This window comes from Ciconia boyciana, chromosome 25 (genome assembly GCF_034638445.1).
Source record: "Ciconia boyciana chromosome 25, ASM3463844v1, whole genome shotgun sequence".
Taxonomy (NCBI): domain Eukaryota; kingdom Metazoa; phylum Chordata; class Aves; order Ciconiiformes; family Ciconiidae; genus Ciconia; species Ciconia boyciana.
In genome coordinates this window covers 6,214,008-6,455,500 of record NC_132958.1, presented here as the reverse complement: position 1 = coordinate 6,455,500, position 241,493 = coordinate 6,214,008, and the positions used below count along the sequence as shown (strand labels likewise).

Here is a 241,493-nt window from a genome sequence, read left to right as displayed (position 1 = left end):
CGTCCTCTTGTTCTTCAAGAAAACAAAAGAAAGCTACCTTCCCCATTGCTACGTAACAGAAGTTTGTGCAAGGGACAGCTGAGCCCATCCCCAGAAACTGAAAACTCTGCTATGGCCCTGCTTTGCCTTTTGGCGACAGCGCCCACCATCGGTGTGCCCCAAACAGGCGAGGTCCCGTTCGGGCTGGCATCCGCCACAAACGGGCAACGTCCCCTGCGGGCTGGCGTCCGCCACAAACAGGCGACGTCCCCTGCGGGCTGAACAGAGTCAACTGAACAGAGTCTTCAGAAGAACTTAGTTGTGCATTCAGCTTACAAGTAAATCCCACCCAAGCAATGGTAGGGGGCATGCTGGCATAGAAAGGAATTCATGAGTTCATTTAGTATTTCCAGTGGAACATTCCATAGCTTGTAAAAACAGCCTTAAAGTCTTTTTCCCTGTTGCACCAACAACGCTTATTTTAGTTCTGCTTAAGGGGTCCCCTACAACTACTTACTACAGCATGTGTGGCTCCACTATCAATTTAAAAAATCTAGTCTTTCATTCCCCAGCTTGACTGGAACCAGAGGATCGTCTGGGGAAACGTTCATAGATTCCTCCGGCCCCCTTCAGTCCAACCCAATCTCCGTCACGACTCCAACGGCTTCTTCTGTCTCTCTTTCCCGAGATGACTCAGACGGCGCGGACAATCTTTTTCCCAACGGCCCTCTCGCTTACGATTTGCACGCCGATTCATTCCCAGGGGAATGTCATAACCATTTCTACTATTATTTCTACGGCCCCTTCCTCGCCCACAAAATTCACCTCGTCTATTTTCTCTCCCTTTTTCTCGGTCTTCTGTCAAGGCAGCCAACAAAGAAGCTTGCGGCGTTACTCGTCCCCGCTTCTCCTTCTCTGTTTCCTCCCGACTATTACGTACCTTATATGCGATTGACGAGAACCGCGAGATTGTCATGCCATCCTCGCCCTCTACCTTTTGTAATCTCTTTCTTATATCTGCTGCCGCTTGACCAACAAACAGCGTCTTCAATAACTGTAAATTGCTATCATCTTCCGGATCGAGATCTGTCCATTTTCGAGCTACTTCACACAATCTCTCAGAGAAGGCTGACGGGGTTTCCTTATCCCCCTGCCTTACTTCAGATAGTTTAGATAAATTCTTAGCCTTTGCACTCCATGTTGAATCCCATACGCACTTAACTTTGGATATTCCTTTACCCTCTGTAATCCCTCACGCTTGTGTTTGGATCCCACTCCAGATCCTCTTTCGGGAGGTACATAATGGTATTAGGCACCCCACACACACACACACATTGTTGGACCAGTCCCTCTCTAGCCTTCTCTAAAATTGTTCTCCTCTCCTCAGGGGTAAACAAATATTCTAGGAGAGCCTGTACATCTCCCCAGTTAGGATTATGAGTCGTGATTAACAGTACTATACATTCCCTCTGGATTGTTTCGATAGGACCTGACTGCCCGTTGCAGTTTAATAAATCAGAAGCAGTAAAAGGTACGCGTACGGATACCGCTCTTCCTTCAGGCCCTAGAGCCTGGCTGAGGGGAGTTTGAACTATCGGTTTCTGTCCCCTTGTTCTTTTAGAGACAGCACTCACAACTCCATTATCGCTTGAGCTATCAGATTCCGGCTGTTTTGGAGGAGCTACCAACAGCTGAATATCCTCTTCCGAATTTTCCGATTCAATACAACGAGGTTTTCCCTTTTTCTCTTTTAACGCATATATTCCAACCTGATGTTTAGAATCCACTAAACCACCTTTCTTCTTAATATCCCAATCGCGTCTTAACGAAAAAAACATATCCACATAAAGCATTTCATCCCATTTTTCCGTTCTCCGACAAAACAACGTTCATTCCGATATAGCGTTATATCTCAAGGATCCATTCTCAGGCCATTTTTCACCATCTTCCAATCGAGATCGTGGCCACCGTTGATTACAATATCGTTTTAGCCCATTCTTAGTGGTGGGATCTCCCCCAAATTTATTGCAATGCTTCAGGATGCATCCTAGAGGAGAGCAAAGGGGTGCCTCCTGGGAAGCAGCAGCGCCCATAGCGGTACCGAAAAACCCAGTATTTCTACACAAACCGGAACGAGGGACGTCTCCCTCTGTTGAACAGGACGGCGTGTAGAAACAAACAGAACTATCCTACTGCCACCTATCTTTCCTGGTGCGTCTTATGCAGAGCCCAGAACAGAACAGAGGGTGCCTGCTTCCCGAGAGGTCTTGCCCCTACCCCCCTTTTCTCCTATCCCCCAAAAATACCTCTTTTCACTAGCATTGCACCGTTGTGTCGCTTACCGCCCGACTGCAGGAGAGGAGCTGAAGGAGTCCCCGGTCGACAGGTCGGTGCGTGCCGGAGTCCGCTCAGGCCTCTTCTCCCCGTCGGACGCGGCAAGACGAACCGGGCGAGGCTGTCGGCTCGGTCCCATCTGGGGTGCCAAAACCGTTATCCCACAAGCGTGAGGTCGTTTGCCCGGTGTGCGAGACGCCAATATACACACAGGGCAGAGGTATGTTTATTTCATGTCTGCGCAGAGATGGGCGCTAGGCAGTAGCTCCACAAAGTTAGCACAGAGTTCGGTCATACAAGTACAGTATTTATCCAGTCTAGCTATGCATAAGTAATCACACAAAGCAGTTTTCTATCGGTCTACATTTCTCTTATTTCAAATTAAAGCTACAGCGCTGCTTTAACACGCTGCGCACGCTGAGCGGTGAGGGCTCTCTGCTTGGGCCGGGCTCTCCAGCTCGAGGGGTGTGGCTTTTAGGATTATAACGAGGATAGTTTGCGGGAGGGTGCTTCTTATCACGTTCCTACTAGTTGTTTCGGATGGTTCCCAAAACATTTTAATTAGCTTACCTATTTCTTCAGGATGTGCTTCTCTCCCAAGGACAGTAATTCTCGTTTAGACGTTCCGCTTTCCAGCCTGCATCCTCCTTATCGGCTTTACCTAAGCCCTGGCCTTCCACCAGCTCCTGGTAGACGACGCTGTTAGACTACAACACGACCGTTCTTTGACGCCAGTCAGCGGGATCGGAATTAGGAACAGAAAGAACAGGACAAGCTAAACACCCACACGAGCCTCACATCCCTCAAAAATGATTAAAAAACCCCAAACGACCCCCATTTTAGATTGCATTGCCTTAGGGACTGCCTCCTTCAAGTGCCCGGGCGGAGCGGTGGAATCAGTCACAGAATTCACTTGCCTGCCAGGAGACAGCCCTTGTCCTCGCAAGGCAAATTTTTCAAAACAGCGTGCTATTTTCCCATTTTATCAACTACAGCGGGCTTGCCCTACCAGCACGAGTTGAGGACGTTTTCCTGTGGGTTCATTTGACACGACATTAAGTTTTTAGCAGGCGCAAGCGACCAAGCACGAGATAGAAAGTAAGCCAAGATACCGGCTGCCGTACAAAATTTCTTCAAGATTGTGCCTGCGGGAATCGCACAAAGCCCACGAGGACTGAACAAGTATGTCGGAGGCCCCCCGGCAAACAGTGCCGACGTTTCGCGAAGCTCTTTTCCTGTCAAGAAAAGGACCTTTTAGACGGTATCTCTGTTGGAATTCAGGCTGCTTCCTACTCATTCTGGCAAGTTAGCTTTCACTGAGATCTTCAACCACCAAGCAACCTTTGTAATTCTTGCTCTCTGCCTACGGGGAATTTCAGCAAATCAGAACACTACTTCAAGCAAAATTCCGGGTCTGTTTCACGCAAATCAAATATCTAAGCCGTGGACAGGTGTCTGTAGAAAGACGACGACTTTAAAAGATAAAGGGAAGTAGAGTACTCACTTTTCTGAAATGTCTTCCAGTCGTTCCATCGATTTAGCAGCCCAACCCAGCCGTCGAAATTCCGGAGCAACAGAGAGAGCGGTCGCATGTCCACGCCGTTCTCCCCTAGCCACAGAGCCTTCCGCTTTGCCCATTCCTGCCAACAGCCAGAGCATCGGCGCCGTAGCACCTTCGGAATAACACACCTCCCACAGCTACGCACCTTTACAAAAGAACCGAGCAGTCTGTAAACAAACATTGCAACGGTTGCGGTAAGGGCTCAAACAGGGATGCCGATGTTATCACTCTGTGATTCAACAACCACTAAAAATGTCATTTTGCTCCAGTATTACAGGAGTTCATTGACTAGTGTCAAAAAAAAATTTTGTTGAAAATACATTGTTTGAAGCATGATTCCAAATGCAAGCGTTAAGCAATTCTCGTGAGTCTTGAACTGAGCGGCATTCAGGATCTGACTAAAACAATGGCGGAACAGAGGGCTAGAAGCCCAAAACTAACTCACCATCCCGGCAACTATGGGAGACTTCTGGTGACTGTGGGGGAACAGAGCTTGGGAAGCTTTGCCCAGTCTGGCAATAGAAAGCTAAGGCCCTGCAAACACGGTACGTTTAACCAAAAAAAAAATAAAGGGGGGGGGGGGATGGGGGAATATGTTGTTTTGTAGTTCCTCTGCTTTCTACACAGAACCAAAGCAGTTTTAGTTCAGTAATGAACGTTCACGCTTCCACAGGGTACTCTTACAAACATCAGCCACTGCTAATAAGCAACGGATGTAGTGGGTACAGAGAAACCTCCTGTCCAGCAAATGCTTTAAGCTTTTCTACGTTCAAGACTTTACTTCCCAGGTCCCTGCAAAGACCCTTACTCTGCCCTGCCCCACCCAACCCGTTCTATTCGGAATGATTGCTGAAAAACACGACCATTCCACAGCAAGTAAGCAAGTGACATCCCGACCCAGAGCTTTCCCTTACAGCACAATGCCAAAGCCAAGCCCAGAATTTTTACTTGCCGATGACCGGCAGCGTGCGAGAGCAGAGCCGGACGCGAGGACTTCCCTCCGGGATGGCTGATCCGCTGGTGCGCGCACACGCATGCGCGGTGCCGAGCTGCAGTTGCGGCTTCCGACCCTCCCGACGACCAAACGTCAATACCTCAGGGGGGGAGCCGCGCATGCGCGGTGGTGCATTTTCAAGTGCTCGCTGCTGCCGTTCAGTGGATCAACGTCGGTACTGCAGCTGGGGAGGCGCGCATGCGCGGTGGGGCAATTTTTTTGGTGCTCGCTGCTGCCGCCCGGTGGACAAAGGTCGGTACTGCAGCTGGGGAGCCACGCATGTGCAGCAGCGGACTTTCGAGTGCTCGCTGCTGCCGCCCGGTGGTCAAAGATTGGTACTGCAGCTGGGGAGCCGCGCATGCGCAGTAGTGTATTTTCCCGAGCTCGCCGCTGCCACCGTGTGGAGAAAGTTCGGTACTGCAGCTAGGGAGTTGCGCATGCGCGGCAGCGCTATTTCCCGAGCTCGCTGCTGCCGCCCGGTGGACAGCAGTCGGTTACTGCAGCCTGGGAGCCGCGCATGCGCAGTGGTGCAATTTCTTGCTACTCGCTGCTGCCCCCGTGTGCACAAAAGTCGATACTGCAGCTGGGGAGCCGCTCAGGCGCAGTGGTGCAATTTTTTTTGCTGCTCGCTGCTGCCGCCGGGTGGACAAGATGCAGTACTGCAGCTGCGGAGCCGCGCATGCGCAGTGGTGCATTTTCCCGTGCTCTCTACTGCCGCCCAGGGGAACAACGGCGGTACTGCAGCTGGGGAGCCGCCCATGCGCGATAGCAGGTTGGTTTTTTTTTTGTGCTCGCTGCTGCCTCTGTGTGGACAGAAGTCGGCACTGCAGCTGGGGAGAGCTCGCTCTGTCTTGTTGCCATTTAAAATTTCTTCATCTACATCCTCTTTTTATGCACTTTTAAACTCCTTTTTGTAGTCATATATATGAGTTCTTTTTCTATTTTATAACCCTCTATACCTCGATTTAGATTTTTTTCAGATTCTACCATCCTTTCTATAAGAGAGTAGACAGAGGGCTTTCTTGTCAAATCTTTTGACGTATATATACATAAAATTTTTCAATATACATAAAAAGGAGAGATTTTTCTCTACTTCCACGCCTCACACCCATATTTACAGGTTTTCATTATTTAATCCCTCCCCCACCAATTCTCAGGCATTTGGGGGCTGTCACCCCCCTTTCGGGGGGGTGAACTGTCCCGTGACCCCCCCATCCCCCCACTCACCCTGCTCCTCTGCCACATCACCATCGTCCGCCCCAGTGACATCGGGGTGCCCCAATAGACAGCATCACTCCCCAGCCTCCCCCCTTCTTCGTCACACCCAAAAGACAAACAAAACAAGAGAATCTGCCCCAACTGCCAGCTCCTTACTTTCGTCAGGCCATTTACATATGTACATGCCCCACCAAAAAAGGGGAGCTCCGCTAGAAAATAAAGGGGGCAGCCCCCCAAATGCTTGCAGCCCCCCCAGGCCCTGTCCCGCAGCCTGGCAGCCGCCCCACGCCATAGGGGAGCGTGCCCGAGGACGGTGCCACGTCTCTCGCTCGGCCTCTGCTCTGCCATCTTCCCCCTCCCTTCCCGCGCTGCGACCGACTCCCCAGGGCAACAAACGGCCCCGGTCCCTCTCGGCCCCGGGCTCTCCCCACCACCTGCGGGGCACCCACCGCACACAGAGCCAGGAGCCTCCAGCCACAGGGCTGGCCCCTGACCCTCAGCATGCTTCACGACCCGCAGGGAAACCTGGCTGGGGGGATCTAGGGAGCACCACCAGACACTTACAGCAAGACCGCTGAAAAACAAAAACCCCACATTCCCTTTCAGCACATGAAAAAAAACACCACAGCAGAAAGTACAGGGATTCAGTCGGAATAAGGGATAGGAGAGGAGCTGAGCTAAAGCAGGATTCTAGGGAAACGGGTCCGCTCCAGATACAGCGCACGCTTTAACAGCTACACTGACTGCAACGCTTCAAATCCCTATTGAGACCAAGTGGTAGGATTTTCAACACCTTCTTCACCTAAAAGCGAACGCTCTTGCTGCTCTTGGAAAACGTCTCATCCCTTCCTTCCAGCACTGCTGCAGGGAGACAGCCCGGTGAGGCTGCAGGACAAGGCCGGACTGTCATCAGAATCTACGCTTACGGATCCACCACGACGGCTACGGCCCTCGCGCTGCTGCTGCTGCACGTCTTGCTCGCTCGGTCAAGAAAGCTGAAAGGGAAGTGTAAACCTTTAGAGAGTAACATGGAAAATAAAGAACACATCTCAGTAATTCACTCTACACTAAAAAGGTGGGCGTATGTTTATATACATCCAACAACAAGACTTACACTAGAAAAGCATTTGAGTTTCCTTTTGCATTCATTTAACTTGCACAGCTGGGATACCGTTAAATCATCTCTCTCCAAAACGCATGGTTATTATGTGACCGGGGGGGGTTGTGCGCTATGTCATTAGGAGGGACATCTGCCCAGCTGCGCTGCCCAAGAGAGACGCTACTGAAGCGCCAGGGAAACGCACCATGGAAAGAGGGGCAGAAATAAAGTACTGCCGAGCACGCCGTCAAAATACCGGGGAAAAACCCCGTAACGTTCAGTTGCCTCTCTCTTGAAACATGGAGAACAAATACCTCACTGCTGAAATACACCTCCTAAGTTGCATGCCACAGCTATTGGGCACTTACAGTTTCAACAGTGCCAGTCGCTTTGTCAATGACACCGTTTTAACTTCTCTTTAAAGTTTCCATTTGATAGAAAAGTCAGTGAGATAAGAGATCCCCCAGACGGTTTCACTGGGGGGGGGGAGGACGGGGGGAGGCGCAGAAATCAAATCCCCAGTGCTGCAATACATCAGGCTACCAAAAGGGACCGGCAGATTTGCTAATGCTTTTGGCTGTACCGAAGCATGCAGAGGAACGCCTTTCGATCATATCTCGGCTGTTACAACTGAGAACCAAAGACCAGCGATGCCATCAACTTTTGGAAGACGTGCTGGGCTTGGGTCCTTGGAAGGAAATTGACTTTTTTGGGTGTTTGTAAAGAGAGTGAAAAGTCTTGTTGCTGATGACTTCTACTGGCGCGTCCAGCCGCTCCGATGGGAAGTTCATCAAATGCAACTTCTTTGAATGAGAAGGATTGCCAGTCGGGAAAATCTCTTTCCAACTGAAGTCAAAAACTACACACTGTAGCTTCAGGAAAAAGGACCTTCTTGAAGCAGTAACTCACCAAAACCACATCAGGACTCACTGGCGGTACTTACAAGGCTGCTAACGCTTCTTGGGAAAGCCTGGAAAACACGCGGAAGCGACGCCCATTTGTCCCGTTTTGTCCACGTCTCTTCTTTGACCTTGACGGCTTTTCGTACGGATGCTAGGATCGCAGTAAGGCTTTTCAAGTACTGCTACAAGACATTTTAAAACCTTACTGACTGAAAAAGCAGAAAGCTTTTCCCAGGAAAACAAAGGCTCTTTCTTCTGAACACCTCAACTCTTCCCAACAGTTTCTTTCCTCTTTTAGTACAAAATTATTTTCACAGTATCATTTCATAGGAAGCGCACAGAAGATTACGCTTTTGGGAAGAGAAAAGAAACGGAGGGAAGTCAGCTTTGCGTAGGCACGCTCCAGAACACGCCTTTTTCTATCCGTAGTATTTGTGTTGAAATACTTCACAGCAAAACTACAGGAGGAGAGGTGGCACATTCTTCACCTTAACTTTCAAGTCCCCGCTACGAGTACCTTAGGAAAAACGCAGGCACACATCGTAGACATACCGTGGACTTGCAGACCACTACGGATCCTTTCCGTCCGTCTTGCACTTTCCTGGCAGAAGAAAGGGCGACCGCGGCGAAATGGTGGCAGCTGACATTCTGCTGAGAGAGGAAAAAAAACCCTTATAGCATAAAGCTGGGTAGGAATCTAAAGCTTCCTGTTTTGGTGAAGCTCGGTGAAGACTACAACTGAGCGGAGGAAAAAGTGTTTTGCATCGTCTTCGGAACAGTTGACGATACAGGCCGCTAGAGCTTGTGCGCTTTTTAGACAACCGTGCCTTTTTTTGACTCACGGGCAGCTTTGGTTTGCGCAGCAAAAAGACGCAGCAAAAAGCGCAGCAAGAAGACGGCACGCCCTCAGACCCAGAGCACAACCCTCCGGACGGCCACACGCCCCTCGCTGTTTTGATGAGGAGCCGCCGAGCATCCCTGCGAGCACAGCTGCACGCGCAACATCACTTTCACCTACGCCGATTTCAGCGGATGTAGTTTCTGAAGCTTTACACCGAAAACCGTATCTTGACACTTCGCCACAGGAGAAGCGATCCGTAACTAGAACCCCACAAAAACCTAGAAACACCACTTGCAATCCCACAGCAGCGACAGCTTCAGAACTATTTAGACCAGGAACAAGGGAGAAAAATAACACCGCTTCATCGCGCGCACGGGAAAGCGGCAGAGAAAAGGGTCAGCATTCGTAGCCCTCACAGGAAACAGGCATTCTCCTTCCCTTCCTAAAGCCCTCTCTTGGGTCTAAATACCGCAGCACTACCGTGGCAGTATCGAGAGCAGGGAACAACAGCCCTGCCGCTGGACATTTACGTAGCGGCATACATAAACAGAGGGACACGTTTTGCCACGCACAACCCTGAACTTCCTGAAAACTCACGTTTACCAAAAAAAGAGCCGCTTGGAGCATACTGCCCAGCAGCGTTTGGCAATAAAACTGCCATGTGGTGGACCCACGCAAATTGCTCGGTAACTTGCTATTTGCTTCCCGTTGTTTTTCTTCCTTCGGAAATTCTACTTGCGGCCAAGTTATTCGCTACGGCTTCAAGCATTTACCTTCCTGGGATTACCAGCACGTCTACACAGGCAAGTAACTTACCTGCTCTTCTACCGTTGTCCAAATTCCAATTACAGTCATGAAAGAGGAGTGAGAGAGAAGAAAAGGAGAGCTCAGGCAGCAAGAGAGCTCTGCAGGCTGCCGCCACTCAACGTCGCACTCTTCTTTTTAAACCACACACACGTGCCCCCCCACAAAAAAACAGACCAAAAACCCCGTGACCTTGTACCTTTTTTCTTTCAGAGCTCATCCCTGTCTCAGCACGCCGTCTTGTCAAAGCGTGAAGTGCAGATGATCTGTAGCCCAATGACATTTGCGTGCGATGGATACGTGCTCAGAAGGAGTCCAGATCTGTAAGACAGGTGCCATTTTGGTGGGTTTAATAATCATCACTCGAGTGTATCGACGGACACGTTTGGGAGGAAACTAACTGTTGTGGTTTAGCCCCAGTCGGCAATTAAGTGCCACCCAGCAGCTGGCTCACCCTCCCCCCCCCAGGGGGATGGGGGAAAGAAGCCAAGGAGCAAAAGTCAGAAAACTCGTGGCCTCAGATAAGAAGAGTTGAATCATTGGAACAAAATAAGAAGAAGAATTAATTATCATGAGAAGGAAAACAACAAGAGAGCAAGAGAGGAACAAAACCCAGGAAAAAACAAGGGATGCAAGCCCTCACCACCCGCCGACCGATGCCCAGCCACTCCCCCCCAGCAACGATCCCTATCCCCCGGCCAACTCCCCCCAGTCTCCATACTGAGCGTGACGCCAGATGGCACGGAATAGCCCTTTGGCCAGCTTCCATCAACTCTTTTGGCCGTGTCCCCTCCCAGTTGCTCGTGCGCCCGGCAGAGCGTGGGAAGCTCAAAAGTCCTTGACCAGTGGAAGCATTTCTTAGCAACAACTAGAACATCACTGTGTTATCAACATTATTCTCATCCTAAAACCCAAAACACAGCACTATACCAGCTACTAGGAAGAAAATTAGCTCTATCCCAGACGAAACCAGGACACTCATTCCCTTTTAAACGCAGCGTCTCCTTGGGGGAAAAAAAATGTGTTAGAAACGGAAAAAAAAAAATGGCAACTCGGGGCTCCCAACCACCACCGAGCAGTGGGGAAATTAACGAAAGTGAAGACAAAGAGCAGCAACGCTGTAATCCTGATCACGGACTTCAGAGACCCTCCAAGTCTACACCTCAAGCCTAGGAATGACTAGTCCTTTTTTGGAAGGACAAACTTTTTTTTTTTTTTTTTTTAAAGTCCTAGACTGAAGGCTCCACGGAAGAGAACGCGGATTGACCCACAGCACAGCATGCCATCAACACTCTAATGAAAAAAACAAAAAAATGGAATAAAAATCAAGTTGAAATGTCAGTTTCCATCACATTTCACTCATTCTATTTCTACTGGCATCTAGGTGCTCCAAAATTAACTCTACTGACACCATAGTTCACTAACAGTGTAGTTGTGCATATAAAAAGAAAAGGCGCTTGCCAACTTGCCCATAAAGTCAGTCTGAACAAACAGAAGAGAAACACTTGACCCTGAAGAAGGTAACAGGCAGCTCTTCATTTATCCGAGATGAAAGTTCATTCTTTTACCCGAAAGGAGAACCTTCGGAACTGCCAAGGGACCAACCCAGGAATGAGGCATGCTCTGTTACCCGCAAGTCTTCATCACCTTTTCTGCACTGGCAGCAGATTTGCCTTTTCTCTGGGTTTCAGGCGGAGCATCTGTAGCGTCCCTGAACTCGCAAAGGTTTCTCCCCGCTCCCCCGGCCCCATACGCGCGATTCCCTGAGCGGCAAGCGGGACCGACCACACAGGATTTTCTGCATGTGACGCCGAAGGTGACACTGGGAAAAGAGGAGGCAAAAAATGATCCTGTTTGTCACACCCAGCCGACGGGGAAAACACAGGGGAGGGTTCTGCCAGAGGGGCCCTGCGGGGCCAGGCCGTGCACCTCGGGAGCTCCAACCGACCGGCCCCTCTCCCCTTTGCCAGGTACCGGGGAGACACCGCTGCCTCCCGCTGCCGCCTCGCCCGCGCCCCCTCGCAGCGGGGCTGCCCCAGGAGAGCCGGGGCACCCCCACCTCCCTCCCCCCCCCAGGAACGGGACCGGGAGACACCCTCCACGCAGGGAGGGGCGCAGGGCGTGGATTTAATCCCCGAGGGAAGAGGCCAGGCTCCCCGCTGGCAGAAGGACCGCTCGCCTCCCTGCTGCTCAGAGCCGCTTGCTGGGGACAGCCCAGCCTGCGCCCGGCCGCTCTGCAGCCCCGCTGGGAGCGCAGTCCGGCCGACGGATGCTCCAGCGAATAGACGCTCCGGCTCACGGCCGCCCCCGCTCAGCTAACGTTGCCTCTGGCTAACGCACGCTCCAGACAGCGGACACCCCATCTCCTTCCAGCTCCTCCTCGCTACAGCTCTGGCTAACCGAAGCTCCAGCTCCGCACCGAAGCTCCGCTGGATTTCAGCTCCTTCTCCTTACGAGCTCCAGCTATTTGCCACAGTCTGGGCTTTCGACAAGGTCGGAAAGCGGTCGCTGTCAGAACTGGAATATGACTATTAAACATCACAGCTGTACGCTGTGGAAATACCGATTCATTAGTTTGTACGATTAAGTACTTAAGAACTATTCTCAGCACCGTACAAAGAAGAGCTGGGCTCCAAGAGGGCGTGCGGGGTCTGAAAAGCACCCTTCCCCCCCCAGAGGCCACCTCAGACCGTGAGGCTGGCCCGGGGCATGCCGGCCTCCCGAACTCTGGGCTCCGACGCGACCAGACCCCCACCCTCCAGGGAGGGTCCTGCCCACCCTCTGCTTTCCCCCGCAGCCCCCAATGCCCTCCCCCCGCCCTGCGCAAACAGCCAAACTGGCTTCTGCTTTGGGCCCCCAAACCAGCTCCCATTTCTGAGCCCACAAACCCACCTGCTCAGCCTGTTCTCGAGTCCCACAAATGCAGCACTTCACCTCTGCTCCTCAGCCCAAAAACGTACCGCTCGGTCCCCTCTGGCAGGTCCTGAAAACGCACGACTCAAGCCGTTTCTCAGCCCCAAAGTCAGCCACCTCAGCCTCTTTTCAAGCCCCGCGAACACAAGACCCGCTCTCCATTTTCAGGCCCCAAACCAGCTCACCCTCTCTGCTTTCCAACCCCTTTGCGGTCCCCATGCGTGATGCTGCGGGGCGGGGGGAGCGGAGCCACCCCACAGCCCTGCACCCCCAGGGCCACACGTGCACTTTTGGGGAGCGCTTGGGCACTGCGGAGGGCCCGGCCCCACACCTCTGCAGGGCCGCACCAGCACAGGCAGGGCATCGCTTTATCACGGCTGCTTCCGGCTCGCTTTCTCCGGCACTGGTTGGGGGTGCCGGGCCCGCACCCCAAACCCCCGCAGCCCCAAGCACCCCCGCGGGGAGCCGGGCCCAGCCGCCTCCAGGAACCCCCGCCCGCCGCAGCCGCGGCCCTTCCCCGCCACTCCGGCCACCGGCACCCGCCCGGCGCCGCAGGAGCCCCCTGGGCCGCCGCTGCCCGACCTGCGCCGGGAGCGGCAGAGGCTGCCCAGCCCCACAAGCAGAACCTGAGAGCCAGATGGGGCTGCCCCTACTCCCCCCGCTCGTACACGGGCTCGGCCCCAAAACCCCCCGACGAACCCCAGGAGAGCGCTCGGCCCAGGGCTGCTTTTCCCCCGCCAGTCCCAAGAGAACAGAGCCTGCACCCGCCCTATTTCATACAGGGATGGGGAGCAGGACAGAGGACTGGAAAGAGAAAAGGAAGACAAGGGAGAAGACTGAGGTGCCGCCAGAGAATGAAAGGCCGAAAGAAAAGGTCAGAGAGGTAGAGAAATCAAACACAACAGGGACGAGAAGCCCTGCAGAGAGATGGAGCAAGAAAAGGCAGGGTCAGCGAGCAGGACAGAGGGGTAGAGAGGTGGGGGGGGAAGGGAGAATCAAATCCCCAGTGCTGCAATACATCTGGCTACTCTTGCCATGAAAAGCCGGTCTCAGGACTTGATAGTAGGGATGACTATTAAGCAGGAATTTGTTATTGCAGCGCTGGGCAGCACTGGGGATCCCTCTGCCACTAGTGCTCCACTAAGTTAGCACAACACATCAGTTCATACACAGCAAAATCATACATATTAATCAGATCTCCTTAAAAGGGCAGTTTTACGGGGATGAGTTCCCGGTAATCATTGACATGGTCCAAGCATGTGCAGTAAAATTAGGGTTAAGGTCTCTTCACCCTCCCACTGCTCTTCCATAGTCTTCCTCACATTGTTCACTAGTTGAACTTTGGGCTTCCTTTGTCCATAGATAGTCATTGAGTTAGCTCATTGGTCCTTCCGCCTTCAGGATGTTACAAGGGGGTCCATTTGAACTACTTCTTTGGTGCTTATCTTCCACACAAATGTCCTGAGTTCCTGTTATCAGTGATTTAATTAGGAAGCCTAACCAGCTTGCTCAAGGCCTGTTTAGTCCTATCAGGTAAGAAGTTACAGGAAATGTCCTACCATCAACTCTGCTCAGCAGGTAACTAAAACTATATTTCCAGGGGAAGAGAACAAAAGAGAACAAGAATGCTAGTGAAACTAAAAAATTCAAGTCTATGTATCACAGTAAGGTCTTAGGGATTGTCAGGGATTTAACCCTTTCACCAGAGAACATGAAATAAGCCAGAAGGGTCTCTCAAACTTGGGCATATCACTCCTGCATCAGCACCACACACAGCTCTCAGCAACGCTGGTGCTTGTTGAAGCCTGCGATTGGCAATTCCAGAATCATTTGATTCATTTCTCAGTACTGCGAGTAACCCAACTATATTCTGAAGTGTATACGTACACATACTTCAGAAAACAAACACTGCCCTAAACATTTCCGTTTCAACTTTAAGTTTGCAACTCCTCTGAGCTGCCCAAAGACCCTCGAAGCTTCTGCAGAAGGAAGTGCCAGCAGACGGCCTGCAGAAGCGGGAAGGTGCGGGAGGGATGCCCCGGCAGACAGAGGCAAGCAGCATGCCGGTGCCTCCTTGCAACGAAAGGGAGAAGGAGCTGAAATAACTCTAAGGCAACTCAGCTCTCACTTTCCGCTCTTTCCTGGACAGCACATACAAGCTGGACAGCTGTACAAGCATATTACACAAGCCCTAGAGCCTGTAGTTCCCACTGTCCTATCTGCAGACTGCTGGGGCAGCAATATGCCCACAAAGCACAACAGAGTTTTCCCAGTTTTAACCTTTCCGTTCGCAGTGCTGTCCCTTGACAAGAAAGGGATCAGACATTTATTACCACAAAGTAGGGAGGAGCAGGACCTTGAAAAGACAGGGCTTTAGACTGTGCCTTGCTGCTGCAGAGTTCACATTTGGAAGCAGAAAACACATGCCAGTACCAAATATAATCTTCTTCCTTGCAGATACGAATCAAACAGCTCAGAATTACAGACTAAGAACACTCCTGCGTTCGCCCACTGTAATCCCAGAAACAGTGTTTTCTTGTCCAAAAGTTGTACTTATGAAAGCCTAAAGCTCATCCAGAGCCTCCTGGCATCAACCACCTTTGGAGCAGACCCATAATTGAAAAAATTGAGCTCCAGACCTACAGCAGATGTAAATCATCTAAGCTCTACTGATGTCAAAATGTAAAACACTATTGAAAATCTGAAAGTATTATTACAAGGATCACATTTATGCTTGCTGCATCATCACTGATTTCAGGGGCTGCCTGCCCCTTTTACTGAAGCAGAAGGATCTTGTCACGTGAAATACTTAGTCAGATGAAGGCACTGAAGCTTTCCTGAGGTCATACCACACTCAAAAGTCCATTTTCCTCCTCTTTGCTCCTTGTCAAAGTTTGCTTTAGAAACACAAGTACTTGTCAGAGACTGGCGATCTGGATCACAGACAGCACACCTGTTCCCTCCCTCAGCTCAAAATAAAGGTGTCCCCGCATTTGAAATAATACAAGGTGTGGTACCTGATGCATGAATCGGGAGTGCAGCCATGATAATTATCAGTGGCTTCAGGGCATACTTTAAGCTCTCGTGTTCCTCTTTATACTTTTGAAAACAGCAAATAGCCCCCGTAGCTCCCTCACAAAAACCCATGGGCTGAAAGGGGGAGATGCGCCAAGAGCAGCAAGAAAGCAAGCAGAAGGGAGACCGCCTAAGGCACGGGCGCTTTCTCCACTTCAGCCACGTCAGCAGGCGTGGGGCAGCCAGAAATACCCATTCCGTTACTTCATGCCAAGTCTCTTGTGCCTCTAACAAAGGCAGCTAAGCAGACCGAACTCCTTTGCCGGGACTGTCGATGTCATTTGAGGCCGTCGCCGTGCACATCAGCTGCCCGACAGCCCATCTGCAAGGATTTTGCTCCAGTGCCTCTCCTCGCTAACCACTCTTACTCAGGCTCTGACTTCCTACGTCTGACCACAAATTCTCTCCCACCACAAAATTTAAACTGCCCAAGGTCAACCCAAGAGGAAGAACATAAACTTTCCTCCTTACTAAACTGTTTCTGGTTTCCAGCAACATGTTTCTATGCACTGCATGGGACTTTTGGCCATTTCTTATATGGCCGGATGTCAAAACACAGATTTTACAATTAATATGCTATATGACAAACGTAGGAGGGACCCCTCCCCCCCCATTATTATTTTTTTTTACTTTAACACATTTCAAATTTGCTTCATCTCCAGTAAACCAGATGGGAATTTACACAAATGTTTCATGCAAAGGTACGCTTCTGAATGCTATTCTAAACTGGCCTTGTGTTCAAATAACACTGGGCGTTCTTCCCAACCTTTTACTCCTTTCTATAGCAATAAGAAATCCTCTGCAGTAGCAGATCTCTAAACTGACTCTTGTCCTAAACTCAGGTCTAAATCTACTTTACCAGTGACCATAACTGTCACCAAATGTAATGGGAGCAAAACCAGCCCAGAAGTTCACATTTTTCGACTGCCCAGATTTGTTCTCCTAGTGAAGGAATGATTTCTCCTGCTTCCAGCAAACTCTTGCAACAACAAGAACGCGTGCTTTTGGACACATCCATGTGTTTCCAACACATTCTGTCACCAGGCTCTTGTGTACCTACCACACACAATCACGTAGAATAAGTAAAGGATGGTTGCCGTGATCCAAGTCACAGTTTGCCATGATCCAAAAGGGAGCAGGGAATTCCCACAGCCCACACAAAGCTTTAGCTAAAGATGCAGGACTGTACTTTAACGACGAACAGACATAACCTCACCAGCGACACTGCTGTGGGTTTTTGTTCAGGACAGGAACAGGAGTTAGGTTCCTGCTCAACCAATTACACTACCCCCTACAGGACACTGATTTCTTGATGAATTACACACTCAGCGAGATGACAAAAGTTCACGACAACTCTCTGGGTTCTAAGTAGATCCCCTGCATTTTACTATTGGTCTTAGATACACTGAATGCCGAAGAGATTCACAGGCTGCACAACCATCCAGCTCCCAGCAAGACTACACCCCTCCCAGCTGCACCGAGACGTGTCACTCGGTGGCACATTCTGTCCTCACACCAGCACAACTCACAAGCATTTCTAGCAGGCTGCGCATAATTGTTCAATATTGTCTTGGAACCCGCTTGCACTAGGATGATACACTCCACTGTAAAGGCTGACATCCAGGCCGACTGGAGCAGGCAGCTGACACAGTGATTTCACTGCCGCCAGGATTTGAGAAAGCAGAGGAGCTAAGTGCTGGATCCTGGAGAGACAGCTCCATCTTTTGTGTGTGAGCAATTCCTCTTCTCTCCCCTGCCAGCTTTTAGTGTTTCTGGCGCTTGACTGGTGCCTTAAGGCAAAGCTGTTCAGACCACTGCTCAGGATGAGCAGGGCTTAATTCCAGACTGTTCCAGATACTGGCAGGTAATACCACCAAAAAGGAGGCAGAAGATACTGCTTTCATTTCCCCTCCCTTGCTTCTAGGTTTCATCCCTCCACCTTTACCCTTACATCATAGTTTCACACCGCTCTGTGACTAATTTCATCATCATCTGCGTGCTTACTTATAGAACATCACGTGTTGGGTGCTGTGGACTTGGACAAAACATGGATAGCGAGGAAATGCTTCGCCTGACACACTGCACAAGACCAGGAGCAACCTGAAAAGCAGTACCGTGTCTTAACCGAGAGCACGCAATGAGCACGGCAAGTTAGCCAAGGGCTAAGGTGCGAGAACTTCAACGGCTCTAGTGCAGTCTTACACGCTTGCGCGAGTGCACCTTTTTTAGAAGGTACTCTGGATGCTGGAATTGAGCAAGTGGAAATAGATATGTTACACCTATAGCTACAGACAGGTACAGTGTTCCCACATCAGCATCTAGGCAATGCCCAGGATCTATCGAAGCTGTACTCCTGTGTACCACAATCCCCATCGTCTCCGCTCAAGCACTCCCAGAGACGTCAAGCTGCTTCCGTGATCTGCAGACAGAGCAGGAAGAAACACTAGCAAGCCGTTACAGGGGTATACTCAGCTTGTCAGGAACTGCGACGCACAGTTGATTTTTTGAAAGCACTGCCAGCAAGCTTTGATGTATCCCAGCCCTGACAAGCTTCCAGAGCAGCCTTTAGTGCTCCTTTAAAGTTCTCCTTCAGCTAGATGAAATTAAAATGGGTATCGCTTCTAATAAGAGAAAATGGCCGTTATTTCTGGAAAGTTACAAAGCTGAAATTAAATTTTAAAAAAATCGCTCTCATCAGAAAGTTGTTAGTCCATCATTTGAAGGATCAGAGAAACTTTGCTTACAAGTGGCAGGAAAATAATTCTATTTAATGCCTGCGTAACAGGAACAGATTGAAAATTCTACCGATTTCTTGTTTGATTTGGAACTGTTCAGATAACTAGATCTCTCTCCGACAGACTATATTTTAGGATAACGAAATACCACTTGAGAAATTAACTGGAGTATTTAGGACATGATACAACCTGTAGTTATGCAGCAAAGCAAAGCCTACCTTGCACACAGCAAGTACGTTCCACCAATTTATTTTCATCCTGTGCAATTGTTTTCACTTTGTTTGCTTTAGTGAAATATTTAGGAGTCTTCAACTATTCCTCTGGGCACAAGGGTGCATAGGGAAAGACTAATCTCTCACTCTTGCACCAAAGCTGGTTATGCAGGGGCTCGACCAAATGTCTGCTACTGTGGCGGTGTGCTCCCCCCCCCCCCAGCTCCCCAGCTCCCCGCACAAGCAGTAACCATCAGTGGGAGTCATCCTGATAGCTGCATCCAGTTATCCTGGACCTTGAGGACAAATGGCAACAAAGTAGCCATTGGCTGCTTTGAAGCAAGGATCTAAACCTCTTGCTGATATGCAAATATGACCATAAGTCAATCATCTTACTCCTTAAATAGTGGACAGCCCAGGGCCCTTTGAGCTCTCCTGCACGGCAGCGGGCTGCACGCCAGGATCTCCCCTTGGGCAGGGACGCCTCTCAAGGTTACTCCTCGAGGTTGAGAGATTCCTTGCCGCAACAGATCCTCGGTAAGTGACTAACAGCATGCTAAACTTTGAAATCTTAGCTAAGTGATATAAAGGATTGACTGCGCACATATAATCCTTTAGACATAAACCGTTGACCAAGTCTGGGACTAGGACTGGATCTAGCCGCACCTAGACTCCTCTCTGAGAAGGAGTTTAGAAAGCAAGGGGATCCTTTCCGAACCTCATGACTCAACCGGAGGGTCTCCCTGACAGTTTTGTCTGACCCTGTCCTCTATGCAGTAAATAATCAAGTGTGCCTCGCCATCGAATCTTGTTAAAACACTGTCGCATTGAACTTTGTTAACTCCCTATTCTGTATCAATAAACTATATTTTTACTTCTCTCTTACGAGTGAAGTGCACTCTCACTCCATCCGCGACAGCTACACAACTGATGAGCACATGGAATCCAGGGTTACTCAGTTCATCTTCATCCATTTGCTCATGGAAAGCTTCAGATGGTCACGTGCTCATTCCCAAGTAAAACTGGAATGTTTCTGACACCCTGAAAGCATTCCACAACAGCGGAGGAGGGAAGATGTCATAAAGGTGCATGGGAGGAGGCATGGTGTTTATCTTCCATGAGCAGGTAACACCAAAGGGACAACGGGGCCACAGGACACAACATTGACCCATCTGTTGCAGCCATGTTCTTAGATCTCCAAGGCGAGAAGGGTTTGAGCAAGCATGCTCCCTGTCCATTGAAAGGCCATGAAAAGGGGAAACAATATTACAAGCAACTGGAAGCGAGCAGCAGAATAAGGATGAAGGAATCTCAGAAGCCCTGGAAACCTAGTAGTGCACGAGGACGTCAAGTGAAATCAACATCTCAAAGTGCGTGCGACACCGACTGATGCAACGTGCGGCATCCCAGACCCTGACTGGATTCTCCGGTCTAGTCAGCAGGCTCCAGTCCCGGATTAAACCTGATTGGCCTGGATGAAATAACCAGAGGAAAAAAAGGCTCAGAGGTGGAAGTTAACTCCAGAACTGTAAGACCAGGGGAGCACCGTGCCAAGACACCCGGCACCAGCTACACCCCAGCCTGGGCACCACACTGCCAAAACTGCACAGGCCACGTCTGCTGCGTGGACCTGGCCAGGCTGTGTGAACCCAGGTCCTTAGTGGCTTCCTATCCCAGCACAGAACCTGAGCATCTCCAGGGCACCGCTCCCCTCTGCGCTCTGCCATCCTAACCAGACAGGCACCCACCTTTGAGCAGCCAGGTTAAATAGCCACAGCAGTGCCCCCTGACACTGATGCCAAATGCTTACCACCGCTTAACCCTAACCCTAACCCTAACCCCTAACCCTAACCCTTAACCCTAACCCCTAACCCCTAACCCTAACCCCTAACCCTAATGGCCCTAACCCTAACCCTAACCCTAACCCCCTAACCGTAACCCCTAACCCCTAACCCTAACCCCAACCCTAACCCCTAACCCCCTAACCCTAACCCCCTAACCCTAACCCCTAACCCTAACCCTAACCCTAACCCTAACCCCTAACCCTAACCCTAACCCTAACCCTAACCCCTAACCCTAACCCCTAACCCTAACCCCTAACCCTAACCCCTAACCCTAACCCCTAACCCCCGCAACCATTGAACCCTGACCCTAACCACCCTTACTCTAACCCCTAACCCTAACCCTAACCCTCACCCTCACCTGTAACCCTTACTCTAACCCCTAACCCTAACCCTAACCCCGACCATCACCCCTAACCCTAACCCCAACCCCAACGCTAAACCCTAACCCCTGACCCCTAACCCTTATGACCCTAATGACCCTAACCCCCAGCCTTGACCCCCAACTCTAATTACCCTAAGCCCTATGACTCTAACCCTAATCCCCCTAACCCTAATGGCCCTAGCCTCAACCCTGTAACTGCAACCTGACCCCTGACCCCCATGACCCTGACCTGAGCCCCTAATCCCTAATGGCCCTAACCTGATGCCCTAATGGTCCACAGCCTAACCTGACAGTGTAACCCCTGACCTGAACCCCTACCCCCCCATCCCCTAACCCTGACCGCAATCCCATGCCCTAAGTCTAACTCCTAATCCCTAACCCTTGTGATTGTGATGACCTCCTAACCCTTGGTGACCCTGACCGTAATGACCTTAATCCTGGTCTGTAACCCTTAATGGTACTGACTCTGATGTGTGATGACTAACCCTGATGGCTGTAACCTTAGTAGAGGGAGTTGTTAGGGTGGTATTGGCCCTAGGGTGGTTGGGGGAGAAGTTTTTGCATCTCATTTGCATAAGTGATGGGGTGGTTGGTGTAAGTAGCAGTTGTGAATGAGTGGTCTGTCATTAGGGGTAGGAAGTGGTTACAGGAGTGGGGGGGATTATGGTGTTGAGGGGTTTGATGGGAGATCAGGGGTAGGTAGTAGTGTGGTTAGTGAGTATGGGGGTATGTAGATGTAGTCTTACATGGAGTGGGGAAAGAAAAAAAAAATTAAGAATACTACTATATACTAGTGCAGCAGTAAAAAATGGCACACTCCCTGGGAGTAATTTTATTTAAAATTTAACTTAAATTAGTTTCAGTAGTTACTCCCAGGGAGTATGCTCCTGTCTACTGCTGCTATTTAAACCTTTTGTTAAATGGCAAATGATAACAGACACCACTATTGTAATAAAACCCTTTTTTTCCTCAAAGCTCAACAACCACAGCAATGCACCAACACCCAAAAAACCCTCACAACAAGACGAGACAAAGACAAAAACCTCAAAGACAAACACAGAGAAAAATGAAATGACAACACAGAAGACAATAACAACGAGTTTTGAGTGCTGTTACCAAGTTTATTTCACAGACACATTAGTAACCTAGGAAAGAATCGTTCAGTTACGATAATTAGACCTTTCTGCAATCACAATAAATTAACACAGCCCTATTAGTATTCCATCTTTATGGCATAGGTGGCCGGTTTTCTTCTAATACTACTCTGACACAACTCATGCCTGCTATGGTTTTGCTCTTGTCATCATTTTGATTGGGCACGGATTATGTCCCTAGAGTGCTCCACACTTTTTCACAACTACTCAAATTTGTTATTACCGCATAAAACCTTCCTACGACTATGAAGAGTTTAGATCTACTCAGGCGCCAGTACTGCACGTGCTTTCTTTGAGCTTGCAATGGCTACATTGACCCATGGGCATTAACAAATTGCCCTCTGATGCTTGAGTCCGATTTAAACGATCAGCACTTAAAAAATTTTCCCTGAGAGGCCCCCATTAGGAGCTGTCAACACCTATTTCCCCCCCCATCCAGCTCTTTTTACCTGTGAGCATTTCCAACCCCCACTTAGCATTTTACTTTCATTTGCAACATCAGGAATGGCCATTGTTTTCATAGAGATACATTTGTCGTGGTTTAGCCCCAGCTGGCAACTAAGCACCACACAGCCGCTCTCTCACTCCCCCCCGGTGGGATGGGGGAGAGAATCGGAAGAGCAAAAGTAAGAAAACTCGTGGGTTGAGACAAGAACAGTTTAATAATTGGAACAAAATAATAATAATAATAATAATAATAATAATGAATTATAATGAGAAGGAATACAATGAGAGAGAAAGAGGAACAAAACCCAAGGGAGGGAAAGAAAAGGGAAAAGGAAAAAAAAAAAAATAATACAACCGCTCACCACCCGCCAACCGACGCCCAGCCAGTCCCCGAGCGGCGATCGCAACCCCCCGGCCAACTCCCCCAGTTTATATACTGGGCATGACATCATATGGTATGGAATAGCCCTTTGGTCAGTTTGGATCAACTATCCTGGATGTGCCCCCTCACATTTCTTGGGCGCCTGGCAGAGCATGAGAAGCTGGGGAAAAAAAAAAAGGGTCCTTGACCAATGTAAATACCGCTTAGCGACAGCCAAAACATCAGCGTGTTATCAATATCATTCTCATACTAAAATCCAAAGCACTGCACTATACCAGCTACTAGGAAGAAAATTAACTCTATCCCAGCCGAAACCAGGACAGTATCCACCCCTTATTCTATACCATTTACGTCATGCCCAGGTTCTACCCTTTCTAATACAATTAATCACCACCATTTTTTTTTCCTGTCTCTTGATATATATATATATATATACACACACAATTATCATTCCCTTGGTCTATGAGTCATCCTTCTAAAATGTTTATTAAGGTCATTTAGTTCATGACTTTGGGCTTCATCTGTCATAATAGTCCTTCAGGGCAGAAGAGATGCTGCATGGTGCTGGATTGTTCTGAATCTGAATTGTTCTGGATTGTTCTGGATGCTGAAGCCAGTTCTGGTTCCATCACTTCTGCACTTTGCTTGCTTTCATCGAAGTTCATTTTTCACTAATCTGGGTGATCCTTATTGAAATACCATTGATATGGTGTATAATAACCATAAAAGTGATGACACACAGTATTATATAGCCATTAACATCATACCATTTAGTTCATTGGCTATTCTCACCCAAAATCAAATCCCCTTGAGGTACACATTGGACTTCCCCATCCTTTCGCATTACCCACCAAGTACACCCGGGTCCTTGAGCAAAAGCAATCCCACGAATGGGCTTGCCTTTGCCTGAGGCAGGAGTAACCCAAACTGTCTTCCCCAGTATGTTTTTTATGTGTACTACAGGGACCTTATCCCCTTCTACAGTGTGTAAAAGTTTTGATTGGGCAGGGCCAGCTCGATTGACAGATCCTCTAATGTTGACTAACCAGGTGGCCTTTGCTAAATGTGTATCCCAATGTTTGAATGTCCCACCACCCAGTGCTTTCAGTGTAGTCTTTAACAGTCCATTATATCGTTCAATTTTCCCAGAGGCTGGTGCATGATAGGGGACGTGATATACCCACTCAATGCCATGCTCCTTAGCCCAGGTGTCTATGAGGCTGTTTCGAAAATGTGTTCCATTGTCTGACTCAATTCTTTCTGGGTTGCCATGTCGCCACAGGACTTGCTTTTCAAGGCCCAGGATAGTGTTCCGGGCGGTGGCATGGGGCACAGGATATGTTTCCAGCCATCCGGTGGTTGCTTCCACCATTGTAAGCACATAGCGCTTGCCTTGGCGGGTTTGTGGGAGTGTGATATAATCGATCTGCCAGGCCTCCCCATATTTATATTTTAGCCATCGCCCTCCATACCACAGAGGCTTTAACCGCTTGGCTTGTTTAATTGCAGCGCATGTTTCACATTCATGGATAACCTGTGCAATAGTGTCCATGGTCAAGTCCACCCCTCGATCACGAGCCCATCTATATGTTGCATCTCTTCCTTGATGGCCTGAGGTGTCATGGGCCCACCGAGCTATAAATAATTCACCCTTATGTTGCCAGTCCAGATCCACCTGAGCCACTTCAATCTTAGCAGCCTGATCCACCTGCTGGTTATTTTGATGTTCCTCAGTGGCCCGACTCTTGGGTACGTGAGCATCTACGTGACGTACTTTTACAATCAGGTTCTCTACCCGGGCAGCAATATCTTGCCACAATGCTGCAGCCCAGATGGGTTTGCCTCTGCGCTGCCAATTGTTCTGCTTCCATTGCTGTAACCACCCCACAGGGCATTTGCCACCATCCATGAGTCAGTATAGAGATAGAGCACTGGCCACTTTTCTCGTTCAGCAATGTCTAAAGCCAGCTGAATGGCTTTTAGTTCTGCAAATTGGCTCGATTCACCATCTCCTTCAGCAGTTTCTACCACTTGTCGTATAGGACTCCATACAGCAGCCTTCCACCTCCGATGCTTTCCTACAATACGACAGGACCCATCAGTGAACAGTGCATACTGCTTCTCATTTTCTGGCAATTTATTGTACAGTGGGGCCTCCTCAGCACGCGTCACCTCCTCCTCTGGCGATATTCCGAAACCTTTGCTTTCTGGCCAGTCCATAATTACTTCCAAGATTCCTGGGCGATTGGGGTTTCCTATCCGAGCCCGTTGTGTGATCAGTGCAACCCACTTACTCCACGTAGCATCAGTTGCATGATGTGTAGAGGGGACACTCCCTTTGAACATCCATCCCAGCACCGGCAGTCGAGGTGCCAAGAGGAGTTGTGCTTCAGTACCAACCACTTCTGAAGCAGCTCGAAGCCCTTCATATGCTGCTAATATCTCTTTCTCAGTTGGAGTATAGCGGGCCTCAGATCCTCTGTATCCCCGACTCCAAAACCCTAGGGGTCGACCTCGAGTCTCCCCTGGTGCTTTCTGCCAGAGGCTCCAGGTAGGGCCATTCTCTCCAGCTGCAGTGTAGAGCACATTTTTACGTCTTGCCCTGCCCGAACTGGCCCAAGGGCTACTGCATGAACTATCTCCCGTTTAATTTGTTCAAAAGCTTGTCGTTGCTCAGGGCCCCATTTGAAATCATTCTTCTTCCGGGTCACTTGGTAGAGAGGGCTTACGATCAGACTGTAATTTGGAATATGCATTCTCCAAAAACCCACAACGCCTAAGAAAGCTTGTGTTTCCTTTTTGCTAGTTGGTGGAGACATGGCTGTTATTTTGTTAATCACATCCATTGGGATCTGACGACGTCCATCTTGCCATTTTATTCCTAAAAACTGGATCTCCTGTGCAGGTCCCTTGACCTTACTTTTGTTTTATGGCAAAACCGGCTTTCAGGAGGATCTGGACTATTTTCTTCCCTTTCTCAAAAACTTCCTCTGCTGTATTGCCCCACACGATAATGTCATCAATGTATTGCAGATGTTCTGGAGCTTCGCCCTGTTCCAGTGCAGTCTGAATCAGTCCATGGCAAATGGTAGGGCTGTGTTTCCACCCCTGGGGCAGTCGATTCCAGGTGTACTGAACACCCCTCCAGGTGAAAGCAAACTGTGGCCTGCACTCTGCTGCCAAAGGGATTGAGAAAAACGCATTAGCAATATCAATTGTAGCATACCATTTGGCTGCTTTTGACTCCAGTTCGTATTGAAGTTCCAGCATGTCCGGCACAGCAGCACTCAGGGGCGGCGTGACTTCATTCAAGCCACGATAGTCTACTGTTAGTCTCCACTCTCCATTAGACTTTCTCACTGGCCATATAGGACTGTTAAAAGGTGAGCGAGTCTTACTGATCACTCCTTGGCTCTCCAGTCGACGAATCAGCTCATGGATGGGAATCAGGGAGTCTCAGTTGGTACGATATTGCCTCCAGTGCACCGTTGTGGTAGCAATTGGCACCCGTTGTTCTTCAACCCTCAGCAACCCCACAACAGAAGGGTCCTCTGAGAGACCAGGCAAGGTAGATAGCTGCTTAATTTCCTCCGTCTCCAAGGCAGCTATACCAAAAGCCCACCGGTACCCTTTTGGGTCCTTGAAATACCCTCTCCTGAGGTAGTCTATGCCAAGGATGCACGGAGCCTCAGGGCCAGTCACAATGGGGTGCTTTTGCCACTCATTCCCAGTTAGGCTCACTTCAGCCTCCAAGACAGTCAGCTGTTAGGATCCCCCTGTCACTCCACAAATACAGATGGGTTCTGCCCCGATATAGCTTGATGGCATTAGGGTACACTGTGCACCGGTGTCTACTAGAGCCTTATACTCCTGTGGGTCTGATGTGCCAGGCCATCGAATCCACACAGTCCAGTAAACCCGGTTGTCCCTTTCCTCCACCTGGCTGGAGGCAGGGCCCCCCTAATTCTGGTCATAATATTCATTACCCATTTCTTGTATATACGAGTCAGGAGTTTCTTCATTAAAATCAGAAGTAAGGTCAGCCCTTTTACTCTGTCTGGGGAATTGTCCACTGGAAACCGGAGCAGCAATTTTCCTGGAAGAACCCCCTTTGGTGATTGTTTTTCCTTGCAACTCACGTACCCGTGCCTCTAGGGTTGAGGTAGGTTTTCCATCCCACTTCCTCATGTCTTCTCCGTGGTCACGCAGGAAAAACCATAGAGTGCCCCGTGGTGTGTACCCTCTATATCCTCTCTCTTGAGCAGAAGAACGCTGACTCCTAATAGCTGAGACACTGGTCCGTATAGGTGGTGAGTAGGACATATCTTCTTTGAACCGTTGGAACTCCTGGGACAGTTTCTCCACAGCTGAGACAAGGGAGGAAGAGATACTTTCTTCATATTCCCGGAGGTTACTAGCAGCTTCATTCACTGTTGGACCGTCTCCATCTTTCCAGGTCAGTATTGCCAATGAGTTGGCACACGACGGTGGTGCGTTTCGTACCAACTTCCGCCACATAGGTCTTGTGCACTGGACCTCATCTGGATCTGTGGGTGACCGCACGTCGTTCAGGTCACTATAAATCACTTCCAGCACAGCTAATTCCCTCAGGTACTGGATGCCTTTTTCCATGGTAGTCCATTTCCCAGGGCGATATACAACATCTTCCTTGAAGGGATATCTTTCTTTTATAGCTGACAGGAGTCGCCTCCAGAGGCTGCGGGCTGGTTCCCCTTTTCCAATTGCTTTGTCAATGCCCCCTTCCCTAGAAATAGATCCCAGCTGCTTGGCTTCCTTACCCTCCAATTCCAGGCTACTGGCCCCACTATCCCAGCATCGGAGCAGCCAGGTGACAATGTGCTCCCCTGGACGACGGCTGAAATCTTTTCGCATATCTCGCAGCTCACTTAGGGATAGGGATCGGGTGGTTTCTGTCTCATTTACGAGTTCTTCCTCTTCCTCTCCCTGTGATAGCCCTGCTCTTTCATCTTCCCTTTCTAAACGAGCTGACTTTCGCTTCCAGGATTTCTTTTTATGTATAGGGGCGACTGATACTGACACGGGTTCGTTCCCTGTTTGAACCGCAATGCTTGTAACGGAGTTATCCGGAGCAGCTGCAACTGCAGCGCCTGTCGCAGGGGCAGCCGGGACAGGCGCAGCGCCCGTCGCAGGGGGGGCTGGAGCAGCCGCAGCGCCCGTCGCAGGGGGGGCTGGAGCAGCCGCAGCGCCCGTCGCAGGGGGGGCTGGAGCAGCCGCAGCGCCCGTCGCAGGGGGGGCTGGAGCAGCCGCAGCGCCCGTCGCAGGGGTAATCGGGACAGCCGCAGCGCCCGTCGCAGGGGTAATCGGGACAGCCGCAGCGCCCGTCGCAGGGGGGGCTGGAGCAGCCGCAGCGCCCGTCGCAGGGGGGGCTGGAGCAGCTGCAGTGCCTGGCATTTTGCCACCGGATCCTTGAGGGTACTGAATAGTGTTGAACAGGGCTCGGTAGGCATGGGCCAGACCCCAGCACATTGCAGTGATTTGCGTCTCCCTAGAATTGCCAGGGTGACAGCATACTTTTTCCAAATAGTCTACTAATTTTTCAGGATTCTGCACTTGTTCAGGGGTGAAGTTCCAAAACACTGGAGGTGCCCACCGTCCTAGGCATTTGCCCATGCTATCCCATACACCCTGCCACTCATAACTATCCAGCCTTGGGGCAGATCTCTGAATTATGTTCTTAAATTGCTTACTAACCTTGGACAAGATCAAAACAATATTCCCAAGCAATACCAATAGAAGTATCTTAACTACCCAAGGTTGTTCAAAATACTGAAAAGTTATTGTAATGAAGGAGGAAGCATTGTAGAAGAAAGTAGTGAAGGTACAATTCTGCATTTCCTCCATAAAAAACCTCTCAGAGGCAGAGGTATAATTGCGAATTGTCTCCATAAGCTGATACCCGACATACAATAACGGTTTCAGTACAGCACTTAGATACCAAAATAAACCCAAGGTCACTGTTTTAATAACAAATCTCACAGGCCAAACATCACCAATCATAGCAGAGCACAGCAAACTGCAAAAACCAACACCGATCTTGTACAGCAAAAAAATGAGCATGGTGCAGATCAGGTAAACCAATGCTAGGAACAGATGGATCAATATCACGTCCCACAACTACTAACAGATCTGAATCCCTTAATACACTCTGGTTAATCTGTTATTATCTCAACCCTTCGAGCCCCACGTTGGGCGCCAAAAAGGACTGTCGTGGTTTAGCCCCAGCTGGCAACTAAGCACCACACAGCCGCTCTCTCACTCCCCCCGGTGGGATGGGGAGAGAATCGGAAGAGCAAAAGTAAGAAAACTCGTGGGTTGAGACAAGAACAGTTTAATAATTGGAACAAAATAATAATAATAATAATAATAATAATGAATTATAATGAGAAGGAATACAATGAGAGAGAAAGAGGAACAAAACCCAAGGGAGGGAAAGAAAAGGGAAAGGGGAAAAAAAAATAATAAAATAAAATTATACAACCGCTCACCACCCGCCGACCGACGCCCAGCCAGTCCCCGAGCGGCGATCGCAACCTCCCGGCCAACTCCCCAGTTTATATACTGGGCATGACATCATATGGTATGGAATAGCCCTTTGGTCAGTTTGGATCAACTATCCTGGATGTGCCCCCTCCCATTTCTTGGGCGCCTGGCAGAGCATGAGAAGCTGGGGAAAAAAAAAAAGGGTCCTTGACCAATGTAAATACCGCTTAGCGACAGCCAAAACATCAGCGTGTTATCAATATCATTCTCATACTAAAATCCAAAGCACTGCACTATACCAGCTACTAGGAAGAAAATTAACTCTATCCCAGCCGAAACCAGGACAGCGTACAATTTCTTTCCTCAGCCTTTTTGTTACATTTGAGCCATTACTGACTGCCAGTACGTTCTCCACTGTGATTTCTCACTATCCATTTCTACAATTTACTTTACTACAATGACAACAACCGCTGGCTCTCTAGCCGATCACACGCTTGCTCCTCTTACAGTTATCCACTTATTCCCGTTATCTATACACACACATTTCACCTCTACTGACTCTCCATTACCTTGACAGTCATGGCAACTATTTAGTGCCCTGAGCTCTCTACCTAGTTCTCTTTCCAATGTTTCTCACTTCTGCTAGGTACTCAGCTAAGCCCTTTACATCCTCCGTTTCTCCTCTAGGGCACCACCATCATCTCCCCCATTTGCATTCCTGAGCAGAAAGCCCCTGAGCTTCTCTGCTAGTCTCTACTAGCTCTCTACTTCCATGCCGGCACACAAAAATAAAACTAATTATATCATTGCATCGGAAATCACGGAGCCCCTCAAAATACTTTACAATCCTACCGCTAGACAATAACATTAAAGCCCACCCAGTTGACGCGCTCATCCTCATCATCGCTACTACAACCCTAACCTTCACAAGCTGCTCCTCTTCAACACTGCTACAACCCTAACCCTACCACAATAACTTACTCCAATTCCCCTCACCCCTCAACTGCAAAAGCCTCAATCATCCTCCCATAACCATTCCAAATATTTGCCTCAATCCCAATCATCCTCCCATAACACAGCCTACCTCCTTGCAATGACAGGCATATGCCACATTCCAGGTCACTGCTCCCCAGGAACAGCATGCCCAGGGGCCTCAAAAATCATCCTGCCTGCAAGAACCCCAGCCCGAGCCTGACCTCCGCCCAAACATTGGCAACAAACATCGCCTCATAGATCAGCCAGGACCGGGGAAAAAACCCAGCCAGGGGAGGGGAAATAATTTTCCCCAGGTGGGGCTTTTTTTTTTAATGATTTTCTTCTCTAGGTGCCCAAAAAGAAAAAATTCTCTACTCCCCACACAACCTGCAAACAAACTGAAAAAAACAACCTCAGCACCATACAAGCTTCGATACATTCAAAACACCCCACTCATTCTCCTACCACACCGACCACCCCTCGCTCTCAGCTGATCCGTTCTGCCACCAGCCAGCTACAACTGGCCCTCATCCTGTCTCTGCAGCACTCCCCAGGAATAGCATTCCCAGAGGCCTCAAAAATCACCCTGCCTGCAAAAACCCCAGCCCGAGCCTGACCTCCGCCCAAACATTGGCAACGAACATCGCCTCGTAGAGCAGCCGGGACCGGGGAAAACAATCCAGCCAGGGGAGGGAAAAAAATTCCCCCTGCCTGGGGCTTTTTTTTTTTATTTTATTTTTATGATTTTCTTCTCTACGTGCCTCTAAAGAAAAAATTCTCTACTCCACACACAACCTGCAAACAAACTGGAAAAAACCATCAGCACCATACAAGCTTCAATACTTTCAAAACACCACACTCATTCACCTACCACACCAACCACCCCTCACTCTCAGCTGATCCATTCTGACAGCCAGCTACAACTGGTCTTCATCCTGAGTCTGCAGTGCTCCCCAGGAACAGTGTTCCCAGGGGCCTCAAAAATCACCCTGCCTGCAAAAACCCCGGCCCGAGCCTGACCTCCGCCCAAACATTGGCGATGAACGTCGCCTCGCAGAGCGGCCGGGACCAGGGGAAAAAAAAGCCCCAGCTGGGGGAGGGAAAAAAAAAATCCCCCAGCTGGGGCTTTTTTTTTTAATTTCTCTCAACATTAAACACAACCTGCAATAAAATACTTCACACATACAAGATTAGACACGTCCAAAAACTAACAGTCCTTCAACAGCCACCACCCACTCATAACACTACTGTTTCACCACCCACCCGCCACAATGGCGTATCACCCCACTTTTGGAGCCATCCCTGGAACCGTCTCACTGTGCACCTCAAAGCAACATTGCCGCTCCATAACATTCCCGAGTTTCCGCTTTCTTAACGGCGTGCCAAGGAAGACGCTTCACTACATGCACCGGTCCTGCTCCTCCTTCACTTTGATTTGTGTGCTCCCACAGGACTTGCCTGAGGATTGTCTCCAGGGATCCCAAGCACCCTGGGACACCTGCACAACACAACAAACAGGACTCAAAGCCCCGCTTGCCGCTACTTATTGGCTATCCAAATAACCTGCCCGGACAACTGCCGCCCAAACAGGTCACGCTATTCATACCGCATATAGCGAGTCACCTGGATGCTGACCCATCGCTTGACAAAACCAAAGAGCTCTCTTCTTTTTGCATATGCCTTCCGACCGCAGCTGGAAGACAAACAAACCCCAGATATTTAGCCCCATGTATACAAGTTAAGCCAAATTCAGGATGCAACATGCTCAACTACTGTGAAAACTGCCGCTCCCAAGAGGCCAGAATCCAACCTCGAGAACCCACAAAACACAATTACAGTAACTGCAGCAGCCATTGACAGCTGCTTGCCCAGAGGTGGACTGCACTGGTTTTGCCTTAAGAATCTGGACACATCCACATATAACCAGTTCACCAAACTAAACTACGCTAGCCCTGCCTTTAATGTGGCTACACTCCTGGGCAGGGCAGCTCCAACCCTGACACGCCAGACACCACACACAATGTGACCGTGAGACACAAAATGATAGCGATCGATAATGACTCCCATTGGGAAGATGCCTCCGCCGCAGAAGCCCTATAGTGCCACGACACCGCAAATGCTCCGTACCGTCCCTGGGAAAGAGAGGCAACTGCTGCTGCTGCCTGTGAGAAAAAGCTACCTTCTAAAATAAAACAAAGGATGCTTGAGAAGCTGCGCTTTAAGACCTAAGACCGTTAAGGACACAGAGATGAAACACCTGAAGACAATTGTGGAAACAGAACCATCTAGAGTAGAGCCGCAGGCACCGCCTGGCTTGCCACCACAAGAGGTGACCCCTCAAAAACATCTACAATGCAAAGCTCGCCAGACGAGTCCGTGCTTTAAGCCACAGTGGCAAGAAAACAAGGGCTCGCCGAGGGCTATGCTGATGAGGCAATGCATTCGAGACCCTCAGAAGGGCTACCGTGGTGCCTGCTATCACAAAGAAGACCTGACACAGACATCGAGACCTGAAAAAGCTATGGTGTAGGACACAGGAGACAAACTACAGAAAGTGAACACCACAGATGCAGGCTGGAACTGCCCTGCCCAACACCCGCTAGCGTCATGCTGAACACTAACCTGCTCCCCTTGCCTGCCCAAAAGGCACTCTTCCTGGACAGCCTTCTCCCCTACACCACCTTTGTAACCCCTCCCTGCAATTCCCAGCCTCGTTCCCACCCCAGTCCTGGTCTCTCCACTTAGCTTATGGAGGGCTTGGGATGTGATTCCAACCTCAAAAAAAAGCTGGTAACTGAGATGTTGCTGCACTCACCTGGTGGTTCATCATTTGCAAAAAAATTTTATTCAAAAAACACACCACAAGACAGTGCTGGTATTCTGCATCACACCGGTAACTGCCAACCTCTTCCGCAACACTTAAGATACCGGGACATACAAAGTTACCATTGTGCTTGTGAGAAATCACCGGCCCCACGCTCCTCCTCCCTACTACCTTGCTTGCCTCAAATGCTCATCGGACTCAAAGGAAGCCACCACAGCTCCCACAAAACCGAAAGGTAAACGCTTAACCAAGATGCCATATAATACTTTGCTATTAAAGGGGGACACGGCCAACAACCGCCTCACCTTCTCGGACCACGCCTCGGCAGACAGCTACACCCCTCCGAGGCTGTCTGTGGCGCATAGAAAAACCAAAGCGGAAGGCACGTTCTGATAGAGCCCAAAACCGCAGCCTGCCTTGCGGCAATTCCCATCTCCCGCTCCGTCACCTCGGCCGCTCGTGCTGCCGGCCTCCATCATCTGGGACTGCCGCTTTGAAGCTTGGATACCGCCTGCCTAACCCTAACAACAGGCGATAACTTCACCTACAATACAGCACTGGTAAAAATAACTGCTCCTTCAATCCCCTAGTCACTGCTCGCCTTGCCCAAGTCAGCTCCGGTGCCCGTTTTCCACTTTACTCATTGCTTTGCACCTTCAAAAAAAGACACCACCAAAAACTGCTACGCGGTCACCCTGCCAACAAGACTCATCTTCCCTCCGACACCACAGACTAACCCACCTTCATCGTCGATGCGTAAAATACCAGGTTGGAAGGGACCTCAAGGATCGTCTGGTCCAACCTTTCTTGGCAAAAGCAATGTCTACACAAGATGGCCCGGCACCCTCTCCGGCTGAATCTTAAAAGTGTCCAGTGTTCGGGAATCCGCCGCTTCCTTGGGAAGATTTTTGCCGTGGCCGATTATACTCCTTGTGAAACATTTTCCTCTTGTGTCCGACCGGAATCACCCCACGAGTGGCTTGGGCCCATTAACCTTCATCTTTGCCGTGGGACTCCCTGTAAAAAGGGGAGTCTCCATCTTCTTTGGAGCCATCCTTTAAAGACAGGAACATGGTGATAACGTCTCCTCTGAGCCTGCTTTTCTCAAGGCTGAACAATCCCAGTTCTCTCAGCCTTTGCTCACAGGGCAGGCTTCCCAGTCCTTTCGTCATCTTTGTGGCCCTTCTCTGCACCCTCTCCAGCCTATTCACCTCTTTTTTGGGTAGCAGGGTACCAATAGGATATATACATGCAGTCTTCCAGGTGTGGCCTGACAAGCACCGAGGAGACTGGGATAATGCCTTCATCTCTGCTGCTGACAGCCTTCTTAATGTACCTCTGCATCCTGTTCGCTTTCTTTGGTACAGCATCACGCCGTTCGCTCGTATCAAGCTGGTTCTCCACCGGGACTCCCACGGTCCCTTTCCGTGGCTCCTCCCCAGACGGGTAAATCCCAGCCTGTGCTGCGCTCCTGGATTAGGTTTTCCCAGGTACAAGAATGCACTCTTCCAGCCTATCCAGCTCTTCCTGCAGGGTGGCTCTCCCCTCCAAAGTGTCTGCTTCCCCATTCAGTTTCAGATCATTGTCAAATTTGATCAGGGTACACTTTATCCCATTATCAAGATCACTTATGAAGATACTAAACAGCATTGCCCCAGTATTGATCCCTGTGAAATCCCACCTCTGCCAGGTGGCCGGTTTCAGAAGGAGCTATTTGCCACCACCCTCTGGGTGTGGCCTGTCACCCACTTCCCCATCCACCCCACAGACCGCTTGTCTGCACCAGAATGCGGCATTTATTCCAGGAGAAAGCTGTGGAAAATTATCAAAAGCCTTGGAACAATCCAAGTAGACAGTGTCCACCGCTCTCCCCACATCAACCGACCAGGTTACTTGGACACACAGGGCAATCGGGTGTGCAAAGCACTACTTGCCCTTGTGGAATCCGTGCTGCCTTTTCTCGATCACGTGCTTCATTTGACTTGCGATAGCCCCCAGGAGACTTCATTCCACAGCTTGCCCAAGGACCGAAAGATGACTGCCAAACCTATATTTTCCTGTATCCTCCTTTAAGCCCTTCTTGTAGATGGGGGTGACATTAGCCTTCTTGCAGTCTTCTGGGATCTCCAAAACAAATTCTCAAAGATTACAGAGAAAGGACACACAATGACCTTCTTCTGGGGATCCGCTTGCCTCCTCTACAGGAGACTGGTGCATGGCTCATTCCTCTGCACCTACAAAACCAATATCAAACAACTCACCTGGATCCAGAATGATACCTTCACAATCCCAGAGCTCTTGTTCCCTCTTAGGAATACCATCTAGAGTCCAACTACAGCCTACCATTACAAAACAACAAAACAGCAAAACAAAAAAACCCACACCTTCAAGTCCCACACAAAGAAGCCTTCACACCTCTGAGATGGAAACTGCTTCACTGCCCCTGAACAGCCCCTCCCACGTGGCTCCCCTCACCCCCATAAAACACTATTGGAACAGCCATCCACACAACCTGCTGATGGCTACTCAGCCTGAGATGCCTGTACAACCTTTGCTGCAACCGTCTAGGCATATCAACAGGTTCGACATAGACTGTTGTCGCTATGCCATGTACCCCTGACTCTACAACCCTAGGCAGGGCAGCTCCAAGCCAAACACACACGTGCACAGACCAACACTACAAACAAGGCGCCTCAAAGATGAGAGAACACTCTCAGCGAGAAAAGTGGCACCCAGACAGAAGATGTCAGCAAGCAAGAAGACCTGCAGGGCCATGATGGTGGCATGAGGAGGCTCTGTGGCAACCCCAGAAAAAGTAGAATGTCACAGCCCATAACAAGAAGTTACCCTCAAAAGTGAGATGATGCCTGCACAAGAAGCCTGGCTTCAAGACCTAAGAACTTAGGGATGCAGGGAAGAAGTCCCAGCCCACTAAAATAGACAGCTAGAGAGCAGACCTGCTCACAGCCAGGAACACCGCTGCAACAAAGAGGACCGCTGGGAAATCTCCAACACACAAGACCGATCCACGCTTTAATACTTTGATGCAAGAAAAGAAGTGCCTGAGTAGCACTATGCCAATAAGTACAGGCATTCGAGACCCTAGGGATGGCAGGTGAGGCATGTGCCGTGCTCCTTGAGCACAAAGAGCAAAGAGGACATTGAGACCTGAGGAAGGTCCAAGACACACAAGACAGACCACACAAACTACACAACAACAGACACAGCCTGGAACTGCCCTGCCCAGCACACACTAGTGTCATGCTGAAGAGTAACCTGCTACCATTTACCTGCCCAAACGGGACTCCTCCTGGACAGCCCTCTCCCCTACGCTATCTTTACAACCCCTTCATGCCATTGCCAACCCTCTCCCCTTGCCCCATCCACAGCACTGGTGGCTCAACTTAGCTTTCAGAGGGCCAACAGTCTGACTCCATCCTCAACAAGACAAAACCACAATCAGCCCACTGGAGAAATCCTGCAGTTGCCAGGTTCCTTGTCATCATCTGAAAAAACCCACCCCAAGCCACACACAACAGTGCTGTCAGTCAGCAGCACATCCGTCACCACACACCTTTCCCACAACATCCCCCACATCAGACACCCTGTGGCATTCTGCTCACCTGCTCCATGCTGCTTCCACAGTCAGATGCTGTGGTTGTCATCACTTGTGGCACCTATGACACCAAGAGATGCAAAGTTACTGTTGCGCTTGCAAGACATCACCAGTCCCATGCTCCTCCGCTCTGCTACCCAGCTCACCTCAAACACTCTTCCCACCTCAAACGCTCATCCAATTCCAGAGGCAGCCCACACAGAACCTGCAAAACCAAAGAGTAAAAGTTCACCTAATTGGCATATACTCCTTGGCTATTACATGCCAGCCTGGCCCACAACCGCCTCACCTTCTCGGACCCCTTGTCAGTACACAGCATCACCCCTCCGAGCCTGCGTGCGGCACCTGAAAAACCCCAAGCAGTAAGGCACATGCTGAGATACAGCCTGAAGTCGCAACCTGCACACAGTGATCCCCATCTCACACTCCTTTCCCTTGACACCTCACCCACCTGGCCTCCACGTCATTGGCTTTCCATTTTGAGGTTTGCACACCACCTGTAAAATCCAGATAACATTTGCTGCGTATAAACTGCACCGGCAACACACCACCTGAAAAGTAACCGCTACTTCAGCCCACCAATCAACTACCACCTTGCCCGAGTCAGCTCCGGTGCCCTTATCCCTCATCACTTCACGCTTTCACAAGAAGAAAAATAGAAATACCACAACACAGTGACACCAGTGACATCTTCCCTTTATTACCACCCAATTCTTAATACAATCTGCTCTCCTACGCTGTGCTTAGTCGCGTGCCTTGTCCCTCTGTATCTGCAAAAATAATATCATTGAAAGTCACCCAGATGCAAAGTCCTATCTTAACAATTCCAGAGGCCTTCTTCCGATTTAGGAATACCATCTGCAGTCCAACTACAGTCGGCCATTAGAGGAAATATATAAATCAAACATTAAGCCCTACACATACAAGCCTAAACACCTTTGAGACTCCTTCTGCTCAACTGGCACTCTAGCTGCCTCTCCCAGACACCTCCAGCTCATCCCCTTGGCACCTGCAAAACACTACAGAAGTCACGGTCCTCACCTGCTGCCGACAGCTGCTCCATCCCCAATGACTGTACAACCTTTGCCTCAACAGGCTAGGCACAGCAACAGATTAGCCATAGCGATTCTTATTGCTGTTCCACCTAGCCCAGCCCTGACTCTATACCCCCGAGCAGGGCAGCTCCAAGCCAAACACACACACGTGCACAGACCAACACTACACAGAACACTACAAACGAGGCACCTCAAAGATGAGAGAACACTCTCAGCAAGAAAAGACACCCAGACAAAAGATGTCAGCAAGCATGAAGACCTGCAGGGCTGTGAAAGTGATGTGAGGAGGCTCAAGGCAACCACAGAAAAAAAAAAAGAGTAGAACATCATGGCCTGTGACAAGAAGTTACTCTCAAAACTGAGAGGATGTCTGTGCAAGAAGCTTGGATTCAAGACCTAAGAACTTAAGGATGCAGGGAAGAAGTCCCAGCCCACTAAAACAGACAGCTAGAGAGCAGACCTGCTCACAGCCAGGAACACTGCTGCAAAAGAGAGGACCGCTGGGAAGTCTCCAACACACAAGACCGATCCACGCTTTACGACTTTGATTCAAGAAAAGAAGTGCCTGAGTAGCACTATGCCAATGAGTTCAGGCGTTCGAGACCCTAGAGATGGTGGCCGAGGTGTGTGCTGCACTCCTTGAGCACAAAGAGCAAAGAGGACATTGAGACCTGAGGAAGGTCCAAGACACACAAGACAGACCACACAAACCATGTAACAACAGACACAGCCTGGAACTGCCCTGCCCAGCAACACACTAGTGTCATGCTGAAGAGTAACCTGCTACCATTTACCTGCCTAAAGGTGACTCCTCCTGAACAGCCCTCTCCCCTACACTATCTTTACAACCCCTTCGTGCCATTGCCAACCTTCTCCCCTTGCCCCATCCACAGCACTGGTGGCTCAACCTAGCATTCAGAGGGCCAGGAGTCTGACTCCATCCTCAACAAGACAAAACCACAATCAGCCCACTGGAGTAATCCTGCAGTTGCCAGGTTCCTCGTCATCATCTGAAAAAAAAACAAAACCCACCCCAAGCCACACACAACTGTGCTGTCAGTCAGCAGCACATCCGTCACCACACACCTTTCCCACAATATCCCCGACATGAGACACCCTGTGGTGTTTTGCTCACCTGCTCCACGCTGCTTCCACAGTTGGATGCCGTGGTTGTCGTCACTTGTGGCACCTAGATACCAAAAGATGCAAAGTTACCATTGCGCCTGCAAGACATCACCAGTCCCATGCTCCTCCGCTCTGCTACCCAGCTCACCTCAAACGCGCTTTCCACCTGAAACGCTCATCCAATTCCAAAGGCAGCCCACACAGAACCTGAAAAACCAAAGAGAAACACTTGAGCTGACTAGCCATATATTACTTGGCTATTAAATACCAACCTGTCCCACAACCACCTCACCTCCTCAGACCCCTCGTCGGCATGCACTGTTGCCCCTCCGAGCCCATGTGCGGCACCTGCAAAAACCCAAGCGATAAGGCGCATGCTGAGATACAGCCTGAAGTCACAGCCTGCCCACAGTGATCCCTGTCTCACACTCCTTTCCCTTGACAGCTCCCACGACTGGCCTCTATCACTTTGGGTTTCCATGTTGAGGTTTGCACACCACCTGTAAAATCCAAAATAACATATGTTGCTTTTAAACTGCACCAGCAACACACCACCTGAAGAGTAACCGCTACTTCAGCCCAGCGATCAACGCTCACCTCGCATGAGTCAACTTCGGTGCCTGTATCCAACGGAGTTCATTGCTTCACACATTCAAAATAAAGAAAACCCCACCATAATGTAGTCACATAGCCACCATTCACATCTTCCCTCTAATACCGTGCACCAACCCACCTTCTTATTGTGCTCTGCTCAACTCTCCTCCATCACCCTGCACAGCTCGTCCCTCTGCAGCTGCAAAACCAATATCAAACAAGTCCCTCTGATGCAGAGCAATACCTTAACAATCCCAGAGGTCTTGTTCCCTCTTAGGAATACCATCTAGAGTCCAACTACAGCCTACCATTACAAAACAACAAAAAACCCCCACACTTAAATCCCACACAAGGAAGCCTTCACACCTCTGAGATGGACACTGCTTCACTGCCCCTGAACAGCCCCTCCCACGTGGCTCCCCTCACCCCCATAAAACACTATTGGAACAGCCGTCCACATAACCTGCTGATGGCTACTCAATCTGAGATGCCTGTACAGCCTTTGCTGCAACCATCTAGGCATATCAACAGGTTCGCCATAGACTCTTGTCACGATTCCACCTACAACCCTGGGCAGGGCGGCTCCAAGCCAAACACACACACATGCACAGACCAACACTACACAGAACACTACAAACGAGGCACCTCAAAGATGAGAGAAAACTCTCAGCGAGAAAAGTGACATCCAGACAGAAAATGTCGTCAATCAAGACGACCCGCACGACCATGATAGCGATGTGAGGAGGCTCATGGCAACCACAGAAAAGAGTAGAACATCATGGCTCGTGACAAGAAGTGACTCTCAAAACTGAGAGGATGTCTGTGCAAGAAGCCTGGCTTCAAGACCTAAGAACTTAAGGATGCAGGGAAGAAGTCCCAGCCCACTAAAATAGACAGCTAGAGAGCAGACCTGCTCACAGCCAGGAACTCTGCTGCAGAAGAGGACTGCTTGGAAGTCTCCACGATGCAAGACTGATCCACGCTTTAAGACTTTGATTCAAGACAAGAAGTGCCTGAGTAGCACTTTGCTGATGTGTACAGGCATTTGAGACCCTAGGGATGGCGGCCAAGGCGTGTACCGTGCTCCTTGAGCACAAAGAGGACATTGAGGCCCAAGGAAGGTCTAACACACACAAGACAGACCACACAAACCATGCAACAGACACAAGGTGGAACTGCCCTGCCCAGCAAGACACTAGTGTCACGCTGAAGAGTAACCTGCTCCCCTTTACCTGCCTAAAGGTGACTCCTCCTGGACATCCCTCTCCCCTACGCTATCTTTACATCCCTTTCATGCAATTGCCAATTCTGTCCCCTCCCTCCCCCAACCTCTCCCCAGCACCGACGCCCTCAACTTAGCTTTCAGAGGGCCAGGAGTCTGATTCCATCCTCAACGAGACAGAAATCACAATCAGCCCACTGGAGAAATCCTGCAGTTGCCAGGTTCCTCGTCATTATCTGCAAAAAACACCACGCACACAACCCCAAGCCACACACAACTGTGCCATCAGTCAGCAGCACATCCATCACCACAGGCCTTTCCCACAACATCTCCCACATCAGACACCCCGTGGTCTTCTGCTCACCTGCTCCATGCAGATTCCAGTTGGATGCTGTGGTTGTCATCACTTGTGGCACCTACGATACCAAGAGATGCAAAGTTACCGTTGCGCTTGCAAGACATCACCAGCCCCATGCTCCTTCGCTCTGCTACCCAGCTCACCTCAAACACTCTTCCCACCTCAAATACTCATCCAATTCCAAAGGCAGCTCACACAGAACCTGCAAAACCAAAGAGTAAAAATTCTACTGACTAGCCATATACTACTTGGCTATTAGATGCCAACCTGGCCCACACCCGCCTCACCTTCTCGGACCCCCCCCATCAGCATGCACTCTCACCCCTCCGAGCCCATGTGCGGCACCTGCAAAAACCCAAACAATAGAGCACATGCTGAGATACGGCCCAAAAGCACATCCTGCCCACACTGATCCTGGACTCACGCTCCATTTCCTTGACAGCTGAACTGCTTGGCCTCCATCTCGTTGGTTTTCCATTTTGAGGTTTGCACACCACCTGTAAAATCCAAATACCATTTGCTGCGTATAAACTGCACCAGCAACACACTACCTGAAAAGTAACTGCTACTTCAGCCCACCAATCAATGCTCACCTTGCACGAGTGAGCTCCAGTGCCCTTACCCCACACCACTCATCACATCACACTTTCCAAATAAGAAAAATAGAAATACCATAATGTAATCATAGCCACACCAGTCACATCTTACCTCTAATACCATGCACCAACCCACCTTCTTACCATGCTCTGCTCAACTCTCCTCCATCACCCTGCACAGCTTGTCCTTCCGCAGCTGCAAAAACAATATCAAACAAGTCACCTGGATGCAGAGCAATACCTTAACAAGCCCAGAGGTCTTGTTCCCTCTTAGGAAAACCATCTAATATATAAATCAACTACAGCCTACCATTACAAAACAATAAAAACACCCCCACACCTTCAAGTCCCACACAAAGAAGCCTTCACACCTCTGAGATGGAATCTGCTTCCCTGCCCCTCCCACATGGCTCCAATCACCCCAAAAAACACTACTGGAACAGCCGTCCACACAACCTGCTGATGGCTATTCAACCTGAGATACCTGTACAACAGTCTAGGCATATTGACAGGTTAGCCATAGACTCTTGTCGCTATGCCATGTACCCCTGACTCTACAACCCTAGGCAGGGCAGCCCCAAGCCAAACACACACATGCACAGACCAACACTACAAACAAGGCACCTCAAAGATGAGAGAAAACTCTCAGCAAGAAAAGTGACATCCAGACAGAAGATGTCAGCGGGCAAAGAGACCTGCAGAGCCATGATGGTGACATGAGGAGGCTCTGTGGCAACCCCAGAAAAAGAGCAGAACATCATGGCTCGTGACAAGAAGTTACCCTCAAAACTGAGAGGATGTCTGTGCAAGAAGCCTGGCTTCAAGACCTAAGAACTTAAGGATGCAGGGAAGAAGTCCCAGCCCACTAAAGTAGATGGCTAGAGAGCGGACCTGCTCACAGCCAGGAACACTGCTGCAAAAGAGGACCGCTTGGAAATCTCCACGATGCAAGACTGATCCATGCTTTAACACTTTGATGCAAGAAAAGAAGTGCCTGAGTAGCGCTATGCCGATGGGTACAGGCATTCGAGACCCTAGGGATGGTGGCCAAGGTGTGTGCCGTGCTCCTTGAGCACAATGAGGACATTGAGGCCTGAGGAAGGTCCAAGACACACAAGACACACCACACAAACCATGCAACAACAGACAGGCTGGAACTGCCCTGCCCAGCAACACACTAGTGTCATGCTGAAGAGTAACCTGCTCCCCTTTACCTACCTAAAGGGACTCCTCCTGGACATCCCTCTCCCCTACGCTATCTTTACAACCCCTTCATGCCATTGCCAACCTTGTCCCCTTGCCCCCTCCCCAGCACTGGTGGCTCAACTTAGCTTTCAGAGGGCCAACAGTCTGACTCCATCCTCAACAAGACAAAAAACAATCAGCCCACTGGAGAAATCCTGCAGTTGCCAGGTTCCTCGTCTGCAAAAAACCCACACAACCCCAAGCCACACACAACAGTGCTGTCAGTCAGCAGCACATCCGTCACCACACACCTTTCCCACAACATCCCCCACATCACACACCCTGTGGTCTTCTGCTCACCTGCTGCACCCTGATTCCACAGTCAGATGCTGTGGTTATCATCACTTGTAGCACCTACGATACCAAGAGATGCAAAGTTACCATTGCGCCTGCAAGACATCGCCAGCCCCATGCTCCTCCGCTCTGCTACCCAGTTCACCTCAAATGCTCATCCAATTCCAGAGGCAGCCCACACAGAACCTGCAAAACCAAAAAGAGTAAAAGTTCACCTAATTGGCATATAGTCCTTGGCTATTACATGCCAGCCTGGCCCACAACCGCCTCACTTTCTCGGACCCCTTGTCAGTACACAGCATCACCCCTCTGAGCCTGCATGCAGCACCTGAAAAACCCCAAGCAGTAAGGCACATGCTGAGATACAGCCTGAAGTTGCAACCTGCCCACAGTGATCCCCATCTCACACTCCTTTCCCTTGACACCTCACCCACCTGGCCTCCATCTCATTGGTTTTCCATGTTCAGGTTCGCACACCACCTGTAACATCCAAATAACATTTGCTGCGTATAAACTGCACCGGCAACACGCCACCTGAAAAGTAACCGCTACTTCAGCCCACCAATCAACTACCACCTTGCCCGAGTCAGCTCTGGTGCCCTTATCCCACATCGCTCATCACTTCACGCTTTCAAATTAAGAAAAATAGAAATACCATAACATAGTCACATAGCCACACCGGTCACATCTTCCCTTTAATTCCACACACCGACCGACCCACCTTCTTACGGCGTTCCGCTCTCCTATGCTGCGCTTAGGTGCATGCCTTGTCCCTCTGTATCTGCAAAAATAATATCATTGAAAGTCACCCAGATGCAAAGTCCTATCTTAACAATTCCAGAGGCCTTCTTCCGATTTAGGAATACCATCTGCAGTCCAACTACAGTCGGCCATTAGAGGAAATATATAAATCAAACATTAAGCCCTACACATACAAGCCTAAACACCTTTGAGACTCCTTCTGCTCAACTGGCACTCTAGCTGCCTCTCCCAGACACCTCCAGCTCATCCCCTTGGCACCTGCAAAACACTACAGAAGTCACGGTCCTCACCTGCTGCCGACAGCTGCTCCATCCCCAATGACTGTACAACCTTTGCCTCAACAGGCTAGGCACAGCAACAGATTAGCCATAGCGATTCTTATTGCTGTTCCACCTAGCCCAGCCCTGACTCTATACCCCCGAGCAGGGCAGCTCCAAGCCAAACATGCACAGACCAACACTACACAGAACACTACAAACAAGGCGCCTCAAAGATGAGAGAACACTCTCAGCAAGAAAAATGACACCCAGACAGAAGATGTTGTCGGGCAAGAAGACCTGCGGGGCTGTGACAGTGATGTGAGGAGGCTCTATGGCACCCCCAGAAAAAGAGTAGAACATCACGGCCCGTGACAAGACGTTACTCTCAAAACTGAGAGGATGTCTGCGCGAGAAGCTTGGATTCGAGACCTAAGAAGCGAGGATGTGGGGAAGAAATCCCAGTCCCCTAAAATAGATGCCTAGAGCAGACCTGCTCATGCAGCCAGGAATGCTGCTGTGGAAGAGGACCATCCAGAAACTTCTGAGATGTGAGACAAAAGCTCCCAATTGATGCTATACCAATGAGTACAGGCATTGGAGACCATAGGTATTGCACTACAGGCACACGCCATCCTCCTTGAGTGCAAAAGAGGACATTGAGACCTGAGGAAGGTCCAAGACACACAAGACAGACCACACAACAACAAGCACAGGCTGGAACTGCCCTGCCCGGAACATGCTAGCATCATGCTGAAGAGTAACCTGCTCCCTTTACCTGCCCAAAGGGGACTCTTCCTGGACAGCCCTCTCCCCTACACTATCTTTACCACCCCTTCATGCAATTGCCAGCCTTGTCCCCTCCCTAGCACCGGTGCCTCAACTTAGCTTTCAGAGGTTCAACTTAGCTTTCAGAGGGCCAGGAGTCTGAATCCATCCTTGACCAAAAAAAGCCATATTGGCTAGCAGGTATTTTCCTGCAGTTGCCAGGCATCATGCACGGCACCTAAAAAACCAGAGGTACAAAGTGACCGCTGGGCCTGGAAGCGGTCACCCGCTCACAGACCTACCCCTCAAAAATAACCGCCGCTATGGTTTGGTGTTCATCGCTTGCCTTGCCTGACAAGCTGAGGTGCTGACATCCTGTTCTGCATGTTGTTTTGTGGGTCGCTTTACACCTTCCAAAAAGAGCATTAACTAGTCACATAGGCACTAACAGTGGCACGTTCCTCCCATCATCACGTGCCGACCTACCTTCTCATTGCGCTCCGCTCGCCTCCTCCCTTCGGTGTTTGGCTCCCTACCGTGCGTCTGCAGCAAGACTAAAACAAAGTCAACCGGACGCTGGCAAATATCGTAACAAACAGCGAGCCTACCCCATTCTGGCCCCTTTGCTCCGCCAACCTTGTCGATCCGTGCTTTGTGCTCCGCTCTGGCATACTGAGTCAGCAACATCGGCAAGTTCAAGAAAAGACAAACAGTAACGCCCAGAAGTGGTATACACCCTTCCCTCTTCTTTCCCTTAGCTTAACAGTCACATCCCAGACACATCCTTTCCCCCAGCAGTCTAACACAGCTCTGCTCACCTCCTGTGCTCTACCTCGGGGTCACTAGCCACAGCAGGAGCCCGCTTGTATAGTCGGTCCATCTCCGATGACTCAGGAACCGTAATCTTCAATGCCTGGCCGGCCTAAGAAAAGCAACCGAGCGTGAAGCGACTGAGACTGCCTGACAGATGAAGCCACAAGGATGAGAGGCCCACCGTGAAAGTGGCTCGAGACCCTTGAGCCCAGTTACCTACAAAGCCCCTTCGGCAACTACAGAGGCAGGCGGCCGATGGAAAAACCACTGTGGTGTGACATGGTGACTCAAAGATCTAAAATGGACACCTTACGACTACGGAAATTGGGGCTAAAAACACAATAGCTGAACAGGAACAAGAGAACCTAACTGCCATGACCGATACTAGACCAGACCTCATTGGACACTTCAGGAAAAAGGCAAAAATGGAATTATAGGAAAAGCTTGTGTGCCCAGGACTGAGCTAAAAAAAAAAAAACAGTCCTGGCTGGAGATTGTTACAAGCACAAAGAATACACATCCTCTTCTCCGAGAAACTCCAGGGAAGACAATGATACAATAAATCTGGAAGTAAGTGCCTAGTCAATGCCTCTAAATAATGACTGTGACATCCACATGGACGGTGAAGGCATGGATGGAAAAATTCAGGCAGGGAATGAAGTAAGGAAAAGGCACGGCGGAGCAGAGACCTCCAACTTCTGGAGGATGTATTTTAATGAACCTCATGCTTTGCAAGATGAGGTTCAGTCCCGCATGTTGTGATGCGGCGGCCTAGACAGTTTACGCTGCCTCTCTTGCGACTTGGGCATACCTCCCATCAGCTGTGAGGAGACTAAAATACAGACCTCATCGATACTCAAATTGAAGTGCAAAACCCATCTGAAAAAGGCTGATGAACCCGCCTCCCTTTCCCAACCGTCGCCTGGTTCCAAAACTTTAGAAACCCCTTCTCTTCTCCTGAACTATCAGGGAGAGACCCCACTCTTTCCCAACAGCTCCTGCACTGTATTCACACCCCTGAAGCCCCTCTATCGGCCGCTCCTCGGGAACTGCTCTTCCAAGCTGTGCCCTGTGAGCACCTCCCATCTTCTGTCTTCCCACAGACTCCAGGCTCTGCTACAGGCCCACAAAATAAGTGAGGTCCTGATGCTTATAATATATGAGGGGCCTGCCACAAGCTGCAAAAGTTCAAGAGACAACATGGTACTCCGTGGGCAATCGGGAAAGGCAATGAGCCATTCCATACCCTCAAACACACTATGCCTTATGTCCCCGTTGCTTTCTTGAGAAATGCTAAAATATACAGATGCATACAAGATGCTCACCTTAACACCTACTAGATCATCTCACCATCGGTCCTATAAGGAGATGATATCAACAACTTGCACAATATACAGCCAAACTGGTGAAAAAAAACAAGACTTCATCTTCAATAAAGTCAGGAATGCCAGAAAGATACAATGCTCTTAGAATAAGGGAAAAACCCCAAAACATATTCTTAAACCATCTTGACACCCCTGAACATGTAATATAAAATTACTCATCTGAAAAGAAAAACTGCATATAAATGTACTTTCTGTTATATATGCTGATGAAACCTTGAGCAGACCTGAAGCCCTTAACTCAAACAGACACCTCCACATCTCTCAATATCAAAACACAACTACCCAAATAGCTTAGCTCCAAAGCTGCCTCAAAACCAGCAATCAACTGAAGGAATGCTAGGGCACACACAACTAGGAAGCCCAGGAACACAACAAGCTCCCTGATGAGAGGCTGTGGCTCATATACCCCAGGCCCTGCCCATCACCCTTCCCGCCTCCCTGGGAACAGGGAGGGGCAAACCACCAGAAAGCATAAAGGCGGCCGCAGGAGCAGCAGGGAGTTGTTTCATCTGCCTTAAGTTTACAGCATGCAAAGTACTGGACAGAAAAAACAACTCTTACTGGAGATGACGATGACAATCCCTGCTCCTTTACTACAACTGCATCTGTTGTATTGATGACATGACAGGGTAAAAAATTAAACTTAATTTTTCTGGGGCGTAGATAGAAAAAGATAGATGTCATGCTAAGCTCTGTAGGAAAGTAGCTTGTTACATGCAATATCAATATTACTATCAAAAATGATGTGCTCTAGCTCCCAATAGAAAATAACAAAACGCTATAGGGTTATGCTTCATTTCTAGCAAGACCGCACATGCTTCCTAACTTCTATGAGAACTACGTTGTGGACAGGACTGAATGACAAAGCAGATCTAGATCCTGTAAGAATCCTTTCTCAAAAATATCTCTGGTTGCAAAGTAAACTATTTACCGTAAATTGCTAACAGTTCAGAGGCACCTCAATGGTCTCTCTGACTGACTCTGTTAACAGAACTACGTGAGTCCCAAAGGACAGAAAACACGAAAAAAACATGGAAATACAAGAAATGTATGAGAGGCTGTATGAAGCAGCCTAATTAACACCTAAGTAGTTAGAAGAAAAATAAATTGCAAAGCACAGCAGAAAACACCATGGGAGATGCATCCATCAAAACAGATGAAGGCTATCGCCCTCTCTGAAAAACTCGAGAGGAGATCTGCGCTGACAATAGACATCTTTGGGGTGCCAGATACCAAACGGAAACTTACTATAAGGCAGAAAACAGACAGACTGCTGTGGAGCACAAAGATGGCTTAGCCAAAGGTTCTGACAGAACGAGAGGCATCGTCACAGGGATGAGAGAGATCCCGAAGGGGCCGGAGAGACTGTGCTGGTTTTGGCTGGGATAGAGTTAATTTTCTTTATAGTAGCCAGTATAGGGCTACATTTTGGATATGTGCTGAACACAGTGTGAATAACAGAGAGATGTTTTAGTTGTTGCAAAGTAGTGCTTATGCTAAATCGAGTACTTTTCAGCTTCCCATGCTCTGCCAGGTGCACAAGAAGTTGGGGGGGGCACGATGGACACAAACAAACATGACACAGCTGGGACACCTGACCCCAACTGACTAAAGGGCTATGCCATACCATATGATGTCATGCTCAGCATATAAAGGTGGGGGAAGAAGGAGGAAGGGGGGACGTGTTCCGAGTTATGGCATTTTGTCTTCCCAAGTAACCGTTACGCATAATGGAGCCCTGCTTTCCTGGAGATGGCTGAACACCTGCCTGTCGATGGGAACGAGTGAATGAATTCCTTGGTTTGCTTTGCTTGCGTGCGTGGTTTTTGCTTTACCTGTTAAACCGTCTTTATCCCGACCCATGAGTTTTCTCACTTTTACTCTTCCGATTCTCTCCCCCCTCCCACCAGGAGTGGTGCTTAGTTGTGGCTGGGGTTAAACCGTGGCGGTCCTTTTCGGTGCCCAACGTGGGTCTCGAAGGGTTTGAAATAACAACAGGTTTGATTGCCATGTGCTAGATCGAAATTATAGCTGATATTGCTGTTTAGCGATTAATTGGCAGGCTTCTGTGCTTACCATGGGGCGTGCTTGCCTTACTGTATAGGACAGTCTAGTGCTTGTTAGTGGCTGCTTTTTGCTTTCACAGCTTGCTGTACTGCTGATCATCTTACTGTGCTGTGCCTGGGAACACTTGGATAACGGCAACGGCGGCGTGCCTGCGTTATCCCACGACTGTGAGGTCGTTTACCCGGTGTGCGAGACGCCAATATACGCACAGGGCAAAGGTATTTTATTTCATGTCTGCGCAGAGATGGGTGCTAGGCGGTAGCTCCGCAAAGCTAGTGCAAAGTTCGGTCACGCAGATACGGTATTTATACAGTCTAGTTTATACGTAGGCATAAGTAATTACACAAAGCGGTTTTCTATTGGTCTACATTCCTCTTATGTCAACTTAAAGCTACAGTGCTACTTTAATATGCTGCGCACGCTCAGAGGTGAAGGGTCTCTGCTTGGGCCGGGGTCTCTGGCTCGAGGGGTGTGACTTTTAGTATTATAATGAGGATAGGTTTGCGTGAGGGTGCTTCTTATCGCACTTTTACTAGTAGGTTCAGATGGTTCCCAAAACATGGTAATTAGCTTTCATATTTCTCCAGGATGTGCTTTACTCCCAAGGACAGTCATGCTTGTTTAGATGTTCCCCTTTCCAGTCTGAATCCCCCTTACCGGCTTTACGTAAGCCCTGGCCTTCCACCGCCTCCTGTTAGACTACAATTCCCCCGTTTGTGACTATGAGACTTTTCTTCATAGTCCCCATATGTCTCATTATTAGTTCTCATTCATAGTATATTATTTCCTGTAGTAACTTGTACAATTAGTTGTGTAACACATTTTAAGGCACCGCTAACAACAATACAGATGAATATCACGATGATTACAATTATAATCATCGTTTGAAGTAAACTTGCCAACCGTGCGGTTAGGGAGAACCCAAAACTTTGTAACATTTTGCTTAGAGGCCTGAATATCTCTGCTTGATTTTGCCACTTATTTTTTTCATCTATTTGTTGAGCTAAATGTTCAGTTATATTGGGGATATGGATGCGACAATCTTTGGTTTTTGGTTTTAGGTACTGACATACCCTGTGTTCCTGTAGTAACATTAAATCTAAGGTTAGCCTATTCTGCAACGTCATTTTTGAAGTTTCCTGTCACTGAGTATTTTAAATCTTGTAATCCTACTCTAGTTGCATTCGCTAACCACATTCTATTCTGAAAGGAGGTAATTTGGAGACCGAAGATAGCTTTGGTTTAAAGCTAAGGCTAAAATTCCCTGCTCGAGGGGATCGGCTGTAGATTTAGGTAGTGGTAAACAGGCCATTATACTGCTGATGTTATGGATTCTTCCAAAGAAAGGACAAGTTTTAAGACTAGATATCTGTTACAAAAAGTAAATGCTAGGTTAATCGATGTCAGAGATAAAATTTTTATTGGACCGTGCTTAATTAATAACACTTTCTGAGAGTGTCCTAGGAGTAATTTTAATAGTACTTTTCTAAAAGAAAAACCTTGATACGATTCATCAACAGTCCCTGGTTAGTCAGAGTTTCAGTTCTCCAGTTGGCACAGAGAACCACTTGTCCTGGTCTGGTGCCGCCTTTACGCTGTTGCCGTGAAAAGCTGAAATCGGGACTCGATAGTCGGGATGACTATTAAGCAGGTATTCTTTATTGCAGCGCTGGGGATCGCTCCGCCAGGTTAGCACAACACCTCGGTTCATATACAGAAAAATCATACATAGTTATCAGATTTCCTGAAAAGGGCAGTTTTATGGTGATGAGTTCCCAGAGTTCATTTACATAGTCCGAGCATGCGCAGTCAAATTAGGGTTAGGGTCTCTTCACCTTCCCGGTGGTCCTCCGTAGTCTTCCTCACATTGTCCGCTAGTTGAACTTTGGGCTTCCTTTGTCCATAGATAGTCATTGAGTTAGCTCATCGGTCCTTCGGCCTCGGAATGTTACGAGGGGGTCGATTTAAACTAGTTCTTTGGTGCTTCTCTTCGGCACAAAGGTCCCGAGTTCCTGTTATGGGTGATTTAATTAGGAAGCCTAACGAGCTTGCTCGAGGCCTGTTTAGTCGTATCGGGTAAGAAGTTACAGGAAATGTCCTACCATCAACTCTGCTCAGCAGGTAACTAAAACTATCTTTGCAAAGGGGAAGAAAACAAAAGAGAACAAGGATGCGAGTGAAACTAAAAAAAAATGCGAGTCTATGTATCACAGTAAGGTCTTAGTCAGGGATTTAACCCTTTCAACTCTGGTATAACGAATCTGGGAGTCAATCCCATTCACCTTTACCGCCGTGTATGTTTTCAATAGCACCGTATAAGGTTCTTTCCGCTTTTCTTTCAAGGGCTCATCTTTCCAAGTTCGCACGTAGACAGCGTCTCCTGGTTGGAATGGGTGTATCGGAGTGTCCAAGGGAACGGGAGTCTCCTGGTTTAGGTACCTACGCAGGGAGGATAAATTCTGCGAGAGAGAAATCAAATATTCTTTAATTACAGCCTGTCCCTTGACATGCATATGGTCTCCCTTTGCGGTTAAATGATCGATTGGATTCGGTTCCCATACGGGATCTCAAATGGACTAACAGTTTCCCTAACTCTGGGTGTAATTCCTACTCTCATTAATGCTATGGCTCGAATATCTACCCATTTCATTTGAGTTTCCTCAGTGACACACTTTAGAAATCTGTCTTTTTAGAGTTCGATTCATTCTTTCTACTTTGCCACTGGACCGTGGCCTCCAAGGGGTATGCAAATCCCCTTTGATGTTTAGAAATCTAAAAACTCCCTGCGCTATTTCTGCAATAAAGCGGGGTCTGTTATAGGAGAATATACCTTCTGGAACGCTGAATCTGGGGATAGTTTCTTTTGATAAAACTTTAATCGCTTCCTTAGATTTGTTAGTACGACAGGGGAAAGCTTCGGGCCAACCAGAAAAGGTGTCTACCGTTACCGATAAATATTTATACAGATTACACCTCGGCAATTCCGTAAAATCTATTTGCCGGTATTCCCCGGGAGTTATTCCTCATTTTACCATTCCTCCCGTGATTTTCTTTGCAATTTTTGGGTTATTGGCACGACAGATAGCGTGCTTTTTAACTATTATATCCGCTAGGCTTTGCGTTCTTGGCCCAATGACATGTCTTTCGGCAATTAGTACTAATGCATCTGCTCCCGAGTGTGTTTCTCGGTGCAGTTTCTCGAGTAGAATTTCCATCATCTTTTCAGAAATGAATAATTGCTTCAGTGGTGTCACCCACCAACCCTGATCGCTTTTGGAACAATCTAATTGCTCTGCCAATTGATTTTGCTTCTCGGTATATTGTGGGGCGGATAATTCCAAAGGGGTACTGGAATTAAAGCCCCTTCAAATTTTGATTGCTGTAATGGTGCTTCTTTTGCTAACGGGTCTGCTTTTCGATTTCCCTTCGTGATTTCATTGTTTCCCTTCTGATGTGCTTTACGATGCATTATAGCAACCTCCTTTGGTTGAAGGACTGCCTGTAAGAGCTTCATTATTTCTGTTCCATATTCGATCGGAGTCCCGTGTGAACTTAATAGTCCTCTTTCTTTCCAAATTGTCCCACGTGCGTGCACTGCTCCAAATGCATACTTAGAATCTGTGTAAATATTGACTCGCTTTCCCTGACTAAGCTCCGAAGCTCGTGTTAGCGCAACCGATTCTGCCTTTTGAGCAGATGTATTACTAGGCAAAGATTTAGCTTCTAAGGCCCGAGAATGTTACCGCTGCATATCCAGCTTTTCGTCTTCCTTCCAACATAAAACTGCTTCCATCGGTAAATAACTCCAGTTCTGCATTTGGCAGGGGTTTGTCTCGCAGATCGGGCCTACTACAATACGCTTGTTTGATGGTTGTTAAGCAGTCACGATGCAATTCACCGGATTTGGAAATCGGGAGCAGAGTTGTAGGATTTAGAGCAGAGGTCGGGGAGATTACAACATCATCTTGTTCCAGCAGCGCAGCTTGATATTTAGCTAACCTGCGTGGGGAGATCCGCTAATGCCCTTTATTTTCAAGGAAATAAGACACTGCGCGAGGTACAAATACAGTAATCGATTGGCCTAACGTCAACTTCTGAGATTCTTCGACTAAGGTTGCGGTAGCTGCTACTGCCTTCAAACAAGCAGGCCAACCTTTACTGACTTCATCTAATTGCTTTGAAAAGTATCCCACCGGTCTTTTCCAGCTCCCCAACCTTTGTGTCAAAACTCCTAATGCCGCTCGCTGTCATTCATGTACATATAATTGGAAGGGTTTCCTCAAATTCGGGAGTCCCCAAGCAGAAGCCTCTGTGAGTTTCCTTTTAATTTCATCAAAACTCTTCCTACGTTCAGGTGTCCATTCGCGAACCCCCTTGGGTCCTTTCGCAGCAGCATACAGTGGTTTGGCAATGAGTCCAAAATCGGGAATCCGTAAGCGACGCCATCCGGCCATCCCCAGAAATCCTCTTAATTGCTTCTCTGATGTCAGTACAGCAATTCTGCAAATGGCCTCTTTTCTCTCCGTACTTAATTCTCTCTGTCCTTTGGCGATTTCAAACCCCATATATTGCACCTTTTTTTTTTGCCCCCAATCTGAGCCTTTTTCTTAGAAACCGGATACCCTGACAAGCCCAGAAAGTTAAGCAAACTGGTGGTGGCTTCCAGACATGCCTCCTAACTGTCAGAACCAATTAGCAAATCATCAACATATTGCAACAATGTTACAGCATCGTGATCGTTTTGCCATAGTTCCAATTCTTTGGCCGGTACCTTACCAAACGACGTAGGCCCGTTCTTGAATCCCTGGGGAAGGACAGTGCAGCAGAGTTGCGTCTTTCATCCTGGAGTTGCATTCTCCCATTCAAAGGCGAAGATGGTCTGGCTCTGCTCATCCACAGGTATACAGAAGGCGGCATCCTTTAAATCTAACACTGCGAAATAAGTATTGCTGTTAGGGATTGTAGTAAGAAGGGTACATGGATTTGGAACCACAGGGTGGACATCTACTGTCCTTGCGTTAATTTCTCATTAAGTCCCATACCGGTCTATATTCAGAAGAATGGGGCTTCTTTACAGGTAGGATGGGAGTATTAAATTCCGACTGATGCTCCCGTAACAATCCATGTTCTAAAAAGGAGCTCATTATAGGTTCAATCCTTTTCGGGCCTCTGGCTTAACGGGGTATTGTTTCTTTCTTACCGGTTGAGCTCCTGGTTTCAGTTCGGTCTTTACCAGGGTCGCATTCTTTGCTCGTCCGGGTATCTCCGATGCCCACGCCAGGGGTATGACCGCATTCAGTATGTCCTCTGAAATATTCATTTTTCATTAGGATCTTTCTCGATAAACAAACATATCTGGGCTTTCCAGGCAGCCTCTGGAGGAATATGCAAGTGAACAGAGTCTTCAGAAGAACTTAGTTGTGCATTCAGTTTACAAGTAAATCCCACCCAAGCAATGGTAGGGGGCGTTCTGGCATATAGAGGAATTCATGAGTGCATTTAGTGTTTCCAATGGAACATTCCATAGGTTGTAAAAACAGCCTTAAAGTCTTTTTCCCTGTTGCACCAACAATGCTTATTTTAGTTCTACTTAAGGGTCCCCTGCAACTACTTACTACAGCATGTGTGGCTCCACTATCAATTAAAAATAAAACATCTATTATTTAATTCCCCAGCTTGACTGGAACCAGAGGATCATCTGGGGAAGCTTTCATAGATTCCTCCGGTCCCCTTCAGTCCAACCCAATCTCCATCATGAGTCCAACCCCTTCTTCTGTCTCTCTTTCCCGAGATTACTCAGACGGCGTGGACAATCTTTTTTCCAGCGGCCCTCTTGCTTACAATTTGCACGCCGATTCATTCCCAGGGGAATGTCATAACCATTTCTACTATTATTTCTACGGCCCCTTCTTCACCCACAAAATTCACCTTGTGTATTTTCTCTCCCTTTTTCTTGTGTTTCTGTCAAGGCAGCCAACAAAGAAGCTTGCAGCTTTACTCATCCCTGCTTCTCCTTCTCTTCTGTTTCCTCCCGATTATTACGTACCTTATATGCGATTGACAAGAACCGCGAGATTGTCACGCCATGCTCGCCCTCTACCTTTTGTAATTTCCTTCTTATATCTGCTGCTGCTTGACCAATAAACAGCGTGTTCAATAACTGTAAATTGCTATCATCTGCCGGATCCAGATCTGTCCATTTTCGAGCGACTTCACACAATCTCTCAGAGAAGGCTGACGGGCTTTCCTTACCCCCCTGCCTTACTTCAGATAGTTGAGAGAAATTCTTAGGCTTTTGCACTCCACGTTGAATCTCATACACAATTAACTTTGGATATTTCTTTACCCTCTGTAATCCCTCACACTTGTGTTTGGATCCCACTCCGCATCCTCTTTTGGGAGGTACATATTGGTATTAGGCACCCCCCCACGCACACACACATTGTTGGACCAGTCCCTCTCTAGCCTTCTCTAAAATTGTTCTCCTCTCCTCAGGGGTAAACAAATATTCTAGGAGAGCCTGTACATCTCCCCAGTTAGGATTATGAGTCGTGATTAACAGTACTATACATTCCCTCTGGATTGTTTCGATAGGACCTGACTGCCCGTTGCAGTTTAATAAATCAGAAGCAGTAAAAGGTACGTGTACGGATACCGCTCTTCCCTCAGGCCCTAGAGCCTGGCTGAGGGGAGCTTGAACTATCGGTTTCTGTCCCCTTGTTCTTTTAGAGACAGCACTCACAACTCCATTATCGCTTGAGCTATCAGATTCTGGCTGTTTTGGAGGAGCTACCAACAGCTGAATATCCTCTTCCGAATTTTCCGATTCAATACAACGAGGTTTTCCCTTTTTCTCTTTTAACGCATATATTCCAACCTGATGTTTAGAATCCACTAAACCACCTTTCTTCCTAATATCCCAATCATGTCTTAACGAAAAAAACATATCCACATAAGGCATTTCATCCCATTTTTCCGTTCTCCGACAAAACAACGTTCATTCCGATATAGCGTTATATCTCAAGGATCCATCCTCAGGCCATTTTTCACCATCTTCCAATCGAGATCGTGGCCACCGTTGATTACAATATCGTTTTAGCCGATTCTTAGTGGTGGGATCTCCCCCAAATTTATTGCAATGCTTCAGGATGCATCCTAGAGGAGAGCAAAGGGGTGCCTCCTGGGAAGCAGCAGCGCCCATAGCGGTACCAAAAAACCCAGCATTTCTACACAAACCAGAACGAGGGACGCCTCCCTCTGTTGAACAGGACGGCGTGTAGAAACAAACAGAACTATCCTACTGCCACCTATCTTTCCTGGTGCGTCTTATGCAGAGCCCAGAACAGATCAGAGGGTGCCTGCTTCCCGAGAGATCTTGCCCCTACCCCCCTTTTCTCCTATCCCCCCAAAATACCTCTTTTCACTAGCATTGCACCGTTGTGTCGCTTACCGCCCGACTGCAGGAGAGGAGCTGAAGGAGTCCCCGGTCGACAGGTCGGTGCGCGCCGGAGTCCGCTCAGGCCTCTTCTCCCCGTCGGATGCGGCAAGACGAACCGGGCGAGGCTGTCGGCTCGGTCCCATCTGGGGTGCCAAAACCGTTATCCCACAAGCGTGAGGTCGTTTACCCGGTGTGCGAGATGCCAATATATGTGCAGGGCAGGGGTATTTTTATTTCATGTCTGCGCAGAGATGGGTGCTAGGTGATAGCTCCGCAAAGCTAGCGCAAAGTTCGGTCATGCAGGTACAGTATTTATACGGTCTAGTTATATGTAGGCATAAGTAATCACACAAAGCAGTTTTCTATCGGTCTGCATTCCTCTTAGTTCAACTTAAAGCTACAGTGCTACTTTAATATGCTGCACACGCTCAGAGGTGAGGGCTCTCTGCTTGGGCCGGGGTCTCTGCCTCGAGGGGTGTGACTTTTAGTATTATAATAAGGACAGTTTGCGTGAGGGTGCTTCTTATCGCACTTTTACTAGTAGGTTCAGATGGTTCCCAAAACATGGTAATTAGCTTTCATATTTCTCCAGGATGTGCTTCTCTCCCAAGGACAGTAATGCTTGTTTAGACATTCCCATTTCCAGTCTGAATCCCCCTTACCGGCTTTACATAAGCCCTGGCCTTCCACCAGCTCCTGTTAGACTACACCTGTGCTGGCAGATGGCCAGGGCATCGCCATTGTTTCTGTGCTGCTGTACTGGACAGGCTGGAACTCCATTGTGAACTCTAGTCAAAGGGGCTGTGACCTGTGGATGACTCCATGTGGGAGCAGGACACCCCAAAGTGTCTGTGGCCGTGGATAAGCCGATACCACAGCAGGTACCTCTTGACACATCTGTGGCCGTGCTTATTTCTGTGCTGCAGCAGGTATACCTCTGAAGGGATACTGGCCCAAGGATAAGTGCACGCTGGAAAAAGGTACACCTCAAAGAATCTATAGCTGTAGATAAGTCCATGCTGCAGCAGGTACGCCTTGAAGCATCAGTGGCTGTGCATGAGGTCATGCTGGAGCACCTGAAAGCATGTGGCTATAGATAAACCCACGGCAGAACAGGTACACCCCTGGAGGGATTGCAGCCGTCGGTAAGGGCACGTTGGAGTAGATTTACTTCTGAAGGGACCGTGGCTGTGGGCGAGGCCGTGCTGGAGCACGTATATATCTGAAGGCACGGTGGCCCATGGAGAAGGCCACGCGGGAATGGGGCACCTCAAAGCGACTGTGGCTGTGCATAAGTCTATGCTGCAGCAGGTAGAGCCCTGGAGAGACTGGCTCATAGATGAGGCTCCACTTGGAGCAGGTACTCCCCTAAGGGACCGCAGTCTGTGGATAAGTCCAAGCCAGAGCAGGGGCAAGGGGAGGAGCTCATTGCAATGTTAAACCCAACGGTCTGATCCAAAGGGAGCAGGGGTGGAGACTGTAATGGAAATACCTTTAAATTGTTGTAACCCAGGATTTGAGTTGCATGCTATGGGAATGACTATACCAGGAACCACCTGAACCAATGCAGGACGAGCCTTACAAGAAGCAGTGCAAGTGCAGCAGTAACCCAACCTGAGCTGTCTTATGATGTATATGAGCTTGGAACATCGATCATGCAATCGACATGTGAATACCAGATGGCCTTTCCAAGACTCATTTAGCAAGGAACAAAAAGTTGTGGGTATGAGGAGCCTCACGCATAGCTTTCCTATCGTGTGTAATTTGACTACGAGCCAGCCACTTTCTCTATTTTTATGACAGCCAAAGTGAGCCGCCTTTGAGCTCTCCCTGCTAGGCAGTGTGGCTGGATAGCGGTGACCTCCCCTTGAGCTGGGACACATCTCAAGGTTGCTCCTTGAGGCAGAGAGACCTTTTACCAACAGCAGATCTTTAGTAAGTGACCTATATCACGCATAACCTTGTAGTATCACAACATTGATAAATTTTGCATATGTAATCCTTTTAGACATAAACTGTTGTCCAAGTCTGAGACTAAAATTGGACCTAGCTGCACCTAAGCTCCATCAGGAGTTTAGAAAGCAAGGGGTCTACTCTGAACCTTGTGACTCAACAGGAGGGTCCTCGGTACCCTTTTGTATTCCCAGTCTCTCTACAAATCATTCTAACTCGAGTGTAACCCAGTTTTCCTTTGTATGTTTCTTCCATGCAGTAATTAATAGAGTGAACCTTGCCACTGAACTTTGTTAAGTTGCACTTTTACAACTTCATATTAAAGCCACTTTTCCCAATACCTTTGACAGTGATTTTTTTTTTAAGCAATCTTAAGCGCTCTTTTGCAACAAACCGGTGTCGTTGGCAGGATGGCAAGTAGTATTGCTGTTTACTTATGGAAGCATGGAATAAGTCCGAGTCCCAAATTCTCAGAAGAATGGGCTCGTGATAAGTGGCATGATTAGGAAGCTGTGAAAGAACAGCTAAAAGCATCCAGGGGACATATAAAGGATGGAAAAGGGAAAGGAATGATTGGTAAAATGCTAGGTACCTGTTTAGAAGCTGCTTATCAGGATAGGAAAAAGAACAATGAAAAGGAGCAGGACCTAAAAGAAGAAATAGAAGGCAGAAAGGCAGCTGAATTAATACTGTCTTTGAAAATGGAGCAGCTGCAGAAACAATTACAGGAAGAAAAGGAGAAAACACAAAAGTTGGAAGAAAAGATCAAGATGATGCTCATTCAGCCCTGCATCCCCTAATACCACGCTAATTAGGAAACTCATAGCGTCCCCAGAGGATTGGGATGGTGATACTGGGGTGATCCAGGTGACTGTGAAGAAGAAAATGTTAACCCACTACCCTTTCCAGACTCCTCTGAATATAAGACTAGGCCCATTATTAAAGCAGAATACTCTGAAGGACCTCGAGGAGGTGGTCAGCAATATAGTATGCAAAGCACTCCATGGGATGCATTACGACTGGCAAAATTACAAGAGAAATACAGCAGAAAGCCACGTGAAACAAACTGAATATTTGCGGTGCGTCTGCCTCAGCGGTGGTGACCAAATAATGTTGAGCGGAGACAAAGCAAACTGTTATTGGGGTCCAGGAATTTTCTTAAACCTAGGACCCAACCTGACTGATGAAGGCCATTCTATCATCGGTAGGGTAGCCTACTGGGCTGGGGAATAGGTGCCTTGGATTGAGGTGAACCTTCTGTAAGTCCCATCCATTCCCTAAGTGAACTCTCCACTGCCATCACTAAAGCCACCTGCATATGCATAGATGTGGAGAGTCCAGTGATACCCCAATATCTGCTACTGTAGATTACAACAGGCTAAAGCCCTGGCAATTATTAAACCTTATTTAACTGCAAAATGGGATGAGATTAAAAGAGACACAGGGCAAAATGAGGAATTTAACGGTGATGATCCCCACAGACAACTCCCTACATGGGCAGAATTAATGCATGGTATTGTAAATCGTAGCCATGAAATAGGGCGGGATGATCTGTCGACCGAGAAATCGGACCCGAGATCCCAAACAGGAGACCATCAAATGCGACCAGTAAAACAAACACCCCCACAGGGAACAGGAACTAAACCAAGGGAAAATACACTTAAAGACCCACGAGCAGAGTCTCAGGAGTAGAGAAATGAACTGTGGAGGAGAGCATTGGCACTGGGCATTCCCAGAGCTGCGATTAAGGGACAGCCTACTAGCATTATCCTGAATCTAATTCAAGCATTTCAGAAACACGGCAATGGGGAAAGGACAGAAGGTACTCCAAATACTCCGGCGCCATTGCCAGCTCCAAGAAAGAGCGACAACTCTTTCCTCCCCCTTAAGGAGGAATTACAAAGCTTGAGATCAAAAAACAAATAATGCCAGGAGAGCAATTGGGCTGGTCTGTCCGGCAAGTGGAAGCCTAGCCACGGCTACATGAAGGCGGCCCTTAAATTTTAATTCCAGTTGGCCCTCAGTGACAACTGATAACATTCCTAATAGATACAGAAGCAGAAATTTCAATACTAACACAACAAAATGCCAAGAAGCTGGGCATGCGACCCTGTGACGGTGTGCTTCCCCAGCCCCTGACCTTTATCTCCTGCAACACTGCTCAGGTGATAGCCACCAGTGGTGATTGTAATGGATGCATCTGGTCACAACAGCTGCATCAGCTCAAAGTGGATTCAGAAGACAGATAAAACACAATAGCCTAGGGCCAGTGTGCAATGCGCCCACCGAAGAAACTAAAGTCTGTGGTCAGCATGCAAATATGACTATGGGTCAATCATCTTATCCCCCATAAATAGCGAGCAGCCTGAGAGCCCTTTGAGCTCTCCTGCACGGCAGCGGGCTGCACACCAGGATCTCCCCTTGAGCAGGGACACCTCTCAAGGTTACTCCTCGAGGCTGAGAGATTCCTTGCCGCAACAGGTCATCGGTAAGTGACCAATAGCATGCTAAACTTTGAAATCTTAGCTGAGTGATATAAAGGATTGATTGCGCGCACATATAATCCTTTAGACATAAACCGTTGACCGAGTCTGGGACTAGGACTGGATCCAGCTGCACCTAGACTCCTCTCCGAGGAGGAGTTTAGAAAGCAAGGGGATCTTTTTCCGAACCTCATGACTCAACGGGAGGGTCTCCCTGACAGTTTTCTCTGACCCTGTCCTCTATGCAGTAAAAAATCAAGTGTACCTCACCATCAAATCTTGTTAAAACACTGTCGCATTGAACTTTGTTAACTCCCTATTCTGTGTCAATAAACTATATTTTTACTTCTCTGTTGCGAGGGAAGTGCACGCTCGCTCCATCCGTGACAGACCCGGACGGCAGACAGTTAAAATAACCAGAGTGAATGGAGCGAGTGCTACTTGCCAAGCTGTGAAAGTTAATTTATGGCTCCCAAGCGAGAAGTGCATGTTGTCTACTTGCTTTGCAATCAAAGATCACGGTGAAAATGTTTTGAGTTTTGATGTTTTGAACAGCTGAACCTGGCACCTGCCTGACAGCAGCGTATGGTCCTGCGGTTCAAATATCAACCCTAACCCCGACAGAAATCGGGAGAATGCAGCGCACGTACTCCGCACAGCCCATGCGCTCCCAGATTCCAAGGCTACTAATGTACTCCAACACCCAATTTCTGCTGTGGCACGAAACAGAATTTCCAAAGTAATAGCAGACTTGGAAAAATGGCACATTATTTCTAGAACCCACTCCCCATACAATTCACCGGTCTGGCCAGTTCAAAAGCCGAATGGGAGATGGTGTCTGACAATTGATTATCGGTGCCTAAATGCCAACACAGCTCTGCTAACGGCTGCAGCCGTTATTGCAGCTTTAACAGTCACGCTACAACCGGCCGCACACCCACGGACGGCAGTGCTAGATGTGAAAGATATGTTCTTTATGGTCCCCTTGCAGGAGGAGGATAAAGAGAAATCTGCTTTTACTTGGAAAGGCATACAAGACACTTTTAACAGACTCCCAGCGGGATATAAACATTCACCCACAATTGCTCACGCTGCGCTCGCTGAATTCTTACAGACAGCCTCACTGCCTCAAGATGTGAAACCGTACCAATATATAGATGATATCCTAATCAGAGGGACCTCCGCTAAAAAGGTGGGGGAAGCAGCAGCATAGCAAACGCTACATAAAGCAGAAGTTGAAGTCCCACTAGAAAAACATCAGGGACCAAATAGAGAAGTAAACTGTTTAGGTACTTGGTGGATTGCAGGTAGTGCAGCAATCCCACCGGCCACCCTAAGTAAAACAGAACAGTCACAGATGCCCCGATCTAGGAAACTTCTCCACCAGAAGGAATTGCACAGAAACCCACCACCAGAAAATGGTATGCCTACCTGATGGGAGTAGCACATGAAACGCAATTGGCTGAAGGACATACAAAGATTTCCAAATTACAAATACCTGTAAACACTGACCCGCTAGCACTAAGAGAGCCATGTAAACCCTCACCGATTCTAAATACGCCTCCCTCGCTGCGAAAACACCGACCGAAGGCATTTGGTTTACCAATGCCTCAGCAAAAAGGGTAAACGGCAAATGGCGGTACTAAAGCCGCTGCATTAGCAATTACCACCGGCAAACAAGTAATAGAAGCTGGTGAAGATAGTGCACAAGTGGGAGAACTAACGGCAGTTGTTCTAGCAGCACAAAACGGAGCAAAAGTTATCTTATGTCGACTCCTATGCCGTGTCGGCAGGTGCCACACAATGGCTTTGTCAATGGGAAGCCCTAAATTGGGAAGTAAATAGATCCCCAGTTTGGAGAACTGAAGACTGGCAATTACTATCAGATATAGCCAAACAGGCACCCTTTAAGCTAGGCTGGGTAAAAGGCCACGTAAACAATGACCAACCAGCCACAAAATGAATCGCCAACAAGTAGATGTATTAGCCAGAATTAGGGGAACAAAAACAGGAGATACACGAGATCCCAAATGGTACCGACGGGGGGGAATGGTTACATCAAAAATTAGGCCACACAGGCCGAGAAGCACTGTATTTTGCAGCCCACAGCTGAGGTTGGCCTCTAAACTGGAAAACATGTGAAGCCATCCTTACAGAATGCCCCCAATGTAAACTGAAGTTACAAACAGATCACCCTGCTACAACACCACCCCTACACGTTAATGAGGGAAAAACCCTCCGGTCAACATGGCAAATTGATTACATTACATCCTATTGTAGTTTTGTTAGTTTTAACCTTATTATGTTTATGGCTTATAATCGTTCTGTATATCAAAGTTTGGCAAAAAATAAAACAAGTTACATCAATCCAGGAGGCAAAACGCATACAATCCATTGATTCTGTACATAAAAGAGTATATAACTCACATTAATTAGGACACTTAAACCAAACAGCTCATCAAATAATTGGACTCTTACCACTGATCTGCAATACACCACATATTTATGACATAGAGGCAAGAGGTAACCGTGCTACTGCTCCATGAGTTGATAAAGCGGATTGACTGTAGTCACAGGGTGGAGCGTGATGGATGCACTCGACCTCTTAACTGAACTAGCAATAGTTTGGTACAGGCTTCAAAGGAGGTAAAGGCCTGAGCCGCGGCCGGGCCAAGAACTCCTCCGGTTCCGATCTGTTCCCTAAGAACCCACAAAGAAGCCAAGTGGCACAGTGAGCATCGATACATGTGAGCTTGGAACACCGATCATGTGATTGACACGTGAATAGCAGATGGCTTTTCACAGACTCGTTTCTCAAGGAACAAAGAAAGCCGAGGGTACAAGGAGCCTCACGCATAGCCTTCCTATCGCATGCAATTTGACTACGAGCCAACCACTTCATCTGTAACAATGACAGCCTAAGGGAGCCTTCTATGAGGCTCTCCTAGTCATAGACTGACCCGGGTAACAGATGCAGACTCAGGAAGGGTTCTGAGGGGAAAAGAGGGGTGCAAAGTGCCCTGTCAATCTAAAACAGGGCTCTGGGGCATAGGAGATGTCTCACGAGACCTCGGTAAAGGGAGCAGAGGAGTCCCGAGGGGGCCCGAGAGACCTAAGACGACTCAGAGACAACAATGAGGAACTCTGAAGGGGTTTTCAGCCAAGTACAGATGTCATCGGGAGGCCGAGCCCTGAATGAAGGCATCCTAGATGGCAAAGAGTAAGATAAGAGCGCTCTGAAGTGCACAAAAGAAACAAACAAACAAAAAATCAAAATGGAGCCAGAGTGCTACAAGAGTGTTGTGGAGTACAAGAAAGGACTCAGATGACATTGTTATAGACAGTAGAGGAATGAGGAGGCGGCGGGGTAAGAAAAGAAGGCTTGGAGACCCGGTGAGGGCCTTGGAGTCTCAGGAGGGCATCTCGGCAAACTAGAGATGACTGAGCGAGAGAGGAACCAAACAGAGACACCCTCGATGGCAGGCAGAAAGATAAAGGAGCCCTGCGTGGCAAAGACCGACCAGCCTTGGGACAGATCTCTGGATGATATTCTTAAATTGCTTACTAACCTTAGACAAAACCAAAACAATATTCCCAAGCAATACCAATAGATGTATCTTAACTACCCCCAAGGGTATTCAAGATACTGAAAAGTTATTGTAACAGAGGAGGAAACATTGTAGAAGAAGGTAGTGAAGGTGCCATTTTGTATTTCCTCCATAAAAAAACCTCTCAGAGGAAGAAGCATAATTGCTAATTGTCTCCATGAGGTGGTACGCGACATACAGTAATGGTTTCAGTATGAAAATGAGATGCCAAAGTAAACTCAAGGTCACTGTTTTAATAACAAATCTCCCAGGGAAAACATCACTAATCACTGCAGAGCACAGGAAACTGCAAAAACCAACACTGATCTTTAACAGGTACAGCAAAAAAATGAGCATGGTGCGGATCAGATAAACCAATATCGAGAACAGATGAATCCTTATCGTGACTCGCAACTATTAACAGATCTAAATTCCTTAATACGCTCTGGTTAATCTGTTATTATCTCAAAACATTTGTGCCCCGCATTGGGTGCCAAAAAGGACTGTTGCAGTTTAGCCCCAGTTGTCAATTAAGTACCACACAGCTGCTCGCTCACCCTCCCCCTCAGTGGGATAAGGGAGAGAATCGGAAAAGCAAAAATAAGAAAACTCATGGGCTGAGATAAGAACAGTGCAATAACTGGAACAAAATAATAATAATAAATTGTAATGAGAAGGAAAACAACAAGAAAGCGAGAGAGGAACAAAACTCAGGAATAAAAAACAAGTGATACAACCGCTCACCACCCACCGACTGATGCCCAGCCAGTCCCCGAGCAGCGATCCCTATCCCCTGGCCAACTCTCCCCAGTTTCTATACTGAGCATGATGCCATATGGTATGGAATAGCCCTTTGGTCAGTTTGGATCAACTATCCTGGCTGTGTCCCCTCCCAACTTCTTGTGCACCTGGCAGAGCATGGGAAGCTGAAAAGTCCTTGACTAGTGCAGCAACAACTAAAACATCTCTATATTATCAACACTGTTTGCAGCACAAATCCAAAACATAGCCCCATACCAGCCACTATAAAGAAAATTAACTCTATCTCAGCTGAAACCAGGACAGTAATAGACAGCTTCCCTGTCCGGGACCATGTTTTGCATGTCCCAGGCCCTCCCCGCACCCATGTTGAAAATCAAACAGAACAATTAAGGACTCTGCTTCATCGCCTCGGCCTCCAAAAGAAGCTTCCTTCCTCTGCTGACGGTCGACACGGATATCCTCGTGCTGTTCCTTGAACGCGGGCTGGCCTCGGGTGCCTGTACTGCCAAAGGAAGATAAAATGATTACGCTCTTGTAACGTGCTCCATCATCCTCTTGTTCTTCAAGAAATCAAAAGAGAGCTACCGTCCCCATTGCTGCATAACAGAAGGAGTTACATACATGTGCAGGAGACAGCTGAGCCCATCCCCAGAAGTGGAAAACTCTGCTATCACCCTTCTTTGCCTTTTGGCGACAGCGCCCGCCATTGGCGTGCCGCAAACCCCTTTGTGAGTCACTAGGAAAATCAGATACAATTACTTCAAAACACCTGTCAAAGAAGATATGACCTCAAAACACATGTACCCCACCTTATCCCAAAACCACTCAGATAGCTGGCTTCCTCCGGCACAAAACTCCAATCTTCAACAAATGCACAAAGCAGAACAACACGACACCAAATAGAACAAAATCCTGACCCTCTGACACACTCTGAAAGGGATCAGCGCACCCACATCATAGATACTCACACTGTGGACCCACATAACGCAAAGAGGAAACAACCTGGGCGGGAGGGGCACCTGCAACAAACAGGCGAGGTCCTGAGTCACTTAGCAGAGTCACTTGGCAAGTGTTCAGCTACCTAGAACCTTCCAGGAAATCCTGAGCGGAGGCCCTGTGGAGGAGGAAGGGGCAGAGGCCGTGAGAGGAGCCTCAGGGCGCTGAAGGTCTCCCGGCGGTGCCAGGAGCTGCGGTGAGTCGCGCATCCCTCGCGTGCGTCCGGGCCTCTCTCTGCCGTGCTTCTCCAGACCTCTGCCTGCCTCCTTGCCTGTACCTGCCTCTGTCTCCCTTTCAGGCTGTTTGGCTCCCCAAAGCTTTTTGCCCTTCTGCTAGCGCTGCCCTCCGCACCGTCACCTTCTACGTTTCCTTTCTATGCCTCTCCCTTTCCAGCTCCCCACCTGCTCTTATTTCACTCTTCCCGCACTGCCTTCTTCCACATTGCTGGGGAAAATGGCATTTCTAGGTCTCCCTCTGCGCAGTGACCTGTCTCTCTTTTCAGTGACTCCCTCTGCTCTGCACCCTGTCTGCTTTTTTCTAGTAAACTGTCCCTATTTTTCAATTTTTTACTCCCATAATTCTTTTCTTTTTGAAATTTTGTTTCTAGGTGTACTCTTATCTTGTTTTCTGTCTCTCTTTTTTGATTTTTTCCTGTTTCCTGTATCCTGTTGCTTTTAAAATTTTCATTCTGTGTCTACTTTTGTCAAGATGTCTCTCCCTGTTTAATTGTTTCCTGTCTGTCCTGTACCCCCTGCTTTTAAATTTTCTTTCCTCGTCTATCTTTATCCAGTTTGCTGTCCTCATTTTTTAATTCGTTCTAGTCTGTCCTGTACCCAGTTGTCACCGAAATCGGGAATCAAACTCCTTAACACCAATGTAGTATTAAGAAGCAGGCATTCTTTATTATGGCGCCAGATGCACGGGGGATCGTTCCACCTAGCGTGCATACTGCAGGTTACATCAGACGAAACTTATATTGTCCAATTACATACATATGCATCAAATTTCCTGGAATGATCATGCATATTCATTCTATTTCCCAGAACTAATTATCAAATTTGCATGGTCATGCATCCTTGAACTCCGAGGGGCTTCCGTGGGGGTCTCTGGTGGTCCTGGGTGGTCGTACAGGTGTGTCCTTCAGTTGACCCCTTCTTCTGGACATGCGCAATCCCACCTTGCTTATGTAACCTGTTTTCCTTCTTCATGGTGCATGGTCCCTAACAATGATTTGGCACCCTTAACACAAACCAATTATTCTAACCACCCTCGACTCTTTGTCAAGATGGGCTGGGGCTGTACTGGGAACATAGCAGCATGACCACACTACTCCTTGTCCAATTGTCTTTGGGCATAGTAGCATATCTATAGCCATAGGTGTACAAACACAATATTAAAGCATTGTCTAACCTGCTCCTATCTCTATGTTGCTTAGTTACAAAAGAATGAACTAATCATTCTTGCCTACTTTTTGCCAGTTCTATGCCTACTTTTATCTAGTTTGCTATCCCTATTTTTAAATTTTTTCTCCTCTGCCTTGTACCCTTTTGCTTTTTCAATTGTCTTTCTATGTCGACTTTTATCGAGCTGTCTGTCCCTGTTTCTTTTAATTCTGTCTGTCTTGTCACATACCCTGTTGCTTCTTAAATTTTCTTTCTGTCTTTTACTTTTTTCTCTTCTCTCCATTCATCCGGAGGCTTTAGAGGGTCTCCTCGGCATGCTGTTATTTCTGAAGCGTAACTTGTACCCCTCTCGCTTTGTAAGAACATCTCCTCCCTCTTCCTCAGAGCAGTCTTTTTGTCCTCTCCTCCATCTTGCTTGCCTCCACTGGGTCAGTGTCTCCCTCGTGACATCCGTACTCTGTTCAAGTCCCCTCCCGAGTACCTTTGTGCCCTCAAGCCGCCTTCTGTCTCTCTGGCCATCTCGGTATCTGTCACGACGCTTCCTGCGAGCGCCCTTGTGTTCCATGGCCATCCTTTAGTTCTGCAGCAGGCTTTGTATCTTTCTTATTCGGACACAACTCTTCCTCAGGCTTTCATTTTCCCTCAGAGCACTCTTACCTTCCCTCCGCCATGTCGGATGCCTCTGTTCGGTCCCCGTGTCCTGGTTTCGGCTGGGAAAGAGTTAATTTTCTTCCTAGTAGCTGGTATAGTGCTGTGTTTTGGATTTTAGTATAGGAACAATATTGATAACACGCTGATGTTTTGGCTGTTGCTAAGCGGTGTTTACATTAGTCAAGGACTTTTTCAGCTTCCTATGCTCTGCCAGGTGCACAAGAAATGGGAGGGGGCAACACCAGGATAGTTGATCCAAACTGACCAAAGGGCTATTCCATACCATATGATGTCATGCCCAGTATATAAACTGGGGGAGTTGGCCGGGGGGTAGCGATCGCTGCTCGGGGACTGGCTGGGCGTCGGTCGGCGGGTGGTGAGCGGTTGTATCAATTTTTTTTTTTTTTTTTTTTTTTCTCTCCCTTGGGTTTTGTTCCTCTCTCTCTCTTGTTGTTTTCCTTCTCATTACAATTCATTATTATTATTACTATTATTTTGTTCCAATTATTAAACTGTTCTTATCTCAACCCACGAGTTTTCTTACTTTTGCTCTTCCAATTCTCTCCCTCATCCCACCGGGGGGGAGTGAGCGAGCGGCTGTGTGGTGTTTAGCTGCCGGCTGAGGCTAAACCACGACAGTCCATTTTGGTGCCCAACGTGGGGCACGAAGGGTTTGAGATAATAACAGATTAACAAGAGCGTATTAAGGAATTTAGATCTGTTAGTAATTGTGGACTGGCCAGAAGGCAAAAATTTCGGAATATCGCCAGAGGAGGAGGTGACGCGTGCTGAGGAGGCCCCACTGTACAATAAACTACCAGAAAATGAGAAGCAATATGCACTGTTCACTGATGGGTCCTGTCGTATTGTAGGAAAACATCGGAGATGGAAAGCTGCTGTATGGAGTCCTATACGACAAGTGGTAGAAACAGCTGAAGGAGATGGTGAATCCAGCCAATTTGCAGAAGTAAAAGCCATTCAGCTGGCTTTAGACATTGCTGAACGAGAAAAGTGGCCAGTGGTCTATCTCTATACTGACTAATGGATGGTGGCAAATGCCCTGTGGGCGTGGTTACAGCAATGGAAGCAGAACAATTGGCAGCGCAGAGGCAAACCCATCTGGGCTGCAGCATTGTGGCACAATATTGCTGCCCGGGTAGAGAACCGGGTTGTAAAAGGACTTTTTCATCGTATCCTCGAGCCTTCTTTTGTCTGTCCCTCTCAGAAGCCCGCAGAGCTACTGTCACGATGCCTTCCGAGCAGCACACTTTTAGCTCTGTAAGCCCCCTTTGGACTCGCTTTGTTGCCATCGCACCTCTCCTAAGATCTCTGTTCCCAAAAAAGGGTGCTCTTGTTCTTTTCTATGCCATCCAGCATGCCTCCGGAGACCTTCCTTCTGCTCCACAGCATTTTGGTAGCACGTTACCTCCCTTTTAGGGGTCTCTCTCATGACCCCTCTGCTGCCAGTCGTCGTGCCTCCCGAGACCTCCTTTGTGTCCCACAGACCCGTTTTTGCTCCGTAGCGGACTTTGATCCTCTCTCGTCACCTCCGAACCCCGTCCTCCGGTTTGTTTGTGACTGGAGGGCTCTTATCATCCTGTCTGCCACCTAGGGTGCCTCTGTTTGGTCCCTGAGGCCATATCTACTCTGTTCACATCCCCTCCAGACTTCCTCCTTGTGTCCCTGAGCCACCTTTGGTCTCTCTGGCCCATGTGGGACCCCTCTGATGGTGTCACAATGCCTATCGATGCCTTCAAGGTTGCCCTTGGCACACTTTTAGCTTTGTAGCGGACCTTGCACCCCTCTTGTTCCCTCAGAAGACTTCCTGAGTCCATATCTGTGATGCAGCCCAGGCATTCTGTCCTCTCTTCCCTCTAGCTGTGCCTCTTTTTGTTCCCTGGCCCTCTGATGACGTGATTACTCGATTCAGATCCCCTCTGGATTTAATCGTCGTGTCCCCAATCCTTTTTCTGTCTCCCTGGCTCCCTCAGGACATTGTGTTTCTCCCAGTAACGATGCCTCCCGAGACCTCCCTTGTGCTCCACATCCATCTTGTAGCAATTTGAGCTGTAGAGCACTCATTTGTTCCTCTACGCTATCTAGGATTCCTGTGTTCGGTGCCTGGCCACCTGAGACCATCTGTACTCCGTTCAGATAATCACCCGAGTTCGTCCTTGTTGTCCCAAGCCTTCTTTTGTCCGTCAGCCCCCCTCAACATCCCTCTCCTCACAGTCACGATGCCTTCTGAGACCTTCCTCGTTCTCCACAGCACCCTGTAGTGCATTATCTCCCTTTCCATCTTTCTTGTTCCGTCAGAGCCTCCCATCTGTCTTTGCTACTCAGCGCTTCTTTATCTTCCCCTCTGCCATCGAGGGTGTCTCTGTTCGGTTCCTCTCTCGCTCAGTCATCTCTAGTTTGCCTAGATGCCCTCCTGAGACTCCAAGGCCCTCGCTGTGTCTCCAAGCCTTCTTTTCTTACCCCGCCGCCTCCTCGTTCCTCTATTGTTTATAACAATGTCATCTGAGTCCTTTCTTGTACTCCACAACACTCTTGTAGCATTTTGGCTCCCTTTCGATTTTTTTGTTTGGTTGGGTTTTTTTGTGCACTTCAGAGCACTCTTATCTTACTCTTTGCCATCTAGGATGCCTTCATTCAGCGCTCGGCCTCCTGATGACATCTGTACTTGGTTGAAAACCCCTTCAGAGTTCCTCATTGTTATCTCTGAGGCTTCTTGGGTCTCTCGGGCCCCCTCAGGACTCTTCTGCTCCCTTTGCCAAGCTCTTGTGAGACATCTCTTATGCCCCAGAGCCCTGTTCTAGATTGGCAGGGCTCTTTGCACCCCTCTTTTCCCCTCAGAACCCTTCCTGAGTCCACATCTGTTACCCCGGTCAGTCTTTCTGTCCTCTCACCTGTTTAGTTTGGCACCATTTGGTCCCAGGTCCCCTGAGGACATCTGTACTTTGTTCAATTCCCTTTTGAGCTCATTGCATCCCTGAGACTACTTTGGTCTCTGTTGTGGTTTAACCCCAGTCAGCAACTAAGTACCACACAGCTGCTTGCTCACCCTCCGTCCTCTCAGTGGGATGGGGGAGAGAATCTGAAGAGCACAAGTAAGAAAACTTGCGGGCCGAGATAAGAACAGTTTAATAATTGAAATAAAATAATAATAATAAATTGTAATGACAAGGAAAATAACAAGAGAGGGAGAGACAGAGGAACAAAACCCAGGGAAGAAAAAAAAAAAACAACAAACAAGTGATGCAATTGCTCACCACCTGCCAGCTGACACCTAGCCAGTCCCCGAGCAGTGATCGCTGCCTCCAATTTATATACCAAGCATGATGCCATATGGTATGGAATAGCCCTTTGGCCAGTTTGGTTCAACTGTCTTGGCTGTGCCCCCTCCCGGCTTCTTAAGCACTTGGCAGAGCATGGGAAGCTGAAAAGTCCTTGACTGGTGTGAACATTACTTAGCAACAACTAAAACATCAGTGTACTATCAACATTATTCTCATACTAAATCCAAAACAGAGCACTATACCAGCTACTAGGAAGAATATTAACTCTATCCCAGCTGAAACCAGGACAGTTAGCCTGGAGAAAAGGAGGCTGAGGGGAGACCTTATCACTCTCTACAACTACCTGAAAAGAGGTTGTAGAGAGGTGGGGGTTGGTCTCTTCTCCCAAGTAACAAGTGATAGGATGAGAGGAAATGGCCTCAAGTTGCGCCAGGGGAGGTTTAGATTGGATATTGGGAAAAAATCTCTTCACTGAAAGGGTTGTCAAGCACTGGAACAGGCTGCCCAGGGAAGTGGTAGTGTCACCATCCCTGGAGTTATTTAAAAGTCGTGTAGATGAGGTGCCTAGGGGCATGGTGTAGCGGTGGGTTTGGCAGTGCTAGGTTAGTGGTGGGACTCGATGATCTCAAAGGTGTTTTCCAACCTAAATGATTCTATAATTCTATTAGTCTATGGCTGATTGTCAGTGTTGTACTGGAAGATTACACCTCCCAGTATGCCCCGCAGACCAGCATGGCCAACCAGCAGTCAGCCATCAGCAGGTACTGGAAGACTACAGCTCCCATCATGTGTATTGAACCAGCACGGCCAACTGGAAGCCGGGTGCTGGAAGACTACTGCTCCCGGTATGCCCAGCAAACCAACACGGTCGACTGGAAGTTGGGTGACAGGAGACTACAACTCCCGGCGTGCCCTGCGAAGTAAGATGGCCGACCGGAGGTTTTGGTGCCGGAAGACTACTTCTCCCGGCATGCCCAGCGAACCAACATGGCCGTCGGGGAGTTCGTGCCAAAGGGCTGTAGCCCCCAGCATGCGCCGCGAACTAACACGGGCGGCCGGAAGCTCTATGTCAGAAAAGTACAGCTCCCGGCATGCCCCGCAGACCCACATTTCCGGCAGAGCGCCCGGTGCTGGAAGAGCGCTGCTCTGTCCATGCCGCGGGCTGGAGAGTTTTCCGATACCAGGCCCCTCAGGGACGCCATTCTGCCCCCGCGCTTTCCTTCTTCCTATCCCAGAAGCCCTGCGGAGTCCAGAGCGCTGCCTCAGTGTCCCCAGCGTGGCCCCGGGGTTCCCCTGCAACGGCCTCTGTTCGAGTCCAATGCGTCGTGGTCCCCTCGGAACCTCTCCTGTGCGCCACCGGCCCGCGCTTCTGATATGGCCCCGACCGGCAGCGCGCCCCCCAGCGCACACCGCCACCCTCCTCGGAGCTTTCCCCGGGACCCGCCATTTCCATGGCCCCGACCGGACCCGGCACTCTTGGTGAGCCCCTACTGCCCGCCCTCACCCGGCCCCAGCGCTCGGGCAGCCCTGCATGCCAGGCTGCGGTCCCTCTGCCCCGAGCCGCCCCCCCGGCCCCTGCAGCAGGAGGGGTTCTCCGTGGCCCGGTTCCAGTGCGCCCTGACAACACCCACCATTTGTGTCACAATGCCTGGGACTTCTGCGGTCCAAGAGACACCCAGCCCCACTCACTTTCTCCCCAGGTGCAGCTGCAGCTTTGGTCCCAGGTAGCCCCGGCACAGCCAACCCAGGCAGCACAACCTCTGCTGTCCCCACAGCCTCCAGCCATGCCAGTAGCGAAGCCCCTTTTCACAGAGAGGCGGTTGCAATCAGCCACCACTGAAGCTGATCCGGAACACAAGGCCCTGGCCAGCAGCTGCCTCAGGGACAGCTGGGGCAAGCAGGAGTCCCCCAGCTCCTGAGAGCAGCTTGGTGAAAGCTACTGGGAGGGCCCTTTTGTGAACAGAAAGGAGAAAAAGTAGTATTGTCACAGGGACAAAAGAACAAATGGAGAGCTCTGGGGTGCAGTAAAAGAAAAAATAACATCAGGGGATGATAATGCAGAGGACTCCTTAGGGCATACAGAAAGGAAAAGAGAGGACCTTGGAGCACACCAAAAATCACCAGGAAGACTCTCGGATGGGAGAAAGCTAGACGGAAAACTTGGTGGCAGGCTGCAAGATGTATGCAGGGCCTGGGAGCACCCAGAAAGGCACACAGAGGGCTTGGGGGCGCACCCAAACACAAATGAAGGGCCTTGCTGCCCACCAAAGGGGCCATAACACATGCCGTGAGGCTCAGGGTAGCTCATGGGATGTCTGCAGGCAGCCCCTCTCTCTGTGCAAAGCCCATCTCCCAGCACTGCTTCTGCTGGCCCAGCTCTTTGCCCCAGACATGCCCGGGACATCTGGGGGTGTAAAGAGCAAACCCAGGAGTAGCTTGGGGACCTCTCACGGTCCTGGAGGGGCCCTGGCTGCCCACCAGATGATGGAAAATGCCACCAACAGCCCAGAGCGTCCATGGCAATGCAACGGAAATTCCCTGCAGTCCTGTCAACAGCACTGGGGTGCTCCAGAAACTCCCAGGGATCCCAAAGAGGTCTGAGCAGCCTTGGGACCAGCTGCTCAATCCCCAACACACAATGCATAACCTCCTCACTGGACATTGTCACGGGCACTTCCAAGTGCAAAGGGACTGCAGCACAGCCATAAGTTGAAAGACTAAAGCTATAGTTTATTAATTAATGCAATTAATAACTCCTGCGAGCAAGTCTGCCATGGGGCTCACTGCCCACACGTTCCCCCTTCCCCTATGAAACCTAAAGAGCCATCACTACTGGAGCGGTGTTCGTCAGTCCGATGACAACTGGTCAGCTCCTGCTGCTGCCACCCTTGATGTGGTAAGCCAGGGAGCAGCGCTCCCCTCCCCAACCCCCGTTTTTTGCCTCCGGGATATAATTCAGTTCTGGTATTTGGGAGGAAAATCCCACAGCCCCAGCCCTTTTCCCACAAAATACAGCAACACACTGCCATTTGGCACACCAAGTTTTCAGACATCTCCAGACCACTCAGAAAGCAGCATCCAGCAAAACCAGAATAAAAACCACAGCCTCTTAAAAACTCCAGACGCTGGAGAGATTGAGGTGATGCAAAACAGACTCTGTCCGGGACAGTGACAGAAGCAGGGGTTTGCTCCACTCACTTAAGCTGCCTCTCAGACAACACAAGTGGCCCAAATCAAACCGACCCTGTTGGAAAACCTTGCTTACGCCACAGCGTGCCAGAAAGCAGAGTCAGGTGATGGCATATTGGCAGGCTGTGCTGATGCGGGGGTCGGGTGTCAGCAGCTACTCCAGCCTGCCCTGCACCTGCCTGCCCAGAGCACCCGCCGGCCTCCCCCATCACGCTGTCCGCGGCATCCCGCCCGGCCCCTCAGCGCTCCCGCCGCACCACGCGCCCACAGCCCCGCCCCCCCACAGGACTCCGGCCGCAGGGGAGCAAGCGTCGCGCATGCGTGCTGAGGGCGGCCGCTCTCTGTGACGTCACCGCCGGAAGCACCGCCCTGCGGTGTTCGGCCTGGGGTTCCGCGGCTTCTCGGTGTCGGTGCCGGCCATGAGCAAGCGGAAGGCTCCCCAAGAGAGCCCCAATGAGGGCATCACCGACTTCCTCACCGGTAGGGGGAGGGGGTGGGGGTGGGGGGCGGGGCGGGCGGGCGGCCGGCCGGCCGGCGGGGTCGCGGGCCGGCTGCTCTCACCGTGGCTCTCCCCGTAGAGCTGGCCAATTACGAGCGCAACGTGAACCGGGCCATTCACAAGTACAACGCGTACAGGTACCGCTTCCCCCTTCCCCGCCGGCGCCCCCGTCTCGGGGCCCAGCCCGCCGCCACGCGAGCCGGGCCGGCAGCGCCTTCCGCGCTCGGGTGCTGACCGGCAGCCTTCCGCAGGAAAGCAGCCTCGGTTATCTCCCGGTATCCTAGCAAGATACGGAGCGGGGCCGAAGCCAAGAAGCTGGTAGGTGCTCGTGCCCGGTTGCCGGCGCGGGGTCCCTGGGGCAGCGGGAGCGGGGGCGCGGTGCCGGGGGCTCCCGGGAAGCGCGGGGGCAGCGCGAGGCTGACCCCGCCTACGCCAGCTCCTCTTTCCGGTGGCCGAGGCAGGGCTCGGGGACGGGGACGCGGTGTGGCCGTCGAGGGAGTTTCGTGGCTGGAACCGGGGACTCTAGCTGAGCCCGAGACAGGATTCTGTCGTGGCAGGTTTCCCCTTCTCTCTGTCGCCGCTTCACCAGCGGGGGACTGGAGCAGTAATAATCAAAGCCTTGTTCCAAACTATTGTTTTGGGGAACTTTTAATATAGCCCTTGAATTACAGTGTTTGTGCTTGTCGTGATTTAACCCCAGCCAGCAACTAAGCACTACACAGCCGCTCGCTCACTCCCCCCCGGTGGGATGGGGGAGAGAATCAGAAGAGTAAAAGTGAGAAAACTCGTGGGTTGAGATAAAGACAGTTTAATAGGTAAAGCAAAAGCCACGCACGCAAGCAAAGCAAAGCAAGGAATTCATTCGCTACTTCCCATGGGCAGGCAGGTGTTCAGCCATCTCCAGGAAAGCAGGGCTCCATCGCGCATAACGGTTACTTAGGAACACAAACACCATCACTCCAAATGTGCCCCCCTTCCTTCTTCTTCCCCAGCTTTACATACTGAGCATGATGTCATATGGTATGGAATAGCCCTTTGGTCAGTTTGGATCAACTATCCTGGCTGTGCCCTCTCCCAGCTTCTTGTGCACCTGGCAGAGCATGGGAAGCTGAAAAGTCCTTGACTAGTGTAAACACCACTTAGCAACAAACAAAATATCAGCGTGTTAATCACTATTATTCTCATACTAAAATCCAAAACACAGCACTATACCAGCTACTAGGAAGAAAATTAACTCTATCCCAGCTGAAACCAGGACAGTGCTGCTTGTGTTGTACCCTTCAGTTCTTGTGTTCCTTTATGATCTGATATTTTATCATGGTCTCGGAGGCCTCATAGTTCTTTCTGGACTCTACATTCTGGGGAGCTTTCCTTTTTTTTCTAGATATAATGGCTTTAAGTGATCTTGAAGTTAACTTGTCTTGTCCTCCCCTCCGCCCACCAATATTTAGGATGGAGTAGGTGCTAAAATAGCTGAGAAGATAGATGAGTTCTTATCCACTGGAAAACTACGCAAATTGGAAAAGGTGGGTTTCTTTCCCTTTGCTCTATTTCTCAGTAGTTCCTTTTTGTTGTAACTCGTGAAGTAGCCTGCTTGCTTTGTGCAATTACTGCTGTTGTCCCCGGAGAGACTGATGTCAAGCTTAAGAATGGTGGACATGGAGTGCTATGGCGACTAGAAAGCAGGGAACGAGAAGCTCAGCCAAACCCTCAAAACTGTCTATTTACGAAAATATTTTAGGTTACATAATCAGCACATGAATGCCTTTTGTGAGAAGTGGAATTCTGGCTCGGGAAGGCTGCGGAGTTTTGTGGTTTAACGATGCTGTTCACCTTAGCTTGGGTAGTTAGGCAGTTTTCAGGCTTGGTACATATGGCATTATTGTGATATACAGTACTATCCTTGGTGCTGTTTTGCATTGATTGATAGTGAGCCTCCAAAGCAGAGTCTGACTAAGCTGTTTTATCTTCTCAAGATTTCTTTGCTTATTGCAAATGGAATAAAGAAGGGTTTGGTTTGTGTTGTTTTGTTTTTGCAGATTCGACAAGATGATACAAGTGCATCTATCAATCTCCTGACGCGAGTTACTGGCATTGGGTAAAGTTTTTCTGTTTGTTTGTTGGTTTGGGTTTTTTTCCTTCTCCTGTTTACTTGGTGGAGTTATGAACAGAATTTGGGTGATTGCAAATAGCGAAGAGAATGAGTTTGAGCTGATACTGTAGTGCCCACACTGAGACACCACAGTTGTGATGACACGATTGGCTGAGAAGAAAGGGTATAGAATCATCAATTACAGACTTAATTGCGGTAGAGGAGTGGAAGTGGGAAGCTCCTGTGTGCAAGCTGAGAGGAGAAGGAGAAAGGAGCTGGTCAAGAATGGAACCATGAAAGACTGAGAAGAGTGGAAGTGAGAAGTCCCTTTGGGACTTTTGGTGGGAAGTTGGGCCCAAGGGACCCTGGTGTTCTGTCATGTCTGTTTGTAAAAGCCGAAGTAGAGCCTTGAAACAGGCAACAAAACAAAAACAAACAAACAAAACTCAAAAAAAATCAGGGTTCTTGTGCAACATTTGAAACTCTTGAGGTTGAGGGCAGGGAAAGCGATCGTCCTCAAGTAATTCTGAGGGGAAATGTCCTCAAAGTTTGAGGATATACTGGGATTTGAGAATGCCTTTGAGAAATTGGGATGGGATGCAGAAGGAGAAGCTTGGGTGCTGTCCTGTCTCAGGATAGTGGAAGTTGCCTCTCTTGGTCTGGAATCCGGCAAGAGATGCAGGAGGGGGTAAGAAAGGACATAAATGGCAGGTCAGGATCTGACAATTCTATTGTAATGTAAGAGTTTTATTGAGGAAGTGGATTAAAAGTCTTTAAGAGTGGTGGAGGTGTAACCGTGGGATTCCACAGTAGTTGGAGAGTAGTTCCCCAGGAAGGGACTATGCTTCCAGGCTGGTAGTTCTCAGCATTTTAAGATGTTGGATACATATCTGGGTATAACGTTACTTGAATGCCTGTCTCACAGTTGAAACGTTGTTCTTTCCCTGTAGAGTCACACAGATTAATCTAATGACAAACCCTTAAAGGTGAAAAAGGTTCAGCTGTTCACTTGAGTGTCGTGCTTAAGGCGAACTCTCTAGCCAAACTGGAGCTGGGACTGCTTTGCTGTACTGTAGGTTGCAAACTGGAGCCTTGTTGGGTTTTTTGAAGTGCTAGTCTAAAGACACTTTTGTGGTGCTGTTGCCTGAAGCTGGTTCGGAGACTGATTGTGGTTAAAGTAGTTCTTATCATGCATTCAGTATTGTTGTCTAAAGCAATATTGCCTATTTGCTAGGATTTTGTTTGTTTATTTTTTACAATTATACATCGCTATATAGTTATATCAATGCTAAAAAATGTGCAGGCCAAGCCTTGGATAGCCATCTCTGCTGACTGAAAGTACAAACAAAATGTGTATGCCGAAAAGAGGGTAAGCATCAGAATCGACTTCAGTCTTGGCCTTGAAGAACCTAGGTGGTTATAGTGAATTCTAATGTCCTTTTCAGTATTGTAAGATTCTTGCTGTTCCTGATGGCAGATTGCCTTGTCTCTTTGCAGTCCTGCTGCTGCTAGGAAGTTTGTCGAGGAAGGAGTTAAGACTTTAGAAGGTAAGTGTAACTTTGGGTCCTCAGTTCACACTCCAATAATGGTTTTTTTCTGTCGAGCTGTCTGTTCCATATCTGTTCCACAGTGGTACTGTGATAGCAGATATGCCCTAGGCTTTGAGGAAGGTGTACAAGATGCTAAAGTTAGTGCACAGGATAAAGGCATTACATACATATCCAAAGTAAAGTACTTACAGATACAAGGAAAATAACAAGGATTTTGGCTTTGAGGTGAATGGTCTATTGAAGTCTTTATGGGGAAGTGCTCTATGCATTTATACTCATCCTATCAGCTGTTGAGTAGTCAGTTTAAAATCTCTTCCTTTGTGTTTGAGGTTGCCGTTTTCTTGTTATGTATTCTTTGTGTGCATCATCTTTGGATGGGTGGAAACTCACTGTAAGATTTCTAGTCCTCAAGTAACTTTTTTTTGTTTTTCTTAATTCTTCTAGATCTAAGAAAAAAAGAGCACAAGCTGACCCATCACCAGCGAATTGGGTTGAAGTAAGCTTTCTTGGGTGCAAGTGCTTGGCTTTTCTAATGACTCCTTCAGACACCAGGATGTAATGTAAGGTTACACAGGCCAAGTAAGGTTCTGTTCTCTCTGTGTGCTCTACATGCTTTTCAGCAGTTATTGCTTTTGTTTCATTGGGGTTGAAATTCAGTAGGCTTAGTCTCCATCCAGATGGAAATTAATTTCAAATGACTTTTTCAGTTAGCTCATGGACAATCACTTTTGCAAGGTTGCAATGATGTTTCTTGGGAATCTGCATAAAAGTGCCCCAGGCTATTTTTTGTTATGTGCTGTGAGCAAGGTAAGACCTTTGCATGTCTGAACTTGCGAATGCCATGCAGAATGTGTGTCTGTCCCTCAACACTTACCAGCTTGAATGCTGCTTGCTGAGTGGCTGTTCCAGTGTGCTAGTTCTAGAAGAACTATAGCTGTGTTTGCAAGAAGCTGCAAGTGAACCAAATAAAGCCCTATGTCTGAATTGGTTCTGTGTGGGGCCAGCTCTAGCGTTTCCACATCAGTGGCAGAGATGCAGAGTATGTGATCTAGACAAACTGCTTGCTAGTGAGTGAGAAGGGTTACACAATGATCGTTGCCTTTGATCTTTGCCTCTGATACACATTTAATTGACTAAAATTTTAAGATGCTACGCTTGCCACTCTTTCAGACACTTTTATTTGTATATATGCAGATATTTTGAAGATTTTGAGAAAAGAATCCCGAGGGAAGAAATGCTGCAAATGCAAGTAAGAACGTCTTTATCAAGGATGTGAGGCAGTGATGGCCAATGAATGACTGACACCTCTAAACACACATCTTTCCTTTTCACATAGGAAATTGTGCTGAAAGAGGTAAAGAAGCTGGACCCAAACTATATTGCTACAGTCTGTGGCAGTTTTAGACGAGGTTGGTACTCTGTGATCTTGTTATGTTTATTTTGGGCTAATAAGCAAGACTCATTACTATATATGTTGTTCTTCTAGAGAGAAAGTCTGTGCTGGAACCTGGCTTTTTCCTGTTAGTATTGTCTTGACTGGTTAGTTCAGTGATGAACACACCCGCATAAATCCTTGCTTTTCCACCCCACCCCATAAAGAGTAGTATATTGTAACATGTGAATTGTTTGCTTTGTTTTTACATTAACAACGCTTGTGCGTCATTGCTATAGAGTACAGCAAGAAATTCTTGGCTATTTTCTGAGATATGCAGGGATATAAACTTTTTGATGGAAGAAGGTTCCCTTACTTTAAGATCGTTTTTTTTCCGCAAATGTCTTGAATAGTGACTGACTGTTTTCTCCCAGAAAAACAAGTTTATAGGAAGAGGTTAGATAGATGTTCACCAATGTTAGTATACTTTGTCATACGCAGAGGGATTTTTCTTTGCTTCTTACTTGCCTAGGTGCAGAGTCAAGCGGCGATATGGATGTTCTCCTAACCCATCCGAGTTTCACATCTGAATCATCCAAACAGGTGTGTTTCTCTTTACTGTGGATCAGTACTGTGCATTACTTCCACAAAGGTGTGTTTAAATTCAGAAGACATGTAGTCTCAGACTTGTATTGCAGCTTCTTGCATCTTTTTGTTACTGTAATAGTAAACTCTTCTCTTGGATCACCATGTTTATTTTGAGGAGTTATAATCACTTCTCGGGTCCATGTATTATGTTGTGTTCCTCTTGCAGAACTATTCAGTGTGTTTACTCTTACCCTTCTGTCTCTCCTCTTCCCTTCACACACGCTCCCCCCGCCCCCAGCCCCTCAAATTCATGTGCTTTTACAACATAGAACTGTAACAGCTAGCTGGATAAAGCAGGGATTAAAGGTAGAGTAAGTGTCTTTTTATGTGGCCATAATCTTTTGGACGAGAAGCAAATGTTCTGCTGCCCTTGTAATCTTTTGGGACTAACTCTGGAGAAGTCTTAATGACAATTTGTATTTTTTGTGTTGCTTCCATAGATTCATTGCTTAAAAGCTGAAAACTCAAACCCAAGAAATGAGTTGTGTCACTTCCAACAAAAGCAATCTGACATAGGGATTTCAGTGGAATTTTTTTTTTACGTTGCACAACTGTAATTTTATTAGCTTTTTCTCAGTATTATTGTTATCTTTTTTCCCCTCTGGGTCAAATTTCACGTACAGTAATACACATAATTATAGTGATGTCCTGTACTTATATGCGCCATTGTCTGGTAAATGGGCAAGATATTATTGTTATTTGTGAAATAATTTCTTCTTCTGTGTTGTCACTGTTCCTAGTCAAAACTTCTGCGTCAAGTTGTAGAACAACTGGAAAAAGTCCACTTTGTCACAGATATGCTGTCTAAAGGTGACACCAAATTCATGGTAAGGCTTTTTTGGTGGTGAGGGATGTTGGGGGGGGATTACCTTTGCTGACAGAAGCTAGGATGCATACAAGATATCTTGTTTGGACTGCTGGAGTTGTGATTTTTTAATTTTTTTTTAATCCCCCTCCCCTTTCCCCCCATAAAAACTTTCTGCAGTTAACTCTTAGTGAATCTGTCATGCTAAGATTTCAGTATTAGAAAATCTATAGGTATTTATGTAGTTCCAAACCCCACTGACATAACCTTCATCACACAATGCCAATTGTGTGTCTATTTTGCTTGATGTTTCCCCAGAACCATAGCACAACCTCACTTCTTCATTTGCACCAGTGACCGCTTTTGTAACTCTGTCCTCAAGATCTTGGAAACACTATCTTTGATCTTGGGCCTATGTTTACCTTGTTTTGTCTAATACATAATATGCTTTTGTCTCTTTTCGTCAATTTTGTTGCAGGGCAGATTTAATGGATAAGCTGCTAGACTCAGGATATAATAGGGAATATGTGGGATGCCTAAAGAAAATAATGAATTACAGGAACATTCATTTTGTTAGGTCCCTTGCTCACAGCAAAACTTTTTTTTTTCCCCTTAAACATGTGGATTGGGTGTTATCTCACTTCATTTAGTTTTCTTTACAGGCCCCCCTGGTCTTAACAGGCTAGTTAAAAGTTAATTCTAACAGAGAAGTGTAGAACCATAGGCAATACAGTGGTAACTAGCACTGGTTAGTTCCTGTCAGTCACTCATACTGGCTTTATGGAATTCCTTGGAAGCTCAGAGGAGTGGTCCTGCAGAAGGGTTCACCAAAGGTCCATGACTTACGAATTTCTATTCAAGAATCTAGATACCGTTATATTCAGCTAATCTTTTGGAAGGCATAAATAGTTAAATATGTAATACTACAGTTAAAGATACTTGCTTTCCCAAGATGAAAGGGGCTGTTGGAGCACTTGAGTATTTTATTTTTTTGTTTGTTGGTTTGTCTTTGCTTAAAATAAGAGCTAAAAGAACTCTGAGATTTTGTCTTCAGTTTAGTTTGTGTTGCATTCTGAAAGGGAGTGAAACTTGATGGCTTTTTTTTGGCTTGATCTTTAGGAGGAATAAGTGAAAGTCGCTCTCATTCTTGCCAAATGGTTTAAGTGTGAATACCGTATGGGTTTAAAGCTACATGTGCATCTGTGAGCCAAAAGCTGAGACACTGCCTTCCCAGTTTGCATTCACAGTTCGACAAGCTCATTATAGTTTGACCATTTGCTCTGTATAATCCTGACAGTCTTAAACGGTTGTGGAATTGCTCTTGTCTTCAAAGTGGAAGCTAAGAAAGGAATGTTGTAAAAAGGGAAATATGACTGCAGCTGAGAATCTGAGAAAAGCAAATCTTGGTAAGGAGACAGACAACATAACTTTAAGAGCCTAAGCAATGTTACACTTTCAAAACAAAGCTAAGAATAGAAGGGGAAATCTCAGCATGAAGCTGCAATTGGTGAAACAGTTTAGGATGTAAACATTTTTCATCATTCCTTAATGTTTCATGTCCCTCCCCCCTACTGCACTGTGATTAGTCTATGATCATTTAAGGTGATCATAGACTAGGGAAAAAAAGAAAAGGCTGATATGTGAATTGCATGAAGATTACAAAGCAGTTTGAAATGAAAAGTGGCAGAGGATTTCTCAAGAAAAAACTTTCTTTTTTTTAATTTCTACTAGCTTGAGCTTCATCTGCATTTTCCTTAACCTGCTGATGTTTGTGCATACTGAAGAGCCTGATAATAATTCGGGCAGAGAAATGGGAAATGAGAAGTCCTGTGATCCTTCCTGCTGTAATAAAAGCTTAAGAAGCAGTTATATGCTACATTGAACTACGGTCCTCTTAGCAGTGTAAAATAGTGATTCATGGTACTATGACATCCAGCTGTTCTAGTAAAATATTTAATCGGTTCAGCGGGAATTCAACTTTGCTCTACAGGATGACTGAGGATGGTTTAGAGGTTGTTTAGGGGTGGGGAGGTGAAGATTGATCTCAAATCTGTTTAATTTCATTTTGAATTTCTTGCTTTCCTTACTTTCTCACAGGGTGTCTGTCAGCTGCCAAATAAAGAAGATGGAACAGCCTATCCACATAGGAGAATTGATATCCGGTACACACACCAAAAAAATCCCAGAAACCCTTACTTTAGCTGTCTGCCTACATAGTAGGCATTTGCATCGAGTTCTGCATTCAAACCTCTACCTCCATGTTCAGAACATGGCATTTACTAGGTTTCTAATTCCTTTGCGGTACAGAAGCCACTGTACAACTGCCAGTGTCTACGACAGGTTATTAGCAAGAATGCTGTATTTTAAATTGTGACTTTGTATCCAGTTTCAGAATTGTGACCTACTTTATCATACTGCTTTGACATTAATTCTTGGCAGGAGTGCAAGCGCCATAACCATATAGTTATAACCATATGGTTATAACCATATCATAACCATAACCAGGGACTTCTGGGTCAGGGTATCTGTGCTGAACCTTTCTTTGATACGCAATTCGTTTCATTCTTGCATCTGGCTTGTGGGAAAATCAGATGTACAGTTGCAGAATGTGTGCACGTAAATAGGAAGTAAACCTAGAACAGTGCCTGAATGGCTGAATTCCAAATGGCTTGTAACTGTTTTGTTATATATTTGTTCTAAATCTGTACTTTTCTTCCACTTTTATTCTAGGCTTATCCCCAAAGATCAGTATTACTGTGGTGTACTGTATTTCACAGGAAGCGATATATTCAATAAGAACATGAGAGCTCATGCTCTGGAAATGGGCTTCACGATCAATGAGTACACAATCCGTCCCTTGGGTGTCACTGGTCAGTCTGGGCCTTTGCATAGAGTATTCTTTCTAGTTACATGCTTTGTTTGATCTTCTCCTTAAATTGGTTTCTCAGTGTACTGGAAATACTTCTGATAAATACTGTAGTTCATGAAGTTTTTCATAGCATCCTTTCTGGTACTGGACACCATTTATAGCAGGAAGAGGCAGCCTACTTATGTATAGGCAGCACTGTGGCATAAAGTTACCTCTCTGGGCCACCTAATCTACTTAAAGTCTTAGTGGGATAAAGATTGTTTTTTCAGTGTCATGCACAGCACACATGTGGTTTCCCACTCTTTTAACAAGATATGTCATGTGCTTCAGTTGTTTTGGAGGAGGCTGACTATATGTGCATATATATATGTACACACACACATACATACATACATACATGGATGTAAATATATTTAATTGCATAACCACATGGCCCCAAAGTTAATTCATTACCTTATTTCCTTTGACACTAATGAGATCAGTACCTAAACACTGTATGAAAAGGTCTGTGAGGGGTGTTTTGGTTTGTTTTTTTAAGTCTGTTTTACTTAGAGCAGTTTTGTCTTAATCTTACAATCTGGCATTTCAGGATTGTACAGATCTTCCACCTTTCAAATAGCATCTGTAATTTGCTTGCAGGAGTTGCTGGGGAGGCCCTACCAGTAGAATGTGAAAAAGACATCTTTGACTATATCCAGTGGAAATACCGAGAGCCAAAGGATCGGAATGAATAACTGTTTGTCTAGGTTTGTAACCTAGAGAGATGTTTTCATGGCTTCTTATGAACATACAAAGTGCATATTCTTTCTTTGGATGTTATTGCAAAAAATGTACATTACTGATGTTTAAAGCAAGTCCATGACACTAGCACAGAATGTGTAGTGAAAATTAAATCCTGTAAGATCTCATTTTGATCTCTGTCCTCTGCCCCCCCCACCCCGATCCTCCCCCCCCACCCCCCCCCCCAAAAAAAAAAAAGGCTGAGTAAAACACTTACTGTGTTTAACTGAATGGGCTGCGATACTAGAAAAACCTGTGGGGAAAGTGGTGTGGCAGTCAGACCCCTTAGAGAATGCATATTGTCTTTTGCTTTGGGATTTAGTAAAAAACTATCAGACGATAAATCACAGGTTTCTATTTAACCCCTGAGGAGCACAGGGGTTAAATGACGTAAAGGCAAAACGTTTCATCTTATTAAATTTCTTGCGGCTTGGTTTGAAGATGGTGTCTGTCAATCATAATAACGTTGGTTCTTTGGAGTCTCTGGAAAGTCTTAGAAAACAATATTAGCCTTTTGTAAAAGGCTATGTGCTTTGATTTGATAATACCTGTGGTGATCAAGCTATTAGGTTTTTTTTCTGATAATTTTAGTAGCCCTTAGGCTGTGATCATTGTTAGAAAAGTCTGGATATCTCAAACGGAAAGAGCCACCTTAGCTTGTTTCTTGTAGTTTCACAAAAGACGATCAGAGTTCTGATGCTTCCATGTTTTAATATCGTATACGCAGGCATACTCTGGGCAAACATCACTAACTGTCTAATATCTAAAAACTGGGCAGTTCTTGGAGGAAATGACATAACTTTTTTTTGCTATTTACTTTGTTGAGGTTGAAAGACTTGGAAGTAAAACCATTGCTTTTGTGTAGTCATTGCAAATTGTCTCATTAAGTAATATGTATGATTTTTTAAAAAAATTATTTTTTTAATGCAGTTTGAGTAATTATGTTTGTAGAGCATCTTGGAATGCTCAAATGAACGTTTTGCTAATAGAAGCTGCTGGCATAAATTGCTCGAGTATATAATCTACAGCATCTGTGTGTAGCAGCAGTCACTTCATAAATAACCATAGATCAGATTTGGCCATGGCAGTGAATTAGTACTGGCATTGCACAATTAAGAAAACTTAAATAGTTCTGAAACTTCAGTATGAGACCAGTCTGTTTTGTATACATCAGGAGACTAGAAGAATTGTATTAGGAGAGCGTTATTCTTACAGCACTTAATTTAAGTGCCATAATTATTGTAAGATTATTCTTACAGTGCTTAGATCTCAGACTCTGTATATTTATGTCTCTCTCTTCAAATATATAATTGGGGGGGGGTGGGGGGGTGGAAAAAAGCACCTAAAAGTCTATTTCCCACCCCCACTGAGTAGATGAAAGTATAAAAAACTTTAAATATTGGTTACACAAAACAATGTATTATGACTCCCCACTAGCCAGCAAATGTGTTGAAGCAAGCTTTTCGGAACATATAAATCGGGCCAAAAAAAGACTGCCCATGTGCTTAGTTGCACAGCTAACTGCTGCAATATTTTTTTGCTTAAAAATATATCATTGGAACACCTAAGACTAGTGAGAAACATGAAAAGCAGACATGTCTTAAATTCCAGTGCTGAAGTTGCACCTTGGCATGTAGTTATAGAATGCAAAGTCATTATCGCTGGTGCTACTGAACTACTACACTTTTATGTGACTATAGAAGAATGAATGTAACACACAAGCCAGACATAACTAACGATTTTCCATAGGATTTCAAGTTCAAAATCGGACAAGGATGTTATATTCAAGCTCTGCAATAACTGGAGCAAATGGGAAAAGGAAATGGGGTACATGTCTTTGGAAGACCCTTTTCCAGTCTTGAAGTGGAATTTTTAAACCATTATTCATGTGTCTATTGGCTGCTGTCAGAAACTTCCCGATAATGGAGAACCTGAAATCTGCTGGGCCAGCTGCTTTCTTTGCAGCACTGTGTTTAACAGTACAGATCATTTTGACACCAGGTGGAAATGTTTGAGGCATCCAGACTTCAAAATATTATTCTGAGCTTTTGAAGAAGCTAATCTTCACTTAACTTGCTAGCCTAGGGAGAAGAGAAAGGAATCTCCTAGCACTGGGTCAGCCCATTGGACATGCTATTGCTTATAATTCAGGGTTATGGACTGAAATAAATATAAGGTGTTTAGGTGCTTATGTGTTGCAGGCTGATGTTTCCTTAGTTGCTGCTGTTAACTCGTGGAAGAGGAGACCTGAGTTTGTAGCACAGTGCACAACTAACTCTAGGTTAAAATGCACATCCTTTTATACTGCTTTGCATTACTAATATCTCTCAGTCTTTTGGCAGGTGCTTGGGTGTGATCATTGTGCTGTTCTGCTGGCTAGTGTTTGACAAGACAAACTGAAGCCATGGTCACAGTGCTGAAAAAAATCTGGATGTTGAGCAATGTCACTGCGAACTAACTGGCTTGCAGATTTTGGTCTGGAAATGATGTGCGCAGTAAAGCTCAGAAGGACAGCCTGAGGTGCAAAGGCAGCTTTCTCCCTCTTGACCTATGATAAGCAGCATGCGATCTGCCCTTCTGTCCTTTCTTCAGCCACTCTGTCTTGTCCACAGATTCCTACTAGCTGCTTTCCCTGTGACAAATCAATGTTCAACATGCCCAAGCCGTGGATTAGTGACCTTCTTCCCCAGCCTCATTCTGGCTTTCTCCTTTTATTCAGCCCCAAATGTCCTACTGAAATGATTTAAGAGATGCAGAGCAAATCCTAAGGTTTCCATGTTTTCCCGTGTAAGGAACACAGAACATTACACTGTCATGCGTGCTGAAGCGTGGTTGCTTTTAGACAAGAGCCCTCCCTTGCCAGTTCTGAACAAATTTGTATCTCCTTTGTGGATTATATCTGGAAACTAATCCTTGTTTACTGGATAAGAGTCTATTACAGGTTTGGCGAGGTGTGCAGAGATTTTTGTAAACGTGTGGAAATTCTTGATGTAGATAAAAGGATTATTTTCTGCCTCCTCTGCACTAGCTCTGCTGCCAAGTTTGCTGTTTTAAAAGTGGTGTGCTTTTCTTTTACTAAATAATGTATCTGCTAACATCTTCCCTATAGAATTTGTCCAACTGAAACTGGCTGCAAGAACTGCTGTTGTGACTTTTAAAACCACGAGGATGTGTGCCTGTGTGGAGATTGTTCTTATACAATTGCCTCTGTCTTTGTTCTCTATGTCTTTGATTAGAGTTCAGTTGCATATTCTGGAGAACTCCTTGGAAGTTCTCCACAATAGTTTTCCTATGTATCCATTTCTCCAGTTGGGTAAGCAGGTGCGTGAGTGCTTGCAGTTCTTATTTTATGCCTTTAGCTCTTAGTGTAATGGGCTTTGAGTGGTACAGCAATTGCAGTTGGCAATTGTCAGGAGCTCCCAAGAGCTTTGTGTTGCCCAAAGACAGCGATACCGGAAGGTGTTCCCTTTCTTTCTTTTCATCTGGGAACGTCACTATGCACATGAACTAGATTACTGTTAAAAGAATTGTGCAGTTATCCTATTCCTCATAACTGAGTCTAAAACAAAAGCATGTTGTCATTGCAAGTGGAGGTTATGTTTGTAGACATAGGCTTTTGCCAGGATAGATCTTGTTTTTATTTACAAAGTAAAGGAAACACCAATACAGAACAGTACTTCGGGTGTACCTCTGCTGCTAATTTAGTGTTAGAGGAGGCAGCTGAGAGCAAATAGCCACGTTTCAGATATTCTGTGAAAGGAACAGGAGAAATGGCACGGAGTTTCCCTAGAGAGTAGAGAAAGGGAATTCTAATGAGAGACTGTACAGTCTCTGAATAGTGTTGATACTTTGTCTTGTGGTGCATTTGTCCTGGTACCTTGAGAGAAAAATCAACCTATCTTTCTTTTTCTCCTGATATTCTTAAACATTCAGAGATTTATACCTGCATAAATTTTTAAAGACAAAAAGATCCATTCTTGATGAAGGTCACAGATCGTATTTTTTACATAAATGCTACTTTTTTTTTTTACATCAAGCCTTGATCCAAAAATGTTGAGTGATGAAGAATAAGTGAAGTCTCTGGTTTTTAGCAGGTTTAAAAAAAAAAACCACACAAAATAAAAAAAAAACCAAAACCAACAAAAAAACCCAACCACCCAATTTAAATAATATATAAAATTGTCTAATGTAGGCTTTTAACAGACAACTGTTTAATCTAGCAGCAACAATCCTGCTTCTGAAGACAGACTGCACTACTTCTCTTGATTAACCAGCGTTCTGATTAAGAGATTGAAATTTTGAACTGGTGTAGGCATTTGCCCACTCAGAACTACATATTAGTCTGCTAGATCTTTCTTCTGATCTGTTTCTAGTTCTTTGTATCTTATGTATGTGTAGACACCAGAATGAGAAAGCTGGCAGTGTCCTGAAGTACTCCTAAAGAACACCATTTTCAGCTACTATCTGTATCTCCTTACCTGTGTTAAGTGTCCTGGTGCAGTGCTTAAGCTCATGCTAAGCTGTTTCCGTGTCCTCACTTCTAAAACCTTTCAGTATGGCCATATGCTAATATGACCATTCTCCTGTTGCATGTGACCTGTGTTCTTTGTTCCTAGATATGTTGTAGTACTATCAGTTGCAGTGTTCTGTATTTTGTTCAACTTGCCATTACCCAGAAGACTGGTCTGATTAATTGACTCTATAGGAGTGGCAGAAATGCATCAATCTGCCCTTTTTCATATGTGAACCTGTCAGCTCTGATTTTATAGCTCCTCTTAAATCATTGTGAACGGGGATAGTAATTTTGGACGTGAGAGGAGGTCCTGTCAAGATTGCATTACTAGTTGTATTTGGGACAGGGATTCTGATGGTTAACTAGTTTCAAGTAGTGAGCTACTAACTGACATATTACAGAGCATCAGCATGGAATGTATTGCTGCTACGGTATTTGAATACCTTGTAGGAATATAGGGAAAATGTATTACAGAATCACAAGCTTGAAAAGGCAAGACTATTTTATAATAGTCAAATTGACTCTTGCTAATTATATAACATTTTTCTTGATTTGTTAATGATTAGGTCCTCTATCTGCCTCTATGGGGGCAGAGAGCAGTTTGCATCTGTATTGTCAGACTACTTAACCTGACTTGAATCATAAAACAAAGATGGATGTAATACTGTTTCTTATTTTTATCTGACTTAAGCCTACAGAACAACTACCTTTTTACTTGTTCTTATATAATTAGTGTTGATCAGTCTTAGTAATGGCGATTATAGACTGATACTCTTGCTTATTCCTTTATTTTCTTCTGGTTTTCCTATTGGGAGTTTAATTATTTTCTGGGAATGTTCCCCAGCCCTAATGCATGCAGTGGTATGTAAGGTGACTAGAAGTTAACTTGGTACTATGTAAAGTCTTCTGCTGCCTCATAGTAAAAAAAATATATAGCTGATGTATTCAGTGTTTACTTCAATAACCAGTGGGAATAAACAAAGTGAGAATTCCATCATGAATGTGTAATCCTGTTCTTTTTTTTTTTAGCTGTAATGTTAAGAGCATCAAAAAGCAGTAACATATGCTTACCATGTTTACAAATGTTTCCTAGGCAGTACACAGCATAACACTGATGCATTCTCCATCATCCTCAACAGGTACCCCGGAAGACTACTTTGTCTTGGGACTTGAGGCAGAATTTGCTGGCCTTGCAGTCTTTCTCCCTAACACTGAATTCTTCTAGGTGGAAGAAAAATGGCTTGTTCAGTGTTTGTTTTTCTTGAGCTGTGTAAATATACAATGGGGGTGTGTGTTTTCCTCTCTTCCTTCCCCCTTCCCAGTTAACTGGCCTGTATTCTGGGCTGCTTTGGGTTAGTTCTTTCCCTCCTCCTCCTGCAGAACTGGACTGCAAGGTATCTGGTAATCACAGGACGCAAACCTTGTGCTTATCGTAGGGAATCTGTGTAAATAGGCATATACTATTGTTTGTGCATACATAACCTTATGCACATGCAGACTAGCATTTGGTGTTTGTCAGCGATAGTGGCTGCACCGTTATGTCAGTGTTTGCTCGTCCCAGTTGCAAGGTCTTACATCAAGCTTCAGTGTGGCCATCTCCTTCCTCAGCGTTCAAAGCAGTGTGAGCAGTGAGTAAGGAGCTTGTTAGTAAGGGAGCTGAAGCGTTTGAGAGGAGCTATAGCACCCGCTGGAGTCTCGCACCGACTCTGCGACAGGCTGGGTGAAGCGGAGCTGCCCTGCAGCTCTGTGGGCGTGGGGCCGTGAATACCAGGCCTGGTAACCGGTCTCCTCCCTTCCCCCACGCGCATCTCGAGCGGGCGTTACAACTTTCTGCTGGCCGCCGAGACCAGAGCTGGCTCCGGCCGCTTCGCCGGCGCCTCTCACACCAGCAGGGGGGCCTGGCGCGGAGAAGCCCTCCTGCGAACGGTACGCCCTCCTTGCCTACTCCCACGGGGGGAGCACGACGAGCAGCAGCGGGCCGCCGCGGCCCTGGACCGTGCGCAGGGCGGGGCCGCGCAGCGCCCGCCAGCCCTGACAGGCGGGGTCGGAGCAACCGTAGGTGCGCCGGCGCGCATGCGTCGCGGCGGCGCCGCGCATGCGGGCTGGAGGGCGCCGAGACCTCTACCCGGAGGCAGCGCGGCCGGCAGGTAGCGGCGGGGGCCTGGGCCGCGGCGGGGCGCGCGGCTGGCCCCACCGGGGCTCGCGGTGCCGCCCGGGCGGAGCCCGGTGGCGTCGTCGGGGCCGAGGCGGGCGTCCCTCGAGTCACCTTGCCGCGGCGGGGCCGGGCCAGAGCCCCGAGGGGGCGCCGGGCGCTCGCTTCGGCCGGCGCTTCCGCGTCCTCGGGCCCAGCGACGCGGCGGCGGGCTGCCGAGGCGATGGCTCCGGGGCGCGGGCCGACTCTCGCTCTGCGGGCGGCCGGACAGGCGTCTTGCCAGCGCTCCGGTTTCTCGGCCGGGAACTTCTGGGCTCGGCAGCGGCCGAGCGTTCGTTCTCACGGTGCTGCCGTTTCGCTGGGGAGAGGGGGCGGCGGCGGGGCGCGCCGCTGACTCGGGGAGCTCCGGCGGGCCGCGCTCCGTTACCCGTTGCGTAACGCGCGTCAGTAAGAGAGGAGGAGGCCGCGCCGTGCTGCTCGTGAGCGCGCTCGTGTGCCCGCGGCGCTGCCGTGCCGGGCTGCTCCCGTGGCCGCGCAGCCGGTACCGCCGCTCCTCGACTCCGCCGGAAGGTGCGTGAGGGCTGTCACGGGCAGCGCTGCCGCCGTACCCGGCAGGAGAGATGAGGCCGGCATCTCGAAGTGCGGTTCTTCTCATGACTCTTTCTTGTGTACGTTTTCGGGGGTTTTGGTTTGGGTTTTTTTTTTCAGTTATTCCATAGACCGATGCGGGTATTCTTATCTTTATTTCTTCCTTGAAATTGCCAATTTGGCGTTATCTTTTTGCAGTTTCTATACAGACATTGGCTTACTCTGCGCTGCATCTGAAGATGGCAGCGTTCAGCATCAGTTGCCCCCAGCCTTTTATTCCTTGATATATTTTCTCCTGTGGTTGTTGTACTTATTTCATTGTTGTGGGAGGGAAAATCAAAGCATAAGATTAAGGAGGCTTTGTTTAGAAACAAGGTGCTTAAAATGAGTACTGTGGCTTAGTTCTAGATCTCTGGCTTAATGTTTCTTGTCCTGCTTTACATTGTGTTTTGTTGGCTGTTGTCATCACATCTGGTTGATGGAGACCAGTTCAAATTTAGTATTAATAGTTGTGGAACTGTGAGCTCAGTTCCTCTAAACAATTCTGGCTTGCAAGTTGTGGTTTAGCCCCAGTCGGCACTTAAGCACCACACAGTTGCTCGCTCACCCTCCCCCCGGTGGGATGGGAGAGAATCAAAAGAGCAGAAGTAAGAAAACTCGTGGGTTGAGATAAAGACAGTTTAATAATTGGAACACACACACAAAAATTGTAATGAAAAGGAAAACAAGAGAGCGAGAGAGGAACAAAACCCAGGAAAAAACAAGTGATACAACCCCTCACCACCCACCGACTGATGCCCAGCCAGTCCCCGAGCAGCAATCGCTACCCCCCGGCCAACTCCCCCCAGTTTCTATACTGAGCATGTTGCCATATGGTATGGAATAGCTCTTTGGCCAGTTTGGATCAACTATCCTGGCTGTGTCCCCTCCCAGTTTCTTGTGCGCCTGGCAGAGCACGGGAAGCTGAAAAGTCCTTGGGTAGTGTAAGCACTACGTAGCAACAACTAAAACATCAGCGTGTTATCAATATTATTCTCATACTAAAATCCAAAACACAACACTCTACCAGCTACTAGGAAGAAAATTAACTGTATCCTATCTGAAACCAGGACACAAGCAGAGCTGCTTGTTATTAGCAAAGAATTTATATATTTCAGTATGAGCTAACATGAAGAATATTGGGTTTTTTTTAGAATACTGTTTAAATACTCGCATAATATTTAACATATACATTAAAACACATAGAATACAGAAAATACAGCTGTATAGCGTAAAGAGAGGAAACGTTAGGAAAGTGAACAGGCTCACAATGTTCACGATGTCTCAATAGCCTTATGAAAATGAGGTGTAAACAGAACGGGGTGTCTGCCAAAAGGGTGAGATTTAGGTTGAGAAGGTGCTGAACAGGATGGTAAAGTCCTCCTTTACTTGAAGCTTTTTCAGTGAAGCTGGTGAGGAGAGCCTCAAGACTACTTGGGTCAACTCCATTGTCATTTGTCTTTCTAAAGCCCATGCCCCTCTGTGCAGGGAGGTGGAAAGATCTGAGAGACACCTGGCAAAGCACGAAAGAGGTGGGGGTGTGGCATGTGTTCAGAAACTGGGGTGGGGGGTTTTTATCGAAGCTCTTGCTTTTGTTCGATGTAACATCTCCATGTAATTTGAAAGTTAGAGTAGACTGATGTCTTTTGCTCTGAATAGGTCAGTCCCGGCTCCCAAAATGTGTTGTGGCTCACTGCTGATCATTGTCAAACTTCTAATTGAAAATAGGTTATGTGGTTTGGAGGCCAGCTACAAATCCATATGATTATGGAGTGTTCCTGTCATGTTTTCAACAGCTGCACCGTTCCCTGAAAGCCAGCTGTGTGACTAAAAGCCATTTAAAAAAAAATCTGCTTGTGTGTTGTATGAATTCTTATGCAGGGAGTTATCTTTCATATTGTTTTTTGCTGGAAAAAAATATTTGAGGTTCAAGAATACGTTAGGCAGTTACTGCATATGTAGAGTATCACCATGTTAAAATGTCCAAGCATCAGCTTTGCTCCAAAAACTTGAGTTACTAAGCTTTTGAAATCAGCGGGTTGAACTATTCTGACAAACCTATTCAAAAAAACAAACCAAAACACACAAACAAAAAAAAAAAACCCCAAACCCAACCAACCAACCAAAACCAAAAAAACCCAAACCAAAAACTCCAAACCCAAAAAACACCAAACCCCAAATTTGAAATATGAGTTGAGACTTCTGAATTGAGAGATTTGTATGAAAACCCAACGTTTTAAAAGAAAGATATGCTCTGCTCCATAGCTGTATTGCTAAAACCATTGTAATAATTTAAACTATGCTGTCATAAAAGTACACATTCTGTTTCTTTTGCATCAGTTTAATGATTCACTGATTGTAATTTTTCCATCCGTGTTTGACAGGTAAAAAGGCCTTTTTATGTAGTAATTTTGAGAAGTACCTGTTTTATGTACTAATCTTCAGATAAGGAACCTGCAGTCATGTCCAGCTATTTTAGATCCTCTAAACCCACAGGTATATATATTCATAGAATCATAGAACTTCTCAAGTTGGAAGGGACCCATAAGGATCATTGAGCCCATGTATTGATAGATACATAGTGCAGGTTAGTTATTAAGTCACTGAACGTGGAGCATTTGTCTACTATGGGATGTAAATTGCCCGAGTGCTTTGTTTCAGGAAAGGGCTAGCTGTCTGAAAACAGGACCTAATTGCTTAATACAGATACTGTTGCATTTGTGACAGATGGACCGAGTACACTGGTAAGCAACTAAAACAGTGGAAGAGGAGTGATGACTTTAGGGATTTTACATGTTTTGCTTGCATTATTACTTTTTAGATTAGTCTTTCAGTATGGTATAAGTAACAAACGGGGGATCAGGGATTTCTGGTGTCAGGCGTTGCAGAGAAGAATATCAACAAATGCATCAGCTGTAGGAAGGATTAAGTGGCAAAGAGTTACCCTTAAAAGCAAACAAAAGCATCATCTTTGATAGCTTTTCTTTTCTGGAGCAGGTGTGCCGTTACATTTACGCAAACTTATTCTAGAAGGGTAAGACTAATTTTCCACTGGGGAAGAGTTTTCCTACTTCTTTTAATGGGGATTTCCTGATGCAAAATCCCTAAATTGTGGTAACTAATGTTAAATATGTCATGTAAGCAGTAATATCGCATGCCTGTCCTTTTGAGTTTTGTCCTCCAAAGTAGTTGTAAGTTACCTGTATTAGAAAATGTAGTTTTTGCTGCTGTGTATACACAGTGCAGAAATACTCACTGGTGGCTACTGAACAGCATACAGAGATCTCTTTTTATATTTTACAAATCTCTGAAAAAACTTTCTAAGAAGTCACAAGTGGACATGGAAGTCAGATATCTTTTTCTTTGGGATTGTTCAGTGCTGACATGGCTTTGCCACTTGGGGTCCCTTTCAGAAAGGGTCCTGTCAAGAAAACAATGTTTGCTTGTTATCGGAACAGCAATAAGGCTCCTGTGAGCTCTTTTTGCAATGTAAGAATGTGAGGCCTGCATATGTAGTTGAATGTAATACTGGTCCTGGGGTTTAGTGATTCCGAATAATGGATTTGCTTTCATAACTTCTTTGAATTGAAGTTTGTTTGTTTCTGACAAAACAATGATGACATAAGGATGACTTTCATGAACATTCTTCAAAGGTCTTGCAGTTCTATATCAGTGAAGTACACAGAGGGTACTAGTCATAGACATTTATAAATGCTTTGGATATAGTTTAGATTTGATGCTGTTAAACCTAAGATTCTTACAGCTTCCAATATGTTTCAGATCCAATGGCTGTCCCACCATCGTACAGTGACTTGGGGAAGTCTGCCAGGGATGTATTCAACAAGGGCTATGGTAAGTAACATGAATGTGGTTTGATAACCTGTCATATATTTTCTTAGGCATCTTGAAAATGACAATTAAAAAATTAGTACTGCAGAGATCCCCTAAATACCTTGTGGTAGGAATTCAGCAGAGGCGCGGAGCATCTCGCCCCTTCTGAATTTGAACTTTAGACATGTATCATGAAAATGCTGCAGTAGGCAAAGGGTTAGAGGGGAAAGTTATGAGTTTGACCTTAAGATGCACTCCAGAATAGTCTCTGAAGAATGCTGTATTTTTTACCCTCCAATTTTTGTATTTAGAGGCATTAAATCAGTCAGACTCACGTAGATTGCCATAGGAGACCATATGTGGCAACAAACAGATTCCTGAGGTAGAATGAGCTTTATGTTAGCCTCAGAATAGCCTCTTGTCATAGCTATAGTGGAAATAATTTCCCAATATTTGCATTCCTCTTCAAAGAATTTATATGGAGAAATTAGGATATTAGTCCCTTTTCTGGGAGCAGTACTAAAAGTGTTGGCATTTTGTTGTGGTCTAGCTTCAGTTGGCAACTAAGCACCACACAGCCACTCGTTCATACCCCCACAGTGGAATGGGGGAGAGAATCTGAAGAGCAAAAGTAAGAAAACTCGTGGGTTGAGATAAGAACAGTTTAATAATTGAAATAAAATAAAAATAATAAATTGTAATGAAAAGGAAAACAACACAAGAGAGAGAGAGGAACAAAACCCAGGGAAAAATTACATGATACAACTGCTCACCACCCGCTGACTGATGCCCAGCCAGTCCCCGAGCAGCAATCGTTGCCCTCTGGCCAGCTCCACACAGTTTCTATACTGAGCATGATGCCATATGGTATGGAATAGCCCTTTGGCCAGTTTGGGTCAGCTGTCCTGGCTGTGCCCCCTGCCAGCTTCTTGTGCGCCTGGCAGAGCATGGGAAGCTGAAAAGTACTTGACTAGTGTGGACATTACTTAGCAACAACTAAAACATCAGTGTGTTATTAGCATTATTCTCATCCTAAATCCAAAACACAGCACTGTACCAGCTACTAGGAAGAAAATTAACTCTATCTCAGCCGAAACCAGGACACGTTTTTTATCTGGCTTTGTGAGTGTGTAATAAAGATTGCATTTGTATCCCAAATCCAAATGCTACATAAAATTAAAAAGCACTCTGGTCTGGTCTCTGCTACCCCGGAGTTCAGGCTTTGCTAAAATTCAGCTCAAGTTCCCTGCTTTAGTGTCAGTTGTTTCAGGCTTTTTTAGTCTGTGCAAAGGCCAGCTATTTCCCTAGATTCATAGCAGATTAGAAAGAAAAGGAAGGAAGCAATAGTATCTCTGTATACCACCCTGGTTGAAGTAAGTTGAAACATATTTTTCTCAGAGAAGGGGAAAATAAAAATTCCTGCTCTGCAATCGGAAATATAAAAGTAAATTGACTAAATCTGAAGAAAAGGTAACTGTATTGATTGGTCCCAGACTGCAGGTAGCTACGGAAGGTGGAGAATACTTGATGATGGGTGACTGTTATGACTATAATTATGAGGCCACCCACTTTGAATTGTCAAAATTCCTTCAATCATTCCTCAGTAAGATCAACAACTGTTGAAATATGAAAATGGGCTGTTTCAGGTCAGGGTACCCCACCTGCTGTAGTTTGGGTGTGTTGGAAATAAGCCTCACTTGTATATTGCAGCTACACAGACACTGTGTTCTCTTCTGTTTTCAGGATTTGGAATGGTCAAGTTAGAGTTGAAGACCAAGTCTTCCAGTGGGGTGGTAAGTATTGGGGGCTTTCAACATCACCAGCATTGCAATGGAAGGACAAATTCCTGAACTGGTTGGTGGTAATAACTTGCTAGCAGGTGTTGCTTCTCTCTTAGTTCTCATTTTAAAACCTGTAGCTGACTGAGGTGTTTCTATAATGATGTGTGGAACTGACGTAGCAGTACTTCTTTTCCTGTGGCATGCAAGAATTTTCACACATTTCACTGTGGACATGTGGCTTTCCTCCCGATTCCCATTGCCACATCTCAAACATAAGAGTTTCTTCACCCTAAATAGCTCTCATTTCTGCTTATGAATGCAATTGAGTTTCTCTGGTGTTGTTGGTTTTTATAGCATTTTGAGTCCAGACTGACTTTTTATCCAAAAGGGCAAGGGGCAAATAAGAGCCACAGTTTAACTTCATTTTCACTCATCTCACTGTGCTTACAATGCAAGACTTAATTAAAACTGAATAGTCCTCCTGCAGTACCCTTTATGTAGAATTTCAGGTAACTAGAAAATACTATGATTCCCACTTTAATCATGGAGAAGTGGAGCTTTCTCATGATTTCACAGGAGGGCTGGCATAACCAGGAATAGCTTTCATAATTTTGGTCTTTAACCACAGACATATATTATTTATTAGATAAGCTTATTCTTACAGAGTCTCAGTTCTGTGTGTGCTACCACTTGATGTTGTTCTGGTTGACAAGCTGTGCTGCTTTTCAGCCTACTTCATAACCATATTTGCCTTAGCTCCCTCCTTCTCTTCCATTCTTATCACGCGTTCCTTCTGTATTGACAAAAGTAATTCCTTTTGTATTACTGTATTCTGTCTCAGTTGAGCTTTTGATAGATTACCGATGGGTTACTTGCATTGTGCACCAGGAACGTGTAGGCGTGAGGAACTATGTGGTTTCTGTGCTATGACTGCTACCAGTTACTGACATCTCATGATACGCATAGTTCTCCTGGCTGGAAGTTTTGATTCTCAAATAATATGCTAGTGGTTAATTATGCTGTCTTCTGAATGTGACGGAACATGAACAACTGTAATAAGTTCTAAAATGGGCTTTTCCTTTTCCATGCAACTTTCGTGTTGGATGTTTATCCAGCTGGTAAGAATAGTGACTGTTTTGGCATGCTGGCTCTTTATAGCTTTGTCTAGCGAGGTTTTCTGTGGTGCATACTGTCGTTCATAAACTGTTCCATTGGTTTTACTGATGTTATTGCCCACATCATGAAGTTTGACTGTGTCCATAGCTCTTAATCTGCTGTATGATCCATGTATGTAAAGCCGTTTGCAATCTTTGTCCAACAATCCACAGCAAGAACACTGTAAAAACAGCAGGAGGGAAAACAAGATAGATACGGTAATTGATACAGTTGTCTGTTGCTTCAGGTTTTGTGCTTGTTAGTGTTTCTAATGAGCAGTCTGCTGCAACAAAATGGGGTTTTGGGGATAGAGACAAGGTTAGGAACAAAGCGTGAGATCTAATTCTTACTTGGGTACTAATAGTACATCTGATTGTTATGGTACAGAAATGTTTTGGGTGTTTTTCCTGTGAACTTAGAAAACAACAATGGTAGTCTCTATTGGTTATAATTGTTTCATAGATTGCAAGTGGTTTGGCCTAGTAAATGTATGGCATTCCTGAAGATGCCAGCCACCATAAACTAGAAGATCAATGAGAAGCTGAGCTTGACTGCTGATTCAGACTGGAGTGTGACATGGAGCCAGAATGAGTTTGATTTTTCAGCTACAAAAAATTCAAGAAATGCCTCTACATAAGATGGTTTGATGAGACGTCTCTAGTTGAGACAGTTAAAGATTGATGGCAGCAGATGCTGACTGTGTGCCTTCTGCTTCCAGAAGCAGATCCAGTTCTGACACCTGGCAAAATCCTTTGGCTTTTGATCAAATGACAGCACAGGTTTTTTTTTTCTTTGGCTGTGAGAAAAGCATTTTAGAATCTTTCCTCTGCTTCGTCTGAGAAACAAATCAAGCCTTTTTAATCTTTACCTGTCCTAAGATCAGAAGGAAGTTACTTCTGAATTCTGATGCAGGTTTGAGATGTCTTTGCACTGAATTTGTGCAAGTGACATTAGAGCAGTGTATATCAGTTATGTCTTAAAGGATAGTCTAACGCATCCTGACTTGTGTCACGTATTTTTGTTAGCTGGCTAGATGCATTATAAGACTGCTGTGCTGTTGTAGTAGTGCATTAGCTCGAGTAAGTGTCTTTCCCCCCCTCGGTGTGTAAGGAATGTTACCTGGCTGTCCTTCCCTGGCAATTCAAAACCATTTAAAGACAGTCTTTGTACACTCTGAAAAGTCCTGTGAAAGTAATGTACACAGCATCCAGGAATACTGTCCTGGAATGAGACGGATCTGGAAAGTCAGGGTTCCAAAGCTTGGATGTGTTGGCAATGGATACTGCCATCTCTTAAGCGCTGTATCTTTCAATATTTAAACTTCAAAAGAGGCATAACTTGGAAACGTAATGTCAGATTAATTATCTTTCTTCAATTAAAATATTTGAGAGATGAGGACAACTGAAATGAGATCAGTTCTCAGATGCTTCTTAAAACCTAGCTCGTACACCTTGAGCTTAATACTGTGAAAAGATGCCTACTCATTACTTTATACTCTGTTGTGCATGAAACACTGAGTAGGCTACCTCTGAGTTATTCCAGGAGGAGAGATGTTTATTGGGACTTCAAGTCCCCTAAATAACAGGAAGCTCTGATGTGTGGGGGACTGGCCAAACAGCATAGGACAGCATGTTACAAAATATATATTACACAAAATTCAAAGTTGTTGGTTCAGCTGCACTAGTCAGTGAAGGACCAGCCTGATGGAGAAATGTCAAGGTGCCACTCGGGTCAGGTTATTTTCTGATACTGTGAAGGAGAAAAGGTCTGCAACTTTAAGGTGCCTTACAAAGGGGTGACCTAGCTTCTGAAGTGTAGTTGCTGGCTGAAGTAATGACAGAGAAGTTAGATTGAGGGAGAAGGTACTAAAGTCACGGTATATGAAGAGTCTAAGTGACAACAGTATAAAGGGTAGGGGGAACAACGTTAGGGTGCAGTAGTTGGTGTGAAAAGCATCAATGACCATTCCCCAGAAAACATTTTCACTGCTGAAAGGTGGAAAAAGAAAAAAAGAATTAAAAGGAAGAAACACCTGAGATGTTTGGAGGAATGAAAGAAAAATCAATCTTTTTTTTTTTTTTTTTTTGCTATTCATCTAGCAGCATAAGTTGGATGTAGGATTGCTTTTCTTAAGGGAGAGTGGATTTCCAGAAGGACTATAATGGGTGCTATTTGCACAATTGGGACAGTACTGGTAAGATGATAAAGGGAATTAGAGGAGATTGTGAGGAAAAATCCAAGGATATAAGCAGCTTTGTATCCCAAGCGAGTATCTTTTTGTATCTGGGTAGGGATCCATGTGAAAGTACAGAGTGAGGTGTTGAATGTTGAAATAATAATTGCCACTTTGGAGCAGAAAAAAGGTGGCGGAAAAAGGTTTTTTTGGTGTGGGGGAGGTTGGTGGATAAGTTAGGAAAAAAGTGTGGTTAAAAATTAGAGGGGGGGGAGCAGGTAATCAAATCATGATGCAGATGAAAAGTAAGTGAAGATGTCAGGTCTTTGTGTAATAGTACTTTTTCCAACCTAAGCAAGTTCCAGGGCTCTATCAGCACACCTCAATAAAAGAAATATCCAGAACAGGGATGTCAAAAGGAGTAGCATTTTGTGATGCAAAAATAATTATTTTTAGTGGGGATAGGGCAGAGGAGGAGGATTTCTGTCAGAAGGCCTAAGGGTAGCAAGTGTGAGTGCTCGCACTCGACAAGTGGAAAAACTGCATGTAATTAAATATGAGAGTGCTGAAACTTGTATTATGCTCTTGGCAGGAATTCACTGCAACTGGTTCTTCCAACACAGACACAGGCAAGGCTTCAGGCAGTCTAGAGACCAAATATAAGATCAAAGACTATGGACTTACATTCACCCAGAAGTGGAACACAGACAACACATTGGGAACAGAAGTTTCCATGGAGGATCAGGTAAGAGGAAGTAGATACTCTGAAAATGTTTCTGCAACTGGTATGAGAAAGTATTGAGTTGAGCAGAAAACGTTGAAGAGTGAAAGTTGCACAAAACTATCTGGAGTACTAAAAAGAAAGTAGTTATGTATATTTGCAGAACACACAGACTGAGAGAGAGCATCATGAATTTTGGGGCTGGGGGGTGCAAGTATTCCCACGGCAATGTGCTGCCACATAATGAGCCAAAGGTATGGAGTTAGTGCAGTTACAGGCATGCAAAATTATCTAGCTGGTTGAACAAATATCACTAGTATCCACTCCAAATAGGAGTTTTTGTTTAAAGATGCACTCTAGCTATGTAGAACTGTCACGGCTGCAGTCACGCAGAGAAAACAAAAGAGAGGTCTTGTAGTTTTAAATGCTCTAATACATAAGGACTTAAGTTTCACTGCCTTGAGATTGAATATATTTTGTAAGGTTGAAGAGAAAGATTAGTCTTTGCAGCCTGGCACTGCTTACACAAAGGGTTGCTAGCATACAGCACTCTCAAAACGCACAATTCTTTTTCAAAGTAATTGCTTTATTCTTTTCTCTTAATGCCTGAAGCGTAAGGTAATGATGCCAGAGGTAGTAAAAGTTCTGTGGTGCCCTCTGCCATGTATGGCCATCAATTTTTGTAGTTATGATTTTGCACTTTTACCTGTGCTTTAAAATGGAAAATGCTGTCCAGTGCAAAACAAGGGTGGGAAAGCTGAGGCAGGTACATGGCTTGGCCTGTGAAGTAGTACTGTGTCTTAAAAGAATACTTGTAGATTCTGAGAGAGACTCTTGAGCTACCATATGGATTGTTGGAACTAGCGGAAATAAGCAAACATGAACTGAACAGTTTTCTTTCTTTAACATAGTTTTTCAATTTTCTTGTCAACACTAGATTTGAAATCTTCCTGTAATAATGTATCAACAAAGTGTGTGCTGTTATAGGGCCTCATTGTGGGGAGAAAAAGTCCAAATTTTAATCCCACATTGATGTAAGGGACCACTTGTGGGATAACATCATCATACAGCACCTTCAGGTTTTGTTGTAAAACATGTGGGAGGCATTACGGTCGTGTTTTGTCTTCTCTTTAGACAGGAAGTAGAGCTATAGTAGTGGAATGTAACAAATCACATTTCAGCAGAGTTCTGAGCAGATGTCTGTGTTTTTCTTTACAGTTGGCTGAAGGATTGAAGGTGGCTCTTGACACTACATTTGTACCAAACACAGGGTAAATATTTTCTGTTACCTTTATCTAAGGAGTGCTAGAATTTCCTATAACTTTTGATTAGAAATGCTTTTTCTGGTCATTGTGTAAATGCTCAAAACTTACTGTAGAATATTCTGCAGGCACTGTAGAATATTTTGAAGGCAATGGATAATACCGGGCTCAGAAGGACAAGGTCTGCTAAAAAAGATTCTTCAGCTTTTTGGCCACGGGCAAATTTGTTGTTTTGCAGTAGATAGATACTATATTTTTGTAACTCTCCCCTTAAACAGCTAGGTCTTACACGGACCACTTAACTTCTACCATCTTTGTCATGGTGTTGACAGTCCTACTGCTGTCAACTCAGTGCCTTAAGAACACAAAGCAAAATATTTTTTTTCCTGATGCTTTTGGGCAGATGTCTATGCACAACTGAATGAGGAGGTAGAACTGCATTGGTATTATGATAGGCAGTGGAACAGCACTTTTTTGTCTTTCTCAATTATCATGTATTTATTTTTGGTAGGCAGTAGAGCAAAGGAGGGGTGTTTATGTCTGGATAATGCACAAAGCTTGAGACTGCTTTGTAAATAATTACTGGTATTTCTTTATTGTTGAGGAGAGCCTATCAGAAAAAACAGTTTGAAATACTGTTTGGATGTAAGGAATTGGAAGCTAAGTCAAAATGAGACCCTAGGCCTGGGTATGAGTGACAGGCAGCACAGTGTTCTGCTGTGTCTTCAGTGGGAGAGAAAGGAGGTCGGGGAGAGGATTAAGGAGGTGATCAAATTTTGTCTCAGTTATGTTAAGTTGGAATTGATAGCAAAATGAGCATAAAGACACATTGGAGAGAGAGGAAGAGGCTTCTCCAGAGGGACAGAAGAAGGCTAAGTGAATGGTGTCTGGAGGATGAGGAAATTAATTTTTGATAGAGACTGGTATCCAGCAGTGAAGAAGGAAGGAGAGCAAGCACTGCACATCAAGGAATGGTGGAGAGAACCAAACAGACAAAAAGTCACTGAAGGACAGAAAGGCCAGCTGTCAGTGTGGGATGTCATGGATGCTCCTGAAAGAAACTGCTGATGCCATAAAGCATTGCACTGACTTGTGGAGAACAAAATTTGAAACCTGATGGTTTTTAGAGCATTAAGCAGAAACACTTCTGTCTTTTTTGCTTCTTGAGGATTTTAAGGAGTTTGAGATGGTGGAGGAAAAAGTGGCACCACATAAATATACATAATACCAGTATTACCCTTATCCCATGCCCTCTTCAGCAGCTGTTTTTAGTAGGCATTACAGTCATTTAATTAACTGGCCTTAAGGGGCATACATACCTGAATAAAACTACATATAATACATAATTGTATACTAGCGGGGATAAAATGGCCTGTTTCTCTGCAGGAAGAAGAGTGGAAAGTTGAAGACCTCCTACAAAAGAGAATATGTAAATCTAGGCTGCAACATAGACATTGATCTCTCTGGACCAACCATCTATGGCTGGGCAGTGTTGGGCTATGAAGGCTGGCTCGCGGGCTACCAGATGGCTTTTGATACAGCCAAGTCTAAGCTTTCGCAAAATAACTTTGCCTTGGGATATAAGGCAGGAGACTTTCAGCTGCACACTAATGTGTAAGTATTATCTGAGCCTAGAAAAGCATTATCAGAGGAGCCAAACTAGATGAATAGTGAGCATTAATGGAGTTAGGTGAAAGGTGGGTGCATGGAAGGGGATGCTGATTTGTTTCAAAATAATTTATATTTATTTGGTGTTTTCACCTTCAGTACAACTAAAGCAGGGACAACTTTCCAACTCTTGGCTGTCTTTTGAGACCTTGTTTCAGGGTAACTTTGGGTTTTGTGTATATAAGATAATGGCATAAAGGCACTTTATGATGTTAATTTGGAATTAAAAATCTGTAAACCTGAACTTCTATTTTGGTGCTAGATAAAAGAGTCTTCAGTTAAGCTACTGTACCTTCCCCATCTCCCCCCCAGACAGAAAGCTCCTGGCTCAGAAATGCCTGAGGTGGAGGAGAGAGGTGTGTGTTGCATTGTGCTTTGGTATTTCCAGCTGTCATCGCAGTGTAGCTCTAGTCTTGGCATTCAGATGCTCTGAGTCTTCAGGATGGTGTATTTAAACAACTGCAATGCAATAACATTGTTTTCAGTCTCATCATTCTCATAACTGACTTAAGTCTCCATCTGGATTTGTCCCTTTATGCGTTACAGCAGGCTTGCTTTCTTAAGACAAGCAAGCAAGTTATCTGGGTTGTTTTTTTTGTCAGAACCTCAAACCCTAGGTCTCGGCTGTTGGAAAGTCTTATTCCATTCTGGAAGCAAAACTTATGTTTTGGGTAGAAACCGTGAGCAGGAGTCTGCCAGCTCCAGCTAGGAAGTAGATGAGCACGGGTCCAGGGAAGTATTGGAGCTCTTGGTTCATTTTAAGAGGTAATAATCAAGTGATTGTGGGGAAGGATTAATCTAAAGAGTTACTATTTACTAAACAAGTAATATGCCTAAACAAGACAAGGCTTGACACACCTGCATCTATTACAAACAGGAATGATGGCACCGAGTTTGGTGGGTCTATTTATCAGAAGGTTAATAATAAGGTTGAGACATCAGTCAATCTTGCCTGGACTGCTGGCAGTAACAACACACGTTTTGGTATTGCTGCTAAGTACCAACTGGATGAGAAGACTTCCGTTGTGGTAAGAATTTTGTTACAGGAATGAGTGTTTCAGGCTCCCTTAAATACTGAAAATTTGTGGTATGAAGTAGTTGCTTTAAATAGTTACTGAGAAAGTATGGTAGATGGCAAACTGTGGTTCCTGTTGTGGTTCAGATTTTAATTGGGACCTCACAAGTCAGATTTGTGAAACGATGAAAAAAAAAAATCTAAAAGCACTGTTTTGTCCATGGTGAAATAGTCACTAGTCTGACTAGTGTGCTTACAGCCTATGCAAAATGTGTTTTCAAAAGGTAATGAGAGGATGCAGTGTCCTTTTAATTCTCTCATTCTTATCTAATGCATAATGTAAAACTGTCCTATAGTAAAATGATGGAAGTTCAGCTGAGCTTACAGCCTTCTCCTAACAGTTAACCCTTGAAAGTCAGCTGAGGTCCTGAGATAAGTGTTGTTATGACACTTGCAAATTCTTGCAGAAACGTTAGGGCCAAAAAAAAAGTTTAGTGAGAGAGAGGTTCAGGAGACAAAACGTGTCCACAGGGAAGTGACAGTGAATAAAAGTAACTGTGTACATTCTAACACTAAGCACTGAAGTAGCAAGCATTTGTTACACTTCAAAACAAGGATTAGTTCCAGGACAATTCAGCCAAAATTAAAGATGGGAAATACTATTGTAAACAGCTCAAAACTTAGTAATGCAAAAATGGGTTTGCATATTCATATATTTATTGCTCATTTTAAAAAAAAATACTACTAAGCAATTTGTGAACAGGAGTCTGTAAACAAGACAGACTTCATTGGCTACTAAGGGACTGTAGTAACTAGCCCTTTAAAGGATATAAAGAGACAATGCTTGGGGCAGTGATGGACAGGGTAGCATTTTATGTAGACATAATGGGTCAGAATTTGAGGGAAAGATTGGAGCTATTACTTATTACCAGCTTAAGCTGGAAACTCTTGAGGAGAAAAGGAAAAAATTGGAATATGCCTCTGCTAGAGGCTAGTCTACAAGTAGCTGAAAGAGTTAATGCATGAGCCACCTTCTCAGGGCACTGAGGCACATACAGGACAATTCTGTCTGAATATTTATATGTAGCATATACATATTGTGATTTCTTTTTTCCTGTAGGCTAAAGTGAATAATGCCAGCCTGATTGGAATTGGTTACACTCATGCCCTCCGACCCGGTACGTAAGTCCAACTGGTAGCAGCAAATATTATTAGTATTACACTATGGGTTATTCTACTGTCATCTCTAGAACAGAATAGATAAACAAATTAGCTAGAAATCTTACATAGGCTCATAGAAGTAAAGGATGTGTACGTACAGAAGTTCCTATAGTGACTAAGACACATTGGTGAGGCTCAAGTACTTGAGGGAGGGCATTGTACAGGGATATCAGTGTATGACAGTGTATCTATCTCATTACTTGCTTTCTTAGGCGTAAAGCTGACCCTCTCAGGCTTGATCGATGGCAAGAATTTCAGTGCTGGAGGTCACAAAGCTGGGCTGGGATTTGAGCTGGAAGCTTAATGCAGCTTTAAGTAAAACAAGAGGTGGTGCTCTGGAAGATGAAGGAAAAGTGTACCCAGTGTGTTTCGGCCTTAATATTACTCTGAAATTTCAATAAGTGTGAACTTTCTACTCTTCCAAAGAATCATTTTAACCCAACACTGAAGTCCAGAGAGTGCCAGCACATCAAAGGAAGATACTTGAAGGCATGCATGGATGTTGTGATGTTTGTGCCACATTTCACTTCAGTTTCCCATATTTTAAATCTGTTCCTAAAAACAGAAGAAAATCCCACCTCTCCCCATTATTGTATTGCATCCTGCATGTCCTATACTTTATAACCCTTTATAAAAGGTGGGCTCTGTGCTGTAGTGGAAATTTGGGTTTACATCAGAATGAAATAAAGTGGTCAGAGTTGGAACTTAACATTTGTGGGTCTTGTCTCTCAGTAAGGTTCAGAAAAGCTATGCTCCACCCAGCTGTGCTTTTTTTTGGTGCAACTTTAAGCATGGTTAATAGATAATCTGCAAATGTTTTGTTAAACTATACATGTACACTGAAGATTTCCTTCTCTGTGGTCTCTAGGAGAAGATCCTTACGCCTCTCATGTTTTAGAGACCTGCACAGTGAAAGCAGCTTTTTCATTAAAATGTTATTGAGGGTATCAAAAAGAGCAAACCAAAAGTTTACATGTTTTAGATAATTTCGTTCCCATATAGGAAACAAGTGTTAAGTAAGTACAATCATTACACTTCAGGAAAAAAGTGCAAATCAGCAAAGTTAAGAAATTAAGTTCACAGTTCAAGTATATTAGGAAGGTGACATCTACCAGTGACTGTGCAAGCTGACTGCATGCATTGTCCATTAGAAAGCCTAAAAGGCAGCAAAACAACTCCATGTGATGCCTAAGGGAAGATACATCAGGACAGAGAATAAGAATATCTGCTGTCTTAAGGCACGACAAAGAACTTTTTCCAAGCAGTTAGAACAGGCATTTCCTACTGTATCTTTGTGAAAAAAGTGTCCGAGAGGTGGATACTAAAAGCTAGGCCACGTGCACCACATAAGCAGTAGCTGACAGTAGAAGGAGGCACTTGAACATCCCTTCTCAGAGGCAGCAGCTTTTCACAGTTGGCTTCCTGAAGTAGCATGTCTTCAGAGGCAACTGAAGTGATTTTACATCTGGGTTTGTTCTGGACTGTTTGTTTCTTCTACCTGAAGCTGCAGCCAGCTCCAATCTAGAGCCTAAAGAATAAACAGTTAGAACTACAAAGTTCAACACTAGCTTACAGCTGAGATTTCTCCAGAATAAAGGGGAAGCAATTTAAAAGGTTTAAAAATTTTACTGTGAACAAGTTGGTCAATATAGTTTTGTGATGAACCACGCAACTGCTGTAGAGGAAACCCTTAAGCTACTTATTTCCTTTAATATTTTACTTTCTTTTCAATATTCTGCTTCATGAAATAAGCATCCCTGCCCATGAATGTATTGCCGCCACAAGACCATCCCAATTTTAAGAGTGCAATTTTGCAGTATTTTTGTAAAACAGCCAAGCACCTTCCCCCATATTCCCCCATCCTTTATTGTTCAGCACAACTGAAGTCCCCAGCACATGGCTCCTGTTCTCGGCAAGCAGGGAATATGTCAGTTAGCCGGTCAAGTGGGGGAGCGGGTGCTTTCCATCTCCCACAACTCTTACTCTGTCCTTGTCCAGAAGAGTAATATGCCGATTTCTATTAGCCATGTTACTTACTGATGGCAAAGTTACACAAGCAGAAATTTGGAGCCATAAGCTTCCCCAGTCCATTTACAGAATAATATCAAATACGTTACCATGAAGCTCTGCTCTTGATCCTTCATTGTGTCATGCATCACATTTTCTAGTTGGCTACAGAGTTTCTGTGATTCCAGCAGTAGCTCCTCACTGAAAGGGACAATATTACACAATTATTTTCCATGGCATTTTTTTTTTAAAGAGATGCTGCCTCTACCTTTAAGAAATACTTCTGGCAGGTACGCTGCAGAGCACTGAAGAATATTAACCTTTACCAGTCAGCTCATAAGCTAGTAATTCATATTGCAACTAGGAAAGTTGGTGGCATCCCCAGATTTACTGGGACTGGGGAAAGGAAGCACGTTCCAAGTTGGAGTTGGGTTCTTACTATGTGGAGTCACTGTTGCTAGAGAAAAAGTTCCAGAACAGCCTATAAACCAAAGTATTAAGCAACCTACAAATAAGCAAACCAAGGTCTGTCATTCCAGCTGGTGACCCAGTTCATTTAAGCAAGCCAGAACTATACATGCTTGGTTATAGCGGTCTCTCCTTTATGATACAGCTCAGCTACTATCACCTTACATGACAATGCTCCAACAATTCCTGTTGGCAGTGTACTTAAAGTGAGCCCAACCATTCCAGATAAAACAAACCCTTTATTATTGAGGCGGGGGAAGTGAAGCTATACATTATTCCCTATTTTTCCATAAGGAAGATTCACAAGCCCCAGGAAGTCCAGCTGCTAGGTAGAAAAGACTGCTGACAATGGAAGCTGAACACAAAGTGTAAAGTGCGAGAAAGCCTGCGTGTCATTTTTTCACAAAGCAGGATCCCCAGCTTTGCAATGCTGCGATTAGCAGCTACAGAACTCCAGACTTCGCCTCACCTTTTCCTGACAGATTCTGATAAATTGTAAGTTCCAGAAGGGACCTGAAGCAGCAGCTGACCAGGGCTACCAAGACGTGATGTGTTCATGCTCTCTGGGCTGCCAGTAACAGGGCCGCGAACTTTACTCTGAAGAAAACACAGAAGATTCAGACTGCAATTATTTCCACTGATTTCCAGCAGCCAGGAGTATGGGACAGCCTGGAACTTGGCTTTAATACTAATTCAAAATAACAGAGAAAAGAACCATAGGACATACTTAATTTACTATTAACTATTTCAGTAACCTGTGGTACAAACCATATTTTCAGGTTAAACTGGAGTTTTTATTTTACTTACACAAGCAATTTTCAGTAAGTTCCACAGTTCTTTCTGTCGTTTCTCCTGAAGCCTAACAACCGTTTCCTCATCTTCATTCATCAGATTCATCACTTTCTCCACTCTGGGGAACAATTCCAGTGCCTTCTGCTTGCAAACTACAGTTTTACTATTAAGAAAAAATAATCAGATCACACATGGGCAACTGCAGTAGGGGAACATTTCTGAAGTTTCTTATTTCCTGTAACACTCTGAGATCTCATTAGCTGTACACAGTGGTTTTTAAACCTCTAGAACAAAACCTCTTGCTGAAACAGAAAATGCTTTCTCTCAACCCTCAATAAAAGCTGACTCTACAAAGCTCACCTGAGCTGAGCATAAATGACTCGGACTTTTTTTTCAAAGGTCTGGATTGCCTGTAGGAGCAGTCGTACTATTTCTTGGCTGTCACCGCTTGTCCTCTGATCTGGAATGAGAGTCAGAGTATTGCACAGAAAGGTAGGCTTATAGGACAGAGTGAGAAGATTCTTGGTGGCTTGTTTCCACTGCTGCTTCAATCCTGAAACATCCCAAGTTCAGGACATGCAAGTTTGAGTAGGATTAATTGCACTGGATTTTAGCCACCTTCTCCAAAATTGTAAGAATTGGAAAGCAGAGTTGGTAGGGTGGGTCTAATGCTTTGGGGCTGTATAGCTGCTCAAAGGAACAGTTACATCTTTCATCCTTCCTACAAAGAAGCAGCTGCATATGCTTGCAGCAACAGCTTGCTCTGAGAAGAGCTCCAGAGGAGTGTCAAGAGGAGTGTCAAGAGGACCAAGAAAGCAAGGCTGGCCTAGTTTAAAACTGACTCCCTGACTCCCCTCTCCAAAAAAAGGCGAGTCCAGTAGAGTCCGTGTGCAGCTAACGTATGGGCAGGCCTAGAACGCAGAGAAAATTTTCTCAGTGCTCATTACTGCATCTCCAAAGTTACTATCCTCACAAAGCAAGCTGACCGTGAGCTAAAATGTCTTTTACCTCTTGGCTTCTCTCTCAATCTCCGGTACAGCTCTCTGGCTTGTTCTTCTCTAGAAGAAAAAGGCACAGAACACAAAGGACTTCTCTAGAACCTAAATTACAAACAAGCAGTTCAAGAACTCAAGTCTTTTTTATACCAGTCTGCCATTTCAGACCGATGACAGGTAAGGAGTCAAAAAATGCCTTTTAGTGTCAAAGTCCTCCCAGTCCCCTGTAATTTGGGCTGAAGAGATGGCACTTTCATTGTCCTGCAGTGAATAAGCTTAGCTAGCAATACTCCTGCATCTGAAGTTCAAGGTAGTTCAACTCACAAATCCTCCAGTGTTCCTCCTTGTTTACGACCTAGTGGGCTTCTCTGCAGGTCCACAATGTCTGTCTGCAGGGCCATCATCCTCTTCACTAGCTGATCCACATCATCCTCCTGAAAGCAGAGCAGAACATTAGCAATGGGACAGTCTCATTCTAAGAGACACTACCACTCACACTGGCTCTTCCTTTCTCATTCACATTTCTAAACACTCACGTCAGCAAGATGCAAACAGCAGCCTTGGACAAAGACAAAATGAGAATATGAGTAATTTCTATTCAAGGAAATCAGCTTGGTGCTCTGGGATAAAACAACTTCCAAGAATTTTTTGATAAAAAAATTGATAAAAGAGCCATTGAAGGGTCAGACTTTGTAGTAAATATACTGCTAGTTCCCAGGCCATTGTGCTTCCTTTCCCTTGGCTATTCCAGATCTCTTCTCTCATCCTATCAATCACCGCTTTTCCCCTTTTCCCTCAACATGCAACCACACCCACTCTGGCACCCCAAATTCTGCTTTTCACTTGAACTTGTTCACATGCAGAAGCTGCCACTTGTTAAGACAGTCATTCTGCCCTCTGCCTTCTCCCAACAGAGGACCAAGTGTTGGAAAAGAATAAGATATCTACTAGTCACCTTTTGCTCATCTGGGAGCAATGGTCCTTGGCTCTACTTACAGGGGTTACACTGTCTGTGTCAAAAGGCTGAATGCCTTACTGGGAGCAGGTGTGGAATGTGCACCAAGAATGGGAAATTGTTGCCTTTCCAAATTTCAAGACTGATGCTTAAAATTCTTGTGTTCAATCATCCAATCGTTCGCTTTCCCATTCAGTTTAACCTATGTTTCCTATGCTCTTTTCAGCTACCCTGGCTCCAGGACTGGGCTAGCAGGACATCCAAGTGCAACCACTGCAAAATCTCCTCTCACATTCCCCAAGAGCTCCCTTTTTCCCCTAAGCCTTACAAACACAGTGAGCTTCATGAAGTACTGGCAACGGACAAAAATGCTGCCACCCGAACCAAGGCAATGTGAAATCTGGAATGAGCCCACACACAAGAAGTTTCTATTTAAGTGAGGACAATGAAGGGGGAAGAAGAAAAAAAAAAGAAAAAAAAAAAAAAAAGGACAGACAGACATGCCTCTTTTTCTTTAGAATAAGCAGTTAGATTTAGAAACATACCCGCCCACAAAGTTCCACAGCTTGCTCCATCTCTTTCCAGGCAAACAGCAGCTTCTCAGAAGCTACAGGAATGAAAGAATGAAAGAAGAGTGATTGCTTTTCTCAAGCTCATACAGGAAAAGGTAGCTCCTTTGTGGGGATAAGAGGCATAAAAAGACCTCTGCCAGATGCTATACTCACTAATTCCAAATTCAATCTGTTCTTTATACTTCTCTAGATCAATTTGGATGCTTGTTTTAAAGAAGTCCAGCTTTGCTTTCAGCTGCTGGGAAAGGGAGGCCATAGAATTCTTCATCTTCGAGAGGGTACTATTGTAACGCAACAGATTCATCCTGCATGGACAAGAAGAAGGTCCTATTACCCTCCCAAACTAAAAACGCAAACTTCCACTTATATCAAAAGTAGATACTTCAGAGTTTAGCAGTGAACACAAAAGCAGTTGTGTCAGAGGATGGAAGTCTCAGCTTTTCATTAATCGTTAACGGCTCCACTCATGGGCTTCCCCATTCCAACAGGGTCCCATTCCTGTCCTTTCCCTTTCACCAGGGAGCAAAAGCAGAGATAAGTATTCTAGAGAAACTGCCACCGTACATGGCTGCTCGCTGCCCCTGCTGAAGCCGGTTACAGTCCTCTTTCAGCATCCGGATTGTGTGCCAGATCTGACCCCACACTTTCCGCAACTGGAAAAAGTGGAGATTCTTCTTTGGATCCTGAACTGGAAACAGAGGCAGAGGGGAAGGAAACATACATATCAGCATGAAGCCTAAAAGTAGTGTTATCACACGACAAAACAGACCAAAACATCACTCCTTTGAGGGGCATGTTACCTCTTGCAAAGCCTATAGCTGGCTAACCGCTATGCAGCTTCCCCAGTATATCAAAAGCAAACACTTCCTTTCCTCAGTTATTTTGACAAATTGAATGAATGCTATGCCAGTCCATTTTACTGCTTCTTCAGTCCCAATATGCAAAAGCTCTCTCTACTCTTGGCACGATACAGACCACAGGCAGCCCTCTCAACGCAGACAACCTCTCACATTCATGCTAGAGAAAGTCCTTACGGATGCAGTCAACACTTTCCGGATGAGGACGCAAGGCAACCTGAGCCTCATAGGCAACCTTCTGGTTATCAAAGAGGAAGATGAGGTCTGTATCTGCAGCTGCAGTATCATTCACCTGCAGAAGACAAAAGACCCAACTAGGTTCTCTCAGAAAAAGCAAGCCTCAGTAACACCATAAACAGAATGTTCCTCCTCAGCCAAAGACTGAGCACCAAAGGCACTAGGGTGCCTATTCTGCAAGGGCTGTTAGGTCTGTGCGGTTACTATGGAGTGCTGTGCTCCCGAAGTGAGAGCAGTGCCTGCTGATTCACTCAACAGCAAGGAAGGGAGCATCCACACTCACCTTGCTATCAGCTATATGTTTAGTGGCCAGCTTCTGAGAAAACAATGCAAGTCCAGCTTCCTGCAGTAGCTCCTGGTCCTGTTCTGGGATTCCCGTATCTGACTGGATCCTGGCCTTCACAGTCTGCAGAGTGTCCTCCTCTGTCACAGGGTAGGTGTGTACAGTTCCCGTAACCATGTTCAAAACGTGAAGCAACTACAAGAAGAGTAGTGTGACATGAGAAGGGCTGAAGATACATTGGTCATGTTTGAGCAGAGATCCCAGGACTGAGACACTGGCCACCGATAAATTGTTCAAAGCACTCGCAGGGCTCAAGAAGTCACTTTGCAACATTATGCCAAAGTCCTTGTCCTCCGTCAAATGGAAGAGAGGCTACATGGCAATTAAACAGCTTCAGCTGCAGAATCCTCCACCAGAATATGGAACCAAGCACACACAGAAGCTATTTGCTATTCCCAACAAGCTCAGGGACTATTTGTCCTCAAATAAGCAAGGGGAAAGTACTTCTCACTAACTCTTGGGAGACAGCTAAATGAGATTCCGTGCTGCTGCTCCTCCTAGGCCTAGGACTCAAGCCTCTTCTCTCATGGGCTACAGGAAACTGCTCTCTGGAAAACTTTTCAGGGTAATACAGACCCATTGCTCACCTTCAAGTTCAAAATGTCATCCAAAGCTTTGAAACACCCATTGGGTCCATATGTAGGATCTGTACCTCTCTGCCGTGGGTGCCACATTAACATGAGTTGCAGCCATTTCTCCAGCCTCCCAGCCAAAACACTGAAGGACCAAAACAAGAAGGGGATCAGAAGAGGTAAAAGTGCATTTGCAGTCATCATACAGCTTGGTCTCTGCAGAAGGACTGACAAACAATCTCCCCACCCCACCCCCAATCACAAATGCAGTGTTTAGAAGGCAGACACAGAGACCCACAACTACACAAGTTTGACAAGAGACACAAGCATTGTTTGTGTCACGCGCTCAATTTATTCACAGATTAACATAGTAAGGCATATAATATAAACCTGGTCCTTTTGCAGAAGAAACAGTTTATCCCAGCATGGCATAACAGATTGCTAGTCCTCACCTGTTTAGATTGTTCGGGCAGGGTAAACTGCTAGAAAATTTGACTTCTCCAGATAAGTCTTCCGAAACAACAATATCCAGCTCACTCTTCTGTCGCACTTTTGTATGCCTAATGAATTCAATCAAGTACAATAGTGAAATAATCGCCTGCCTTTCCCAGCCCGCACGTTAGTAGGCTCTTAAAGCTACTCTTGATGGATGTAATACAGATGCTGCTTTGGTTTCTGCTACCTGCCCTGCAGAAGTCAGTTCTGATCCCAAAGAGCAAGTATCAGGAATGCTGAACTTGCTCAGGTAGGTCAAACTCCTGTGAAGGGAGTCAGTCTCCACAAGGGCAAGGAACATAGGAATATTACCCTAAGAATCAAGGGACCACCACACTTCTACTTCCTGTGAACAGGACAGTCGCATTGCATGCACTCTTCTTATCACCTGGCCCCAGGTCACTCACCATTGCACTGGCTGCCAGTTGGGTAGGAATGGTCGGAAGCCTGTAATGCACTCAAAGGCCAGTGTGCCAAAGCTCCAGTAATCCACCGTCACTGTATACTTCTGCTGTTCAAGCAGCTCTGGAGCCTGAGACAGTTTACACACACATGAGACTAACCCACCCATCTCTTAGCTCTCTCTGTCCCTTAAGAGCTCATTAACATTTGTACAACAGATTAAAGATGGTGCTGCCTCTCACTCTGCCTCTCACAAGTTTTGAGATCCTCTCAGAGTGAACAGCAGAGGTTATTGGCACTCCTGCTTTTTATTCATAACAGACATAGCCAGCAGACACTGTGAAAGCCCAGTGTCAGCAAAAAAGTCACCTTTGCTAGCTGCAGCACCCCAAATGCATCCCATACTAGAACAAGTACTTCATCCCAGCCCAAAGCCTGATAACAGTTAACTCTATCCCACTGCAAAGTGGTAGCTGCTCTTCTAGCTGAATTCCTTCCTTACCAAGTACTGTAGAGTCCCAACAAAGGATGTGCATAGGCTACCCTGATCCAACTCCTTAGCATAACCAAGGTCAATGATTTTGTGTATTAACTGAAACACACAACAGAGAATAAGAACACTAGAGAGAAGTTCTGTTAAAGCACACCATACAGCAGAGAAAGAAAAAATTCAGCTCTTCAAAGGTATGCAGGAAAGGTGCCAACGAAGAGATGGAATTAGAAATGGGAGGTTCCTGTAAATTCCTAAAACCACAAAGTATGTAAAGTTGTCATTGGCTCGATACACACAGAGCTGGAGACATTACCGCTAATTCAGATCTTTGGTCAATCAGTACAGTCTGATTCTTTCTTTAATAGTTGAAAGCTAAAATGTCAGGTGTTACCAGAAGTCTAATACAACCTTTCATCTCAGCTGCACGCAGAATACTGCTCATCTGACACACAGATCTGAACTAGCTGTTATCCTGGGTTGAGTGCTCTTGCAGAGGGACCACTGTAACTGCATGAAGCACATACATGTTCCCCTTACACTTACTTGTCTTTGCAGGCAGACACCTGGTTTCTGCTTACCCTTTGCTCTCCTTGCTGCAGCACAATGTTCTCTGGTTTTAGGTCTCTGTGGATGATCCTGTTCTCATGAAGGTACCTGAGAGCAGAAGCTGAAACGCAGAAAAAGACGCTTGTAAGAGTGTAACTAACAGTACCTAGCATGAGCTCAGTAACGATTCATTTCTACCTAGTATAAGCATGGCTTTTGGGTCAAATCTTGTACAATCAAACATACAATGAAACACCAAGTGCAAGAGGAAAAGTCAGCATCAAACACTCCTGGACACACAGTTTGCTCTCTGGGTCTTCCCTCAAGCCCTTCTTGTAAAATTGGAATAACATTGCCTAGCTTCCAGTCAGCAGGGACCTCCCCAGACTCCCAAGACCTTTGGTAGATGATCAAGATGGGTCCTGCCATAACATCTGCTAGCTCCTTCAGTACTCTGGGGTGAATCCCATCAGGCCCCATGGATTTGTGTACATTCAGCCGATACAGCTGGCCCCTTACAATTTCAGTGTCCACAAATGGAAACTCACTGTTCCCACACTAGTGGTCCTCCGACTCGGGGGACCAGGCAGCCCGAGGTCTATCAGTATTATTAAAGACCGAGGCAAAAAAAGCATTGAATGCTTCCGCTTCTTCTTCATCCTTATTAGTCAGGTGACCATCATCAACATGTATGAGTCCAATGTTTTCTTTAGCCCTCCTCTTGCTATTAACGGACTTTAAAAAGCCTTTCTTGTTGTCTGACACAACACTGGCCAGTTTCAACTCTATAATTGAGCTTTGGCCTTCCATGTCTTCTCCCTGCATATATGAACCACGGCTCTGTAATCTTCCTGCGAAGCCTGACCTTGCTTCCAGAGATCATACAACTCCTTTTTCCTCTTGAGCTCCATGAGGAGTTCCCTGTTCAGCCAAGCTGGTCTTGTGCCCTGCTTGCTTGACTTACGACACAGTGGAATTGCCTGCTCCTATGCTTCTAAAAGGTGGTTCTTAAAAACTGACCAGCACTCATAGACTTCCTAAGCCCTCAGAAGCAGATTCCCAGGGTACTCTGCTAAATAGCTCCCTGAATAGCTTGAAGTCTGCTCTCTTGAAGTCTAGGGTAGCAACTCTGCTCTCCTTTTTTCTCATTATACTGAAAATTTTAAACTCAACCACTGCGTGATCACTGTGGCCAAGACAGCCAACCACCGTCACATCTCCCACAGGTCCTTCTCTATTCACAAATAGCAAGTCTAGGAGGGCATCTTTCCTAGTTGGCTGATTACTTGTGACAAGAAGTTATCTCCCACAAACTTCAAAATTTCCGAAGACCTGCTCATCAAAGCAGTAAGATATTCCCAGCTGATGTCTGGGAAGTTGAAATCTCCCATAAGGACATGGGCTACCAATCCAGAAATTTCTGCTAATTGTCTATAGAATAACTCATCAGTGCTAACATCCTGGCTTGATGATCGAGTGGCTATACCCAGCTTTTCTTTACCTATCTGTTTCTTCAACAGTGTTAACCTAGAATCCAAAAGCTGCTCTGCCAAACACTTTGTTCTGTCCTGTTCACAAGGTGGTGTTCTCCCCATTTCACCTGCAAAATTCTTCATAGGAAATTTCTATGCAACACACTTTTCTTTGCTCAGAACCACTGAGACCCCCACAACAGGCAGACTGATGAATTCCATCTATACTAGAAAGACAAAAATCTCATCTTAAGAATACACAAAGGCAGAATAAACGCCCTCTATTTTTTCACACTTGCTCAAGGTAATACCTTAATATATCTCCCTTCCTGTGGATAAAAATAAAAATCACGGTGCTAGGAAAAACAAAACTTGGCAGCATTTCCAGTTTGTGCTTTTCAGCCATGGCTCAGGCCTGAGCCAAAGGGACTCACTTTTTTGCTCTCTGAGACTTCATGTCTATTCTGACAGCGTTGCATTCCCAGACAGAGCTCTCTTGGTTCAGTGCAAAGTGATCCAGCTAGACTTTCAGGAGTTATCAACAATATAACTGTGCTTCTCCTGAAGGACAGTAACCCTAGAAAGGCCAACTGGGCATGCACTGTAAGTGATCAGGAGAACAAGTTCTATCAATAGTCAAAAACATTTCTTATCAGCTACAGTTCAGATCATATAATTGAAAGTTTGGGTCTGTTCCTCTTCCCGTACACACAGAAGCATGTGAACACAAACTTCACTCTAAACGTGATCTGCCATTGTCTCTGGTCAGCACTCAGTATCGTTTCCTGGTCGCTAAGGAGTACAAGGATGAGCCAGCAGAATACAAATGCTCTGGGAACACAAAGGAGGGGAGATAATGCCTAACAGCCACACCTGCAGTAAAAGTAATGACAAATGCACGTTTATTCTCTTGCCACAAGCTCACTTCCTAAGCATACATCTGCCACAAACGCACTTCTTAAGTATCTTCTCTCTAAAGCCTTAGCACCTGTCCAGTTTTGCCTCAGCTGCAACTCAGTAAGATCACAACACAGCTTGACCAAAAAACTCCAGCCCAAAAGTCTCTAGACAGCACTTGGCAATCTTTGCACCAGAACTGTCTAAAATTCCATATAGTAGTTGCCCAAATGCTAACGGAAACCCACTGATCACACACACTCTGAAGTCCTGATGATCAGCTGTTAAGCTGAGGGTGGAGACTGATGTGCAACATAAACCAGAGTCACTTGGCAAGCGTTCAGCTACCTAGAACCTTCCAGGAAATCCTGAGTGGCATTTTTGCTGAGCAAGAAAATCCTTTTCTACGTTTTCAAGAACAAAGATTGGCTCTCCCACAAGGAGGGTTGGCAGAGCAAGACAGGAAACAAGTATACTCTTCAAAGGTCAGTCTAAGATGGAGTCATTAAGGTCACTGCTGCATATCCTTAGAGTGGATTCGGCACTGAAAGGGCTTCCATAGTTCAGACGACTGAAGGTACTGCTACCACTTACCAATATCAGATAACAAGATGAGAATAGCTTCTTCCCGCAAGCCACAGCAATTCTCCAGCTGATTCAGGTACTGCAAGAAAACAACAGATAATATAGTCTTTCCCTCCCATATCCTGAGTGAGGCTCACAGTCCCACAAACTGTCACGGATGCAAGAAGTTCCAGTAACGGCAATGAAATTCTCTAGAGGCACAAAACTCTAGGGGATTGTGACCTCCGGTAGCAGCAATTACAGCTTCAGGCCTTGGTCTAAGCGCATGGGAGGAGAGAAGAGTGGGTGAAGGAAGTCAGTGTCATCCCCATTCTCTTCCTTCTACTTGCTCCACCCTTCATAGCCATTTCTCCTGTGCCTGGCAGGATCAGCTCAAATATCAGCTCTAAGCTCTGGTTTTTATCTATGGGCAGATTATAGCAAAGGTTAGAAAAACAGTAAGATTAGAATTAACATGTTATTTTTTCCTATGACAGATAGGAGTGAATCACTTTCAGGAAGGGTATAGCCCACAGACGTACCCTGCCCTACGACGGTCTTGGCCATACTCACATCCTGTTGCACATCCCTCACACATGCCCTCATCCTCTACGTGCAAACTCCTCACAGTGTCACTTGCAACCAAACAAATGTGAAAAGTTTCACAAAGCACTTAAGTCTTCAAAAGCTGAACATAATATCAAGGACCAACCCACCAAAACCTGTTGGTGCCACGACAAGAATTAGGAAGTATCATGATGTGAAAACAGAGGTTTTACAGGGCAACTTCAATAGAAACCCTAGGATCAGCTGAGACGCTGATCCAGCCCTTGGTCACCATCCCAGGGACCTCACCTTGCGGAGGTCTCCACCTTGGCAGTACTCCATGGCCAGCAATGGCAAGTCATTTGGCGCAAGCTTCTGCATGCCCTCAGGGACGTCACGGGCAGCCACCACATTGGGATGGTTCAGCCTAAGAAGTGGAAATGAGGCAAGTTCACATGGTAAGCAGAACCATGGTAACACCTGAAAGACGATTGTTCTGCAACAGCTATGCAGTTTCATGTGCTCATGGTCGTCACGCAAAGTCCTACAAGGACGTTAATCCTTTTAGAAACTGAACTAGTGAATTCTAAAGGTCTGCAATTCATCCGTCCTTCATGGACCTAGACTCATCCCAACTCCTTGCATGTCATGGGCAGTCAGTGGATTCCTTCAATGCACATGCACAATAGATCTGCCTAGGAGCTACAGGAACATGCCTTGCGAAGGAGTGTGACGCAGCCTGTTGCCACCCTCCAGAAAAGGCCCAAACCATGATCAGATCATCGCGTCCTGCAGAATCAATCCAACACCCCGAAGGACAACCCAGCACTGACATTAAGCTAGGCAAAAGAGCAGCTACGTAGCAGTACTGTTGCAAAGTTGAAGGCAGTGGCCGAAGCACCGAAGAAGGAAGTCGAAGACCCAAGACTCTGACGAAACACAACGCGAGGTTTTCTTTAGCGTGTGTACACGCCTGCCCGCGCAGCGGGTCGGGCACCCTCCCGGAAGAGGTGGCAAGCGGCCGACAGCCTCTCCCACCATTTACCTCAAGGCAGCCGTTACACCCGCGCGCGACGGCCGCCCCCGCAATCCCGCCCGACGGCCACTCCGCCCGGCCCGGCGGCGAGCGGGCACCGGGCTCCGCCCGGCCCGGCCGAGGGCCGGCCCGCCTCACCTCTTCATGATCTGTATCTCCAGCGCCCAGCGGTCGCGGTTGCGCGGGCTCAGCTCCTGCCGGCACTGCTTGATGGCCACCTGCTCGCCGGTCTCCTGCGGACACAGCACGGGCTCGGCTGAGCCTGAGCCCGGGCCCCGGGCCCCGGGCCGGGCCGAGGGGGCCGGCCGCCGCCTACCTTGTTGTGCCAGCGAATGACGTTGCCGAAGCCGCCAGTGCCGAGGCGCTCCTTCATCTCCCAGGGGCCGCAGGTCTGCGCCTGCAGGGCCGGCGGCCGGCTCATGGCGGGGCCGCAGCGGTCCGGCTCCGCAGGGCCTGGGCCGCGTCCGCCGACGTTTCCGGCTCCGGGGCGAGCGGCGTGTGGTGCGGGCGCCGGCCCGCCCTTAAAGGAGCCGCGCTGCCCGGGCGCGGCTGCAGGTGCGCAGGGCGGGAGCTCCCGGCCCTGTTGCCAGGCCCACTCCGCCGAAGAGCCGCGTCGTCGCGATGGTCAGGGCCGCCATCCTTCCTGGAGTCAGGGACTCGAGGTAGAGTCGATTTTAAGTAAAATAGCAGAGCTGCTGTCTCCTTCCCACAGCTGCTTTAAAATCTGCTACACGTACTGAAATGTACGAGTTCTCTCAGTTCCCCACCTCACCCCCCAAGCCAAAACACTATTCCGTGCATTACATCGGGTTTAGATATTGCTTTCTCCTGGGCTGGCCGACGGGAAGCACTCCAATGCCACTGCAGAGACACCCCGCAGCACGGGCACAGGCCGCACGGCCGGTTGCAAAGGCCGCCAGACAGAGGTGTCCGGTCCCGTTGGGGGATGCAGGCCAGCTGTAGGATGCCATGACGACACGCTTCATCACGAACGCTAAACAGTCCTGCCGAAGCTCTATCCTGAGACAGGTTCATCTTAGAGGTAAGCCAGCAGATGGTGCTTGCGAGAGGAGACACTATTATTGCTGGCTTTCCTAAAATATGTTAAGCACTACAAATGGCACCCACACCACACTCTCTAGACAGCTATGGTTGTCCTTAAGCTGTGAAAAGCCAGGAAATAGTAACTTCTGAAAACTTTCCCCGTGGCCATTACTGTGTTAGCATCTTTAATCTAGAAGTCCAGTAGCAAATAGCTGTTATCTTTAAAAATAATATAAATTAGCCCCGGTGTTCACTCAGCAGTGTCCAGTTATCTTTTTCTCAACAACTGGAAGTCCCTTCTGGAAACAGTCAAACGCAGCTGCCCTTAAATCAGATTTATGGCAGTAATGTTACCACCAGCACTGTGACTCTCAGAGAAATACATGTGATAATCCTAACATAGATTTCCACACAGAGGAGAGCTAAACATTCAGAGTAACCAGCATTTCATCTTTGCCAATATGCAAAATAACTGTTGCCATGCTTCCCAACTGAGGACTCTGTGAAGCTACTTCCTGAAGATGGAGGTCCCTCACACACCGTTTCTTATGTCTGTGCTTACACTCAATCGTATCAGGAACCTGATTTCTAGTGAATCAGTTCCTAAAAGGCAGGACATATCCATTACTGTGACAACTGCATCACCAACAGTTTTCATAACCCAGCCATAAGTTCAGCTCTAAAACAGATCATTCAGATTTGTCTGCCACACTTTGATAACCTAGTACCTCGGGACTGCACCCTGGTGAGTAGATCTTTGTTTTCTAGGATGGACAGTATCAGTGAACATTTAACTCTTTGGTCCTCAACATGCTGTTTCTTATTTGTATCTAAGGATCCTTAGAAGTTGTGCTCATTGTCCCCACTTAACTTGAGAGCTCCTCTGACCATTTCTTCTCCCAGTGGCACTGTTCATGGCATGCTTTGCTCCACATACAGGTCAGGGTCGCTCTGCCAAAGATTCTCAATGGATGCCAGTCAGAGCACAGCACACTACGCTCTTGCTTGAAACAGGAGTTTCTCAGTACTAGGACTAAGTCTACAGATTGCAGACCTCTGGTCACGTTAGAAGTAATACACCTGTGCATTCGCTTGCCATTCGCCAATTCGCACATTCCTAGAAGCGTGGTGGGACAGTTCCTCATAGGGGAGACACGCTATTCTCACTGAAGCTTCATGTGTTCAATGGGGTAAAATTGAAGGCTGAATCTGCTCTCTGACTGGAAAAGAGAAAGCACAAAATAAACTGGCTGTAAGACCCCGCATGCACCACTCACTTCAGCAAGCCAGCTCCCCTCCTGCCCGCACAGACTCGCCCCCCGGCACCCCGGGCCCCAGCCCCCCTGCCCGGAGCCCCCGGCCCGGGGGAGCACGCCCTGCTGCCCTCCCAGTCTCCACCCCCTCGAGTGGAGCTCTGAGCAGGACGGGAGCTGTTCAGAGAGAGCAGAGCAGGGACGCAGAAAGCGCAAAACCAGACTGGTCTGGGAAGGAGATCACCAGCAGAATACAGAAGAGAAAAAGCAAAAGGTAGGCACTACTCTGCACCTGTTTCAAAAAGTGCATTTCCCGTTTTCAGCATCAATGGCATTGTCATTAAATACTATTAAATAACATTATTTAATGAATCCCACTGAAGCACCATGGTAGTTAAGTAACTGAGCTATTGCCTTTCAGCTTTTGAAGAGATTCATAATGCCGGGTAAAGCTGCTAGCTTTCAGTTGTTTCAAGAAAGCTTCAGCTGTTCCAGGGAAAGGGCTGACAGCCTCAGGCTCTGACCAGTTAGCAGGGAGGAGTCTCCTGCACAGAGAACATTAGCAAAAGAACTTAAAACAAAGGAGGAGTTACGGACAAATATCTTGATGGTAAGGAGAGACCCAGAGAGCTAGCTGTGAAAGGGTAATTTATCGTCTTCCCGGGAGGAGATCGGACTATGCCTTTCACCCCAGGCTCCCAACCGGGATAATGGAGGGACAAAGAGGAGGAGGGCGGGTCTTCAGCTCTCCCTAAACATGCTTCTTTTCAAATGTGGCCAAAACCACAGGAAATATTGAGCATGATTCTGAAAAACGAAGCCAGAGTTTGAAATATCCATTTCCTCCGATGCCTTCGAAGACTACAGAATCTTACTTTTTTGTTTTGTTTTTCTAACTCTTTTCCCCAAAAGCAGAGGTCTGTCCACTGTTATATTTTAAAGAGAAATAGTACGAGTCTGATACTCACCTGCTCCATTTAGAAAAGGGATAAAGAAGCACTTTCTCCAGAAGGCAGGAAAAGGCAGCAAGGATCTGCAGTCTTTTGCTTGAACTAGATCAAGATAGCTGTTCATCATCAAGAAAGCTTAGTGCTATAGATTCAGAATCAAAGTATTCTGGAATGGACATACTAGGTTATTGGGAGGCATACAAGGGGGAGAGCTACTTTTAATTTCTAGTAATGACTTTTTGTTTGACCTTGATAAGATACATCTCTTTTTTAGGTCTTATTCCACATCTGTTAGATGATACACTCTTACTGCTTAGAAGGGCTGTTATTAATAATAAATTAATATGTGGGATTTCAAGTATTCCTGTTGCTGACGCTTCCGCGAAGCCAGATAAATTTAAGGTATCGTATATCTTTATGTCCTAATGTACCTGAAAGTGTAGAATCAAAATGTTGGAACACCACATGTAGGCCTCTGGCTTATTGCTACAGTATTTTTGATCAGAGAGGAAGCGAAGGGTGAGAGCAGAAGGCACAGACTGTTTAGGAGAGCCCTACCAGAAAGCACATTGCTTGCAGGTTTCTGCTTGGAATCTTGTAAACAAGGTATTTTTCAAACAGCCATATGGTTTCAATTTGATAGGGCTTATCATTCGGAACATTCCTATTGACTGGCCTAAGTTGTACCTTTCCCGAAACTGAAAATAAACATCTGGCAACATCTGTTACCAGTTTTCCATGCATAGTGGGACAGCAGCCACCAATGGATGGACAGGCGTCCCCCCATGGAGAGGGGAAGGGCTGCAGCATTATGGGAGAAGCTAGCCTGAACAGGGGCAGCAGAAGCAAGTGGAAGAAAGGATGTGGCATCCGATGCAAGACAACTTTAGGGAGACTATCTGTCACATTCTGCAGTATAAGCATGTGCTGTCTAAGACTAGAATCTGCTTGTATAGCGGACTGGATGGGATAAACTTGATTATAACAACTTCATTAAACCATGCAGGTGCTTTTTAAATAGGGAGTCCTCCTTTCATGTCAGTCTCCAAGACTGAAATGCCCTTTTTTTTTTTTTTTTTTTAATAAATTTAAAAGATGTTTCCCCCTGCCCCATGAAAACTAGCTATAGTTTCCTGCTGGTTTCAGGCAGCTAGGACTTCCTCCAAGATATTAGTTAGGCCAGCTTTGCCACTCTGTCCTCCCACAAAAAAAAAAAAAAAAAAAAAAATCGGATTTCACCAGTGTTGCCTTGTTTTTGGGGCATCTTAGCGGGTATCTCAGAAATGAGGTCTCAACAGTTCTTCAGGGTGCTTCCCAGAGAGAAATTCTAACAAAGCAGCACAACTCAGATAAGTAGTTTCACTGAATGAACCTTTCCTTAACAAGGTCTTAGGCTAGCAGAATCTCATTTCTTAAAGCTGTCAGTAAGAACCTCAAGCCTTCTCCACAGATAGCAACAAAGATGACCGGTGGTACTAACAATTAGCAACTTAAAACCTTGCTGCTGTGGGATTCAGAACACAAGCCTGCATAGCTCCAATAATGAGCTACAGCTGCAGGGAGTAAGGATAATATAACACAGGGTTACAGCAGCAACGAAATGACTTTGGGTAGCAGTTCAGATAATCCACTTCAGCTTTGGGAATGCTGCTGATTTAGTTCAGATTCAATTGAAGCCAACGCCTATTTGGAAACAACTCTTACAGCTTTTAAAAAGGCTTACTATACAATGCAAAATGCTTCCTAAGAGGTGAGAAAGGGCTTGAAAGTATATAAAAAGTATACTACAAGATCTGCATACTAATACAAATCCCCAAGAGATGCTCAAAGATCTCATCATCAAGATATATGACCTAAAGACAAGACTTGGACTAACTAAGGTTCTCGGAAGCTGTTCCTGTGAATCTTTTCAGTCTGACTTGCAACTTCAGTCTCCTCTTTACGCGGTCTAATGATCAGAAACCACAGCCTAAAGTATCATGCTGTACTCCCAGTTCTGCTTCAGAGACTGGAATATTTGTGCCTTTTGCTTTTTCTTTGATCAAATCTTAAAAAAAAAAAACCAAAACAGCAACAACCACCTCTTTCCCTTTTTTAGCCTTGAATCCCAATTTATGACTCATTCATCTGTCATACTCCAATTTCACCAGCTATTATCCAGCTGCCTTCTCTGGCTTTATATAAACAGAGTCTGAGCCCCTAATTTCTGGAAGTAGTAGTTTTCTCAAATAATTGGGTTAGCTTTCTACTTGCTCAGGGATCATATAATGTAGATGATAAAAAGCTGATAGTGTGAGAGACAGTGCCTAAATATTATTTCAAAGATTTGGAACTGCAGATTGGAAATGAAATTGTATCTTCTTGCCTGCTACTCTACCTCACTCCCCGCTCTTGGTTTGTATAGGAGGCATTATATTTTTAAAGGAAGAGAGAAAATGGACCTCTGGTGCTGGACTCGTTCAAAGCGGGGAAGTTCCCATCTACATCACATGCTCATGATTCATCATCTCAGCCATCTAGACTGACTGCTATAGCAGTCTCGGTTAGTACAGAGGATCAAGCTAAATCTGTTCACACTGGTGATTACTTATGTCTCGTTCAATTGTAAAAAAGAGCTACTATTACTGCATGCAGGAGTAACTATTACTTTTAGGAAGAAAATTATGAGTTCAAGTCAGGAAACCTGTGATAAAGTTATTTTTCTTATTCTAAGAGTTCAGATTACATAATAATGACAACTCCAGTCCTTAAAAGCTATTACTCAACTGTCAAAATTGTAATACCTTCCAAGTTTCTAACAGATGTATTGGACCTTGCTATTTAATGCCATGTTTCCAAAAAGTCCCATAGGCACTAAGTTTCTAAACTTCTGACACTATATAATCATTTGTACCCATTTTACTAATTTAAGTTTTGCCATGAACAACAGCCTCCTCCCCCCCCAACACAGAGTCTTCTTAGGCTACCAATAAATCCTTATTTAAAGTCCTCAAGTTCAGCAGTCTTTCTAAATATAAAATAGAACTTCGCTAGCTACCAAACTCATGCTGCTAAGGTCAGGTTTACTGGAGTTCTTTTACATATATATATTTGCCTGATCTTTTACAGTTACTACAAGGTCACCAAGGTAAAAGAATGGGTAAAATACATCTTCTCGGGGATTTTTCCTACAGGGATTAACAGAGGAGCTGGAAGCCCACAGCAAAGCTCATTGCCTTCATGGGCAACAGACCACCTCAGAAAGCCCTTCACTGCCTTCGTCTGTCACATCCAGTGTATTTTTCTGCTACGAGGATGAGATTAGAAATGGCATTTAGTACAGCAAGGGAAAAAACCCGTGTTGCTTAAATTCAGCGGAAAAATTTTGTATACGCTCGAGACTACGCGGTGTTATGAGCGCACCCCCGCTGCTCGGAATTTTCTCTCCGCCCAGCGGCTGTCCTAAACCAGTCGGCGCTTACACAAGGCGCCCAGCTTCGGTGAAAGAAATCATTTTTCCTCCTTTGTCAGGAAACAAACTGGGGGAGGGGAATCCAGGGCACAAGATGGTAGAGTATCTCGCTGCAGTCAGTGGCTACAGAAATCTAAATTCACACTTCTGCCAAGAAACTTGCATGCTCAAGACCAGACAGAAATAAATTTTGCTACAGTAGGAAGAAATACAGATGGATCACAGTATCCAAATGTCCTTTCTATAGCTATCTGTGGCCAGCTCAGAGCAGCAATTTCACCAGGTAGGAAATTAACTCTGATGAGTGAAGAGAGAAGTAGATTTTCAAAGCAAACAGGATGAATGGAGGCAGAAATCCAGATTAATCCTTAACCCCAGCCACACCATACCAGCCGGCAGTCTCCCACAGGAGATCATTGGAGGTTCTCTCCCAAGACTACTGCTGTAGGAGACAGACTATGTAAATCTGGAGGAAGCAGAAACGCTTCATGTGGGATGGAAGAGGGCTTTGTCTGAAGTGTAAAGCTGCTGAAGGGATTAGAGGGAATAAGATGTAGTTGTGACTGCACAGAAGTGACACAAGAGAAAAAATGCTGCAACAAATAAATGAGAACACCAGACCAAAAGCTAGCCTACCAGCCAATTGCCATACTCTCCCTTTTTAGCAAAAGCATATGACAATAGTAGCAACTAAAAGCTCAGCTGGGGATAAACTGTAGAAATATTGAAAATCAAAGACATAGCAGTGCTGTCCCCACCTATCATCAGCCAAAGTCTCCTTGCCAACACATCCTCTACACAAGAGAAGGCCTCACTCTCACCCAAAGCAGCAGTCTGTGCAGAAAAGGCAAATCCTCTTAAACCACTATTACCACAGACTGACCCTTCAGCAGATTTTTGTGCCCCTGCAAGAAGTCTCTTAGGTAGGCCTCAGTGACCTGAATCTCAATTAACACTTTCCAATCAGCATTACGCTCCTTCATTAGACAAGTCCATCTCTCTAATAATGCATACAATACTGTTGGCTTCCAGCAACCTTGGGAAAAAGGACTTGGAATTTACTTCTGCCAGTGTTATTCCCCAGGAAACACTCTCTGAGTTTCCTCCAGACCTAAAAGGGTGTGCTTTAGCTTGTCAGGTTTCTAAGTTTATCAAGTAAAAGCACATCTGGGTCCAGCCTGGCAGTTTTGCCTGTCCAGGGACACCAGGACAGCTAGACCAGATGGCTGAGAACTGCAGAGTAGAAAGTGTGTTTTAATGTAAAAAGAATTTTCATAATTTAAAACCTTTATTTAAACTTATGACCTGGCACTCCATTCACACTGTAAAATGCCTTTGTTCAACATCTTATTTTTTCTTTTGTCTCTATAGACAACTTGAGATTTGGAGGTGATGTGGAAAGCACTTAGAATGGAAGGCAAACTCCCATGTCTGCTCCTGCTGGTGGGAGCAATCATGACTGCTCAATGCCAGGTGAGAGGCTAATGCATCAGATAATGCTCTTGCCATCCTCCTGCATTTTCAGCAGCACTTCCTTACCATTGGCTCCAGCTGTTTGCATCAGACAGAAGGAGAATCTGGTTATATCACTCGAAATCAGAGGAAGGAACACCTTACAAAGTAGTCTACCTCTAAGCTGGGATTTCCAGTAACGTGTTATCCTGGCTGGTTTTCATTTCAGTAAGCAAGTCTTCTCCAAATCTTCTTGGTGTATCTGTTCACTATCACCTTTCACTGTTAGTAAGAGTTCCGTTGTGATCACCCTTTAATTTTCTTTCTATTGTCATCACCTTCATCATTACTCGCACTTACACCTGGACATCAACGGTTCACATGTCCCCTAGCTTTAACCTCACATTGCACAGCTTGAGTGAATCTTATGCAATTCTAAAATGTTTAGTCTCTTTCTCAAAAAATTGGTATCCCAGCCTTCCTCTTTCTTTTTACGTTATTCTTTCTCTTGTGGCCTGATCAAAGAAGCTTTCTAAATTGGTTTCTTCCTTAAAACTTTATCCAAAATACTTTATTTAATTGGCTGCAGGAGACATATCTCTCAAAGGTAATCTACAAGGTAGCAACAAGGGCTTATGGGGAAACTGCATGTCAATGAGCAAAAATAACTGCTTGTTCACATTTACTTGTTTGGAAATTATTTGCTTGAACCTCCTTCAAATAGCAGAAAGCTGACAAGCTTTAGTTAGCACTTGCAGTGCCCCAAGAGCACATAATCACTTCCCCGCACGATGCGAGTACAGCACATCCCCAGTTCGTGTCACTCAGATGACAAGCAATCACCTGGTAATCTGTGGCAGCTCAATGATTTACAATTCTCAGTACCCATGCTGAGGTACTAAAGGGACTTTTCACTGTACTCTCTGACAAGGAGGGCAGACAGTTGCTCAGAGCTCCCCTGATTTACAAGACCTCAAGAACAGGACTGGCTCTTTGGAGAGGCACTTGTTCTCTCAGTTTTCTTAAGAGAGCAGTTACTCACAGAATTAACCTTCTTTGCTTGCAGGGCTTACGCATGCGTTTCAAACGGGGAGCCAGATCTAGAGGTAAGCCAGGCAAACTACAACCGTGTTACCTGGAGCTTTATGAACACAGGAGGGGAAAGCAGATGATGCTGAGGGAATGGAGCCTGAAAGCTGTGTGTCATGGTTATCTGGATGAGAGATTCAGAAGGCAAAATACCAGACTGTTAATACCATCCACAATTCAAAGAACAAAGTTTTCCCCTCCCTCTGCTCTTCTTCAAAGAAAAAGAGGCTGGTCAATAGTGGAACAGTACATCCAGCAACACAGCAGTGAGAGAGATGGGACAATTCTGGTCTGAGAAGGAAAAAAGGCAGCCTGTTAGACAGATACTCCCATCACAGATACTTTTCTCCTGGAAAGAGAAGGGAGTTCTTTGGTCAGTCAGATCTTTTCCCTGAATCTCTAAAAGAGGATTTCCTTTCTCCAATTACAGCCATTTGCACAGACAATTCATCTGGAGAAATTTACCAGCACAGGGGGACCTGGCTGAGGCTCTCAGGGAGCAGAGTAGAATACTGTAGGTGCGACAGTGGTCGGAGTCGCTGCCACACCGTGCCTGTCAGAGGTGAGTATGAAGAAGAGAAAGGAAATGGTGGGGGATGAGAGATTGTCCATCTAATCATGTGAAGGAGTTATCACACAGAAAATTTGGCTTGAAATAGAATAGGATAGAAAGAAAATACTAATATATACTGACTCAGGCAGGACTAAGCAGGAGTGGGCAAGGGGCTGAGGAAGGCTTCTAATAGTGTATGTGGAGAGAAAGGAGCAAAGGAAGAATGTAAGCACTACATGAAAAGACTGTAAGCACATGACAGTAACACATAGGCAGGGAAAAATAGAACAGGCTAAAGGAGACTGACAGGAGAGGAAAGATGGGTATACATTTCCAGCTTCTTACTTCTGTGAAATCTAACAGTATTTCCTGGCTTTTGCTTGTTCCACAGCCTGCACTAGAAATAAATGCTACAACGGTGGCCAATGTTCACAGGCATATTATTCCCCACAGCTCTTCATCTGCCAGTGCCACCAAGGTTTCTCTGGGAAGCAGTGTGAAATAGGCGAGTATACCATCTCAGTTACTGTGAATGATGCTACTGGTTTTAGCTGTGCAGTGCAGAAGGATGAGGTACCCAGAAGCTGCTGCTGTATACTATGCTCTCTGTTAAGTTGCATCTTATTATTCTAAAGCCAATACTACAAAGAACTTTTAAGAAGGACACCTGGGCTGTTCTCAGTGTCTCTTAATAAAACTCTAAATTTTGGAGCTGAAGACCTTCGTGTATACTTACAGTCTGCCTGGCAAGGCATTTTCACTGACTTACTAGACAAGACATCTAGGAGCCAAGTTTAAACAGAACAGAGACTGGGGAAGCAGAGTTTGGGAAGCTGTCCTTATAGTAACATTTTGTTCCCTTTTGTTCAGAGACTGAAGTTAAGTGCTACAAAGATACTGGAGTAACATACAGGGGTACATGGAGCATGACAGAGAGCGGAACTGAATGTTTAAACTGGAGTAACAATGGCTTGATGGACCGGACATACAGCGGCCTAAGAGAGGATGCTGCAGAGCTGGGATTGGGCAATCACAACTATTGCAGGTGAGGGGCCGATGGCACACAGGTCAGAGCCACAGGGATCAGCCCATGCTAAGAGCTTGTAGCAAAGGAATGGCTATTTGCAACAGTCTAATACCAAGCAGAGAACACTCTGCACAGGTACAAATATGGCACAGCCCATGAGCAGCAATCGCAACTTCTGTAGACATATCTGAACTTCAGATCTGTCTAGACTGGATGCTTATGACAGACTACAAAATGCATACATCTCTCACCCCATAGTCTTTCCCTTGTCCCTTCTCAGTGCCTAAAACTCCCTTTGTAAGCCAGTTTCCTGCAGCTCCAGATCCTGCTCAAATCTCTAAAAATATAGTGCTTCCTGCACATGAACTAAACTGCACAAACAAGCTGTCCTCTCCTGCTAGCTACTGGCTGTCTCACCCTCACCTCCATGTACTCCACAATTTTATAATTAAAATAGGAATCCAAATGACTTCTGATGGCTCAGTCCACATCAGTCCACTGCAGAGCAGGATTAAGTTACCGAACTAGATGCTAGACATGGGACTAATAACAATAACTTTATAGTGATGGATAATATCATAACTCTTTCAGAAACCCAGATGAGGATTCCAGACCTTGGTGCTATATCTATAAAGGGGGAAAGTACATCTGGGAACACTGCAGTGTGCCCTCCTGCTCAAAAGGTACATGCAGGGGGACAGGGAATGGACTTTAGAGCTTCCATGATTCACTGCATATATAAGGGTTCTCTGTGGACTTGTGCTATTTCTGTAGCCTGAAAAGTTGAGACTCTCACCTTAAATCATGTTTAAGCTTTTAATATTTATGACACCGAGAGACTGAGGTAAGTATAGCTAATATATAGATGCCTTGACAGAAATCACAGTTAGGAACAGCTGACGGGTTCGCATCCATTGGTTAACGTGCAGCTTTCTTATTGAAGTTGGGAACATCAACTGCAAATCTGGAAGAGGCACAGATTACCGAGGCAGCCACAGTGTTACCAGATCTGGAGCTACCTGTTTGAGGTGGAACTCTCGAATCCTTGTCAACAAGTTATATACTGCTTGGAGAAGAGATGCTTACCAGCTGGGCCTTGGTAGCCACAATTTCTGCCGGTATGTGGTCAGTTATAGAATTAAAAAAATCCCACCAAACTTCCTTGTGGTACTCTTGATGCAGGGCTCTAGTCTTTTATGTGGGTTATTAAAGCACCGGAAATACATTACTGCTGGGAATGAAGCTCACTGACAATAGTAATTTTATTCCACCTGACCTATCTATGCTTCTCTAACATCAGACTCCATAAATGCAAATTCCACATGCCCCTAGGACCCTCTGTATCTCTAGAAAAATCAAAAAGAGTACGCTCAGGTCACAGTCTGCCACCTTTAGGTCTCCCCAAACTCCCTGCAGATCTGATAATACAAATAGCTCTTCTCTTTCCTGTGCTACAGGAATCCTGACAATGACAGCAAGCCCTGGTGCCATGTACTGAAAGGAAATCAGCTCACATGGGAGTACTGCAATGTGCCTACTTGCTGTAAGGATCCTAGCACTCCTGATTCTTCTCTTTCTTTGAGGCATTACTGTTCTGCATGTCATTTGTATTCAACTCCAGCATCTTGAAGTAAAATAAGAGCTGGGGGGGGGGGGGGGGGAAGCTTTTTGGAGCAGAAAGAGATTCTGTGGCTCCACTCTCACAGAAGTGCCTTTTTCTCTGCCAGAAGGGAAGACTGCAGAAATGAAAGACAGAAAAGGCAGGGTTTCCTTACTGTATTTTTCAAATCAGAATACAAGTTCCCTAGGAAACAGGAATGAGTCAGATACTAAACAGTTCATGCCAGGCTGCCTCAACATACACTGATGACTAACAGGCTCTTAACCCAAACTCAAAGCGAGACCGCCTGAACAAAAAGCCTATTTCTGGGTTTGTCATCCACAGCCACCTGTGGCTTACGGCAGCGCAGAGTACACCAGTACAGGATTAAAGGTGGCTCCTATGCAGACATTGCAGCTCACCCATGGCAAGCTGCCATCTTTGTGAAGTATCGACGAGCACCTGGAGAGCACTTCCTCTGTGGAGGAATTCTGATCAGTTCCTGCTGGGTTTTGTCAGCTGCTCACTGTTTTGAGGAGGGGTAAGTTGAGGATTCAGTACTGTCTGGGGGAAAAAAATCTGGAAAATGGAAGCATCCGGTATAGCCTTACTGGAAGGGTAAAAGACTTTGAAAAAAAGCTCTTTATCCCAGTAAGTCATTCTACACTAAAGATTACAGGGTTAATTGTGCTGAGCATTACAGACAGGCATTTATTGGGCAAACTAGCAGCATGGCATTAAGGTACCACAGCAGAATATCAAATAGCTGAAGAACAAAGTTGTCAATACAGATGCGGAGCCATCCGAAACTTGAGAACAGCAAGGGGCTGACGGAGCTTTGCCACGATGGCTGTAAGCAATTAGCACAAACATGAAGGCAAATAGGACACTTGAGGTCAAACTGCCTGAGTAATGAAGTAGTAATAGTGCTAAAATAAGAAAAGCAGAAACCCCAACAGCACACTTCAAAGGAAGGGTCCTCTCCAGTGAACACGGGAAGAAAGTAAGAGTCTTTTGTTCTTCAGCTTTAGTACAAATCAGCTGACGATCGTGCTGGGTAGGAATTCCCGAGCAACTCCCGAGGAAAATGAACAAAAGTTTCAAGTGAAGAGCTACACTGTGCATCAGAGATTTGACTCGGAAAATTTCAACAATGATATTGGTAAGAACTTTTCTGACCTCGTGACTGGAAAGGTCACAGTTGGCTCAAGTTTGTGGTTAATGAAGTGGGGATTTTTCTCCCTCTTCAGCTCTGTTGCAGTTGAACTCAGATGCAGAAGACTGTGCTATTGAAACAGACACTGTCCGTGCTGCCTGCCTCCCAACACCAGAACTGCAGCTGCCCGACTGGACTGAATGCGAGATCTCTGGTTATGGCAGAAATGAAGAATGTAAGTAGAAGATATGTGTCTACATGTAAGTAGAAGATAGTATGTCCAAAGTTTGGGTCCACTGCCCTCAAAGAATTGAAGCCTTTAGCATCGCTTAACGTGTGACCCCCTGAATTATTATATGGGCTTATATCAGCACTACAAAACATATGCGTAAGTGGGAGATATACAAAAACAAGTTTTGCTGTAAGTTATTTCATTGATCTGAGTTCTGTCAGCTGCATGGGCTAGTAGAAACAACAGTAGAAACACAAAAAAAGGCACAATGGATAAGGTAGGAAAGACAGAAAATTTGCAATCAGGGCTGCCACATTTCTGCTGTGCTGAGTACATTTAGATATTGTCATTCTGACAGAAATCCATTTCTGTCAAGATTTAAAATACTATACAGTTGCAGGTAGTTGCCTTATTCTAAAAGATACATTAGTTGTGCAGTGATCAGCAAAAAAAAAAAAAAGCTAAAGACATAACAATCCCAGATATATATATTAAAAGGCTGGCTAAATGGTTTTTAAAATGAGCTACAATAAACAGGAATAAAGCCTGTCTGAATGTATACACAGGCTGACCTATATTTAAAACAAACAAAAAACCTCAGCTCTCATTTTACTGGCACTTTGTAAAAACTTCTTTTTATTCTCTAACTTGTAAACTCTTTGAGACAGAGGCTGTGAAGCATCCATTATAACAAGACCTAACCATGATTTGAACCCATAGCGTTTTTGGAACAGACTTGAAGATTTCACATATACGTGTGGCATGAAGTGTTTTTAAAGTGCTTTTAAAGCTAGTCCTCAGCATTGCTTACAGAGAGTACAGGATAAACTCTTTCAGAGGGAAACGATGCTGCAACTGTAATTCAAAACTAGACTGAAAAACAACAATCCTGCCAACTTTCAACTTTGTGCAATTGCAGCTATGGAGGAGAATAAAACCAGCACCCAAAACAGACAAATCCCTTCCATTCCAACATAACACAAGTGTACATTCCTGTCCAGTTACTCAGTATTGTGTATGGCAAGGCATCTGATTTTTGTTAGCACAAGTCTAATACTAAAAAGTCAGGATCCTGTTTCATACAGTTAGTGATTTTCATAGGCACTTCTTGTGACTTCATTTTGATTGACGTAACTGTACAAAGATGACTTATCCATCCAAGAAACCCAGCAGTCTTTAATTTGGAGCCTACAAAAACCTCTTCAGCATTTCAGCTTGCTAAAGAAGCAATATTCCCTCTCAACTAGATTTAAGCTGTTCTCACTAGCAAAGCAGAACCCCCAAGAATTAAAAAAAGACCCTTTGGCAAGGAAATAGTATGTTAGCCACCCCCCACCCCCAGCTACTTCTGTTTACTCTCCTCTAAACTACAGAAACTGAACTGCCATTTTTAAAAAAATATATCTATATACACATACACATATACACAGACACATTTACGTATTTATATTGTAATTTTTCTTCCAGTTTCTCCATTCTATTCAGAGCACCTGAAGGAAGGCCACGTGAGACTGTTTCCAGCCAGTCGGTGCACAACACAGCATCTAGACAACCGGACAGTTACAGACAATATGTTATGTGCAGGAGACACAAGGCACCTTGATGATGCCTGCAAGGTAAAACCAATTCTGTTCCTCTTTTCTTTTTAGGTCTGTCCTTGATAGTCTGAGCTAACCAAACAAAAAGCTTCAGAAAATAGTTCAAAGAAGTTCTGCGTTTGGCTACATGGATGTTCTGGTAGATTTTTGTTGAATAGAACAGAACTGCTGGCTCCTCTTTCTTTTTTCTTCCCCTGCCCCTCATAGCTGGGAAAGCAGGCCACACTTAACCAAGCAAACCAGAACAATACAGACTGAAAATCCCAAATATAGGAAATACCACAAAACCGAGCAGGAAACTCCACCTCAGCAGCATTTCCTAATATCTTCTCTTATGTGAGCATGCGAAACACTCAGCAGGAGGTTCTGTAAGAGGAAAGGGGTGCCGCTCTACTGAAAGGTGGAGAAAAGAATAATAAAGGCCAAAAGATGGTGGAGAACGAGCAGCTGCAACATGAGGAAAAAGGAGGGCACACATTCAATCCACATCCTTTCCATTTAAACAGCTCTTTAGTAATTTTGCTTTACTGTTACACACAGCAGTACGAAACAACCTGGATCTTTATAGCTTGAATAAGAGCATTCTTCTTTTTGTTCTTATCAATGTCTCACCTACATTCCATAAATGAGCACCATACAAAGTCAGACGCTTTACTGTTAGTTAGATTTTTTTTTTGGGGTCTCTCCCCATGAGAGGAGCATTGAGGGAGTCTGGAACACAAAAGTGGCTGATGTGAAAGTGCTGTTACTAAGAGCTCTTGATTTGTAGGCATACTACATAGGGTATTTCCATAGACACTAGTGCACCACTAAAGCCAGTGGGGGGGGAAACAAACACAAAAACAAACAAACAAAGAGATTGTTACTAACCTGCTGCTTCTCTGTAGGGTGACTCTGGAGGACCTCTGGTCTGTATGAAGGATGATCATATGTATCTAATTGGAATCATCAGCTGGGGAATAGGCTGTGGCCGCAAAGACATACCTGGCGTTTATACAAATGTGAATCGTTATCTTGACTGGATTCAGGACAACATGAAACCCTGAGAAAGAAAAATGAACTATCCACAGTCTTGTGGCCATGCCCTCGCATCTTCCTTCTGGGTGCTTTAAGGATGCTGACAGGGCTTTCTGAGTGACTTTCAGTACAAGAGGAAGACAAACTGCAGTGTGTGGGAAGGGCACATTCTCAAATTAGTCTCCTTTCCTTATTACAAGTTATCGGAAGCCAACGCTTCTTTCCCCCCACATCCCCAAGCTTTCTCCTTGCCTCAAATCACGAGTACAATTAAAAATAAATTTTGGTCCAAGAGAATAAACCAAGAGAGAACATCATGCATCCCATGAGCAGCTATGTTGTTTTGGGAATGGGTGTGAACTGAAGGCAAAGGGGACAGATTTAATTTCCTGAAAACTTCATCTCCCTCCTTCTTACTTGGCTGTAAATTTGGAAGGCATTCCTGTCAAGCTTAAGGTCTGTCCTTATACCATTTTACTTTGGTTATTTAAGCTGGTTTCAGCTTGACTCCGATGGAAAGAGCAAAGGTGTAGGCGTGGGCTGCTTATTTCCATATCAATATACTACTTGCTTTTTCAGTTTGGAACTGATTGATTAACTGAGTCTGAACTTAAACTCTCTGAGCAAATCCAGGATGGCATGCTTGTTAGGACATTCTATTCTCCACTTGCTTTTCCTCCTGGTAGAAACTAAATATTTAAATAAATATGGAATAGGTAGAAATCTTAACACCAGCCTTATCTGCCACAGAATCAACACATTACTTTTTGACTATTAAATTTCTATGCATTATCATCTGATATGAAAGCAAAAGCTCTCTCTTTAGCACAGCAGGGCAGAAGAAAAGACAACTGTAATGGCAGCAGTTTTAGGTGCCTGCTAGATTTACATCCACAAAGATCAAGTCAAATGTCACAAAGCTGCATTTGTCCTTTAACAGAAGACAGGACAGGTATAACCAAGTCACCATGAACTAGAATCTCCGTAATCGAGCATTACTTACTTGCATTGAAGTTGCCATGTGATGCTAAGTGGTATCTGTGCGCATCCTAAGAGTCAAGCCTCTTTGAGAGATTCTTTCTTGTCCAATTGTTTTATAAAGTAAGACAAAGCAGGTGTGACTACCGTTTTACAAAAGGAAAAAATTATATTGAGGCTACAAAAGTTTAGCTTTAGTATCAATCAGGCATTGTAGCTAGAAAACTAGGCCGTTGTATTTGGGAAATGCAAAACATTGTAACTCAAAAGGTTTACTCTCACACTTTTAAGGAGCTCTCTGATGATCCACTAGCACAGCCTCTAGTCAAATAGAGAAACTTATAGAATAAGTACAGAAGAGAGATTTGGTAAAGACATGCATTACTTCCTCAAATGGGTTTTGTAAATGGCAACTTTACAAATGGTCCATGTCTTTCTAGCTACCAGCTTAGAAACTGACCTCAAAGAGATGTTCTCTAATGTCCTCAGAGAAATGGTCCAGTTAGCTTCATCAATGAGTCCCATATTCCAGCCAGTGGAAGGGGAAAAAACCCCCAAGATGTTTATTAAAAGAGAGTCACAGTTCAGGTTTTTTTGGTGTGATTTTTTGTTGTTAATTGTATTTTATTAAATATTAACCTTGAGAAAAAGACTGATTTCCATTCCTCTCCCCTAAACCCATTTCCAAGTGCTGCTGTGTCTTGCTATCCTGGCACTCACAAGCCTGCCAAATATTTACAGCCTGTAAAACACTCAAAACTGTTCCAATGAGTAGCACAGGTAAGCGTACTCAGGAATGCAACTTTTGCTCCGCAATTCAAAGCCTATTAAATACATTATTTGAGCTCGATGTGATCTAACAGTCACCAATAAAACGTAACTGAATCACACTTGATACTGGTATCTTTTAGAAAAATACATTCTACAAAAGTGTAAGCTTTTGTGACTTAGTCCCACGCTTACACTCCCAATTGCATAAAGACATTTATCTCCCTAAGGCACCCACTATCCCCAATCCAATTGGCGTAATTTACCTTCCTCCTCAAATACCAACTGTATTTCTTGTAAAGCCCACACAAACCACTCTGAAATGACACAGATTATACGTAAAAATTAGTTTTATTGATGCCCTTGCTGAAGGTTGTATTTGCACCGAACATGCTTAGCAGTAAGGCCACCTGCTATGGCATTCATCAGTTGCACTGAAACTTGCAATTCCACAAGCAAGATGCCACTCATCCACTGCAAGTATCCATCACATGCAAACCAGAATGTATGTTATCCTTTGTTTAAGGTCACCTTGCTCTGTTCACAAGCATGAACTGTACATGCTGGACTCCACAGCCACCTGACAGATGCTGTAGTCACATGTACAGCAAGCTTAGGGACAAGTTCCGCTGCCACAGAGAAAACACATTGGCATCTAGTGGCCAAAGAGCACATTACAGACAATAAGGAACAGTGCAGATGCCTCTCATTTCTTATTTATGCTGTACAGAGAGATGCAGCACGGACTGGAATGGGCAGATGCAGCAACAGCTCCTGCAGAAGAGATGGTCCCAGTGAAAAATCCAGCGTAGGCTTGAATCCACCTGCACAGCAGCTGATTGGTATAGGAACTGGAATGAGGTGGGACAGCCAGAAACACTACAAAGGTACCAGGACACAATTATCTCAAAGAAAGACATCAGTGAGCAGGAGAACAGCAGTATCACCTTCATTTGTAATAGGCAGGCAGAGACAAAAAGAGATTCCAACAAGTTACTAGGATAGTGATTGTCTTCATTTAGCCACAGCTTGAGTTTCCAGAGTGCTATGTCTCCACAGAAATTTTCCTGCTTCTCTCTCTTCCCTGACTCCCCAAAGAAGCAAGGAGAATCCCTACCTTTAAATACTAACAAAATAAGAAGAGAAGCAGAATTACATTCAGATGTCATCACCCATCAGTTACAAGATCACATGTGCTACAGTCAGCCCTTCATACTAAGATTTGGATGGGTTTCCAGTCTATCTCGAGAGATTCAAGATACTTGATGACCAAGATGGCTTATGAAAAATCTAGAAAAAGCATCCACTTCTTCCATTCCTCCCTCTGTGGCACCATCCCTAATCTCAGGCTTCTTAACTTCCCATCCTGCGTGGGACAATCTACCTTTCCACTTCTTCCAGTCCCTTTGAGGCAGAATGGCTAGACAATCTCTCTGCTGCCAAGAACTATACAGCTCTCCACCCTAACACCCAGTGATGGAGAAGGACAGATGCCAGACAGTCACACTGGAGTTGAAGTTTATGGAAATTCAACTTTGTATCATCTACAAAGGGATAAAAGCCAACCAAAATATAAGGAAGAGTAGTTACAAAAGGCAATAAATCCCTAGAATTTCCTTTAAGACAGCAAAATGAAGGTGATACAAGTTTACATAGCTGACTCACTAACCCCATGGGAGCTGAACACCTCTCCCATCTGCCATTGTTCCAAATACTTCAGACTCAGCTAGGGATGCGATGGTTTCAGGTCAACCTTACTTTTCCCTGCTCCCCAGCATCCTAAGCACTGGCTCTCCTGCTCATGCTACTACAGGCAAGGGAGCAACCCTAAACAGACAGATGGGGTAAGAGGCTGCATCCAACAGCCAGGGACAGGAGAAACAGGAAAGCGCTCTTCCTCACTATCAGGATCCTCTAGGTTCGGACTTGGAACTTGCCAGCCTTAGTCATGTATTTTATCCCCTTGAAGGGCTTGTACTTCTCCCCATACATGTCCAAGCGATTCACCTTCAGTCCTAAAGGCAAACAAACACAGCATAAGACTGACTGCTGCCACACACAAAGCAGACAGGCCTTCAGCATAAAGGAACAGAAGATCGTACCAGAGGTGCAGAAAGCATAGGGAAGTTTTAGCAAGCATTAAACAGTATGGAGAAAAGCTGACAACTCCTAATTGTCAGAATCATTCTTTACAAACACATCCATACCCTAAAATTCTTTTTAAGTCTGTAAGCACGAAATGCAAGGAAATGTAAATAGGCTGTTTCACAGAGCATTGGAGAGAACAAATCCATGTATCTGTAGTCAAAGCACACGACTTTTTTTACTTTAAGAACATGTTTCAGATAGAGTGTACTTCAGAAGGCCTGCAGAGCTACTTCAGCTACGTGCAGAGTGAGCACTGACACAGCAGAGAATATCCAGCTTCTTTACCTGATAGTCACTTACCAGATATAGCCAGCTGCTGAATTTTAAACTGCAGGTTAATGGTGGGGTTTTCATCTGGTTTTGATGTCCCAGCTTGCAGGCTCACGCTCCCCTTCAGGCTTGGCAGCTTCTGGGGGTTTATTTTCCCCACATCCCATGACAGCAACTTCAAGGAACAGAAAATGCAACAGTGAAACAGAAATGCTGTAACACCCTCTAAAGAAGAGTCCCCTCCCAATGACAGCTTTTAATGTTTCTTTATGGAAAAGGTCTTTGTCTTAGTATCTTGCCTTTCATATTGGACAGACACAGTACAGGCTCAAGGAGCAGCTGCCTCAGACCTTTGTTCTCCCTCTCTCTTTCCATGAGGTTCCCCAAAAGCCTACCATGAATGATATTTCCACTACTTGTGCTACAGGCCCCATTTCCTATGTGTAACAGTGACAAAAATAATGCAGAATTGCCTCCTTTCCAAGTGGCTGAAGCAGTGTTGCTTGAGGCTCTACTGTGGGTAAACCATCAAATTTAAGTTTGCAATAATAAGAAAAAAAGTGAAGTCCAGGGGTGACGACAACCAAACAACAAAACCAGAACACCCCAAAACAAATCAAAACCCACTAACCAACCCAAATCCTCAGTGTTTGCAAAGGACCACGTCTAATGTGCAGGACTAGGCATGACAACTAGATATGCAGAAGTCTGTAAAGCATCCACTGGACTAAGGCCCCATCATACAATACTAGTTCTTGGATTTTCTGCACACACCAAGCAACCAGAACTACAATCCACTCAGACACTGAGCTATTTGTTGTGGGGATTAAGACAACTTCTAGTGTGCAATTGTCCAGAAAAAGGTCTCACCCCAAGAAAAGATACTGCCTTCAGAAAAGCAACGTTAAGGAAATGTTCATGTAAGCATGAACAGCTCAACTTCATTTGCTGAAAGGTAAAAAAGATTTAAAAAAAAAAAAATCTAATTTCTCTCTTTCCTCTCACCTTTGTAACTGGATCGAAGATATGTGTTCCCTGAGAGGGTGTGAGGGTCATATTTAAGACACCTTTTGGCATCTGGCTAGTGACCATCACTCCCTCTACAGTCTTCCCCATAGTCTGCTTCGGCCCCACTGTGATCTCAAAACGTCCCAGTGAGCTGCTATCACGGAAACTGATGTTGTGCTTAACGTAGACAGGAATTGCCACAAGACTAGAGTAAAGACATGAACAGAAAGTCCTCGTCAATCTCTCGCCTTCATCTTTGCTTCTCCTGATGCAGTCCTTGCCTTCTACACTGAAAACATTGGAAACCAATCTCCTTAAAAGATAAATAAATCCTATGCTCATTTGTTTGATCTAAGAGCAAAGTCAAAATCCTGTTCTCAAGTCTTAATTATACTTTTTAAAATCAAGCTTGCTGTATCTTAGTTTTCTACCTCTCTACAGGACAGGTAACTACATCCAGTAAAAAAGGAGACTTGAGCAAAGGATGAGGAATGTTTATGCATGTCACAACCAAGCTGGCAAGTAGTTCCAGGCAGTGCAGCAGCACTCAAACTTCATGTTTGTGCTTTCAGTTGGATTTCCCACTGCTTTTCACCTACTTGAGATGAGTCTGACAAAGTCTAACAAAATACTTTAGCAGCTGTAACCCCAATTAATACTTGGTAAGCTGCTTCTAGGAAAAAAAGCGCAAACAGTGAACAAGAACTTGTAGTTCTATTAAGAGAGATGTCAAAAAATCAACAAGATTACCAAACTATCTGGTTTTATTCTAAAAGTTTTTCATAAACATAGGAAGTCAACAGCTTGATTACTCCATACCGCCTAATTCTTTCCCTCTCTAGTTTGTTCATCTGCTACTAGTCTTTGCAAAATGCTGGCTGACCAAAAACAAATGACACAATCACTGCTCCAAACAAGGAGAAAACGTGTTTTAAAAAAGGAGAAAGTGCAAGGTACCATGCACCTCTACTTCATTTGGCACAACATGCCACCTGATCTTTAAAAGCGATTCCTTTTTTTTTTCTTCCCCTTGCCAGGAAAATCCAAATTTCGTAATACACAGCACTACATTCATCACCTACTTCTGAGCACTGACATGGTAGGAGAGCAAGCGAAAATTTCCATCAGGTGGAATGAAGGAGAGTATTCTCTCTGACTCCCAGCGCTTAAAACGCACACATGGATGAAAGCTGACATCATCCAATAACCGAGGGTTCTGAAATAAAAGAAAGTCACAAGGTTAATGAAGGCAGTACTACTTAAAATAACCTCTTCTTCTTCTCAGTCTTCTATCCGTGAAGGGCCTACCATTCGATGCACTCTGCCCACTTGAAGGTATCTACATTGAGATATGTTAAGCTATTTGATGCCGTAACATCTGTGCGATAGCAGTACCAAATAACCTCTATCCTATTTTAGAAAATTCAGTCATGTCAAATAATTATATTGATGCATACTCATAAAAAAGATGACCCTTTAGGATATCTGCCTAAAGCACCACTGTACCTCAGAAACTTAGTCACGGCACACACTAACAGTACTTTTAACAAAGAATCTGAAAATAAAACCTTTAGGCTCAAAGTTGCTGAAGTTCACCATGAGTTTCCATTGTCAGTTCTTTCTCTTTTTGTTTCGCATACCCAGGTTCTGACCTACTGGAATCCATCAGCGTGAGACTGAGATCCTAGTAGAGAGGCTGGAAAACCCTTTTCAAAATACTTAAGTAAAGATACATCCTTGAGCTTTACCATAAAGGAGAGGGTAAGGTCTGGCATCCCAGTCAGCTTGACACAAGCATCAATCACCCCTTGGATTTCAGCAGTAATTGTGGAACCTGCAACAATAAACACGGGAGGTTACGTGTAAGTGATCAAAAAAAATCCCAACGTGGAAAAACTATCAATGGGAAGGAAGGAAATTTATTATCTTTATGAAATGTCATGGCTTGTTAGGTTGCCCGCTCAACATTTTTCTCATTCCCAACGACTTCTAGAGAAAATGCATACAAATAAGAGCCACTGACACCAGCAATGTCCATTTTAATGGCCAATGACAATAGCTCCCAACCCTAACAAGACTAAGATGCACAAAAACTAAGGAGATAGTGCTATACACAATTTTCACTCACCTTCTATTTTCCCAATATAGAATTGCTTACAAGACCTCAGGAACAAAGACAAGTGAAAACCTTGGTACCTCTTTAAAATTTTTGACTGAATAGCACCTACAAGTTGGCAACATGCCAGAGTAAGAATAGGAATAGTGCTTCCCATGCTTAGATAAGGGAGCTCCTCTTCGAAAAACTAAATCTCTCTTCAGGCACTATCAGGACAAGTTACCCTCGTCTTAGCCAGAAGTAACTTCCATACCCGATTTGTCAATGATTGCATCTATCTCCTCAATCACATCAAAATACGCCTCATTGTTGGTATATTTTACACCAGTACGTCTCCAAGGCACCACTGATAGCTGTCCAGTAGGAAGCTGGTCACCCACATTAGTGCTTCCTGGAAAAAGAAAGGTAATCACAACAACCACAAAAGTTAGATAATGCTCCAGAACAAGTCCTTGGCCTCATATAACTTAATTGTAATTAATTGAGAGAACCTCTGTCTCTTTGTAGGAGAGCAATTACTCTTACAGACTCACTGTTTGTATTCTACAATTTATATCTCTCTTTCATCCAACTCTAAAACATACTCACAATAAAGCAGGGGGAAGTGTAACTAAAAACAAAACAAAAAGCCACCCAAACAAAAACCCAAACCAAACTAACTCATCCAGGAAGTCATGTCATGGCTATAACTGGAAATGTAATCTGTCTGTTTCGGTTAAAAAAAAAAAAAAAAGAAAAAAAAAGAAAAAAGTGCAGCTGGTGCTGCAGGAACTGGAAGGAACCTCAAAGCAAAGCACTAGCACAGGACTCCCTAAGCACACCTATGCTGTGGTTTAGAATGGTATGGGACAACATACATTTTCTTCACCCATGTTCTAATTTACTTATGCAGCAACACTGCCACACGGCCTCCCCAGTTTATCTACTTTTTGTTTCCCTGTACCTGTGATGGTGTTGACAACTGTTCGCAGGATAGTGGGAGGTTTTATCAGTTCCTTAAGAATATTAGACTCTGTTGCCAATGGAAAGCCATTGTCCAGCATCTCCTCCAGCACCTCATAAACCACCACAACATTGTCCTTGATCATCACCTCTGAACAGACACCAAAATAATCCTGTGCAAAAGAAATAATTACTCAACAATCTCTGAAACAGTCTTGGTGATCATTCAGTTCAGTGTCTTCCCACACAGAAATAAATTGAGCCTCTTCTTGGAGGAGGTGAAACAACACTAATACTCCATGTATTAGTACAAGCACATCAGAGAGACTGACCACTCCAACAGATGTGCACAACTCTGAGCATACCTCTGCTACTGCCGCAGCAAGCTGGCAAATCACCACATCATCACATGCTCTTATTTCCTTTCTATATAACAAGATTCCCTTTGATAGCTAAGAGATTTTTTAATTAGCACTTGAAAGTCGCTTAACCGATTAAGCAGCAATATTAATAAGAAAAACTTACTTCCTGCGGCCACTACTCACTTGAGTGCTGTGATGCCTTTCATTAGACTCCAGTATTATATATCGTTCCTCAGCTGCCCTAGTCTCTACCTACAGTACTCTCAATATTTTAACTGTGCAGCACTGCTGTTTAAGGAATTCAGCCTCTCCTCATCAAAGCTTTTAATTTACTTTTGTTATAATGCTCGCATACATGTAGGCAATAATACAATTATTAACTTCAATTCTTTCATTTTTCTTAGAATTTATTTTGATGTGGAATATAGGGGAAGCACAGCTTCAAACTCTCTGCATATTCTGCCTAAGTCCATGTTTGTTTTATAGGAGAAGATTTCTGAAGTCCTTTTAACACACTACCTGTGTTTTTTCATTCTGATACTGCTTGGGGTGTACAGACTGCTTACACATCTTAAGATGTATTAGACTAATAGCAGAAGTCCAGTATTCTGAAAAGTCTGAAAAATAATTCTATCCATATAACAAAACCTTCCTTCCTCATAATTTAAGAGGTGTATAAAGCAGAACCTTAGAATGTGAATCGCAAAAGATCCACAGACCAGTTTATTCCCCAGCTTGATTCCTCTACTGATTCTTCAGCTCCTACTCCAAAACAATAATTAGCAACATTAAATTTTGCAGTAAAAATACACCAAGTCAAATTGTAAATCTGTAATGCAATGTAGGTATAGAAAACTAAGCAGAGATCTTTCAAGATTCAGCATATGTTATAGGAAGCAGTCCCAATAATTCAGCGACTTTTAAAATTGAACATTTAATTTACTCAGTTTTATTCTATGGGGACTTCATGCATCTTTCTGGAGAGCAAGTGAGTGTGCAAACACAAACCTGAGCTTCTAGTTACTTAGAGCAATTAAAGAGATCAGGCATTCTGCACAAAGCACGAGTATACATAAACTGTGACGCTAGAGAATTCCCAGTCCTGCACTACAAGCACTACTTCTTTTCCAGACATACCAGATTTTAACATACAGCCAAGCCTCGTCCCCTCACAAAAACCAAGACCTAAGTGACTGACATAGTACATTTTTGGCCTGAACAGCCAATCCGCTCCCTGAGCTCAGTGAACCATAACTAGCTCACGTTCTGTTCGGCACCTGGAAGCAAAAGCTCACATGATACTTGTTTGACCAGGCACCCACATTTCCTGTATTCTGGTAGGATGATGCTCACAAGACATTTCAAATCCAGACTAGACAATCCTGTTGTTGGCAGGCAGAAGACAGACATCTTCACTATTTCCCTAAACTGACTGGCAGTCACGTCAGCCATAGCACAGAGGGAATATGGCTGCTCTGGGGCAACTCCTGCAACTCACTTCTTTAGGAAGCAAATACGCTTCCAAGAAATATCACTAGATGTAACCACATCTAGTGGTTACAACAACCTTTAGGCAGGTTGTCACTAACTGCCACTGTCACTAACTGTCACTAAAGCACCTGGCTACGAATTGCAAAAACTCCTTATGAGAGCAAGACCAGCTTGGTTTTAGCACACAGCTCCTAGAGGAGACAAGGCTGCAAAACAGAAATATAAGTCTTAATTGTTGAAAGGTCCTTCCTGTTAGCATAGGCTGATCTTGAATCCACCGTCGTCCTGGCAGTACGCTCCTAAGCGCCGCAAGCCCTCGAGACCCACTGTAGGTCCTCGCAGGATGCGAATTAAGAGATAGGAAAAAGAGAAAACTAATTGCCACTAACCTGAGGGGCTCCCTCCCCCCCCCCACCCCGTTCTAATTTACAACGCGACAGTGACCTGGGGCTCTTCCTCTTCCAACGTCCTCGGCACACATAGGCCAACTCTTCAGCAGAAGCAGAGCCACTCCGCGCCGCGCAGCCCGCGCCCCGCCGGCGCTCCCCCTGCTCGGCCGCGCGAGCCCTACCTGGAAGGTATCGACGACGCGGTGCAGGAACTCGATGACGAAGAGAGGCGGCACCTCGCTCTGGATAACGGCCACGAAGAAAATCTTGTGGCGGTAGACGCTGAGGAGGTAGTGGTGCGGCGTGGGGATCACCGGCGGCACGTTCTCCGCCTCCGAGGCCCTCTCCTGCGCCTCGAAGAAGTAGTCACAGACGGAGCGGCTGACGACGCTCTTCCAGTGCTTCTCCAGGAAGATGTCCCCCGAGGCGTTGATCAGGAACAGGCTGTGGATCATGATTGCGGCGGCCGGGCCACACGACAGGGCCGTCCTGCAGCGGCAGCCCGAGTAAGGCCTGGCCTCCCCTCCCCTCCGCGCCCGCGCCGCCTCACAGGCCCCGCCCCATCGCGCTCCCGACCTTGCTGCCACAAGCTCCACCCCCCGGCGCGCGCACTGGCAGAGCGAAAATCTCTCCCTGACCTCTCCGGGCGGGGTTTGGCAGCGAGCACTCTGATTGGGTGACACGCCAACAACCACGCCCGATAGGCCGAGGAGAGGCGCGCGGACGATGACAGCGCCGAGCGGCACGCGGCGCTCCCGGCGAGCTCGGGAACGCGCCCAGCAACGCCCCACCCGCTGAGGCCCCCGGAAGAGGCGGAGCGCCCCAGAGCGCGCGCAGCGAGCCCCGCCCCCCGCTCACGAACAGCACACGTCACCCGCCGCGGCCCGACAGGGGGCGCCGCAGGGCACGCCCGCGCGGAAACCTGCCGGGCGGGAACTGTGGCGGGGCGGTCGCGTCACCCCGTGTGCGGCCCCGCTCCGCCACGGCCGGCCCCGCTCCGGCTTCCGACCGCCCCGGAGAGCGAGCAGTCCGGGCTGCTCACGCAGGGAGGCGGCTGCATGTCTCCCTTCTCCCTGACCTGAGGTGCTCGCCCAGGCTTTCCGGGTGGGGTGGTCAGAACTGCGCTCCTCGTTGGAGATAACAGAGCCTGTGCCCTTAACAACGATGCCTGCTGCTAAGTTTTTTTTAAGGGTACCCTTTTTTAGGGTAGACAGTGCAGTCTATAAAATGTGCTGAGTAATCCAGTTTCTACGGTGAGGAGCAGCTAGTCAAACGTCTTCCACGGTGTCATTTTGCTGGTTTGTTCACCACAGAGTAATAACACTACTGAAAACACAATCCAGCTGGCATGAAAACGACAATTGTCGTGCAAAATGCATCGAAACTCTATGGCAAGGGATTCCTTTGCAGAATTAGAACAGGTGTTTCACGTTCATATAGCAGATCTCTGGACTTCCGAGACAGGCAGATGCCATTACAAATATTTTTCCAATTTTATTACTCTGCTGAGAACAAACATAAATACAAGAGCAGCGAAAAAGAAGTCCCTTCTATCCCATTAAATAAGCTGTCTAAGCACACAACCTTTATTACATGGAAAGGGAGGTGGCTGCCTGCTGGTTAGGACTGCTGCATGAGCACCGAAAGGCTCGGGTCTGAGTCCTTACACCTGACTGCTTTGCAACTGCGGGCAAACCTTTTAAGCAGTGGTATCACCCAGCCTGGAAGATGAGTATGCTGAATGGACTGACTATGTCAGCATGCAAAAAACTGCAAAGTTCAGAGTTTATACTAGAACTTACTTTCTATTGACACGTTGTAGCTATTTTCCCCAAGAAACAGGCGGAGGTCAGTTTATTTACTGTGACATTACCTTTTCATACTACTGTATGCATACAACCTTAGTTAAAGTATTAGCTAATTCAACACGTGCTAGATGAGCTTTTAACTGTAGGAGAAAATAATGAAGGACAAATTACCTATATATTAATTTCTTTTGCGGTCATCATTTGTATCAAATGCATTTTTTAAACATCAAATAATATTTTTTAAATGTCTGATTCAAATTACTGTAATGAATTACACATTTGAGAGCAACAAAGGGGTTATAATTTGTCATTTAATTACAGCACTTCTAAATTTAAAATAATTATTTACTATTTTAATACAATCATTTTAACACAAAGGTATTGTAAAGATTATTATATCAGTCTATGAGGCTCTTGGAGACTATATTAACGGGAGTCATATAGGTGTCACACAGAAAGCAGCAGCATTTAGTTAAATTGGCCAACATAAAACCTTTATACGTTTGGTTCTCTGAGAAACTCGAACTTTGCTGGTTTTAACCTGGACCTTAAAATCAACAGTCATGGGATACGTCTTTTCAATACAGGCATTTCTTTTTTGTCTCATGAAACGCAATTCAGTTTTGACTGTATTATACAGTGTTTAAAAACTGACGTTTCCCTCTAACTGCTTGCACCTATCATCAAAATTGTTAGTATTTTATCCAGTTCACGATGTTGTCACCTCTATATTTTTCCTACGGTTACTTCAGTTTCTTTAGCCATCAAGAACATTGGTGCCAAGACAAAAGCAACCATAGGGTAATGATATATTTCTGCACACCAAAGGAAAAGGTTGTTGAGGGAAAAGGGGAAATAAATTTCTGCTTTAAAATCAGACAGGTTTATTAAAGTATCTTGCTGGCACCTGCAGAGAACAATTTGCAGTTACACCACTATTTACTGCTGCAGAAATGCTGCCTGGCTGCTTCCAAACTGTTAGCGCAAAGATCATGTTTTGTTCTGAAAGTCAGTCTCCACAGTGGCTCAGGAGCTTATATAAACTGGAACCTAAAGGGAGAACATGGCAGAAGATGCTGCCAGAACAGAATTTCATTTTGCTGGTTAATTTACTGACAGCCTGAAAACTGATCATTGAAGGGTACTATGCTTCAGTTACAGTACGTGAACCCCCAGAGAAACCTAAGCACAGTCAAAGAATAGTGCTACAAAATGGTGTTGCCAAACCGTGCACTGTCTTTATGATAAAACAATTCCCTACCATCTGTACTTTGCCATGTGCAGGAATTCTGATAATTTAACTGTTAGCCTGTGCTGAGAAAATAAAAAAGAAAGTAGAAGAAAACAGGCCATTTTTTTATTTATAATAGTCAACAAAACCAACTAATTTTGCAAGGGTGCTAATAATAACCTACTGCCAATTTTGAAACAAAATAAGAGTCTACAGACTGATACTCCGTGCTGTAGGAACACAATTGGGTTTCACTGTTATGTACTGAATCCTCTTAGTCTTGCTTTACTTTCTTACCTGGAAATTACATTTATATCTCCATTAGCTTTTCTGAATATAGCACCGCAGCCTTGTAATTTAAGGCACTGGAAGCCACGCAGCATAGAACCACCCAAATTTTGAAGACTCAGGAAGAGGTGGGAGAAGACATTAACTTGTACGGAGAATCCAACTCTGACAAGACAAGGCCAGACCTCTATAGTCTACATGGCAGAAACAGAACTGTTTGTACAGTGCCTTGTACAATAGCATCTCAAACTCCATTGGCTTCAAGTAATAAGTAACTCATTGAGAACATTTAACTTTCACACTGAAAAACCTATTCTGTTAAAACATCAAAAGAGTTCCTCTTGCTCAAAAGAGACACCTCACCTCAGGACACTAAATAAAGCCATTCAGAAAACATCAACATGTTTGCTTTATCATCTCTGTCTCCACAACATTTCTTAAGATCTTATTTTTTCTTTTCTAAAAAGGGAGGCTCACATGAAACTTCACACAACAGTTGCCCCTTAAGGCAATGGTGAAAAATGCCTACTTTATAATGTGTACACACAACTGGTAAACTGAGCCAGAGGTCAGAAAAGGTTAGAGAATTGGATGCAGCACATAGCCATTCAGGATGAATAACAAAATGAGATTCTTTCAATCAAATATAACCTAGGAGAGAATGCTATAAAATGAGAATTTGCTCTTTGCTCATTTCTGCCAACTTTCAGCACATGCTAGTCCAACGTTATACATTTGCAGAACAGAAGAGAACCATGCTGTTCTATAAATTAGCCAAGGGTGGACCTCTGTTCTCGGACAGAGCCCTTTTGATTTCAGTGACAAACAGCCAGCTCTGCAGAGCCAAGGCCAAAGCAGATAGATAGCTCCCAAGTTATTTCCGTGTAGAACAGCTAATGTTTTGGCAGCATATTTTTACTCTACAAACTAAAATGTATCAAAGATGTCAGAAAGTTACACAAATTACCTCACAAAGATGCCTAAGGACAGGGCAGTCTTTAAACGCGTGCAGCTGAGAGGTACAGGCAAGGCATACTCACTCTCCAAGCTAAATGGCATCGTTATTTCAGAATTCCACATCACTTCGGCACCTTTAAGTCAGAAATACCCAGAGCCACTGTTCCAAGCGCAAGCTTAATTAAGCCTAAGAGATGGAGTTCCAACCTTATAGGTTATAACCACCTATTATCAGAGTGCGAGCGTTAGCCCAAGCCCTCCTGCCGCCCAGCCGTTCCCGCCCGGTACTCGGCGGTCGGAGCGGCCGGTAGCCATACCCTCGGTCGCAGCCTCGCGGTTTCGGAGCGCGGAGGGCTCCCCACAGCCTTAGCGAGACGTCTCCGCGGCAGCCGCTCTCGCGGCTCCCGCCCAAGTGCTGTTTCCAGCTAGCCTTCACCGAGCGCCGCCGCCTCCCCGTCCCGGCCCCGCACACTCTACCCACATGGCGCCGCAGGCCGCCCTCAGCAGCCGGCCCCGGGGCGGCGGCCTGGCCGCTCCTAGGGCAGCCGGAGGGGCCTCGCCTCTCACCGCCGCGCGCTCCCGCCAGGGCCCGGCCCGCCGCAACCTCCGTCTCCGCGGCTCTTCCTGGCGGCGGCCGCGGCCGCGGCCGCTCCCGCCCCGCCGCGCTGTTCCCCGCGCGCGCCCCCGCCCGCCGCGGGCTGTTCCCCTCCCACACCCCCTCCCCCCGCCGCAGAGCTCCGGACCCAAGATGGCCGCCGTGTCAGTTTCGGGCTTCGCCGCCGTCCGGCCTTTGCCTCTCGGTTCCCGTCTCTCGCAGGCCTCGGTAAGTAGCGCTGGCGGGACCACCCTGGCTCGGGTGCCCGGTGCCGGGAAACTCGGGGGCAGGCGGCTGGCGAGCTCCGTGGCCTGGAGAAGGGGAAGGCCCGCTGGGCGCTCCAGGCTCGCGGCCTGTTCCGGCCCCGCCGCCGCTCTGCGCCAGGCCCGGACCCGGCCGCCCGCTCCCCTGGGGCCCGCCGGGCCTACACCCTGGGGAGGCGGCGGCCACGGCATAGCGCGGATGAGGCGGGCGGTGCAGGCCAGGGGGTCGCGGGCTGAGCTCCTCTCTGTCTCTGGCGCGAGAGAACGCGGCTGAGGCGGGCGCGGGCGCGGGCCCGGCCGAACCGGTACGAGGAGCCGGGCTGCACTACGCGTCGTCGTGGGGGTGAAGAACGGTGCGGGGCCCGGCTGGCTGTCGGGGCTGCGGCCTGCGGCCCGTTTCTCCCGATTCCTCTGGTGCGAGTCCCTCGACGGAGGCAGTGCGCCTCTCGGGGCGCCGTGTGCGGGGCCTGTCCGGGATAGGGATAGGGACGGGCGGTAGCAGGTGCAGGGGCCGCTTGTCACGCAGAGAGTGAGCGAGTGAGCGACCCGGCGGTGGGACCGTCCCGGTGTCGCCCCAGCCTGGCCGGGCGGTTACGTAACGTCCTGCGCAGGGACGGAGCACTGCGTCCTCCTTGGGCCCGGAATCCTAGTGTACTGGGGCACCCCGGGAGCACAGCTTCCCTTTGCCAGGCAGGCAGGTCTCAGGGACCATATTTCCCTTTGCATCTGTTGTTCGCGGGATGCAGGCAAGCACTGCATCCTTTCTGGTCTAAACAGTAGTTCCGAATCTTTCCAATACTGGCTGTATGGAGCTGTGCAGTTGAGTCTGATGTCTGTATGCAAATGTGCTCTGTGTGTTGATAAATTCTTCAGTACTTACTAGAAAGCAGAATGGGAGAACTGTGTTGACGACTAGCTCGTGACTCAAACTTCTCTTGCAGAAAATCGTTATTCCTTGTAATAAACAGTTTATAAATCCTTCTTGGTTAGTGTACTTTTGCAGTAGAATTTCAGCACAACGTACTGTTTTCACACTTAGAAAAAGCCTTTTTTAAAGGCACCTAAGGTCTGTGAAGTAGAGCCTCATACCCTTCCATCTGCATCTTTAGGTAGCAATGTCATAAGCATTCCTTCCTCATTGTGTATGGTCACCTGTTACTTTGTCCTCAAGTGTTTTCAGCGTACCTCATCTATACTGAAGATTATAACATTGTATTCTTCTTTTCTATGGTCTCTGAAAGTGGAACATTTAATTACAATCTCCAGCTGCATTTCTTCACTTTTTTTCTTGACGGAACAACTGTCATAGCTTTTCTTAGTACGAGGGAATCAGACCTATGATTATGCTCCTGGAACAGCTCTGAAAGTTTCTTGCTGCTTGCTCAAGACTCTTGGCTGTTCCTACTGCTTTCTGTTGAAGTTTCAGGCAGTGTCTTCCATGTGCAAAAATGAAAAGAGCTGCTGCTTTTTTAAGATCTTTGTTGTGGGTTTTTTTTCCTCCCCCAAATATTAACTTAGGTTGTGCTCACCAATGATATAAAAGTCGGTATAGAATTTGTACTGACTTACGGATTGAAATAAAAACAGCACACTTTTTTCTCTAGGTTGTATGGAGTTATTTCAGTGTTAAAGCATGCTTTTATTAGTAGTGAAGATAAAACCTTAAGTATTACTTCAGTGTTTCAGAACTGTCATAGTAGATTAAAACTCTGCTATGTGTTTAATGAATTAATGTTGGCTGCTAATTTTTTTTTCTTTTCTTTTTTTTCCTAATTGTTCTTTGGAAATGTCTCTCTTCTTGTTTTCTTCCAGGCCTAATGTTACAGTTCTTCTGATTGTGAGCGTGCAGACCAGAAGCTGAGGTGAGATATGCTGAAATCTTTCTACCTTTGTGGAAAAACTTTCTCTGAAGCTGTTATGGGATTTATTGGAAAGAATGAGGGAATTTCTAATTGTTTTGCTTTCCTTTCTTCAGTGTGAAAACAAATCATGTTTGAGAAAGGAGGAGTAATTCAGAACAGAAAACGTGTATGCTATGGTTAGCTGGTTCCCATCATTCGAGAATCTGTTTTCTCATCGTGTGAAACTTGTTCAGCATCGGGATAAAGGATAACGACTCTATGGATATACAGAATTCTTCACCATGGTAAAACTCGCCAACCCGCTGTATACAGAGTGGATTTTGGAGGCAATCAAAAAGGTAAAGAAGCAAAAACAGCGTCCTTCAGAGGAGAGGATATGCAATGCAGTGTCGTCTTCTCACGGTTTGGACCGCAAAACTGTTCTAGAACAGTTAGAGCTGAGTGTTAAAGATGGAACTATTTTAAAAGTCTCCAACAAGGGTCTCAACTCCTACAAGGATCCTGATAATCCTGGGAGAATAGCACTTCCGAAGCCTCGGAACCATGGCAAGTTGGATGGTAAACCAAACGTGGACTGGAATAAACTTATCAAACGGGCAATTGAGGGCTTGGCTGAGTCTAGTGGCTCATCCTTGAAGAACATCGAGCGCTTTCTGAAAGGTCAGAAAGATGTGTCTGCATTATTTGGAGGTAGCGCTGCCTCCATTTTTCACCAGCAATTACGATTAGCTGTCAAACGTGCTGTTGGCCATGGTAGGCTCCTTAAAGATGGACCTCTGTACCAACTCAACACTAAAGCAACCACTAACGCTGATGGGAAGGAGAGTTTTGAGTCTCTCTCCTGTCTCCCTCCAGTATGTCTCCTTCCCCATGAAAAGGACAAGGTAAGACCCAGTTTGCATGGGCATTTTCTTGTGATTCATGAAATGTGTCAATACAGAGTTGCAATTTGAGGTTAATGATTTGTTTAACTTGCATCTTCTAAGTTCAAAATTACTAGTGTGCATTTAGGATCCTACTGTGTCCAAATTGCTAAGAGGATCAGAGGAAAGGCATAATAGATCATAATTTGTACTTTGGACCTGAAAACTGCAAATGAACTACTGCGGGGAATTTACTTCTTAATGCTTCTGTACAACGGACTTGAATGTATGATAACAGGCTTGCTGTAGTTATGTTAGCAAAACATAGGAAGTAAGCTTCCTCACTTTAAGGTGAGGTGGACTTGCAAAGCAAACTTGAGATCATCTCTTATTTTCACATTTTTATTTGACTGCCATTTCGGCTTCTTATTTGAATACAGATAACATAGTGAAGCGCTGATTAGCAGTTGCCACCTAATGCTGTTGTAGAGGCTTTCTTTGTTCACAATGAAAAAATCACTTTCTGTCCCAGAACAGCTTTGTTGTGAAATAGGAAGAAAAGGTATATAGGATACAGCAGTTGAAAAGAAGAGTGAAATCAGGGGATGTAGGGAACATGGAAGTACTGGAATGAACACTCATGCACTTCTATTCCCTTTCGTGTGCCTCCCCCCACCCTTCTTAAATATAGTTCATTATACAAACCATAGTATTTTTCTATTGTTTTCTCTTGTGCTTTTTTCCCCTCCTTTCTTCCATCCTTCTGCATGCCTAAGGTCTTTGACCCTCCACTCCAACCTCAAGATGAAGTTGTTGGAGTGAAATTCATACCCAGTCAGTATCTTTCCTGTCCTTGTGATACTGTGGAAGCAGAGTAAAACGGAAGTCTGTCTTTGTTTATTGAAGACCAATTTGCCAGTAATTCATATCTTTGCACTACTAGTCTCCAGGACTTCTAGAATGTGAGAATTATTTTTTCTATCCAAAATAGATACATTCTTCAGCAGTGTTGGAATTTTTTTGTAGTTGTAAATATCCTCTTTGGGGATGAGTTCTTTGAGTGTGTGCTGCTCATGTTTTTTCAAGTCAGCTTCACTCTCTGGTGAGAGGGCTGCTTTATGATCTGTTAGGATTTGAAGACTTAAAACTACTGTAGGAGTCTTCTTCCTAAAAAAACAAATTGCACAACTGCTTTATCACCAGTAAAGTTTCTCTGAAGTTCTAATTTAACTGTGGGAGCTCTACTGCGGACGCAGTACTTAACTAGTCAGAGCGTTCCGTTGTGGGCTGGTGGAACGTAGGAGGTAAGTATTACTATGCTGAAAATTCCAGCAGCTTCCTCTATCCTTTTTTCAAGTGTTCTGTCTACAAATGTTTCCTATGTACTTCTCCAACTATATCTGTAATGAAATCGGTATAGTTGTAAAATGGTATGAAAACTGGATGTAAACAAGCCTGGCACATGAGGCAGCTGGATTGAGAGTGGTAGTAACAGTGGAAAATATTAGCTGTGCATATTATTATTAACACAGTATGTTTCGCAGCCTATTCAGTCTTCTTGTAATGTGCCAAAACTCAGGACCAGCTTGATATTCTTTCAGATGAAGTGCTCCCTGGGGTTTTCTTAAAATGGGATATATCAGAGTAGAGAGTGATAATATGGGCTACTATAAATACTGAATTTGCTCTGGGGTTTGTTTTTTGTCCCCTGGAAAAATATGTGTATCAAGTTCTTGTGTTTGCATGTGTGCATAAATATAAACACATGCACACCATGTATGCGCGTTTTGGGCTGTTAGATATGCTCCCTGATACCTTTCTACCTGCTCAGGTCTGAGCAGCTTGAGCACCAAAAGGGATTGTTAGTAACATTAGAATGCACAGGAGCTATAATAGAAATTTTGGAAGGGATTTCTACAATAAATTCTTCTGATTTTTTTTTGTGTGTGTGTGTGTTTTAAACTAACATCCTAGATTTCTGCTCTTCATGTACCATCTCTGTGCTGTGTAACCTATGCTGAGTTTCATACTAGCTTCTCAAGTAATTTTGAAGATATGATATTAAAACATCTATGTAGATTCTGCTGGCATAAATTGACTGGCAAGTCAGTGGAAGCCAAAAGATCAGTTCCTATTCTACAGGATTTTTAAGACAGTTTGGTTTTTGCCCTTTTTCTTTTTTTTTTTAAATGCAGACACTATGTGATAATCTTCCTTCACACTACTGTTTTTTGTTAAATCTTGACCAGTTATGCAGGTGCAAAAGGCTTACTATGCGGTAGTAATTTTCTTGACTTGCTGGGTGCTTGAGAGTGGTGAGGGATTTTTTTTTTCTTTAATGGAATTATTCAGTACAGATTCTTTGGCAGTATTGTGACAATGTTTCTCTTGATTCTTAGAAGAGCCTTGGCAACAACGTGAACAAAAGCTCAACCTTCCAAACCTGAGAAATCCTAATGACCTGTCTCTTGTTTGCTGCTGTTTATCTTTTATCCTTGGACTGTTTGGTGTTTAACATCCATTTAAGAACTCTCCATGTATCATATGATCCAAATTTATGAATCTTAAAGGTGTAGTATTTCTTCATTTGTTCAAATGTAGCTTCCACTCAGCTGCAAGTACTTACCTGTCTCTTTGATAGTAGCATCACTTTGTTTAGATGCCTAGAAGTGAACATTCAATTCAGGATATTTTCCTGTGTATTATGAAACTGAGTACCTTGCAGGAGGTCTATGAAAGTTGAGGCTTAAATTTTTTAAACAAAATAAACATAAAGCAGCACTACAGAAGCTTTTTTTAGTAAATATTACTTGCTTTTTTTCAGATCTTATTTTTTATCTCAGTGTTCTGTGAATACCACATTGTAGCGTTGAAGGCAAAAAAACTGGCAAGTTATCATGGTTTACCAGGTAGCAATGACATGCTGCTGACATTATGGTTTTGAAGTCCCTGGTCTAAAAACACTACTTGGATGAAAACAAGCAAATAGAAAAAAAACCTGCTGATGGGCAGAGCTCAGTGCTGAAATTTGCTTATCTGTTAGTGACAATGCCTGACAAAAGAAGAGTTGTCTTTAATTCAGGTTTTAAGCGCTATGTGTGCCTTCACTCATGTGTAGGCTTTAGGGAAGTGGCCTTTTCTTTCTTTTCAGTTTCCTGTAGTTAGAAGCTAAAATGGGAATTGCAGTTGAGAGCTATTTTTGCATTCCTTGTGACGTTTTGCACTAAATGCTGGACTTCACTTTCGTGTTGTTTCTGTGATAGGTGACAGACTGGTAAGATTCACGATACCTGCCCCTGTTGTGGAAAGAAAGAAGGAGGGGTGGGGTGGCAAATTGTTGCAATACCTAAAAGTAAAGGGCGTTCATACTGAAATTGTAATGAAAGAGAAGACGGTTGAGTTGCTGCCTCTTGGGTAAGTATCAGGCAAGCACAATCCCTTCAACATAGCTGGAAGTGAGGAAGTGTTAGATGTCAGGCCTCCCACGTTAGGTCAGCCAAAGAGGTGATAAGCGTGGAGCAAAGAACGTTTGGCGGTGAGTCCACTGTCTATCAGTGACATCTGTAGGGAATGAACAATATTGTGCAAGCTAGACTCTAAAATAAGTAATCCCACTGTTACAGTGCAATTTCTACAGTAAAGCCCTGATTAAATATGCATGAAGGATTTCTTTAAAGTATAACTGTCACTTCTGTTTCATGTATAATTAGTATACTTGCAGACTGAAACAGGATTTTTGCTTTTTAAAGTATTTTTTTCTTGAGGAAAAATTACTGTATGCTAGTATTTGTTCAGAAGAACAGTTTTATTTCTTGAAACTTCCTACTAATTATTATTTTTAAAAATGCTTTTTCTGAGGTGGGAGAAAAAAGTTCTTCAGTGTTGCTTTAGAAATCATAACTTATCTTTAAATGAATGCAATGTATCTTTAGATAGCTGAGGGCAGAATCTTTTTGTCATCTTTGTAAAAGCTAAATGGAATAAATGATACTGGTTTTTAACATATACTGGTTGTTGAGATGTCTTTGGGAATAGAAAGGCTTGACACAAGTATGCAGGAAAAACTTTGAGAGTATCTTGATGAAATTTGTTGGGGTGTTTCACCACCACTTGATTGGGTTTTTAGTTTTGGTTTTTGTTTTTGGGTTTTTTGTTCATGATTGGGGCAGGTGCTGTAGAGATGATTTAGGAAGTTAATCTTATTCATACTGACACCTTGCATCTCTGCCAGAGGTTACCACAGCCATTGCAAAGATAAAGCAAGTGGTGTTTTGCTCCTCAACTGCTGTGGTTTGTAGCCCAGTTTATTACTATTAAATGAAATTGTTGGTTTAAGTTAATGTTCTGTGTTGTGAAATTCAGCTGCTGATGGAGGAAGAGAAACACCGATGAAAGGACAGAGAGAGCAGCACAGGGCGGGAGCCTCTTTAATCATCTCTGTTGTGAACTGGCACATCATCAGAGGCCTTGGTTGCATGCTATTGAGCTGGCCATGCAACGTGCTATACCTTTGTTTTATCTGTACCACGAATACCTTTATTTCTTTGCTTACTTTTTGGCACAAAAGGTGGATTGCATTTGCCAGACAAGACAGACTGATTTCTCACTTTTATAGGCACTTAGTTTGAAATACTCTTTTTGTGCATTTGAAGCCTGAAAAATGACAATGTTCTGACGCTTATGTATGGCTATCAAATGCATGTTATATATTTAATTGTGATAAACTTCTTATGCAGTTGTGTGCTGCATCTTTAGAATGCTGGGGAAAAGGATTGCAGATTGCAGTACTTTAAGAGTCTTTTTTGATCAGAAACTTTGAAATAGATAACTTTGTGCCTTCCCTCCCCCCCCCCCCATTTTGTTGAAACAGAAGAGCTCACTGAACCTGTGTTGGTCCGGAAAGCCCTGGGTGTCTTCCTGAACAGTTCTTATTGGTACAGTAGTCTTTAGTTGTAGGGCTATGATACCTAGTAGTTCAAGCCATATTGGGTTGGCACTGTACAAAAGCGTAACTGAAAAGCATCTTGTTTTAGAAAGCTGGCATTCAGTGTGAAACAAGACAATACTCATGAGATTGAGAGCACAAGATAATACCATCTATGTAACAAATAAAGGTAATGGTATATTGGCTACATGCTGAAAATTTTAATCATGTCTTTTAGTCATTACAAAACAAATGCATTCATGGTTTTTAGATTACAAAAAATCATGAATGTGTATTACGGCAGTAGTTACTGTAGGCTGTATCTTCCTTTGGAATCATTTAGCATGATTTTAAAATTGTGTAGTATGATGGTCAAGTTAGAAGGAGGAACCCTGCCACAGCTTGAATACTAGCTTTAGTCAAAAGCAATGGAGATGTGGGAGATCAGAATGTAGTACTTGTATAAAAGTCCAGGCAAACTGTGTTACCTTATTAATGCGGCAGTTTTTGATAAATGCCAAAGCTGTTATCCCCAGAATGCTGAAGTGTATTGTTTCACTACCCTGCATGTTCTGTTTATCCATTCACTGTCAGCAAAAATAGTAGTAACGTATTTAACAAATAGGAACTAAATTTACCATTTCTGTAGTCTATGCATGATTTTTTTTTTCAGTATGACTACAATTAACAAGTACTGTTTACCCTAACAGTAAATACTGTTAATATAGTATTACTACAATGCAAGAATTACTGCACTACTACAAGACTACTACAATACAGTAATCTTTAGTACTGTTTAAGAGCAAAGAGCTCTTTCCTGGTACATTGTTGTGAGGAACTAAGCTATAGTAAGATGCAGGTCTTAAGGCTGGAAGCTCTAGATAAAGACAGCTTGCTCTATTTTGCTGGCACTTGTTACAGAACACAGGTTAAAAGGCTGTAAGAATTTTTGTAAAATTGTTGTTATTAAAAAAAAATTAGTATGTTAACACATCAGCTAACTGAAGGAGAAGTTGAAATAATTGATGCTGGATGTTTCCAGAGCATTTGAAATTTGATCTCAGGACAATAGTAGGACTGTTTCTTCCACAATTAAAAGGAAAATACAGATGCTATTCATTGATCTCCATTTGCACTCTCCTTGAAACTGTCTTTTATGTCAGTTAAAACTACATATGGTTGTAGCAACCTTTAAGTAAATACCTTAATATTGTCCTGCAGTACAACTGAGAGTATAAAAACAAAATTCTGAAAGTGATCCCTGAAAAAAATGAGGGGAACTTCTGTGGCTGAAGAATAGGAGGAATATTTAAAGCGGATTCCCTGTGTTGCTGTCTCACATGTGTTCCGTATGGCATGTCTGTTTCCTAGTTTTGTGTTGCTATTTATATCTGTTGGTACTTATCCATCACTTTGACTGTGGGTTATTATACATGCAGCATCCTTTAGGCCTTCTCTCTTGCAAATAATAGTTCTAGATCCCAGCATGCGCTCGTGTTTATCACATGAAGCCAAACTTCTTGTATCTTTTTAGAAAGTTCATATGCTTTGAGGGCATCATAGTTGTTTTCAAGGCCTTTAAGCATACAATAGCTATTGCTATATTGTGCCTGTTTTAGGTTAATAACTGTTAATTCCATGTCTTAAAGCAAAGGACTGTCCCACTACTGGTAAGGAAGTTATTTGTGGATTGGTTTGTTTTGGGTGGAGTACATAAATGATCTGCAACCAGAGCGTTGTAATTACGTTTTGAGAGCTCACCCTTGCTCTCCAAGGGTGCTCTTCAAGCTTTGGCTCCCAGCTGGAGGAGGATTAGGATTCACTCTCTTCCAGCTGGTTCTGTGGAAGAGAAGGCTGTAGTTCTGTCTAAAAAAAATCGTGGTTGATTAACAGATGGCCTCCATCTGTACTCTGTGTAGCTCTGGAAACTCAAGTGCTAAAAAATTACTTTGAACTGGATTCACTCGATTAGTGAACAGGTGAAGTAGCTCTTAGTAATAGAGCAAATGTAAGCATGTCAGAAATGTTACTGTCATGGACAGCTATGAATGGATGCTATGAGACAGTGCACATAGGGTGAAAGGGTGCGGACTGATACCAAGAGGGGCTCTGGCAGTATTTGGAGTAATAGTAACTTAAAGGCAAAGTTTGTGACTGTGAGAAGACATCAGATGTTGTGATGAGTACCTACATCAGTGGGGTACTACTGTGGAGGAAGTGTTTTTATTGGCATTCTCTGACAGTTTCAGCAGAAGCCAAGTATAGGATAGCTGGTTAAAAAGGAGGAGACTAGTCCAATATGTTGGCTGGATCCCTGTTGTTAGTCCTTTCTGTCTTGGAGATTGTTGACAGATATGGAATGACACATCTCTGAAGTTTGGTTAGTAAAGGAATCTTATTTACTATGGAGCTTTAAAGTATAGTCAGACAGGGAGGAGGGTGGATGATGGAGAACATTGCTAAATAAACAACAGCTTGATTCCAGTGTTAGCTTTGTTACGTAGCAAGGGAAGAAACAGCAGAGAGAGTGAGGGCAGATAATTCTGCCCCTACCCTTCCCCTAGTTTCCCAGAAATTTTATCTTAAGTCATAGTGGTGGTGGGAAAAACAGTTAAAAAGGTATAAATATTAAATGAAGTAATGTCATTTTAGTTGAAAGATAGGTTCCATGTTCTGAAAATAAGTGCAAATATGCAATCAACAGAAAATCTGGTAAACAAATCCTATGTGTGACAGACTGCTGAGTCCTTTGGCCTCTGTCCTCTGTGGAGTAGGTGGGTAGATATGCTTTATTCCTGCTTGTCTCGTTAAAGCGTTTCAAACTAAATTTATCCTAGCGAGTTGTGATAAGTCATGTTAGTCTCCATTCCACCTATTTAGGTTTTCTCTTTATTTGTTGGGTAAATCTGACTTAATTTTTCTGTCCTCACCAATTTTTTCTGACTGTGTGAACCTTTCCTTGGAACAGCTACTAATACTGCTTCAGGCATTGGATGAGAAATTGTAGCTCATTGCTTGTTTCATTGTCCAAGAATCTGGCAGTCTTTCCATTGTTACTGCTGTTGTGGTAAATCTGGACTTGTAGTGAGACTGAAAACAAAGGAGAGAGAAGGGTGTCCAAAAAGAATGACCCTTGCATAGCAAACAAAATCCCATTGAGAATATATATGCTTGTTTTGAGTTACTTCTGAAGGCCAGTTAACCAGTCTGTGGACCCATGCATGAACCATGAATTCTGGGTTGAAAATACTGAATCTTCCAAGCATGTTTCTGTGGAGGCCTATGAGTTACTAAAACTTTTAATTATCAATATCTCTATCAGTTCACTGTATTTTGGAAGATTGGATAGAACAAATTATGGATCTTGCTACACAGCTAAATACCTGCACAAGCGTTAGTAAAACATATGAGAATTGAGCTCTTCCTTTTCTGGAATCTTTGCTTTTAATTTTTATCAGCAAGTTGAGTCACCATTCTGTCTCCATTTATCCATGTGTAAAATGGAAATTATGTCAAAATTAAAGGTGTTCTGAAGTATAAAGAAAATCACCATTTCTACGCATTTCTCCCCATTTCCATTAAACTGTTCCATCTAATCATAAAGTCCAGAAAAATTGGTGATGGAGGCAGCTTTTGGGGGGGGGAGTGTAGGTTTGACTTAATTTAAAATTCTTCAACAGTATACAGCCTCTCCCAGGCATTAGGTTTCTCCTCAGTCTTTGAGACTCAATCCTGGATATTTAGTAATGAGGTGTTTTGGTTGGAGTGCTGGATCTCTGAACTTGTCTGGACTCATAGTGAATTCCTTGAAGGTGCATGTGGAAGGAAAGAAAGTAATTCTGCTGCTCAGCGTTACAACGACTAAGCTTCAGAAGCTGCTAATCATTAAGATGCATGCAAAATCTTTAGACCGATCTCAGGAAAAAGTAGATGCGCTCGCTTTGTGCTGCTACCAATATATATTTTTTTTAAATATACATCTGTAAAAATACTACGACTGACTGCCTTACTCCAGCACAGACTTCATCTGGCTTTGCAAATTCAGGGTACCTTTGTATGGGCAGTCTCTCAGCAGCAGACCTGTTTGGAAAAGGTTTTATCTGTGCCTGTTTGGGTTTTTGCCACACTTGCTGTATAAGGCTGCTCACGTGGGAATGATCTATGCTTGTGCAGACTGCACGGTGTGTGAGGAAGGAGAATAGCACTGAATGAGGACAGTGGGTCAAGAACATGGGACTTTGTTAAATCTTACTGTCAAGAGTGTTATACTGAGCAGTGGCTTTTGATAGTGAAGAATTATATGCAGGTTGTTTATTTTCTTTTTTTCCCTCCAATCTCGTGTTCAAGGTGGTAGAGCTTCAAAAAATGAGTAGGATATGGTCCCATAGTTGCACTTGTGTGGGTATCCTGCGTAAACTACAAATAGCCGTGTATCAGATATTTTTAACGTGCACTAAATTCTCATTCAGAGTTCCTTTTGTGCCTTCTCTGTTATCATGTTTATGTGGGCCCCTGCATTGTGTTAAATATTTTTTGTTCATTCATGTTTGTTTTCTAACTGAACTATTTTCCCTCCTTTTAGGGATGCAGCTAATGTTGAAGTAAAGCGGCATACAGTATTTAAAGATGGAATAATTACCTATATGCACAGAAATTACTTCGGTGTTTACAAAAGTTTCTTCCCAAAAGTAATTTGTTATTTTTAGAAATCAAAGTCAATACTGAAGTTCCTTATTTTTTGTGAAAACCAAAGTATCATGGAATGCAAACTGTTTCCAGTGAGAGGAGTTAAGATTTTAGTTTGCTGTTGATTTGAGGGGTGTGTTGTGCTTTTGCAGCTGTGGAAGTCTATGACTTCTTAGAAATATTATTTCATCTCAAATTGAGTGATACAATCATCTGTTGCTCCTAAAACAGCATCCTTTATTTTCCTGAAAATTAGGAAGCTGGGACAAAGTATAGGAGAGAGCTTACACGATACAGCTTTGGGTAAAGAAAACTTCAGTAACTTGAACTGCCAGGTTCCTGAATCAGTGTCAAATGAAGTGAGTTTCTTTATACTGTAAATAAAGAAATTTGAGCCTCCCTTCCCTCCAGTTTGCAGGCAGGAAGTCTTGGCATGTGATTCTGATTGTGACGTACAAATCTTGAACTGTTTTAATCCTCTGATTACTTGTTAGCTCTGGGAAGGTTATTTAATGATTGACTGTCTGAGTATTCCCAGTTGACATTAGGTGAAGTTCTTGTCATGTGCATGTCTAATAGCAAGGCAATTTCTTCGGTTTGCATGTCAGCCCCAAGTAGTATCCACATTGCTTTTTTTTTGTAGGTTTCCAGATGTCATAACCACTGCATAGAATTCAGCCCATATATACTGCACTAATATCTTAGCTATTAACCTTCACGCTTCACTTTACTCTTGTAGCAGCATTTCAGATGTTCTCTCCATTGTACCAGTCCTTCCTCAAACAGCAGCACTTATTTTGAATGTCCCTTGATTTTTCTTTTTAAATGACCCTTTTATGTTTCTCTCAGGTATGTGTTTCATGCTTGTCATTTCTTCTGTATACTGTTTTCTCTTTTCTCCCTTACACTTGTTTTAATGTAGCCTCATATTTTAGGCCATCATTCTGCCATATAAATATGCTTCTTTCAAGTGAGACTCAACTAAGTGGATTGGAGACAAAATACCCATTGACACAGGCAAACATACATACATGTGTTATTGTAATAGTTTTTCATGTGTCTATTAAAATATATTTAGCATTGTTTTCTTGAGCACAAAGATTATTTTAAGAAATTTCTGGTTTTACTCTCAGTTGCTTCATATTTTTTTCTTCACCATACTGTCTGGAGAGAATGTTAAGAATGGTGATTTGGTAACTCATATAGAAGAAGGAGGACAAGTCATTCACTAGATTAAAAAAACTGAACCCATTGCTGCCACAAGTTGATATTGCTGTATAGTATTTCCCAAATTATGCTGTTTTCCCTATATACAACAAAACCCCATTATTTGTAAAATTACTTTGGTAATATAAAATTCATTAGTTCTGATTTTATTGAGGCATGGAACAGAAGCAATTTTCTTCCACAGCGACTGATCCAAAAGGCATGGAATCCAGGGTTTGTGATGCCCTGCTCACTGAAACATGTTTCCTCATGTTTTAAATCATTTTATTCACGTGGTGTAGGTTGTACTTCCCCTCTGGCTTTTCTGGTTCATCTACTCTTTCCAGTAGCTTCAGCATTTGAGGCAGACCTTTGCAACAGCATGGGCTATTTGAAGTGAGGGGTAATGGTTTCTCACTTTTTTGAAAACAGACACACAAAAAAAATTACCTAGCATGACTTCTCAGCAGCCATCTATTGGTGCTCCTGGATGATAACTTCCTAGCTATCAGGTGTACTGTAGTGGGGATGGTTCTGTAAATACTAGTTGTAGATTCTCTCTCTGGAGGGCTCACATTCAGGATGTCTTAAAGAGCAAAGCAAAAAAAAAAAAAAACAACAAAAAAAACCTTGGTGTAAGCGTATGTGTTTCTTTTACACTAGCTTTAATTTCACACCTACTCGATTCCAACCACAGTGGCTACTACAAGCAGATGTGTGATGATGGGGCAAAGACAGTCCTGATATCTAGTGAGCCTCTGATGGTATTAAAATGTCTGCAGGAAGTAAAGTGCATGCAGGTTACTGATAGTGACCACTGTGACAGTGTGGGCTACAGAGTTTGCTGTGAGTTTTGAGGAGTTTCCTACCTCACTTTTCCTAAATTAAGAAGACTACAAAGCAGATGGATTGTCCAAAACTGAGGCTTTAAATTCCCCCCCACACACACACACATGCTTTTTCCATAGGCACTTCTCCGTAGCCGCCTTTAGGAGAGGGTACAGTCTGTGAATCTGTAGAGCACGTTTGGTTTCTAGACATCCTTTGTATAGTAACAACATGTGCTGAGAGGCTGGCAGGCTGTAAGACACTGTCAGTCCAATTTGTTCTGGCTCCCTCCCTCGTTGAATCTGGTGACATCACACAGATAGATGTGCTTGCGAGAAAAACAGCAGAAGGAGTTGAATGTCTGCCAAAAATTTGCAGTATGAAACTGAGCTGGCTGCTTCCAGTCTTGTTTCCATGAATCTTTCGTTGTGTGCTTGCGTTTTTCACTTGCCAGGATGTTCTTTGCTGCACAAACACAGCAGCAGTGAAATCTCTCCATACTTAGCATAACGCAGTCTCCACAGAAGCTTTCGAGGAGTAGCCACATTCAAAGTTACTCCAATTTAATACATTATTCTAAAATGTTTTGAATTCTGGTAGAATGTTATTCTTTATTCCCCCAAACTGTACCTGATTTGTTTTTTAAATGTGGTTAAGTGTTTGCTTGCAGTTTGTCAGAGGTGGTAAATACAGGAAACATTGAAGCTGCGAAGGATAGTCTTTGGTCTGGTTCTTCCCAAGCTAGACAGTGTTTCCATGTGGACATCCAAATTTCAAGGACTGTGGGGTTGAACAGGGTGTGCACAAATACTGGCTAGAAGAGATAAGACTGTTGACTATACAGAGGTTCTATAAAATTCTCTTTGTTTAAATAAATTGCTCGTGAACTTCCTGCGGAGGGTACATGAAATAGTTTACTTCTTCCCTGAAAAGTTGCATGAATGTTCCAGCTTTGCTTTCACAAGGTTGCTTTCACAAATGATATAGGATAGCCACTGTTAGATGAGGCCAGCTGTGTTTGGGGAAGCTTTTTTCAGTGAAATGGTATATACTTTCTGCTCCTCCTGTTTGCAGAAAAGTATTTGTATTCAAGAAAAAAATAAATTGCAAGACAGCTAATGAAATTCTGTGCTAAGCTTTGCTAGTCAATAACCTATAGAAAAATAAGAGGTAGGAATTCGCAGCTCTTATGAGGAATTCATGAGGAATACGCAGCTATTATGGTCATATAAGCATTTTGTAACTACCTTAGTCACATAGCTAGAAAGCATAGGTAATCATGTGAAGCTATCATTGAATCTGAAACAATTCAGGTGTGAACTGCTAATACAATAAATTCCCTGTAACTTGTATACAAGTCTGCAGGGGCTGTAGTAGTGCTGCTTTTTTAATGGAAGAACAAAGTATATTCCCCTACGACTAGTGGAACAGAGTGGAATAGAAGACTTCTTGGTGCAACACTGTGTGTCAGTCATGGGAGTATTATTAACGTTTGGTTACTTGATTACTTGAATGAACTTTATTTGCAAGTCATCTTTTCCTACAAATTAAGTTTCTTCTGGCTAATGTAATATACTTTGCTGCAGCTACATGAGGATTTTGGAAGTTGGATAGAAGCATGAAGTTGGATAGAAGCATGTACAAGGTGAATAGAAGCACAGTTAAATGCAGTTTAATGATATGAAGTGACTTGCAAATACAAATGCAGTGTAAACATGAGCAAAAGAAAAGCATGCAGGTGAAAGTGTGTGGACTGGGAAAGTGATTTTGAGGCTTATCCTTAGTCAAGCAGGGTGGCAGTCTGATGAAATACATCAGACACAAGCCTGCTTGGTTGTACCTGTTTTTTCATGCTCACTGCTCTTTAGTGCCACGTTGTTGTTACAGTATAATCAAATTCTAAAACATTTCAGTAAAATGATCAGTTGCCCTGGATTGCACAATTGCTTCAAATTTTCCCTTCAAGTCAAACAGATAAAAGAAAAACAATTCTTCCCTAACTCATACCAGTTAACATCCAGTAGTAGTGCATACACACAGCTGAATGAAAGTAGCTGAAATGAGAATTAAAGCATCAGAGTTATTCAGTTTCAGTGTAACTGCCCTGCTGAAATTGAACTCTAATATCAGAATTTGAGAAAGGGCAATGTTGTTTCCTTTTTGCAGCCAAGTAAATCAAAGCAAAGACAAGCGAAGATTGTTGTTGTCATCATCATTGATAAAGTGGAGGTGTCCTTGCTGGCCAGGAAAAAGGGCGAGTACACTTTGGGGTACTGCTGCCTGGAGTCAGATCTTGCTCCAAAGGAAAATATAATCCCTTGGTTAGTAGATTACATAATTCATGCTCTGACAGACTTTTGTCAGGGAGCGTCTCGGAGATTGCCATGTTGCTGACTGTATATTATAAAATGTTAACTTTGTGGAGCACTTCTTATTTAAAACAAAAAACAAGGACTTGACTTCTGCTTAAAGTTCTGGATTTTTTTTCTGCTGTGTCTCTTCCTGTACTAGCCTTCCTCATGGAAGGTGAGGGAGCAAATCGAAGGACCAGGAAGTCGACACATTCTTTAGGATGCAGTGGTAAAACCTTCAGCTAAAAGGCTTGGAGAGTAGCAGGTGTTTTACATATTTACAAAAATGTAGGACTGCAGCTCAGGAAGTTTTCATTCTGACAGCAATCCATTGATTGAATGAAGATAAATTTATAAAAGATACTTTTATAAATCTGCAATGGTAGTCTTCCCCCCCCCCCAGGGCAAACTGCCTCATTAATGTACTAGACTCCTTTAAAGTATGTTAGATTATGTAAGTGGTTTAACTCCTAGGTTTTGATTTCCAAGAACCATGGCAGTTTCTTACAGGGGATTGCATGCCCAAAAAAAACCAAAAAAAGAAAAAGTCATGGGTTTGAGACAGATAAAAAGAAACAGTGGGTCAAAGTGTATGGTTTCGTCCTGGGAAGAAAATATTGTAGTCTCTCAGGTCAAAAAGTCAGCGTGGAGGTCCCAACAACATTCACTGATGCTAATAATGTATCCCGCACTGTTGAATTGATGTTTGCTTGGTGCTCTTTTTGGGGTGTGATGGTGTTAGTGGTTTTTTGCCATCAGGAGAAAGGTGGTGACTCGAGGGGCATAGCCATCTACAATCTCTTCTGAGCTTGGATGTCTGTCAGACCTTTGATCAGATTGCTTCCAGAACTTGCATTGAGTGACATGTCACTTATATGTTCCTATACAATGTAGCGGATGATATCACTGTTCATTGCTGCTGGCTTTTCTGTGCCAAAAGGAGTGAAATTGCCATCAGTCTTCCTCTGCTCTGCAAAAACTATTCCCGTGTGCTCTGCATGCAGTTTAGCAAGTTGATATTTTAAAATTACTTCTACAAAAACTAACCACAGCATCGGGACCAGCAATATGTGAATATGCAATTGATGTCAAAGGGATCGATACCTTCAGTGGGTAACAGTATCACTGGTATCCAGAAATGTCTGCTGTCACTTGTGAAACGTCCATTCTTGTATGATTGAATTGCATGTACTTGGTAAGAGATTTAAATGTGTGGGCCTGTGTAAGTAATCTAAAACTATATCAAACAGTACTCATGGTAGAGGCAAACATATAACGTAATTTAAATGAGAGTTTGGGCCAACAGGTGAGTTTTGATGTAGTGTAGTAAATATTGCTTCAAGTATACAGTAGGTTTAAATGCACAACATTTCTTTATAATACATTTAAACAGTTTTTAAATTCCTTTTACTGTCCTGTTGTTCTTGCTTAATAAGTATATAGGACTGCAGCGTTCAATGCCACAAGGTTTCCCAGTAGGTAAGAAGCTGTTGCCAGAAAGGATGTATTTAATGCATCTGAGCTGTTAATTGTTGTTTCTTAGGAAGATGTACAGAAAGAGATCTTTAGTAAGCATCATAAAGGCTTGAAGTGTTAGTTGGCACATCAGCTCTTGGCATATGAACTGTAACTTTGGGGGATTTTTAAATGGGAACTACTTAGGGTTGCCAAGGAGGGCATCTCATTGGCATCATGTGGTAGGATTACCTCAGTAGCTTTTTCCCAAAACAAAGAACAAATATTTGTGGAGTATTTCTGCCCTTCTTATGTTTTCAGTAATAATTCTATGATGTTTTGTAAGAAAAGCTGTGCTTAGGATTCTTTACCCATAATACATTTAGAAGAGCTTCTTATCATCTATACATCTGCTGGCTATGGGCTTTTCTCATTTTATCTTTATTACTTGACTTGCATATAGAAAATAATAGTTTATTTTAAGACTGTGCCTATTTAACTGTCAGGAATTGGTTCATCTGCTATTGCTTTGTCAGAAAGGTTGCTCTATATTAATATGTTAATAGGTTTATATTTCTTCAATTTCTTCCAAATATTCACATTTAGTGTCCAAATAATTTCTCGGTCATTCCCGAGTATATTAATTTCTGTAGGTCATCTATTCTTAAATAATTTTATTGTCTGTCCTTTGAATATTATTTCCATATCCTGCTCTTATGTGAATGTTGGAGCTAGACATACAATCCTAATAATATTCTCAATAATCTGTTTTCTATTTTATATTCTTCTAGTATTTGTCTGAATATTTAAACATATAAAGCAAAAATAGGAAATATTTATTCCTTTTTTGCATCATTTACAATTTTATCATCTGCTCCCTGCAAGGAGCCTTTTGCCATTCGTTTGTCCCTTCCCCTTCTTGTAGGTTGTTCTGTTCTCTTTATTTTTCTTACTTGCTGCCCACTAATACTTTGTTAATTCTTACTGTATCTTTCATGTACACCTAATACTGCTGGCAAAAATCTTGCAGTCTTCTTGTCTTCTCTCATCGGATTTATCTCATTCCATGGTGTCTGCTGTGATGTAGACCAGAGGGAAGAAATCCCCTTTTATACTTCATGCTTTGCGAGGGGTTCAGTTTTTCAAATTACATCACTTTGTCAGGGGCTGTAGCATATGACTCCTTCAGAAGTAGTAAAGCTATTCTCCTTCATTTCTAAAAAAAAAAAAAAAAAAAAAAAAAAAGAGAGAGAGAGAAACATAAAGAACACATAAACACCATTTGGTAATTAAGTGGTGCCAAAAGTTTGAATGTCTTATCTGTGGTTATATTGCAATTCAGTAATACAGTTAATAAGGTGTGACCACGTAATTAAGTCCATTTCACTAAACTTGCAGATGTTAGACCAAATGCATTCTTGATGTAATCTGTAAGGGATGGTAAAAACATCGGTTCTTACTGTGTGATCGCAAACACGATTTGCCTGGGCTTTTTGTCTTGTGATGTTGGGGTACAGCCCTTGTCCATGAATAAGTAGTCTCTCCAAGTGCCACTGCGATTACATACATAGTGGAAAATGAAATTCTTCTGGTTGTTTAATTGTAACTATATGTTGACAGCATTTCTGAGTACTTACCTGTAGCAGTTCAATTCTATATATCCAGATTTGCAGAGTAGGCATTTTAGGCTCATGTCAAGTCTCCGAATTAACTCATCATTTTGCAGCCCTTTGAACTAAAGCCATAAATGTTTTCTTGAGATATGTAAGCAATTTAGATTGAAGTTTGGTGCAAATGTCAGTTCTGAAAGTATATTGTCGCTTTTGTATTAGGAAAAACAACATTTTGTGTTTGTTCTGTTCTATTACAGTATCACTGAGATTATTCCATATTCAGAGCAAGGAAGTGCTGGGGTTTTGGATCATGGTTTCTTTTTGTATTTTTGGCAGTCTTCATTTACTTAATTATTTCTGCTTTGAATTGGTAACTTCAAAGCTAACAGAAGTGTGTAGAGTAATATAAATGTTTTTGTCATAGCTTGGTTGCCGTTCTTAACCCTTCTTCTGCTTCATTGTTTGTTTTTTTTTAATACCAGATGTAAACCTCAGGATTCGATAGTGCAACTTCAATGTCACATTAGCTCTTAACTATGAGTTAAAAATCAGTAACCTGTTTGTGTCAGAAAGTAAGATTTAGAAATACATGCAGGGAAATTGATGCTGTCGAATGTTCAGTCCCATTAAAGTTTAACTGTTAGGAAGAATAAATGTTCCTTTTTACCTTCTGTCTGAAAGACTGTTACAATGTAGTTGAGATTCTCTATGAAACTTTATCATAACCTCAGACTGAAATGAGAGGAAAAAGAGTGATTCTGGGATGTGAAATTATGTTCACTGAGTCCATTTCTGGCAAAACCGCACTTGTAATATTGTGGAAGTTACAATCTGCTTTATTTAAAAGAAGCTAAAGAGTTTTGTAAATTTTTGGTTTTAATTTATTTTTTTATTTTTATTTTAACTGACTGAGCTAATATATGACCACATATAAGGGATGAATGAACATGCCAAATTGGATTCTAAAGGATTCTAAACCTTTTTACTGCAACTTTGTGGTGGATCAAGATCACTGCATTTCTTTCAGAGAGGACCAGCAGATGCCGAGACAGGGATCACTGCATTCTTTAGCTCTCATGCTGATCTGCTTGTTGACATTACTCAAGGAATTTTCTCTGAGCATTTTCTTATCTGAAAATGGGAATAATGGTGCTTATCTACTTTGTGTAGTATTGAAATGTGAATAAAATAGCAAAAAAAGAACTAGTTATTATTCTTACGGGAAGGATGAAAGTTAGTTGTTAATAACTTGTTCCAAGAGGTAGTAAGTATTCCTCAGGAAGAAGAGATTGAAGGTAAGAAGACAAGTGAATGTTTCTCAGAAGGTAGGGGGTAAAAGTAATTCCTGAGATCTTGATTCCAAAGAAATTAAAGCACTGACAGACCCTTAACACACAGTTTTCCCCCTTCCCCCGTAAACCTCACACTGAGTGGAAGCAGCTAGCTCTCTGGCACCTCGAGTCCAGTCATGAACCAAAAGAGAACAATTTATGTACAGTCAGTCCCCTCTCTGTGTTAAAAGAGGATGGGGGATCCCTACATAGCTGATTTTAGCCACCATTACTATGGTGACTATGGCTGGAAAGATACTTCCTGTGGAAGTGAAGATGCTAGTTTCCCCCTCCTGCTTGGATATTAACTATTTGTATGCTTGGCATAACTATTTTCAGTTGTCTTGTTTTCTCCCTTTCTCAAAAGGAGCAGAAACTGGAATCCCTCAGTCAACTAAACCTATGAATGTGTTTCAGATTGAAATAGTTTGATGGGCAGGTGATTTCATATTAGTTTACACTTCAGCATCGTCTGGGATTTACCCAAAAACTAAGATAAATACTTGTGTTCAGGATGAGGAATGTTAGGCTTTCACTCCCAAGTAGTCATTCCACATTGTGTGGCTTAATTTTGAAATAGCGAATGTCCGAAGGTGTTCTGATTGTTTCCATCTAGTGGATGTTTTAAGGAACACACCTCACTCTGTAAGTGTACTGGATGTGTACACTGAAGTACGTATAGCTTGAAACTTCCAGTTTTTATATTACTGTAATATAAACCAACCTGATTTCTGCAAGAAAATGTTCTGGATATAGCATTTTGCTTTGGCTTAGCCAGAGTAAAGATTCCTTGAAGTTCTTCTGGCATATGCTTCCATACAATAATTAACAGTATGTGCATATGTAGCTGTATAATATACTCTGAAAAAGGTATGTGTAAAATCATTAACTGTAACGTGATACAGCTATACAAAGAATGTGTCTCAAAACTTACCATAATCTAACATTTTTCATATTTCCAGTGTTTTAAATGTGATTTTAGCATATTTTTATTGTATTTTTAAATTAAATTTTGCTTACCTCTTTGCTCTGAAAACTATAAATCACAGACTTGTCCTGAAAAATGCAGAATTGGATTAGAAAGAATTTGCTAGATTGTGAAATCCAGCTCTTAATGTTACTGGAGATAAGGCTATCCTTTCCCTCTCATTAGTTGATCAAATGCCACTTTAAAACAATCAGTTATTGCGCTTGTTACTTCTTTGAGGAGGCTGTTAGTAGAAAGTCAGTCCTTTGGTTTAAAAACCTCCTGCTTATTCCAGGCCAAAAAATATTGTTGGCTAGTTAATATCGATTTGTTATTTTGCTAGTCTTGTGCCTCATCTTAAATACATCTTTTTCCCTGCGTAATGTTTAACCCCCCTGAACTTTTTCAGAGAGCAAACCTTTTCGTCTGCTGCTTTTGAGTGCTAAATAGCATACTCATATAATTTCTTACAAGATAATTCTCTTTTATTTTTGTGTTTCATAACCATGTTAATAGTTGTACAGTTGTTGTACTTGTTCTATATTACGTTTTATTCCAGATAATGTATTGCAAATGCTTTTGACAATTGCACTACCGCTTTCTGGATACCTGGTGGGCATTTCTAAGACTACTGTGTTCTGGGGTCATCTGTGCCCTTTTTCTGCCACTGCATCACCTCATAGCTCATTCATTTGTTGACAAATTAAGGCACCAACTCTCTCTAACTTTGCATTCAGTTATGTATTAATTTATAGCCCTCTTTCCCAGCTTGTTTTTCCAAGTTTCCGCTAGCCCTGGAATTCCATTTTCTTTTCCTTTGTATCTGGGATTATGTCTTCTGTCTTTGGAGTTCTAACTTCTATTCAGATTACAGTTAGTGCAGTATTGTGTGGTAAGAACCAACTGAAATCTGTGAGACACGGTGTATATTACATACTGTTTACATGTGATATAAATGTCTGTGTGATTTTGTGTATTATTATTTGATCCCTTGATATACTCAGTGTTTTTATTATCTGTTTTCCTCACAGCCGGTTGCTGAACCAATTCCAATCTGCAGTTTCTGCCTTGGTACAAAAGAGCAAAATCGGGAGAAGAAACCTGAAGAGCTCATCTCTTGTGCTGACTGTGGCAACAGTGGTAGGTGACCATTTACAGTGCTGCTAGTAACAACCCATCCACTTGAGACAGAAGAGCTTGGTATAGTGACTGCTACTGACCCATACATATGAGGAGTATGCATCTAATAACCACCTTGCCGCTTGAGAGAGAGAAGTCCAGTATAGTGGCTACTCCTGACCCATACATATGAGGAATATGCATCTATGGCATATAATACAGTCAGTTCAGCTGAATCTTATGCTTCCAGAGGAGAGCCAGTTAAGTTAACACAAGTAGTTCATTTGGCTCCTGGAAGTTTCTTTGAAAATGTGGTAATGATGACCAGTTTTATCATGTTTCTCAATTCAGTTATGAAAAATTATCTTGGTGTTCTTTTGTATGTGGGCCTGCCACTTGCTATCTAGAGTATTGTTTTTGTGTTATAAGTAGATAAGAATAGAAGCACCTAAAAATAGGAGTATCTGGATAACCAAAATTCTGCATGGGAATACATAATTGATGAAGTAATCTCTCTGTGAGCTATCTGTGAGCATTAACAGCAGTGGAATGGTTTTACTGGTATAATTTTCTCCTTTTTCTGTAGGTCATCCGTCCTGTTTGAAGTTCTCTCCAGAGTTGACAGTTCGAGTGAAAGCCTTGCGATGGCAGTGTATTGAGTGCAAAACATGCAGTTCCTGTCGAGATCAGGGCAAAAATGCTGTGAGTATAGTGGAATATGGATTGAATGAAGAAGATATCAGTCTTCTGGATGTTCTGTTAAACTACAAAATAAAATAATTCTAGAGTCAAATATTTGCAGCTTTTGTTTGAGTGTGGTAGTCTTTCTGAGACCTGTGAAATACCATGATATGTCTGTAGTTGAAAACTATGTGCGTGTCCTCTGAGCTGGTGACACATTATTGGAGGAGGGCTTGATGCTGATGCACATCTAAAGAGAGATTAACTTTATCTGTCTTCAACAGGATAACATGCTATTTTGTGATTCATGTGACCGTGGCTTTCACATGGAGTGCTGTGACCCACCTCTTACCAGGATGCCAAAAGGTGAGGACTTTGTGATGAAAAGGCTAATTTAAGATGGTACTGAAGAGATCAGTGGGCAGAAAGTGCTTCCACATATTTGGTCCTCTTTTAGCTACATTTAACTTGTTCTTTACGGCATTGCTTTTCAGGTATTAGAAACTAGAGAAGGGCCAGAGCTTCACATCTGCGTTTTCCAGTGTCTCCTGCTTCCCGTACATTACTGTCTGTGAAGGGTTTTGAAAAAAATCTTTGAGGTTTGAGGGAATAGAAGTGATCCTTGCAGATTAAAATGATCAGCTTCCATTTGAATGAATAGCCTTGTACAAAAGAAAGAGATGGGCTTCTAAGTTTTTGAAGTCTTATCCATTTGGACAGTAGAGAATCCTGGAGTACAACCAAACTTCTCTTTTCCATCAGAAAGCAGGTTATCTACAGAAGATTCTTCCTTGGCAGTTAGAAGAAAATTTTCCTGTAGAAGATAATTGGAAGTAGTGTAGTCATAAGCAGAATATGGCATAATTAAATGTGTTACTTTTTTATGGTTTTCTGATGTTGTGCTATGAATTAAAGAGACTTCCTGGGTTATGGGAAATACATTGGCGGGGGGGGGAATTAATTGGACTTGAGTTTAGATTGCTGGAAGATATACATAATTTTTCTTACATGTATATGTGATAACTGGGGCCTTTGGTACTGTTCCTACCCTTTCTGTCAGAACACCTGGGGCCTGTAATTCTCCTTCTTGTCCTATATAAATGTCCCTTGCATTCAGTGATGGGGACTTATGTCTTACAGGTATGTGGATATGTCAAATATGTCGGCCACGGAAGAAAGGAAGAAAACTTTTACACAAGAAGGCAGCACAGATAAAACGACGCTATGCTAACCCAATAGGACGTCCCAAAAACAGGTTAAAGAATCAAAATACAACGTAAGTCTTTCTATAAGGAGGAGTAAGGTGTGAGATTCTATGGGGCAGTGGTTATTTCTGAAGTGTCTGGTCTACTCTGTGAGAAGATTTCTTTTACAATGAAGAGCGTTTTGTTATTCTTTAATACAGAATTTCTGAAGAGTGCTGTGAAAGACTAGAATTAATCTTGGTGCTTCTTTTTGCCTAGATTTTTGACTCTTTGTAATGACTTACTATTTAGTTTTGAACTATTCCTTATAGTCATAGATGAATTTTGCTGTTCGTGTGAAGTCTGTTTTGCTGGATGGGTGCTTCTTCCAGCATAATCGTTTTGCTTTGCCTTTCTCAAGAACCCTTTCTGGTGTTTAGAGAAACTAAGTAATCTACAATAAAGCATCTGAGGTGGCTGTTTGACGTATATTTAATCTGATACTGCTGCCAGAAAATATTTGGTCCCTTTCTGCTTCCATTCCACATGTTTCTGCATTTGTGGAGCACTCTATTGTGCTGGGACAGATTGTGTGGCCTTATCATGGTTGTTGTGGGGCAGCCAGTCATCAGGCAGTTGGATTTGGGTGGGCAGGAATTCTTTGGATAACTGTTTAGCCAGAGCAATTTCCTTGAATTAAGATTGCTGTGCAGTGCTGCTTGTGATGCAGCATTATTGACTGTGCAGGGGACAAAACAATGAAGGAGCATGTCACAAGAACTTCTGTTTTGGGCATCAAATCAGCTTAAAAAAAAAAGTTGAACTACCACTTGATTCTAACCAATAGCACCACAGGATGTTCGGGAAAAAAAACCTTATGAAGTTTAATGCTTATAAAAACATAGAGGGAATGCCTCTCTTAAACATCCTAATTATTTTCAGTCTGCGTGATACCTTTGCTTAGAGTAACTCCCAATAAAATTCAGAGGGGCAAAAGGAAAGCTAGCTATCTGCTATTGCTGTTTTGTCTCTTTTAATTTTTATTTCATGATTTATTCACAATTTTTTTGCCTTTGTTCCATCATTTCACCTGCAAAATATATCCACAGAATTGTGCACGGATGCTTAGTTTGTCTTTTTAGGAAAAAGCAGCCTATTTCTATCCTCTGTAGCTGCAAAGATTGTAGCTAAAAACAGTCAGCTTCCTGAAACAGCAGACGGCCTAGGACAATCCCTCTGAGAAGTATTAAATACTCAGTTATCTCAATAGTTTTAAAATTTCCAACCTGAAAGATGGCAGCTGGTTGGAGATCAACACTGTTGCCTGCTAAGATGACCATCAGTGGTATAGGTTCTTAGCTAATGTGCGTGTCCTGCATGCATTAACTCTCTGTGTAGTTCTTACGACAATTTCCTATCAGTATGAAAACTTTGACAAATGTCAAGTGTAAATGTTTAATGACTGCATAAATTGAAACCTTCTGTGCAATGTATTCGTTCTGGCTACTGATTTAAAAATGTAATGTTGTATTAAATTTGGTGAAAATTTTATACTCAGATTAATTGCACATAATGTTCAGTGTGGAGAAAAATAGTACAGTACTTCTACTGAGATGTTTAGAATCCTGGCTCCTCTAGAGTGCACAGGCTCTTGACTACTCCTTTATTATTAAATTCTTCAGCTCACATTTAGCTTCTGTGTGATTGATAAATAAGTAGGAGAGATGATAGTCTACTCTGCAACCCAAAACAAACCACTTTACCAAATCGTCTGACCATATCTTTCCCCTTCTCATTCTTTAGATCAAAAGGTCCTTTCAGCAAAGTTCGAACTGGCCCTGGTCGGGGTCGGAAGCGTAAGATGGCTCTTTCCAGCCAGTCAGCATCATCAGAAGGAGGATACCTGGAGCAGACAGATGTCTTGGACTTCTGCAGAGATGGCAGCACCACCTTGAAGTTTAACAAGAAAACCAAAGGGCTTATAGATGGCCTTACTAAATTCTTCACTCCCTCCCCAGATGGACGAAAAGCTCGAGGGGAAGTGGTAGACTATTCTCAGCAGTATAGGATCAGGAAAAAGGGTACCAGGAAATCTAGCACTTCAGAATGGCCCACAGGTAAAGATTTTTCACCCTGCCAATGTAAGTATCCTGTACATCAAGAAAATGTTCAAAGGCTAGGATGTTGAAGTGAGTAGAATTATTAGAGGCTGGAAACTTTGAGCTGAAAGTTAACACTCAAATGCAGTTATCTTTGGTGCATTGAGGTAGAATATCAGTTGGAAACAGGAAGCGATCCTAGAGACCTTTGCCTCTGTATGTATGATGGCAATGTGTGATGAGGGATTAAATGATTACTGTGAGGTAAAAAGCCATTTGGTAATGAGGGTCTTGCAGATAGCCCCAGGAAATGTGCTAAATAATGTCTCATTTGAAAGAAGTAACATAGGGAGTGGTTAATGAAAATAAGAACAGCAAGGTAGAAGTATGAAATGGGAAACAGATAATTAAAACCAGTCTGACAGACCCATGAGTTTCCGATCTATGGTATAGGCTTGTATGCAAATGTTTCTTAATTTTCTCAGCCATAGAGGAGCCAGCTTCATGCAGTTTGGCACCTTCTTGCTGGAGAGCATCCCTTCTTTTGAATGCAGTTCTACTTTCTTTGTTTTTTTTTCTAGCTTAAGACATTAATCTATGACTGGACCTTGATTTAATCTCTGTATTCAGGTCTTTACAGTCTTGTTGAATAGTTTCACAGCTTGAATTGTTCCTAAGCAAGCAGTGGAAAATATTCCACGATAACATACAAGGTTTAGAGCTTTAGAATAGTTATGTGCATTAGCCTGGCTGGTGCCAGAAGAACAATAATGTATCTTAATGCTTTGGGGGTGAGGTGAAGTGTCTTGTGGGTTTTGTTTGCTTTTTTTGTGGATGGGGTGTTTCTTGGGTGATGAATGTAAGTGTCCTGGTTTTGGTTGCACCAGATACGGCATTTAAGTAGTCATGATCCTTGTTTGTGAGAAACGGGCATAGCGGTAAGCCACTTATCCAAAACTGTCTCATTGTTACAAATGCCTTCATGATACTATGAATGTCTAAGTGGTGAGTTTTGGACCTGGTTAAATATATGACAATACTTCTTACATGGTCACAAATCCAGAACCGGTTCTTTCTTTGTGATCCCAAATCTGAATAGAAAATCCCTTCAAAAAAACTTGGCACAGTGTCTGAATACAGCCAGAATATATTTGTTGCTGCACTAAAAAGCATGTACTCCTTTGTAAATGTAGGTGAAGACAATTTTCTCTCTCATTTACAGACAATCAGGATGGCTGGGATGGAAAACAGGAAAATGAGGAGCGTTTTTTTGGGAGCCAGGATGTCTTAACTGAAAAAGACATGGAGTTGTTTAGAGATATTCAGGAACAAGCACTGCAGGTAAAGTTAATTTTTGAGTGTCTGGCAGTTCAGTACCAAGCCCGTAAAGGAAATTTGAGCAAACCCAAAAAACCCGCCCCAACCCAACAACAAACAACAAGAAACACAGATTCCAGATCAGTCAGTCTATCATAGAAGCTAATGTGTTTGGTTTCTGCTGCTTGAGAGTAATGGGGAACTGACCTCAAGAGAGCTGAACTATAATATAACAGTGAGCATAAGAGCATAAGAGGTTAAGGTGGGCATCTAAAAAGTCTTGAGGGCTATGTCTTTAGTTGTGTCAGAACATAGAGCTGTTAAATAGCTGGTAAAACGTGTGGACTGTTAAAAAAATAAAATATGGGACTCTCTGCTAGCAGCATGGGTCACACAGGGCCTCTGGCTAATTAAAACATTCTTTTTCTAGATACTTTAACTCCTTATGGAACAGCATAGGGCATTACTCTGTGTGTCTATATGCACATATATGTGCATATACATGTGTAGTGTGTGTGTGTATCTCTCTACCTGTACATTTCAGTAACTTGAATAGTCTTAGACTTAACTCCTTCTGAAGCCAAAGGGGTCAGCTGAATTTATGCATTGACTTCCCTGAACAGTGGTTTACTAAGTATAACTGTCCTTTTAAACTTCTTCAGGTATTTGTCTTCTGTTTATTTACCTGATTCTGTCATAGGCTGGCTTAATTCCACTATACTAAATATAGTCTCTGTACCAAAAGAACGAACAAACAATGAATTGTGATAAGACAGAATTACACTATATGTGTGATAAAGCAGACTAAGATGAAGTGCAGTTAACTCTTTTATTGAGGTGCAAATACAATACTACTGTATAACACTGCTTATTTCAAACTTTGTTACAGGATTGATTTTAAAAAAACTCAGCAGGTGCATCATTGAGCAAATCGCACATGAGATTATGGCTTGTGACCATAATTGTGTTTTAGAAAAATAACTGAAGATCTGAAATGAAATCTATGGAAATACACTCAGAATAGAGAAAACAGTAATCTCCAAACATCTGCTTAGAAAAAGGAGCAAGTTTTGTATAGATTCCCCCCCACCCCCTGCTGTGTGGGGAAAATACTTGTTGTAGATTAAATACGTTAAATGTAAGGTGACTAGTTGGTTGGTTTTGGTGAGGAAAGGGTTGACCAGAGTTGTGATGCAGCTGATACAAGGACCCTGTGCGTATACACGGAGCTAACTGCCTCGCCAAAGAAAATGGAAATACAGAGTGACCTATCACAGGCTTTTGAGTGAGCTGAGGAAAAGATACTGCATATTAAATGCTCAAGAAGAAAGTCATTCAGAGCTATCTGCAGCTAGCATAGAGGCTGAAGCAGTAGTCTGCTCTTGAAGGCTTTCTTCTAATGGCTGTGATGTGGAAACAGCTGTATGGGAGCTGGGTCTCTACGCTTGTGTTGGGCGCTCATTTGGAGGAGGGGTTTGGTGCTGAAAAGGCACAAGTGCAGGACGCATTGTTGCAGGTGCATCTTACTCTGTTTTCCTTAAGACTTGTCAGATGCCTATGATAACCGTGTTTATTATTGACCTATTGTACTGGGCGATAATAGTGATTCCTTTGAAACTACAGTGCAGGAAGTGCTTAACTATAGATTATCATAGCTATAAAGAGCGGCCTTCATGAACTGCTCTTTTGGTGATTTGTTCTGCCAAGGAGTGAAATTCTTGTGTTGCACGCAACCTTGTATCAGTTACCAAAAATGCAGAGATTGTGCTTTCCTGTCCTCATGGAATCCTCACAAATAGCAAAAGCTTTTAGCACCCAAGGTTGTGCTTATTTAATAGTATTGTCTTAATTCTTTTTCTTAAATACCAGGGAGTTTGTTCCTATTAAATCTGTCTTGTGAGTTGAAGTAAGACAAATTTACTCTCTTACCTAGTTTCCATCCTAGTAGGTAGCCTAAGATGAAAGAAGAAGCCTAAGGAATAAATCCATAAACTTGGGGGGAGGGGAATAATTAGGTGGTTGTGGATCATATGCAGGTATTAAGCTCTAAGACCTTATTTGGCTGACTACTGGAATATTCTGTTTATCTTCTGAGTAAGAATAGAAAGAAACATGAATCAGTTACTGATGGCTCTATTTGGAGCTCTTGGATTAAATATTTTCATAGGAGATTACTGTCCTTGTTCATCTAGATAGAGCTCCTTAAAATGTGTATGCCTAGGATTAGATTGTGAGGTGTCTTCTGCCTCCACCAGTCCCACTTAGGAAACTTAGAAAAATGCTAATTTTGAATATTAGCCTTTCAAACTCTAAACCATTGTCATGGGTATAGCTGATTCACTCTGCTAGCATAAATTTAAGTATAGGTAATTCACTGGTACTCTTCACATTAGTTTCTGACCTCTTGCATGAAGCATGGTCTCATTTATTAACAGCTTTGCAGTCCAGGTGGTTCATAGGATAATGCAAGACCAGTGGGAATATTTGGATTTCTAATTGTGTGAGTGACAGTCTTTTGAGAGAAAATCTTAATGAATTGACAAAACATTAGTTTTCTTTGAAAGCAGAGCATTTAGTTCCCGTATTTTTAGTTCCCATAAAATATACAGTTGCTATCAGAGAGACAGGGGAAATAAAGGTTGTGTAAGTAATTTTAAAATATTGTATTTTCTATTTTTTTTCCTTCTAATAAATAATTTGAGGTTTTTCTTTAAGTCTTCTGCACCCTGCAGGTAGCCGTACCCTGAATACTGTTTTGGTAGATACTACATTCACAGTAGTACATATAGTCTCGGAGCTGGGAAGACACCGATGTGTTAGGTTAGATATTTGAGTATTCTAGATCTTAACCTCAGGAGCAGTTTATGTGTTTCTGTTCTGGGCTATTGAAATAACAAGAAAGGAAGTAGCGACGGGACTGAAAAAAGATTGTATTAAATTTTGCTGTGTACTAATTTGTATTTAAAACTACGACATGCAACAGTGTGAAAGGTAGTGGAGGTATGTGGTATGATAATGCTTACTAATTCATCCTTTTTGTGAATCACATGCTTGCTTGAAGTGTGACTGGTACTGGTTTTTAGTGTCAGAAAGCAACATCTGCATCTTCCTAATTCTCTGTGAGTTCAAGTATGATGGACTGTGTAGATGAGAATGTTTTAATTTATTTCAGCTTAGAAGTCTTTCACTTGGAAATTCATGAAAACTTCTTTTTTCCCCCTTGCATAGAAAGTAGGGGTGACTGGGCCTCCTGATCCACAAGTCCGATGCCCTTCTGTCATCGAATTTGGCAAGTATGAAATCCAGACCTGGTACTCCTCCCCATATCCACAGGAATACTCGAGGTATGACTGAACATTCTTCTCCTTTGTTCTGCTTCAGTGTTTATGGGAAAGCAGGCGTAGAAATCTTAAGAAGATTCTATCTGAATGTAGGACAGAAGCAAAGTACGCATAATCCAGATACTTTTCATGGTAGTTAATAGACATCCTAAGATCTTTTTAGGCTGAGGCAAAAAGTTGATAAGCTCTCTGCAACAACCTGTATATGCTGTGAGCATTCGAACTGCCACAGGAATATATGATTAGATGAATTCCCAAAGAACTGACATATTCCACACTCTGAGGAGGGAGCAACCTCAGCTAAATGACCTGATACTGGGCTGTTATTAAGCATCTAAGTGATTAGAGTATCTGATTCTCAGAGTACATTGGTTCTTTACATGTGTAATCATAGAATGGTTTGGGTTGGAACAGACCTTTAAAGACCACCTAGTTCAACCCCCCTGCTGTGGGCAGGGACATCTTTCACTAGATCAGGTTGCTCGTAACCCCATGCAGCCTGACCTTGAACACTTACAATGATGGGGCATCTGCAGTTTCTCTGGGCAACCTGTTCCAGTGTCTGACCACCCTTATCGTAAAAAATGTCTTCCTTCTGTCCAATCTAAATCTACCCTCTTTCAGTTTAAAACCATTGCCCCTTGTACCATCTCTACAGGCCCTGGTAAAAAGTGTCTCTTAGTCTTTCTTGTAAGCCCCCTTTGTATATTGAAACGCCACAGTAAGGTCTCCCCAGAGCCTTCTCTTCTGCAGGCTGAGCAACCCCGACTCTCTCAGCCTTTCCTTACAGGAGAGGTGTTCCAGCCCTTGGATCATTTTTGTGGCTGTCCTCTGGACTCATTCTAACAGGTCCATGTCTTGTGCTGAGGACCCCAGAGCTGGACACAGTACTGCAGGTGGAGTCTCACAAGAGTGGAGTAGAGGGGGAGAATCCCCTCCCTCGACCTGCTGGCCATGCTTCTTTGGATGCAGCCCAGGACACGGTTGGCTTTCTGGGCTCCAAGTGCACATTGCCAGCTCATGTCCAGTTTTTCATCCAGCAGTATCTCCAAGTCCTTCTCCGCAGGGCTGCCTGTGTAGCCATTCATCACCCATAATCCATTCATCCCCCAGCCAGTATTGATACTGGGGATTGCCCAGACCCAGGTGCAGGACCTTACGCTTTGCCTTGTTGAACTTCACGAGGTTCGCATGGGCCCACCCCTCCAGCCTGTCAAGGTCCCTCTGGATGCCATCCCTTCCCTCTAGCAAATCAACTGTAGCATTCCTCATGATAAAAAATAATAAATTTGTTTAGGGAGTAGGATGTTAACTGTGTATTAAATGATTTGATTAGAAATGCTGTATACTATCTATGGGAGTTGAAAGAGAAAAATAAATAGAAATTTCACAGGAATTACTTTGTATTATTTTTATGCTGTATGTAGTTCCGCACAGCTAAAGAAGAAATGATTAATGTTACATGTTTTGGCATCTGAAAGATCGTTCTGCTGTGATGTACATATAGTTGTTTTGATGTTCTCTTGCTTAAGAATTTGCAAACTGTCTAAACTGCAAAGTCTCTGAACTTATTCAGAAAGAGGAATAACTTCTAAAGGCCATAGCTAGAGAGAGAAAATTAAACTCTTTATTCTACCATTTAATAACAGCATGTGGTCTGTCATGAGGAATTATTCTAGCTCTGCTAAAGGCATTGAAGGTAACTGAAATTAGCATCCCTGCCCAAGCTAGAGTATTTAAATGGAATTAAATCACAACAATATCGGGACACTTGCATTCAAATTGTTCATGTCAATGTAGTATGTAAAATGGTTTTAAAGCAAACAGATAGATGGTGTTGTGACCCATTGCTCAGGGGTACACACAGCTGTCTGTTACGAGGCGGGAAGGAAGAGAATAGGAACTATTTATCTAATCCGTCCTAGCGTCACTAGTGCAAAACTGGGGGGTTTTTGCTATTTTTTTCTAGGATTTTAGTTGATGCATGTATTTCTTCTGACATAACTTAATAATGCAAAAGTAATTATGCAGGATATTAAGTACTTTTTTTTTTTTTAATATGCATTTGTTACAGAATGAGTAAGTGCCATGACTTTAAGTATGGTAAGGTGTTTTTGGCCTGATTAGCACATATGCAAGGTCAGTATATACTGAATTTGTTTTCATCAAGTTCTCTATCTGCAGGAGTGAGGAATTCTATACAAAAGCCTGTATCTTCAGCCTTTGATCTTTCTTTTTCTTTGCTTACAGGCTACCCAAGTTGTACCTTTGTGAATTCTGTCTAAAGTATATGAAGAGCAGAACTATTCTCCAACAGCATATGAAAAAATGTGGCTGGTTTCATCCTCCAGCCAATGAAATTTATAGAAAAAACAACATTTCAGTCTTTGAGGTAAGTTAGAAAACTAAGCCACTCACTTTTATCTATAAAATATGGTCTTCAGCACCCAATTGTGTGATAAGTTTCCCATAGCCCTAAAGATCTTCATTCTTGAAGCACTCGGTTGCTAAGAGTGAAGAACTACAAGCAAGCAGCGGGAGCTGACCTCATGTGTAGATTATTCATCCATAAAACATATGAGAAGGCTCGTTTTGTAAAAACACTTTCTCATTTTAGGAAAATGAATCTTAAGTTCTCTCTTAAGCTAATGAATGTAACAGTGACTTGGCCACAGCCTTTATGCTGTGGAAGTTTAAGTCCTTTGAGACGCTGCCTGTGACAGAGAAGTCTTCCTCTCATGTTAGACATTTCAGACATACAGGGATACCCAGATGAAGCGTGTCCTTGCATGACAGCAAATGGAGTGACAAAAACTTTTCCTCATTTCTGTAAGGTTGATGGCAATGTCAGCACTATCTACTGCCAGAATTTGTGCTTGTTAGCCAAACTCTTCCTGGACCATAAGACTCTCTATTACGATGTGGAGCCATTTCTTTTCTACGTGCTGACACAGAATGATGTCAAGGGCTGTCACCTTGTTGGCTACTTTTCCAAGGCAAGTATTTGAGTACTTCAGACTTGGAACTGCATTTGTTATGGTGAGAAATGCTGCTTCAGAGTCTTTAAATTGTAATTTAGGCCCTTGCATTTTATATAATACATTGTGCAATACAGGTATAGACATCTGTTGCAACCAGATTTTATTTATGTTACATTCAGAGACCACCAACTACACCAACTTGTAATGTTGAATAGCATATGTTCTCTAAGGAACTTGTACTGCAGCTAGTAGCTCAAAAAACCCCCACTCTTCAAATGACTTCCTACTCTTGGTGGTGATGGGTAGTACTGTTTGTGAGATGAACATTGTTACCAAGTAGATCTATCTCATCTTTCCTTCTGTAAATGCATTGTTTTCCAAACAAGTTTGGCAATTTTGCACCTCATTTCAAACCTTTTATTTTTTTGACAGAACAGGGCCAAGATTTCAGATAGGCCTTTTCTTAAGGTTTTTATCTGTAATCATTTTACTTATTTAAAAAGAGCTTGAAGCTTTTCTTTTCAGTCTTCAGAACAGCAGACTTGAGATTGGATTTTAGTATGTTGTGGTTATAACGTTTAAAGATTCACTGGAATAGTGCAGTCTTTTTCAGTGAATTTAGCTGCCTTCAGATTTATGCTTTGAACTTTATCTGCTGTGCAGCCCATGTTCTTTACTGCATTGTATCTAAGCAGAAGTGGTAGTTATATCAAGGTTTAATTATTTTTGTTTTTCTGAACTGAAATGATGGTAATAGAGTTTTAATATTATTCTCTCTTGTAAAGTCTTTCCTTGGCTCATGTACATTGTTGTTCCTAAGAAACTTTGACTGTGGCTTTCTATCTCAGTTTTTGCTATAGAAGTAATTAGGGACTTGTATAGAACAACTTCTACTATTTCTCACTGGTCTTTTTTAATTTACTGCTTTTTTTCCAACAGGAAAAACACTGCCAACAGAAGTACAATGTTTCCTGTATAATGATTCTTCCACAATACCAGCGTAAGGGCTATGGCAGGTTCCTAATTGACTTCAGTAAGGAACTTTTTCTTCACTTCTTTTAGTCTTTGTCTTTTCATATTTTAAAGAAAGGCTTAACTGTGGAAGAGGATATTTTTCAAATTAAAAAACGTCCGAGGACAAAAGATTCTAAAGCTTACAAAATAATCTGAACTTCACAATTTACTCTTATTGTTGGAAAGCTTCAATTTTAAAGACAAATTGATCATTTTTCCCCTAATTCTCATGTTTCCTGTGTAGCAGCTTACAGTGGAAACTATCGGCATGTGTCAGTATAGTGTTTTTAGCAGAAGCTTACCTTGCGCATGTAGTTCTTTCTACAGAAAGCCAACCCTAAAACTGCACAGTTTGTTGAAACCTTCAGCAGCTCGATCAAGTGAATGAGTGTCTTAAGCAAAACGTAGTCATAGTTACGTTTTAATGTAGCTTTGAGGGCAACAAAACCAGACATACTTAGGCTCTGAATATTCAAACAATTCTCAGATTCATACATAGATCTCAGCAAGTTCACAGGGAAACTTGCCACTGTAACTATATCTCTCTCATTATGCTGAGTGCAATCTAATATAGCCCTCCCTGTGAACATGCTAATTTTGGAGTTAATGTCCAGAGGAAAATCCCTACTGGTATAATTATATTAGAATTATTTTGCTGGTAAATATCCTTGTGTAGATAAGTTGTTGTTCTTCTGAAAACATTGGTGAAACAAAGGAACTCGATGTATCTTGAGAAATCAACATGTGTGGGCTATATTAGAGCAGCAGTGAGAAGATGCGTTTGTCAGCTGGTTCCCCCCTCTCCCCTTTGTCATACTGGGGAGGGTATAACCTCTCGGTCTTTACTGAACCTGTGCAGTGTATCACAGTCTTTAATTAATTAAGTCTCTGCAGCTAGAGCTTGGTACTCTCCAGTATGGCCCTGAAGTTTGACAGTAGAGAATTTTCAAGAAAATTGTTTGCCATATTAGTTTTAAATTGCTAAAATATGTTTTCCCTCTGTCATCTTCAAAATTGCTATTGCAGTTGGAAGATACTCAGCAGACTGTGTACTTCAGGCTTATTATAGTTTCTAGGTAGGCAACTGCTGCCATCTCGTGGCATTGCCCATAGCCAAAGTCTGAGTGCAACGTAGTTTAGAAATCTCATACTCTATCATTGAATAACAGGAGTTTAAAAAAAAAAAAATCAGCCAGACCACTCAGTGTATCCTTCAAAATTATAATCTATGTCTTGTAGGCAGCATTCAGCTACTTTCTGGAAAAATGCCTTTGTAGAATTGGGGTAGAAACAGAAGCTATATATGCTAATTTTTTTAAATTTTTTTTCTTGTATATCTTTAGGCTATTTGCTTTCAAAGCGTGAGGGTCAAGCAGGATCACCAGAGAAGCCCCTGTCAGACCTGGGGCGCCTCTCATATATGGCTTATTGGAAAAGTGTAATATTGGAGTGCCTTTATCATCAACGTGACAAGCAATTAAGCATCAAGAAATTGAGTAAGCTGACTGGAATCTGCCCTCAAGATATCACTTCCACTCTACATCACTTACGAATGCTTGACTTCCGTAGTGATCAGTGAGTACAGGAGTCCTGTTGTATTTCCAAATAGCTTCAGATGTATTTGAATGACATTTAATGGTGTTTGGAGACAAGTCACATCTAATAAGCTTGATTTTTATTTAAGACTTAAGTGTCCAAATACTGTCTGTAGAGATTTATGATGCTCACGTGCGATGTAAGAATTGTTCAGTTCCAAAGCTGGATCAGATTTGCAGCTGTGAGAGAAAGCAAGCTGGTCTCTTGGCCATGTTCTCTTGGGGTCCCTCAGCTTAATCAGTCTAACATACTCGCAAAACAGAGCAAAGAACAGCAACTTCCCTTCTCTAGAGAGAAATCTGTTCATTTTTCCAGTCACTGAGCAGGCAGTTGTTTTCCCCCCTTTTCTCCGTACCTCAAAGATGCCATTAACTGTATGGATTAACATGGGATGCTTGAACAGTGGGATGGATCACTGGGAGAAATGAGGAGTGTGGGTATAGAATAGAGGTAGTCTGCTTGCCCAGCTGAGCGTACAAGTCAAGTGAAATACTGGGAATTATTCTTGATTCAGACCATAGCAGTTTTGGGAGTGGGGTTGTATTCTGTGTTGGTTTTTGTTAAACTTGGAACTTATTTGGAAAACTTGAAGTTATCTGAGAACAGTTTTATGTCCTTGTTTCACAGTGTACTTTAATCACCGATATTACTCCCAGCCCCCTGATTAAAATCCACTCTGGTAGTGGGACTGTAACTTTTTAAAGCAGTCCTTTTACTACCATTCAGTATCCTTCACCTTATGTTGCCTGTTCCCCAAATGTCATACCCCTTGTCCATTTAACACATAATAGAAGTGATACTCCGCAAGTGATACTCTGCAGCTGAACGTTATCCATGGAAGGATAATGGCTTCACCATTAACAAGAAGTGGAAAGAATTTAACAACATTTTCTCAGTTTTAAGATGCTTTCTCTGGTAGTCTGACGGTAATGCAAATTGTACAATTTTAATGAGCTTTCTGTCCTGTCTGAAGTTACTCATGGCAGCACTGATTGAGAGTACACAGATTTTTCTGTAATATCTGTTTCACATGACATGTACAATATGTAGCCTGTTGTTGATCAGAGTATTATTACTGTTTAGATTTGTGATCATTCGTCGGGAGAAACTTATCCAGGAACATATGGCAAAGCTCAGAACTAATGTCCGACCTATAGATGTGGATGCAGAATGTCTGCGTTGGACACCTGTTATAGTTTCCAACTCAGTTGTCTCTGAAGATGAAGAAGAGGAGACAGAGGATGGGGAAAATGAAGAGCAACAACAGCAGAAAGAAAAGGATCCAGAGACCAGTGTAAGAGTGAATCTGTTACTTCTGTGTGGCATATAGTTTACATTCGGTGCTTTTGCAGGCAATGCTAACAAGGCTTGGGCAGGCTATGCCAGGCTTGGGCATTTGGCATAATCGTAAAAACCAATGCAGTCATGATTAGTTCAGGTAGCGTTATAGTTTCAGATTAGAAACTAAAAATAGGGAAAACATTGAGGCATAGTCTAGAGAAAGGTTAAAGACTATCTCTGAAAAGAGTAAAAAGGCTCTTTCTACCCTTAATGATTTGGGGGGGGGAGAGAGTGAGTGGGAGGTGGTATTAGAAAAACAAAAAAAACCCCAAACAAAAACAACAACCAAAAAACCCCAACAACGACAAAAAAACAACCAAACAAAAAACCTGCCTCCCACTCTCAAGCAACCTGGTCTCTCATCAAATTATTTAAATGGATTTAGGTTTGAAGGACCCAGCATTTCTATAAGTGACAAATAGCATAAATGGAAATGAATCAACAAAAACTTTTAACATTTTTCACCAAAGGTTTTTGCTGTGTACTTTTGCAAAACCACTAATTGCTTTATAATTACTGCCCACAGAGCAGTGAAGGTTTCTGAAGTCTAGGCTGCTGTCCTTGAAGGGTTGCACTCTCACATCAGGTGATGAGCACAGAGCAGAATACTAAGAGGCAAATTATGCGCTGTTACTGTATTTACATTAAACTAATTGTGCATTTTAATGGAAAAATAGCTTCAAGTTTGTCTCACTTTTTTTTCTTGAAAATTACACAAATACCGTGTGTTTTGAATGTAGCAAGATGATGTTTGCATTCCAGCAGGCCACTGGATGGCTGCTGCTGACCAAAGTCACTTATTGGGAAGCTAATTGAGGTACATTAACACCTGGGAGGAAAGGAGTAGCAGTTAGCACTATTACAATCTCGTAAAGGTCAATTCTTTTGTTATTCTCAGATTCTTAAAAGTCATTCTTGTTAAACTTTTCTGACTTCTTGCTCAAAAGCTTTTGTGGAATTGAATTCAGGATTGACACACATGCTTAAATAGGAAGTGTGAAATCTATTTGTTTTTATTTGAATCAGATGGTAAAATCTGTGTCGTGGGAGAAGAAAGAGCAAGAGCCTTACTCACCTACAGAGAGTGAAAAAAAGCCAGACATTGTTGCTCCAGCCAATTCTGCACGGCCAAACAAGCACATTTTTCCCTTGGATAGTCTTCCTGCAAACAGTCAGCCATCACGAAGAGGTCGATGGAACCGCAAGGGCAAAAAACTTCGTGAGCCCTTTTGTGAGAATGAGCCAATATTGCCCATTGAGGACAAAACAGCAGTTCCCAGTGGGCGATGCAGTGAATGTGAGGAGAAATCAGCAGCCTCACGAGGCCGGTGCAGTGACTGTGAGGAGAAGTCGGCGGCCTTGCAAGGAAGATGCGGTGAATGTGAGGAGAAGTCTCCAGCCCCAAGAGGCCGGTATGCTGAAGATGAGGAAAAATCTGCAGTTTCCCAGGGACAGTATGGCAAAGGTGAAAAATCTGCAATTCCCCGTCGGCGGTACAGCGAAGGTATGGAGAGGTGGAGAGGGCAGTTGAAAAGGAATACGGAGCCACTGAAGTGTAGATTCCCAGAGGACTGTGACAGATTACCCCACCACTACAGCGATAGTGATAGGGCACTTCTGAGGTGTTTTAGTGAGAGTAGTGAAGAGGAAGATGATGAGCCTCTGAGTCCTCGATCAAGCTCTCCACCTGTTCTCACCAAGCCAACATTAAAACGAAAGGTGTGTGCCTTATTTCTTGTTGTCTCTGACTATATCATGCCGTCTGTTTTGTCAGTATGCTGGTGCTTTCTGAAGGATTGTGCAATTCATGAGGTATGTATTAAGCGTACAGGTAGCATCTGCTCAGTGTGCCAGAACTCTGTCTGGAGGGTGCCTTCTGCTGTCTTTTTGTAGTGGTGTGTTTTGTTGAATCAGAGGCAGGTTTTTTTTTTTAATTCTAACTTCTGCCTTGTGCTTTTGATTTTTCCACCTTGGTTATTAAAGCTTTACTCAGTCAGACAAAATAGAAACAGATATGGTCCTACTTCCAAAAGAAGCTTGCAAAACACAAATGCTATCTAAACAACTAAAATCAGAGCATAAAGTCTCTGGAATGGTTTACCACTGAGATGGGAATGCTGTCAACATGACCAAGAAAATTCTCTCTTCATGGGATGCTGCACTAAAAGTTCTCTTCTATATTATCATCATCATTGCGGCTTATTCTAAACTATTCACATCTGTGTTGCAGTGTCTCTGAACTTTCAGCTGTTAGGGATGGGCCGTTAGCTTCAGCTGTTTAAATGGTTTATACTATTACACAAATGTCAATCTAGCAATCTTCATGGAAGCCAGTTGTCTTGCATTGTATTTGACATCCGTCTAACTTGAAGATAGGCGCTGGTCAGTATTTCTAGTGAAGTCTGGATTCCAGAAGGGAGCCCTCTGGTCCTGCTTAGACTGTTTAACTCTGCTGTTCATGTTTTCTGTTCATGAGTGTTTTATTTCTACTGCACATGATAAAATGTCTTCTCTTCTCCCACCTTCCACTTTCAGAAACCAATCCTTCATCGGAAGAGGCGAGTCCGCAAGCGTAAGCACCACAACAGCAGTGTTGTCACTGAAACGATCTCGGAGACCACAGAAGTGCTGGATGAACCATTTGAGGACTCGGACTCTGAACGACCTATGCCCCGATTAGAGCCTACATTTGAGATTGAGGAGGAGGAAGAGGAGGAGGAGGATGAAGAGGAGGAGAATGAACTTTTGCCCAGTGGGTACTTTCGACACTTAGCCCCAACAGACACACTCAGGCATAGACCCTCTTCTAAGAGGAAGTCCAAAGATGAGGACGAGTCTGATGACACTAATGGTATGTTTGGTGGTATGCTGTTGAAAGTTTGATATAGCTAGTGTGTCAGAGAGTGTCAGACGATGCTAGCTTATGACGTAACAACCTGCTTACCTTGTCTTGTAACTTCTAGCTAAAATGTAGGGTTAGGCATAAATTACCAGTCAAACCAGCCTCAAACATTTCCAAGTCTTATGAAAATATGGTGCATGCTTGTAACTATTTTATTAGCAATGACCTGATCACAGGGTATCCTTTTGGTTCAGCTTTCCTAGTGGAACTGGTATCTGTGATTGTGGAAAAACCTATGCAGCAGGGTCGCTTACAGAAATAAAACAGAAATGAATTGGAGAGCCCTCAGTTTTCCGTAACGAAGAGAAATAATAAATTGTCTCTTTTGAGATCCTGTTCTTCATCACATTGCATGTCCTGCCTCTCAGCTCCTCATATCTCCTTAAAGTTCTCTGAACCTTCAGTTCATAAAATAAACTTATTTGGTTGGAACTGGTTACTTAGAGCGCACTGACAATTCAAAAGAAACATTTGTCATTCAGATGCTCCATTAGTAATCTTCATTATGGCTGTTGCATGTTCCATTCTCTTGATGGTCTACATAGTGCAAGGCAGTCAGCCAAATAAAAACAAAGAACTGTGTGAAAGAGAAGTATGGTGCCATTATCCCACAATAAAAAATCGTTACTGGAACGAACTCATTAATTTATGGCTTTCAATTAGCCTGTGGTTAGCAGAGGAGAATTTTTCTTTAAAAGTACTTAAATACTGAAAGCATCAATATGATTATAGCCATGTATACTATCCATTTAGCATTGGTTACCCTTAAATCCTTATAGCAGTATATAACTATGTAAACATAGTGCAAACATGTGTCGATGCAGCATTAAATTTGCTTAGTGGGAATATAAGCACAGTCAGCATTTTTTTTTTTAAATTCTACTGTGATCAGGTTACTCATGAAATACATTTTTATGGTACTCCAGCACCATTAATAAGACTATAGAGGTGGGAGAAGATCTGTTAGATAAGTGGTTTTCAGTCTTTTTCATTTGTGCTCTTCTGAATGTTTTCTGGTGGAGATGCAGATCCCTTTAGAGATTCCACACACATATATTGCTTTATAAAATACATCAGTGATTTTTAACCATCTTTTGCAGACTACAAATAGTCCATAGAGTGCCCAGGGATCAAAAATGGTATTTGGAAAGCCACTGTTTTAACTCATACCCATTATATACTACAATGATAAATTTCTTGCTTGCCTACTTTATAAATACTTTCTTACTCTCCACTTGTAATTTAGTGCTTTCTGTTCCCTTGTGTCACTTCTGTTGCCTTTTTTTTTTCTGAACTTCTGCTAATTTGTCAGAACTTCTGAAGTAATAAAGTAGTAAGCACACTATTTTTTAGGGTATTGCTGCTCCTGACATCAAACAGTATCTGTTGGCTGCTTATGCCTTTAATGCAGGTGCCCTTGCATATATACATAGTAAAATTGTAATGATCTTAGAGAAAATACAATGTACTTTCAATTACCCAAACATGTTAGCCCATGGGGATAATCAGTCATCATAAACAGCTGGCCTTTTTTAATAAAGAATTAAGCTGTGGGGAGGGGGGCAGCACTGCCTTGTGACAATTCAGAAATATCATATTGCAGTCAGTAATAGTTGGTTCAGATTTAGACTATTTTAATCATAACTATGAGTTAGGAATGTTTATAAGAGGCTTAGATTTTTTGGAAGTTTTCCTATCACTACAGAAACCTGCTTGTAACTTATTTTCTTTTATTTTTTAAATTTTCTGACTAAGGGTGGTTTGGATTAGATTTTTCTCTGAGAAATTAATCTCTAGCTGAGGCAATGCATTGAAAGTGTTTTATGATTTTCCTGAAATGTAACGTTGCAGTCTCTTAAATTTGGTGTCTGATGAGAATTAGAATTGGTTATGATTGCTGTCAGGGCTACAGTGAGAATGGATAGTGTGGTGATTTGAGGCCAGTATTTAATGAGGGTTAGGCATTCTGGAAGACAGAGTGTGTTCTGTAGTGTAGAAAACAAATAAAGCTTGTCTCTCTATATTCTACCAATTCTGTGCAACTTGATTAGTGTTGTGTGGGGGAAGATGGAGCTCTGTAATAGCCTGGGCTGTATTATTTTGCTTTTCCTCGTTCTACCTGCAAGTTTTACTGTGAATGTGAGTACTGTAAGGATCTTCTGTTCAAGCTTGCGTGCACGCTGACGTTTAACTAAGTGCAACTGAATGAGCACATGCATATGTTTCTCAGTATCCTAAAAAATGATGCACGTAAAATCTTGACTGGTCATCAAATCCATATTTTTTTGCGAAGACGGTGTCAAGTGTGTATGGTAAAAATCATAGAATCACAGTCCCTTGAGGCTGGAAAGGACCTCTAGAGGTCATCTTGTCTAGTTCCACTGCTTAAGCAAGGCCACCAAGAGCTAGTTGCTCAGGTCCATGTCCAGATGGCTTTTGAGTATCTCCAAGGGGGAAGACTCCATAACCCCTCTGAGCTGCCTGTTCCAGTGCTCAGTCACAGTAAAGAAGTGTTTCCTCATGCTCAGATGGAACCTCCTGTGCTTCAGTTTGTGCCCATTGCTTCTGGTCCTGGCACTGGGCACCACTGAAAAGAGCCTGGCTCCATCTTCTTTACACCCTCCCTTAAGATATTTGTACACATTGATAAGATCCTCCCTGAGCTTTCTATTCTCTAGTCCTAGCTCTCTCAGCCTTTCCTCATAGAGATGCTTCAGTCTCTTAGGCATCTTAGTGGCCCTTTGCTGGGCTTTCTCCAGTAACTCCATGTCTGTCTTGTACTGGGGAGCCCAGACTGGACACCTTTAATATTTTGCAGGACACCTAAATTATTATAAGGGAAGCCTGCCATCATAAGATCATTTACTTCTTTTTTTTTTTTTTTTTTTTTTTTTTTTTTTACATTCCTAAAAGTATTAAATCCATGACAGTACAGATAAAGCAAAGGGTCTTTACCTAAGAGGTGGTAAATCTTAATCCTCTGTAGTAGATAGGAAATGTGAAAGAAGGGGAAGAGAAATAGCAATTTCATTTATTTATTTATTTATTTATTTAAGAGGTGGATTTTTTTTTTTGGAAGGGCTTAAGTGTTAATGCTTTAACAAATACTATGAAAGTAGCATTTCCTTCTTCCTGCCCAATGATATGCTGACTGTGGCAGATCCTTTCTTTCCTTTATTCACATTCCAAATATTTGTTTTATGGATGACTTAAAGGAGTTGTTGAATTTTGAATTCAGTATTTGTTTTAAATTCATTTTTTAATACCCAGAATTTTTTCAGAATGCTTCTCATCAGAGATACTTAGAGTAAATGCCTGTCTGAGCAAAGGGCAAGAGTAACTCAGCTGACCTATAGTTAGGTTTTAAGAAGCGTTTGTGAACTACTAGGAGCACATTATTTAGTTTTACCATCATTGCAACACTGTGGACTTAAAACAGGTCTTCTTGGGAAATTCACAGCGTGGAATCAATAACATTTTTAAGACGGTAGAAAGGGCAGAAATGTGAATAAATGTACTCTGAATACTGGGGGAAAATTGATCGTACATCCATATAGTGGGATGACCAACCTAATTACAGGCCCATCGTTGGGCCTTTCATCCTGATGACATTCAGGATGTCGTGTGACATTCATCCTAAATTAATAGTAGGATGATTGGCTTATTACTCAGTAGAAAGTCCAGGGAGGGTTATTTGCTCAATACAGATGAACACTGGTATGTGAAAAATGTATTTGTCAGACAATGATATATTTTTACAAGACTACAGCTTGGTTAATAAGGGTAATTGATGTTACCTACTTAGTGTTTTGAGAGGTATTTGACTTAATCAAAACCATTTGCTTAAGCTGAAATGTTACAGAATCAAGCTAATACATATTAAATAAATCAAGCTGCAAACAAGGCGTAATTAAGCAGCTTTGTTATTAGTGGGGTGCAAGGCAGTTGGACTAGATGATCGTTGTAGGTCCCTTCCAACAGAACTATTCTATTCTAAGGGAGATTGGTCTGGGTCGTCTGTTTGTCTGTACTGCTATTTTATGGGTAGATTAAAAAATAATGTAGCAGCTGACAGAAAAAGAGGTGATTTGGTAAATGAAATGAAGGGCAATTCACTGACAGTCTATGAGAGAGTATTTGAAGGTCATGTCCAGTAATTAGCATGGTTTTCTAGCTCAAAGCCAAAGAGATTCAGATGATCCTTAAAGATATGAACAGGGGAATCTCAAGTGGAGTAGAGACATTTTGTCATCTCTTTATTTAGCTTTGTTGAAACTATTACAGCCATCTTTACTCAGTTATTCACACTTGATAAGAGTATTGATAAACTGGAATAGTTCAAAGAACAGTCGTGGGCTGATTAAGACACTAGAACAAATGTCCTATAATGATAGATTCAAAGAAAGCAGAGGCAAAAGAGTGACTTGATAAATTTACACATTACTTAGGTGAGAACTGTTATTTGGTAAGAGAGATTTTCTGCCTAGCAGATAAAAGGAAAACTAATACAAAAGCAGATTAAGTAAATTCAGTATCCGAAGACAGAAATTCAGATGGTAAAGTGTGAATATCAACTAGTGTCAATGATTAACTGTTGCAGTAGTTTACCAACAGTTGTGTAAAATGTCACTGACTATCCTAGTTGACAGGTTCAAACCAAAATTAATTTAGGGAATGCCTTACAGTATTCAGTAAATTCTCAGTAAATTATTCACATTCCTTTCTGGCTGTATAAGCTCTGAACCTATTCTAGTGTTTGAAAAGTCACTGAAATGCAAAACTTGCTTCATCAAATAAATGTCAGATGAGAGAGAAATTCAGCTTCCTTTTAATGATTTCTCAGATTAAAAAGAAAAAATTAGCCAAATTCAGTCATCTGGGTATTTCTATTGGCATGAAATACCAAAGAATAAGCATAAGCCAAGAAAAAAGTGGAAATATTTCCTTTCTTCAGCAGATGCACAAAATACAGATCTAAATGTAAACATGCTTTTCTTGCAACTTCATGTGTTCCCCTAAACTGGAACATTTTCATTTGTGAACATATTGTATAAATAAAATTTGTAAAGGATGGAGTCTTTCCAGGACTTTATCGTATAGTCTAGTGTTTAATTTGAGTTGTGTATTAAAGGCTCAGAGCTTTGACCATGCAAAATCTTGAAAGCATTGGTGTTCTTTGAAAATGTAATGTGCAATGTGATTGCTAATGCGCAGACCTTGATCCTTCTTGTTACCCTTCACAATAAATCTATAAGCTAGTATTGATATATAAAGTTGATAAACATGATGGGAATGCTTGGGAAAGCTTCCATGAATGCTCAGGTCAAACAAAAATGTTTGAACAGTATCTTTCAATTTGTGTTTTCAGGTAACCCAACTTTGAAACCATTATCTATGCTGAGAAAATGTGAAGCAAAGGATTCTTCACTTGAGCCAGATACTTCTACACCCATGAAAAAGAAGAAGGGATGGCCAAAAGGGAAAAGCCGAAAACCAGTCCACTGGAAGAAAAGACCTGGTCGAAAACCAGGTTTTAAACTGAACCGGGAAAAGGTGCCACCATCAGTTCAGGATGAAGGAGTTGATGCAGTGGTAGCTAATTCAAAACCAGGCCGTAAGCCCAAAATTTCAGATAAAGAAGAAAGTGTTGAGCAGAAAGAAGAGCTGCCTCTTAGTGAGGAAAGGAAAGAGGAAGATGTGAATATGGAAGCAGAAGAGGTAGGAGAGGGAGAAGAGGAAGATATAGCCAGCAGTGAATTAAGAGCAGTTTCTCCTGTGGACAGCAACAGCAGTCCAGTGCCAGAAGTAAAAGAGCCTGAGATAGAAGAGGAGGTAGAGGAGAAGCCACGGGTTTTAGAAGAGCAAAGGCAATCAGAAGAAGAACAGCAAGAACTAGACGAACCTGAGCATGAGCATGAGGAAGAAGAAGAAGTTGCAGTAGTGACAAATCAAAATGAAGATCATGATGCTGATGACGAAGATGACGGTCATCTGGAGTCTGTGAAGAAAAAAGAATTGGAGGAACAGCCTGTTAGAGAAGGGGTGAAGGAGGAGCCTCAGGTGCAAGAATGTTTTTTAGAAACAAGCATACCAAGCAGTAGAGAAGATGCAAAAGAAAAAGATGAAGCAGAGGCAGATTCTGAGGAAGAGCAGGTTTCCAATGAGACATCGGTGGGCTCGGAGCACGTCCCTGGGTCTGAAGATGATCACGAAGAAGAGCAAAGTAATAAAGAAGGGTTAATTGAATTAAAGGAAGAGGAGGAGATTCCTCATAGTGAACTAGATCTTGAAACTGTTCAAGCAGTCCAGTCCTTGACACAGGAGGAAAGCAATGAGCATGATGTAGCTTACCAGGACTGTGAAGAAACTCTTGCAGCTTGTCAGACTTTGCAGAGTTACACCCAGACTGAGGAGGATCCTCAGATATCAATGGTTGAAGATTGCCAGGCCTCAGAACACAACAGTCCAATATCCTCTGTTCAGTCCCACCCCAGCCAGTCTGTACGTTCTGTCAGCAGCCCAAATGTGCCTGCTCTGGAGAGCAGTTACACCCAGATAAGTCCTGAACAAGGATCCCTGTCCGCACCCTCTATGCAGAACATGGAGACCAGCCCCATGATGGATGTGCCTTCAGTATCGGACCACTCTCAGCAGGTGGTGGATAGTGGCTTCAGTGACCTTGGCAGCATTGAGAGCACTACAGAGAATTATGAAAACCCCAGCAGCTATGACTCCACTATGGGAGGCAGCATTTGTGGAAATAATTCTTCCCAGAGCAGCTGTTCATATGGAGGACTGTCCTCTTCTAGCAGCCTCACTCAGAACAGTTGTGTTGTCACTCAGCAAATGGCAAACATTGGCAGCAGTTGCAGCATGATGCAGCAAAACACTGTCCAGCCTGCAGCAAACTGCAATATCAAGTCACCTCAGAGCTGTGTAGTAGAAAGGCCTCCAAGTAACCAGCAACCAACAACGCAGCCACAGCAGCAACAGCCTCAGTCACAGCAGCCGCAGCCCCCACCTCCACCCCAGCAGCAACCTCCGCTGTCTCAGTGTAGCATGAACAACAGCTTCACCCCAGCACCCATGATCATGGAAATACCTGAATCAGGAAGCACTGGTAACATAAGTATCTATGAGAGGATTCCAGGGGATTTTGGTGCTGGGAGCTATTCACAACCATCAGCCACATTCAGTTTAGCCAAGTTGCAGCAGCTGACAAACACCATTATGGACCCTCATGCCATGCCTTATAGCCATTCTCCTGCTGTGACTTCCTATGCAACCAGCGTTTCTCTGTCCAACACAGGATTGGCTCAGCTCGCTCCCTCTCATCCGCTAGCAGGCACTCCACAAGCACAAGCCACTATGACACCCCCACCAAACCTGGCGTCCACCACCATGAACCTCACGTCACCTCTGCTTCAGTGTAATATGTCTGCTACCAATATTGGTATTCCACATACACAGAGGTTGCAGGGGCAAATGCCAGTCAAGGGGCATATTTCCATTCGCTCTAAATCAGCACCACTGCCCTCTGCAACTGCACACCAGCAGCAGCTCTATGGCCGCAGCCCACCCGCAGTTGCCATGCAGGCTGGTCCTCGTACGTTAGCTGTTCAACGGGGTATGAACATGGGAGTCAACCTAATGCCAACCACCCCTTACAATGTTAATTCCATGAATATGAACACCCTGAATGCCATGAACAGCTACAGAATGACACAGCCTATGATGAACAGCAGTTACCATAGTAACCCTGCCTACATGAACCAGACAGCACAGTATCCTATGCAGATGCAGATGGGAATGATGGGGAGCCAGGCCTATACCCAGCAGCCTATGCAGCCAAACCCTCATGGAAACATGATGTACACTGGCCCCTCCCATCACAGCTACATGAATGCTGCTGGGGTGCCCAAGCAGTCTCTCAATGGACCATACATGAGAAGATGAGCAAGATGAACTTGCATCCTAAAAACTGAAATATATATAAATAAAGGAACCTTTTATACTGACGAACCAGAGAAAATGGACCTTTTTCCAGTTAAAATATTGCTGTAGATTTAGAGGGATTTTCTTTGGTTTATTTTATTTTTTAGGAAGCCTGGTCTTTATTTTTTGGATTTTTTTTTTTGTTTTGCGTTTTTGTTTTCTTCACAATCCTGAAACATTTTACAGCTAAAATCATTTACAGGTGTTTTTTAGAGGGGAAAACATGCACAAAATCGTTTCATAATTTAAAAAGAGCCTTACTTTGCTGACAATGTGGACAGAATATGTGTAACAGTGAAATCATCTTTCTAAATTTTTGTTTTCAAATGTATGTCCTTCTCCCTCCCCTGTGCCCCTCTGTACGCAGTTTCTAGTGCTGCAGTCACGTAAAATGTTTGACGTCTCAAAGAATAAGAACCTTTCCCTCTAAACCCTACCTAGCATTTCCTACTTCTAGCAGGAGGCACTTATTGGGAGACTTGGAAGGGGACACAGAGGATAAATGAAGCTCATTATTTCTGCAAGTCAGGAAAAATTTTTAATCTTTAATTTTCCCTGACTCCCTCGCCCTCAGTAAAATTTGGAGTTACGTGTAAACAATAAACTATTCACATTGGTGTTTTTGTAGATGAGTTAATTGAAATTGTATGTTTCATGCTGAAAATATAATGTAACTTTAAAATGATCCCATTCACCACCTAGACATGCATGTGCACACACATGTGCATGCATGCACACATGTTCTGTCACTGAACTACTGGAAGCATCTCAAGAGAGAACTGTTTGTATCCCTTATGCAGTCGTGAGGAGGATAGGGTGGTTCATGGTCCATTAGGACAAGAAAACGGCTGCAGGCTCTTCTGGTGAACAGCAAGTCAGCCACAACTCTGAGATCCCAAACTCTGCTTTAGCATGTACTTCAAAATGATGAGGGTCTTGGTTCTGAGCCTTTGCGTCGGGCTGAGCTCAAAAGCAGCTGTTTCCAGTGGTCTGCCTCTTAATCTCTTTACTTGGGTAATCTTGGAAGATAAGTGTACTTTTTAAGTGACTTGACGAGAACCCTGTGGTGTCCTTGTCACTCTTCCATTCCCGGTATGTGGTAGGAAGTTGCTGAACATGCCGCTCTCTAGGGGAGTCAGTGATGTTTTCCCTGATTCTCCCACTATGTTCGAGACCCGTTTTATAGGAATAGCCACACTTTTGATCTAGTGTGGGAAAAGAAGGGAACCGGCCTGTTTTATAGGAGTGAAACAGTCCAAACACCATCGTAGGATGCAGGCGGCAGGATTATTACTGCATAATCCAATTTACATTCGTTTTGGCTACACTGCTGGCATGTCACCCAATACAAAAAGGGACACCCTTTAATGTAAAGTTCTTTTTTTATTGTATATGAAGTAGAAATACAGACACATTAATAAGACTAATTTCTTTTGTTTTTAAACCAAAAGAGTCTAAAAGAAAGTTGGGGTTTCTTCAGATGCACTAAAATGGACTTTCCTCCAATAACTGCTAACCATAAAAAGCAGGATTCAAAGGACTTCCACTTTTTATTTCTGTTTAGTTTTGAGCATGTACAAGGCTGTGTAGGATCCCATTTCTCTGTATATACTATTCCAGTTCCAAATAACCCATGTAGAAAGCGCACTGTGCTGCCCTCTCCTTCCTAGATCTTCAGCTGTGTCACTGCTTCCCGATTGCTGGGGGGGGGTAGGGGGTGGGTAGGGGTCTGAGACAGGAGGAGAAGCTGTTGAAATGAGGGCCGTGAATTTAGTTTGTTTGCCGTTATGTTTGGTTTGGTTTTGTATGGTTTTTTTATCAATTGGGCAGCTCCCTTTTCCACAAGCCTTTGTGACTGTAGAACTATTGTAGAAAAAAAATGTTCTTTTCTATATATAAAAAAAATTATCCAACGCAGTAATATTGGTACCTACCATTTTTTCACTTCTGTTTAAAAAAAAAATGTATTTTTAGCAAGATAACTTGGGTAATCTTCTAAAAGAAATTAAAAAAAAAATCTCACTGTTAGTGACTTTGATGCCTTTTAAAAATAAGAGCTTTTTCATTTCATTCCATCTTTAAAATTTTTTATCTTTGTTGTAGAATATTAAAAACTATTTTAAGAAAGATAAAAATTCTCTTTAAAGAGATCTCTAGAGTGTGTGAATAGGAGCTCCAGATGCCTCTAAAAGCCGCATGTACAAATGAAGCTGAGTCTATTCCTGTCTGTTTATATTTGCTTTTCCTGTTTTGTAACCTCTTTGTACTTTGTTCATGGTGACTTGTAAGCTAAGGGGAAGGGGTGCCTAGATGCCTTTGTAATTCTCCATGTCATACGCTCCTGGCTGGATGGTCTCCCTTCCTCTCCTTGTATGTAATATCACTTTTTTTTCCCCTTTCTAGCAAGTACTTTCAAAAGAACTCTGTACATTTTAACATAAAAAATAAATTATGTTGAGCCATTTTGGATGTCAGTTGTGCATGTGGATTTTTTTTTTCTTCCATTTGAGCAGTGAACTCTGTCACTGATCCTCGGTCCTGGGAATATGATTCCCTGTTGGCCTTTTGATCTGGAAAGAGAGGTGGTACTTGGAATTTACTTGCGAGATCTCTGTCCATGTTAATTTTTGTCTACAGCTTCTAATCAGAGGAAGATTAACAATAAGAAGAAAAACCAAAAACTTGAAAGCTTCTCCAGAAATCATCACCTTTAAATTCCTCTCTGCAAGGGCTGCCCAAAGCTTGAGCAAAGTGTGTTAGCTGTTGTTTGTCAGCTTCTGTTTGTACAATCGCTTGAGGGTTTTGACTTGTGCACTTAAAAAATTGCAATGTGTGTTTGAAGCTCCCCACCCCCCCCCCCCTTCAATTGCTCTCTCATCTTTATGATTAGCACTTTGGATAGAACTAGAAAATTAACCCAGCAGCTTCAAGGCCGAATTGGATCAGTCGCGAGCTGTACAGTGCCGTCCCGCTCATTCTGTCACTGTGCAGAGTTCTCTGCGAGCTCAGTGTTCACAACGCTAGATGGAAGCAAAGTTCCAGCACGTGTGTGATCATTGCCAAAGTTTCCCTGCGATAATTGTCGTAGCGATAACCACCAGCTCAGCCTCCTTTGGCAATTCGTGGGCAGACTGCCTGTTGCTTTGGGAGCCTAATGATGCCGAGGGCACTGGCCGCGCTGCGGCCTGGCACGGGCTCCAGGGAGCGGGAATGGGGACATGTGGCAAGGGGCCAAGTGGCGACAGGAGTCTTCCAAAGGCTTTTCCACAGACATGCTGTCACAAGTATGTCTTCAAGTAAGCAAACTGCGTTTGTGTGTCATGGTAAATAAATGAAATGGACATTGAGAATGAGTGAAATTGTTTGATGTGCTTTTTGTATCTCCAGTCCTCACCAAGATGGAACGTAAGTTTATGTAAGGTGAGGATGATGCTGCATCTTCCTTTAAGCTGACATATTTTTCCTTGGACTCGTTATAGTTGTTTTATCAAGGCACCTGAACTTTCAGATCAAACACGCCAAGATAGAGATAGAAGTTAATCGTACAGGGGCGCTCCTGGGTGATTCGTTCATTTATTCTCACAACAGTTTTTAGGTTACTCAAGCATGAAGGAGAGAGAGACAGGGTGACCTGTGATTAAGGTTTTCACCAGTTTAATCATTTCTGAATTACAGGGAGTACCTCAGCAGCGTTACAGGTAAGAGTCATCAGGATCTCAGCAGATAGGCATCCTGTGTATTACTTTCCCATAGTCAGTGCTGGAGTTAAGACTGAATTAACCATTCTGTGCCAGAAAGCTGTGTTCAATTGCTCATAACTTACTTCTGATTCCTTTAAGTTGTTCATTAAAGGAAGCTTTGGCACTCTGCAGTAGCAGAGTTATGACGTGGTGGGTGCCACCCCGGTATGCCCTGTTTTTTCCGTACTTAAACAATTGTGGTTTGGGGTCTTTTGGGTTTTGGTTATTATTTTCTGTATACACTGAATTTAGCAGATTTGATTTGACCATTAAAATGTGCTCGGCTTGAATTGTTATCTAACAACGATACTGTTGGAGTCAGCTTTTATTTATTACCAATTTTCAGAAACATCTCTCATTTTTATGGGTTTTAAAAGTAAAATACCAACTGGGAACAGTTGCATGTCCTCCAGCAATTGAAAAAGGCTTTGACTTCCGGAATTAATGTGCTGAGTGATTAGACTAGAGTATAATTCTGCTGCTTTAGATAACTCTAGAATTTGAAATGGTCATGGCAAATCACTTCCATGAAATAACAGCATACAGTTGTGTTCTAGTAAAATGCTTGTACCATAAACTGACAAGTAGGGCAATTCAAAGTCTTTATCTGATGCCCTGGCACCAAATTATGGTTACACATGCTGATATGAAATGCTTTTCGAATAATTGTTTGAGATCTTTGCAATGCTTAATCACAAGCTGTCAAGCTAGGGGTGAGCAGGGCCAATGCTAAGAATAATTAAACTTCGTGTGCAGTTCTCCATTCTTAAGGTAGTTGAAACTATTTTAAGAAGAAAAAGCAAATGTCTAGATGGGAACATAATGATTTATAACAACTTTCTAGCTTTGTGCGCCAAGGAACAAAGGTAAGTGTTTATGGAACTCTATAAACAAGATCACAGAAATGTGATTCCAGAGTTAATGAGCTGATAAACAGTAACTCTACTTAAGAAATGTTTATGATAACCACATTTAGGAGCCATGAACGAAGTGACTTCTTTTTTAGAATCTTGTCATACAAACTCCTACTGTTAGAGAATGACTAAATAGGGGAGGTTTTTTTGTTGTTGGTTTTGGGGGGTTTTTTTGAGAGAGAGAGTTGCCAAGCTGGAACAGGGTTGAAATCAGACTGTCCTGAAGTGCAAGAACCTTTAGTACCTTACAGCATGGTGTGAACAGCTGCTGCTGCAGGCTCTGCATTGCCACAGCCACATATCATGCTGTGGACATGGTGAGAGTTGTTCCATTCAGCACTGTCAGGTTTGCTCTAAATTAGTTGATATGTGGACCAAAATGTCTGTTACCAACTCTCAATATGCAGGGAAGAGTCTGAATGCAACCCACAGCAACATACAAACTACTGCCTGGGAGACTGGTGGTGTTGCTTTGAAAGAGGCTAACCGACAGGAGAATGATCTTAAAGGGGTCTGACAGTTCTGAAAGCTCATCAGTGAGATAATTAAGAAAATGCTAAAAAGAACAGAAACATCTTAATTAGGTTCCCAGCTCACGGAGAGAGCTCCTTGCTGAGATCCTATCTCTGCAGTAATAGAGGAATGCAGATAGACTGAGGCAGACTGAGTTTACAGCAGCTAAGGTGGGGCCTGCAGCATCTTTTATCTTCGCAGCTTGTCAGCCAGAAAAATTTACCTAAAAATAGCTGCCTGAAGTTGAGCTTTGAATGTAAAATCCTTTTGCCCCTAACACAGAGAATCTCAGCAACTTCACCAAACACTGATCTTCACCTAGAGCAGGGCAGGACTCCAGCTACATGTTTAATCTCTTCAAACAGCTGCAGTACCTTGCAGAGAGAGTCAGGAATTGTTTCTGTGCTTCCTTCCTTATAGGAGGTTCTATTCTGGAGGACAGCTCTGTATGTGGAATTGGCACATAATGACCTTGTTCATTTTGTGTGATCATTTTCCGAAGGGTTCCCCTGTCAGTATCTATTTGTTCTCCCTTGCCAAATACTTCACCCTCTGAATTCTTTGGAACAGGGACTCTGTTGTTGGTATGTTTGTCTTTTGTGTCGCATGGTAGAATCCCAGTCTGTGATTGAGGTACTAGAGAGTTATCGTAGCACAAATCTGTTTTCAAGGAAAAGGTGATAAATATGGTGCTCTGTGCCAAATAATTCAATAAGGTTCTTGAAAAGTTTCTTTTCTACTAACATGTTGGCTAATATATACACATGGTACCTTTCAGCTAAAGGAGGAAGTCTGTTTACTGAAATTCTGTCATCCTCTGTTTGCCCATTTTGTCCAATAGGAACAAGCAGCAACAAGATATGACATATCTACTGTTCCAGATATTTCCCAAACAACTTCTCCAAAGAAAAGAAACATCACTGCTGGACAAAAAAATGATGTGGTGAGTTAAGTGAAGTTACTACTAAGTCCATTTCCCACTTGTCCTGTCCTGAGTCCTTGCTGAAACAGCACGAATGGTGAGGAAGGTGAGCTTCTCTTCATGTACAGCAGATCTCTAGGGTCCCTTTCTACCAACCATACACCTACAGCACATAAAAGCTTGATACCAATCATAGGCCAAATGCTTTGTAACTTAGAACATCATTAGCGTAAGCCCCTGCACAGGAAAATCTTATGTGTATGGCAGAGATACCTAATTCCGGTTAACTCAGAGTTTTAAATCATGCTGTCAAAATTCAAGACAGATGTTTCAAAAACAACCACCACTGACTCCAAAGACCATTTAGTAGGCATGCCACTCCCCCTCAAGTTAGAGAGCTAAATATAACTTCAAATGCTAGCAGTTAGGGTTGTACCAGGACAATAGCTCTGGACCTAGAGTTTGATAGGGATGAAATCCTCCCTGATATCTTAAGGGGAAAGGGAAAAGGGTGTCACATAGGAAGAATTGAATTGTTACTGGACAGCAGATTTCCTGAACCAGGGCTTCAGTCAGTTCTGCTGGGAGGAGCTATTCTACAGAGCAGCAGGTTCAAGTTGCTTCGTGTTCCCTTCTGATAAAAATCTTCTGCAGTCTGAGGTAGGCAAGACTGTAGTTGCTTTAGGAGTGTCCTTGTCCTCCTTTGCTTTGCGTTAGTGAGCATTCTCTTAAGACCAAAACAAATCACAGAATGTGGTCCTCAGAAAGTGATCAGAACTGCCTGGGCGTATACAGCAAGGCGTCAGTAGGTGATGGTTGAAAGACTGGGGACAAAGGAAAACACTGAAAAAAGTGTCTTTAGAGGCCACCGCAGACACCCTTGATCATCTCTTTATCTATCCAGCTGTGAGACAGGCGCTTTGCTCTGCTAGGAAACATGACCACTGTCCTCAAGAACCTTCATCACAAATACTGCGCAGGGCTCGGTGAGTCCAAGCAGCAAATGTTGGTGCAGGAGGAAGGTAGAAAGAGAATTGTGATGTTATGGGGTAGCACTGTCTGGAGGCTCTGACAGTGTATGTACAGCTGTGGATCACTGTGCTATAGGCAGGGTCTGAAGAACACAATATTACTCTGGATAAGGTGGTGAGGAAAATGAGTTTGAACAGGGAAACATTTATGGCCTTGGAAAAGCATAGGTATCCCTCTCAGCTGCTTGGTGAAAGCAATTAATCTGCTCAAGTGCACCCTCCTTTTCTGGGGATGGCAGATGATGCTGTTGGTGCCCTTTGGGGTATACTTAAAGGGTATTAGATCAGTAATCCCTCTGACTTACAGATGGAGTCTGAACCTGGGGCTGTCTGGAGTCTCACTAGATAATTCTCTGCTCTGCTTTGTGGGCAGGCAGGGACTAGGGGTATTTTGCAATTCATGTGTCTAGTGGTTTTCCAGTCATGATCAGTCATGCACTAATGCATAGGGCAACAGGGAGGGTGTTTTAGGATAAATGCTATGGCCAGGAACAGTCTTTTGAAAAGTTCTCTGCATCTTACCTTCCCTTTTAGCATCCCTTCCCAGCATTCTAATCAAGCTGTGCTTTAAGGGCCTCCAGAGAAGGAGACTGGGCCCAAACCATCACGTTCAGTAGTCTGTGATGGACCTGTCCTCCCCAAATTTATCTAACTCATGTATGGCTTGGTGTTCACAGCATCCCATGGCAGTGAATTCCACAGTTCATTTTTATGCTGAGTAGAAAGAACATGGGGTTTTTTAGTTATTTTAAATATGGTGCCTCTGATTCTTCTTTTGTGTGAAATAATGATTTTTTTTTATTGTGTGTTATCTGCATCAGTCACAGTTTTCTATGCTCCTTTATCAGCTTTCTTCCAGTCTGGAAATTCTGTGCTAGTATGTGCCGTCCCTTCATGTATCACAGAATTGCAGAATGAGTGCAGTTGGAAAGGACCTCTGGAAGTCATCTGGTCCAACCCTCTGCTCAAGCAGGGTCACCTAAAGCGACGTGCAGATAATCCTAGTACAATTCTGTGGTGCTTGGCAGAGCTGCCTTCTAAACTGCCTGCCTGCCAGTACTTGAGAGATTCCTTCCAGCCTCACTATAAGCATTTCCTGTCTCTTCAGAGAATCATTAGCATCTTTTCCCTATTTTTATTTGAATGAGTGCTTTATACTGTATTAAACAGAATAATTGGCAATAATTTGGCAGCTGAGCATCCAAAGAAAGGTGTCTGGAGGCATTATCAGGTGTAAGCCTGCAGGCAAAGGTGAAGAACATTAGGATAGCTATGCCTAAGCATATCCAGGCCCCAAGAATGGCCACTCAACTAATTAGAGTCTGCACTTGCAGAATAGCCTGCCCACAGTGTGAGGCCTTCTTTGACTTGGCAGCTAATTACACCTATGTTAATGGGACTTGCACCTTCTCTGACAAATGTCTCCCTTATGGTCATTCCAAGCACTCGCACGTATATCTCTGAGTTCTCCTGAACCCTACTAAGTTCTGAGATGTGATGTTAACTTGTAATACTATGTCCCAGGCCTGTTTTGTTAATCAACTTCTTTCTCAGCTGGCTTTTAGAATTCTACCCTCTGAGTTCATTAAATGTCCCTCTTCTTTAATGCTGCTGCTTTTTCTGAGCAAAGCAGCCCTTTGTTTGGAGCATCTGGCAACATTGCCTAAAGCTGCCTGGAAGAGGAAAAGAGAAATAGACAACTGAGGTCTCACACATTCTCCTTCACATGTTTCTCACTGTGTGGAAAAAGAAAGAACACAGTGCCTGATGCACAAGCCAGCAAGTGGGTTAGCAGGTTAAAAGCAGCAGTGACAAAATAAAAAGCTTTCCAAGAGACTCCTCGGCTCAACAAACTGGTTGAGGTGAGGGTTCTTAGCTCTTCTGCTGCACAGTCCTTCCTTGGTCACCAGAAGAGTCATGTCCTAGCCAGCATCTTCTCCATTCCGTTTCCTTGAATGGACAGTGTTGCTAGCAAGTGTGGGAGCAGGGCTGGCCTTTCCCTCATGTGCTGCCCAGAGCTGGTGGCAGTGGCTGCCCTGCTCCTTGTTCCCAGAGCAAGCTTAGGAATTTTGCTTTCTAGCAGCTGAGAGGCATCTCCTCAGAGCTAGGCAGTGTCCTCTGCAGCTGTGGGCATGCACAGGCTGACTTGCCTCAGCATGTCATTCATCAGTCCCAGGTCATTTGCCAGTGAAGGAAAAACTTAGGACAAGCACTATAGAAAGAAATCTTGAGTTTCACTGTTCTGACACCAGCAGCTTGAGCCATTACTCCTGCTGAGTCTCCAGAGTCCGTTTTTCTCCTTGATCAAACATGAGACCCTCAGTTCATACTGCCAGCCCAATGACAATGTGCTGTTGACTCAGGAGCATTAGTGTTAGGGCTTGCACTGCTGTGCAGACTGCACGCTAGAACACTTGCTCTTATGCCCTGGGGTCAGGGCTCATCCCACGGCTGGTGTGTGCTGTAACTGTGCATGCTGCCTGCCAGCCTCAGGTTGTAGGACGATTCACTACTGGTGCTAGTGCCCCAGTTAATGCTGTAGCTGCTGAGCATCCCCTGATGTCTGTCCTACTGCACAAACATCAGATTTGTGCTATGTTAAGTTGTGGTCGGTTCTTGTCCCAGTGTTAGCGCCAGGGCTCTCGGTGATATTTGTAACTAGCTTTCAACTGAAACAAGCTAAGGTGACTTTCTGCTCCTGGAACAGCAGTGATGCATTGCAGAATTGCTCTGTAGTCATTGTAGCCCTCCAGATTGCTGTTTTGATCTCACAGGGAGCAGTACTGTAAAGTGTAGGCTGGAGGATGTAGTTCAACCAAGCAGACGCCAAGCTAGGACCGTTGGTCTCCATGTGGTCTCGTTGGCGACAATCTGGCTGCTTGGTGATTGCAGGAGCAGGCTGTGCTTGGGCAGCCAGGGCCTGCTGCGTAACCAGGGCTGAAGCGAGGGAGAATTCAGCTAACTGGTGTGGCTCTGTGCCTTTCCCTGCAGCGGGGCCTACGTAGACAGCAGTGGCTGCAGCAATCTTGTGCTCACACTGTTTTGTGTTTTAAACTGTTCATGGGAAGCAGGCACAGTTGTTGCAGCAACAATGACAAATCTGATCTCTGAGTGCTCTGAAGAGTTGAATCAATACTGGATTAACTTCCTCCCTTTTTTCTTCTACAGAAGCCTCTCGAATCATTCCATGCAGCATCTTTCTCCTGTAGCCATTGCTACTTGCTGTCATATCCAGACATTTCTTAATGTTGTTCTATCATCTTCTGATATCAGTAAGCTGCATGGGTAATTTTTGCAACAGAACAGAACTGTGCAGATCGCAAATCTCTGCCTCAGGCTTGGGAAAAATACCATGCCTGCTCCACAAGCTCTGATGATGGTTCTCACTAGTAAAGAGCACATCTAGTCCTCACTGGAAAAGACCAATCTAAAGATTGTGCTTGTTGGTCCTTGAGCTGTCTGACTTTTGCCTGAAGTATAGAATAAAGCCAGTGTACAGGGGAATCGAAAGCAGGCGAACAATGTTTCTGAGCCTGGGTGGAGGGAAAGGGGGAGAGAGCGTGTGTGCCCGTTCCCTGTTTGCCTGGGATCGTGTGTGGCAGGCTCATTCACCAGCTTTGGAGAATTGCCCCAGGTCCTGATAAGGATTCTTTTTAAGATACAAGAATGATTCTATGGTAAGAAGGTTTTGGGATGAGCAGTTGGCTCTTCACCATGTGGGTTCCGTCCAACCCATGCTTTTCAGCTTTTCTCTGCAATCATTAAGGGTTTTAAGCCATTTTTGAAGAACGTATATTCTTCTGATTTCAGAATCAAGGGCTTTTGGGAAATGTATGAAAAAACGTGTAACCTCTGGTAAACCTAGGGGAGATAGCAAGGTCCCAGCGCCTTGCCTGCCCTCTCTGACCCCATCTCTCTTTCCTGACTGCAGCTTTATGTAGTTAGTGGCAAACATGGGGCATCCACAAGGACTGCTGCAGGAAAACAGTAGGTAGGATGTAAGGGGATCCACAGTGAATTGGCTCTGCTAACTATCTGGTTGACTATGATGGAGGAGTTCAACCTGTGGGCTGTAGTGTATTAACAGACAGAATCCTGAATTCAGAATTGAGGAACTCATGAAAACATTCTTGTTCCTTCTATGAGACTGGATCTCCTTCCTCCCCTGTGCACACTGAGGGGGAAGTAGGTTTTCAGACAGTTTCACAAAGGTGCTTTTCTGTTTTGTCCCCTGGACCAGCAAAAGCATGACTCCACTCACTCCCATGTCTTTTTCCCCATATCCCAGTTCTCCCTTGATGATTACTGCTCTTGTCCTGTGCTCACTCTGTTCTGGCTTATAAGGAGTTAAGAGGTGGGATCTGTTTGTAGGAGGAGGGACTGTCCTACAGGCATACAGGCAAAGACTGAGTGTACTGCCACTGCCTGATGCCATTTAGCTCTGTCTATAGCGGATGCTTTGTTGACATCAGGAAAAAAAAGGGATGCCTATGCCAAAGTCTGGAGTGTAGCCCAGCTATCCCTTGAGTGCAAGTGTGCAGACCCAGCCACGGGGCGGGGCTGGGTTTCTGAAGTCTGACCCAGCTTAAGTCTTGGAACCTGGGAGGCAGGACTCAGGCTAGGGATGAGAGGTAAAGCCCCAGCAGTGCCTGGCTACAGCCTTGCTAGCCATGTTCGGAGCTCAGTGTGCCCCATGGCACTGAAAGGCTGGTGCCCACACACTAGTGAGGACATGTGGTAGGAACCAATGCTGTTCTATGTAGCAGAACTTGGTTTCCTTCCTGAGTTCCCTGTTTTGAAAAATTAGGAAATTCCTCAGAAGGAATTCTAAACTAACAGAGAGGTGGTTTAGGATGCAAAGTCAAACATAGAGAAGTTAGGAGCTCTCAGCATATTATGGTTAATTGCAACAACTGTGTTGCCTCCGGTGTGCCTATTGTTGACCACGTGTCATTTTTTTGTGTTTGGCCTCTGCCTCCTTTGGCCTGCAAAGTGCTCATGTGGAAGAGGCACAGTTAGGGCGACCGGTGCAGCTGTGCTCCTGGCACCTCCTATCTGTGGAGCCTTTCACTATGCAGCTTCTATTTAATTTTGTAATTTTTTTTTGCACGGGCGTTCATAGGACGTTGCTATATAAAGATGTGCAGCTGTATCTAGACTTGAGTGTATTATTTATCCATGTGGGTACAGTACACAGAACTAAAGCTGTCCTTGGAAAAGCCTTGTAAATTTGATGATTTCCTATTCTTCATATTTTTTAGGACCTTCTCTATATTCTCAGTCATCATATTCTTTAAAAACTATATGATATGCCACTCTTTCTCCTGTTTTTATCACCCTCCTTGGTCTGTGGGTGAAGCCACGGAATTGGAGGAACTTCAAAGGGAAAAGAAATGCAGGAAGATTTACTCGGACAGAAAAGTGACCTATAGTGTCTGTACAGTTAAGTCTGCATCTCAGCTTCTTTCAGTCTAAATAACCTGTAAGTGACTGTCAAGTAGTTGCTGAGAAATGGACATTAATCCCTGCTTTGCCATCTTTTGACACAAAAGGGACCCCTTCTGTCTAGAACTGGGGTGACTGGGCCAGAGAAGCGCAGCGTGTGCAGGGCTTCCACCTGGGCAGGTAATTTTCCCAATGCTTTGCCCACGGGTTTGCACATAGGGGCCAGTTTTTCTGAGGGACAAGAATTGAGCTGATAAAGTCAGGGCTGCTCAGAAGTGCCTGAATAGTAAAGCACACTTTGCTGCAGGTCACGTTATGGTCCAAAGAGTCCACACCAGTTTTATCCCGGCCCCCTCACACACTTGTGCCGTGTGCAGGAACAAAAGTTACACCTCCAGGCCTGACCCCTGGCTTCCAACATAGAGTTGTTTGTACTTTTGGAAGGCAGCTGCAGGTGAAATGTAAGGATGTGTGTGGAGAAGGGGTGGCTGATGCTCCAGGAGCCTTGACTGGGGATCCTCAGAGAGGACTTGAGCTCTGATGATGCCTGGATGGGCAGGGAGGTGGTGGCTCTGATTTACTTTTCTGGTGCTGTGTAGTCAAAGAGCAGACTGAGCCCTTGGTTTCTGTCTCCCATTCACAGCCAAGATCCCTCCCCTCCCCTTGCTGCTCCATTGCACTCAGTGGAGAGATGCGAGGAGGAAAGGATGCTGTTAATCTGCACTTTGCTCCAGTACTTGGCACATCCTTTGCAGTATCGGCTGTTTTCTGAGCAGAGATGCTGCCTGCCTCCTAGCCGATGCAGCGATTCCCTATTGCTCCCCTTGAAAAGAGCTGGAATCATAACCCAGAGAGTGAGCGAGTGATGCGGCTGCTGCACAGAGAGTGACTGAGAGGAAGAAAATTGGATAGACTGGAATATGTGCCTGCCTCAGCAGCACTGCAGTGGTAAAGCCACTGACTGACTACATGCAGGTTACTGTTCTTTATGCATTGCTACAGAGAACCCAGAAGTCGGGATGAAATGCATCAGCCTCCTTTTTCACTGCTTCTCTATTGTCATCGTGCATTAATTGCTGAGAGTTATCTTCCTTCCTGTGGCTGACTGCCTGCATCTCTTCTCGTACTGCAGGAGAGACAGTGAGGCAGAGAGCACAGCACCAGCCCAGTGTCCTGTCCCACAAGGAGGATTCTGCATGATGTGCCAGTGCAGTCAGGGGCTGCTGCAATGGTGCACAGAACCTCTGGAACAGCTGGATTTAGGATTATTAATGCTTTATAAAGGGGTCCCAGGCTCCATCTAGCAATTAGCTGGAGATATCAGCTGCCCTTTGGGGCTTGCTGACTGCTTTCTATTTTCCTCTCATTACTGGTTTCACACTCATCTGGGTCAACAGCATCTGAGCTAGGGGAAGGGACTTGCTTGGCCAGGAATTGGAGGGTGCTGTGTGGGAACTGCAGGTGTGAGCTCTGGAGGGAACTGCAGTCTGACCGGCCATGGCTCAAGCAGCTAAGCAGCTGAAGAAAATCAAAGATATTGAGGCTCAGGCTCTGCAGGAGCAGAAGGAGAAGGAAGAATCCAATCGCAAGCGCAGGAACCGCTCTCGGGACCGGAAGAAAAAGGTCAGTGGCACTGGGGCAAGCAGCCCTATATCCAGATGCCTGTGCTTGTGGCAGTGAGTGCTGTTTGCATTTGGGGGGGGGGGAGAGATGACAGAGGGGCAGTCTGGTCCCTGTACAAATCTATGTGCAGTCAGCACAAGAAACAGTCTGCCAAACAGAGGACAACTTTTGGGGCTAGGAATCTAATGTTTGCCCTGACAGTTTAGGGAGAGGGGGTATAAAAAAGCCTGGTGAAGGGAGAAAGGAAGTGAGGGGTTTGTCGAGGCAGCTAAAGAGACTCACTCAGCCCAGTAACAGATTTGATCTCTAAGATAAAATTGCTGGCTTCTAGCTTCATGCAGTTTCCCAGAGTTGCTCTGTGTCTGCAGAGCAAAGGGGCAAGAGACCCCCACCCTTTCTCTAGTGAAGGAGCAGTTTTGATGTCCCCTCCATGCCCTGCTTGATCTCTGCCAGAACACTGAAACCAGCGTCCAGCGGGAGCAGACCACTAACAGAGAAAGCAGTTTTGTGCAGGGGTCTGTGAGCTCTGCTGCTGCTTAGGGCAGGTTATATTTGTGAGTGGGACACAGGGCATCCCTCCCAGCAAAGGCAGTTACTTGCTGGCAGCAGGTGAGTGGGGGGTCAGGAGCAAGAAGAGGTGCCTTTCTCCTCTGCTGACACCGACATGCTGGAGCCTTGGGTCCAAGCTGCAGCTCCTCTCTGGAAAGGAAAGTCACTGCCAGTTTTTTCTTGCCACCAGCTTCATGCAGGAGCAGGCATGTTGCTAAGATAGCTTTGCTGCCCCTTGAAGACCTCTTGAACTGAATGTTCTTCTCACAGCAGGGCTTGAGGGTGTATGTGCTATGCACCAATGCAGAGAGGCAGTGAGGAGAGAGGTGAAACCAAGGGTAATCAAGGATATATGTGAGAGGAGGTTGCAATACAGGGATGTCTTGGGTGGGCTTCTCCTCTGCCTTTAGCAAAAGACTCTGAGACTTCCATGTGCCCCCTCTGAGCAAGAGCCTCACCGCAGAGCTCGACTGCTTGGAGCATCTCAATAGCCGTGCCCCGAGAGTCCTGAGAAGAGTCTTGCCGAGATGCTGGGAACAGGCACCACTAACTAGCTCTTAGGCTTTTATTCTTCCTGCCACACTGCTGGACAACTGCGCGTTCAGGCTGTCTGGGCTAGTCCTGGACACTGGAATTCCTAGATTTCATTCATCCCTGTTTCTGGTGAAGGCTCACTCCAAGAGTCTTTGAGAAAACCATCCTCTTCCCCCCACGCATACACAGTGCACGTGTGTCTTGGTGATGGGTTGGGAGATCCAAAGATACCTGCAAAGTGTCTGGACTCCCTCATGTGGAAGGTACTAGAGAGGGCACTTTCTTGCCAGCTCCTGGTGAGAGACCCAAGTTGCACTTGCTGCCAAGACACACGGTGACACGAGCGAGGGACTGGAAAAGCCCCACTGAATACACCCAAAGGGGTCTGCTTCCCTGGGACGGGATAGGCCTCACAGTGATAAACAAGCCTTTTGTAGTATTCTATTTGGGATCGTCACAGCATGGGGAGCATTGAACAAGGTCTTCTTGCAAGAAATCAGCAGGGCTCTGGCGCGCTGAGGAGCTGATCTTCAGCTATCCCTTCCCAAGCGGTGAACCCAGGGAAGGCACTGGCAGGGGAGCTGCCTGCCTCTCAGCGTGGGGACTGTGCTCGGGGTGCCCCGGTTCACCCTCCTGTTCCTCTTGGGACCAAAGCTGGGTGTAAGGATGTTTGCTTCTCTTAATGCCGGGCCATCTGGCCGGGCAGCCCAGGAGGGGTCTGTGTCTGCAGAGAGCAGCTAATTCAGGGGAGATCAGCGGACACGTTCAGGACAGGCGTGAAGTCTGCAGACAGCAGCTAGGAAGTTGGGTGTGGGGTCTTTCAGCTGCCACACCGTCGTGTCGAATGCTGCCTTCTTCAATGACAACTGCTTACTGCATGCAGGCCCAAGGCTTCTCCCTGCAGGGCCTCTTTTACTTCAGGCTGACAGAGCAGCTTGTCCCTTACGTTGCCAGAGGGCTGTGAAGGGGTTCTGGTGTGAAGGACCACCAAACCAGGAGATTTTGCTATTGGGCCAGCTCTCTCTTCTTATCCCCTGCCCCCAAAGCCCGAGTGTCTCTAGTGGTAGTGGTTTATTGTACAAGTCTCCTTGGGGCCAAGCTGAGGGCTGCCAGTGTGTGTTGGAGCTTCTCATTCTGTTTTGCTGCAGCAGTTGTGGGGGTTTAATCTCTGCTAGCCTGGGTATCTGCTAGGGCCCTGTGAGTCTGCGTGAGGCTCATGTATGTCTATGCAAAAGGCCTCTGTTTCGAAAGACTCCTGCACTGGCCACTGGAAGGGACTGAAACCACTGTCATGTCACTGGGTCCTCCTGCTCCTCCACCTGTGCCTGGCTGTTGTCTCTTGCTTCATATACAGATACAGGCTCTTTTGGGCAGAGGCTGTTTATTTGCTTTGCGTTTGTACGGTGCAGTGTATCAGTGTCTTGATTTATGACTGAGTCCACCATGCACCGCCACAATGCAAGTTATTAGTAGAGGGGTAACCTATGATCCAAGGAAGTACTAGCATGACATGAAGCAGTGGAGATGGCCAGAGGAAGGAGATGACAGCCCCAGAACAAGTTTCTTCTCATCCCATGCAAACTGATGTTATGTCTTGGGGCATGAGAGCTTTGTGTCCTTTCGCGTTTCCAGCCATTTTTGTGTGGTTGTGTGTGTCCCATGAACTGCATGGTTGAATTCTGCAAGAACCTTGTGTCCTGTGATACCTGGAGGTAGTGACTTCTGTTATTTAATGCTGTGTTGCCCAAAACTCTTCTTCTTGGACCATGATTATATTTGTTGCTTTTTAGTTTCCATGGCAATTTCTTCGCTTTTGTATTAAGTGCATGTAACGAGAACCTGATTGACCTTGTACTGTCCATTTTCGTGTTGCGTGCCTCTCATTTGTCTCTCAGCACAGGGACAGTCCAGGTGTATAACCTTGTCGCTCCCCCAGTATTCCCTGCCCCCAGCCTTTGTAACTCAGGTGATGAGAGTTGATGTTTCACTTGACAGGGATTTAAGGAATGGTATCTTGTCACTCTCCCTTGCTCTCTGTGCAGGCTAGCCAACAATTGTGTTTTGGGCCAACCTGTCCATTAAACAGCCAGACATGTCCTGAAGAGTGGTCCTGCTCTGTGGGTTCTGCAGCATGGCTGGAGGTTGCCTCAGTCTGAGGAGGACCCCAGGGAGCAAGCTTTCAATAGTCCCGTCCGTTCCCACATCTAGTGCAAGTGCTGAATTGTGAGGAATTATGAGGTCTAGCATAATGTGTCAGTGGCTTTTCAGGGTGCCCTGCAGACAGGCAGGTGTGACAGAGAGCAGCCTGTGAGCAAAGGAGGGTGTGAACTGAATAATAGAAGTTCGCTGCCGTTAGAGAATTTGCCAAGCATCATCTGGGTTGGCTTCTTGCTATTCCTGCCGCAGTATCCTAGCTTCAAATCTCTGTGCGTTTTGCTTAGATAGCCAGTTCACAGGGGACCAGAGCCACTCAGTTACAGCTGCTGGGCTGCACGTGGAGTCTCTGAGGTGGCCATCTGCACTGACAGGCAAGTGGTGGCGGACAGCAGCAATATCTGTGCTTTGGATGCAGCTATCTGTCTTTTTTTTTTGCGGTTCTGGGAGGTAGTGATGGTCAAGAACGCTTCCTTCCTTTCACTGCAGGTGTGCTGTGGTCAGGCTACCTCAAGAGGCAGAAAGCCCTCACTTGGAAGTCATGCAGAGCACTTAGAAGATACAGTCCTGCTTTCTGCAGGATTAGTGGGGAGCAGCACAACACTTTGTGAGAATGTGATGTTTTGACGCAATTTGTGAGGCAGGTCTGTAACTTGTTATGTGAACACACTGTTATCAAGTCCTTTTTGAGTTGCATGTGGCTCGTTGTTGTGGTTATATATTAAAGGCAGAAAATGGACCAAATCCCTTTACAGGAACTCTGGAAGCATTAGCAGAGCTCACCAAAAGGGTTGTTAGAAAGGGCCCAACACATCTAACCCCCACACTGGGGCCCAGAGTACTTGGCTCGCCCTTTGTTTCAAACATGCATCTACAAGCAACTTGCAGCTGTATCAAGTGCCCCCGAGATAGGTTGCTAGTGCCTGCAGTGCCTTGCAACCTGACAAGCTTTGACTGAGACTAATAAATTTAAAAAAGTTAATGCTTTTATGAAAATAATTCTTCCTGTTGAAGTATACTTACTCTGGTACCCAATTCAGCCAAATATCCAGTCAAGCATGAAGAGGGGCAGAGACCTTCATCTGAGGAGTAAGAAGAGGCAGAGACCAGCTGTGCTCCTCAGTTGGCAAGCAGGCATGTGGGATTCATGGAGCAGGAAGCTGGAACCTCTAAAACATCTATGACAAGAGTGCTATGCAGCAAGTAAGACCAATAGTACTTCAGTAACAGCAGCAATGCTAGTAATGTCCAAAGAACTCCTCAAGTGCACACGTGAGAGCATGTACAGTCTGCGTGCAGCATAACTGTGGCTACTGGATTAAATAACAATCTAACCAAAAGCTCAGAAGGAAATTCCTATGAAAGTTGCTATCAATGTTTAAATGATAAATTATTAGTGTGAAAGATGTGATACGTCCTCTCAGTACATTCAGAGTAAGTTTTCCTTGGGCATCTAAAGAATAGAGGACAAGGCTCCCTGAATTTACCACTTTTTTTTTTCTTCTTTTTTTTTTTTTGGGGGGGGGTGGGGGGGTGGGGGGGTGGTGTGTGTTAATGAGGAACAAACCACTTTTCTCTTTCCACTCCTGTCTAGTTTCTTTATTTGCAAGTGTCCAAGGGTAAGACAGTCTCTTGTTATGGATTTGTAGAGCAGGTCACACAATGCAGTCTTGAGTGGTAAAAGAAAATTATTCCTAATAAGAGACTCTCTGCGTAAAACTGCTTGCCTTTTTTCTAGTTGTCCATTTCCTGGAAACAGCACACAGACCAGTTTGAGGGTTCATGACTCTCCACAGTATAGGCTGGCACCCATGCTTGGCGCAGTGTTTCTTCTGCACGCTGCAGCAGGAAATATTTTAGTGCTCACTATTACACACTGAAATACATCCCAGCAGGAGAGGCTGGGAGGGTGCTTCAGAGAAGGGAGACAAGAAATTTGTGAGAGACAGTTTGAAACAGGTGGGAAAGAAAGAGAGAAGTGTTTCCGTTTGGCAGGAGCTGTGGTGGAGAAAGCTCTTCCACCATCTAGAATGAAATGGTGGGGAAGGGCAAAGGGAGCACAGAGGATTGAATGACCCCCTTTGTATTCTCAAGCATGGATAAGGAATAAACATGAACATAACCGGCTGACATCAACTGTCAGAAGAAACTCCAGTCTGAGGTGTGTGAGGTGATTTGGGAGAGAGGCTAGATCCTGGATGGGCAGCTCTGAGAAGACTGAGGCAATGCGAGGGATGCTAATGAGAATGCTTTTGCATGAAAGAAATTTTGCATACTTAGGAAGCTAGGGAAATGTGGGAAGTAGAACAAGTCAAGGAGGGTTTGGAACAACAACCACAAGCTCAATCAGACAGAGGAGCAATTACAATTACAGATGATTCCTTAGTAGGACAATCAAACGGTCACATAGGGTGCCCACGCTTGTGCTTGTTGTGTGACAAGCAAAAGAGCTCACTCACGTGCTGCTGTTCTCTGATAAGCTGTATCAGGGTGGAACTTAAGTCCACGCTTAGGATAGCTGAGATGGAAAATCCAGCCACCTCTGTCAGAATTATGCAATAAGCACATGAGAAAGTGGGGTGAGAAATCGCTGCTGGAGTGCTGCCAAGGAGAAGCCACTGGGGCTATTCTCTCTACTTGCCTGCCATCCTTTCCAAGGGCTGTCACTAAGCAGCAGCTTTCAGCTTATGCTGGGTTTAGAGGGGCTGCAGAGAAGAGGGTGATGGACAGAAGGAGGGCAAAGGATTTCGGCAGACCTGAGCTGCAGATGGCTTAGAACATCCCCAGGATAACTGGACTTCTGAGCACCATTGCGCACTCCTCCCATGGATGTCTGGCCTGGTACAGTTGCTGGATTGGGATACCTGGATTCTTGCATTCAGTGCCAGTAGATCCTGCCAAAGATGTGACATGGCTGTCAGCCACCCAGGGCTTCACTGGCTGCTGGGAGCTGTATTGGTATCTAACCTGCAAGCTGGAGCTCACCAGCAAGAGAAAGGACCATGCCACGTGCTCTGCAGAGTCTCAGAGCACAAAGCTGCTTTGTCTCCTTTCTCTGCCTGCTCCTAGAGCAACAGCTCCAGCTGCAGCTTCTGCTGTCTCCCACTGCAAGTTTTGTCCGTTCCATCAGCCAAAACTCCTCCTGCCTCTCCTTGCATTGCAAGAGCAATTACTATGCAGGCACCTTCCCTGAGAAGTTAACCAGCTTGTGGTGTGGCACAGCATTGAAGAAGGCACCTTTAGGACCATGTGAGATTAGCACTAGGTGAAGCCATGAGGACACCGGGACGGTCCAGCCAGGCTCCAGCTATTGGCAGCAGCTCTTTGCAGCCAGGATTGGGTGTCTGAGCTCCAGTACTCTCTGAGGCACTTTTTCTGCAAAGGAATTGGTATCTTCTGCCTGGAACATGATGCTACTGTGCAGTGGCAGGGAGAGGGGGTATGGGATATCAGGACAGCCAAAGCCTTTGAGACTCAAGGAAGCCCTAGCTTTTACCACTCTGAATGTAACCAGAGGGACAGTGTAGACAAAGAATTAAACTCTGTGACAAAGCAGCAGTACAGTGTTGAATCTTTTCTGCTGTAAATGTCCAGTGTGTAAAGCTGGGAAGATGTTTTGTATACACAGCTGCTGGCAAACAGGGGCAAAGCATGAGCTCCTTTACAGGTGATCCGGTGCACTGAGGGATGGAGCAGTTGTGGAGAATTTGTACCCCACCTCTGCCCAGTGTGCCAACGTGGAACTGCTTTGTGTGACTACAAGGTAACTGTGACCCTCCAAGCTCTGTCAAGGTTGTTGGAGAAGCAACTCCCATCAGGATTTGGGGAGGATTACGTCAGCTGGCTGCACTGTCAGGAGATTCAGACCTCTGATTCATAGAAGCTTAATAAATACTTAGTTCTTGCTTTAGGCTGGGTTGGGAAGTACAGGGACTGTGAGTGACGATGGCTTCCTCTGATGCTGTTTATCTGACCTGCCACTGGAGTCCTGTACAAATGGAAATGCTGTCAGGATTAAAAAAAGCATCAGTGCTGCGCTGTATTGTACTGCTCTGCTGTCTGAGGCCTAGAAGGGGGCATTTTTCTCACAACTCACTAAGGTTTCCACTCCACCTCTCTCTGTGTCTCTCTGGTATGGAGTCAGCAGGAAGAAGAGGCTGTTTCAAACTTACCTTTGACTAAACTCTGTCCAATTTCACTCGCCGCTGCTCACAATCACCCTCTAGCATTTTTCTATTAGGTTGCAATGCAGCATGCACTGGTTATAATGGGAGCATCTGTGCTCCCAGCGTTTGTATTTTCTTTCCAGTGTTTGCATTAAGTGTGGGGGAGGGATGGCAGAGGACAGTGCATGGCATATTTGTGTGCAGGAAGGAAAACGGCAATGAAGAAATTATACTGATCTCAATGTTCCTTCCCAGTGGGGAGGTTACAGGAGTTTCTGGCCGAGCATGGTTTATTGCAATGGGCACAGACCAAGTGCTCTCTCACATGGCCCAATTAGAAAAATCAGAACATTTATATGGTAGCAGGTCCCCTCTGGTGTTTATCTTTTTCTTCTTTCACTGTCTGCCTTGCCCTTTGCAGGATGTGGTGCCAAGAGAGCCTACTCTCTCAGATAATGTGAGCTAATATATAATGAACAGTGCTTGACTTGGGAAGTCCATCCCTTTCCCAGTAAACAGTTGTCCACAAATACTAAAGTCAGTTGTAAGTGAAGAACAGCTTGTACAGTACTTAGCTAGCAAGGCATTTTAGAGCCGGTGCCTGTGTCCTTTCCTGACATTTCCAGGCAGGAGGGAAATGCAGCGCAGCGATGGGAGGGGGAGCGGCTGGCGGGTAGAATACAGAATACAGGCATCTGGATGTGAGGGATGTCAGGTCAGAGTAAACCCTGCTGCTGCAGGGACTCGCTGATGGGGGAGGAGGCACTGAGGGGAAGCTGGTGCCATTCCGCACTGCTGCTCTGCAGGCTCTTAAATTATTCAGGTTATAATGGCATCTATATGTGCTTGGTGAGCCTACGGGTTATCAGGGTACTGGAATGAGGTGAGCAATGTTTGAAACCTTGTAGCATTCAGAAATCTGTTTCAGGAGCAAGTTCTTTCAAACTGTGCCCTATGTTCAGCGCCTGGTCCCTTGGCCAAGGTGTCTGCCCAAGCAGGGCACTTGCTGTGTACAGGGAGTGAGCCCTGTCTAGAGCAAGTGCCTTCAGGGGGGTAAGAAGCAAAGGGCAGTGCCCTTTGTGAAAGTCCTGTGCTTGATAGCCTGTGGGGCTCGGTTTATTCACAGCAGGAAGCCGCCTGTAGTGTGCTGAAGCTGAGGTACAGCAAGCTAGATCTGAGCTCAAAGGAAAGCAGCTTTACAGAGTGCTAAAATTAGAAGTTTAGTCTGAATTATGCTAATTTGTTTTAATTGTCTAAGTATGTCAAGGTTCTTCAGAAATGTACCCTCTCTGTGCTGGTCTGGAAAGGTGCAGCATCACTGGGGGCGTGATGGAAGGATGGGTCAAGGATTGCAGAGTTTTCTGGTTTCCCTGCCCTACTTATATCTCTCTAGCAGTCCTCACCTCCAGTTCTCAAAATGCCATGAGGGTAGATTCTGAAAATGTTAGCCCTAGATAGGATAGACCAGTCTTGTTAAAATCTTAGATGAGTAGAGGGTAGTCTCCTGGGTGCAGGGAAGTTCCTGACACCTTATCTCTATAAGGGGACTGCTCAGTATGGCAGAACCATCTGAAAATTCACATTTCCTTTCACAGCTGAACTGTGTCATGTTTTGAGCCACAACGCTGCAAACAGCAGCAAAATTCAAGCTCCCTTCCTATTTGCAAACCAAATTTTGCTGACTGGGTGAAACATTAAGCCAGAGCCATACATTTCTGTTAAGGGCTGCAAATGTAGGGGACTATGTTAAATCTACGGCTTCAAAATGTTGCAGCCTCAGTGAAAAATCTACATCAGAAACAAAGCAGCAGGTATTCACCAAAGTGTCTTGGGAGGCAGAGGGAGAGAATGCAGCAGCAGGAGAGCATTTAGAAAACAGACGAGGTTTCTATATTTATACAGAGATGAGGAAAGGAGAGTGTGTGCGCGCGCGCGTGTTTGTGTGTGTGCGTGTGTGTCCAGGTCACTGCGAAGACTCCTGTTTAAGCAAAAGGTACTGCAGCAAGACAACAAGCAGAAGTGAAGGCTATGGTCCTTCACTGCACTGTGGTGACAGGACTCTTCAGGGCTTGTAGGGTGCATTCATGTGCATATGTTGGACCTTTTTAAATGGGAAATGCAGACAACAGAGTGCTGAAACTCTTTGCAGAGTATAAACTATGTTAGATTTTTAACTAATCTGATGGTCTCTGCAAAGGAATAATGAATATTTTCACCTTTTTACAGTGTCATTTGTCCAGAAAACTAAGGCTTCCAGATACTCTGCAGGAAATGCATAGTGTATTCAGAGTCCATTTAGTTCTGTCATGATGCCATGCCTGGAATGGGGAGCATTGTGTCTTTCCCAGGACTTGCTGATTACAGCACAAAGCAAAGAATAAGATAAATGCTATGAGAATGTGCTGTTTCGGTGGGTGAGACAGACAGGTGTGGGGTGAGCTAAGGACAGTTTCAGCTTTAACAGTGTGCTTCCCGACTTGCAGAGCATCTCTGAGCACAGGAAAGATACTGCCCCTTTCCATGGATGTCCCCATGAGCACGGTGCAGATATCTGACGGCTGGCCATGGGCAGCAGAGACGCTGACCTATCAGTGTGACCTCTCCGTCTAGATCTTGTTCCAATTCTACCCCCATGTCATCTGGTGCTTTCATGGACCTTGAGGCAGTACAGATGCCTGGCATCCTAATGCACTGGGCGGGATGTACTCTGAGGGTCTGTCATCTATTTTAAGGGACATTCTGGGAAAGAGAAGAGGGTAGTGTCTATGCTGTCACCTCACAGGGACTAAGCTGTCTGCTCAGCTCTCTGATCAACTGAACCAGCCTGTGGCCGCACAGGGTCTCAGAGCCTTGCCTTGGGCGAACGTTGTGGGAAATGCTGTACTAGGCTTTCCAAGCATTTGACCCTTCCATCTCCAAACATGCTGCTATTAAACTCATCTTCTCAGATACTTCAGCAGCTTGCTCTCCTTCCTCTGTCCCCAGCTGCAAGCACTGCCTCTCAGGCCCGAGAGCTGTGTCCTAGCACACATACATTGCTCTGCTTGGAGAAACTGTTCTGCTGAGCAGTAGATGCTAGTTTCTTCCATAGCCCAGCTTTAAGTTGTCATTTACAGGTTAGCTGTTGTGAATGGCACTCAGAGACCTTGGAATCTCTTGTGCAAATACGGAAGGTCCTGGGCAGTTTCATAAGGCATGTACCATCAACCTGCTATCTCCTCTCGTCTAGCAGCCTTCTGGGTAAAGTGCTGGTGAGGTTCTTGTGGTGAGGTTGTCATACTGTTCCCTGGAGTATGCCTTGGCCATGCTCCTGGAGGTACTATAGTCTGCTCTGCTGCGTGCCTGGTCTCTCTGACTTAGGAGTTTGCAAAGAAAGATTCTTGTGCTGGTGCTTTGGATGGACACTGAACATGACTGACTTTGCTGTTGGAACTGGAGAGTCCAAAACAAGCCAGTCCCTTTTGCTCCATTATTCTCTATAATCTTTTAAAAACAAAATTAAGCTGGTGTTATCAGCATGTGGAAAGATTCAGAAACTACCAGCCTTTTTAACACCTTGTATTAGTTGTCTGGGAGAAGCAAAATCTTAACATGCAACATACCAAAACTGTGAAAATATATTGCAACACAAGGCAAATCCTTACAAGTCAGTTGTCCCTCTTTTTGCAGGTGTCACGCAAGCTGTAGTGATGGAGCAGAGCGCAGCTTTGGGCTGTACCTTGCTTCCGCTGGATAGCATCTGTCAGAGCTTTAGGCAGAGATGAGATGCCAACCAAGCTCTTTCTTCCATTCATCTGAATGGGGAGGGGAGAGAGTAAAAGGTATCTTCATTTGGTCTGCCTGGGAATCAGCTATACTCTGTTGATGACTGAAGTGTGAACTTTTACTGTGTGCTGTAATCATATGCACACCTCTTCCTTTCCTAGGTTCTTACTCTGCTATTTGAATCAATAATGTTCTACTGTAAGTTATTTCCATGGATTTGGTTATAGGAGTAAATAGTCTGTTCTTAAATAAGATGCTAAACTTCAATAATCCAGTGTCCTTGACGTGCGAATCTCTGCATGGAGTTTCTCTCGTTCTGGGGTGTTGGTTTTTTTTCTCCCTCCCTCCCTTCCTTCATTCCTTTCCCCCCTTCATTTGCCTTCTAGATGAAAGTACTCAAGCTGGCAGTGGGCATGGGAAGTGGAGTGTGGCGTGGTGGTGTGCTAGAGAGTTGTCAGAAAGGGAAAACTGACCTAATTGGCTTTTTGATGTTGGACTTGCTTTTACTGCAGTGGGGAGTTTTATGGTTCTGCTTCCCATCTTTAATGCTGAAACAGAAGTTACATCTGTGGGCTACTGTCTGGTATGGGGGTATTTCAGCTCTAGGAGATGCCTGCATGGGGTCTGTATTTGGCCTGCAGGCTATAATTTTCTAAGCTTTTTCACTCTTCAGCTCTTTTCCTGGCAGAATCATCTCAGCTCACAGTGACAGTAGATTTGGTCCAAGCAAGAATTGCTCAGTGGAGCATGGCATGGCAGCTCTCTTTACATGCAGCTTGGACGTGCCACCGCACTGATGCATAGCAACGTGCTCCTGTTAAAGAGCAACATGATGGTCAGCAGGCTGACCCCCTTTCTGTGAGTGCTGGCAAAAATGCTTCCTGTCAAGCCCACTGTCAAATGGCTGCGGAGCTGAGATTGCAGTAAGAGGAGCCGCAGTATCACAGGACAAAAGTATAAAATATCTGCTTGCCCATCAGTACTATATCAGCAAAACTCCTTCTCAAAACTTGTGAACTCATCCCCACCAATGGTGAGATACACCTCTCGGACCTGCCAGAGGAGTTGTCCAAGGCCAGCAGCAGCTCAGTAAGGCATAGATAAGATCACCCTCTCTCCATCCAGAATGTGAGGCAGCAGCATTTGCTGTCTCCTGACAGCATTTCAGCAGGGATCAGCAGCACATCCCTACGGGGCCTCTCAACAAACTACGTGGCACCACCATCAGCAGCAGCAGAGGGGTCACACGAGGGACATTTATTCTGCCTTTCTTGTACTGCCACAGACACTGTGGGTAAATTGCAGGTATTTGGGCAAAGGAGCGGGCATCTGTCACTAATTCACTTTGCTTTGAAGTCATGCTTTAGAGCTAAGAGTACTGTGAGGACACTTGGAGCAAGCTGATCCAGAGGCTCTGCTCGCAGCTGCAATAGTGAAGCAACTTCCTCACGAAGCTTGGAGATAAGGTCTGTTCACTGCAAAGGGGCATTGCATATTGGGAGCTTTAGTCTGAACAGACTTAGTCTCTGCAGAGGTGGTGTGTTTTGTCCATTTGGCTGGAAATAAACGCAGCGTTGCACACAGAGGAGCAGAATGGAGGGTGCCCAGTAATAACATATGAACCTGTAGTTTGTTCTTGACAGAAAGAATCTATTGTAACGTACTGGGAGAAAAAAAAGAGCTCAGCAGAGGAGGAAGCTTCAGAGTTTCCTTTATTGTTCTTGTGAGATTTCTGGGAGAAAAAAACAAAAAACAAAGCAAGTAACGCACTTTTTGTCCTCTTTCTGGAGCTGCAGGCACTGCAGTTAGCTCCCCACCCTCAAGCTGTCTGCTGTACTGCCAAGCTTTGCCAGCAGGTTACGGGGATAATGTTAGGCTTGTTTAATGATGAAAAGTGCCTGGAAAATATGCATACATCATTTTAATGTTTAAATTAAGAGAGGTACATGACATGCCAGTGATGTGATTTGGAGCTGCCAGAAAACAACAGAGATTCGAGAACTCTCTTTGGGTGCCCAGCCATGAAAACCAGGACCTAATTTTGGCTATGTTTTCGAAGACCAGCATGAACAACCGTGCATACAAACATGTTGTTTGGAGGATGTTGTGGCTCTGAAGAGGCACTAAGGGTTGCAAAGAGGTAGGAGGACAGACTACAATGCTGGAGGCTTCCAGCAGGCCCACATTCCAAAACATGGTCAGCAGGTAATGCAGCAAAGCAGCTGTAATGAAACCAGCGTGCTCTCATGTCTCTGCCACAGTGGGCTTCCTGGCCAAAACATGTTTCTCAACCTCTACCTGCTGGCAGGTGAAAATGGGGCCTCTTTTCTTTTGAAAAGAACTTGAGGGAGGCAAAAGAGGAAATAATAAGATTTTCTTTACTGTTTAATTCCATCCACAGGCATGCACAGCCAGAGTATTCACTGTAAAGCAAGTACTTAGTTTCCCCCTATACTCCAAGAAGTTTAAAGGGGGAAATCTAAAGGTTTTACGTTGAACTGCCTTTGTGATCCTGGTATCCAGCATCCTCTATAGTTGCTGTCAAAGATCCTGCTACGCTTTTCCCAAGAAAGTGTCTGTGTGTGTGTGTATGCACGCATGCGCACGTGTGTGGATTGACTCCTGTTCAGCCAAAATCTTTCTCAGGTCATTGCATTCTGCTTCCTTCAAGTCCCTTGTTTCTCCAGTTCCTTGAGTTCTCTGTAGCATTTCTGTGGTCTGCTGAAGGCTACCTCCTCTTACTCTGGGTATGGGAACACTAGTTTAGCAAGAGGGTGAACGAATATAGGGGAAACTTTGCAATTGTGGAGTAGGCTGAATCTTGAAATTAAAGTGGTGGCAGAGTGCAGGACATAGATGTTCTCTCTGTAGGAGACTACTTCAGGTTTCTGTGTTTCATATTGTAAAGCAAATTCTGTCAGAAGTCTAGCATAAAACCCCCTCAAATGTTTCAAATCTGTGCCCTCACATTGCCGAGCTTCTTGGGTTGTACTGAACCGCCCTAACCTGGTAGCTCGGTAAGGACACGTGGTATGCGGAGGTCAGTGTCTAGCATTTCCTGGCACTGACAGCATTGGTTTTTTGCAAAGCCTCAGGGAATCCTAGCGCTAAATGCTACAAGAGTATTCATCTTTGAAGGTAAGCAATTGTGCAGTCCTTCTGAGCTTGGAGGTGTCCTTGCAATGCAGGGATCCCTGTGAGCTGCTGGAGCGGGGATCCAACAGCCTGCTCTTCCTGCGGTTTCCACAGCCTGTTTGTCATTTGGAATTACTTCCTCCTCCTCCACCTGTGATGCAATGGGAGATGGGGACGGTGTTATGCTGCACGCTACTTGGCTCTGCTGGCTTTTCTGTGGCCTGTAAAAGCCCTTCCTGGCTCCCCATTAACTGCTCTGTGGTTAGCGCTCTTGTGGTGCTCAGCTCCCAGCACTTGCTGCTGGCACTGATAACCTGGAGTAACATCATCTTATTTTTGAATCGTTGGGGGGTGAAGGTTGGGGGTTTTTTTATTAATAACCCAAATTACCCTGTGAAACAGCAGCTTGTCTGATGTTAAATATTAAACTCCACTAAGTGGGTGAGCCGGAGCACAGAAACAACAGCATGCTGGTAATGACTTGCTGTAGCAGGAGACGGCAGCGGTGCCTGGCAGTATGCATTAATCCTTGGTCCTCGGAGAGTCTTCCATCTGCAGGGCAGTCAGGTGCCTCCTCCACACAGCTCCCCAGCTTCTGAATGGCGTTTTGCATGCCTTAAACAGATCAGCACATCAAAGGCTGGCGGATCCTCGCTCTGGCGTTGCCATGGCAGCAGCAGCTGAGAGGATCGGGATGTTTCTGGGATGGGATTGCGCTGCTGGGCGTGCTGGGGCAGAGCAGGGCTGCTCTCCACACACCGCCGCCCGGTGCCATCGCGGACGTGAGCGTGCCTGGAGCTGCCGGTGGCGTGTGGATCTCTTGCTGTGTAAGGGGACAGTCTACCCCAGTTGAGGGGTGCTCACCTCGGCTCCCTCTAGTCTGGGAGCGAAGGAGCGAGTACTTCCCGTGCTGCACCACACGTGGAAGTAGGTCAGCTGAATTATACCCTTAGAAATGCTTGTTTCTCTCCACTGGCTCTCAAGGGAGCCGAGACAGCAAGCCCTGCTTCAAGTGTTGACTCTGTAGGTGCCTGACACTGTTACAGTGAGCCTGCCCTCGGGATGTCTGCCTCAGGTGCCTCTTCTGTCCCCTGCAGCTCTGCACGTGCTGGATACAGTGGATTTCCAGGAGTGAACATGAAGCTGAGCTTTAATCACTGTGAAAATATGACATTGGTCTGGCTGGGCAGCACGCTACAGCAGCACGATCAAGGGGTCTGTTGCTGACCCTCACTATTATTCTTTCAAGCTGTGTTTCCTTGGCAAAATGCCCCATCCTCCTTATTGTGTGCTGTGAAATTGCCCCTGGGAATTCAGTGCTGTTTTGTGAGCATCCCTCTTTTGGGTGATCCTGGCATCTCCAGCCAACGTCTGCTGAGGGGACAGGCACACATGGGACTTATTCTGACATGCACATGGCAAATGTCCTTTGGGGGTGTGGCGGTGGGCACTCATGAACAGCTGCGTGGTTTGATGAAGGTAATTTTGAGCACCCTGCCTGCTCCTTGTGCTGCCACAGCAGACACATCCAACTGCCAGTCTTGTGGCCTCAGTGCTGTTGGCCACTGCAGACTAAAGGAGATGATGAAGGTGGTAGTAATATGCTGTACCATGGTTTGTGGTGAGAGTGGCAAACTGTCAAGTTTCTGTGCAATCACCTGAATTATCACAAACTCATCTGCAGCAAAAGGTGCTTTCTGTTTTCGTTGCCTCCATGCACACAGTATTAACTTCTCTGCTTCCCCAAGGCTAGGCTAGACTCCCTAGTGGGGCTGGAGACCCAGTGCTTCTACAGGCAGGGGCATTCCAACAGATGTATCTGTTTTCTATGTAATATCTCTGAAATTGTGCTCTTGAAGGGGAAGGTATCCCTGCCTATGGTAGGGGGGTTGGAACTAGATGATCTTTAAGGTCCCTTCCAACCCAAACCATTCTATGATTCTGTGATAAGTGCAAAAAAAGTGCACCTCTGTTGGCCAACACTGAGAATCAGGTAAAGTTCCTGTCTCCAGAGGGCTTCCATAGCACTAGCTGTGGCCTATAAAACAGGCTTGTTTTAGGCCATATTTGGACTTTTTCAATAGCAATTTCCTGCAGAAGATCTAACTGAGGATCTGGGGTATGTCTGGTCTGTGTGTGCGGGGGTCCACTCTCAGGAGCTCCTTATTGCAGCATGTCACAGTATTTTCCCAGACTGTATTTACATTGTCACAGTTCTGACCTGTGCCTGCAGGTACAAGACAGAGGAGCTGGGGTACACATCATAGAAGTAGGAAGGCAGGCAAAAGGATGTTGTTGACAGGAGTGGAGCAAAGACCATGAAAGGCATTATAATAAATTCAATTTTCTCTTTGTGCATTTACCCTGAAGTAACTCTGAGCTGATTTTGCTGCCAGGCTGCAGGAGACCTGTGGGAGAACAAAACCTGATTTGTTCTGTAGCATGGATTCATAGGAGCACTTTGGGGTTCTCCACTGCTGCCTGGGTGGTGATTTGCTAGTGCCTATTCCCTAAACTCTGCCTGGTCCTGCTCTGCAATGCAGAATTGGATGCTGGACTGAGAGCAAGAACTGTCATCCACTGCTGACATGCACAAGTTTTGCAGAGTTTAGATCAGGGTAAGCTGATCCAGGAACCACTATTCTCTGGTCCCATTTTTGTTCCTTTTCACTTCCACCTGTGCTTTAGTTCCCTGTCTCTAAAATCATAGAATCATGGAATCACAGAATGGTTTGGGTTGGAAGGAACCTTTAAAGATCACCTAGTCCAACCCTCCTGCTGTGGGTAGGGTCGTCTTTCACTAGATTGGGTTGCTGAAAGCCCCATCCAACCTGACCTTGAACGCTTCCAATGATGGGGCATCCACAATTTCTCTGGGCAAAATGGGGATAGCTGGGGGAATACGTTCAGTCTGTACTACTCTACTGGCTCGAGCAGATTAAAATGTGAGAGTGTGTGATGTCCTTCCTCGCCACCCTCCATGGAGGCTTCCTTCATTTACAGGTGGTGCTGGGGTGGCTCTCAGCAAGGCTTACAAGCTGACGCTGGGCCAGTGGGTTTCAGCGTGTTCTGGAAGGATGGGCAAAGCACGGGGACGAGCTCCTGCCAGCCCTGAGAGCAGTCTGCTCCCCGCTGCTGTGCTGGCAACATCTCACAACTGGGAGAGCAGTGAGGGGAACGAACGGATGTCTTCAGGCTACCTCCTGCGTTGCTGCTGTGTCCTTGCTGCTACCCTGCATCCTCCTGGGTAGGCAAGCCTAACGTGCTTGCTGGAGCAGTTGGAAGGGGGTTAGTACGGCCGTACCGATACTCCGGGAAGCTGGCTTAGCCTCTGTAGATGCTGATTTAGACTCACTGAATGTCTCAGCCGGAGGAAATTTCAAGCAAGCGTGACTCCAAGAGCCAAGCCTGCTGTCCCGAACTCCCCACAGCAAGGGGACTTCAGGACGTGTCCTGGTCTGTCTGACGCATGATCTCTGTGCAATAAACTGCAAAAGGTCTGAATCCTGCCTGGGGTAGCAAGGGGGGATGTGGACAAAGGCAGTGTGCCCAGAAATCTGAAAGCTTGTTCCCATCTCTGTATGTATACTCTTATAGACACGTTAGGCTGCAGGGCAAGTCTGAACAGCAAGCAGGCTGCCTTGGGGAAGGCCACAGAGGGGCTGGCTTTGCAGAGGCCTGTTTGACTCCTTGGATAAGAAGGGTTCTGTGAGTTTGTGCGTGGTGCGTAAGTACGCGTTGTCATTGGGATTCCTCCATCTTTTCTCATCATCGTTGTGCCTTTCTCTGAACTTGACCCCTGGCCTCTTTTGGAGGTCGGATATGCAGTCCCTGTGCCACGAGGTCCTCGCCGTATCAGGCTCACAGGAGCCATCTCTTGAGACTGTTCAGAGAGCCCTTTCCTGACAACGGTGATCCCTGATCTTTTTTTCTGAAGTAAAGCACTTTACTTCAGAAAAATTTCTTCGGAATTTCTTCTCTGTTTCATGTTGCTGTCTGGGCTGAGCCCGCAAATGGCCCCACTATCCTGCTGGTGAGTTCAAAAGCATTTGCCCGATGTTGCAGGAAAAAAGGCTGCTGTTCCAGGAGCCCGGAGCTTGTTTTCCAGCATTTGGATGACATTTGAAGAAGAGAACAGTAAATCATTTGCTAAGCGAGTTATGGGAAGAGTCTCCCCTATTTTCTTTGGCCTTAGTGCAGAGTCCTAAGTGCCCCACACTGTGGAGATGCATTTTTACAGTACGTGTTGGGGGAGGAACGGTGGCGACTGGGTTAGGGAAACAGTGGTAAGAGAAACTGTGTGGGGGCTCTGTGACTTCTAAACAAGAGTTGCCTTAAATGAGGCTCATAGGGTAGGTTTGTGGCAGAGATTTTGGAAAAGCCCTCTGTGGCGTGGGGGGGTTAGCAGTGGTGTGGGTACCTAAGTGCTGCAGCACAGAGGTCCAGCCTTCCCGGTGTAGCGTCTTAGGTTATCCTAAGAAGCAGGTAAATGAGCCATTGTGAAGCTGTTGCCAATATATCAGGGCTGGTTCATGGCTTCTGTGTTGCAGAGTGCACAGCTGATGTGTCCGGTGATAGGACAGTTTGTCTGTACCTGTGCTGTAGCGATGGTGACTGCTAGAAGCTTTCTCCTGCTGGGAGATTGCAAGTTACAGGTGTGTGGTGGGCACCTTTAAGAGCAGAGCTGGACAGAGTATGATTTGTTCAGATGCCATTCTCCAGAGGAGGATCCATCTAGGCTGTGAAGAGGAGCAGTTGCACTGGTGTTTTGCAGGTGGCCAGGAAAGTTCACTTCAGCAGTAAACACCCCCACATCTCCTGTATGGTAGCTGACAGAGCTTTGAGGGGCAGGTTCCAGAGGGGCTTTGTTCCCAACTTTTTACTGCTGAGGCCAGGGAAAAGTGCTGATACTGCAGACATTCAGTGAAAAAGGTCCACTGGGAGAAATAAAATAGTTGATCGCCTTCAATTTTAGAACAATAGTGAGGCTCCCGTTAGCTCTGCTAGGTCAGTGGAGCTCTGTCCTCACTCCTATTCTGCAGAACTGCTCACTTTCCAAAGTAGTGTATGAGTGAGTATTTCTGGGACTCTGCTTCTCTCATCCAGAGGCATCTTATGTAATTGAATTAGCCCTTAGGAAAAGCTACTGTGCGATGAAATCATCCTAAATGCTGATCAGTGAGCAGGGCTGTGGGCATACAACAGAAATGTGCACATCTCTTCTGAATCATTCATTAATTACCCTTAAATGGAACTCATGGGTTTCAAGATTTCAAGTGGATTTTCTGCAGATCTGCCAAACTATTCTTCAGAGCATTGCAGTAACTGGAGAAAGGTGCAGGCTGTTGTACTCTGAGCAGGGTGCAGTGGTGTGGGCTGTTGTTCTTGCTGTAATGTTCATATCAGGCTGTCCAGGCATGCCAAGGGTGCTCAAGAAATAAATGAATCAATGGTATCCAGAAGAGCTAATCATGACGAAAAGTTGCGTGTAGTCATCAGAACATGGATGGATATGCATCCAAGAAAGCATTTGGCTCCTTTGCTTGCTCAGCAAGGTGATGAACAAAGGCACAGGCTTCCAAGCTCTTAGATGTCTGTACAGGATTGGACTCTGGGAAGGAGTAGGAATGTGCAGTTGCACCCCAGACCTCAGGGCATTAACTCTTCAGTTCAGAAGGCTTGGATTAAGCCTTCAGGAAAAGCAAGGACAGCAGGATTGAGAGGCTGGAAACGTGATGCAGAGTTGCTCTCTGCAAACAATTGCATCTTTTGAGCCTGTTAATATTGCAGCATTTGTTGTGCTGGTCAGTGTGCCTTGCTGTCATGTCATGCACAGTCACTCAGGAGGTGGAGTACTGCTCTGGGTGGATTTCTTGGTGGAGAGAAGAAGCTGCTTAGAGTCAGCTGCTCCACCCTTGCAGAAACTGCCTTTCTCTAAGCCAAGCACTGCAGGTAGAGAAGCTGTATGTGTGCCTTGCCCACTGAGGCACCGCTGACACCTACTGCTGATGGCAAGGTGTGTAATCAGTAGGCGTGTGGGGCTGAGCATGAAAATTTCTCTGACTGCTTCCTTCATTTGCAACTTCCTGTGGTCATTTAAAACGTGGCCTTGAGCTCAGATAGTTACACATGAAGTGCTTCAATTATAGTCTGGGAAACACTAAAAACCCAATGTTTTTCCACCTTCATCCGTCTCAAAAGTCTCATTAAGTTGGACCTCATTCTGTTCAAGTATTAATTGCCTCTGGGTAAAAACAACCACACACATGGCATGTGCTTCTGTTAAATAGTAAAGCATCAGAACAGCACTGGAACGAAGGTAATGGGAAATGGGGACCCTGTCCCAGACTTCTGTCTTGTAGGGGCCAAGACAAAATCTGCAGCCTTTATTTTCTGTATCTGTGGAGGGCCTGTCCTTGGCACTCTGTGTCTTCCATAAGCAGAAGCAGCATTCAGCTCTCGTTACTGCTCAGGGCCCAATTTCCACTCCTTGAAACATTTTTCCCTGGCACCACCCCAGCCCAGAAAACTGGTCTCTCTTGGAAGTCTGTTCTCAAGTGGGTTTAGTTAAGGGGACCCTTATGCGCAGGGGCAGCTCTATACACATTGCAAGCTGGTTACTGGGGCAGGGGATTGCTTGTGTAGGGCAGCTCTGTGCCAGTACAAGTGTACCAACCTTATCACAATCCCTCTAGACATCAGCTCTAGAAGAGAGGAGGGACCTTGTGAGTGTGGAGTTTGCTTTGAGTGGAACCTGAAGCTCTGAGCTCCTGGGAGAAGAGTTAGTGCTTTGTTTGGTTTGGGTTTTTTGTTTGTTTGGGTTTTTTTCCCTGTTGGGGGTGGGGGGGGGTGTGTGTTGTTTGGTTTTTGGTGGTTTTTTTGCATAGGAGCCAGAAAAGCAGGGACAAGTCCTGCTCTGTGAGCTGCTGCAGTACAAATATTTCATCATAATCTCAATGACCCTCTCTGAACAATCCCCAGGAGCAAATATTAGTGACAAATGGGTTTTGCTAGCACTTTATAGTTTTCATACGTATTCTTTGCAATGCCTATCATGGACTTTGTTGATGGTGTAACCCAGTTGTTGTTGCTTATCCAGCTCCCAGGAGGGGGATGTCTAAAGACCCAGATCAATTAGAGATATGCAGAGAATGCAGACTTCCCATGACTTGTTTTCCTTTGATTGTACCTTGACTCTGTGACCACAAATTAATGGTAACGTGCAGCACAGCACTGCCACTGTCACAGATGTTGCCTACAAATGGCTAGGCTGCACTTATAATTCAACCAAGCTTCTTGCTGATCTGCCTCATTTTGTTAATTCTGCCCAGCTGCATATCAGGTTTGTCCAGAGGAAAAAGCTGAACGAGTTGCAGCCGACTGTGGTGTGAACATCGATTGGAATTAGTTTCTTTTTTGGTGCAAACCTTCCTGCCTTGTTACTGATATCTGAGCCCTTCATTAAACTCCAGAGAATGTCTGTGTCAAATCACAGGTGTACAGCTAGTTTTGTTTCTTGCTGTGAATATTAACATAGAGACTTCCTCCTCTCCTCTGTGAGCTCCATGCAGAACTCTGGAAACCTGGCAGGAGAAGCAGGTGACAGGATTGCATACCTCACAGAGTGCCTGGAGGTTGAAGGCTTTTCTTGCTGGTCCAAGCCCAAAAGAAAATATTTTGACAAATCTGAAGAGAAGAGGTTTACAGAAATGGTTTCTAAATTCTTGTCAACTGCCTGAACTAACATGTCTGAGGAAGAAGATCTTGGTGCAGACCGTGGCATGTAGGTACGTTGCAGACCTTGGAGACCAGGTGGCTGCTGAGAATAAAGGTACATTGAAAGTGTGGGGCGAGATCTGTGTTCTTGCTCTCCTGCTCGATGCCCAGCAGCAGAGCAGAAGATTTCTTTCCGAGAGGAGCAGAGTGCAGCCTGCCAGGTGGGGACTATGCATGCATCTGCTCTCGCAGGAGGTCAGTCTGCACTGCCTCCAGGCATGCACTACAGCCAAGTGCTGGATATCTCTCCATCTTGAGATTCCCCAAATAGATATAACATTTAAGCATCTCAGTGGATCTGTAATCTTGCAGTTACAGCAGGACCAGTGGATCCAATAGGATCAATAGCTGGGGTGGATTAACTGCAGCCTGATAAGGGTCTTGTTACATCTTTCAGATTGGTACCTGCCTGAGTGAAAGTAGAAATCTGCCCCATGAGCAGTAATTAAGAAGTGATTTGCCCTTGGCCCATTTTGTGGGCATAAATGCCAAACTCTGAGTTCCCAGAACGGGGATTTTTCAGATTCAGGCTAAGTTAGGTGATGCTTTTTGCTCTCAGAACTGCCTGGTCTCTAACAGGGGGAAAAACAGGGGATGTTAATCCTGTGGGCGAGATGTCTCCTGGTCCACTGCATGGGAGAGCTGGATGCAAAGGTTGCTGAACACTTTCTATCTGTGCAGAAATCTTCTTTGCAGCCAGGATAGCACAGATCTAAGCCCTAGCATAAACAATGGGCCATGAATATTCCTTTCCTTTGGGAGCTCTGCAACTCTTTCATGTCTTCACTTTGTGAATCTGACTTCCTGAGTTTTTGTGCCTGAATGAGTATAAATAAGATAAATCGGTGTGATGAAATTTTCAGTTGCATTGCCTGGCTCATCCAAATGATGAGCAAAAGAATACCTTATGACTCATGTCATAAGATGCCAGAGAGGCACATGCTATGAAGCTGTCTGTCTGCTTGGTATGTGTGCAGGGAGGGCCAAAGGGCTGCCTAAATGTCCCGATTTTGGGCTCAGACTGCATCCTCTCCAGGAACTAAACTGTAGTTATGCTGGCACAAGGCAGTTGTTTCTTGGAGTAACAGAGCAGGCTGCTTCATCTCCAAAATCATGCCTTTGGAGGCAACAGTGCACAGTTCAAGAAACACAACCTGAAGAACATCTATTCAATTTGTATTTCTGGATTCCCTTTGGAAATCTCACAGCTCAAATAGTTCTGAAATGATGGATGACCATGAAACAGTTTCTTAGATCAGGGGTATGATGGGGAGAGATTTCTTATGTCTATTAGCTGCTGAGCTTTGCAAACCCAGTCCACTGGATTTCTTGCAAGTTTTCATTTGTCCTATGCTTCTGGGTGCTGGTTTTTAGACTGATTTGGGGAGAAGTACTTGTAAATTGGCTTCCCCCCCCCCCCCCCCCGTGATAAAGGA

General features: G+C 44.7%; 6 protein-coding genes and 2 long non-coding RNA genes across 21 annotated transcripts; 4 read left to right on the top strand and 4 right to left on the bottom strand.

Moving 5' to 3' along the window:
- Nucleotides 1-6,721: 6,721 nt before the first annotated feature.
- LOC140643870 (uncharacterized) lies at nucleotides 6,722-10,327 on the bottom strand. 2 transcript variants are annotated; one of them, XR_012039678.1, is made up of 4 exons: nucleotides 9,932-10,327; nucleotides 8,640-8,738; nucleotides 8,095-8,269; nucleotides 6,722-7,081 (listed from the first exon to the last, which is right to left on the bottom strand). It is a non-coding gene; the product is annotated as an uncharacterized lncRNA (long non-coding RNA). The 2 variants fall into 2 exon arrangements; XR_012039677.1 differs by having other exon boundaries at nucleotides 8,129-8,269; nucleotides 9,932-10,322.
- A 65,135-nt stretch (nucleotides 10,328-75,462) lies between these two features.
- POLB (DNA polymerase beta) lies at nucleotides 75,463-91,238 on the top strand. Its single transcript, XM_072846142.1, has 14 exons — nucleotides 75,463-75,595; nucleotides 75,694-75,751; nucleotides 75,866-75,932; nucleotides 77,066-77,140; nucleotides 77,654-77,712; nucleotides 79,204-79,253; nucleotides 79,701-79,752; nucleotides 80,451-80,505; nucleotides 80,593-80,665; nucleotides 81,161-81,231; nucleotides 82,017-82,103; nucleotides 84,179-84,243; nucleotides 84,812-84,951; nucleotides 85,590-91,238. Exons 1-14 carry the CDS (start codon nucleotides 75,535-75,537, stop codon nucleotides 85,682-85,684), a joined length of 1,008 nt encoding a protein of 335 aa, XP_072702243.1. The 5' UTR covers nucleotides 75,463-75,534; the 3' UTR covers nucleotides 85,685-91,238.
- A 1,065-nt stretch (nucleotides 91,239-92,303) lies between these two features.
- On the top strand, nucleotides 92,304-108,558 carry VDAC3 (voltage dependent anion channel 3). Of its 3 annotated transcripts, none has more exons than XM_072846143.1 (9): nucleotides 92,304-92,390; nucleotides 96,803-96,874; nucleotides 98,597-98,646; nucleotides 102,555-102,707; nucleotides 103,902-103,954; nucleotides 105,332-105,559; nucleotides 106,491-106,641; nucleotides 107,749-107,806; nucleotides 108,062-108,558. In XM_072846143.1, exons 1-9 carry the CDS (start codon nucleotides 92,339-92,341, stop codon nucleotides 108,151-108,153), a joined length of 909 nt encoding a protein of 302 aa, XP_072702244.1. In that variant the 5' UTR covers nucleotides 92,304-92,338; the 3' UTR covers nucleotides 108,154-108,558. The 3 variants fall into 3 exon arrangements, with proteins under 3 accessions (XP_072702244.1, XP_072702246.1, XP_072702245.1); XM_072846145.1 differs by lacking the exon at nucleotides 92,304-92,390 and adding an exon at nucleotides 92,931-93,063; XM_072846144.1 differs by lacking the exon at nucleotides 92,304-92,390 and adding an exon at nucleotides 95,424-95,518.
- A 211-nt stretch (nucleotides 108,559-108,769) lies between these two features.
- On the bottom strand, nucleotides 108,770-123,332 carry IKBKB (inhibitor of nuclear factor kappa B kinase subunit beta). Of its 3 annotated transcripts, XM_072846130.1 has the most exons (21): nucleotides 122,415-123,331; nucleotides 122,237-122,331; nucleotides 121,372-121,489; nucleotides 120,547-120,616; nucleotides 117,616-117,704; nucleotides 117,047-117,136; nucleotides 116,550-116,674; nucleotides 116,100-116,207; nucleotides 115,663-115,792; nucleotides 115,016-115,210; nucleotides 114,673-114,787; nucleotides 114,203-114,326; nucleotides 113,792-113,943; nucleotides 113,612-113,673; nucleotides 112,436-112,545; nucleotides 112,125-112,174; nucleotides 111,477-111,576; nucleotides 111,132-111,279; nucleotides 110,794-110,921; nucleotides 109,967-110,057; nucleotides 108,770-109,377 (listed from the first exon to the last, which is right to left on the bottom strand). In XM_072846130.1, exons 1-21 carry the CDS (start codon nucleotides 122,517-122,519, stop codon nucleotides 109,309-109,311), a joined length of 2,274 nt encoding a protein of 757 aa, XP_072702231.1. In that variant the 5' UTR covers nucleotides 122,520-123,331; the 3' UTR covers nucleotides 108,770-109,308. The 3 variants fall into 3 exon arrangements, with proteins under 3 accessions (XP_072702231.1, XP_072702233.1, XP_072702232.1); XM_072846132.1 differs by lacking the exon at nucleotides 117,047-117,136 and having other exon boundaries at nucleotides 122,415-123,332; XM_072846131.1 differs by lacking the exons at nucleotides 122,237-122,331; nucleotides 122,415-123,331 and adding an exon at nucleotides 121,779-121,956.
- A 754-nt stretch (nucleotides 123,333-124,086) lies between these two features.
- Nucleotides 124,087-125,910, bottom strand: LOC140643856 (uncharacterized). 2 transcript variants are annotated; one of them, XR_012039671.1, is made up of 3 exons: nucleotides 125,777-125,910; nucleotides 125,364-125,447; nucleotides 124,087-124,362 (listed from the first exon to the last, which is right to left on the bottom strand). It is a non-coding gene; the product is annotated as an uncharacterized lncRNA (long non-coding RNA). The 2 variants fall into 2 exon arrangements; XR_012039670.1 differs by having other exon boundaries at nucleotides 125,364-125,461; nucleotides 125,777-125,874.
- Nucleotides 124,517-138,837, top strand: PLAT (plasminogen activator, tissue type). Of its 5 annotated transcripts, none has more exons than XM_072846134.1 (16): nucleotides 124,542-124,669; nucleotides 125,620-125,747; nucleotides 127,750-127,887; nucleotides 130,168-130,269; nucleotides 131,315-131,354; nucleotides 131,768-131,899; nucleotides 132,282-132,395; nucleotides 132,761-132,935; nucleotides 133,509-133,600; nucleotides 133,861-134,035; nucleotides 134,375-134,460; nucleotides 134,863-135,058; nucleotides 135,543-135,679; nucleotides 135,768-135,908; nucleotides 137,373-137,521; nucleotides 138,391-138,837. In XM_072846134.1, exons 4-16 carry the CDS (start codon nucleotides 130,189-130,191, stop codon nucleotides 138,547-138,549), a joined length of 1,677 nt encoding a protein of 558 aa, XP_072702235.1. In that variant the 5' UTR covers nucleotides 124,542-124,669; nucleotides 125,620-125,747; nucleotides 127,750-127,887; nucleotides 130,168-130,188; the 3' UTR covers nucleotides 138,550-138,837. The 5 variants fall into 5 exon arrangements, with proteins under 5 accessions (XP_072702234.1, XP_072702235.1, XP_072702238.1 ...); XM_072846135.1 differs by lacking the exon at nucleotides 124,542-124,669 and adding an exon at nucleotides 124,855-125,005; XM_072846137.1 differs by lacking the exon at nucleotides 127,750-127,887.
- Nucleotides 138,838-141,610: 2,773 nt separating this feature from the next.
- Nucleotides 141,611-153,947, bottom strand: AP3M2 (adaptor related protein complex 3 subunit mu 2). Of its 3 annotated transcripts, none has more exons than XM_072846140.1 (9): nucleotides 153,844-153,947; nucleotides 149,175-149,481; nucleotides 146,752-146,923; nucleotides 146,062-146,199; nucleotides 145,441-145,526; nucleotides 144,775-144,908; nucleotides 143,690-143,897; nucleotides 142,715-142,859; nucleotides 141,611-142,281 (listed from the first exon to the last, which is right to left on the bottom strand). In XM_072846140.1, the coding sequence occupies exons 2-9, from the start codon at nucleotides 149,445-149,447 to the stop codon at nucleotides 142,181-142,183; spliced, it is 1,257 nt and encodes a 418-aa protein (XP_072702241.1). In that variant the 5' UTR covers nucleotides 149,448-149,481; nucleotides 153,844-153,947; the 3' UTR covers nucleotides 141,611-142,180. The 3 variants fall into 3 exon arrangements, with proteins under 3 accessions (XP_072702241.1, XP_072702240.1, XP_072702242.1); XM_072846139.1 differs by having other exon boundaries at nucleotides 153,758-153,912; XM_072846141.1 differs by lacking the exon at nucleotides 153,844-153,947 and adding an exon at nucleotides 153,594-153,726.
- Nucleotides 153,948-153,968: 21 nt separating this feature from the next.
- On the top strand, nucleotides 153,969-203,788 carry KAT6A (lysine acetyltransferase 6A). Of its 2 annotated transcripts, none has more exons than XM_072846129.1 (18): nucleotides 153,969-154,099; nucleotides 155,947-155,996; nucleotides 156,110-156,880; nucleotides 177,252-177,360; nucleotides 177,926-178,041; nucleotides 178,305-178,386; nucleotides 179,161-179,296; nucleotides 181,008-181,321; nucleotides 182,526-182,644; nucleotides 185,849-185,964; nucleotides 188,212-188,353; nucleotides 188,796-188,957; nucleotides 189,882-189,975; nucleotides 191,300-191,531; nucleotides 192,636-192,846; nucleotides 193,920-194,612; nucleotides 195,429-195,744; nucleotides 201,164-203,788. In XM_072846129.1, the coding sequence occupies exons 3-18, from the start codon at nucleotides 156,278-156,280 to the stop codon at nucleotides 203,749-203,751; spliced, it is 6,033 nt and encodes a 2,010-aa protein (XP_072702230.1). In that variant the 5' UTR covers nucleotides 153,969-154,099; nucleotides 155,947-155,996; nucleotides 156,110-156,277; the 3' UTR covers nucleotides 203,752-203,788. The 2 variants fall into 2 exon arrangements, with proteins under 2 accessions (XP_072702230.1, XP_072702228.1); XM_072846127.1 differs by having other exon boundaries at nucleotides 181,008-181,345.
- Nucleotides 203,789-241,493: the final 37,705 nt, after the last annotated feature.

What these genes read in the sequence shown, in the direction of transcription:
- VDAC3 (XM_072846143.1), top strand. Translation starts at nt 92,339, where the DNA reads ATGCGGGCTGGAGGGCGCCGAGACCTCTACCCGGAGGCAGCGCGGCCG. An exon ending in ACATTTGTACCAAACACAGG is followed by an intron (nt 103,955 to 105,331) that starts GTAAATATTTTC and finishes GTTTCTCTGCAG; the next exon opens with GAAGAAGAGTGGAAAGTTGA. An exon ending in TTTCAGCTGCACACTAATGT is followed by an intron (nt 105,560 to 106,490) that starts GTAAGTATTATC and finishes TATTACAAACAG; the next exon opens with GAATGATGGCACCGAGTTTG.
- PLAT (XM_072846133.1), top strand. Translation starts at nt 130,189, where the DNA reads ATGTGGAAAGCACTTAGAATGGAAGGCAAACTCCCATGTCTGCTCCTG. An exon ending in GGCAATCACAACTATTGCAG is followed by an intron (nt 132,936 to 133,508) that starts GTGAGGGGCCGA and finishes TAACTCTTTCAG; the next exon opens with AAACCCAGATGAGGATTCCA. An exon ending in GCTCACTGTTTTGAGGAGGG is followed by an intron (nt 135,059 to 135,542) that starts GTAAGTTGAGGA and finishes TTTGTTCTTCAG; the next exon opens with CTTTAGTACAAATCAGCTGA.
- AP3M2 (XM_072846139.1), bottom strand. An exon ending in ACCTTACCCTCTCCTTTATG is followed by an intron (nt 144,909 to 145,440) that starts GTAAAGCTCAAG and finishes CTTTTATTTCAG; the next exon opens with AACCCTCGGTTATTGGATGA. An exon ending in TACCATGTCAGTGCTCAGAA is followed by an intron (nt 143,898 to 144,774) that starts GTAGGTGATGAA and finishes TCTTTACTCTAG; the next exon opens with TCTTGTGGCAATTCCTGTCT.
- KAT6A (XM_072846127.1), top strand. Translation starts at nt 156,278, where the DNA reads ATGGTAAAACTCGCCAACCCGCTGTATACAGAGTGGATTTTGGAGGCA. An exon ending in GAGATCAGGGCAAAAATGCT is followed by an intron (nt 178,042 to 178,304) that starts GTGAGTATAGTG and finishes TGTCTTCAACAG; the next exon opens with GATAACATGCTATTTTGTGA. An exon ending in TTAAAGAATCAAAATACAAC is followed by an intron (nt 179,297 to 181,007) that starts GTAAGTCTTTCT and finishes CTCATTCTTTAG; the next exon opens with ATCAAAAGGTCCTTTCAGCA.
- POLB (XM_072846142.1), top strand. Translation starts at nt 75,535, where the DNA reads ATGAGCAAGCGGAAGGCTCCCCAAGAGAGCCCCAATGAGGGCATCACC. An exon ending in AACTACGCAAATTGGAAAAG is followed by an intron (nt 77,141 to 77,653) that starts GTGGGTTTCTTT and finishes TTGTTTTTGCAG; the next exon opens with ATTCGACAAGATGATACAAG. An exon ending in CATAGGAGAATTGATATCCG is followed by an intron (nt 84,244 to 84,811) that starts GTACACACACCA and finishes CTTTTATTCTAG; the next exon opens with GCTTATCCCCAAAGATCAGT.
- IKBKB (XM_072846130.1), bottom strand. Translation starts at nt 122,519, where the DNA reads ATGAGCCGGCCGCCGGCCCTGCAGGCGCAGACCTGCGGCCCCTGGGAG. An exon ending in CAGGGGCAGCGAGCAGCCAT is followed by an intron (nt 113,944 to 114,202) that starts GTACGGTGGCAG and finishes TTGTCCATGCAG; the next exon opens with GATGAATCTGTTGCGTTACA. An exon ending in ATTGAGAGAGAAGCCAAGAG is followed by an intron (nt 111,577 to 112,124) that starts GTAAAAGACATT and finishes CTCTCATTCCAG; the next exon opens with ATCAGAGGACAAGCGGTGAC.